This window comes from Ambystoma mexicanum, chromosome 3q, assembly GCF_040938575.1.
Source record: "Ambystoma mexicanum isolate Mex_15411 chromosome 3q, UKY_AmexF1_1, whole genome shotgun sequence".
NCBI lineage: Eukaryota > Metazoa > Chordata > Amphibia > Caudata > Ambystomatidae > Ambystoma > Ambystoma mexicanum.
Window position 1 is genome coordinate 1,101,175,048 of NC_090926.1, and position 288,358 is coordinate 1,101,463,405.

The window sequence follows — 288,358 nt, forward strand, 5'->3', positions numbered from 1 at the left end:
CGATCTCAGAGATACCTGGCAATATCAATTAATGACAGCTCATTTGATGCCCCCAGAGGGGCAACCCTAAGAAGGAAAATAAAAACGTGGCAGTGCAGGCAAAAATCATCACATTCTGATACTGCAAACTCTTGTTTGTTCCAATATCACTTTTTATCGAATGAAAGTAATCCCCATTTTGACATACAGGGCAGAAGCATCACTCTCACTGAGCTGGAAAGTGTGGTCAATTATAGAGGGTCTCTTCTGGAGATACCTTCTTTCTCTGCCAAACTCCATGCCTGTAGAAGTAGTCAGAAAAGAGTTGGGTCTAACATTTTTGTTCATAGTAACTGTCTGGAAGACCCTCTCCTTCTATCGAAAGTGCCTAATACCACCATCTGAAGGAGCATTTACCTTACTTAGTCAGGCTCTCCATGCAAGAAGGAAACACACACTTGTTGAATGGAATGATACATTTAAAGGAAATCATTGGAGGAAAATCCAGAGTATGTAAAGCGGAGACTCTATGAACAGGGATGGATTGAAACATTGGAGGCAGTTACTGGTCTTAAACTCTATGGGAAGCACTGTGCGGACCTCAGAAGGCGAGGAACAACTTTACCTTACTTGATAAGATTCCCATCGGACTATTGACGAAACCAATTATTAAGATTGCGTTTCAATTTGTTGACAACAAAGGAGGTGCTCGAGGTAAGGAAAGCTAAGGAACTAAGAGACTATCATTGCAGACTTTGTAGCCATATGGCAGAATCCCTGCACCACCTGATTATGAGTTGCCCGGGTGTTGGTGACATTAGATCTAATTTGATGGGGACATTTCTCATTGAAAACTGTGCCTTAACAGAAAGAGACATTTGGTGTCAGAGGATGCAGAGTACTAGAATTTCTTTAACATTCGCCTTGCTAGAATTATGTGTCAATGATTTCTGGGAAAATTGAAGCAGGAAAGGAAATTGTCATCTGATTTACTTTGGATCTGTATCTAATTAGTTCAGACTAAATGATGTTTTATTGTTTTATCTTTTGTAACGATTCTAATTGTTGAATTGTAAAAGCTGAAAGGTTTCATTTGGAAACTGTATGCTAATAAAAATAAATACAAAATATTCAAATTGTAGGTGCATTATAAGAGGTTATTGGAATGGGTTCACCAATTTCTTGTTTATTTTGGAAAATGTGGATGTAGTTAGTCAGATCCCCAGCACTATTCTATGGTATATATATATTTATAATCTGTATTTTTCTTGTGCGGGGTTTACAAAGAAGTTCATAGTTAACAATGGCACCTAGTGACGGCTTGTATAAAATGCAGTGTGCTCTGTTAAGAATCAGCTTGTGAGTGAAATTAAAGTGTACAGTATTTCATTTGAACAGTTTCAGTTGCCTCTGTATGCAGAATAAACTGTGTATATGTTGAACCGTCTGCATTTATTCCACGTGTGCAATATTCAACATGATATTAAGTTTTCTGCATTAAACTGTGAAAAATACTGCCTTCATATCATCTCACCCATGCTAGAGTAAGCTGATTATGCTGCCTGGTTGTGAATCATTTGCATTTACCATGTATTTTCCTTCTACCATGCTTTATATTAGCATTTACATTCAATTGTATTCTACCAATTCATTTTTTCATAAAATGAAGTTCTGAACGTCATCCCTTGTGTCCATAGTCTTTGCCTTGGGTCTGCAGTCATTTGTGTCTGTGCATTAAGCATCCCATTACATTGTTTAATTGTGCATGTTTTTCATTTACTACATTTTCGTTTTGCATGGATTCATCATTGGTCATTTTAATACCAATTATGCAGCAAGCTCTCCAGGCCATCAATCCACATCTGCCCCTTCTCCAGTTGTCCCCATTGGTAAGGTTCATACAGTAGTTATGCCATCTCTTTGTTCTCCATTTCCACCCGGAAATCATCTGGCCCCTCCTGCAACACTGTGTGGGAGGAGGTTGATGTTGAACATTGAATTTACCTTGGAGCTTTCTGCTCCCTTTGAAGATGGCCGCCATGGCTGACTCTAGGACATTGAGACAGCTTCTTTGTTGCGGCACGCAATGCTTTGCACCATCAGGCTGCACCGATTCCATTAGCCCAAACCCCCTGATTGGAGGACGAATCATCAAGAGCCTTTTGACATGGAGCCGGCAAGCTGTGCCAGTCCACCAAAGAAGGCCCACCTATAAGGCTCTTATCCTGCCTGAGCATGTCCGGGGCTGCCAGCAGCTTGGCATGAATCTATGCTCTTTCTACCCTGATGTTCACGCTTCACCTGCTTTATCACTGGCATGCCTCCTGATGTGGCACTTGCTGTTACACCATTCTTCACTGAAGGTAAGGATGGCCTGATCCCCTTCCCGTTGGTTCACTCCCTTCTTCACTGCTATTTGTGGTACTCTGGTTATCATTTCTGCTTCCTTCCTCACATGTACCATTGCTGCAGCGCCACTGCTCTTGGAACATTCTGTATCCTGGTCATTGATCCTTACAGTTTATGACTCTTACTTTAACTGGACAATTACAGTTTCTTTCTGCCCCTGCCCTCCTACCTTTTCCTTGGGTCTTCTTCATTGCATACCTGACTGTTTGCTGACACAATCCCATGTGTTCTAGCTTTCTTATGTGTTCACCCAGCATAGTTTGTGTTCTTCCCTTGTTGCTTGCATATGTGATTTAACCTCTGTTCATTTGGGTGAGACCTTCCCTTTAAACACATAACCTAAAGTACCTGGTAGCTCCTGCATCCTTACCTCGGGCAATCTCTTGACTATTTTTCAGCCTTTGGTGCATTGCTCACTATGTACTTACTTCCTATCTTGACCCCTCACCTGGCCCTCTGTTTTTTATAATCTTATTGCAACCCTCACCTTCCTGTTCTCACTGTCATTTGTATGTCTGCAGTATCCCATCTAGCCTGAAGCAAGGTTTCTGTTGTGTGTGGCCTGTTTAACTGTGGGCCCATTGCCCTTTAAGAAAATGTGTCATGACTGCGTCATGATGGTTTTCAATAAAAGTGCCTCTGCTGGCATTTGCGAGGAAGTGCAGCAGATCCACAGGAAGTGACAACTCTATCTCTTAGTCTTCTTTGGAGTTTGTCTTGCCATGTGACCATGGCCTGTGTTACAGCCCCAACCCGGGTGCCCCAAGAGCCAAGGCTGCTATCAGCTGGGTGCCCCCAGCTCACGGTCTCCAGGTCCGGTGATCCGGACACTGCTGAGTACTCCTTGCAGTCCTGCCACTGCGTGATTGCAGTCTCTGTGTCCTCACTGGGTGATCCCAGTAATTGGTGCGACCTGCCCAGAAGCCAAGGGAAGGTCACCTCAGTTTCTACAGCTTTCAGTTACCTACCTCTTAGTCCCCATTGTTTGTATGCTTGCCTGATGTAGCCCCTCATCCCATGAGACGAGGCTTTCCCAGTCTTCAGTCACTTACCTGCTTAGTCCTAATTGTCTGTCTGCATCCCTGATGGAGCCCGTTATCCCATGAGGCGAGGCTTTACGAGTCTTTTATATGCAGATGAGGCTTGTGAGCGCAGACAACACTTGGATTGCAGTTCATACGAGTCACAAGGTTTCTTTGCATAGGACAAACAGTCTGCTCTCGGTCAGACTAGATGTTGACACAACTCAAAGGTTGTTCGGCTCAGCTGCAAGTTGAAAACACAGTCCACCATTTTACGACACAAGCAAGAGTAAAAATCAAAATGGCGGATGATTCTAAAAATGGCAGCAACGTTGATCAAAAATCTGTGCAACACAATGGGCTTAGGCCAATATTATAACAAGGCAGCATTATGCTAATACAGTTTAACACCATGAGATGATGCTTTCCCAGTCTTCAGTCACTTACCTGATTAGTCCTAAAGGTCTGTCTGCTTGCCTGAAGTAGCCCCTCATCCCATGAGACGAGGCTTTCCCAGTCTGCACTTACTCATACCTGCTTGTCATAACTGCTTTCTGGGTTCCTTAATGCAATTCTACCTGCTTGTTTCTGCATTTTAATTTGTTTTTGCTTGCCTCCTTTTCCCATCTTCACTTCCCCTCTCCCCCTCTCCCCTTTTTCATGTTTCAGCACTTCCACATTACAAATCATCTGACAACGTAGTCAGAATGTTCCAGTTTGTCTTCCTCCCTTCTAATTGTCCCTAAACCCCCCCCCCCGCCCCCCGCTTTCATGCTTTAGCACTTACTTTCATGTACTGAACTTTTCAAGACCTTTTAAGAGAGTGTTTGATTTTATTGTGTACCTTTTTCTCCTCTTCGCTTCCCCCACCCTGTCTTCATGCGCCTCGAAGGACATGTTTTGCTGCATAGTGTGTATTACAAATAATCAATAAATAAAATAAATAAAAATAAATCTGCACTGATGATTCAAACATTTGTCAGGTTGCACCTTTTCATTCAGCGCTACTATTGTGCGGTCACTGGTTAGTGAAAACCCGGTTGGTTCAGGGCATCACCCAGTAGTGGTCCAGCATGTAATCTGCACCCTTTACATGCACTTCTGTTGCAGACAGCTATGCTTGCATCTTACATTTTGGGGAAAAATCAACCAATCTGTGGCCCTAGAAGTATCATGGCTACTTCTGTAGATTTACATGAAGTTATCAAGTCTTTTTAGAACTCACCATATGTTTGAGGATGCACGGCATTAATCATTGTTGAATTTCATATATTGTCGGCAGAGTATCAAAACCAGACTGTTAAACCCTATCAGGGCACATCACCTCTGTGTTAGCTCAGTGAAGTAGTCTGTGGAAAATAAGGTCATGTTTAAAACGACAAGGTTGTAAGATAACAAAACAGTTTGAAACTATTGCTTGGCATCACGGTAGACACATATGTGCTTTAATATATGCAATACAACGCAGAGCAGCATGTGAACACACGTTACTGCAGCATTTACTAATATATACAACAGTAGACATTTTAGTAGTCTCTACCATAGAATTACTGCAGTATGTATGGTAGTATGCAAATCAGTATGGACCTCACTTTCAATTGAGCCATAACATCAATGGACGACGTAAAAGCCTTGTGTAAGGCTGTTACGCCTTCCATTTACACCACGGCTCATTTTGGCCGAGAGGACGGGTGGAAAATAACTTTTATGTCTTCTCCTCCACCATACAAATGCTCCAACAAATACTGGCAATCCCTATGTGGTCCACCAGATTTATGCACCGGCACCAGGATCCATTGTAAATGCTGCCTGCCATGCTGACATGGCAGGCAGTGTTTACATTTACAAACAAACACTGTACAACATGATTGCATGTCAGAGAGTGTTCATTTTCATGTGCAAACACGACATACCATGCACGCATGGTAAGCCGTGTTTGCACATGAAAATGAAACACTCTCCGACATTCTGAATGTTTAATTGTAAGTGTGAGCCCTGCTTACCATGCTCACATGGTAAGCACCACTCACAATCAAAAGTAAATGCTGCCTGGCATGCCACATGCCAGGTAGCATTTGCTCACTTTCAATGCGGAGAGCAAATGCAGTACACACGCTTGCGCGCTGCCGTATGCCATTTGTATTTGCACCCAGCAGTGTAAATGACCAACATTTGACTGCAGGAACCCGCTTATATTAAAGTGTAAACAGAACCACACCCCACCATCAAATTACGATTTTAATGAACATGCGTCGTAATGTGTAGTATATTTACCACAAAAATACTACAAACTAGTTTTTACTATCATAAATGCAGAACATGCCAATCTATACATTTACTGTAGCATATTGTGTCCAAAAGACCACAGTAGTTTATCAATACTATACTTTTTTTTTTAACGTTTATTTACATTTTACCAAAACCAGAATACATCGATCACAAAGCAAATACAACATAGCATGAGTGAAGAGCAACAATACAAACAATATTAGAATCCATAAAGAGAGAGAAAGAGAAAAGAAAAATAAACAACCCTTTATTATATACATACCTCTTGCTAATACAGGTTTATATAAATTCCTCTTGCTAATACAGATTTAAGAATACATCCCACACCTTAGCATGCATTCGCAATTTCCTCAACCGCCTGTACATCACCTTCTCAATATTCGCCAAGAAAATCATCTCATCAGTCCAGCCTTCCGCTGTTGGCGGGATCTGGGATTTCCAAACCCTCAAAATCATTTTCTTAGACACAGAAGCACCCCTGAACAAAACATTTTTCTCAGACACAGAAAGATCCCCAAGCAGTTCACCACAGCACAGAACCATCGTCTTAAAATCCAAATCAATGTTGCAATCCAGGACCCGTAAGCATATAGTGCAAACCTCCTGCCAAAAGCCCCTAACCCTGACACAATCCCAAAGCATATGTTCAAGAGTTCCAACTTCCAAACCACAACACCAGCACACATCTGAATCAGACATGCCCCTATTTTTGAGCCTCTCCGGACACCAACATACTCTGTTTAGAATTTTAATTTGCCTAGATCGTTCACACAAATTAACTGAGCAAAGCCGCACATTCACACACATCTCATTCCACATATCAACGGTAATCTCACAACCCAATCGTCTACTCCATTCATCCATCAATCCAGTATTATACTTGTAGCTTGCAACCATCTGGCGATACATTTTGCTCGCCACAGACTGACAACCCACCGCCATATTTTCCAAAACCTCAAGGTCACTCATATCAATCTCACCAATACACCTATTCAACTTCCTGTAATCCGCAATGGACACATTCTCAATATTAAAATCAGCACATAACATATCAAAATCAAACCATTTCCCACCTCGATAAATATCCTTAAACCAATGAACGCCGCCAATAAACCATTCCAGCCAAAAGATAGGCTTACCAGCCTCTGTGATGGATTTATTAAACCAAATCAAAGCTGAAGGTGATGTCTGAGCAGATGAACCACACATTTCATGAACGCTCCTGCACACCTCCTGCAAAAATCCAGTCAAAGGAAGAGTCCTACCACATTTACTAACAGTCGTAAGTATCGCTCGTGGGGCAAAAGGACCCAAAGTACTCGCTTCCGCCACAGCCCAAGCACCCGGAGAAACATCCAGAAAAGGAAGAAAAAACTGACAAGAGAAGGCAAGATGGTATGCTCTAAAATTGGGAACCCCAAGCCCCCTCTGTCAACAGGGAGCTGTAGCTTCCACAATTTAAGCAGAGGAGGTTTCCCGTCCCAAAGGAAGGTTTGCACAGTAACATCAATCATCTTCCAGTAACAAGCACTGATCCTCAAATAGAGCATACTCAAAATATAGTTGATTTTGGGGGCTGCGACCATCTTCAAGGCGTTCACCTTACCCCATAAAGACAAGCACAAAACCGACCATCTCTTCGTGGATGACTTCAGTGCACGACAGGCCTCCCCTAGATTTGCTTCCACCATATCATTTACAACCGGAGTCAGCGAAATCCCCAAATATTTCATTTTGTGGATGCACCATTGAAAACCAAATCCAGTTACCATTGATCTAACACAACTCCTCGTGATAGGTAAAGCCTCAGACTTCGAACAGTTTATTCGATATCCTGCCACCATATGGAACCGGTCCAAAATATTCATCAAAGAAGGCAAAGAGACTTCCAAATTCCTTAAAACCAACAAAAGGTCATCCGCATAAAACCAAGTTTTCTGCTCAACTCCATTGAAAGACACACCTTCCAAGGTTAAATCATTCCGCAGAGCAATTGCAAGTGGCACGATAGCCAACACAAACAATAAGGATGAAAGCGGACACTCTTGCCTAGTGCCCCTCCAGAGATTAAAGGTTCCAGATAACAAACCATTCGTCTTAACATTAGCCGTAAGGCGCGCGTACAAAAGTGAGACCCAAGAAATATACTCATCAGCCAAATTCATCGCCCTCAACACTGTGAACATGTATTGCCAATTAACACGATCAAAAGCCTTTTCAGCGTCCAAAGAAAACACAGCCACATCATCATCCAGATCCTGGGCCTGAGACATGGTCAACAAAAGATTCCAAATGTTGCTAGAAGCTCTACGATGTTTAATAAAACCAGATTGATCTGTGTGAATAAGCCTCTGAATCACATCCTCAATGCGTAAAGCGATGATTTTAGCCAAAATGTTGTTATCGGTATTTATTAAGCTTATTGGCCGGTAACTGGAAGGTAGGACATTATCCTTTCCCTTCTTAAGGAATACAGAGATGGTTGCATGATTAGTAGATTCTGGAAGAATCCCCTCCTCCCTGGACTCAACATACATGTCTCTCAAAAGCCTTCTGGAAGAATCTTATAGAACTCGGCCGGCAGACCATCAGGACCTGGTGTTTTCCCAGAGTTCAAACTTGCAACAGCAATCCTGATTTCATTAACAGTAACCAATTGACTCGAAGCCAGTCATATCATCATCAGAAACCTTTGGAACAATCAAACTATCCAAGAAGCCAACACCACTGCCATTAATACCAGCCTCGTTCTCGTATAAATTCATGTAGAAATCCTTGAAAACAGCATTAATCTTGCAAGGATCAAAAGTGACCACCCCATCCAGGCCTTGTATAGAATTAATGGGTCCCTCCGATATCTGTTGCCTCAATCTATAGGCGTACCATCTGTCACACTTTTCGCCTTTCTCAAAATAAGCACTCTGATTCTATATAAATCCTTTTCAGCTCTAGCACCTAAGACATCATTCAGGTTTTTCTTCAATCTCTTCAATTCCATTCTTTTATCAATATCATTTGGATCACGAATCAGATCATCCATAACTTCAACAATATGGGCATCAGTTTCCATCTGCACTTTAGAAAGTCTTTTCCTCCTACCACAGGATAAACCTAAGGCAATGCCCCTCATTGTACATTTGAATGCCTCCCAAATAACCTTCTTACTAATAACATCCGAAGAATTCTCATTCACAAAGCATTCAGCCTCTGTTCTAATTTTCTCTAAAATAGTCTCATCCTGTAATATAGAAATATTCATCTTCCATTGAAAGTCCTACAGCGTGCAAAATTCGAAGACAGGCCCAAAAAAATAGGCACGTGGTCGGTAATTGCTATACATCCAATTCGACTAGTTAAAAGATTTGTAGTCGTATCACCAGCAGTAAAAAACATATCAATCCTTGAATAAGTGTTATGTGCTCCAGAATAGAACGTATATTCTTTGGAGTCTGGGTGTTGTAGCCTCCAGCAATCTTTCAGATCAAAATCCCCAAGCAGCGTCTGAAAGAGCAAAAATGTCCATCCCTCCTCTGTATATCAGAGTGTCCAGTGCTATCCATGGACGGATTAACCACCAGATTGAAGTCCCCACCCAGAACAATATTAGCTGAGTTCAAATCAAGTACCATCTGTGATACTTCCCCAAAGAAAGAGCCATTGTCCATTGAAGGAGCATAAACATTACATAGCACATGTTGGATACCCTGCACTTCCACCAAAGCAGCCACGGCCCGCCCCTCTCGATCACAGCTAGTCTTCAGAATGTTAATAGGAGAATCCTTCCGTAAAAGAATTGCCAACCCTGGGTCTTAGAGGAATAACAGGAAACAACAACATCACCCAACCACTTCTTACGCAACACCCCAGCGTCCTCCAACAAAAGATGGGTCTCCTGTAAAAAAACAACATCACACATCATATCTCTTAAGGTGTTCACAATCTTCTGCCTTTTGACAGGATTATTCAGCCCATTAACGTTCCAGGAGGAAATCATAAGCTGAGAGCACCCAGCTGCAGACATGACTCAAGAGGTCTAAAAAAACTAAAAGTCAAAAAAACAAAAAACAGAAAAGAAACAACCCCAAACCGCCTGCAACAGAATAAGGACGCCAATGCTGAAGAAGCACAGGAGACCAACCCAATACCTTGGCGCCCCTCCCAAATCCAAGGTAATCTCTACTCACTGAATTCTGTAATGATTCACAAATCAAGCCAAACCTACATTTCATGGCTAGTAACCCAACTCACCCAACAGAGCAAAAAGATCAGCGTCAGAAACACCCAAAATCCCAGCAGTAAAATGAACATCAAACGTACAAACCATAAAAGACAGCAAAGGCCACAATCTGTGTAACATTAACAATAGTAGGAGAAGTGATACCCACCAGAGAGCAACACATGAAAATTGTGAAAAGATGTAAAAAACAACATCCAAATGTAATTTGAGCAAAAGACCCAGTGAAGGCCCAAAGAATTCCATACATGAAACAACAATGTAGACATAAAGGTGATAGATATCCCTGCCCAGCAATGAAAACCATATCCCATTTGAATTAAAGAGCAAAACATTCTGCAACACCCTGAGAAAAAGGCAAAGGGATTTGGGCATGAACACATCTCTATCCATTGTGTTCTATTAATATAAAACATTACCATTGCAGCCACAACTAAAATATAAGAAAGCAAGAATAAGAATCGCCTTTCAAAATTTCAGCCGCCTATAGCTGAAAGAAATATATCCTGGGTGCAAGAATCCAGTATGACACACATAAAGTTAACCATATAGCTGCATAAATCATGGTAAGCTCCAACAGTCACATGCATCAGTCTGGTCCATGAAATAGTAAGCAACCGAAGCAAGGTGCAGGCGTCATCATATTTGACCGTGGCGATAGACTTGTACCCCAACCTTCATTTCAGTGGCATTCCTCAGTTATGGTAATTGAAAAATAGTGCACAAACAGCATCAGCAAAATTCAAGAGGAACCGAGCATCCCATAAGAAAATGTAATGGCCAGACATTGTGAATTGAAAAGCAAACTATTTAAACCACGAGATAACCCCACGTCATTGGGGCTCCGCGCTCCATTCTTGGGGTTTTCATTTCACTCGTGAATTTACAGCTGGGATTCCTAGTTTTGTTTTCACATCAATGTAATACAATGGAGTAAAGCAAAAAAAAAACGAGGACTGGACTTGCGTGTTCCCGGTGACATGGAGTCAGCTCATTGCCATAAGTACTGCCCACGTGGTGTTCTGCATCAAAGAACATGCTTAGAAATTGGAAGACATGAGTTTTGTGTTTTGGCCAAACAGCATGGGCGGATGAGCTATACCAGTAATAGTTTTCTAGACATTTGGCTTTGCATAAACATTCCATTTCTCAGTAAGTGCCATATCGGGAAAATAGTACAATTCCAGTTAGAAGAGCCTTTGGTATGTGACTCGAAGTAAGAGTCTGGATTTGTAATGTCTTTACAAAATGTGCATTCCAGTGCTTACCAAGTGAGCTTTGCACCTCTCCTGCCAAAGATGCGTGATATTGAAAGGCATTCCCGGTTGGAGGCCGAGAGAACGGCAGGGTTATCTCGGTGTTACGTGGCATTTTAATGCACTTGCATGCCATTTGTATGGCCCCAAAGCGCTGAATGAAAACCAAACGTGTCAGTGTATTTTCATGCTTTTGTCTGACAGTTACTCTGTTATAAAAGTAATCTGAAATAATAATCTCTTACAAAATGGTCATGTCACTTTGAGAATAAAATGGCATACTTTCTAAGTAAACAAAGCTCAGCAAAACTGGGGAAAAGTAACAGCCGACCGAAAGTAATGTGGGATGTTTTTACCCATGCATCCGAGCCCTACCACAAAAACTGTGCAGTACTGGCATTGAAAACATCATGATGGCCAGAGCTTCCCAGAAAATGCCCAGGGAAATGCATGAAGAATAGGCTGCCACCCATTTTTGCCGATGTTATGGGCACAGAAGGGCACTGCCTAAAACCACCATTGGACTACCCACAAGGTAGCCTGAGACCATCGGGAATGGCAATGCTGATTGCCAAAAGCAACCTAGAACTGTGGGGAATTCATTTTCTTAAATCCCCAAAATGGTTGCATTACCAGTACTCACCACTATCAGAAAGCCGGCGTTTTAAAACCACCAGACTTTTGTGTAAAACTGAATAAATGAACCCAAAGCAGGCCAAAGAAATACTTACTGAGAGGTGGATGCAATGTAAAGTTATATTCTGAAGTGACTTGAATGTTCATAACAAGACTGGCTGAGCTCTGCAGGTCTGCAGCAGCCTAACTGAAACTGGATTTAAAACTACCAAAAATCGAAAATGTTTAAATTAACTGAGTGACCTACTTTTGAGTGTCACATAGTTTGTCACTGTTGAAATGTCATAGTTTTGAACTTAGAATCAGCATTCTAGCTGCATATGTAAAAATTGTCTTGACTTAAACTGGGGAACAAAAAGTGACATTTTATCTGAAACCTGGCTTAATGAAACTGAATTCTGCCCACCAGCTACCCCCGACAGGAGTTGAGACTTGCACAACAGCTGTGTTCCCAGGCCTAGCTGCCTTTTGCTGTTCCCACCAAAAGGGATATGACACTTCTCTGATTGAATTACCTGGGCTCTGCAGGAAATTGAACAAAGCCCTGTCCTGACTCAGGCAAATGTTTTATTATGGGGGTCGTAAAAGTGGCTTCCTCCTGGAAGGAAAGGGGAGGAGCACTGCCTGTGAGAGCAAGCTGGCTTGGCAGAACCGGAAAAACCAGAAATTCAACCTTGTGCTGGGGGAAACCACACCCCTTTGGGGCCAGAACATAAATCTAAAAAGATGGATCATTCATAGAGCGGACTTGTGAAAATTTTATAAGTGATATCATTATTCTTGTGATTTTTCTGTGCACATTTGAAGACGTGTTAGGACCCGGTGGTATGTTCAGGGGGGTTTTTAGTGGAAAAGAGGATATTACTCTAAATGTATGTATGTTAAAAATCTGACACTCCACCACCTAATGCCCACATGCTTTGCGAACATTTGTGTAAATGCGGGGACAAATCCAATATTGGTAACCCGACCAAAAAGTGAAATATGTTGCCATTTTGAACTCAAGCTCCTAGAAACGACAGAATTGGAACAGGGGCTACCATCAGTAAATGCATGATGTGTGTATGCAATGCCAAACAACTGTCTATCTGGGAAGTATGTCTTTAGGTCAAATATAGATTGTGTGTAATTTGACAGGGGAGTGTCCTTTCTGCAAGCCATTAAATGGCATCGCTCTGACACTCCACTTCTTTTCCCCAATCAAGATAGAAAGGAAAGCTTGACCAATGGGCAGTTGAGAGAAGGGCTGGCTAGTGATGCTGCACACACACCCACTTTCAAAACACATAAAAGCAGACAGTCAGGACAGATAGAGACATTCAATTCCATTTGCTGCGGGATGCTCTGCCGGGAAAATCCATACTTTACCTCCATCAACCTCCAGAGAGCCAACACAGAGACTTCAATCTATCCACCCTCAGAGACCAAGACTTCACTTCAGAATTTGTAGCAGAGAGGTCAACTACAAGCTAAATCCCTCTTTAGCAGGCCTCAAATCATTGCAACTATTCACAGCCAGGCGAGCTGTTTGAATTCTTTGCAAGAACTCTTGCCATTTGCCAGAGAGCAGTGTTGTATCCAGAGAGAGACCAGCTGAACCGGAGACCACTGTATACGGACCCACAGACCTGATCAGAACCAGAGACCAGACCAGCAGAGTAGAGCTGACCCAGACGCTGTGCGCAGAAACCGTCCGTGGCGAGTGAAGAAAACCTGTTGACCAGATCCGTGGCGAGGCTCATTCCTCTTAAAATTTTATTGTGAGTACCTAGCAGAACTGTGTAGAACCAATCTCTTAGTTAAAATAATATAATTCAATCTATTTTAATCTAACCAGAACTGCCTCCTAACTGTCACCTGTCATTTGCAAAGCTGTCACCTATCATTTTCTATCTGCAAGCTGTAACCTGTCGCTTTGAACTTTTAAAATTTCAAATCCAAAAAACTACCTTTATTTAATCGTCCGTATCTCTGGAACCGTTTGGGCTAGGAACTTGGTTTAACTTTCCTTGCTTTCCTTGCTAAAAATGTGTTCGCCTCTTAAGGACCATCCCTGAATCATTGCTAGAGTGAGCCTGGACTAATATTAACTAGATACCACTCACCCTGAACCTCTAGAGGGAATTAATAGCATTTTAGCATATTTTTCACTTCATTGCCAGCACATATAAAAGCATTTTGGGCCTGTGTTTCAAACTTCTGTAGTCTAAGCTTGCTGGGGTGAACTGAATTACATTTGATTGCATTTCTGAGAACTGTGTGCTTTCCTTCCATTTCCTTACAGTGCATAAAAGGGGGGGGTGAATTGTCCAAGAAAGTGATTACATTGTCTTTTGCTGAAATCCTATCAAGTTATTTTCTGTACTGCATTTGATTCCACATTGCATCCATTTGAAACCATAAAAGTATTGTTGCTATCGTATCCATCCTATAACCACTCATCATTGATTATAAAGAAGTGTGCTAGTGCCGGACTATCCATTATTGATTACTGCTCAGATTAAGTGTGATATCCAATTATTAATTTATCATAAAGTGTGATATATATATATATATTGTTTAAATTCTCAAATAAACCTTTTAACCTGCAAAACAGAACTACTTCTTGGCTCAGTGGGGTCAGGGGGATTCCAAGAGAGGGGTGTTATATAGGGGTAGTCATCCAGAACGCATGAACTGGACATAAAGATATATCAATAAGGGTTTCCATTCAGTATCCCAGACTAGGCATTGACTTAGCTGTAGTGTTGATTTGAATCCTCTTACAAATTGGGGGCTCGAGCCGGACGTTTGGGTTAGATCTATCACTTGTGCAGATTAATACAGTGTGCCAGCTGACCACATACACATATCCGGTCGGATCACCACACTGTGTTACGCTCTAAAGCACTCCTCAAAGGAACGCTCTAAGGAAAAGGTCTGTTTTGCAAAAATAAAATACAAACTTCTGTAAGTCAGGACAGAGACCAATCTCTAGAATGACGACCTTGGTAGATATGAAAATAGCCAGAGAACACTTCTTACATAAGCTATTTGTGAGAGGTGAGTGGACTCATCAGGACCAAACAGTCTGGTTGCAGGCAATCGCGCAACAGGACACTGAAACAGGGTCAGATATATGGGGAGATCAGGGTCCCCTACATGTGGCCCTGAGTGAACTATACATGGCCCCGAAGGCCAAGGATGAGCACCACAAGATTGCCAGGGTAGCGGCATATTTATATTTACATATGGGAGCCATGCAGGACAAATGTGCTGAAGGCCAAGATCTGGCGAGTAGGCAACTGCTGGCATTACAGAAGGCCCAATCTGATCTGGACTCTTCTGAGCAGAGGCTGCTCAGGAGCCAGGAGTCAGAAAATGACAGCAGATGGTACATCACTAAAATAAAGGAGGATATGGATGTGCTGCAACAGGAAAAGGTGGACCAGGATACCAGATTTCTGGCCTTGCAGAAGGAGTACCAAGAAGGTTTGGACTCCCTACTGCAGAGCCAGAAAAAGCTGGAGCAACAGTTAGACTTCAATAGGGCATGTGCTGAGCAGGTAGTCACCCTGCAAAGCCACCTAGATAGGGAGAAGGCAGAGAGCAATAAACTGATTTTGAAAGACCTGGATACCCAGGCAGAGTTTGACCAGGAGCGCCAGAAAACTGGTGCCTTCCAAAGGCAAAGGGACGACCTGGCGGCACAGATGCAGGCTCTTAGTCAGGAAAGGGATACCTTAGGCCAGGAAGTCTGCCACTTAAAAAGGAAAATGGAAGAAAATCACCTGGCCCTCCAGGGACTGGGTGACCTCCAAAAAGAACACCATAACTTGTTAGAGCACACCAGGAAGGTGGAGGATGCTCTGGCAAGAAAGGAGCAGGCCAATAGGGACACAGCTCAGGAGGTAACCCTCCTGCAGCAAAGACTGGCCCAGTGCTCCAGGACCAATCAGGAAACGCAGAGAGAGAATGAGGCTCTCTGCCAGCACAATGATAGGCTCCAACAACAGGTAGCGATGCAGGAGAGACTGATAGAGTCTAGTAAGGCCTTAACTGAGGAACTGAAGGCGCAGGCTCTTGCATTGCAACAGGGAGCAGGGGCAGATAGAGACCAGGTTCGCTGGGAAAGGGAAACTCCTGAGCATAACCTCAGGAGCCCTAGTACCAGAGGCCTTTATCTCTCTCAGTCCCTGGACTCTGCCACCCCCATGTCCCCTGGCGCACATGAGCACCGGGCCACAGGGATGGCAGATTACTATCCAGCCAGAAGCATGGGGCTCATAGGCCAGTACCTCCCAGGAATGGATGGGCGGGCATCCGGGTATGGGCACCCAAGCACAGTGCAATTTAGTGGGGAACCCCAGGAGAATAAGCCCATTAAGGGCATCCTGAAAACTTCTGCCCAGTTAGGTCAGTGGGGGGGTACCCATCAAATCCTGGCAGCAAGGAGGAATCTGAAGACTCCTCTGAACGGCGCAGGACACAGGAGACCAGGTCCCCACATTCTTCCAGCCATTCCCAGGCTCGCAGAATCCGGGAAAACCTGGAAGATCAGACAGGAACCTCTGGGAGCAGTGCCTCTGAGTCAGAGGATGAATGGACAAGGGTTACCCGAACCAAAAAGGCCAATAAAGCAAAAAGGGCCTTGCTTAAGGACCCATTGAAACAGATTAAGGCAATCAGGAGTGTCATCACGCCTTATCATAAGAACGCCAAGTACTCTGTTTGGGAACACTTGGAGCTCTATGAGCAAATGATGGAGACTTTCCATTTGAAGGACAGCAGTAGCTGCATCCAGTACGTCAAATGGACATTCTCCCCAGAATACTCCAGTTTCTTTGCGGGGCTGGAGGACCAAAATCATTTAAGATGGTCCACCTATAAGGCGGCCATCTTGAAACATTTTTCTGTTCACAGAAATCCTCAAGAGGCTCGCAAGGCATCCTACAATTTGCAATGTGGGGAGGATCAGGCCCCACAAGAATTTGTGCAAGAACTGAAACGTGCCTTTGCGCAGACCACCAGAAGGGTGCGCACAGACAGCAGAGAATTTGTTAATACTTTTTTCCATGCCTTGCCCAAATACATAATGAACCAGCTCGTGAGAGATTTTCATGAGAAAAGATCTTAAGAATGGGTCATTGAACAAGCCACCCGCATCTACGAGGTGCAGAAACCGATGGAAAACAAAAACCAGCCCAAAAACCCCAAAACCAACAGCACCCCTGCTGCTGCCAAGGTGGCAGAAGTAAAGGTTGCCCCCGTTTTGGATTTGGAGATGGGGGGGCCTAAAAACCTACCTGCGCCTAATAATGCTAGGCCCAGAAGGTCCTCGGGCCAGTCACAGACAGGGAGCCAAGGAGGCAGCCCCACAAATGGGGTCCCTCGCTCTCCTGATTATGTAAGTCCCCGTTACAAGGGAAATCGACCCATAACAAGGGTTATGTGTGGACTCCTCCAGCCCAAGAGGGGGGATCCAGCCAAGCACCTAACCCAGGGAACTTCCCTCCTAACTTCCCACCGGAGGGCAGAAATTCTCCAAATCCTGGGCAGAACTTTTTCCCCAGGTATCCACCCAATTTCCAGCCCCAAAATCATCCATCCTTCTTTCCCCAATTCCCTGAGCTCAGACAACCTAATCCGAGAGAGGGGAGGCCAAGGGTGGAGGGGTACCAAAATCTTCCCAACCAGGGGTACTACCAGAGAAGGGATAGCTACCCTTCCCGGGATCAGCCCAGGGGAGAAAATAGAGCCCCGTATCAGCCTGAGCGGGTTTCCCAGTTAGAGCGCCAGGTCCAAAATATGGCACGGGATCTGGGTCACATACTGAGGGCTCAACAGAAACCTCAGATGAGCATGCCACCGCAGAATGCCCCAAACTCTGGATCTGGTACTCCAGAACAATGACGGGGGCAGCACCCCGATAACACACCGGTTCCCAGGGAGGAGGCACAAGGGGAAGGGGGGTGTAAAGCCTTGGAGGAAGCTACCTTCCCAACTTGTAAACAGCCCCTGGAAACCCAGGAACCGGAAACAAAATCTCCTGCCCCTGAAAGCCCGCCTCCCAAGGAGCAGAGGGGGGGTAGGAGAAACAAAGGACCCAAACAGACCCACTTTGTGGAGGAGGTACAGTTCTTCCAATTTGAGGGAGAGGGATCCTCAGAAGATCCTGGGAAAAGGATCTTCTCCTTCAGAGATGGGGGAACTCCTCCCAAGGAAAAATGGGTCCCAAGGGATGTCAATTCAGACTGGGGAGATATGGAGACTGAGCTACCGCCGCCCATCATCTCATCCCAGAACCCACAATACCGAAATCCCCTGGTTCAAACCCATCCTGGTGACTGCCTCCAAAAGGGGGGGGGGCGGCCCAGAACCGGAAACCAGGGGAACCCACAATGGCTCTGATCTCCAGTTGCCAACTTTTTCTTTCAGATTCCCAAGGCTCTCCACAGAATTCTGCTCAAATTTCTTCTCTTGCAATGTCCATAACCAGAAAGTTAGCCCACCAGTTGTCCAAAAATGTGCATTATCTGTGCCCCCTTGAGGAGAAGGAGGGAAGATATTATGCCCCGGTACAAGTACAGGGGCAGGGTACGATTTCAGCGCTGGTGGACACGGGATCTCAAGCTACCCTTCTGTCCAGAAGGGCCTTTGATGAACTGAATGCAGGAAGGGGAGGGAATTACCAAATTCCTCTCACCTCACTTCCTGGACAACTCCAGAACTTTGACGGGAAGGAAATTCCCGTCGAGGGGACAGCAGATTTGGACATTAAAATTGGGCGACACAAGTTGAAACACCCAGTCATAGTTGTGACTCCAGAGGGCACCCCTTGTTTACTAGGGAATGACCTCCTGAGAAGGTTGTCACCGCTAATAGATTGCGTAAACAAGGTCCTCTGGACCCAGACTAGCCGACCCATAAAATTAAAACAGAGTGTCAACCATGTTAGTTTAAACGGCACCTGCCACATGGTTGAACAAAAATCTGACCAAGTAGAATTTCACTTCCTGAACAACCAGATTCCAGACGTGACAGTAATAGCAGTAGGACAACAGACTGGTGATGGGGGGTCCTCTCTATTTCTGAAAATCAACCTTCCTTCCAGTTTAAAGTGGTATTCCACACTGGAAGGAAACACCCTGAAATTCTTTACCAATCCACAATCAGAAACTCCCACTCCTATAGTCCAGAAAGATGTGAAATCAGCTCAGAGCCTGGCTGATATTCAGCAAATTGGAGAGCAGTTGTTCATCCCTGTTCAGTTAAATGATGGGAAGGACTCTGTTCTCGCTTGAGTGTGTGTGAACAACGATAAGAGCTTCATCGCGAAGCCATGTTCCGCCAACTCCCAAAAGATCCAGCCATTCCCACATTCAAACTGATAGACAAATGTGAAATGGACCTGGAAGCACCCAATTCCAAACATCTCCTGCCAAGCAGGTGTATGCTCAAAATCTCCATTGGCAACAAGAGCATAGTCCACAATTGTTGGGTCGTGCGAGACGTCACTGCCGCCTTTTACTTAGGCAGTGACATTCTCAATCGCTTTGCCATTAGTTTGGACCTAATAAACTTCAAAGCTTGGTCCCGATTAGCGGATAATCCCATGGGCTTTGATGATCCAGAAAAAGCATTTAGGTCAGCTCAATTGCTACCTTATGCAGTTGAAATTCAGATCAAAGAGGAAGTCACCATCCCAGAAAGGACCCGACAATTCTCCCTGGAAGTGAAAGTTAAAAGAGGACAACATTTGAAAAACCCTGAAGCTTATTTACATCTAAATGCTTCTCTCCAACAGCAAGGGTTGGGGGTAAACCCAACTCCATTAGTCAACATAGAACATGACACCATTCTAATAGAGGTGGATAACAGCGACTTAAAGAGTATTACTCTAGCCGCAGGCACCATTATTGGAATGGCGGTTGATGACCGACATTTTTCCATCGATTTAGAAAATGAACTGTTAGGACCAATCCCCAAGGACTGTTTTGACAGTGACAGTGAGGACAATACAACACCAGACAGGATTTCTACCCGCCATGGGGGGAACTTCCTGGTGTACACTTCTTGCCCTTATGGTAAGGAAGATGTGACTTGTGACTTCAGGAGGGATGAGGTGATTTTCCAGGTCCAGGAAGGCTGCCTTTCCCACCTGAAGCCTCCAGTCCAAATCAGCACTCTGACCAGGGACTTCTCCACCCAGCTGGAGGAGGCCACTGAGATAGCCAAACCAGAAGTCTTTCCAGGCTTCAGGCAGATGGTGGAAGAGAGAGTCAACCTAGCTGATGCCTGTGTGACTCTGGAACAGAAGCAAAAGTTGAAACAAGTCTTCTTGGATTTCCAAGATCTCTTTGCGGTAGACTCATATGACTGTGGTCGCACCGACATCCACACAACAACAATCCCCACGGACCCTGGCATGACTCCAGTGTTTGTGAAGCAATATCGCTTGCCTCTCGCATCAATGGAGTCCCTTACTGAAATAATTAAGAACCTTGAGTCCAGGGGAATAATCCGTCCCGTCCACAGCACCTTCAATAATCCGGTGCTGGGAATATTAAAGCCAAACGGCCAGTGGAGACTCTGCGCTGACCTTAGGGAGCTCAACAAACGGGTCCATAATTCCCGATGGCCTCTTCCCTACATTGACCAAGGGCTGGCCCAGATTCAGGGGTCACAGGTATTCACTGCAATAGACCTGACCAATGGATACTGGACCGTGCCGGTCAGTAGGGAGAACCAATACAAGCTGGCTTTTACCTTTGGGGGCCAGCAGTATACATGGACCCGGACTCCCTTCGGATACCTCAACTCCGGCAATGAATTCAACATTTTCCTACATAAGGCCATGCCCGACCTGGGTGCGAGGGGTAACCTGGCTTATGTAGATGATGTCCTCATCAAAATTTCATCTGTGGAGGAACACATAGCGGAGATCCGTTATGTTCTGACCCAGTTGAGGGACGCCGGAGCAAAACTTTCCTTTCAGAAAGCACAGTGTAGAACCCGTGTTAATTTCTTGGGGCATGAGATTACTCCTCAGGGTCTCTGTCCCCAGGAAAAGAAAGTGGACGCACTTCAGAAACTGAAAGACCCCGCAACTCTGCGGAAACTAAGGAGCCTCCTTGGACTGACTAATTACAGCAGAAAGTTCATTGAGGGCTACGCAGAGATCACCAGACCCCTGATTCATCTCCTGAAGGGGGGGGGGTCAAGTGGGAATGGGGTCCAGAACAAGCCGAGGCGGTAAAACAACTCAAGAGAAGCCTCTCACAAGTGCCTTGCCTAGCTTACCCTGTCAGAAACAAGGATTTCTTCCTGGAGACTGGGTTCTCTAATACGTGCTTGACGGCAGTATTATACCAAAAGCATGACAAGGTCAACAAAGTAATCTCCTATACGAGCAAAACTTTATCCTCTGTGGAGGAAAAATTCAACGATTGTGAGAAGGCACTCCTGGCAATGGTGTGGGCATTGAAGAATTACCGCCCGTTTATCCATGGGAAACACATCATAGTGGAGACTCCACACCAGCCTCTGCAATATCTCCAAAGTGACAGAATCCGGGCCGTAAATGTGAGTAATTCCCGAATTACTTCCTGGATTCTGTCAATGCAAGGCTTTCCTGTGGAGGTCAGATATGGCCAAAACAAGAAGAGTCCCCTCGCGCAAGGTCTGGCTGACTTGCATGATTGTGCCAGAGAAAACTGTCTCGAGGACGAAAGTCTAAAAATCAAGGACAACACGGAGGCATACCTTAATTCCCCACACAAAGTCTTTGAAGAGGACAAGTGTGAGGGAATTCCCACTGTCTATGTGGATGGATGCTCGTACCATGTTGACGATGACGGGGAGAAAGAACTGGCGGCTGGCGTAGGGAATGCATGGGTGAAGGAGTTCCCAGAACCCTCCGCTGGATACAAAATTGGTCCCCGAAGTAGTCAGGTGGCAGAATTGATGGCTGTGCATCAGGCCATCCTCACTGCTGTCCAGCATCAACTCCACGAACTGGTCATAATCACAGATTCGGATTATGTACGGAACGGGTTCGTGGAGCACCTGGTTAATTGGAAAACCAGAGGCATGTTATGTGCTAATAACAAACCCTTGAAACATGAGAAGTTGATCCAAAACATTGATGATCTGGTCACCTCGAATGAGATGACCATCTATTGGAAAAAGATCAAGGGTCATTCCAAAGTAGAGGGACCAGACAAAACTGGAAATGACTTAGCTGATCAGCTGGCCAAAACCGGGGCCATCCAAGGGGATCTAATAGAAATAGAGTCCCTGTTGGGGGAAATCCAGGTCAATGCTATCACTAGGTCCCAGACAAATGCTCACAATGATCTGTCAACTGCCCAATGGAGCAAGGAGACCCCTGATGCTGATTTGATTACCGCTCAGAAGGGGGATCCAATAATTGGTAAATTTTACCCACACATTGAGGACCCTGAGAACTTTCCCCTGACGGATACCGAGATAACGAGATGACGGATAACGGGAAAGAGGACCTTAGAGTGTTGATGAAATGTCCAAAAATGTTCCGGATCCAAGACGGTTTGTTGGTAAGGAAATCCAAAGCTGGCCACGATCAGTGGTTGGTTCCTACCTCATTCCGAAGCCTGATGTTAAGTCACGCCCAAGATGCGGCCACCGCCGGTCATAGGGGGTTTCACACAACACTGGAAATCTTAAGAGAGGTTGCATATGGCCACACATGGGCCAGGACCTCAACCAATACTTGAAGGGTTGTCTTGTGTGTGCACAATTTCAGCCAACATCCCTCACACACCGGGCTCCTCTCCAAAAGAGGGGGATGACACTGCCATGGTCAGATTTACAAATCGACTTCGTAGGCCCTGTGATTCGCTCGTCTAGAGGAAATAAGTACATGTTGACTGTGACATGCTTGTTTACCAAGTGGGTGGAATGTCTCCCAGCCCCAAACTGCAAGGCAGAAACAGCAGCTGCCCTGATGATTAACCACATCTTTTCCCGTTTTGGTCTACCTCAAAGGATTGAGTCAGACAGAGGTAGCCACTTCACCAGTGAAGTAATGACAAAGATGTGGGAGATACTGGGGGTCAAAAGGAAGTTGCATATTGCTTACCGGCCAGCTTCTTCTGGGGCAGTAGAGAGATATAACCGAACCATTGTGAGCATATTAAAGAAGTTTGTGGCAGATTCTGTGCCAAGTTGGGATATCCGATTACCTCTGGTCCTAATGGCCATCAGATCTACCCCTTCATCTGCAACCAAAATGTCACCATTTGAGTTGATGACTGGACGCAAGATGGTGCTTCCGCAGCATTTGCTCTACAGGACCCAAGAGCAGACACTCATAAATGCCTCCACAACTCATGAGCATGTAGAGAATTTAAGGAAACACCTTCAACATGCTTTTGCCTATGCTCAGCGGAATCTAGAAAGATCAGCTGAGAGTATGAAGACCCACTATGACCTGAAAACTTCCAGGAAGGAATATCAGGTGGGGGACCGGGTCTATTTATACAATTTCCAAAGGAACCAGGCCAAACAGAGGACATTTTTGCCTACATGGAAGGGACCCTTTGAGATTATAGACAAGATCTCCCCTGTGGCCTACAAGATCCGCATCCCCAAAGGCGGTTTGGCAGAGGGGGAAGACAAGTGGGTCCACATTAACCAGTTGCCATCCTAGGCACACTCTGCAACAACTGGAGGAATCCTCTGGAATCCTAGAGGGTACTGTCTCAGATTAATTCAGTTCTAACTTAAAATATCCTATATATCGCCTATCAAATTCTGAGTTTCTCAATGTGGGTGTTTTCGTTTTTGAATGTAAAAAGAAATGTGCATGTTCATATGTTTTGACTATAAATTTATATGCCACCCCACTATATCAATGGTGGGGGAAAAATGTCTATGAATAGGTATTGCCGCTCTTCCTTTGTCATCCTAGGAGAAAGAAAACCTTGAGACTGGCCAGGGAGGACGATCCGGAGACCGGGAGCAGAGACGCAAGGGGCCCGGGGTACCGCCCAATCTTCCCATCAGGACCGGCGAGGAGAACCGATCGATCAGTACCGGATGGAGGAAAAGATGCAGAACTGTGGCATCTACCGGAAGAAGATGAGGGAAACATCCCAGATCTTGCGAGTTCCATCAGTGAAACAGAATGGCCATCGCAAGAGGGGGGCTTGTGGGATGTTTTTACCCATGCATCCGAGCCCTACCACAAAAACTGTGCAGTACTGGCATTGAAAACATCATGATGGCCAGAGCTTCCCAGAAAATGCCCAGGGAAATGCAGGAAGAATAGGCTGCCACCCATTTTTGCCGATGTCATGGGCACAGAAGGGCACTGCCTAAAACCACCATTGGACTACCCACACAGTAGCCTGAAACCATCGGGAATGGCAATGCTGATTGCCAAAAACAACCTAGAACTGTGGGGAATTCATTTTCTTAAATCCCCAAAATGGTTGCATTACCAGTACTCACCACTATCAGAAAGCCGGCGTTTTAAAACCACCAGACCTTTGTGTAAAACTGAATAAATGAACCCAAAGCAGGCCAAAGAAAGACTTACTGAGAGGTGGATACAATGTAAAGTTATATTCTGAAGTGACTTGAATGTTCATAACAAGACTGGATGAGCTCTGCAGGTCTGCAGCAGCCTAACTGAAACTGGATTTAAAACTACCAAAAATCGAAAATGTTTAAATTAACTGAGTGACCTACTTTTGAGTGTCACATAGTTTGTCACTGTTGAAATGTAATAGTTTTGAACTTAGAATCAGCATTCTAGCTGCATATGTGAAAATTGTCTTGACTTAAACTGGGGAACAAAAAGTGACATTTTATCTGAAACCTGGCTTAATGAAACTGAATTGTGCCCACCAGCTACCCCCGACAGGAGTTGAGACTTGCACAACAGCTGTGTTCCCAGGCCTAGCTGCCTTTTTCTGTTCCCACCAAAAGGGATGTGACACTTCTCTGATTGAATTACCTGGGCTCTGCTGGACATTGAACAAAGCCCTGTACTGACTCAGGCAAATGTTGTATTATGGGGGTCATAAAAGTGGCTTCCTCCTGGAAGGAAAGGGGAGGAGCACTGCCTGTGAGAGCAAGCTGGCTTGGCAGAACTGGAAAAACCAGAAATTCAACCTTGTGCTGGGGGAAACCACACCCCTTTGGGGCCAGAACATAAATCTAAAAAGATGGATCATTCATAGAGCGGACTTGTGAAAATTTTATAAGTGATATCATTATTCTTGTGATTTTTCTGTGCACATTTGAAGACGTATTAGGACCCGGTGGTATGTTCAGGGGGGTTTTTAGCGGAAAAGAGGATATTACTCTAAATGTATGTATGTTAAAAATCTGACACTCCACCACCTAATGCCCACATGCTTTGCGAACATTTGTGTAAATGCGGGGACAAATCCAATATTGGTAACCCGACCAAAAAGTGAAATATGTTGCCATTTTTGAACCCAAGCTCCTAGAAACGACAGAATTGGAACAGGGGCTACCATCAGTAAATGCATGATGTGTGTATGCAATGCCAAACAACTGTCTATCGGGGAAGTATGTCTTTAGGTCAAATATAGATTGTGTGTAATTTGACAGGGGAGTGTCCTTTCTGCAAGCCATTAAATGACATCGCTCTGACACTCCACTTCTTTTCCCCAATCAAGAGAGAAAGGAAAGCTTGACCAATGGGCAGTTGAGAGAGGGGCTGGCTAGTGATGCTGCACACACACCCACTTTCAAAACACATAAAAGCAGACAGTCAGGACAGATAGAGACATTCAATTCCATTTGCTGCGGGACGCTCTGCCGGGAAAATCCATACTTTACCTCCATCAACCTCCAGAGAGCCAACACAGAGACTTCAATCTATCCACCTTCAGAGACCAAGACTTCACTTCAGAATTTGTAGCAGAGAGGTCAACTACAAGCTAAATCCCTCTTTAGCAGGCCTCAAATCATTGCAACTATTCACAGCCAGGCGAGCTGTTTGAATTCTTTACAAGAACTCTTGCCATTTGCCAGAGAGCAGTGTTGTATCCAGAGAGAGACCAGCTGAACCGGAGACCGCTGTATCCCGACCCACAGACCTGATCAGAACCAGAGACCAGACCAGCAGAGTAGAGCTGACCCAGACGCTGTGCGCAGAAACCGTCCGTGGCGAGTGAAAAAACCTGTTGATCAGATCCGTGGCGAGGCTCATTCCTTTTAAAATTATATTGTGAGTACCTAGCAGAACTGTGTAGAACCAATCTCTTAGTTAAAATAATATAATTCAATCTATTTTAATCTAACCAGAACTGCCTCCTAACTGTCACCTGTCATTTGCAAAGCTGTCACCTGTCATTTTCTATCTGCAAGCTGTAACCTGTCGCTTTGAACTTTTAAAATTTCAAATCCAAAAAACTACCTTTATTTAATCGTCCGTATCTCTGGAACCGTTTGGGCTAGGAACTTTCCTCTGAAAGCTTAGAATCTCAACTTTTCAACAAGCCTAGAACCGACTTCCTACTCCTCATACTTTTGCCGTAATCACGATTCTCGCACTCGCGAATTTTACCGCGATTTGCGATTTGGTTAAAAGTCCAGCCACGTGTGAAAACAGCAGCTTCCTTGCTTTCCTTGCTAAAAATTTGTTCGCCTCTTAAGAACCATCCCTGAATCATTGCTAGAGTGAGCCTGGACTAATATTAACTAGATACCACTCACCCTGAACCTCTAGAGGGAATTAAAAGCATTTTAGCATATTTTTCACTTCATTGCCAGCACATATAAAAGCATTTTGGGCCTGTGTTTCAAACTTCTGTAGTCTAAGCTTGCTGGGGTGAACTGAATTACATTTGATTGCATTTCTGAGAACTGTGTGCTTTCCTTCCATTTCCTTACAGTGCATAAAAGGGGTGGTGAATTGTCCAAGAAAGTGATTACATTGTCTTTTGCTGAAATCCTATCAAGTTATTTTCTGTACTGCATTTCATTCCACATTGCATCCATTTGAAACCATAAAAGTATTGTTGCTATCGTATCCATCCTATAACCACTCATCATTGATTATAAAGAAGTGTGCTGGTGCCGGACTATCCATTATTGATTACTGCTCAGATTAAGTGTGATATCCAATTATTAATTTATCATAAAGTGTGATATATATATATATATATATATTGTTTAAATTCTCAAATAAACCTTTTAACTTGCAAAACAGAACTACTTCTTGGCTCAGTGGGGTCAGGGGGATTCCAAGAGAGGGGTGTTATATAGGGGTAGTCATCCAGAACGCATGAACTGGACATAAAGATATATCAATAAGGGTTTCCATTCAGTATCCCAGACTAGGCATTGACTTAGCTGTAGTGTTGAATTGAATCCTCTTACAGTAAGCAACAGAAAACATCCCATGCACCCTTGTGACAGAACACCATGAAGGGCAACGGATGCCATCCAGCAGGCCAAACAGCATTAAATCCAAGACTCATCCACCACATAAAGGGGGTGGTAACATAACAATCCGCGTGTGTGTCAGTAAATGCAATAAGCCCTCCACGGAAATGATCACAACGGGGTATAGTGGGCTGCCCATTATGAGCCAAAGGCGGGTGAAACCAGGTGCTCTGACGCCTCTTTTTTATCCACCAAACATTTGAATCCGCTCCGAGATAACATCTAGGAAATGCGTTATCTCTCCACAATCCACCGGAGCAGCCAACATGGAGCCAGTGGAAATGACGTAACCAGCTGATCGGCAGCGCAGGGAGAAGAACACACAGCTCGTATAATGCGAGCAAACCAGGAAGCAGTGCATCCAATCAAAGTGAACGGCATAAAACCATGTCAGCTGACCGGGCCAGCATTTAAGGTACTTTTCTCTGCACTAATGCTGTCCACATCTTGCAAAACCACGAAGATTCTGACCAAATGAAAAAATACCCACTGAAATCCTTGCCGGGCGCCATTTTAAATCATGTTAAGTATGTACATAAAAACATAAATATAATTAAAAAAATTGAAAAAATGAGAATATCTAATCAGCAATATTATTGTCAGGAGCAATAATCTTCTCCAACCAAGAGAGGGCTTCCTGGGGGTCTGAAGTGGTTCTGCTGCCATCAGGCAAAGCCAATGTCAAGTTATTAAATCTGTTCAGGAAAGCCTTGATGTGTAGAGATTTTGCCCGCTCCTTTACTCCCTTAAACATCTTCCTTGCCTCCATCACCTCATTAGGATAATCAGGAAACACATGAACAGGCTTGCCTCTAAAAATGACAGAGACCTTACCCCTAGAAGCCTCCAATACAGATTCCTTCATCCTTGTCAAAGTGAAAGACGCCCGAATGTGCCTAGGCTTCAGGCCAGGAAGTTTACCAATCCGATAGACATGATCAATATCACTTTCCAAAGGGATCGCACCATGGCAATCCTTGAAGATCTGTAAAATCAATGGCAACAACTGTTTATTGTTAGGGCCTGAATGTTCTGTAACTCCAACCAGTCTAAGGTTTCTCTCTCGCAGTCTCAGATCCATTTCCAGGCGATGATCTCTCCCTTTCTGGACATCAGCTTTCAAGTTCTTATAGGCTCTATAACTTCCAGTAATCTCAGATCCCATATCAGATGACTTCTTTTCCAAATCCGTTAACCTTGTATCCAAGTGGGAGACTTTTCCATTCAGTTCAGCCATAGTAGTCTTGACTTCAACCATGTCCATGGTCACCTGACGCAACAGCTTGTATAAATCTTGAATACTTCGATTTTCCTCATCCATTTCTGCAATCTGCTTCTGTTTTTTAGAAGTAGGATTTTCAGGTTCCAGGATCTTTTTCTTGGAATTCATATCAGCAGTAAATAGCTTCAGGGAGGAGGCCAGGAGCTGAGGGCTCAAGCTGCTTTCACCTTGACCTCCATTCCAGAATCTATCAATACTATACTTGAAGTATTCATTCTGCAGCTTAGATATTGTTATGTAAATTCGTTGTATTAAAGTGTGGCTTTTGAACAACTGTCACATGTATTAAAATCTGCCTTTAAAGCCACGCCCCCTGAACGTGTCCTATGAAATGTTTCCTTTAGGAGCTGTTTCCTAATTTGAAGTGCACAGATCCAGTGTCCTGCTCTTTTAGAGGAACTGTATGTTCCAGTAATAGTCACATGTGTCCACATGCACCCTTGTCCACCGTGTTGCGATAATATGCTGCTTTATAACACATTTCCTGTTTTATTGAAGAAAATGCATGGAGCGCGGATGGCCATCTTTGACTTTCATTTGCGCTTCCTGTGTTATTGAAGAGACACTCCCCATGTTGACCTTTGCATAGTTCCTGTTTAGTGCCCCACTCACCCCCCAAATTCTCAATGTTTCTGGATTGCTGATAGCAGATCAAACACATGAAGCCCCCCTTTCTCAATACTGTTCTCTGCAAGCCCTCCCCTACACGGAACGATGTTCATTGCCAAAAAAGGTTTGGAATGAGGACGTCCATTTAGATAATGCAAACTGCCAGTGCTCTGTAAACGCACGATAAATGTGGATGCTGGCTATGAATATTCATCACGCTGGAAGCTGCAAATACAGTACAATGAGATTCTGGGTAATTCTGCCTCTCACAGAGCTCCATAAATAAACATGGCCGTGTCATCAAAGGCTAATTGAGGCGGCGGCTGCCACGGGCCAGATAACAATATAGGATTTGGACGTTTCTGAGTGTCACGTTCTAATTATAGATTTATGTGGCGATTTCACTTCAAGTATTTTTCTTTTTTTTTTGTGGAGGTGTCTTCACACACTAAAGCCCTGATTCATGGAATTTATTGCGCACCAAACCGTGCATATAATTGACTGAGTACATCTACCGGAATCGAAAGCACTGGCACTCTATTAATGTGCAGGTAGTGTGTGATGCCAATGGAATCATCATGGAAGTGTATGCCAATTTTCCACGCAGCACACGTGATAGCTACATATTCCGCCAGTCACCACTGCACCGGGCTCTGGCATCTGGAAAACATGGTGGGGCATGGTCATCAGTGAGTATGAAAACGTCACCCACTGAACAATAGACCCTGACAATAAATGACAATGACACCCATGTACACATTTACAGGGGGAAAACAAGGGAGGGGGGGTCCTGGGAGTCTCTCTACCAGACATTAGTCCTGGTCACGAAAGCCTTACCGAGATCCAGTGGAAATGCAGGTGGGACACCGCCCGCACCCATGGCACCACCCTTACCCTTGGTTGGCCAAAGGGCATGTGGAGAGACTGCAACCACCCGGCTGGTGTAATCATACTTCACATAAAAACCTGCCCCTGTGGAGCACACACAGTCATATCACATCCCAGGTGCCATTTATTATAATGATTAATTGTGGTCGATACACCCTTAATCTAGATGACTGTGCACAAATCGCCAACACAGTCATAACAACTTGAACCAACAGTGTCCATGTAGTGCATTCAAAAGCACACAGTACAAGCAACAAAGTACATGATAGCTGTCACATGGACAACAACTACTGTTCTGCAGATAGACACCAAACTACACACATGAGACCTCAAGTAGGAATATCACAAAATGGGAGTTATCAAAAAAGAAATGCGAGGTCTGCCCTGAACCCACTCAGGCTGAGTGGCCAACCCATTCCCTGATGACAGCTATGCTCAAAATACACAGTCACATCAAGGCAGTCATGCAAATTCAGAAAAATGCAAGTTCACTGCAAAAAATATGTACATCTCACCTCACACCTAAGTAGGAGGGTGGCAGTAAGGAGACATCATCATGGTCAGTGATGCAAGTATTGGAGAACCAAGATACACAGAGTGAAGATGCACAGAGAATTCATGCCATCAATTGGTATGACCATCCAGCATGTTGGAAATACTGGCAATGGCTAAGGTGTGACAAGTGCTGCCCTATCACTTCCATAGATTGCATCAATTGTGAAAGTACATCCACCAAAACAATGCACCCGCATAGAATTGTAACTGCACATACACACACATGCATGTGGAGAGACACACTTCTACATAGACAATTACTGTGACTCAAGGATAACACACCCAGCCAACAGAAATGTGTCATGCATGCAAAGACCATGATGGCCAATAATACAAACACAGCATGCGAGACAGTGCACATGCTTACCTGCTGACACAGCTGGCATGATGTGATTCCCGCATCACCTCCACCGGGAACTGTACCTCCAAATTTGTAAAAGGAGGTCCAGTGCCTGGCAGAGGGCATGGAGACTATGGATATGAAAGGGTGCAGAGTGGACCTCCCATGGTGTGCAGCCACCAGATGAATCAGGATCACTGCAATAACATGGGCCATTGCATTTCACCAGCCATAGTTGACAATCATGCATACAGCACATATGTGTCATGATTCCTTCAACTCATTCTTACCGGCACATGCCATCCTGTTTACCTCAAGGCAGCCATGGCAGTTGACACCACTGGGTATGGCTGCGTGTCCACCACTGCAGTCATCATGCCTTTGCGAGGGCAACAGCACATCTCAAGGGAACAAAGAAACTAAAGAAAAAAAAGTCCACCTTGGAAAGGGCAAAAGAAATAACGTCAGCATCCTAACCAAGGGTAATGAAAACAAGAAAGAATTGTCATTAACGAATCGAGGGGTAAAAAAAAACAAAATCCACATGTCATTATCCAGTGGTGAGTAAAAAAAAGAAGAAACATTCTCCTCCAGGGCTCAAGGACCTCACAGCAATGGTGGACCAGGAGGCCGGTCTGTGCTGGGTTTCACATCCTGTGGTTGACATGCAGGGGGTTGTGGTGTTGGACACATAACACGCAGTGCCGAGGCCTGGTCTTCAGTGGCCATGGCTGGCCGTGACCCAGTTGAATTCACCAGCATAGTAAGGGTGGTGAGGTCTCCATGCACTTCCTCACGGATGGCCACAGAGTCTGTATGCACACTCACCCATTGCTCAGACAGTGTCTGCTTGAAGGCATCCATCTCCTCGTGGAGCACTGTCCTTGTGGCTGAGAGTTCTTCATGGATTGCAGTTCTCATGGTCTGCATCTCACACCTCACTGCCTCTCTGTGTGCCTAAGAATCTTCTTACAGGGACTCCTGCAGACATCTCAAATCAGCCTTTCATGTTGGCCTTCATGCACAGTCTTTGGGAGCGGCATGAGGAGTGCGTGATCTGCAGCTGTCCATCCCAACCCCTATGGAGATGAAATAGACTATGTGTACCATACCATTATTGTTCCACCCCAGTATCGATGGATATGGCAGGCGATGGGGGTTGTATTTACATGACATACACACCTGAGGAGTATGCGCTGTCAGGGGAAAGTCTTTGGTCCATGTGTAGGACCTCGAGACCAGAAAAGGGAACCACACCATATGAGGAGGCAGTGAGAAGGGAGAACAAGCACATGCATGGGGGGTACTTTGTTACTGCAGAAGTAATGAAAGGGGGGAAGGTTCAAAGATAGCAACCCCATCCCACCCCCCGGGTGCTTTAAGGTGAGGCAAACCCCATTGAAAGAACTGTAGAAAATTGTTATATAACAGTCCGAAGCAGGCCTCCAACCCCCACCCAGCTAACTACATGTTATAGCCTCTGCAACTGCCCTAGTCCTGAGACCCCTGAATTCCAAGACACCAGTTGACCCCATACCACCGACCATAAACCTATCAACCACAATGAGCAGAGAGTATGGTTGTCCCACCTTTATTTTATAATGACATGGTTTGTAGTGTGATGTACAGGGAGGGATAAATTATAGTTCAAAAGCGAAGTTGGAAGCCTTGGGAGCTGATGACGCGATCTGGAATGAGTGATGTATGTGTGGGTCGGTTTAACCTCGAGACTCCCCCTGTGCCAATCTTCGAGATGCACTGAATAATGATAGAGTAGTATTGTTCACAAAAGTAGCTCATTGCTTCTTCGGCATTGGTTCCCTCGAGACGATGAGCATAGCAAAACCCACGTGATGCAAGACGGATGGACTGGGCTGGGACCAATGACCTGGCATCCCCTATGGAACAGGGTGTCCATATATTGGGTCGCACCAATAAACCACATGGATTTTCACTGTATATAATGACATCAACTATGATGCTGTGTCTCCTCATAATCTTCTGCTTGTACACTTTTTGAGTAGAATGTTCTAGTGCAGCAGAGTTCTTTGCTGGTTTTTTTTTTCTGTTTTGTGGAAATAAACACCTATTAGCATTTCAAGCGCATCCTGAGCCTTTTTCCCTAGTGGGTTGTATGTTTTCTTGTGTGACCGTAATGGGGCGTACCTTAAACACATCATCCATCTGCTTCGCTCACTCACTCTCAGACTTCCTTCGCATCACCCCAACACATGCCTGTTCAGCTTGTGTTAGTTGCATGGGCTTGGAATTGGATTTTGGTATGCATTTGTTATATGAATGTCAAGTGTGTTGGGGGCCTAACTGTGGATGCTTTCCTACCTGAGTCCCTTCATCCATTGATTGTTGCTCAGTACTATGCACTCACATTACATTTGACTCTGTCCTATCATTGATGTCTGGGACTTGTGTCCAACTAGTTCATTTAACTACGGCACTTTGAGGCCATTGCAATGGAACATGGGCACAATGATGCGTCAAATTGCATTACATTGATTTACTATGTCACATGTACATGGTGATTTCACTGTGTAGCTACTGCTAGATTTTGCTGTCCTGTTGCTGTGCCACTGGTTGTGATGTATGCTTGTCTCTCTTTTTGTTCTGCTGGGTGGAGCCTGAAGGAGACATCATGGGCACTGTGGGTAGTGAAGACTGGTGCAAGGAGGGAGAGGGCCCTGTTTTCAGTGTTGTGTCAGCCCATTCAACCTTTTGTGCAAAACCTCAGTAACGTTTTGGGGGACACTGATATCGGATATCTATAATTGAAATTCTGAAGGTGGCTTCATAGATCTGTTATTTCTTGCAGGCATCGAATCAGAGAGGTTTTTGGACATTCTCAAATACCTTTTGCAAGCGCATGAATTTGGTGAATTTTAGTGTACAAATAATTGCGGTCTTCACCTGATCCTCACAGTTCTAAAGATAAATGCAGCAATGGATGATGGCCTAAAATAAAATGTATTGAAAAAGGCCTTCCTGAAAGAATAAGTGAGGCACCAGTCACTAATTATGAAATTTGTTGGAAATGTCTGCCTCTTACTCATTGTTATGACAAAAGATGACTCAGGAAACGTGCATGGTCAAATTAGTTGTATGCGCATGCATAACACTATTTCCATGGCTCTGTTAGACTTTCAATAGTATTGAAAGATTTGTTTAACAGTGCTGAAGAAATTATGAGAACTGCAGTTACCTATGAGAACTGTGGTTACCAGTAATTCAATATATCACATTAGCTAAATGTTTCTTTAATTACATAATGACATTTCTGGAATGGAGTTTATTTAAACAGGAACTTTCTGTATGCATGAAACCGAGAAATGGGGCCTCATTACGAGGTTGGCGGAATGGGTTTACTGGCACCGGTAATGGTGCCGGTGCCGGTAAACCCATTCCGTCCAATTACGAGGTTCCCTTGCGGGACCCACACAGAACGTCTGGTCCGACCAGACGTCCTTTGCGGGTCCCGCAAGGGGACCAAGGAACTAATAACGGGCCTGTTGTTAACAGGCCCGTTATTAGCTCCATCCCCATTCCCATTGAGCCCTATGGGGACTTAAATGGGAATGGGGAATGGTTTTGTGAATGAGGAATTACCGGGTCCTCCAAGGTTGAAATGACCCAGTAAATCCTCATTCACAGACCCCGGGCATGATTTTGGAGGCAGCCATGGCGCTAATAGCACCATGGCTACCCCCAAACTCGTAATGGGGCCCAAGGACGAAGCACTTGAAATACGTTATCAACATAACAACCCAACCTGTGTCTAAAAAATGTATTCTTGCAACTCTAAAGCTTAAAGAGAAATGGAAGTCAACATGTCGTTATAGTTCAAATACTATCTGTCAAGAAAATGTATTGGTTCATTTAAAATATATCACTCTCTTGTTAAAAGTGAAAAGTAATTGGAAATAAATGGACAAAGGCACTGTGACCTCTGGCACAGAAATTTTTGTTTAGCTTAAAGGAGAACTGGAAACTCTTGAATATTCCACTTATCAGGCCAAACCCAGCCAAGGGAATTCACAATAACAAAACATGATGAACATATACAAAGGCCTTGGTGGTTTGCTCAAACCTGTTCCAAAGAGTATAGAATTAAATAACCTGCCAGAATTTCACTAATTGATCTGGGCTCTCTAGTTCAAAGTCGTGTCATAATTTATTAAAGTCCAGGATTCCCATAAAAGATGCATTGGCAAAGGGTGTTAAACTTCATGCACATCAAAAGACATCTGCTCTGGACACATATTGATATCAGGCAAAAGGAGTATGTAGGTGATGCACCTCCACTGCCACTGTCATGATGCCTACCCCCGGGCATCCAGACCAAGTCCAGCAACCCCGGAAGCAGGCATCATGTTACCCAGAGAAAGCCCATCAATCCTTGTTAGGGGCTATATGGGTACAGTCCTGGCGTCTATGGCGCCAGGCTCATATGGGGGAACAGTCCTGGCGCCATTGGCGCCAGGCTCATATGTTAAAACTTACCTGATGCAGACCATGCTGCAAGAGATCCAAGCCCATGTGAGGCTTGGAAGGGACTACTTTACCTAGGGACTATTTTGCTACTCGGGTGTGGTTGTGGAGGAATACTTACCTGGGACTACTTTGGAGGCTATTTAAACCATGTGCGAAGGGCAGCACACGCTTCGCGTTATTCTGCATCCTGCAGCGTAACGCTCACCGTGCCTGCAGTCAGCATCCAGCCTTGTGCCCTGCCCGCCTCAAGTCCAGAGCGCCTAGAAAGAAGGGAAAGAAGAAGAAAGGTTAGAACAATAACATTATTGGGTTTCTTACCTGATTCCGGATTCATCGCACCTTTGAACGAGAAAAATACTTTATTTTAAACACGGCGCTTCGCCAGCAGCAGCGCCGCCCCATACTCACTGTTCCTCGCAGCATCTCTACGATCCAGCGCTGTCTCCATCATTAAGTTGCTGCATTCCAGCACCTAAGGCGGACCAGAAAACAAGGTGAGCCGAGGGGAAACAAATAAGGACAATCTCTTGCCACCATATACTTACCTGATTTTACCGCCAGAGGTATTATTCACCAGCACGCCAAATCTTCCTACGCCGCACCTGTAAGAAAAGAGACAGCAGCGAGTTAAACTTTGGCATCATTTAATGGACAGTGGGGGATAGCACAGACTCTTACCTGAACGCTTTCAGCTGCCACAGAACTATCTTCTTTTGGGTCTAAGCTGCAAGATAAACAAAGGAATTGGACAAGAGTGATTATTCAGACATTTTTGAACTCTTTAGAACTATATATTTACGGCCCTTTTCCAGGAGTTTTGGAGCCAAGATTTGTCTAGAACTCTTCCAATATCCTCAAGCCAGTGAAGTAACTGGCCAAACCGCTCGCCCCTGCGTTCCTCGCAGGATGGAGAGCTCATCATTCAAAACTATAGGGTGAGCTTTGTGAACGGGAATATCAGAGGTGATAAATGGGGACGCAGTGAGGGGCCATTACTCAAATCCACGGGTGGCTAATTCCCTTTCTACGCCTTTAGGAGACTACTTCTACTGGTCAAACAGACGAAGCTAGGTGGGCCAGTCCGGTCAGTCATCTCTGCACTACGCATCACGTTGAGCGTAACAGCCACCTGCAGGAAAAACTCAACTCCACACTAGCAACATGATTAGTTTGTAAAATGAGTGAACTATTAAATAAAATCATTTAAGTGATATCTGCATTCCAATGAAAGCTCAGATCGACACACGATTTGGATATTTTGTAGATGGGAGTAAAACTTACCAAATTATGTAAACAATATATACTTTGCCATGTTATGAATAGGTGAAAAAAGGTGAAAACACATAACCAAATCATATTGCAACATGATCATTCAAATATCTAATTGTGCACACTGATATTTAGATCAGTGATATTGCTTTTATGAAGCTAGAATATTTCCATAAAGAATTAGGGTTCAAAGATGAAGTTGGCTTCTCTTCAATAGGAGTGGTTTTGACCACCCACCCTTTGGACTGGGAAAACCACACCACTGTCCCAAGGGGAAGTGTCAGACAGACATAGAAATACATACATAGAAGACATATTTTTATGGGATTTGGGGAGATGAATAATGAGGTAAGAACTTGAGATAAGAGGACAGAGCTGATATTTTGGAGGGCTGACCCAAGGCAGGCGTATCACTGTATGTTTGGAAATGTATTTTCAGACAGCTACCTGAAGAGAGGGTTTACCTTGGAATGATTCCAGGTTGACGGAGAGCCCAGCTGACTCTTCAAAATCAAAAGCCACCTTCAAAATGGAATTTAAAACCAAATTAACCCCAGAATTTCCAAATAGATTGACCAGGGTGAACCTGGGAAGGTAAAGGGCAGGTAACTGCAGGGAATGTAATTTGAGAACGTGAACACAGATGATAATTGACATGCACTGTGTTACCCCGGTGACACAGGCAGCTGAGTTGTTTCTTTAAAAGCCAATGTACTTTGTATTGAAAAATGACATTTAAAACTGTATGAATGTTGGTGCCACTTAAATGTGGAATTGCCTTTGTAAAATGATGTACTATTTAAAATATCATTAGTGGGTGAAGCCAGTCTAGAGTCAACTTGGGTTACAGTGTCTTTGCAAAATACTATAAAGCCTAGAGTGATTTCAAGCATTAAAGCAGTCGGGGCAGGCCATAGTCATGGATTAGGTGGTCGTGCAACAAAAATGAATACAGGGAATTTATTCAATTTAATAAGATTTGTGTGACATGTTAAAACCCTGCTTTCACTTATATTTAAATGCACAAATAGGCTTATGCGTAATATAGAAATTCATTTATTTTTTCACATTGTGCATGTTGCTGGAGAAGGCTAGAAATCCAACCACAAAAACATGCAGGCATACTAAAAGGTGTGCATGCGTCCATAGATCAATAGTTCCACAGTCAAAAAGATTGAAAAAAGGTACAAACGGGCACAAGTGCATTTAAAGCGGCATAAATTGTTGTTTTCAAGTCATATACAAGTATAGAACGAAAGTAACACACTCATGTTTAGTGAAATTCGCACACCCATATTCTGAGAAAGCTGCACTCATGTATTTTGAGAACAAAGTATACTAATGAGTTCAGAATAGAATAATCAGATCCCTGGGATCCTTACTTTGAATTTAAACTTACAGGGCAAATGCAAGCTGGCCATTCTCTACAGCTAAGTGCCTTATGCATAGCCTCTAAATCAACTACCTCACATCTGTATAGGGAGGGCACATTTATTATAAATGTATTTTAAATCAATTGTTCAAGTAACTTTGTCTGATACTTGTGTTCATACTGGAGAATACCAAATACACTTGCCTTATTTTGAAATGCTATAGAAAAGTTGATGTGCTCAGTATCATTTAGAATACAATATATCCTTAGGTAGACTGTTGAAAGGAATGCTTCTACGGGCTGATAATAGTGAGCTTGGTATAGGTAGGTAATTTGTTCTTTCGGTTGATTTTTGGCTTCGTTATAGCATTGTGTTGATGGCCATGATGTATAGACGAACTTAGTTGAAGTCACATGATTCTTTTAAATACATTTCAATTTCTGGATACTGTCTATTCCTTACCAAGAATTGTGGCATTTACAATTGTTGGTGAGTTGGGGCACTTGAAAGTAGTGCGTGGCTTTAGCATGGCAGATGGATGTTTTGTATTTGTTGTGACCGTTTTCTAGGCGTGTCATGGTGGCAGCACATGTGTTCTTTAGCAAGTCTCTATCCAGGTGTCTGTCTGCCTGCTTGGTAGAGAGGAGTGAACTGTTGAACCATGGTTTAGGGTACAAGTTGCCGGTTATTTGCGTTTTGAAGTGGGAGTACAGCCATAACAACTTAATTCTTTCCCCACATGCAAATATGAATCTGACACTCAGAAAGTCAGAGTCGGCATAATTCATTAGGTTTTGTGTCTAGAAGAAACTGGCAAGAATATTTTTTTTTAAATGATTACAAATTACAATATCATTTGTTTTAGAAATCACTACTGGTATTTAGTGGAATAGAGAGCACACACATAATTACATTGTTGGGAAGAACAACAAAGTATAGATAAATTATAGTATTTTATGTTAGTGAAAGGTCATGTTTAGACTACTAATTGAACTAAACTGCTTTTAAAATAAATAATTAAAAAATATCCATTTGTGATTTATGAAATCTTCATGGTCTTATAATTAAATAGTGAGAGTTGCATAAGTATTTTATGTGTTAAGCAATATCCTACAAATGAAAATGTGCTCCTGACATACATATGACTGATTAAGAACCCCACTTGCCCATTTCATTCCAACAGTTGCCTATACAAAATACTTCACTATTGGTACAGTCAAAAGGTGACAAGGTAGGTAAATCTGAATTTAGAGTAGTCTACATTGGTGGATGCAATAGATTTTGAGAAATGTTTTGATATATTTTGTGCACAGAATAAAACATTGCCTTGAACTTTTGCTTTTAGAAAAAAACAAGTATGTTTCAGTTTTTTGTATAGAAGCAACTGGCAAGAATGTTTTTTGAGATGATTACAAATTGCAATATAATTGTTTTAGAAATCAGTACTGGTAATTAGTGGAATAGACAGCAAGGACACACATAATCATATAATGACATTATTGGGAAGAACAACAGCGTATAGATAAATGACAAAATTAGATTTTAGTGAATGGTAATTGAAATAAGGATGGCTCCACTCACATATGTGGTATACAATGGTAGATTTATTAAGATACATCTGTACAGCAAACCCACAGAACTGTGGGTCTCAGCCTTCATTGCCACCAACTGACACTTTTCCTACATCAACATCCCTGTTTGTATTGTACCGTCCTGTTCTCCTGAGAAGGCTCGATTAGAACACATCCCAACACCTATGATCAGGCACAATATAACACATCTCCTGCCCTAAATTATGTACAAATGTATTTGTATTTTATTACCAACATTGTTTCACACACACAACTATGTACAGAGCATTCTCGTTTGTGATTCTTCATGTGCTCTTGATTTCCCACGCGCTAGTTCTGCGCCACTGTCGACAAGTTCCATATGTGTCCTCTATGCACCCTCACCACGCCTCTCAACACTCCCATCACCTGCACCAGATCAGAGTACATTAAATCTCCATTTTTCTTTACAACTTCCTTCTTTATACAAACCCAGTCGCCCACTGACACCACCGTACTCCCCTACCAGATTTTTCATTCACCCTCTTCATCCATTCACTTTTCTTTTTGTCAATCCTCGACCTCAACTCTTCAACCACAGTCAGTCTCTTGTGCCCTTAACTCACACCTGTGGATGCATGAGGTGCCTGTCGCAAAGCATATAACCTATCCCTTACGGCAAACTTTTTGTCTCTTCCACATACACCCGCCACCCTCACAGACTCCATCACACACCGGTTAACTCTCTCCCCCACCTCATTCCATTCCGGATAATAAGCTGCTGTGCTCTTATGCTTCATACCACAACACTTAAGATATTCTCCAAAACGCCCACCTACAAATTGCCTCCCATTATCCATCAAAATAAAACTGGGTACGCTCTCTCTCTCAAACAATCTTTACAAAAATTCCTCCACAGCAGGACCTGTAATGTCCCACATGGTTTTGAGCACAATCCAACGAAAAAAACAAATCAACAATGATTATAATGAACCTACCTCGTTTTCCACCTAAGTCAACAGAACGCAAAATGACCAATGCCAAATCACACCACACCTTTTCTGGAGCATACACCTTCACCATTGGTTGTAGGCGAGCCACAACACCCATACCTGAAGCCTCACATTCAATACGTTTTCCCAACATTCTTTCTATGTCTCGGTCAAACCCAGGCCAACAATACCCATTACTGAACACTGCCTTGGTTTTTGTAATACCAATGTGCTCCTCTTGGGCAATCTCCACCAACCTCCTCCTCAAGTTCCTTGCAACCACAGCCCGAACCCACCTGTACAAAATGCCACCCTTGACACTCAATTCGGTTTTCACTTCCCAAAAGTTTCTCACCTGCCCATCAAGCAATCTCTTCTCTCGCCAGCATCACCCACAAATTGCACTACTCTTCTGAGCATATCCCCCTCCCTTAAGCTATCGAACAACTCTCCACTAGTCAGAATGCCTCATGTGTTACAAAAACAGTATCAGTAATGGTCTCCTCCGCTAGTCCCAAGCAGTCACATTCCACACTCCCACCTAACCCCGACACATGATCGGCCAAAATATTCTCCTTTCCCTTAATCACCTCCATGACAAATGCATATCCATGCACCCTGGCCACCCAACCGGCAACTCTCCTTGACACCTTCTCCAGACCATTCTCCTCAAACATCACCTTCAAGGGCCTGTGGTCAGTCCTTATGGTAAACTCTGTTCCCCATACACAATTCAGAAATGTCTCCACGTCTCAATGACACAGGAGAGCATCCTTCTCCAAAACTGAATAATTCTTCTCTGTACCTCTCAACATCCTAGAGGCACGTGTGACTATCTGCTCACAACCATCTTGTCCAACCTGTGTCAACACAGCACCAATCCCAGTATCACTTGCATCCACAGAAATGATACTCTTCCTTCTGGTGTTGAACATGGCCAGGGACCTTGCCATGTCAATTTCTCAGGAGGATAGCTCAGCAGCAATGTGTTCGCCTTGGAAGCAGGGCAACACAGAGTAACAGAGTTTCGATCCCCGGGTCCACGCTTAGAAACCTCTGGATATTAAGTGTGTTATAAATAACCTATCATATCATATCATATATCGATTTCACCCTTAATCTTGAGAAATTCCTTCTCACATTCCACAGCCCACCTAAATTATACACCATTCTTTAATAATCCCCTCATCTTCACAATCCTATCAGAAAAACTGTGCACAAACCTATGATAGAATTCAATCATCTCCTAAAAAGGACCTCAACTCTCCTCTACCTATTGGGGACAGAACTTTCTTTATCTCATCCACCATGTCATATTTGGGTCTCAGCCCATCACCCAAGATCTCATGAACCAAATACTCAACAGACTCCTTCCCAAATACACATGTCTCTGCCTCAAAGTTATACCTCTCTTTCCAATATCTCCAAAGCCTTTCAGATGTTCTCCTCATGTGTCTCCCACATCTCTCCACACATGAGGATATCGTCCTGGAAACAATGTACGTCCGGCACATCCTTCAACAGTTTATCCATCATCTTCTAAAAGACTGACGATGCAGAAACCAATCCAAGCAACATCCCACGAAACTGAATTACACCCTCATGCGTGATAAAGGCAGTAATTTCCCTAGATTGTTCATCCAAGTCTATCTGGTGGTACGCAGATGCCATATCTAACTTAGAGAAAAACGTATCCCTTCCATTCATCGCAAACATCTCTGTCATGTGTGGGAGTGGAATGCCTCTTGGCAACAAGACACTTATTAAGTTCCTGCAAGTCCACACACAACCTCAATTCACCACTTGTCTTCTTCACTATCATCAAAGGAGACACCCATTCCACACTCCTAACAAGTTTAATCTCACCGGACTCTCTAAATGTGTTTAATTCCATGTTTACTACCTCTCTCAACAACATAGTTACAGGGCATAGCTTTGCTGTCACCGGAACACTCCCTTCCTTCAGTATAATGTTATGCTCCATACCCTTCAACACACTATACCCTTGGAAAATACTTTGGTAATCTCTCTACTGTGCCAACACCTTCCTCTACATGCATCACTTGCTCATCCGCATTGGGATCTAGCCTGATCTTTAAACCCCTTTGCTCCTTCAAGCCCAACAATGTTTCACCACATATATTTTTCCACGGGTGTCTCCCTTGCATTTCAAATGCACCACGAAATATCCCATGACATTTATCTTGCCCAGGTTGTGTCCTCCTGGCTTTTTATTGGACGGCGGTAGGTCATGTATCTTCCCACCCAACCGCCTCTCATATACATCTCGAGACATTAAGGACAATTTTGCTCGAGAATCTGCCATAATTCGTACACGCACCCTTCCACAGCAAATTTTGCAAACGGGCTATTGCATTCATCATCCTTATAACACTTAACCATATTGACCGTAATGACTTCTACTTCTACCATCCTACTACTCCTACCCTATTACTGGACTTCCTCATTGACAAACAATATATTTTGCGATTTCCCCCAACGGAATCGTTTTTACAACAGTTGGCATAATGTTCCTACCTTTTGCATTGGAACAAGTTATTTTCCTCCCTGGACATACTGGTGAACTTGCAAAAAATGACTGGCACTGGCACATCTGAAACATATAGTCTCTCATCTGTTTTCTGCCCTTTCAACCTATTGCCTTTCATGTCAGATACATCTCGACATCATTGCCCACCAGCTTTTGACTTCTTTTTCTATCTTGCATCTTTCCCCTGATGCCCCACCCTCAATATTTCTGTGGTAGGGTTTTTACTTTCTCTTTTTACTTAACTTGGCTCATCTTTGAGCCACAACTCTTCCCTTGCTGTATCCTTGCAGCAGTGAATCATGAATTGATCCCTTATGTGCTCTTACAGTTCTTCACCGAATGTACATGTGAGGGATAAATGTCGTAAAGCAGTTATGTACTCTTCAATTGGCTCCCCTTCTTCTTGTACCCTCACCCCAAAATTGTACATTTCCAGTATGGTGCGAGTTTTAAGATTGAAGTGTATGTCCAGTTCATGCAATGCTGAATCAAATTAATTAGACACACCCTCTTCATCTGAATGATTTAATTCAGGCAATGCTTTGTATATTCACTGGCCCTCATACCCAAGAAAGTGCATTAACACCTTCCAGTCCGTTGAGATGGTGTTGCCACAAACTGCTCTTACATAGTGAAGAAAGGCCTTTTTCCAGGGAGCTCATTTAATTTCGGGAAGGCCGGAGTCGCCATAAATGCTGGAGGACCTGGGACACCTGGCATTGCCATTTAGCACAGTGTAATCTAGCAATAATCGTTCTAATGGATGGCAAAGAAGGCTGCTTTTCTCCTGTTCCTCCTCACAAATAACATTGTTACCACAAAATCAAAAGCAGAGGCAATTTCCAAACGAGAAGCATCTATTCCTTTCAATTGTTTCCTTATGCTTGTTTTGGATGTGGCTCCGAAGCAGGGAGCTTATTAGTCTCCCTAATTGCGATATTGGTTGCTCCAGCAACCATGAGCTTCATCCACGATTCTCATGCACGATCGGGTCCACTTCTCTAATGTGCGCCGGTTCTGTGTGCACCGTTGAAGTAATTGATAGAGCTTCTGATACGCGCGCATGCTCAATGGCAACACAAGCGGGTGCATGCGCCACGTCAAGATGCCCGTCTTGTCTCCTGAGGAGGTTCGAGCAAGGGATAACTGCCAAAATCTCTCGAAAGCAGCAATCCAGCCACTAACCACTACGCCTCGCAGACAAGGCAACCAGTTTCCCTTCTGCCACGACTCCTTGTATGCACTTTCACCCTGCCGCAGTTCCCTTCAGAGCTCTGCGGCTGCTCCTCACGATCAGTCACACACTGCTTTGGCAGGTCAGAGCACACAGAGCAGCTGGTAAGTTTGGGTATCTGTCGGGGGTTGTTGGTACAGGGTTGTTCACCTCGTCACCAGTGAAATAAGGATGGCTCCACTCACATATGTGTTTTTTTATTAACATAAATCCATACAGCAAACCCCCAGCACTGTGAGCCTCGTCCCTCTCTGTCATCAACTGACACTTTTCCTACACCAACATTCCTGCCTGGATTGTATCGTCCTGTTCTCCTGGGAAGGTTCCATTAGAACACAGCACAACACCTATGAGCAGGCACAATATAACAGTAATGCTTAGACTGCTAAATTGAACTAAACTGCTTTTTAAATAAATAATAAAGAAAATCAATTTGTGATTATTGAAATCTTCATGGTACAATGACTAAACAACAAATGTTAAATAAATAGTTCTTTGTAATCTACAAAGTGATTCTGTCCAATCCCTTTCTTTCAAAGCAAAAGATCAATGATCAAAAAGGTTCAAATACATGCCTTTCGAGGTGAGTGGGTTGAGGATACCTTTTTAGTATGGGCTTACTGTTCGATGGGAACTAGAAAGATAGGAATCACCAAAGTTGATATTTGTGCTGGGAAACTGTGGTTGTTAGTTGTGAAGTCAGTCCAGTCAGTGTGGAAGTTGGGATTGTGTGTTGGGGTGGTAAATGAGGTAGATGAAGGTGGGGTGTGGGTGTGAAGGAGAGGAGCAGGTGGAGAGAGAGTACTATAGAGAAAGTGTAGGGGGTGTACATGGTGCTAATTGAGAGCATATCTGTGCATATGATGGCATGCCACTACCTTGTTTGTGACGGCTGTTTCTGTGGTGGTCTGTAAGACACAGTATACCTGGGGAGTGTATGCTACTTAGCTCATTGATTTCATGGGTGCAGGTGCAGAGTGGCAGTCGAGCAGTATGCATGTGTGTGTGTGTGATTAGTTCTTTCAGTGGAGTGCTGTGTTGGCGTTTGAGCTGAATATTGCTTGTTAGGTTTGTGTGTGGTCATGAGTGTGGCACCCAGTAGCAGACAGGGGCTAACAGGGAACCTAAAATGAAACATAACACATATATTGTCAGGAACCCTTTGCTCAGTCTGCCCAATGGAATGTGCTTAAATTCCCAAGTAAACAGGAAGTAGCTCAGCAGGAAACAGATATAAACAGGAAGAGGAAAATAGTTCTCCTTTGGAAATGAAATTGGCATCAGAAAGATCACAGAATTCAGGTAAGGAGTTGGAGGGAGGACTACAAAGTGAGGTTCATGCTGCAAAGTGGCACCCCTGTTGGGGTAGGGCGGGGGTTAAAATACTACCTGCACCTGGGGTTGGAAGAAAGAGAGAAGGCAGGCAGGTACAGACCATGTGTGCTCTTAAAAAGAGCTGCTAACTTTCACTCTGATGTGTTCTCTGTTGTTGATTCTGAAATGAAAAAATGGGTTACTCATTTGAAACGGACACAATATAAATCCCTGCAGGAATTTCTATGTTTTAGTGTATATTGTAGAGGTGACCACATCGTGCAAGTTTACTGAGTATAGTCACGTCCAACACAGTTGTTTTTAAACTATAACAATACTGCACTTTTACTGCACTTTTGTATGTGGTGCTTCATGCTAAATTCCTCTTGTAGACTCTTGTAGACACTTTTACAAATAGGCGTTATTACAGGTCTCTGTTTTTAAGATCATGGACAAACCATGGTTTTCCCATGCTCAACCATGAAAAAAGTCCATAGATGACCATGATTCGGCCATAATTCTGACTATGATTAACCTCTGAAAACCAAGGATAATAAATTGCTCAAACAAACACTATGGATGAATGTGGTCTAATCGTTTCCATGATGCCATGCACAAGCATGGTTTTGTCTGATCCTGAAGAGTTGGATACAATGAATAACCATGAATGGACAGGAACATTTAGATGGTGTGGCATGTTTCTTTATCCCTTGACTCATCTTTTGACCTGATTAGTTTTCTTTAATTAGCATCATCCTCTGGTGGGTTATTTCAGCCTAGAGTAGGTAGGCGGTCTTGTCCTTGCTTTTGTTTTCTTTGGTTTTGTGCTTGTTTGTATGTTACTGAGCACCCTGATGCCGGTACCATTGTTACCGGACCAGCAAACTACGAGTTCTGTTCGCGTGTGCCTTCCCGCCTGCCAGGTCTGACCTGGCGGCCGTACCGGGACCCGCGAGCAGAGCATGTCGGATGGACCGGCATCATTCTGAATGGTGCCGGTGCATCCAACCTCCCCATTTCCATTGAGCCCTATAGGTTCTGGTGCCCGCGAACAGGCAATTACCGGGTCCAGCAGGGCCGTAATGACCCGGTAATTGCACATTCGCGGGTGCCGGAATAATTTGCAAGTTTGGCGGCAGCCTGCCAGTTTTACCAGCAAGGCTACTGCAAAACTTGTAATAAGGCCCAATCGATTGTTTTAAATTAAACCTATACATGACCATGGATGACCATGGTTAGCAATGCCTGCTCCAGAATAGCATTAACCCGTGAACTATCACTGTGTCTAAAACAGCAATTCCTACGGAAACCTTTGCATTGCAGCACATCTTTCATGCAATCAGTGGGACCTGAACCCCACATCAAAATATGAAAAGCATGCCTTTTAAATCAGATCATGGTTTCTGGTGAGAAGCTGATGTCTGCTTCGCGCAGGTCCACCTCTTTAGTTCACTCTAACAATACTAGAATGATTTCAAAGAAATTCACAGTGAAAAGAGTTCACTATTACAAATGTGCACTCTGAACTATTATAGAAATGTATTAATTCATGTGGAAATTAAAAATAACTCAGTCATTGTGTGAATGATAGTGGGCATTCAAGTTGTACTTTTGAACATTAACATCCCTCTACTAAATGATGTTCCATGGAAACATGTGGCAATACTGGCCCTGATTCACATTTGGCAGGTCCCTTCTCAAATGGTGCTGCATGCTTAATAACTGTGGTTTGGGAGGTTCCCCACAGCACTGGCAATGCTTAACATGAATTACAATGCTTGTAGCCATCACTGTTTTAACTTTAGTTCTTCTCCCTATTGACCGCTCCCACGGCTGGCACTAGGGGGGCGGTTTTGCATCTGGCTGGTCCCCGTCTGCAATGGAGCAGATGGGCTGAAAAACAGTGGTGTGGAAAGATGCCCAGTGCGCTGCCAATGTATAAGTTCATTCAAAACCTTCCACCCATCATGTGTTTTGTCTGTATTCTGCCTCATCTTTCATGGTAGGTTGGCGTTGGGAGGTGGCATGCTGCGGAGCGTGTTCCCACAAGACCTGCTGCAAGTGTTGGATGTCATGATGCTGGAGGTGCACAAGTACATCACACTTCCAACTGAGATATATGAACAGAAAACAATAAAGGCAGCCTTTTACTCTATCTCTCTTTTCCCCAATGTCCTTGGAGCAATCAATTGCTCAATTGAATGCATGGTACAGCCCCGAGATTGAGAAGAAATGTATTATAATCAATAGTTGACTATATGTATCACTGTTTAAATGATACGATGATACCTAAGAGTAATGAGTGCTATGAAAATAATCCTGGATCGACACACAATTCTAACCTCCATCGCAGTGTTCCCAGAATGGTGAGGGTTCTAAAGCAAGATCAGAATTGGCTTCCTTCAGCATTAAATATGCCTGTTCATGATCTAGGATTGGATCACTGTCTCCATTTGGTGAAGGCTCAACAAAATAGACACTTACACCAGGGCAACATCTATTTCATGCCATGAGTGGTTAAACAGGACACATCAGTGTTATCATTAGCAGAATGTAGAGATGCAGGCAATTTAGGCACAAGTCTCCATTGGAGGCATTTATGGATCAGCATCACTTTCAGTAGCATCATCTGCAATAGCTGCATCTGTAAGTGGTTTCAACCCAGCACTCCACCTAAGTCAATGCCTAGTGTGTGTTGACCAGCTGGAACCCTTAATTATATATTTTTATGTCTAAAGTTCTTTTATTTCTGAACGATATACCCTTATATCACGCCCCTCTCTTTGAATCCCCCTGGTCTCACTGAACCAAGAAGAAGGTTGTTTTGCAAAGTTAAATGGTTTATTTGATGGATTTGAACAAGATATATATCACACTTTTATGAATTTGAACAATATCTAGATATCACACTATTAATATGTATACAATGATCAGCAATGGGTGATATTACAATCAACAATCTCTTTTATCAGTAGGAGCATGGATGAGAAGAATAAGGTAGCATAAAATAAAACTTTGTGTGGGTTCAATGAAATGCAATGATAGGAAATTAATGCAGCACAGAAATAATACTTTTGTGTTATCAATCAAATGCACTGTAATCACTCTTTCCCCCTGATACTACTCAATTCCCCCTAATATGCAATATATAGATGGAAGGAGAGAAAACAGGTTTCAGGAATAAACACTCTTCAAATGCAGTTGAATCCCAATTCCCCCCAGCAAGCTTAGAGAGAAAAGGAATGATTTCAAAACAGGTCAATTGCTTTTAAATGTGATTTGGAATGAAGGGGAAAAATGCTAAAAATGGATTTAATTCTCTGAATTGGATTCAAAACTAGTGGGAGCCACTTTGGATAGCTTCAGGTACACACTAGCAATGATGATTGAATGCCTAGCAGATTGGAAACTGAATTCTGAGGTCGGATGCAAGAAATAGCTATTTTACATGTGGTGAAATTGAGCCAAATGCGGGTTTGCAGCAAACTTTTCAGCGTGCGAGAAACACGATTACGGAAAAACTAAAAGGAATGAGGTTTTATGTTTGTGTGAAAGCTGAGGATGTGAGCTTCAATCTGACATTTAAATTTCGTTTCTAGCATGTTGGGTTCAAAGGTTACAGAGGTTTTAGTAAAGGTCTATTTTTCACAAAACGAGTCAAGAATTTCAAATGAAAAATGCGCTTTTGAATTACAAACAAGAATTTTCTTTACATTAAGGGAGGCTATGAAGATGCAAGATACCCAACGGACAGCCACCAGAACAGCGGTGCCTCCGCTCTGACTTTTGCCCGCCAAGACACTTGTCTTTCTTCAGCAAAAATGTTCAGCAAAAATATTAGCGCAAAGATGACTTTATCACTACAATTAACAAAGGACTATATGGATGAGGGAAAAATTCAGAAAAGACAAAAGAGATTCTACAATGCAGTCTGTATATGCTAACATGGTTTTGGATTGGATTCCTTAAGGATAGGAACAATTCTATGCTAGGTACTCACAAGTATGGTTTTGGAATAGTCCCGTCAGGATCTGGTCAAAGGTTTTAGACTGCAATTCTGCTAGCCCACCAGACAGGACTCAGGCACCCGGTTCTGCACGCAGCACACCACTGGGTCTCTGCACGGCCTCCAAACTGGATCTGACGGGTTGGTTCTGGAGTTTACAGCTATCTGGTTTCAGCTCTGCTCTACTGGTTTGGATCTCTGGGTTCCAGCAAGAGTTATTGGCAAGAAGCAGAAAACAGCACAGCCAGGCTGTTCAATTTTTGATGTGCCCCTTGGAAGTCTCGGGGTACAATCAGGTTGCAAGATTTTAAAGGCCAGCTGAGAAGGGTTCAGCTTTGGAATGGGCCTTCTGCTTTCAGAGTTCTGGATCTGGATTCTCCTGCAGAGCGCTTCGCCAGTAAATCAGTTGATGGGTGAATGTCTGTGTGTCTAGGTCCTAAACAGTCCCTATTTATCTATTTCCCAAAGGGGTGGATAGGCTGATTATACTAAGCCCATCCTCTATGGATCCGATTGGTCAAAGTATTTTCCCTCTCCTGATTTGAGAAGGAAATCAGTGTGTCATGATGTGTCATGATGACGCTGTGTTTATGGTCCAGGGAAAAACCTCTCCTTTGTTTCTACACAGAAAATCTATTTTTCATAGAAAGCATATCTACAATATCACCAACTTGCTAATAATACATATTCACATCACAGATTAAATAGAGCACGTCTCCATCCGAGTCTCATCTTCTTGAGAGTTTCGGTTCAAAATTGACAAGTTTCGTGCTTTTGGTTGGTTACCCAGTGTCAGATCTGTACACATTTTTCCACATACATGCGCATGACATCTGGGCATAATTCTGTAAACTTTCATATTCCTAGCATGATCACAATTGCTACAATATTAACATTTTAGTGGTTTGGTCTCTGAATATCGCACAAATTCCAGAGTAGTTTCAAACTGTGACCATAATTTTCATTTTAACAACACTATATTTACAGATTTTTATCAATTTTGTTCACTTTTCTATGAGTCTTTTTCAAAATATACTTTTCTGTGCTTTCAGAATAAACAAAACTGTCTGTCCCTGACCCAAGGTTTGGCTGGCCCAGAGCAGTCCCAAGCTTCTTCCTGCCAGCTGTTGGCTTCTGTCGACACCCAAATTTGCATTTCCTTTCAGTTCAAGAAACCTATTGTCTCTTTCCCAGAGCAGCGGAGCAAAACTCCTCCCCCTTCTCTTAACAACTCAATGTCAGTTTGGGGAGAAGCTGTGGAATGTCTTTGAAGTCCAGTGTAGCTGCCATTAATTTACTTTAAAACACTGTTTAAAACTGGGCTTTTCTAAAATACAATTTACATTTCTACAAACATCCACACAAATCTCTTAATTCCAGTCTTTTTAAAACATAGAAATTGAATTGTAGCAACCCATATGGCTTGTGTTGGCAAGTCTCTTCTTTTCTACTATTTGATTTAAGACACGAGTTTTAAACTGACAGTATAAGTAATGAGAGCTTCTGACACAGGCGAGCGGCGGTACTGCACCCATTTCTGACATATTTTTCCCAAGCAAGCACCTTTTGAATGTGGATTTTTTTATGATGAAAGGTGTTTCTCCTGACATTGTGCTTATAGGGATTCCTTAAATAAGGTGATGGTGAACACCCCACAAGGATGCTGGATCCTCTCTGCTGTTTGGGAACCATGATTTTGCACTTTCAACAGCGAAGGAAAAACGGATTGTAAGCACTTCTGGACTTTCCTGGCAATGCAGCACTGCCTTTTCAAGCAGATTTATTTTACTCTGTGGGCAGCCCAATGATAGGTTTTGGCAGTGTGGTCTCCTGTTTTATCACTGACATAGGCAAAATGGATTGGCGGCCTATTTTTCAGGTTTCCCTGCGCACTTCTCAGCGATTTTTAGCATTCATAAGGCTTTCCGGCGGGGCATAGACTAGTGGGTCAGAACATCCTACACATCTGTGACATGAGGGAAAAATAGGACTTACTACATTGCAATGAAGCTTTAATGTCGAGATTGGTGACCACACTGGGTGGTATGAAACTGTCCCCCAAGTTAATGTGCGAGCACATTGAGGGCCATAAGCAAGAGAGTTGAGCCTACCCTTCTCCACCCGTAACAAGCCTGTCATTCTCAGCTTTATTGTTTTTGACACCCCACTTAATGGCTGTGATACTAGGGCAATGTATTGCATAATAATAGGTCACAGCGAGCATGCAAACCATGTACAATGAATTTATCCACCATGGAATTGGCCAACAGGCGTAAAGCCAAAACCTCTCGTCTATTTCCATGGTGGCAGCTAACTGGATACAGTACCAGAGAGCGTAACCGAGAAGAGAATGTGGTTCCAAATGTGGTGAAGCGAGATAAGATTTAGGGAGTGCACAGATCGGGCATGGGGAAACTCAGGATTTGGGCATGAGGCAGAGGGGGGCATGAGCACCTGTCTACTTGCTTGTACCACAGGCTTATAGCAAAGGGCAAAGCCTTCTTTCTATGCAATATGATTGGCTTAGGTGCTCACCCTGGCCTCTGATATGACATATATTACATATATCATATCAGTGTGAAATTGATCTTGCAGGCTAGATAAGACAATAAAAAGAGATATATACATACTCCAACCTCATCAGTAATACAAATAAGGGGGGTTACTGGTCTTAAAACCCTTTAAAACTTCCAGTATTCCTTCTCCCATTAAATCAAGGAATCACTCTTGAAAGGCAGGGGATTGCAGTTACAACTGTGAGTTTCAATGAGTTCAATGAGTTATGTGACTGGGTTCACAGGCCTTGATGGTGTTTTCACTCTCTTTCTTGTAAATCAGGCAATCTTTTTATCGTAAACCGGGTGTAGCATTGCACACACAGCTATTACTTTTTCAAGTTTTCATCTTGTATTCATCTCACTCCACCAGTTATCAGAATGTTCACTTTCATATTTTAATATTTAAGAACATCCTTTTGGAAGAGTGATTACTGGTCCACCTAGGGAAGAGAGTGGACTTTGTATTAAGAAAGAATAATCAAGATATTTGGTACAGTGAGAGAGAGAGAACGAACAGCAGGGAAAAGCAAAGTGTAAAAGGCACCATGGAAAATCTCATTTCTGAACTGTGTTTTATCAGAACAATTGGTTAGGACTATTTAAGAATTACCTGTTAAAGTGACATTACTGAACACAGGAGGAGTTAGTCATGCTCTTGTCCCTTATTTCTTTTGTATAGTGGCCGGGATAGAACAGTTTAGTGTTGGACAGAGGACATTTTAATTTGGAGACTTAACGACATCAGACAAGAGCCATAGTTTGTTTTGTATTAGGTATGGACAACCCTTATATTAGGGATAGATAGGAATGACCTTCTTTATGTTGCTTCTTAAAACTGCATCTGTCCTTCTGACTCACTACAACACTACAAAGAGTATAATTTTATTCAACATCCCATGTATTATCGTGCTCTAATTCCACAAGGAAAAAAACGGTTTCTCAGAACTCCTCTTGGAGACCCTGTCACCGCAAACAAAGAAACCCATTTCAAATCCGAGCCAAATTTAAACAGCCTACGTTTTTTTTTATTTTTGCTTCCAAACCTGCACGGCTGGTGTGTGATAAATTAGCTATTCTTTTTACAGAGCAAGTTCAGACAAGTTATCAGAAGATTAGCGTGCAAAATAAATCAACAGGCTGTGGGCCTGCATTAGCCAGTCTCTCTGATGCCTCTCTACCTTAGGGATGGTTGTGGTGGGCCTGCATTAGCCAGTCTCTCTGATGCCTCTCTACCTTAGGGATGGTTGTGGTGGGCCTGCATTAGCCAGTCTCTCTACCTTAGGGATGGCTGTGCTGGGCCTGCATTAGCCAGTCTCTCACCTGCCTCTCTACCTTAGGGATGGCTGTGGTGGGCCTGCATTAGCCAGTCTCTCCCCTGCCTCTCTACCTTAGGGATGGCTGTGGTGGGCCTGCATTAGCCAGTCTCTCCCCTGCCTCTCTACCTTAGGGATGGCTGTGGTGGGCCTGCATTAGCCAGTCTCTCCCCTGCCTCTCTACCTTAGGGATGGCTGTGGTGGGCCTGCATTAGCCAGTCTCTCACCTGTCTCTCTACCTCAGGGATGGCTTTGGTGGGCCTGCATTAGCCAGTCTCTCCCCTGCCTCTCTACCTTAGGGATGGCTGTGGTGGTCCTGCATTAGCCAGTCTCTCACCTGTCTCTCTACCTCAGGGATGGCTTTGGTGGGCCTGCATTAGCCAGTCTCTCCCCTGCCTCTCTACCTTAGGGATGGCTGTGGTGGGCCTGCATTAGCCAGTCTCTCACCTGCCTCTCTACCTTAGGGATGGCTGTGGATTCAATTATAGATATTGCTAGAGTGCATCCCCTAATGCAATGCTCCCCTAATGTACAAAATCCCACACCACAATTCTAGTACAAGAAACATGTTGTACTACAAGTTAAAACAGTAATTTATTAAAACAAAAGAATATCAAAAGGTGCTCCCCAAACATTATGCTGCACTATCAACACAGTGAAACGATAAGTACATGGAGGAGTGGTTTACAGAAATAAGAATTGGCCTGCCTGTGCAAGTCTCACTAAGGTATCGTGCACACATGCAGTTACTCCATCAATCAGATTATATCATATATCTAAATATCTCTAATAAAATGGTCCAATTTCTAAAGAGCACAATCGAAGTCCAGGGGACAGATCATCGCAGGTTAGGCTCAGCAATGAGTTTCAGTTGAAATGAGCGTGTGCAGATAAATGCTTATTTTCTTCCAATTATCCTACATTTCTCCCCGTTTCGCCTTTGTGTGGGCGCTAACCGATTCAATTATCAAAGAGGCGCTAAGTCTTGGGGTCCTTTTCATGAATGTGTTATATCAAAGAGGCGCTAAATCTTGGGGTCCTTTTCATGAGTGTGATAAAGTGGGGACGCCAGATGCGGGAGAAGGAAGAGAGTGCCTGGCCTTTCATTATAGAAAACATGTTTTTGATTATGGGGGAGAGCAGCAAACTTTAAAATTAGAAACGCTTTCCATATAGCAAAACTGATCCACCAACACAACTTTTAAAGGGTTACGGAGAGAGAATGTAAACTTCCTAATGTCAGACCACATCTCAAATGTTTGCAAAGTGGGACATACCAAGCTGGGCACAGTCACACCACTTTATGGACACATTAGCCGCAAGCAATCACCAAACCGCTCCCACCTGTAAATGTTGCCTTCACTGCTGCCGTTTTGTGGACCCCTTTAATTGGTGTACCTGAGCGGACAGACTTCGCAGATGCACTGTGGTCTCAGATGACTGACTTGGCTGTGATTGATATCTGTCCCTGACACCTGCAAGGACGTCAAGTGCTTGTTTTCAGTTGTTAGGGAAACTAAACCACCTGTTTGTAATTAGCAATCAGCGAGCTGGATTTAGTTATGTCTACAAGTTTCACGTTTTGGGGTGAAAACGTCATGCTGCAGTGAAGCAGAGAGCATTTCATAACGAGGAGCCATTCGTGGAATTTACTTTAGCAAAATCGCCTTTCATTTCCTTTTACACAACTCTACCAAGCAACGTGAGTGGCAGAAAATAACATTTTTGCATATGGAGCGATAGTCATGTAGCGGCCTTCTTAAATAAACAGAATAACACAACAGGCACTATCACCACCTTTGCGCTGGAAAGGAAACATTCAACGCAAACGTGGGCTGTGCAACACAATACAATTCTACACACAAAACTCAAGAGTTGGCCTCTTTGCGCTAACCTTTGATAATTGTAAATCATCGCTAGGGCTGGCACTTGCATAGAAATAAAGCACGCAATTCTATGATAATCTGTGCCCTTATTTACATAGCTGTTTATTTGCCAGCACAACGTATGCATGAAGCTGAATTTCTTTTAAGATCAACGCATTTTAATCATATTTTATTTGCTCCACTACCACTCACGAGACATTTGATAAAGAAAGATACTTTGACTATATGTATACTTCCCAGTAGCAATATGTTCCCACGTGGTACACTAGCTTCTAACAGATGCATGTAAATGAAAAACTAGCTCTAGTGACCTCTGCTACCAAATAAGAATGCACAGAATGTTGATGTATCTGCTCTCAGGATCACCCAGGATTATTTCTTAAAGGACAACAGCTATGCCGCTAATCACCTTGGATGATTTGGGTGTATTTAATGTTGGCTCCTCCCACTACAACACAAGGCCATTGGTGGAAGGTCACTGTTAATTTTGTGCACCTTTTCTATGGAAATAAAATTGCTAAACTTCGTTTCATCACAATCTGTCTTTTCAAATATTTTTGGCTTTCACATATGTTAATTTAGAAAAGTTCTCTCATGATATAAAGCATGTGCACATCACTTCATAGGCCCAGTTGTTGACTATAACTGAAGGATTCATTTTATTGGCTATGATTTACAAATGCTGCATTCTCGACACAGCGAAAGGATATCTGTTTTACACTGCACACACAGCAGAGAGAAATGAAGGGCAGTGCTATTTGTAATATTCAAATGTTATCTCTATAGGCTTTGAATTTACTAAAATAATGATATATTTTACACTAACAAGCTACAACATCCTATTCCCATTCTGTCAGTGATACATTTTCAGCCACTGTGCAGTGTCCACAACAAAATGTCATGTGTTTTACAGTAATTCCGATTTCTATTGGTTTTAAAATAGGGAAAAACACTGCTGGATTTTTACACTAAAATGTTAAAACTTTCTATTTGGAATTAGTTCCCCCTACTGGCAAACCCTCCAAGTACACCCACTCCTGGGACTTAGCATAGAAATAGTTCAAGAGGGCTAATATATAATTACATCGGGACATCATACTCACTTTTGAATAATTTTTTAAGTCGCAACGCCTGCAAGGACCCTCAAATGTTGCCAGGCAATTTCCAGTCCACTAAGCTTCTTCTGGGGGGCCTGGCTAGCTGCCATGGAATGAGGCAGCAGGGAAGTGAGCTCCCATTGGATCCTTGTAATTGATACTGGAGGAAAGTCTGATTTTGCCAGCAAATCATGTGAGAGATTGAGCAACCATTACAGATCACTCTTGGAAAGTCTCTGTTGCAGCGGCAGGGAATACGCAGAGTTGTGAACATCCGAACGCACGAGAACATTGTGCCGAAGCTGGCGACCGGCACGGCTGTGTACAAAAAACGGAACCCTGAGCTGCCATCTGACTGGAGCGGCAACACAGACTGTGGTGGACAGGAAGGAAAGACCAGCCCGTCACAGGTGGAGGAGGGAAAGGCAAGTGGCAGCCATAGGCATTCTGCAGCAGGATCGAGTTCTCCTGTGGGCCGGATTTGCCACCAGCAGAGACACAAAAGGAATCTGTGATACTGACCAGTGAGTCAAAAGGCAGAGTACGGTGTAGGAAACACTGGGGCAGCGCTCGTGTTGATCCAACAGTGCTTGGGAAGCCCAATGACCGTGGAGGAGCTGATTACCCTGTAGGGGTTTTGGGCAACCCAGCGGTAATCCGCGTGGCCCACCCGCACACTGAGGGAGACCCTCCTGGGAAGCTTCACAAGAACAAAGCCATAATAACGAGGAACACTGACAGATTACGCACCAGTTCGTATGGCGTGCAAACCAAATAGGTCACAACACATGATATGTGCATCCAGCTAGACTGGAACAGCAACAGAAGGTACACACATCATATAGCTCACCTGACTGTCCTGGATTACGGAAGAACACACACAGCTCTACATACACAAACAAGTACAGGACCTTTCAGCAAGGAACACTGGAAGCACGTCCAGACTGGTCTGTGTAATGCACCGTGGATTGTGTGCAGACCACAAAGTACACCATGGGTAGGAGGGACACATAGGACGCCTACACCTTTAACATTAGCCCACCTGAACAGTGACCCATATGCCAGATAAGGCACATAAGATCTAGGTAAACAAATGGTGATGGGGGCGTATGCCCAGAAAGAAGACGTTGAGGCGACCCTGCCAGCAGCTACTAGTACTGGCATGAAGAACCCACAGGCCAGCCCGCAGGAGGAAGGACCAATCCTGGAAGCAATAGCGCAGCTGAAAACAGCACTTGAACACAAAATTGATGCTGTGATTGTAGACGTGGGGCGGATGCATCATGTGGAGGACGGTGAGGGGAGAGCCCGAAGGAACAACATCAGGATACTAGGCCTCCCTGAAGGAGAGGAAGGCAAAGACTCAACAAGCTGAATAGAGATTCTATTGTTGCAAGAAATAGGGCCGTGCATGCTGACCCAAGGATTCACAGTCGAAGGCCTGTGATAGAGAAAATAATTAACTTGGCCTTTTTGAGAGATGCGGGCACGATCATGCAGAAATCCTCAAAATTGTCATTCTACTCAGACTGTACAGACCAGGTGCAGAAACAGAGAGCAATGTTTGGAAGAACTAAGGAGAGATTGACGAGAGCCAGCCTAAGATAATAGTAGATCGCATTTCTTTGAAAATACATCGGAGGTGCAGTTCTTGATGGATGAACAGGGCTTTACACAATTGCCAAGCAGGAAAAATGACAGACCCTGAAGCATAGCTGAAGAGGCATGGCGGACAAGAGCCAGGTTCTATTTGTGAGACAACTAGAACAGACAGAAATTACAGAATTTGATATATATTCATTGGGAGACCCATAACAGTGTCTTCCGAGTGTGACAATTGTGCCAAGAAGGCACGTCAACAGGCAGCTACCGAAGTTCCAAACCAAGGAACCAGATGCCTGTTGGAAGGCATTGAGCTGCTGCACGTCACCCAAGGAACCGGAGAGGGAGCAGGGTGCGGGAGAAGCGACTGAGACAGAGCATGCACTACGCAGCTTGGCAGTTATTCAAGGTTTACAAAAGGTTGTTAGTCGTTTTTGTTCTCCAGAGTTGGGGGGGGGGGGTAACCATGTTAAGTTGTCGGCCAGCGAGGATGGTATGGTTTATTAGTGAACTGAACTGTGACACGTGTGAAGGAAAAGGATGCGATAGACATTTAAGAGGGCAGGGTGATTGGAATGATGCAACCCTGGGAGCTTACTCTAGATGGGAACCAATGGCCTGGAAGTAGTCACCTGGAATGCCAGGGGACTCAAAAACTGTATTAAGAGAGTACGAGTGCATACATATTTTAAAAGGATGGGGATACAAGTAGCATTACCGCAGGAAGAAATGCACCTCACAGTGGACAGGCAAGCAACAATAGCCAGAAAATGGTGAGGGAAGTTGCACGGCTAAATATTTTTGGCATACGCGAGAGGGGTACTGGTATGGATACTCCCTATGGCCCCCTTCCAGCTGCTGGCATTCAAAAAGGATGAAGACTATAGGATGGTTTGGAGCACTGCTTGCTAGAAAACAGAGAAATATGTTTAATAAACACATATGCTCCGAACCAAGACAAGACTATATTTTTCAGGTCATTATACTCCAAATTAGCCACATACAGAGGGGCAACATGGGTGTGGGGGGGACTTTAATTGTACCCTTAATCCCAGGCTAGACAGGACTGACGAGAAAAAAGGAAACCTGAACTAATGGCTAAAATATTGGGTGCCCTCTTGAGTGACTTAAAGCTAGTGAATATTTGGAGAGAGAAGCATGGAGAGATGCGAGGATAGTTACACTTTTCGGCTCCCCACAGAGCACACAACTGAATAGATTATATTTTCACTGGACGCCCTGGGAGAGTTCAGAGGGATAGACTACAAGGCTAGAGTATTATTGGACCCCCCATTGATTTCATACTGGCAGGCAAACACCCCGAGAGCACTGATACCAACCTGGAGATTGAGGGCTGAGGCCTTGCTTGATGACACCTTCAAGAACCACCTGGGAGATACAATAGCAGAGTACTTTGACACCAACACGGGTAGTGTATCAAAAACAGGAACATTATGGGAAGCATTCAATGCGGTCCTAAGAGGTGAGTCAATAGGGAAAATGGGTTGCCTAAGGACAGATATACAGAGGACCCTAGAAGGCATGGAGAATGACATAGCACGGGATGGGAGAATACTCACAGGAGGTAATGTGGGTGAGGCAAGACTGCGCCAAAAGAGTATAGCGTAATGGGAATGACTGGATAGATTAGATTACACGAGATATACCCAGAAACTACATGTGGAGGGAGATACACCAGGGATGTCACTAGCATGGTTATGCAGGCGCGAGGAACCCAGGGACATGATAAACAGCATCACAGATGAGGATGGGATTGTGGTCATGACATAAGGGGATATTAATAGTATATTAGCTAGATTTTACCAATCCCTGTATCAAGGGATGCTAAAGCAAGTGACACCGACATTGACAAAGCAATAGGCCAAATAGACTTGCCATGGTTGGAGAGTGAGCAGGCGGCCACATTGGACGCACCACTGACGCTGGATGAAATAAGTGCAGTGATAGCTGATCTACTGTCTGCTAAAACACTGGGACAGGACGGGCTCTCTGGGGAATTTTACAAGGCCTACACAGATGTGCTGGCACCTAAACTATTAGAAGTTTACACAGACGCATACTGCGATGCTTGAAATGCATTGGAGGGACAGGGCATCCCTGTCCTTATCCTCTACTCCCTTATAATCAGTGTTCTGTGTTATTTTCTGCAGAGGGAGCCAGTTGGCACCACTGGCAGTGCAGCTCTTCCTCTTTATGTTTGTGCTGAACAGAGACCCTTCGGATACCCTTATGACACCCATGGGTGGGGGTACAACCCTGTACCCCTAGTGTATGTTTTTGGGCACCTGTGTGTTGCCCACAGAGCAGGGTATGGGCTGGTGGCAGCTTCATGCTGATGTGACAGGAGTTCCGAGTATCCTCTATGTTGGGATACCCAGGCCATGCCATAGGAATCAATGGATAAGTGATCAGAGACAAAATGGCCCCTGGGGCCTCTTGGTTTCTATTGCCTGTTACCTTGTTTTACCAAAGTCCTGGGAAGCCCTGACTCTGCCCCTTCCCCTAACTGGCTATTGGGTGGAAGAACCATGTAGGGTATTGTGAGACTGGCTGGAGCATTCCCCTGACTGTATGTTGTGGGTACACCCTCTGTGACTAGAGTGTGTGACCAATATGCATTCTATGTTACGGGTGTCTGGTTTCTGAGTGTGTGACACAAGGATTGAGACAGCACTGCCTGAGACTGACATAATTGCAGTGTAGTGTGCTGAAAGTCTGGGTGCGTGTCCCAAACCGCATTCCGTGTTATGGGTGTCTGGGTGAAAGTGAATGGCCTGAATGCCTGTGAGCCTGATTGGCTGCCTGCCTTCATGAATGCCCTCTGTGTGATTGGCTGACTGAGCCTGGCTCAGCCAGAGTGAATGACGGATAGATGTGTATATCTGGGGACCTCTCACGTCCCATTGAGTTCAGAAGCTGAAGTTGAAACTTGAAGCTGCTTTTTGACGCCAAGCTGGAGGAGAAGATTGCTGATGAATTTCCTTTGATGTAATCCAAGAGCTGGCAAGTCTGTCGAGGACTGATCCAAGATAGGACCTGGCTAGGAGACCACTCCCAGAGCTACAAGGAAAGATTGTGCAGAAACTGCTGTCTTCACATCCTGGAAACCAGTTTTGTGAGTCTGACATCCGGAGAAAGGATCTGCAGAGAATCCTGAAGAGAGTGCCTGCACATCAAGGTTCATCGAAGTCCATTGATGTCGACTGGGGTCTGAAGATTTCCATGACTGCTGGAAGCCAAGTCGAACCATGTCGCCCAGAATCCGGGACACCTTGATGCCGTGCTGCTTGACGCCTGGAGCCGAGAACGCTCCATTTGCCAAAGAACATTTGACAGAGGGCTCCCTTGCCATCTCCGCTGACCACTTTAGCGGCCATTGAGGAAAGTCCACTGGTGGGTTTCCCACCACCAGAAGTGGATGAAGACATCCTGAGGACACTGACGGAGTGAAGATCCAAGATCCAGCCCATGGTTGAATCCTGATCGTCAAAGCTACCCCGAGGACTGTGTTGCGGCTACGGCACCAACAGGCCAGAGGACCGCATAATGTGACACCCGATGCCTGCTGCTGGGCCTGCATCCTTCACCGCCAAAGGTTTTTCAAGTCCACAGAGTGCCATTTGCAGCACTGGCATTCTGCATCGAGACCGACTGCACGCCTCACCTTCCCAAGACTTCGACCATCGATGAAACGGCCGTTCATCGGAGCGGACCGCAAAGATCGTAGCTGCTGTTATCACTGCTAGTGTTGCACTTTCCTTCGAGGACATCGTATTGCATTGTTTATTTATTTATACAGCGCACCAGGCCATTAGGCAACTAACAGCCTGGTGCGCATCTATCAATGCCCATTGGCTCCTTCTTAAAAAGAGGGGTCCATCCTCGAAGGATACCATCGAAGAAATGTCGAAGAAACTCTTCCACTTCAGGTACATTGGGGTGGTTAAACTTTTTAACCAAGAAGCAAGGCTTTTGAGCATTTATGGAATGGGCTTGTTAATTCTTTTATTACAGGTTGTCCAGGTGGGGGGATCCTCACTCAGAATTGTGACTCTATATCCAAAGAAAGCATTCTGCCATTGCTTAACCTTAACCTGCCTTCCTTCCGTATTGTCTATGCTGATACACCTTACTGAATGATTTGTATTCTCCATTATAACTTCCAGCAGTTGATGCATTTTAAAGAAATCTAAAGTCTAAGGGCTTCATTACGACCTTCGCGGAACAGGTTAACGGGCTCCGCTAATGGAGGCAGACCTGTTAAACCCGTTCTGCGACATTACGAGGTCGCCTTGCGGGACCTGGTAAGGATGCCTGGTAAAACCAAGCATTGTTACCGGGTCCCGCAAGAGGACCAGGGAGCTAACAACGGGCCGCTCGTAATCGGCCCGTTGTTAGCTCCCTCTCCCATTCCCATTGAGCACTATGGGGGCTCAAATGGGAATGGGGAAGGTCCGGGCCTGGGTTCCCTGAGGGAGGAATTACCGGGCCCTCCGAACTCGGAATGGCCCGGTAATTCCCCATTCAGGGAACCCGGTAAAGGAGCCCGGTTTGGCTGCAGCCATGGAGCTAGTAGCTCCATGGCTGCCGCCAAACTCGTAATGAGGCCCTAAGTGTGGTACCACATAGAAGTGTATAGATTTGTCATTACCAAAGTACAAAGTGTGTTATTGAAATGTGTATATATATATATATATATATATATATATATATATATATATATATATCTTAAGAACCACCAGCCTGCATCACCCCCTGAGAGCTTAAACCTTGGTTGCTCGTCCATAGCTACCATATAGAGCACCTTGGCTGGGATGCTCGGTGCTTCTACCCTGCCATATAGAGGCCAGAAGTACCCCCCCTCCAGTCTTTACACAAATGAAGCCCACCAGTCTCAGAGACTACACCATTGTGCCTATACTTAGACCAGGGAATCCCCCGCAGAATTATGGATCATACAGGTCACTTTCTATGACGATTCAAAATAGCAAAATCTTGGCAGAAGTACTGGTAAATTGGCTCAAGAAAGTGATAGGAAGATTAACCCACACCGACCATACGAGGTACTTCCCGTGGCGTTGCACCTCATGAAATCTACGAAGACTACATTAAGTAATAGACAGCATAAATTATCTGGAGGAAGACTGTGCAGTGGCCTCCCTAGATGCAGTTAAGGCCTTCGACTTGGTCCGGTGGGACTGGCTGTTGGGGGCTCTGGAGTGATTTGAGATCGGTACCACCATCACGAGGTGGGTGAGATTGATGTATACGGCACCTAGGGCAAGGGTGAGAACAGGGAAACAAATCTCTGAGGCATGGGTGGTACAGAAGGGTACCAAACAGGGTTGCCCACTGTCACCAATGCTATATCTCCTGGTGCTGTAGTCATTGGCAGCCTTCATAAGAGCAGAGTATGCGGAAGCGGGCATAGAGATATATGGGGTGGTACACTTGATTTCCTTATATGCGGATGATGTGTTACTGTACGTCAACCACCCTGAGGATAATTGATGGCACCTGTTGAATACCATGGATCATTTTACAAAGCTCTCAGGTATCAGAGTAAATAGGGAAAAATCTAGCCTGTTCCCATTGAGGAGACTGAGGGGCCTAGTTAAGGAACAATTGCCAAACTTGGGGCTGAGGTGGACAGAGAAAACCTTTTGATACCTCAAAATAAACGTGTGGTACAACCCTGCCTCTACTCATATAGATAACTCACAGAAGGCCTTAGAGGGAGTGGATGACTCTATGAGATTCTGGAAGAGGCTGGGCAGGACAGCATTTTTAAAGATGGATGGCACTCCCGCACCTCCTATACCATTTCACCAATATACCCTTAAATATACCTAAGGGATTCTTTATCTTTAAGCAGTTGGATGGGCTTATGAGAATAGAATTGCCCTCAGTACACTACAAAGGGATCATGGCAGTGGCGGGATGAGAGTACCCAATTTAGAATAGGTACTACCTGGTGGACAGCTGCAGTTTGTGGAAAACTGGCTTGGAGATTATATCACACAAGACACCCCGCTTCTGCAGCCAATGTTGATAAACTACTTTTTGAAAGAATTACTCTGGATGGATAAAATGAGGCAACCAAGACCCTCTGGGCTACTGAAACTCAGCAAGCACCTGTGGAAAAGGGCATGGAGACTCTTAGGGACCACGGACCCATACTCAAAGTTTATTTCCATAGTCGGAATCATAGGGATAGAACAAGGTACAGTGAAACAGTTCAGGAAATGATGGGAGGGCAACGGTATTGCTATTGTAGGTGACGTTTTTAGAGAAAATAAGCTGTTGGAATTCGATGACCTGGTTAGTGAATACGGACTACATAAGGGACAATTTCTGATGTATCTGGGTGTAGTTGGTAGGATGGACAGAAGATGGCTGGGCATAAGAGGTGACAGAGTCTAATATCCTACTTGACACGATGTACGATGAATCTGAAGGGGTACATGCAGTATCCAGAATATACAATCTATTACTAGAAGGGCTGGACACAGAGGAATTGGCAGTGCGCTGTAAGTGGGATTGAGACTTGGAGAGGGTTTTCACAGATACCGAATGGCGGAGAGTACTGCTGTATACCAAAAGAGTCTCCAGAAATGCTTGATTTAAACATACCCAAACATATGTGACACACAGGGCCTACCTAACCCCACACAGGATGTCACACTTTTGTAAGAACAATGAGCAGTCTTGCCCTAGATGCACCGAGGAGAGTGCGGACATGATGCACATGTTCTGTACATGGCCAGTGATAGCAAGGTTTGGGAAATATTTTGCAGAAAGAGTAAAAAGGGGGGATCCAGATGCAAGCATGACCCCCAGAGTTGTGCCCGTTGGGACTGTTCCCGAGAGGAGGGAAACAGGCTGCTCGCCCCTCAAAGATGAAGGACCTGATTTATTTCCTCACAAAACGAAGGAAAGTGATAGACTGGAAATCAACTGAGGGTCCCAGGATAGAGGCTTGGTGGGAAGACCTAAGACGCTGATCATTGGCTCAGACTGGAGTGTGGCACAGGGCATTGCAGAAAGGAATGCATGAGGGGTGGGATAAAATAGAAGCATGGAATGTAATTATGCAAATAATGTTCGACACTGTGGCTAGCGGAAACCCCTAAATGAGACTTAGTAGTGGCACATAGCCGCAGCCCTTTGGAACCAATGGGGAACATGACATGATAAAAGGCAGTAGCAGGTGCACTTGCACAAATTGTGTCAGAGGGTTGTCAAGATATTGAGCCAGTAGTAATGATGACATGTAATGTCCACTTGAAAGTATATGTAGATTAACACAGTGTCACAGTGAAGACTGTTGGTGTTTACCTGTTTGTTTGTAAAATAAACATGTTTTAAAAAATGAAGCCTCTTCTAGTCTCCCATTAACCTCTAGAAAATGAGGTCTTCCTCAGGTACAGTCTGCATCAAGCACCCTCAATGATAGTGCACTTGCACCTCCAGATATTATCCAAGCTCAGCACTGCACTCATCCATTAGGAACAAGGATTCCCCTTTCTAGATCTCCTCCCGATTCCCTGTGTGTTTCTGCTTATATAATGTGTGATATTCCCACAGAATGTCATTGTGACATTACACTTTTTAATAGATCAAGTCTTTGTATTGGTTTCCTCAACAGGCATACACTCTCAGAGAATACACCACTTAATTTGCATAGGTTGGTCAAATTTCAGATTATGTGACAGGGAAGGGGCTGTACACTTTGTACAAGTTTGAGCTAAAAATCATGTGTGTTCTAGATCTCCTCATAGCAACATGACACATCAATGAAATATGGCTTTCCCACAATCCGCACAAAGCAAAGGGCATGCAACATGAATTTATGAGTTGAAATATGACTTAGTAATTCATATTTATGATTTGATCAATTATTTGATTTGATCAATTATTAATAAATGTGGAAATGTTGTGTTTAGATTCATTTCTTACAGGTAATCTCATCGTTTCAGAACACCTTTCCTTTTGGCTCTAAGTCATATGGTTGTATAGTTAGTGCTAGAATTGTTCATAACACATGAACATTGCTAATTCAAATCGCCCATTCCATTTCTGTTTGTGTCAGAACAATACTATGCGAGCAGCTCTCAGAGGCCTGTCTGTAAAAACTTCAGTCATTCAGTGATTAATAGGGTTGTCTGACAGGCCTCATTTGTTCTTCGATTAGTAGCGCAGCTTATTGATATTTAATATTTCCGGTCACAAGTTCAGAGTTCAGAAAAACAATAATTTCCCTGTTGTAGAAGACTGCATTTTAGGCCTAACTGGAATTAATTTAAATGTATTTTTAAGGATTTTTTCTTTTGAAATTAGGCCATAATTGTCTTGGATTGGATCATATGTGACTTGAAATTGATTCATGACATGCAGCTGTAATGCTCTTGTTTAATCTGTTGGCAGTTTCTATGACAGTTACTGATAGGATTAAGACTGACTGTCACCTTCCCTCTCTCTCTATTCCCTACTCTTATTGGTTTGGGTGGCACAGCATTGCAATGGTGCAATTCATCCTCTCAGATGAAAACTGAGACAGCTACATGTCATCATTTCAATCAGGCTTCGCCCCACATCATTTGGAATAAAACATGACTCAGCACTGTCCCTTTATTCTTCAACATCTGTATATGAACTTGATTTTTATAAATGAAGATTTTGGTTTCAAGTAACACAGCTTTGCTGATGATACCCAGTCATTGGTGTCTTTATCTCCTCTCTTCAGGAGAAAGGTTGAATACCTTCAATTGTGCTTTGCAAAATGTAATGTCTGCACAACCAATATTAAGATGAAACTGACATATTAATTTTGGAATTAAACTCTCTTACATGTTAGTTGTGGACATCGTTGGAAATTGACTAAAACAATCTGTGCTTCTATATCAACAATAACCTAGTGTTGCATCCTAAATTGCTCCATGATCAAAATCTACATTTGTCCATTGTATCCTACTAAGTGATATGTTCCTTTACCTGGACTAACCCCAATAGACTTGTATTGGTGGCATCTAGGTGGGATTATGCCACTCTCTTCCTAAATATCTTCCTTCTCGAGCTCTTCGCTCATCCGCCTCCAACTCCCTCAGGGCTAGCCGCTTCTCCAAGCAGCGAGTTGGTGGTAATCTCTTTCTTATGCTGGGTCCTCCCTCTGGAACAGCCTCACTGCCTCTCTGAAACTTGAGGAGAACCATCTCCGTTTCCGGAAGCACCTCAAGACCTTCCTATTAGCTTCTGTTTTCTCTCCTCCTCTCCCCTGCTGATCTCCTGGCTTAACCTGAAACTTCACTGGCTACCGTCTGATGTCGAGCCCAGGACCCCGTCCCAGTTGCACACTTTCACTGCCCCCCTGGCAACCCTTGCACTCTGGGATTGTTTCTGCATCCCTGCAGCTCCCACTAGCACTTGACACCTGATGTCTGAACTTACCATTGCACTTGCCATCAGCTGGCTGCACTTCTATTTATTGTCCTTATTTATTTACTGTTATTCTATGTACTGCCTGCCCCTCCCCTTTCCCCCCTGCACTTTTCCCCTTCTCCCCATCCCCTGCACTCGCATGATCTTAATGTCACCTGGCCTAGTAGAATTGTTGTCTCTGTCTTCCCTGTTTCCCCTCCCTTGGCTCGTCGCGCCTTGAAACACTCGTGTATAAGCATATTATAAATGCCATATCATATCATATCACATATCTGGTCATCCAATAATATTTAGTGGGATGACCAAAGATGCCACAGAATGTGGCTAGTGTTGTAAGTTAATGAAACTACCTGTGCGGCTGGTGATCCAATAGGGACTGTGTTTTTCTGGCTCCTACTCAATGTGCCTCCCATTGTTTGGAAGGAGCAGGATCATGCAGGCTCGCCACCCCCTCCAAGGCATGGTATTAAACACACTCAAAATTCCCTAGTTAGGGAAATCTAGAACCCTACCATCAGGGTTACCCAATCACTCTATTTCCCACTATTAGAGACCATTGGTCCTCAAATGTTTGTAAACACTCACCATCAGAAGTTCTCTGACTACCAAACATTTTGAGTGGGCAGTACTAATCCTTCAAAATGAGTCATTTTGGGAAAGACTTTGCCATGTTTTGAATAAATTAATATTAATTGGAAACACATTGCATCTAATAATACAACATCCAAGTTTAGAAATGCTGCTGAAAGACATTCCTGAATGTATCTGCTGTACTGTATAAGGTAGTGGACCAACTGTAACCTAAGCAATCAGAAGGAGATACTGTGAAGAGCCTCAGAATTTCACTAACAGGTGGACACTAAGAGGAGAGCTACCACGATTCTTGCAACATCATGTAAGGCATATAAAGTTGAGTAGATACTCAATTTGAGAAATTCAAAGATCCAATAGTTGGCACGCAATACTGAGCCATTAGACACAACTATTACAAACCCTACTCATCAATAGCTTGACATAGAATAGGAGAACCTTTAATCACTATAAAAAATGCCTTCTAAGCCCAGTTACAGCAGCAGTCAGCGTAGAGTCCATGGCAGATTGGGTACTGGGGTGTGCTCAGCTGTTTCCTGCAGGGGCATGGAGAAGGCTACTTTGTCCAGGGTGGTGACTATTCTGGAGGAATTTCTGACTACCCAGAGGCCGATGCAAGGGTGTGATGCCAGCAAAGGTCCAGAAGGAGACCTACCCAGGTGAATGCTGATAATTGAGGTCATTGTGAGACCTGTCTGAGTGAATGTTGATATTCCAGGTTGTGGCGAGACCTATCCAAGAGGATTTTGATTATCAAGATCTGAGAGAGACCTGTCTACTAATTTAGGTCATGGTCAGACTTGTCCAAGTGAATTCTGATAATCCAGTTTGTGGTGTGTTCCTGTTGAAAATCACAGTTCATGGGGGGCCCGGACCTATGAAACCCTGAAGAAAGACATAGTTTAAATGCTGGGGTCTGGAAGAGACTGATCTGGTGGAGTACCAGAGGTGGGACCAAATCCAATGAATCAGCTAGAGACGCTGATAATCCAAACTAGAACATAAGGGTGCAAAGCAGAGCCTGCAGTGAAGTTTGGAAAGCCAAGGATGTAAGAGAGGTCTGAAGGTCGACACTGAAAGCAGACCATCAAAGATGGGGAAATCCTGGAAGAGCATTCCCAGCAGAAACCTCTTTCTTTTCTGTTTAGGACTAGAACTGAACTTTTTAGAGCAGGATTTGTGAACTGTTCTGTTGGCCAAGACTTGGAACCTTCGTGTTTTAGCTTAGGGCTAGCCTGGAGGCGTATTACATGTTAGGTATGGTTTTGGAACTTACTATTGGTTAAATACTTTGGATATTGTATTTTAGACCACAACGTCCTTGGAGAGATTTGGTGAAACTTTATGATTCTAAGCAACATCAATGGAAGTAGAACATACTTGATGAATATGTCACTTCATGTCATTCCCTTCCTCACCCTGTTTAGCTTTAGATGCCCGTTTTCATTTTGTAGAGACTCCCTGAGTTCTTATAGTTATTTAATCCAACCCAAACCACTAAGTGTATCCTAATAAAACCATTTGTTTTAACCACAATTTGTTGGCATCAGATGTGTCACTGCTCAACCTCCAAACTCTACACCCATTATGTGGGCCTATTGCTGCTTTCATCACAGTTCACCAGCACTTTGCAGTAGTTTATACAGAAACAAGTTCAAATCAAGGTTCTCTCCTTTCACTGCAAAACAAGGTATGGGTTGTACCATCCTTGATTCAGTGTCGACTATGTCACTACACTACCTCTCAACCTTTACGCTAATCATAGACAGCCTTTTTAGTTCTCGCCGCATAGGGAAATGCTTGCTTGGGGTTAAGCCATTTTATTCTTGGACTGTCAAATAAGCTTGGTCTGCAATTACTCTTGACTCTGACATAACGCCATGCTGGAGGAACTTCAAAGGCACCCTTTCACAAACTAATTTAGGACAGTTCTGCTATATCTGTTTCACCAAGAAACCAATCATTTGGCCTAACTGCCAAAACCCCAAAACTATTTATAATAGAGTTGTATTTGAGCATCTTGGCAGGACCCAGATACCAGTGCTAGTGAAGAGAAAGATCACCCTATAAGACAACACTGACATGGTTTGATTTGATTTTGATTTTGAGAAATGTATAACACGTTCAAAACCGATAAAACTGTATAATGGTGCAGATGACATCCGAGAAAATCAGTTGCCATCATTGTATAATTATCCTAAATCCCACCCTTGGAGCAAAAAAGGTTCCTAACAGGCACAAAAAATGGCTGATTCATATTTAAACAAGAATGTTTTAAGGCCTTACAAAATTTATAGAGTGAACCAAGTGTCCTAATTTCCCTAGCTATACTATTCCAGAGTCTAGGGCAAAACACTGCAAATCTTCTATCCCCTCTTGATACAAATGTAAACAGAGGAATAACCAAAAGAGCTTGGTCCCTAGAATGTAGACACCAGCAAAGCTGTTATTGACTGATCTTGTCCTACAAGAAGTCTGATGCTAGATTGTTCAAACACTTAAATACCAGACATGCCACCTTAAACTTAATGCGGTCCTCACTGCTAACCAATGAAGTAATCGGGGTGAGGGAGAAATATGGGTGGTTTTGCTGAGTCCACAGACCAGTCTAACAGCTGCATTCTGGGCCTTTTGGAGCCGATGTAGTTGTTTTTTGAAATACCCAGCAATAGGCTATTGCACTAGTCCAAATCGGCATTTGTAAGTGCTCCTACCACGAGAGCATGATCCTCTTCCAGGATATACGGAAGATTCTGCCGAGGAACAGAACATTCTCACATCCTCTAAGAAGAGGATGAGGACAAGGGCAGATGGTGAGAAAGTGTCAGTATAAGAGGATCCTCAAAGAAGAAGGGATGTTGGTTGGATGAATCATTGGTGTCCTTTAATTGTGAGCACAGAGTCAAGGCAGGGACAGCTCTAGGGCATACAGCCATGGAAGAGATGTACAGTTTGGTTACCCTCAAGTGATGTGTGATCCCATAACTACACTGTTCCTCATTACTCTGTCAGACCCAACGGCATGTATGAACACCTTTCTGCCTTCTTGCGAGCAACATCTTGATCATGGCTGTCTCCTAGATTTTCTGTGTTATTTCTTTTGAGCCTCATGTGGCTCCAATGTGCAACAATACCCCTTGTACCGCTCATCCCTGGATAGAAAGACACCCGGGCTTCTCCAACAGCAATGGTGAATTCTGGCCTTACCTTCATTTATATGGTGAGAGACAGATTATGCATTCACCTACATGCCCAGTGCTACTCTGTTGCATCCTAGCTAGGTGTCCACTATCTGTGTTTGTTTATTGGTTAAAAAACAAGCTTATACAAAATACATTATACAAATCTAATCAAAAAGTACCAAATCAATATCATAAGCACTATAGCAAAGAAAATACAAAACATACTGCATTAAAAAGTCATATAATTATGTCATAATCATTTTTAGAATAGTTAACATTGTTAAAATGATCACAAATTATTAAAATTATTAAGAGGGTGACAAGGGGATTACAGGGTCACCTCATTATTCATTAGACGGAGGGCTACTCTCCATATGTAAAACGAAGCAGCCGCTATGACCACCGATTCTGCACCCAGCAAGTTACTCCAAAACTGGTCACACTCTATCCGAGACATGCCAGGTATACAATTGGAGTAACCCTTAGCATGATATACACACATTGCCGGACATTGTGTCAAGAAGTGACGTGCTGATTCAACCCTTGAATTGCACAGGTGACACATTCTCTTATCTCTAGGAATTGTATTCCATCTGCCAGTATGCTCAAATGTTGCGAGAATATTCATTTGCATATAAATAATGCATCTGTGAACCACACAGGAGTATAATTTCATTAAATATGACCTAGGAACATGACTGCAAAATCCATGTATAGACTATTCTGCATATGTCATCTTGGAGGACAGCTAGTCTATGTTATTACATGTGGCAGCCATCTTTGCTTTCTTTTTTAGAATGCACAACCAATTCGGTGGGCTAATTAGGTCATGCAGGGAGAGATTCAAATTGGCAAGGTGTGCTAATGTAGTTTTACAAAGTTGTAATATAAACTCATTTTTGCAAACTTGCACGCTAGAGGTGTCTAGGTAGCTAAATAGAATATTCGATTCATCAGATTCAAGAATAATCGTGATATATAATGTACAAAGTTGTGTTAACCATCGTGACTTTATTGATTGGACACCTAATTCACATCGGAGTGCCTCAACCAGCACCGATTGTGTAACTCTGGGGATAGATCTCAAGATCTTTCCTTCTAATTTGTCCAACCAAGGCGTTGAGTGTTCATGGAGGACGGCCAGATCATATAGCATTCCTAGCACAATGCTCTTCAGATCTTGTTTCCTCCCTTAAGATGTATACATTTTTTGAAAGAATACCATTTCTTCAATATTTTAAAAGAAATGGCGTCTTTATGCAATTCAGGTCTCAGCGAATCCCAAATCGGGAAACCCACATACATATATCGGTCCATAATTTGCAAAGTTGCGCCATTCATAACCCAGGTAAATATGGTTTTCCTGGACTGTGATCCAATTACCAGTATTTTAGTCTTCTGGGTATTTATATTTAGATAACTCTTACCAGCATACTCAGCTAATGTGGTTACTGAGTGCTGCAACCCAATTGGAGTCCGACCCAGCAGCACTGTGTCATCAGCGTAGCTGAGCTAGGGTGTCAGCTCAGTTCCTGTCCGCGGAGCAAAATAACGCACTGCTTGAATCGCCTTACCCATATCACTTACATACACGTTTCGATATATAACACCAAAAAAAACGAATTCAGAATACATATGGAAATTGGGGCTAATGAGACATGTGGCTAACAGGCAAACATTTTGGACCACCAAATCTTGGTGCAAACAATGAATTAGGTGGCTTATGCCATGTGGGCCAGAGACACTTTGATGATTGGTTAAGACCGCAATGTCCCAAGTCAACATCTACCACCTGCCACTGCCAATTGCAAAACTCTGAACATTGCTTACATTGAATGATGCTGCTCTACTTTTAGAATATGTGTGTGCAATATGACATGATATTTGGAGGGTCGAAAAAGGGTCACATGGGGGATAAGGGAAAGCTTGAGCAGAGAACATTGGTGAACTATACATGTGTATTGCAGCGCATGACCAATGTAGTGTGTGCATTACAGTCTCCCTCTTCAGATACATGGTTGTGAACCTTGAAATGTATGACTAGGTGCTCTGGCATAAGGCTACCGGTGCAATTTGAACTAACCATTGTAATTGAATAGAGAGATGGAATAATTTGCAAAAGGGAATTGTTCATTTTGCAAGTGTACAAGAGTACATAGCGCTGTTCTGGGCCTCTAAGTACATCAATTCATGGCGGCTGAACTTTTGGAAGAGAAGTGGCAGGAACACTTAACACTCCACAATCTGAGTGACTGAAGTACCCCCAATGATTGCAAGCGGGGAGCTGGGACTGTTGGACCCAATGCACTGTACATTTGGTCTTCTTGTTTCAAACCCAATGGGAAGCTGTACTTCTATTTCAGGTGTAAGCCATTAACGTACATACAATAAAACCTGTTGAAGCGTCATGTTCTTGCCTCTGTTTCTCATTGATCCCCACTCAGCTTTATGATAGCAGCAGTGATGCTATGGTCAGCAATGTAGATGTACTCATGCTTTCATCTAACACAGCATGTCCTGGTGCTTCAGAAAACATCCTAAGTTGTGCCCAAACCCACTGTTGTCATCATGCTATGAGCTGCCTATAGCATACATCGTGTAGGGATTGTAAACGCGGTGAGGAAGTTGCTTTACTTTACTTTTACTTTATTACATTTATATTTTTGTGCACAATAAGCCCATAGGCGTGATGGCGCAGAAAAAGACGAACACAGATAAAATACATAAATGGACCATATCATGAGGAATAAAATTCAGTATGGAGAGTAAACAGAGTCAGCTGTGGAAGTAACCTCCATCTCACTAACAAGGCAACTAATAGACATCAATCAACAACACGTGAGCTAAAGTAGCGGAGGGCAACAGGAGAGATTCCATTGAAGGACTGTAGCAATTAGAGAATTAAATTACAGTTCCAAGAACCTTTGGGAAGGTATTTGCAGCGTCTAAGAAGGGTAGGTAGTGTGCCGGCTCCTCAGCCCACTATAATGCAGTCACTATTGGGCTGCGAGCACCAATCGCTCTGATCTATCCTACGAGTGATAATTAAGTCTGTGCGTCTAACCACCCCTGGGCCTGTTCTCTGACGCAGCCGGGCTATCACCTTGTTGTGCAGGGCTTCTTTAGACTCTTTTGCTTCAATTTTCTGAATGTTGGTTATGATGAAATTTCTCTGATCCATTACTAAGTAATAAGCGTTCATGTCCTTTATTTTTGGCATTTGTGCTATTTTAGTTGTAAGTTCTGTTTAGTGTTCAAAATTGTCGGCTAATTGATCTCTTTATGTGCAGTGTTCGACTCACATGGCAGTGCCAATGGAGAAGTTTCCTGAGGACCAACTATGTTGGGGATAAAACCCTTTTCCTTACAGTCCAGGACTGCCCCAATGGGCACCAGTAATCCTTACTACAGCAGTCAGTTTGGGTCCCATGATCTGTTTTGTCCCTTTGTATAAGAGTTTGGCAGGCCAAATTCACTCTGGAGTCCTGTGGCAAAATGCCTGGCTCGATAAGTTCATATGTCTGGGAAGAAGTATTCACATTAGATGGCCGTAAACTCGATGCCCAGTTATTCAGGGCCTCCGCCAACAAGCCAAGGTCAAATGGATCTTTGCATGCAAGTAATTCTTTAGCAATATTGGACATAAGCTCAGACCACTGGGGTGGACCACTGGGCTCAACTTCAGTTAAGCTAGGCACAACCCCCCCCTTGGCAGACAGGGGTAACAGAGTTATGGGTATCTCAGGCCTTACCGGGAGTGGGACATCAATAGTCGGTGGTGGCATCATATAGTTTATAGGGCCAGTTTTTGGTAAACTGGCTGGGGGTACTTGTGCTATGGAACCAGGCTTCACTAGATCCTTGAAGAGCTTGATGCTTTATGTGGGGAAGCAGGATCTTCAAATGGGGAGTTTTATATAGCAGGGAGTTTGCTCTGTTTGCTATACACTCTCAATCTGAGGTTGTACCCCTCTGCGCTCGCTAAGGGGTACAACCTCAGATACACGGTCCCTGTTAGTAACTGGAGATGAGGCTATTGAGTCTGCTAAGACCCCCAAAGACAATTTAGGAATAGGGTTGACACCAATCTTCTTATATGCAGCCATCCTGCTACTCGAGTTAGGCTAAGACCATAACCATCGTAGCCAATGGAACCAGAACAGAAGCAAAGGTTCTCCTCCCAAAGAAGGACTGCCACCCAGTTGATACAAAAAGCGGGACTCTTACCATACCAGAGCGAGCCATGCCATGCTGCCCCAGCGGTCCCAGCCAACACCACCACAAGCGTGTTCCGCGCTCCTCCCAGATAATCTTCAAGACTGCCAAAATGCACAGCTGCCTGGAATGCCTGGGGTGTGAGGTGTGAGGCGGGGGAGCCACTCTAAACAGACGCAGCGCCCACAGGCTTCCGCATGGAGAGACGAACAGCGGCCGCCAGCCATACACCGCACACAGAAGGCGTGACGGATTAGAGGAAGGAACCTAGCAGAAGATTAGAGTCAAGCCGCATGGAAAGCCTAGAGCTGCCGCCGCTTCTGAGTCAACCTGAAACATCATGATCCAACTGCTGCACCACAAGCTCTACTACTCTGCTGAGATCCAGCAGCAGGCATCAGAGTGCTGTAATGTCACAGGCTGATGGGCTTGTTTATTTAAAGTATGGGTCCCCTTTAGCCATTATGTCTTCCCTTCTCTAAAGCCCACAAATAATCACAAGTCAAAGGTTCTTGCTCACCAGAATGAACAGTTGTGTTTTCCAGAAGCTAACATTGCCTCCTTTGGAGATCTGCCAGGCAGCAACGCATACACAACAATGTGTATTCAAGCATTGGCAACACATGACCAGGATATAGTAGAATCATTAACCAGTCCCTCCGATACATTTGGGTCAGTAGTAGGGACAGACACAGGAGTGTATCACAGTGTTGGTTCTGACTTGCACAATGGACATAAACACAAGTTATGGAGAGCATGCCAACATCGCTGAACCCACCACCTACATAGTCCGGCCAGCATCATGAACCAGGGAGGCCAGGAAGCTGTGCTGAATTGGAGAATTAGATGACACCACTGCTGGCGTGAAAGGTAATAATGGTGATGGTGATGCTAAGAAGGGTTGAGACATTATCAGATGGATACTGGTTTTGATGGATAGATTGAGAGACATGTTACACAGGCTGAGGAGGCAGCAGAGCAAAATACAACAGGTCATTTAAGGGGCCTTCTGGACAGACCAAGACAAGACAAGACAGACAATGACATTAAACTATCAATGTACTGCTTCCTGTGAGTACAGAAGGAAAGTCGGTCCACGGTGCATGATGTGAGAAACAGCTGGTGTTCATGTGTATTGGGGAACAAAGGGTGCTAAGGCATCATTCACCTTCCTGAGTGATGAGGAGGAGAGCCGGCATTGGGGAAGTCTAACACCTAAATGGTTCTAGCTCCACTTTACCATCCCATTGATCTCCATACCTGGCACAGGCAACGCCTGCACCTCAGTCGACTGTGGCCCCATTAGGCAAGGCTCTTCAGGCTTCAGATCTTTGTTTATTAGTGGGCCAGGTGAAGAAGTTGCATTTGGCACATCAATGCCAGTAGAAAGAATACTGGCAGATTAAAGTCAGGCACATCCTCTCTTCCTATTGTACCTAGAGACGTGAGGGCAGACAGTGTTATTGAGAAGGTGGTTTCTGCACAGGGGAGGACACAATGGTGTAATGAAATTACTTCTGCTCTGCAGGAGCACGAGGATGATTGGCTAAGCCACTTAATCAGCCCCCAAACCAACATTGATCCCAATCATAAAGACAAAACACGCACAGTCAAGAGATATACCTCCTTCGCCTATTGTGGTAATGTGTGCCTAAGGCTATACTCCTTGAAGAGTTGTGGATGTAAGACAGCAGCAACACTCAAGCAATAGTAACAACGATTTCACAATAAAAGAATGTTCAATCAAGTTTCTCTAAAATATTTACGTTCATACCTTAATTAAATAAATCAATTATACTGCTAACATAACAAAAACACTATAATAACCCATCCCTGTATTCGAAGATAGAAAATGCAGAACAAATGTAGGACAAATGTGTGTAGGCACTCTGGATTCTTTAGCTGGGAGGAAACAGGCAACAAGGGCCTTAACCAATCACTTGGACCCCACCAAGGCATTAGGGGGTCTTAATGGTACCTGATTGCAGTTCATAGTTGGTTTGACAATGCAGAACCAGGCTTCAAGGTGTGATGCATGTGGGTCAAACCGGGTTGGAGTTCAACCAGTTGCATTCGACCCAGATGGCGAGCCATCGCCTAGTCAGTTAGAATGATGCCCCGTGTGGTGCAAAGACAACTTCCAGCGATGCAGGCCAATGGATCACCAGGAGATGTCGACTAAAGAGTGTGGTGGGAAATTATGAAAATTGCTGGTTTGGTTCGAGTTGAGCTGCTGTGCGAGGTCCTGGTGGTTCGATGTTTGGGTTAATTGTCTGGATGGTGCACTGGAGCTCATGCCAGTAGGTGATGAACCTCCAACGATGTGAGGATGCCTTAGGCCAGTTCAATGATGAAACAACAATGTTTTGAAATGTAAAGGTGAGCACCACATACAGCAGCATGGCTATTGGAGGAACGAAATCTCAGAACATGGTTTGAATGCAGTTCAGAGTTATTTGAGCAGGAGAACTTGAAAACAGGAGACCCGTCTGCCTTGGCAATATGGATACTATCCCTCTACAGTGGGTTCAGCGCAAGGTGAGTGCTTTTTAGTCTCTGCTTTCCCAGCATAAGGAGGTTTTCTGTCAGAGTTATAGATCTTGGTCCATGGCATAGTCTACCCCCAATATGCCCGGGTAGTGGGTAGGGATCAGTGCTTTCCTCTGACACCTTTCTTCACTTCTGATAGAGGGCTTTGGAAAGGACTGCTCTCCAAACAGGGTCCTACTCTTACATAGGTAAAAAGCCACAGAGACTTGGATGAAAGCAGGTCTGCTTTAAGGGGTCCAAGCCCTGCCCTAGAGACAAGTGACCATTGCCTCCTGATGTCACACCCCTTGTTCTACAGGAAGTGGAAGGGACAGGAAGGAGAGAAAAGCCCATAGAAAATCAAGATCGATGAACCCTTCCTCAAGCTCACCTGTGCTTTATGACTGTATTAACTGCACCCATTCCTCAACTTGCAGCTTCAAGGGTTCTTTGGTGTGCAGCACCCTAGTATGAGGCATTCTTTTTCATATGGAAGTGCATCTTTCAAGCTAGGATCCTAATGGAGATCTCATGTTGTGGGCTAATGGACCTGGTCAACAGAGGCAGGCATCCTGCCTTTTGTCCTAGTCACTGGAATGTAGACAGTACGGTGCTTGGAATCCACATCACCTCATTGATGTGACTTTAATAATTCTGTGAACTATCAGCCACCACACCAAAACCTAGGTATGGCTTGTATTTCCAGATTATCCTGCCAACATGGGACATTTTAGCATAATTAATATGGTTTTGGAACAGAGGTACATACTTAAATGCAACCTTTGCACTGCAGTGACTTTGCTGCCACATCAGCTGTCACACATGGCATATATGACCTCTGCACCTGCAGAGGGTCTGGTTAGCATACCACTTTTTCTGAGATGGAATTACCTTCCTTATTTTTCATTAAATTAATATTAAAACAAGCAAAGGGTTTAACACCGTTCCCAGGTGGCAATTCCTCACAAAAGGCATGGCACTCCCTCTAAAGAAAAGTGGCCAGGGGCTAGCCAAGGGATCAGTCAGGGCTCCTACCGCTATAGTAAAGTCAGGTGAAATAGAATCGCTTCAAGTGGATGATTCCATTGATCAGTGAGCCTTGCCTTTACCGTTTGCGCTGCCATCCCATTCCCTGGACGCTGGCTGTGATCTTTAGTTACGAGGCACACCTGGATGAGGTAATTATGTTATTTGTCTGTGCAATTGGTCCAGCGGCACCTCCTGCATTTGTCATTGATGCAGATGTAGATTGTTGCCATCCTGTGTGGCATTATGCATACTAGAAGGTCTCCAATCAACAATTAAGTGACTTGATATCAGCCTATGCCATGGAGCACACACAAGAAGCATTGTTTAAGAATGGCCCTAGCACTTTTTACACAGCATCTAGTGTGTGTGTCTGTGTGTGTGGGTCGTATTGTTGTGGCTCGTCTCCATAGTAGTGGGATGGATGAATGCATTCATGAGCCGTGTCTACGGTGGGCTTCCTCTATCGCCTGTTACGGCAAGAGAAATGATATATTACTTAACAGAATGGCTTTTATCTTTGTACACGTACGCACCTGTGCTTGGAGGAGGCAGTAGGTGTATGAGATAGGTGCAGTGCCATACACATGGGTCTTTGAACGTTGACTTACAGAGCAGGGCACAGTCCTAATATCAATCACTCCAAGGGTCTTCCAAAGATGACTGCATTTTGTCATGATCTTGGTCAGGGCCATCTTAAGTACTTTTGGGGCCCTGGGCACGGACATCTTTGGGGCCCCCCTCCAACAAACCAAAGGATTTAAGTGATCAAGAATATATACCCAGCTCCCCCCTGCCACAATCACAACCCATAGGTTGATATTCTGCCTCACAGCATTAAAAATAAGGATGTTTACTCCCTTTAAGTCCCATTAACCTCTTCATTCTTGCACTAATCAGAATGATAAACAAGTACCATTTGAATGCCAACATTATTAGTCTATGAAGAGATTACTTCTGTTATAGCATGCATACAGGAGACTTTTAATCAATAACAGCCAGGAAGGCATGCAGCCTGTAGTATTAATCCAGGACTGTATGTAAAAGGTACATGTAACCCAGAATAGACAGAGAACTCACATTTGCTGCCTCACAGAACGCAAACAGGCTCAAGCATGGATAGAGGAGACCAATTGGTAGGAAGGGGAAAGCTACACATATGATAGCATAGATAGTGGATGCAGATTAGAAGCTACCATGAAGGTGTCTGTATCCAGAAAGAATGAGATTATAAGTGGGACATGGTTTTCAAATAGTGTTGCCATTAGAGATCAAAAGAATAAAGTGCCTGTGGTGTGCAGTATATCAATGCTCACTATTATAGTGGAAGAAACACTTTACCCATTGAAACCATGAAAGAGGCTGCTTTGAAGATCATACCCTTAGAAAGAAATCTCTCTGAAGGGCTGACAATTTTGAAAGGTTTAGGGACTGGCAATATTCGGGAGGCTAGGCAATACAAGAATAAATTAGATGCCCAGGATTGCACACACTGGTTAAGGGGTGGATCTGGGATTGGTGCCAACTCTGCAATTCCTGCATTTGAACACTTTCATTACCAGTTCTTACCATGAACTAAAATAATCTCATTTTGTAAAACTGACTTGAAAGCACACCAATCACATTACCAAAAATGGCAATTTTTAAAAACAAAATATTATAGAATGGTTTAACAAAGTATGATTCTAGCTTCATTGTCTCCATCATCAAAACATGTATATAAGTACCAGCATACCGATAAGTATGATTTAACAGATTTCATCAGTGTTGGTCTTTTTCTTAAAGCTTTACATACTTCCAAAACACTGGCTTGTGAAATTGTCATTTATAAACGTGCAGAAAAACCTTTGACTTTGAAAAAAATGCAAAGCGTTTTTAGTGTCAAAGGAGATGACTTTAAAATATGCTTGCCCGAGTGCTGCACTATCTGGTCCCCTCCCTTCTGTCTACCACCCCTTCCACTCAAATGGCCTACATAAGGAGAACAATCAAGTAATTGTCTAAATGGTGCCACCAGCATGCAAAGAGGCAAACCTCACAGAAGACAGCACAGTAATGTATGAGATATTAGATGATTTGACAAGGATCACTGTATTGTCTGCTGGCCAAGCTAGGATACAAGCATGAATGTTTTGGTTGCAAATTTGGATACTCATTCATCTATTGAACAGTTTATGCTCACCATTGGAGGTGATTACCTAGGTTTTACAACACCCGTCTGAACAAACCAAATTTAGACCTTCCCCATAAGGATGACATGTTTGTTTTTATAGCAACCCCTAGCTGGTGGTGGTACATTGCTGATAATAGTACCTGTTGTGCAGCAAAACCAAGTACACATGCAGGCAGGTTTATAGACTTCAGACATAGGGAAGGCTCAGCCAGCCTTACAGGAATGTGCTATTCTAATCGTCATAGGAACACACGTCTTCTGAACCAATGTGGCACTCAATTTACCTACATGCATTTCAGAATTGGCTATTTCCCATGGTCAACATAATTCCCAATATACCACAGTAAAAACAGAAAGAATTACATGATGAATTGATCAAGGCAGAATGTACTTGCCAAAACAGACAGGCAATAGGTTTAGAGCATCAGCACCATGCCATAAAATATCCTGATGTGTGCTATTTAAGTCTGGTGAACAAAGGAATCTTACTTCATTAGATCAGGCAGACTTGTGAGGCCCCTTCCAAGATGGAGGCCATGGACAAGTACTCCTTTTTCCCTCCCATAAAAATGTCTCTGATCCTGGTCATCTTCAGTAGCTGTTGAGTAGTAGGCATGGGTCACAGGACGAATATATGTTGAGACTGTTGCTGCTTCTCAGGTTGTGGGAGTTGATTGCCCAGTGATTAGTTGTTTGAAAACCAGGGGAAGATGGAAATGTCATAGAAGGCCACCTTGGTGAATCAGATGTCCTGTGTGGAGCGTGGAACGTTAACATGTCGTGCTACATGTGGCTTGAGTACCTCTTTGACTTCCCATACCGCTCTGCTGACACAGTGCTGGGAAATGCCCTGGGTCTCCATTTGGCATTGAGGCACAATATCAGACACGGCAGCGATCAGTTGGCATGGCACACTTGGGCTTGATGTCGTCCTCTGTCACGTGCAGGAGTTTTTTTTTCACAATGACCTTTCTGGGTGATATCTCTATAAGCATTGGGGTACTGGTGCTACATGCCCTCCTTCTGCTGGGAACATTGGCCATGTGTTACTTGGTAAATTAGAGCTTCAGGTCCATGTGTTCAACCTTGTAGTGCTGGCTGTGTTCCTATAGGATGAATGGTGCCCGTGCATCTGTTTGGTGTTGGTCATATTTCTATAGATTTGGTTTGCCAGGACTGCTTCATTGGTGTGTCGGCTCATTGATGTAAATGTTTATTTTTGATGAACGTCAAGAGGACATTCCAGATATCATGCGGGTACCAACGTGCGTAGCCTTTTGCAATTGGGTGAAGGACAGAACAGCTGAAGCCCCTATTGTCCCTCTCATATCTCAGTTACTAGCAATGCTATTGCTTTTCTGTGCGTTCTGCAGGGTTTTTTGGTGACTACTGCTTAATCGCATTTGAAATTCTGATTTCCTCGATTCTTAAAGGAAATCGTTGCCGCCTTAAGGCCATATTCTCAGATATGAGCACAAATGAAAGCGGCGCAGAGAATGCACTTGTTTCATTTGTGCCCATAGCCGAAATGCTCAGGTCGCCTTATCAACAAAGGGGACCTGAGCTTTTCAGGAGGGGCTGGACAATCGCACAAAGAAGCGCTGGCCAGGCCCTTTGCATACGTTAGTGTCGGGAGTGCTTGCCCAACACTAATGTATGACAGGCTCCCAGTAACCACGTGGTTGCTGGGAGAGCCTTTTCCTCCCAGTTTGTGGGATCAAAATGTAAGTGGGACAGCCGCGGTTTAAAACATGTCTGTCACATTTCAAAAATAGATCATGACTGGGTTAGAAATGACCATTTAAAAAAAATATATATATATTTATTTGTAGCGCGCCTCAGCCCGCAGGCATCAGGGCGCGAACATATAACAGTGGGTACAGACAGGACAGGGCAGGCAGTGGGTACAGACAGGACAGGGCAGGGCCGGCATTTGGTAATGTTCTAAGTAACTACTTGAAACAAAGCGTTTTGAGTTTCTTTTTAAATGCAGTGAAGTTTGGTTCAAGTCTGAGCATGGCAGGAATATTGTTCCAGCTGGTAGAAGCTCTAACTGTACAGGATCTTCCTAGGCCATTAGTTTTGTTGATAGAAAGGGTTTTCACTAGGCCTTGCTTCATTGAACGTAAGGATCGTCCTGGTTGGTGCAATGATATTTGTTCTTTTAGGAATGCTGGGGCAGTGCCGTAGATGCAATGGTGAACTATTGAAACTGACTTAAAGGTAACCCTGCCATGATTTGGGCCTCCCCCTATTCCTGCTCCGAACAGGCGCAGAGGGAAGACCCTAATTTATGCATACATCACACCAGCATTCGGAATGCACTTTTAGATTACTCTGCCCACCCACTTATTTGCGCAACTGCACCAGGGAGGAGGGGCGTAACACAAAATGTGGGGGCCCCCCTGCGAGCCATGCTGAGGGGGCCCCCCAACTCGGCAACAAATCACGGGTTGCGCCACACTCTGGGCCGGCCTAGACTGTCACGCTTGCACAATACGCATGAACGTGCTGCTGAAGGGGTATGCCGCACACTGCACTAGGAAAAAGATATAAATATGTGTTTTAATGCAATATACAGCACACTTTCTGAGATAAATTGGCTATAAAGCCAGAGTGTTTGCAATTGTTTTGTAGGGTAACACAATCCAATACATGCAAGTCACCAACAGTGCACAGGAACATTAATGCTTCCAACTGGCTGCACAATGTAGACCAGTGTAAACACGTAATAACATTATAGTACAGAATGCCAGGCCACATTTAGACAAACCTAGACTGTTTTCAGCAAAATGCCAGTCAAAGCAATAACACTCATCAAGAAGAGAGCACACAATAAAGCATGTGTCTCCATGGCCTCGAACAACATGGCCAAACTCTTTAAAATCTGCAAGGAACTGGTCAATCCTGTTGTGGTCTATACCTCTTCTGTTCCCTCCCATGCCCTCTGTACAGCTCTGGCCTCTCATTTCTCTGCTAAATCTCAGGACATCCTGTCCTCTATGTCCTCTTCCTCTCTCGGCCCATTTTGGCCATCTCTTCTCTCCTCCTCCTTTTTCCTCTTTCTCTCTGACAACACCTGACAAGGTTTCTAGACAAGTCCGATCTATGAAAGTGTCGTCCAAACAGGTGCTCCGCTGCTCGTCCAGAACCATCAAAGCCCATATTGACACCCTCGCTCCAGCCTTGGCCGATTTCTTTAATCACTCTTTCGCCACTGCAATGTTCCCCTCTCCCTTTGAGCACTCCCTTGTGCACCCACTCCTCAAGAAGCAGTCTGCTGATCCTACCTGCTGGAAAACTATCGCTCAATCTCCACCTTTCCTGAGCAAACTCTTGGAAAAGCTTGCCATCTCCCAGCTTACTCTCCACACTGAATCTGTTGGTTGTCTCCATGACCATCAGTCTGGCTTCAGAGCTGCCAGAGGCATGGAAACTGCTCTCCTTAACACCTGTGCTGCTCTCTAACCTTGATTCCAGCATTCCTTCTATTCTCATCCTTCATCTTTCCTCTGCTTTCGACAGGGTCAACATCGCCATCCTGATCAATCGACTCTGTGAGAACCTGGGCATCACAGATCAGACCCTAGAGTGACTGACCTACTTCCACTTGGACCGCCACTCCGCTCCCAGGTCGATCGTGGTCCCATTCTCTCCGCCACCTCTCTCTACCTGTGGCATTCCCCAGGGCTATATCCTCTCACGCTGGTTTTTCAACCTCTACTTGGCCACTTTGGCCTCCCTGATCTCTACCTTATCCTCTAACCTTCAGTGTTGTGCAGATGACTCAGCTTTCCTTCAGGCTCCCCTCATCCTCCTCTCCTCTCTTGCTCATTCCTGACTGTCTATCCACGATTCAGGATTGGTGCGCCTCCAACAATCTCTGCCTTAATGCCAGTAAGACAGAGATCCTTCTCATTGGGACCCTTGCCACTGTGTTTCCTCTCTCACTATAGCAGACCACCTTGGGCCCTCTTCCTTTGCCTTCCTGCGAGGCAGAAAACCTTGGTGTCATCTTCAACGCCACACTCTCTTTCTCTCCTAACATCTCGGACATCACCAAGAAGTCCCACTACCAGCTGCTCCTCCTCAAAGGGACTCTTCCCTTTCTCACTTTCCACCAGAAGCTCACTGTCTCTAAGCTGGACTACTGCAACAGCCACTTTCTCAATCTGTCTTCCTCTAGTCTCCTTCATCTGCAAATAATCCAGAACAGGACTGTAAGACTTAGCCTTGGCCTCAAGCCCTGGGATTGTATTTCTCCAGCCCTGAAATCTCTCCACTGGCTGCAAGGATCAAGTTCAAGAACCTTTGCATTGCCCACAAGGCTTTCTGGGGCCAGTGTCAACACTAAATCCAATGCTCTCTTCCAAAATACCTTCTTTCTCTAACCCTTCACTCAGCTACCTCCAACTCTCTAAGGATTAGAGATTTCTCCAGGCAGAGAGTGGGGGTAGACCTCTCTCCTCTGCTGGTGCCTCCAACTGGAATGGCCTCCCTGCCCCTCTCAAACTTGAGGCGGACAACCTGAAGTTTCGGAAGCAGCTAAAAGCTTTCCTCTTCTCTGCTGCTTTCTCTCTCTCTCCCCCCCTGCTGACCTACCTGACCTACATGTCTGCTGTACTGACTGGCTGCTTGGCTACCCTCAGAGTCTCTCTGAGTCCAGGCTCCTTCTTGATTGGTCACCCTTGCACTGCCTCCGGGCCTACCATGCACTTAGGGGCTGTAACTGTAACCCTGCAGTCCATTGTTCTCCTTGCACAACCAATAGCTGCTCTGCCCTGGCTGCACTTACTGAGAGCATTGCTGACCTGTTTTCCCCTCCCCTCTCACTTGCACTTCCCTGCTCCCTTTTCCCTTGCACTTCTCGTTCTCACAATGACACAAGGCCTAGTGAGATCGTTTGTCTTGTCCTCCCTCTATCATCCCTCCCTTGTGTACACTTGTGTACAGGCGCATTATAAATGACTTGAATCACATCATATCATTTTATCACAGATGCCCAGAAAAATATACAATGCCGCAGTAAGAAATGGCTAGACTGGCAGCACCCAAATGCCAATCTAGCCAGGTAATTAAAGTTAGCAGGACTACTTTATCAGAAATGTCCAGTTAAAAGAAAGTCATACCAAACTGAGGAATGACTAGACTGGCTAAATCAAAATGCCTCTCTAGCCACTAATACCACATATCATGCCTGCTTAGCCTGGACATGGACAACCATTATGATTTATCACACAATCCTGCCCCCCGACACATCCACTCTCCCTCCCACCCACCACCCCAACCTCCACAATCAGCTCCTTGGCCCAGAATTACCTCTGCGTCCCTCTTCCTTGTCCCAGAGCTTTCGTATGAGGCTCCTTGCCTCATAGGTAAGTACTGGGATGAGGAACTGCGGGACTAGGAGTGATGAAGATTACAGGTAGCTAAATCAGGCATTACCTCCATGTACCTCTACCTCTTCCCAGTACTTTTGTATGAGGCAGAGTGCCTCAAACACACGTACTTCCTCGTATATAAGTACTGGGACGAGAAAGAATAGGGCTAGGAGTAAGCAAGGCATTAAACACAAGTAGTAGCGCAACACCATTGAGTTGACTGGGCTTCAGCACTACCCCCCCTGACATTTTGGGCTATATTGACTCAACTTGGCTAACCTTTAGAGCAGTTGCCAGACCGAACAGAACACAGATTTTAAACGGCACCTGGTTTTTGCTGTTAACAAGAACACAGCAATTACCAACGTAAAGCATTTCACTGTTAGTACCTGCATTCAAATTCCACATTGTTTAGGCAATTGAAATCGTGATGTGGGTTTAGTACTTGCATGCCAGGGGAGTGATTGGAAGGGTAGAGAGGGAACAGGAGACTTATAGGAGAGAGTTAACTGCTTGTAACATTGAATCTGCACTAGAATAGTCTCATTAAAATGCGTAAATAATTTGGATGCGCCCACACAATTAAGTTTCCCCCTCCCCACTGCATGTGAAGTTAGCGCCTCTCCCAACATTTGAAGGGTTAGCCCCCCCGAAATGAAGGTTTTCTTGTGCCCCTGTACACAAGCACACACACCATTCACCTTATACACACCCAGTCATCCACACATTTATGTGTGCACCCTTTCACCATGCAGACACACCCCCACAGCCACCCATACATTTAAGTGTGCACCCTTTCACCATACACACACAGGCAGCCGGCTATACATTTGAGTGTGCACCCTTTCACCATAGACTCATACACGCACACCTCATTGAGTTGAGGGGGGGCCCTATTACTTAAAAAAGAAATTGGGGCTCATTACGGGTCCAGCGGTAACCGTGCCGATGCGGGTTGCCGCCAGACCCATAAAAAATTACTATGGCCTGACTTCCCGGTGCCACCGTGCTATTTCAAGTCCGGCGGCTGGGAAATCAGGTGCCGGTAATTTCGTTAAACCCCAGGCTCCACGGGAATGGGGACACAGAAGCACCTGCACCATTGTTAACGGTGTCGGTGCTTCCGTGACAGGTCTGCCTACCGTGGCTGCTGTGCCTGGCAGGGTCAGACCTGTCGGGCACGGCAGCCCCACCAGGCAGACCTGTAATATGCCGGTCCGGAAACAACAGTGCCTGTAAGCTTACCAGCACCGTTGTTTCCGGACCGGCATGGTCAGAATGAGCCCCATTGTTTCTTTTTTAAGTCACTATAACTTCATTAAGAAATTATTTCAGTTAAGGACCGAACCATAATCAAAATAATTTCTTTATGATGGCTGAGTGGCTTCAAAAACAAACAATTTCTTTTTGAAGGCATAGGGTTCCCCCCCCCCCACCCCATGACATGGAGGCCTCCAGCCTAGGGTCTCTGCCTTCATAAAGAAATTATTTCTGTTACAGAAATGTTCTTTATGAATGCAGAGTGAATTTCAAAAGAAACTTTTTTTTTTTTTTAGAATTTTTTTTTTTTTACTGGGGCCCCCTCCCAGCCATGTGCTGGTGGGGCCCCCCACACCGCGGGCCCCCCCGCACCGCGGGGGCTGTGGGGGCCCCTGTTACGCCAGTGCCAGGGAGGTGAAAGGGCATCTGAAAGAGCGCATCTAAGATGCACTCCTTCAGAGGCCTTTCAGAATTGGGCTGCACCTTTTCATGGCCCGAGCGAGGGGATACGCTAGCACCTCTCCTCACTTGCCACAAAGAAGATTTGAGAATCTGGCCCTCAGACTCTGACATATTCTTAGCATCTTGGTATTGGAATATTTTGGTGACTACTGGATTTCTCAATCTGGATCTTAGTAATGTATTGCCCCCTAGAATAAACATGAATTTTTCAGCCCTGCCAACATTTAACCGTTTCTAGTTAAAATCCTCTCTAATTCCTTTGTGCTGTTTTTAATGATGTATTTGAAGGGGCTGCTACTAGCAGTGTAGTTCTGTGTGCGTGCTGGGCGCAGAGTACACAAATTACGTGCTCCCACCTGACATAAGGCAAGCAAGCTCGGATCCTGGCAAGCAGACTCATCCCTTCAGCCTTCTTAGGTCAAACATTTAAGCACCATTACATGGGACAATTTAGCAACAGGATCAAGTAGACACGGAACTCTGTATAAAACCGGATGTAGTTCTAATTGCCTTGCGTGTTGCGCCCCTTCCTGCAGGGCTACCCCTTGAGCTCAGTCAGGTCTTGAACCCAACTTAATGAGTTGTGAGCCAGGGATCCCTCGGAGTGCCTCTGGCTGACTTCTGTCTTGGCACTGATGTATTTCGGCGCTGTGTCAAAGTCACTTGAACTTGTCTTCCTCTTCTGCCAGGGCAGTCAATTCTACAGAGCTACACGTGCATGTGTTACGCCCCTGATTAACTCCGGTGCAATCTCATTACATTAAAAGCCTTCTCAAGTTAATACTTCCAAGCTTGCCTCACCCAAGGTGGTACTTCATATTTTCAGATTACAGTGATTACCATTAGCGGTATCAGAACTGAGTACCTAAATCAGTGAGCCATTTGATTATGTGTCCAGTGAGACACGGCTTCAGGCTTCAGCTGTGCATCTCATTAGAACTCAAGGATAAACACTGGCCACAAAGAAAGACAATTAAACTGGAGGGCAGAGAACGAGGGATGACAAACTAGCTGCTCCTGACGCCTCCTTTCTAAGGCGTGAATGCCCTGAACTGAGCCCCTATCGTGATTTTGTAGAGCTAGCATTGGATGCCATGTTAATACACAGAAAGGGGGGGGCTTATTTTAGTGATGGCTAGCTTAGTGAATGCACATTGATATGTGCCTCATGATGCCAATGTCCCCATGTTTCGAAATGCTGTAATTCTAAGGGGCTCACTTTATAAAAATGAGTAATTTGACAGCGGGGAGCCGTTATGTGTACACTGAAACGCACTCAGCACGCTGCGGCCACATTTTCATCATTTGCACTGCAGGGTGCAAATGTAAAGGGGAAAAGGCAGCGTACAAGTGTGTAAACTGCCTCTTGCCCTTCAAATGTGCACTCCGTAGTGCAAAGTGAGTACACGCGGCCTGGCATGCTGGCAAGCCAGGCAGCTTTTATTTGTCTCTTAATCTCACACCCCCTGCGCGGTAACTGGTTCATGTACTGTATGTATATTGTAACTGTACATTGATAAATGTATATATGTGTATGTATTATAAATATTCACGAAGTATGCAACACAAAGATACTTCTCAACGCTGTAACCGTATTCTTAAGCGCCCTTCTACCCCTGGGTTTGGAGCGCTATAAAAATAAAATAAACAAACAAACAAATTGGACCCTCCTCGACATGCTCAGACGTTGGGCAGGATTTCAGTTCAACTGGGGAGGTTTTGTCATTGTACACGCTGCCTGCCTGCCATGCTCACATGGCAGGGACAGCTACGATGGATCCGCAGCTGCTGCATAAAGCAGGCGGACGCCATTGGCAACTCCAGCATTTGTGCCAGCATGAAAATCCGGTATTAAGTGAAAAGATTGTTTTAATTTTGTCAAAAATTAAAAAGATCGATTCCGAAAGACCGCTATGAATCAAAATGTTGTTCCACTGCCGCATATGGTACAGGCAGGGGAAGACAGAAGTCGGCTATGAGGAGAGTGTTTGTCTGTGAGCCTGTGTGTCTGTTGTTGGATAAAGTTTGTAGAGTTGAGGGGACGGGGCCGGGGAGAAGGTGTGTTCATGTGTTGAGGAGTGATTGTTGCATGGAAAGGAGGGAACAGCTGGGCGAGTAAGTGTGTGTGTGTTTCTGTGTGTTTGCAAGTGCGTGCGTATCTCTCTGTGAGGGGGTGGGCAGGCCTGGTTATGGCCGGGTAGGGTGTGTGGGATTAAAGGGGGGTTTGGGGGAGAAACCCCCTGATTTTAAGCTTGAGGGCAGGAGGGAGATTGGTTTTCAAAGAGGTGGGAGGCGTAATAGTCATACATTTCAAATATTAAAGGCTGCACCAAATCGGGCAAAACAAAATGCTAATTTTCTGCGTGAACCCTTTAATATTCTACAACATCACATAGAAAATCCATGACACACGACTTTGCACAGTGGAGGACGATGGCAAGAAAGATAGGGGTGGCAGGAAAGCATAGGGATTGCCTTTGTGACGACATACATGTGCAACAACCGGGAATTGTTTCAGGTAAATGAGTCCCCACCACAACGGATCCCAGCGTTGACCTTGTTGAAAGCGTACCACTAACTAGTTGTGGTGACGATGTGGGTGGGCAGCAGTTGACTAACACATGGTTGGATGCAGCACACAACTGGCAGTGTCTGCATTTCTTAAGAATCTGTGGGACTTGGAGAAGAGGCATGGAGGAACCTACAGCGTGCATTGCCTGGAGCCTCTTCGTGAGGGGAAGCTGCAATCCACAGCTTTTGTGGCTGCTGTTGAGAGGCAATTGCTGCCACACCATCCTTCCCTTCTGTAGGTGGCTGTGTAGGAGGAGAGGAACGAAGCAGTCATGGTTACTCCACACATGTGAGAATGGTAGGATATGAACATTCTGGGGTTGCAGTGTGCAGTGCTTTGTGGGAAAATGGGGTGGAACTGCTCTGAGAGAAAGCCTGAATGTTTTAGGGGTTGTCTGTGGTCTTTGGAGATCCCGAGAGCATTAGGAGTGGCAGCATTCTGATGGAGAGCCCCTGACCTTATGAGAGTTGGCTGCACTCTTCTGGGGAGCCAGAGAACCTATTGGAAAGTGGTGTTTGTGATCATGACAAGAGTAGGACTCAAATACAGTACTAGCACAAAAGCCAAATGACATGTCCTCACCAAGTTAGCAACCGGTCAGGGCATCTTAGCGACTACTACATTTATCTGTTTCCCAGCCACAGACTCCTCTTTCTGATGTCAGACATGTACCAGGTAACACATCATTGCCATCATCTGAGCTCGTGTTGCATAGTCTTCCATGATGAAGTAACTCTTTAAAAAAAATGTCATGTGTTCAATGTGTGGCTCTGAGATGCCTCCCCAGGAAGGCAGTTAGAGAAAATATGATATGATATGATAAGTCATTTATAACGCACCTGTTTCTAGGTGTGACAAGACAAGAAAGGGGAAGACAAAGGGCAATAAAACAAACGATCATACTAGGTCTTGTGTCAGTCAGATCATGCAAGTGCAAGGGAGAGTAGAAGTGCCAGGGGCAGGCAAAGGGAGAGTGCAATAAGCAAAGCTCAAGTAAGTGCTGCCGGGGTGGCCGGTTCAAGTAACTGTAGGGTTGTAGATACAGTCCCGAGTGCACAGTAGGCAGTGCATGGTGCTACTGGTCGTGTAGGAACCTGATACCCATATGGTTCATAGGGAGGCCAGGTAACTGGTTAGTGTAGCAGACAAGAACATCAGCAGGGGAGAAATAGAGAAAGCAGAAGCACAAAGGAAGGTTTTGGGTTTCTTCTGGAACCAGAGGTGGTCTTGCTCAAGTTTCAGAGAGGCAGAGAGGCTGTTTCAGAAGGGGACACCAGCCAAGGAGAGAGATATAACCTCCACTCTCTGCCTGGAGAAGCATCAGACCCTCAGAGAGTTAGAGGTGGATGAGCACAGGGCTCAAGAAGGAAAGTGCTTAGGAAGAGAGAGTTGGATGTAGAGTGGTTCCCGCTCCCAGAAAACATTGTGGGCTATGCAAGGGGCCTTGAACCTGATTCTTGCAGCCACTAGGAGCCAATGGAGAGATTTCAGGGCTGGAGAGATACGATCCCTGGGCTTGAGGCCAAGGACAGGTCTTGCAGTCCCGTTCTAGATTAGTTGCAGAGGGCAAGAGTAGAGGCAGGCAGATTTAGAAATAGGCTGTTGCAGTAGTCCAGCCTAGAGAAAACCAGGGCTCTGGAGACCGTGATCTTCTGGTGGAAAGTGAGAAAAGGAAGAATACCTCTGAGTAGGGGCAGCTGGTAGTGGGACTTCTTAGAGACATCTGTGATGTGAGGCGAGAAGAAAAGGGTGGGGTCGAGGAAGCCCGCAAGGTTTTTTGACACACAGGAGGGTGCAGGTAGAGGGCCCAAGGAGGGTCGCCAGAGTGAAAGAGGGAAAGCAAGAGCAGGGGTCCCAATGAGAAGGATATCAGTCTTACTCACATTCAGGCAGAGATCATTAGGGGCACACCATTCCTGAATCACGAATAGACAATTAGGAATGAGCGAGAGAGGAGGGGAGGCTGAGGGTAGCCTGAAGGAGAGATGAGTGTCATTCACATAACACAATTTAGGAGAGAAGGTAGAGATGAGATGGGCCTGAGGTGACAAGTAAAGGTTGAACACTGGTGAACACCACATGTGGCGAGCAAGGTGGTATTGAGAAAGGACCCAAGTTGGACCTGTGAGGGTCGATCAGAGAGGAAGAAGGTCAACCAGGCTAGGACCTGCTCTGTGATGCCCAGGTTGTCACTGGGATGGTGGATCAGGATGGCGTGGTTGACTGTATCGAAAGTAGGGGAAAGATCAAGGAGGATGAAGACAGAAGGAAGGCTAGAGTCGCGATTTGAGAGCAGGTCTTCATGGATGTTTAGGAGAGCAGTTTCTGTGCTTCTGGCTGCTCTGAAGCCAGACTGATGGTCATTGAGACAACCAACAGATTCAGTATGGAGAGTAGGTTGGGAGATGGGCAGCTTTGCCAGGCATTTGCACAGGAGAGGAGTGCTAGAGATCTGGCGGTAGTTTGCCAGAGAGGAAGAATCAGCAGAAGGCTTTTTCAGGTGCAGGTGCACAAGCTAGTGCTTTATGGGGTAGGGGAATGTTCTGGTGGCGAAAGAGTGATTGCAGCAATCATCTGGAGCAAGGGTGTCAAAATAGCCCTGGCCTTAATAAAACTCTCTTGGAATGCACATTTGTGGGAGGTGGGGGTTGATTAAATAGAAACTCTCACAAGTGCTGATAGGCAGAATTACTTCTTTCTGTACCAACACTGTACTGATCATCATCCCTTCTCATCAGTGAAGAGTTTATTTGATAGGCATGAAGCATCTTTGCATCTTATGGTCCACTACCTATTGATTTTAATGAGCCATCTGTATGCAAGATGCCTGAATCACTACAGAAGGAGTCCCACAGCATCTGTTCTCTGCAAGCTACAGCCACACCGTTCACACAGCTTTCTCCAGACCTAAGTGAAGAACTGTCCCTTGAGGCCTTCAAGCTGGATTTTGATATTCCTGGTGTAGTTGGCCAAATGTGGACTTGGCAATTTTCTTCCTTTTGCCTGCTCTCTTTTGCCAAATGAGGTTGCAATTGTTGCAGCAAAGGATCCTTGTGTTTGTGCACGATGTCACCTTTTGAGTTTTACTGTGAATCCTCCTTCCCCGACACAAACAAGTGTGTTTCTATAACGGAAGCCAACAGGTGTGCAATGTTACCTTAACATCCAACTACCTATCTATCACCAAGCAAGGTTGGAAAAATGCACTTGACCAGCTCTATTGCATCCTCATCAACTGCCAAGGCATAGGCTTGTGCCATGTTGTACAAGTTCCAATAAAGCTGGGACACCAGAGGAATAACATTACTCAAGGATGCATTTTGATTGCTATCATGCTTGGTGCCCTCCACTAAAGGTTGTAGAGCAGTGTAGATATTAGGCAGCAGCTGCCACTGGTTTGTTGTATGCAATGCCCCATCAAGAGATCTGTTGTGTGTGTTGCAGTAATCTGTGATGTCAATGCACTTCTCACATAGCCACTCCAACTTTTGCAAGAAAGAGTTCCAACAGGGGGCCACTAATAACCTCAGGTATTGCAGTAGCTCCTTGTTGCATGTCTGAAATTGGTGCAGTACAGTTCATGGTATGGCTAGCCTGGTAGGAATCTGAGCTGATATTTCAGGCCACAGTGACCATTTTTTTCATAGGCTGACAATTACTAATTAAGTGTGTGATGACCAGGGGGGAAAAATGCACAAAGGAGGGGATGTGCATTACACTGCCATTTCGTAAGGCAGCAAGGATATCCGATTCATTCTCTGCCACAACAAACCCCAAAATCAAATTTCAAGGCAAATAATTGCATGCACCTGCTGCCTCCTTGCATTACTCTGGACACCTCCTGGCCTGTAGGGAAAGGCCACACAGTGGTGGAGACATACTGTTGAGTGGGTCAATAAATCCCACAGGGGCAGTTCAAATTCAACAGTACCTGGATTTTGTTCTTGGTGAGCTGAGACAATCAGATTGGGGGTTGGACATAGATGCAAGCTGATCAGGTTCAGTTCATGCACATTGGATCGTGGAGGCCCAGGCAGAAATCGGGCATCAAGTAGGGGTGAATGCGGGTGCTCTGTATGGTAGAAGGGTAGCTCTCACAGATGCATGTCAGGACGGTCCCAGGAGCACTTCATAGTTGGCCAGGCCAAGTGAGGCTTTAGCTGTTGGGAGCGATCAATGAGTCCTGCTCCAGCGATTCGAGTCGGCAGGTAACAGTTGTCGAAGTGGTGATCTTGGGTGCATCTATGTGCAATTAATGAGGCATTTAAAGGGCTAGCTGGACCGAGCCATGTTTGTAACCCATGGTTACAGTTGGCGGGTGACTGTCCAGTGATTCAGGTTGGGACCTGGAATTGAGCAGCCGCTTCGGGCCTATCAGGTGATGAGGTAGGGCTGGGACATGATGCAGCATTGAGCTGGTTGAAGGTGCAAGTCATGTTCGATGGGATGGAGGAGCGCAGCAATCAACACTTGTGAATTCCCTCTTGTTCCAAGTGCAGTGAACATGGAGCGACCGGTTCTGTGCGGTGAACAGGAAACTTCGGATTGTCTAGTTCTGTGGTTCCTGTGAGGCCCACTCAGGAGGACTCGAGAATATGATGATTCCTTTCAGGCTCTGCTCTCCCAGCTCAAGAGTTGTTTCTGGTGCACAATGGTAGGTCCTGATCTGCAGCAGAGTTTGCTCCAGATGTAGCCTGGGAGTGGTAGGGGACAGATCTCCCTTCTGTCTTGGATGACTCCTTCCCATCTTAGTCTGAGCACTTTTTAGAGTAGAACACTCCAACAGGAAGTCCAGTGAAATCTTCAGAATGAATCTGCAGCCATAAAGGATACAATGAGAACTGAGCAAATCTGCTGAAGGGGCAGAAGACCACGTCTTCTAAGGGCAAAAGTCCTCAGGTGAATGAACTAAAGCTTGCCTGCCTTAGTGACCCAATCCCTGCTCTTGAAGTGGACTTTACCCTTCTGATTTTACTCCCCAAAGGGCCTTGCTCTAGAGAAAGAGTAGGCGACAGGAGACAGAGAGAGAGAGAGAGAGAGAGAGAATAAAGACCAGAGCCTTCCTGCCTATCATAATCCCGCGCCCTTCCCTTCTCATGGAGAACAAATACTGTTAGAGATGCAGCACCCTGGTGTGAGGCTACTGCTTTTGAATGCTGCCAACTGTGTTGCTTTCTCAGGCAGAGGGTTTTATCTGTCCTCACAAGGAGATTAAGAAGGAAGCCCGGCCCCCCATGTTCTCATCCTACCATCTGACAGGCTACAGCCGGCTGAGCAGAATACTCATCCAGAATACTCATCATCTTCCTCAGCAGAGCTGACTCACAGGAGCTGACACTTGTGCGAATTAAACTGGAGTGTGGCCGTATTGATGATAAAGTACCATGCACTATGCATAAACATAGGCATAGTTTTTATTTAGAATTTACCCTGCCACCAGCATGGCGACTTATGATCATCATAGTTTTGTGTACAGAGCGCAATATCTTAAATGCTGCCTCTGCATCACTTGGCTGTCTCTGTGACTGTCAAGTGGGCATCTTGTGATCTTTGAACCTTCTCTGTGCCACGAATAGAGTAGGAGCCGCAGATGAGGCTACTGAAGCGGCAGTGCACACATGCACCATGCTTTTCAGCATGGAATTGATGAAAAAGGGGACTCTGGTGACAGATTCCCCCTCTTTGAGATGTAATTACTCTCATCATTCTGTTTGTTAATTGAAATAACAAAAGTCAGGTCTTTGCACCCTTGACAGATGATAATTCCTCACATGCACCTCCGATCTTTTCACTTCTTCTCATGTCTGTGCATGGAGCCACAGCATTTGACAATACACAGATGTACATTTTTGTATTTTCTATTTTATTGTTTAAAGTGGAGGCCTCACTCGAGAGCAGTGGAGTGACGGTGGGCGTAGCCAGCTTTCAACTTATAACAGTAATGTACCACTGTGAGTTGCAGTCTTTGCGTCAGTCTATGTCCATTGGTATTGGTCTGTTTTTAGGTGTTGTTGAAAAAGCTGTGATTTGAGAGATTTATGAAACTGGTGAATTAAGGGGGCATTCCAAGTGATACTCGGATCGAATTCCAGAGGGTGAGTGCATGACAAGATAAGGATTGTTTGTGTTTACTCTCTTTGAGAATGAGTTGGGATTCAAGATGCTTGCTAGAATTGATGCACAAGGTGCATGTGCCACTAGATATGTGGGGATTAGTTGGCAGGTATGCTGGTGTGCGACTCATGGTTGCTTTGTAGATGTTGCATGAAGTCATGAGCAGTATCCTGGCCTGGAGAGGAAGCTAATGTAGTTTGTATAGGACGGGAGTGATTTGGTCACATTTGTGTGTGCTCAAAATAAGACGTGCTATCCACATTGGCTCATGCCTTCGATCGGCGCATCTTTTTTCCCACAGAGTGTATAAGTGGCCAGATCTGTTTCACTTTTTTTCTGTGTGAAGTAGCTCCAAATCATTGATTGTTCATGTGTTTCTGATCTGTGACAGGAATTCTGTTTCTCAAACAGACTTTACACAAGTGGGGGCAACCTTCTATTACCAATCCATCTTCTGCATCAGTGGATTCATTTCCCTTCTCCTAAGTACAACTGATTTCCTGCATTAACACATATTCCTGCCTGGACACATCATCCATGCCACCATTGTCCTCATTGCTGTCTGGCTTATCAGCGGTTATGTGTAGCGGATATAGTAACCTAGAATGTTAAACTCCTCCCACCATTCCAAACACTTCCATACTGTTCAGGTACACAGTGCATTGTCTATCCCTAAACATCAGTAGATAACATCTGCACTGATCCCGCTTCTGCACCTTAGACAGTGAATGGAAATGAAAGTAAAATCACTTCTTGGTCTCCATACACAGTCATCGTGATAGTGCAATACCTATGAATGCACTCACGCATGTACTCCAGGGTGACTTGTGATGGGGGTGTGTACGCGAGTTGTATGATACCTTCAATTGACCACACGCAAATCGCACATCTCAGTGTACACAGCAAGTGCTGGTGCAGATGAGAAAAGCCCACTGGCACCATGTCTCCCCTGCCTCTGGATTGCATGCTCCACACAGTCTATATATGCATCTGCATATATGCTGCTGCGTTGCATTTTGCTCATGGTTTCTGTAATTCACAGGAATGTAGGATTTGTGTTGATCATTTCAGAGTTTCATACTATTACTGCTGTTAGATTTTTGAAGAGAAACTTGAACTTTAGATATTTTTGATTTATGAAATCTGGACTTTAGAGCCATGACGAGATAAAATGAACAAACTGAACGTGTATTTGTCTTTTGAAAGACACCGATTTGAAACAGGATTTCCCTGACGGCTCGGTTCTTATAAGCCATGAAAGTATTTATCTGCATTGCATAACACAAGACACTGCAAAACAATGTGCTTCTCTGTGAAACAGGATATTTTGCAAGTGTAAATCCATTTTGAATATTGTTTTTTTTTTAAATTAATTTACACTTTTAAAATGCCCAATTTTCAAAGCAACATTTTGTTGTAGAGTGCATTCTATTCTGTGCAATGCATGGAGCCACTTTCAGGGAATACACTGCTCCCAGGGATGGGGTTTGCTAACACACTTCCCTGGAATGTCGGGTACAAAGTATGTTAAAAATGTTCACATGACCACAGTAGATTTGCAGCTTTTTCTGGTTGCAGTATGGGTTGCTAGTACGCACTTCTGTAATTCGAAGAACATGTATTCACGGCATGTCCACTACTGTGGCAGTGGATCAGTGGACTAATGCCTTCACTTTACAAATGTGTGTTTGGCCGCTTGGTCACAGGGTCACTCAGCCCTTTGCCCTTCTGTGGTTAATTGATATGATGAGTGCCACTGAGTTGGGTACCAGTTAACATCTAGTATCAGCATCAGCTCAGGGTAATGAGCACTCAATACATTTCCCTTGTATAGCTCCCGGAGCGGTTGGAGCTGTGGCGGAAGCTGTCACTAAGTTGTGCTAGAGGCTGTCAGTCAAGCTGAAGAGGTAGTTGTGGTTCAGGATATGCGTCAGGCTTTCACTAACCTGCAGATCATGTACATATTAAGGATGTAATTAAGGTGTGATCATATAGGCTTTAAAATCCCATGTTCTGTGTGTTTGATTGCTTTGCTACAGCTCCTTGAACAGCACATGGAACTATACTATGGCTAGATCATAACATTGAAAACGAATTGCTGTACAGCTAAAAGGCAGCAATTGTGCATCCTTCCCCACAGCTAAATTGAAGCCATCAGCACCTCGACATGGGATTCAAGTATTCTATGATTTCACTGAATCTGCATTCTTTCCAACCTTGGCCATCACATATGTAAAATAAGATCATATTGGATGTATTAACACTTCTCATAGTTTCTCCCTATTTCCTGCATTATTACATGAACATTGTTTCTCTAACCAATTGCTGTCTGTAGTTCATCTTCAACTGGTCACCAGTGATAGCCGTCATTTGGAACCTTTCCTTTTCACCTGTTTCCAGCTCTACTGTCGTGCAGATAATGCATCAGCCATGAACAAAATGTGCATTTTGAACCTCAATAAGTGACATTTTCAGTCACATAGCCGAGCAGTTAGGCTTAGACTAAGGATGGCGTACGCTTGCTTGTGAAGTACAGTTAACACGAGCAAAGTCTGTTAAGGAGATGTCAATTACAATATACACCATTTATTGAAAACAGGCAATCAATACAATAAACATACTACTAGTAATTAATGTCACTACTAAACAGATAAAACAAATGTTTCTTTCAACTCAATTTCAGAGACAATGGCCTCATTACAAGTGTGGCGGTAAGGCAACAACGGTGCCGGTATCGCTACCGGCATTGTTGCTACCGTACAGCAATACTAGGAGTTCTGCTCGCGGGTGCACTTGAAGATACCAGGTCTGACCTGGTAGCCGTACCGGCACCTGGGAGCAGAACATGATGGTAGCACCGGTACCATTATTAATGGTACCGATGCTACCACCCTCAACATTCCCATTGAGCCCTATGGTGTTCAAATGGGAATGGGGATGTACCAGACCCAGCACCCACGAAAGTGAAATTACCAGGTCTGGCTGGGCCAGAATAGCCCGGTAAATGCCCATTTCCGGGTGCCAGACCCGGATGCGAGTTTTGAGGTAGCCTTGCCGGTAAAACCGGCAAGACTACCGCCAACCTCGTAATGAGGCCCAATGTCTAACAATTGTTTATTATATAGTGGCCACATACATACACAGCATTTCACAATAAACAAACTTGGTTGGGTTTGAGCTTACACCATTTTACGTGCCAGTTTTCATCAATGACAATTGTATATAGTTAGTGATTCATCTTGAGAAAAAGAGTCCAGTATTCCTGTATTTGTGAAAAGAGTTTTTAATTTTTTGAATTTATAGCCCTTAATGGATGACATTTGTTTCGGCAGAGAGAGCCTTGCCTTTCTCAAATCCGGGCCTTAATTCAAATGCGTCTCAGGTACATGGTTCATAGCATAATGCCGTCACTAATTTCAGAGGTTCAATCCCACCTCAAAATTGTCCTTCTCCTGCTCCAAGCGTCGTGTGGAGCAGGAGAAGGACAATTTTGAGGTGGGATTGAACCCCTGAAATTACTAATGGCATTGTGCTAACTATATACAATTGTCATTGCTGAAAACTGGTGCATAAGACGGTGTAAGCTCAAACCCAACCTTTTCTAAACCCAACAATGGAGTACAGGGTCTCTTGGTCTCCGCAGATGCTTACACACATGCTACACAAGCTTAATTTCAACTCAAATTAAGGATAACAGTACCTTACACTAGGGTCATGAGGTACAACCATGTATCAATCAAAAAGTCCCTCTTCACCTATTGTCATTTAAACATGTCCAATCAATGTATCAAATTCATGAAAACATAAATATAATCAAATACATGTATACAAAAAAGAAAGACCACGGACATATGCCATACACCTGTATATCTCACCATGTATGTCCAAATTACATAACGTTAATGGTTCATGAAAATAATAAATAGTTTGTTCCATACTTTAACCCAAATGGCTAATACATATTTACAATTGTAAATTAAGTGCATAAAAACAGCATAAGGTGCATTTCATATCCAACAAAGGTTTGGGGTATTAATCAATAGTTTGGAGATTCTACTAGGAGTAAGCTATGCACGGTGAAAAATGAAGAAGGTGGTTTGGGTTTGATTGGCTGAAACTGAGGCACTGTGGCATTGTCTCCAGATTATTCCCAGATATTAGTAGTACTATTAAAGAGGTTCCAAACATCTGTTTCGTACGCAATACAAACTGGCAGCTTTGGTGAAAAAATGGTTTATTATTAATATACATTTGGGAGGACGTTTCGGCTAGGCATTAGGTAAAGCTTTTGAAATAGAGTTAATAAGAGTATGATAATAGATGAGATCTGAGGCAATTCAATTAAATATAACAGAACATTGCGGAAAAGGTATAGCAAGCAAATTATTAAATACATTACTTATTTGATAAATGTCGTTGTAATACCATCTATGTATGCTGGATGGAGTTAACTGATTGAAAGGATTTTATTATACCAAATACCTATGTAATTTTTACATCCATTAGGTCATGAGGGTTCTAAAAATGTATTACCAGTTATTTAAAAAGGTGTACTAAAGGATATTTGTTAATATTTGGCCATGACATAGTTTGGAGTGTGGGGTACATTTACCCACTCAGCAGAATTCCCCTCCATCACCAAGCTGCACTTCAGCAGTTACCAGCAGAATGGCTGTGCTGGCTTCTTTGAGCACCATTGCCTCACATCAAAACTGCATTTTGAAGGTACAAAATGATGGCTGCACTGCCTTGCCAAGCGCCTATTGGGCAAGATGGAACAGGGAGAACACCGAGAAAGGCTGCCAGTGTCTTTTCTTCTGTGCACCAAAGAAGAAAATTAAAAAGCAGCGCTGCTTTGCTGCTAGCTCAAAATTTCCCTTTGAAAAAGGAAATATTTTACATTTAAAATGATGTGCCCTGATACTCTTTTTCATCTGTCAACATTATACCGCTTTTATCAGTGAGACCCAGCTATGCCCATCCATATACAGATTGTGCTCCAGCAAAAGAAAGCATTTCTCACTAAATAACCAGCTGTGTCAGGCAAGATCTGGGAAATCACCAGAAACGTTACTCTCAGCCGTACAGAAAAACGCTTCACTTTTATGCTACAAAATGTCAAAATAAACTTTTCAAAAGAAACCATAGCTCTCTGTGCATATGTCAATTTCAGTGGACCTGTGTCTTGGACAGATTGCTGTGTAAGTGAAACTGGCTAGGGCTGCAAACAATGTTTGGAATCCAGATGGGAGAGAAAACCGAATTTGAAAGGGACATCCCAGCAGAATTCACCACGTGACAAAATGTGCCTTTGCAAACAAGAAAAAATATCTGTTTTAAAAGGGTAATGTTTGAATAAGGCCATGTCCTTGCCTAGAAATGTAAGGGGGGTTTGGGTAAAATCTAATATAATGTTTTATTTCAACAAACTTGCTTCTGATTCAAAATAAAATAAAATAAAATAAAATAAAATAAAATAAAATAAAATAAATAAATGCATTGGCCGTACTGGGGAACCAGCCAAACAGGTTTATCTCCTGGGCTTCAAAGGACATTTGTTTGCTGGCAACAGGAGTGGCCTTCCCCCAAAATGAGCCACAATGGATTTCTGGAACCACCTACGTGTTACTTTTTGCTCCTGGAAACATGGAATGACCAAGAGGAAGAATATAACACACCCATCAGACTTTTTAGCTGGGCTCCAGCTTGACAAAATAGATTCTGGGACACCAACGTGTTAGTTTTGGAATGACACCTCCCATCCACTGAAACTGAGAAGCTTCAAAGCCAATTCCAGAGCAGCCTTGGAAGTATGCCCTTATTTGGTAGACAATGCTGGCCACCTGGCTCAAAAGACTATGTTAATGAATAAACTTTAAAGACTGTTATTTCTACAAACGGACAAGGCAGTAATGTTAAAGTTTTAACAGTTTAAATGTAATTTTTGTGGGTGGCTTTAAAACAAGATATTGTGAGCATGTTGGGGACGGAAACGCCAGGAAAAGGTGAATCATGGGAAAAGAACATATGGTGGAACGTAAAAAAATAATGGAACTATGCTCTATGATAATATGTACACAAGTCTAAAATTGTGGAATTTTGGGTGAAGCAGTTCCCGCTAAAAGTTATTATAAGGGCGAAACAATGTAATACAGACCTGGGAGTTGGACTGCCATGTGCTGTGTGAAATATGTTATCTACCTATGTAATTTGCAAAGGTGCCACAATTGTAAAAATGAGCGATTTATGTCATAATTAAAAATATAAATGAATAAGCATAAACAAATATAAACATAATTGATTTTGTGCAGAAATGACTGTGGGAATGCTTTGTACTTCATAAAACACACCCCCATAAACTGGGTCCCCTCCTGGAGGAGGCGACTAACATAGGCTGACATATATGGTTCTTAGGGGTAGGTCTAGCTTAGTTATGCCCAACAATAAATCCTGTGATGTAACCACCTTAAATAAAGGGGGGAAGTTCTCAGAGACAGGACTCTCTTCTGAATTTTCCAGCGCCTGCGTATCGAGATATTCCACTTCACTTTGCAAGATTGCAGACTCTACTGCCCGGCCAGAGCATAGCTGACCTTATCCAGGCAGAACCAGTGATCCAGAAACCCCACTAAAAAATCCCAATAACTAGGGATAAAAGCTGTGGTACCCTCTTGGGAGTATCCTGTGACCAGACCTGCTTTTTGGCCCCACTACCTGCATGCCAGCTGTACCCTTGCTGTCCAGTGACCAGACAGGCCCAGCTTTTTGCTGTTAGGAGAGCCCGCCACGCTGTGACTAGAGCCTTTGAGTCCAGAAACCCGCGTTGGCTGCCCCAAATTTCAAATTCAAGTGTGGATTGTGAGTATTTCCCCACCCCATAGCCACACATAGCATACCCCATCTTGATACTGTGTTTTTGTTCCACTCTCTAAGTAATCCTATCCATACACTGGTAACTTCTTTAAAACTGCCAGAATTCTCTCTGCATCTTGTCCTTGATCTCTATGCATTAGCGCCATTTTTCTACTCATTCTGTCTTGCATAGATCCTTAATCATATTTTGAATAATTTAAGTAATTCCCACATAGAGCTGAACGCAGGTTGAAAAGATTAGCGTTGCAAATTAACCTTGGAGCATGCCGTACCTTGGAGCGTTCCATATCTTTCTTTAACAATCTAGTCTTGATAATCTAGTTTAGCGATTTTCTCTGTTAACTGCGTTTATTTTCCCAAAACCGAATCTCCTTCCACCTTGAAAATCTCATCCAGGTATTCAGCTAGAGCCACTCTTTCACATCTATATTATCCCTGAGATGTGCATCTATCACCCAGCCTAAAAAACACATTCCGATTCTGTCTATTTCAGCTGTTTTAAAAAGAAAAACGTTTTGACATTTAAAACTGCAAAAAGTGGAAAATGCAACTTTTCAACGTGTGATTTTGGCTGCACTGTGTTCTTACTCTCAAGTTGCTTTCTGAACTGTATGCCCTTTGTTGATACCTTGATTTGTAGTTGCTAGTGATATTACATTCCTGATACCGTGATAAATCATATTTACCTCATTTATGCAACCGCACGATTAAATTAATTATTACCTATTCCGAGTGTCATTTTATGCAATTGCAAAAGGTTTAAAATTATTTTGTGAGGGAAGGTCGATTTTAATTCTGTTTGCTGCCTAGTACCCCTGACTCCTTGCTGCTCCTTTCTATCCAATCAAAATTCGATTAATTGGGGTTGGAGGGAGCATTGCAGGGGGAAATCTTAACTCAGGTGCTATCTACCCAAACAGTAACATTGCGGCTATTCATCTGTGCCTTGGATATGTTATAACAGAAGGTCAAAATACGTTTATTTCATAATTTGTTCTGTAATTATCACCCCATTGGTGATTTCTGACCAATATTAAAATTGTGTGATCTCATATGAATTTTAAAATAAATAAATATTGTATTCCCACCTACCAGCCTGGTTCATGTGCCATTGTGACCCGGGGCATTTGTAGAAGGCGGTGTGAGACGGGTTGGGTACCAGCTCAATCTGAATTCATACAAAATAAAGAAAAAGTGTTCTAATTGAGCGCTACATCCTAGGCTAAGGGCAACAGTCCTGGTCCGGTGTGTGTCGCCTGATTGGAATCTTTTACAGGTGGAAGTGGGATAAAGAGAGAGGAGCTATTAATTGACCTTCCATTTTCACCCAAATAGGGGCATTAATTAATTGATATACATTATGAACGAAAATAACAATTTGTTGAAGAATAAATGCTCTATCTTAGGTTCAAAAATACAGAAATGCAATACCTCCATTATCCTTAGATGGTTTAAGCTAATTTAAAGCAATTCTAGGAGTTTTGTTGTTCCAGAGAAACTTTGATAGTAGAGTATCAAGATTGTTAAAAATGAAGATGGAAAAGAAACTGGTATCATTGATAAGAAATATAAAACAATGGGACTGAGAGTCATTGTAATACAGACAGCCCCACCAGGTTAAAGATAGAGAAATATTAGATGAGACAATTGTAGCAAAATCTTTAGACACATGAATGCCAAGGTATTTGATAGATGAAGGACACTAAGGCATACCATGTAAAGGTGTATTAGTGAGTGAGCATCTATTGGTTAGTGGTAGAATTTCTGAATTGTCATAATTTAATTTGTAACCAGAGACTAAAGAAAAATCATGTATCTGCGTATGCAGATATTTTACTTTATAAAACATTGCCCATTCTATTCTTAATTTGATAACAGTAATATCTGCCATTACTTATCACGATATCTACATGTTTTTACTTGTTTTACAACATTTTGTTGACCGCAGCAAGTATTCATGAGCATGGATATCATTTATTTAAAAATATGTAATATGTATATGAATGATATAGAGTTCCTTCATAGCTCTTTTCTTATATTTTGTCATATTTCTTTTCTTAAATGTTTCTAAACTTCAAAGAGTTTCTCTCCAATCACATGTTTCTTGAGCTATTTTCAAGATTTTAAACATTAGAGCATTCTTTCTCCTCTTGTCTCTTTATTGTGAACATCAAAAAGTCTGTTTTTCCAAGCATGTATTTTTAAACATGACCCAAACCTTCAGCCACAAAACAAGAAATGATACCTGAAAATGATGACAATGTGTGGGAAGTGTGCAATTATCAATTGAGATAAAGGACATTCTATTTCATTAAATGATTGAGGCCAGGAGACACAGGTTGAAAAGCATGCTAAGAGGAGCAATCACGGGAAGGGAAGCCACAAGTATTTCTTTCACTTGTTTAGGTCAATAGATCTCAATTTATTTTTAACTACTTCCCTGACAAAAGGAGATAATCCATGCCAATGCCATCCCAGATTATGCCAATGTGGTGATGGAGGTTGTAGAATGTGGTACTGGATGGTGTTTTATGATACTAAAATATCAAGTAAGAGTAAGGCGACATTTTGGTCTTCATGAACTCAGCAGCTTCTTTTGGATGCACACAGAGGCCATTTCTGTTCGTCTGACTCGTCAGACATCCTTTTACTGGTTGTTGCGCAAGCACTCTAGTTATCCTCCTTTCGAGAGCGTTAGCCTTGGTTGTGAGATTTGTATTGAGATTGTTATTGGATATGTCACTGAATCTTCATTTGTGAACGAGGGATAGCACAGGGGCAATGCACTGGTCTTGGAAGCAAGACCACCCAAAGCAACAGAGGTTTGAATCCTAGATCTGCCTTAGAAACTGAACTCTGGTAAGGTATTAGTTATGTTATTAAAAGATAAATACATTTGATTTTTTTAGCAATAGTGTTATTGTCATTCTTGTTTTCTGTGAACAGGTGCATTGCATGGTGATGGGAGTAGTGAAAACAAAGGCATATAAAAAGTATACCATCAACAAACTGTGAGGTTCAGTGGGTTAAAATCCAGGTAAGAAAAAAATCACATTTGAAGGGTGATGACAATTGCATTAAAAAACAGGTACATAGAAAGTAAACCAGAAGTGTTTCCTATAATGCTGCATGCAAAGTATAAAAGGTGCACAACTTTTAAAGCTAAAAAGCTGCACTTAAATATTTCCTGATATCCTGAAGAGTACAATCTTTACCAGCTCCTGAGCAGCTGCTGAAGTAGTCTTGTGGTTAAGAGTCTCGGCCCTGATCCTAATGCGCTTGAGTACCATTAAAGCAGTCCAGACAGTATAAAATAAATGAAGAGTACGGTTCCGAGTTAAAGAAATACATTTTTTGCCAGATCCGGGCAAACCCAGCCAAATAGCCAGCACTGTTCAGCTGGTATTGCAACAGTTTTACCGATGTATTTTTTTTTCCTATTGGTATCCGGTTTTGTCTGCAAGCTTTGTGATGATTATACATTTCGTACAGTAGGATTTCATTGTTTACTATTATTTAAGGCATTTCATATAAGTGTGGCAGTATATATCTGTTTGATATGGTCTAGCTGTGATGAAATGACTACTGCTCAGCAGGAGTATAAGGAAGAGTATTGGCTAAACCCCCTACTCATCCCCCGCACTTTTACAAACCAACCGTGATCCCAATCATAAGGGTAAAGCAGGCAGCTAAGTGATAAACCTCCTACACCTCCTATACCTCCTACACCTCCTTCACCTTTGGTAGTAAGGTTTGCCCAAAGAAGGCTCTACTCTTAGCAGGGGAGAGCATCTGAGCCAGCAACAACACAGACAGCGATAGTGCAACAGTTCCGAAATAAAAGAATACCCAGTTCTTTAAAACATACATACTTCAACAAAACAATCATAAAATGTAGTATTAAAACAGTTTAAAAACCCACCCTGTGAAAGAAGAGAGAAAATGCAGCACAAATATGTGTAGTCACTCTGGATACCAGACGCCCCTCATTTTTTAAAGGTACTATTTCACTTGGGATTGGATGAAGGCAAGCCTGCTTTAAGGAGTCCAATCCCTCACCTTGAGACAAGTCACCCTTGCCTCACAATGTCATACCCAGAGTCCCTTCTTCCGCAGGGAGAGGAAGGGACAGGAATGAAAGAAAGGTTTTCAGAAAAGCAAGATAGAGGGACCCTTTCGCAAGCAAGCATGTGGTCTCTGTCTGCCTTGACTCCACCCTTCTCTCAGTTTTCATCTTTGAATGGTCACTGATGTGCCACCCCTTAGTATGGTGATTTCTTGGTGGAAGCTACTGGGCCTACCAGAGAAACAACAGAGGCAGCAGGCATCCTGAATTGTGTCTCATTCACTGGAATGCAGACGGGCTGTCTGTAATCCACACAGCCTCTCATAACTCCTCAGAGCTCACACAGTTGACACTGGTACAATTCCACATTGATGTGGGTTTATTAATTATGTGAACTTAGGTATGGCTTTTATTTCAAGGTTACTGTGTCACATGGTGATAGTTGATCATAATTATTATGGTATGTTGAATCAGAGGTGCTGACGTTGAGAAAGCCCCTGTCTGCATGACCCTTGTGTACATGTGGACACTATGCATTTGGCATCAGTTTTTATGAAAGAAGGGGTCTGGGTAGCAGACCACTCTTTCTGAGATGGGTTATCCGCATCATTGTATTATGAATACAAACCCAACAATCTAGGACTTTTACAGTCTTGTAAGATGACAAATCCTTCACACTAGGCAAGCCCACATTCCCAGGAGTTTACTCATGTATTTGATCACCCGGGGTCAATGTGCCAAGGTCCTTTTCTTATCATGGGTGATGGACAGAGAGCGCTGAACTATGCTGCCCTGGCAGAGCACAATTCTGTTGATTTTCCTTTACCCTCTGATCAATCATTTCTGCAGAGCACATTGTTGCATCCTGTGAATGAGAGCACCTGGAATGCATGAAAGGCCTGCATAGATCTGAGTGGATTGTTGAGACTGTTGCCTGGATGAATGTTCAGAGACAGGGTCAGTTGGTACCTGGGAGCTGGATGAGATGTTGTTCAGAGACAGGGTTAACTGGCACCTGGGAGCTGGATGAGATGTTGTGCCTGGAGTGGTCGCCTTCCGCATGTACTGATCCTGGTGTCTACACCTTGAGACTGTAACCCACCCTCTTCTTGGTAAAGGCAGTGCATTTATACCAATGGCCTCTCGCACTAGTAGAATTACAAACATAAAATAAGAATAATCCTACATGGATTAAGTATCTGAGAGTCCATACTCATTTGTACCACCCGCTTACTACAGACACGATAGCCCTCAGACTGGACCTCTGCCCTAGGGCAGCTTCTGTCAGTGCTGGTTGCCAGCTAGTAAAGGGGTGGGGGAAGACCAAGGTAAATATTTCTGCGCATGTGCAGAATGGGGTAGGTAGTCTGCTGCATAGTTCTCTAAGTGCTCAGCTTATGTGTGCTGGTTGCACCCTTGCAATCTCTTGCATTTGCTGACTTGCTAGGCATGTGCCTGGTTCTGTGAGAGGGCACCTTAGCCTTGTGAAGTTGTTACCGGGCGCACAAGGCAGTTCATGGGCTGCAAGCAGTGTAAACGCACATGTGATGCTGCGTCTGCTTTAAGTAAAGCCCATCTGCTCATCCCCACCTGCTTTTGCCCCTCTCCCCGACATTGGATCAGAAACCAATGTAAACATCTTTCCTCTTGACTGTAATCTCACAGGATAAAGACACACACTCCTCATTCTTGAATGTAACTATATTTTCCTGTACAAATATTCACAATACTTTATGTACTCCCATTTGTATCAAATCTGCATATGTACATCAACACTGTGACCCGGCATATTTGTTGTCTCCTTTCCCTTGCGCATTAAATCGGTCTGACTGCAACCTAATACTTTATTAACTATCAAATACATTAATAAGTAAGTAAATAAGTCTGCTCCTTGTTGAATTCTATTTCCCCTTGGCAAATTAGCCTGTTCCTGGGAAATGTAATCTTTTCCTGGGCAATCAATATGAGGCCCTAACTCTGCATATGACCTCGCTTCAACGCAAACATGGGGGAATATTTTACCTTTGCTTCATTGTCTAACAATTTAAAAGCAGAGTCCAAAATCCAAGCCCGAACTAGTGCTACTGAGAACAAAAAAGACCAAAAGCTAAGCAGATAAAATAGGAAAAATGCACCCTGATACATAATAATTTATATAAAGATCTTTTCGAAGAAGATTATTCAATGACTGCCTGGATATATCAGGCCCTTTTGTGAGTCCTTCAAAAAGTCCAGGAAAAAGTGTGATCCGAGATAGAAAAGAATATGTTTTTGTACAAACCCAGATTAAACACATGGATTTAATCATGTGATCCTGCAGAAAAAATATTTGCATCATAAAGCAATTAGCAACGCTAGTGAAACATGTAGGTCTTTGGAATAAAATTAATTATTACGATCATTTGTTGGGACCTTACAAAACACTGTTGAAATTAACATATTTAAATGACGAAGGGAAATTGACAGGCTCCTACCAGGGATAATCTAATAGCCTGGGCATAAAATAACGTAAAGCAAACTATTGATATTGTCCTTCTAATTACATTGTTAGAATTAATGATCGTTGAAAAAGATACAGTTTTGAGTTCACTTTTTGGGTCATTGTGTCGATTAAATCATTCATTTTTAATTGTTCACAGTAAAAAATAGAATATGTGAATTGTTTTTTACCTTCAAAATGTAATATTTCATTATATTGTGTTTCCGTGCTTAAAATATCTTAAGTAGTAAAATGGTCTTTTATAAAAGAAACATAGTAAGTAGCAACGACACATTTACACAAATGAACAACCCTGGCTCCTAACCAAAGGGGTTATACCTCACATACCAACAGGGCTGGACTGGGACCCAACAGAGGCCCTGGAAATAATGTTCAAAGTGGCCCCATATTACACACTTTTAGCAAGCCCAACCATGTTCCTATGAAAACATTTGGAAAGAGGCCCAGGGTGCAGAGGCCTACCAGAAAATCTCCTGAGTTCGCTAGAGGCCATCCCAACCCTGGTTCAAGTGCCTGAATCAAGAGACTGCTTATTTACAAAGCATTTTCCAATGGGATTGCACACAAAAGTGTGATTTTGTAAATCAGGCCCTGGAGTTTATCAAAATTAAAAGAGCCTAGAACTGATTCTGCTCGCACTTTTCACTACGCCAAAGAAGCCTTATTCATGATATTGCCACATATGTAAAAATAACAGCGGCCAATCATATACTGGACATCACAAAGTGTCTTGGTCTGTCGCCTTACTTCTAACAACTTCTTTTAACATAACTTTGCATGATCACCTTGAGTATTAAACTCTCATTCTGTGATGTCATCTTCTGTGATGTCACTGATTTGACTTTGTATGCAAATAAAGGGAGCCTGTACATCTTTTGCCTCCCAGAATCCTGTAAATCCTAGTACCGGCCCTCAGTGCCAGGCCGAGGCATGGGCAGTCTGTGTAGTCGCCCTGGGCCCGCGCTTGTGGGGACACACAGCTACCTGCACCGTGAGTATAAGGAGTAATAAAGGCTGGGCTGCTTCCAGCCACAAGGCTTTTCATTGTGCCGGTTTTAGCAAGGCCGTGCTGTCAGATCCCAACCCCATGTGATGTGCTTCTAGAGACAAATACCTCCCACCCACCTCCTGACCAGCCCATCAGACCCATGGGGCCTCACAGTTGGGGCTTATCACCTCTTTGTTTAAAGTAATGGCCCATTTAAAAACTTTTGTTTTGTACAAGGCGTTGAAAAGGGGAATTTTATTCTGAAAGCACATACAGAAAAACTGGATGCCACCCAAATCGGTCTTCTTTGAAGACAATTAAAATATTTTGACAAAAAGAGTTGTGCACTATCTCAATAGTATTCATATGCCCACATTTCGTGAGTTCAATAAAAAAAAGAATTGGGGGGGAGAATGTCACATTTCACTCACATCATATGAAGCATGCCTTTGTTAAAAGATGCAAAAGGTTAGCATTTCACATTATCTTTTGCTATGATTAAATCTTGAAACACAGCCTTAAAGCCATTTTTAAAAAATCATTTTGTGGAATTGCATTCTGGTATTTGTAGTCTTCAGGATGGGGTGATAAGGTACAATAAGGTAGTGAGTTTAAATTGGGGTATATACGAAGGCAGTGAGTGTTAATAGATGTACAGCAAGGCAGTCGGTGCATCGCACATTAACGTATAATACAGGATGAGTAGAGATGGTGGTGGTAAAATAAGGAAGATAATTCAATTCAGTCAAATGTACAACAAGCGAGGGATTGCAGACTGAGGTGCAAAATGTCAGTGAGAGCCGATTGCAGGCAAGCAATTCCTTCTTTAGCAGTTAAAATGTCTCTCTCAATATATGCTGGAAATGTGGCTGTAGTTTGTAACCACGCGGAATTGCGCATGACATGAGTTCCACTGGCAGGCTCGTGTTAGTTAAAGGAAACAAGGCAGGGAGCAAAAGCGAATAGTGAAGAAGTCTAGGGTATTAGTCCTATGCTGCCCATACTCACTGGAGGGTGCAGGCAACGGGGGAGAAATGGATGAAACTCCTGTCAATATTGTGTCTCTTTAACAGGCACAATAATGCTAATAAACAAGGACCTTGCCACCGAGATCTGACTGGGATCATACGATACTTTCCCTGTTACCGCTCTCCCCCAGGCAACCATCCTGGAAATAATAGGAATTGGGGTCTCCTGCGCACGTCCTCATTAACCTCTTTGCCTAAATAACCTGTCACTAGTGCCTGTGCAGCCCCGCTCTCAGCTCCAGATTGCTACAAATCTGCTCTTTGTGAACCTGCAGTCAGGAATACGATTTGCAGTTTCAAGACTTCAAATGAAATCCCTTCACCACCACCCATGATAAAGGTTTGCTGATTTGCAAATATTACGCCCAAGCGCTCTATTCCGACAGCCATGCTACTCGTGCCTCTGGCGTTAGTGGGTTCCATGCTAAATTAATAGATGGCACGCAGGAAAATTATCCAAATGGTGAATAATGCCTGCTTCAGGACAGGGGAAAAGAAAAAGCTTGGTGTGTGAATTGTCAGCGAGGCCTTGTTTGCACAGTGTGCTCCGCCAGCCAGCCCGCCCATCTGCCCGGGCATTGACACCACCTAATGCACCGCTCTGCAGGCGCACGTTGCTAATGTGATGATGCCAGGACCGCAGAATTGCCCCTCTCGTGACAGCTCGAGAGTGGACAATAGAAGCGCCATTCACAATTAAAATGTCTGTTACTCTGCAATCATCTTAATATGTCAGAATTACACTTACCATATGCCTGCCTCCAGTTTCGTCAGGCTGCAGTCCTCAACGGAGCACCGAAGTCGGCCCGGGCTGCACTTGCGCATGCGAGCACAGTCCCATGGATGCTAGGGCACGTGCGGTTTGTGCAGTGCCGCCCCGTGCAGGCGCAGGCGTAAGCCATGGCCAGCAAGGACAGAAAAGCAGCATCCAGCAAAGAGCGATGACGAGCAAACCACCGAGGCTGGCTCAGGCTGGACTGGATCAGAGATGATCATAATGTTCGTTGTTCGTCCCCATTTAAATGTATGTATCCTTCCCCCAACCAAGAAAAGAGGCCCTATGCGCCCGTGGCCTACCGGGGAAAGTCCCGGTCTCCCGGTGGGCCAGTCCAGCACTGCATACCAAAGAGACAGTTTCTAGGATATGTGCATTTGAGACTGTCCAGTAGCTGGCATATGGTGGCAGTGCTGCAGACTTTGATGCCTGCCCCAGAACCTCCCATGGCATGGCCGTGGCCCGGCCTGCTTAGGACCACTTCCAAATAATGGCAACACATTAAATGTAGCCTACCAAATGGGAATGTGGATAGGGACACTTGGTCTGGCCACATCGATGCGTGGCTTTCACTTGTATGGAACTGCAAGCCCTTTCCGGTGAGGTTAAGCTGAGGTTTCTAGCTGGAAATCCTGTTTGCTACAAATTGGATGATCAAGCCAGAGTGTCAAAATCAGTGTCTTCAAAAGCGGACCGTACTCGAAAAGATCGGTGTCAAAATCCAATCAACCGAGGTGAAAGTGGATTACAGTGATATTGGTGCACGCTGCAGCGTTTGCAAAGAGGCCTTGAGGCTGGTATGATAAATGGAAACACATAGTTATCGTCTATGTGCAAACGCAATTGGGAAGATAGAAGCTGTGTAACATTTTCTTGTGACATGTCCTTTTTTAACAGATTTGATTAAGTTCCAGAAGCCAGTGTTACTTACAGGTAGGGCAAAGGCAGGCACGATAGAGAAAGAAATATGACCGTGTGACGCAAAGGCTGAGCTTGTCAAATCGGATCTGATAAAAGAGATGTTTGGCTATCAGTTATATTCAATTTGACGTTTGAAGTTTGATTTATTTGTAAAGCGCAGCAGGCCCATAGGCAACCGGGCGCATAATCTTAAGTACAGGTTACAACAATATATACAAAGGGCGAGATTTCCAGGTAATACATAAATACAGAATACAAGTTACAGTGAGGCATATATACACAAATGAAATATATTACAGGTAAGGAACCTGCTAGCGTGGTGACCTTATGCTTTCTGGGTGAACAGCCAAGCTTTGGCGTTGTTCTTGAACATTAGGAACGAAGGTTCAGTTCTTATGTGGGTTGGCAGAGTGTTCCACAGTTTGGAAGCTAGGACAGGGAAGCTCACGCCACCTGCTTTTTGGAGTTTGAATCTAGGCAGAGTTAGGCTGTGAATTTGGGCTGATCTGATGGGACGGGAGGAGGAATGAAGTGCAAGACGCGATGAGGTAAGGTGGGGCATAGTTGTTCAGGCATTTGTGGGTCAGGGCTAGCATTTTCAAGGCAATTCTATGTTTTACCGGGAGCCAGCAAAGGTCAGATCTGAATGTGGGGATATGGGACCGTCTGGGGATATTGAGAGCTGCCCTTATGGCATTATTTTGAATCGTTTGTAGTTTATTGAGGTTAGACTGGCTAGTCCCTAGGTAGAGGGCACTACAATAGTCTATTTTGGACATGATAAGTGTTCTGGCCAATATATGCAGTTCTGAGTGTTCAGAAATGGTCTGCAGGCGGTGATAAGTTTACATGTGTAGGCAGAGGCCGAACTAACAGCATTTGTTTGTCTGTTCAGGGAGAGGGTGGAGTCCAGATAAACGCCTAATGTTTTGGTGTCTTTGGAGACCTTGATGACGTTGCCGTCAATAGTGAAGGACTTATAGGCTTGGTTTAGTTTGTTAAGACGATGAGTGGATCCTAGTAGTAGGAGCTCCGTCTTATCGTCATTGAGGCAGAGTTCATGTTGAGCCATCCAGGCCTGGATGACCAGATAGACATCATTCAAGGCTTTGGTGTCGGCTGTGTAGTCACCAGTAATGGGAATGAGTATCTGGGTGTCATCCGCGTAGTTAGTGTAAAATACACCCAGATAGTCAAGCACATCGAAGAGGGGCTTGGTGAATACATTGTACAATGTAGGCGACACACAAGAGCCTTGAGGGACGCCGCAGAGAATGGGAGAGGGGTCTGCCAATGCTGAAGGTGAGAATACCTACATAGATCTGTTGCTTAGGAACGAGTGGATCCAGGCATTAGCAGAGTCAGAAAAGTAGGCAGCGGATTTAAGATGTTGGCAAAGTATTTGGTGGTTGACCAGATCAAATGCTGCAGAAAGGTCGAGGAGGAGTAGAGCAAGCTTCCCATTGTCCTTTACAGTCTCCATCTGGGTTTTCAGATCAATCAGGGCTGATTTGGTGCCGTGTTTGGGGTGTAAGCCTGATTGTCTTAGCCCCAGGAGTTTGTTAGATTCGAGGTAGTCTTGGATCTGCAGGTAAGCTGCGCGATCAAGAATCTTAAGCAGGAACGGGACCGTGGTGATGGGTCTGAAGTTAGTTGGGATGTTGGGGTCAAGGGAAGGTTTTTTGAGTAGTGGGATTACCCACCCATCCTTAAGGTTGTCAGGGACTATACCCGTTTTGAAGGAGGTGTTTATGAAAGATGTGATGAACGGGGCAAGGTGGTGCGAAGCTTCCTTAATGATAGGAGCTGGGCAGGGGTCTCCATGGCAATTGGACGGTTTGAGGTTGTTTATGATTCCTTCTACTTCAGGGATGGTGAGAGGGAGTAGGCAATTGTACGTATTTATTTTAATCTAAACTCTTATCCCATAGGTATCAATGATTTATATATTGCAACCCGGTATATTTAAGATATACTACTGTTCATGAATAACTCCAAGCACCATGTCTAGCGCTCCTATCATTCTGTATTAGCACTGGGGCAAACCATGGTCCATGGCGCAAAGCTGCCAACTCCGCCATGGGGGTTGGCGGACTTACCGCCCCATTCCGACCTTGGCGGGGCGGTAAGTCCCCAATCCCCATTTACCCTTCCCCATTCCCATTTTTGCCCCATAGGGTATAATGGGAGTGGGGAAGGCGTTAATTACGCCACCGTAAATTACGGTGGCGTAATTAACGACAAGTCCCGTAGCGCCATGGATTTTTCCGCCTGCAAAAAGCAGGCGTAAAAATCACCATGGCGCTACGGGAACTCGTAGTCGGGCGGAAAGGTACGCCATGGTTTACGCCGGCGTAAACCCCTTTCCGCCAGGGTCGTAATGAGGGCCATTGAACGTGTATGTTTTTTGCACTGGGGCAATCTCTTTCCTGTTGCTTGGACCATGACAAATTGCACTTGTCATGAACAAGCATTTGCTAATATGGCTCTAATGATTTTTGAAATAGAACCAAGTTTGCCCTTGTGCTAATACCATGCAACATGCACTGGTGCAAACATTCTGCAATCTCTCCCCAGGATAATCACCAGCAAAGAGCACCAACACAAGGGGTAGGCCTCGGAAAGAGCCACTGCTGAGGAATTCTGGTGCTTGATTGCAGATTTATTTGAGACTATGTTGCACTGCTTGACATCAAAATTCATCATGTGTTAATCAATTTACTATAGGAAGAACGCACTCACTGTGGACAGATGCCGAGTGTTACCGTGGTCTGCCGTTTTAGGGCAGACTGGACAATAACTGAACGTCACATGGGAAGTGACGTGGGAACCCAGGGATGTGAGGGAGGAAGGGAGGAGGAGTCAGTTACGTTGGAGATAGTGAATAAAGAAGACGTTGATCAGACCCGCTGGTCTCCGTGTGTTATTTGTAGCAGACTCCCTGCTAACAACTGGCGAGAAGGACAGTACAACCCAGCGGTCCTCCTTATGGCGCGTCTGTGATCCCACCACGCGGCCGCCCCCGCAGAGAAGCAGTGATCCCACTGTCTCACGGTCCTCCTTGTGCATCGGTGATCCCACCACGTGGCTGCTGTCAAGGAAGCAGCAATCCCGCTGCTTTGCGGTCCTCCTCCACAGCCTCCAGCAGAGCAGTTGAAGGCCGCCGTCCAGCCACAGCTCCAGCCTCCATCATACTGCTCACCAGATACAGCTGTGGCCCCAACCCACGGCCGCCCGACAACGGCAGTGTGATCCTGCTGCACCCACCACCGGCAGAGGGCAGCGACTTCAAAAACAAAAACAGCGCAAACATCAAACGGGATGCACAATCCCACTGCGGGTGAAGAAACCTCCACAGAAATAAAGACGCTAATCAAAACCATTTCCCCATCTGAACTCACTGACTTTGCAAGCTTAATAACAGCCCTAAACAAACGGCTTGTCATCGCCCCCAACAGAGATTACGAAAGGTAGATATTTAACCAGTGCACCCAACGCACCGATGAAACTGTTGATGAATTCATCACGAATAAAAGGTGCGCACTGCTAATTTGATGCGTTTTCACTGGATGAGGCCATCTGCTTGCGAGTAATTGAGGGCTGCGTCTCATTGAAAAAGCAACTTCTCAAGAAGCCCATTGAGGAAGTGAGTGAGATGGCCCGGATACTAGAGCGAGTCGACAAGCAGGCTACGCAGATGTCAATCACCGCGGCCACCAAGCAAGACAGAAGTGATGTCATAGTGGCAGTCCAGGCAGGAAATGTCAGGAGCAGCGAAAGAAACAGTAGTTCCAGCAGCATGTCCACCCCACGAATGCAAAGACATTGCTACAGATGTGGGATGACGTTCCCCCATGCAGGCTCAAGCCCGGCCCTCACTCAAAAGTGTCGGAACTGTGGCAGGGAAGGACAATTTCAAGCCGTATGCAGAGAAGGGAGACCGTTCCCCACACCTCGCTTGACCACAACTCCCCAATAGAGGTCATTCCAAAGACATGGACTGAATCAACCATACCAGACACGGCCATACCAACAAGGCCCGAGGAGATATGTGAGAGTGGTGGAGGAAGTATACCCAGAGAATGACTATCAGCAATACGAGACTCCAGAACCAAATGCTCAGTTGCACGATGAATACGATGGTCCACCGCCACCTAGACAAGTTTTTTAGGCAGAGTCACAAGGGTATCCGGACTACAAAGGAGACCAATATGACCCGTACGCATTTGAGATGAGTTTGTGAATCTCATAATGGACGAGGAAGTGGCACGGGAAGCACCCAGAGTACAGGTAGACATCTGCAATCAACAATTCTGTTTCCTAATTGACTCCAGGGCGACTGTAAACATCATGGTGAAAAGGAATTCCAACTTCTCCAAAGCAAACCCCCACTGACTCCGTCCACGTCCAAGATATATCAATGGGGTGCAAATGCCCCTCTGCATAGTGTGGGATCATTCAAAAGACGCCTCACGTTCGGTGACAAATCCACTACCACCATCATTCACGTCATCAGAAGCCCCACCAAAGGGCGTTGCTTACTGAGCTACAAAACTGCCTCGTACCTCGGCCTAATTAACATATTGGTGCGAGACGGCAACCTCATCAGCTCGACCGAACCCCAGCCTCTGAGGCACGCTCAAGTATATAACATGGATCAAAGATCCCCGGGCGACTCCGTTATCATGAAAGATGTAATACTGAAGGAATTCCCGAAGATTTGTCACAGCCTAGGCAGGATGAAAGGCCCACCAATCAAGCTGCACATTGATCCAGAGGTCCCCCCATTCCCACAGCACCAGCGCAAAGTTGGATTCCACTTACAAGAAGCAGTTTCAAAGGAACTCAACCAACTCCTACGCGATGACATCATCGAACCGGCAACTGGCCCAACACCATGGGTCTCCCCGCTCGTAATTGTCCCGAAGGAAGGTGGTCGCGTGAGGCTGTGTGTAGATATGCAAGTAGCCAACACCGCCATACAACGAGAATGGCACCCAGGACCAAAAATCGAGAATATGATCGTCCAACTAAATAAACTCTTCTCGAAATTAGATCTCAATCAAGGGTACCACCAGCTCGTACTACACCCCGACTCCAGGCCAATTACGACGTTTGCCTCACACGACGGGCTGTTCCGTTACAAAAGATTGAATTTCGGGATCTCTTCGGCGGCAGAAATTTTTCATGAAACAATCCGGCAAGTGATACGACCCATAAAAGGCAAATTACAGTGATGATATTTTGGTGTTCGGAAAGTCCCGCCGTGAACATAATGACGCTCTTCGAGCCGCCTGCTCTGCTGTTCAAGAGGCTGGACAAACACTCAACAGTAAAGCTAAACTTAAGTTCTTTGGACACATTTTTTCAGCCGAAGGGATGACCCCAGATCCCGACAAGGTCTCTACGATTCTTCATCTTGAGAAACCCAGTCAAGCGGTAGATATCAGATCTTTCCTGGGCGTGGCAGGATACTGTGCCTGCTACACACCACAGTTTGTAACCATCACCGATCCCTTAAGACGTCTCCTACAAAAAGATGTCCCATTCAGTTGGAGTGCCAATATGCTTTTAACAACATCAAACAGTCCCTTACTGAGAAAACTGGTCAGAAAACTTGCATATTTCGACCCCGAGTGGCACACTGAAATAGTCATCAATGCCAGCCCAGTGGGCCTAGGAGCCATCCTCGCGCAAACCAGTGGACAAGACACACATCCGAGACACGTGGTGGCCTATGCCAGCAGGGCCCTGGCTCCCCCGGAATCTGCCTACTCTCAGGCAGAGAAAGAAAGCCTAGCCGCCGTCTGGGCCTGCGAACACTTTCATCATTTTAACATTGGGAAGAAATTCACTTTAATCACTGACCATCAAGCTCTGCTATCCCTGTTCGGTAACCCACGAATCAAGATACCCCCCAGAATTGAACGGTGGGGAAATCCGTTTGCAAGAAAACAATTTTTAGATCATCCACAGACCAGGAGGTGAGAACAATCCGGCGGACTACCTATCGCGCCACCCATCCGGCATCCCTACCCCAAGGCCCAGTGGCTCTGAGTACATCAGTTACGTCACCGCAAATGCACTATCCCCTGCTGTCTCTATTGAGACCATTGCTGCTGACTCAGCGGCGGATCCATCAATGGCTCTGGCGATCAGTCTGACAGAGAACAACAAATGGAAAGACTTTCGCAGGGTGGTCCAAGGACACACAGGAGCAAGCTGAGATGAATTCGAGAGACTTGCCAAGGTACACAGGGAGTTAGCCGTTCAGGAAAAATCAGTATTACTAAGGTGATGCAAACTGGTCATTCCCACCACACTAAGAGCAGACGTCATCAAAACCACTCACGAAGGACACAGAGGTGCGGAAAACACTAAAAGACAGTTAAGGTGCCATGTCTGGTTCCCCTTCATGGACGATATGGTCGACCGGTGGGTCAAGAACTGCACAGCCTGTCAATGCATGGCGAAACCAGAACCCCTAGTGCGGCTCAGAGTGACCACAATTCCAGATCGCCCATGGGAACGGGTTGCAACAGACTTTTCTGGACCACTCAAATCGGGAGATTACATACTACTGTTTATTGATGAACACTCCAGGTTCCCTATAGTGAAACGGGTGAAGTCCACCGCGTTTGCTCATGTAGCAGCCACGTTGACCAGGTAATCAGTGAATGGGGGATCCCGGACACGATAAAGTCAGACAACGGCCCGCCCTTCAGCGGACATGAGTTTGGAGTGTTCGCAAAACACATGGGATTCCGACACCAGAAAGTCACTCCAAGATGGCCTCAAGCCAACGGAATGGCAGAAAGGTTTATGGCGTCCATTAAAAAGACCATGCAAAGAGCACGGATAGAAGGAACTGATCCACATCAAGCTCTATGCAGAATGTTGAGACACCCCACATGAGGCAACCAATAAAACCCCGGCTGAACTCATGGTGAGATATCAAGTCAGAACCAGACTCGTCAACAACCCCACATCAAGACCCAAGCCAGATCAGGAGGTCCTCCGAAGAGAGGAAGAAAGGAAAGAGAAAGCGTGAGAACAGACTGATGAAAAGTACAAACCAAAGATTTCCAAGTAGGAGATGAGGTGTGGGTGCAACAAGCCACAAACAAAAGGACAGACCCCCAATTCTCACCCGAGCCAATGCAAGTCGTCGCTGTGAAAGGAACAATGATAACGGCAGCAAACAAAGCAAAAGAAGTGACACGGAACAGTTCACTGTTCAAGCACGTCATGAAAGGAGCGGAGGAAAGACCACCACTCATTGATCTGGACCCAGACTATGTTGATATACATGATGATGAATGGGTTCCCCTCGAACCGCAAGTTCTACGTCAGCCAAACCTCCTCAGGGTGACAGCGACCCCAGCCAAGGGTCGCGAAGACAGCCCCAAAGGATCATCAAGCAGCCTCCACGATTAGTGGAAGAGTGTTAATAGAGTATTTAACAGTTAGGTTAGAAATGTTACAAGGACATTTGTCCGGGTGTGTTGTTACCGTAGTCTGCCCCTTTAAGACAGACTGGAGAATAACTGAACGTCACATGGGAAGTGATGTGGGGACCCAGGGATGTGAGGGAGGAAGGGAGGAGGAGTCAGTTATGTTGGAGATAGTGAATAAAGAAGACGTTGATCATACCCGCTGGTCTCCATGTGTTATTTGTAGCGGACTCTCCGCTAACACCAAGCATGTTCCAATTGACACCTAAGGCATCAGTGGAATAAGAAAATTGAGTTGTGTTTAAAGAAGTAGTAAAACAATGTGGTCCAGAGGCCTATGTGAACAACCAGCGCAAATGCTCAATTTTAAGAATATGGAAAAGGCAGCGTTCAGCATGAAATTGTGAGGGTGCCAGGACCAAGAACCCTCAGTGAGAGATAAGTTAAATGTAATCAGTGAACTGCGCCAAATAACAATAATACAATAACAGTTGAGTTATATTTTTAATTCCATTCCACAGCCTGACACGTGTTTCGAGCAAAGCTCTTTTTCAAAGGCTGTCCATAGTTGCAAATATACAAACAATAGCATGTTCATTATTGTATTGACATCATATGGATTGGGCAAACACCAAGGGGTTACAAGGGGAATTGGCCAAAAAAGAGGAAGGAATGTGTATTACATAACAAGGTTGACATTATGACATTAAATGATAGTGAAACATTTTTTATGCAGTCAATTACCGTTTGATAAAAGGATCCATCCGGTTCCAAAATCAATAAAAGGGATGACAAAACAACATGGTAAGAAAATAAGTGTGTACGGTGATCAAACAACCATAGATAAATTGATATACCAAATCAACTAAAATGGTCAAAACTGGCTAAATATATTTACCGATGAACCTTGTCCAAGAAGAATCTGTACAACCAAAAATTCACAAAGATTATCTATTGCCATATCTGTTACGTCCAAAGCCAACCAAATTTCACGACATTTAATATAAAAAGTAATTACCTTAATATTACTTGCTATTGCAATGACCATTAGAGGAATTCGGCAATAATCCACGTACGAAAGGGAATTGTTGCCCGTAAAAATGCAATAATCAACCAATTCAGGATGAACCACGTATCCATTGTCAGTAGATGATTGGACAGTTAACAAGAGAGAAAAAGGGGAAACAAGCTCAGAATTAGGTGAAAGCGCCTGATTAAAACACAGGGACCGTATCAAAAGAACAAGCAGACCGCTTACCAGGCTTCCGGCAACAACAGTATCCAAGGGAGAGCGCGCGCGCGTGGTGCTACTCGTGTAGTTAAGGAAGAAAACTAGATCGCGTAGACATCAACATGACAGAGCATCCAGCGGCGGCCATATTGGATGAGGGAGAGGACCGGCTGCAGTCATCAAAAGTTGATTATTGCATTTTTACGGGCAACAATTCCCTTTCGTACGTGGATTATTGCAGAATTCCTCTAATGGTCATTGCAATAGCAAGTAATATTATTGTATTATTGTTAATTGGCGCAGTTCACTGATTACATTTAACGTGTTTAAAGAAGTAGGTAATCATGTGAAGTCTCACTGCAAGACACAACCGCCATGTTATATCATTTCTCAAAAATGATTTTCCTAAAAGCACACTTAGTTCAAATATGTTTATTAGGTGTTAACTATCAGAAGACTACTGAGAAGATACACTAGGAGGACTTACAGTACAGTACACAGTTTTATTTCTGACAGTACATAGAGATCCCAGAAGAGTTTGTTTCGGGTGGTCAGTGGCAGGTGGTGGGTGGGGCATCGAATTGCATGGCCTGGGGTGATCAATGGGTGGATAGAAAGCAAAACAAAGCCCACAAACTATGTGCCTCTCTTCACACATCCTCACCTTCTTTCTGTAGTCCAATGCAATCGTTTCAGCTGAAAGGTGGCGCTGAAGTGCCATCTAATAGCCAAACCCAAATTACATTTGGCATCTAGTTATTCAGAATTTAGTTACAGTATTTGAACATCTTTTGAATAGGTTTATTATAGGTCTGTTGTGCAGTCTTACTCTCATTTTCAATCCTCACTTTTAAACTACATGGACCAAATAACCAATGGCATTTATGCAATCACATCACTGTTCGAAACATTCACAAACTGATTTTATTTATATAAATCAATAACAGAAAACCTAACAGAAATGTGAATTTGTTTATGGAGTGGACACTTTCAGGGACGTTGTGCTGGACGTCTGCTTACGTTCACATTAATTTGGTAATATGGGCCAATACACACTGATATTAACACTACATATGGTGATCCATTCTTATATGAAATATATATCATATTGCAATGATATTGTAACCATTACCATATTGTCTTAGTCCAAGTGGACTGAGGAACAATGCTATGTGATGCCACTTCCTGTTCAGGGTGAAAGGTCATCTGACATCACTTCCCGTGATGTCACTGGGAGGATGTCATCAGAGGTCAACGGTCATGCACTGTCACATCCGCTACCCCTGATATTTTGGTGAAATGACATCCCTGGACTTTCGATTTTAGAAAGCGCACCCTATACACGTTGTCCACCAAGGTATGTAAGGGCCTCATTACACGGATGGCGGTAGGGATTTACCGGTACCGGTAAAATACCGGTACCGGTAAATCCCTACCGCCTTACTACGAGGTCCCTTTGCGGGTTGGGGGATTTAACGCCTGCTTTTTGCAGGCGTTAAAATCCAACCCGCTAAGGGACCTCGGAGCTAATTAGCGCCTTCCCCATTCCCATAGAGCCCTATGGGGCAGAAATGGGAATGGGGAAGGGCAATGGTGGAAGGGGGATTTACCACCCCTCCAACCTTGGAATGGGGCGGTAAATCCCCTTTCCGCCAAGGCGGTGCCGGTATTTTACCGGCATGAGCCATGGCGCTAATAGCATGATAATTAGCACCTTGGTCCATGCCGGTAAAATACCGGCACCGCCTTGGAGGAAAGGGGAATTACCGCCCTATTCCAAGGTTGGTGGGGCGGTAATTCCCCCTTCCCCCATTGTCCTTCCCCATTCCCATTTTTGCCCCATAGGGCATAATGGGAATGGGGATGGTGCTAATTACGGTACCGCAAATTGCGGTACCGTAATTAGCACCCTGGTCCCTTTGCGGGTTGGTTTTTAACGCCTGCTAAAAAGCAGGCATTAAAGTACCAACCCGCAAAGGGACCTCGTAGTAAGGCGTTAGGGGTTTACCGGTACCGGTGCCCTTACCGGTACCGGTAAACCCCTACCGCCTACCGTGTAATGAGGCCAATTGTTTCACCGGAAAAATAGGATAAATCAAAGCACGCTCATACGTTACAGGCAAGGGTTGCTGCATCCCATATTACTTGTCGCATGTGACCTCACAGCCTAGCCATGACGTAAAGCCAGGGCTGCAAATAATTGTAAGAAGGGCTGTCTCAAAATGATATCTGGAGCCCCATTACGTAAAGCTGGTAAAGACCCATCTGCATATGTCAATCGTATGCATTGATGTGGTGTGCAATTTGCAGATTGAAAAGTGGCAGTTGAAAAGTGTAAATTTGTTTTATAGAACACGAGGAGTTTCAGTTGGCGCAGTTCTGGGCGCCTGCAGTGCTTAGCTGATCACAGAATCCACATATTATAATCAATGGAAGAATTCTTGGGAAATGATTCGTTTGGTTCCACCCTTTTTTAACTGGCTGAAAAAGTCATGTTTTAAGGGACCTCCTTACAAGTTAGCAAGTGCAGTAAAAAGTAGTGGTAATTCCACTACTGCCACGTTTTTGAGGCAGTAACAGAATTACTGTTACATTTACAGCACCGCCAGACTACGAGTTTGGCCTTGAAGTTGCTATTGACAAGGCAAGGGGTGGAGTTAGTGTAGATAGAAGGTGTCAGCATAGCTGGAGGGAGATTCCATCATCCGCTTTCTCTCTATATCTCTCTTCCTTCCTGTCCCTACCACTTCCTTTAACTCAAAGCATTTTTGTGTATGTTTTTCAGAAGGCAAAGACCACTTGTCATAAAGGCAGGAATCACACCCCTTAAGCAGACTTGCTTTAGTCCAATTACTTGTGGACAATTGCCTACAAAAGTCGGCTTCTCCCACTCCCACTCCTTCTCTGATTCACTCTTGAACAAACACCAGAGAAGAGTTGACATTTCTGAAGCCTTCAAGAAGGAGCAGTGCAAGGAAGAAGCAAGCTCTTCTCCCTACACACTCCTATGGCACATTGTGGGTGACGCTTGCTGAGGACCAACAAATAACGTCATTTCAACAAAATGCCAGGTTTAGTGGAAGTGACATCACTCGACACTTGACCTCTGATGACATCACAGGAAGAGATGTCACTTGAACCCACCCGGAAGTGATGGAACATGACCTTTCACCCCTTAACAAAACAGAAAAGGCATTAAATAGCATTTTTTCTAAGTACAATACGAAACATATGGTTACAATATCACTTTAATGTGATATACATGTCATACAAGAATGAATCACCAAATGTATAGTTAATATCTGTGTGAATAAGCCCATATTGCCTAATTACTGTGAATGCAAGTAGATGGCTAAGGCCAAATGATAAGCTGCTATATAGCATTTACGCGTAAGCGATTTATATAGAACAAATTTACATACAATATCACCCAACCTGTGTTGGTACTCATTAATCACCCTCAGAAGGATGGATAAAAGGCTAAAAGGATAAAAGGCTGAGTTGGCCTTGCCAGGATTCAATCCTGCAGCCTGCCTATCACACGCACATAGCAGCAGCTAGCCCTCAACCCCCTGAGCTATCATACCGGCTAGAGTACAATGAGCAATTACATGTCTGAATGTTCTCAAAGTCAGAAAGCAAATTGCCCTCTGTAGTGGATACCATTAATTTGGTAACTGAGATTGAACAGCAGGCCAGTTCATCTTCAGCTCTGATGCAAAGTTGTCCACATGTTAAGCCTGCATGGATCTACTTTTCAGGCTTCAGTGGTTGGCATAATACATACTATTGGGAGGGTTCATAACTGTGAATTAAATAATTTACAGTAACACAGGGAAATCATACTTGGAAACAAATATCCTGAACAGCATGCCAGGGGGATAGGAAAGATAGACACATTACAACAAAGCATTAATTGTCACACAGTGAAATCAAGGGCCACTTTATGTGCTATGGTCAAACATTTTGACACTGTACACAAACTTGTAGGCACAAGGATTTTGTCATGTGACCGAGGACACCGAGATGGAATGTCTTGTGATGATCGTAACAGAAACAACATCAGAAAAAAACATGCTACAACTTGCGAAAAGCAAAATACATAGGGCCTCATCATGAGTTGGGCGGTGACGCCGGCGCTAACTGCCAAAACCCCCCGTGCTATTAGCGCCGGATCACGGGTTTGGCGGAATGATTATTGCCCATTCCCCATTGGGCCCATTCGGAAATTCCACATTCCCCATTGGGTCCAATGGGGAAAATGTGTGCTATTACCGCCGGCGGATTTCCCGCTGGCGATAAACACACCAAAAATCGGCAAATTAGCCGCAGATTACCCCCCAGCTCAGAGCTAGGGAGAAATCCGTCAAGGTCATGATCTGGCGGACCCTTAAATGCGGCAGTAATAGAGCTACCACCGCATTTAAGGGTTACCGGCAAACTCTTGATGAGGCCCATAGTCTGAAATGGATGCTTATTCTACTCTAAATTAATTCTGTCTTTGCATTGTGAATTTGAGGTGTTTAAGAACAGGCTATATCAGTCATTTACCCCCTGATGTGTCCCGGAAATACACCTTTAATGAGTCTATCAATTATTGTATAGAATTCCAGAAAGACAAATTATTTCTTATTCCTGTGCTTTCTTATTTAGGGTTGTTGCTCAAAGTGTCACACTTGTGGAACCCTCTACTTTGTAAGAGGCCTGAACAAGAAAACCTGCCACGCCAGCCACTCCAGAGACAAAGAGCCAGGGGTAGCAAGGGAGAACTCATCCTGTCCTAGTGTCGCTGCAGTGGGATTCATGGCATCTGCTAAGGCTCCCTGTTCTGCTGCATTGGACCGGTCGAACTGCATTCACCTGTGTTCACTACACTCAAATCAGAAGGACCCAGTGGTGCTGCTTTCGTCTCTCACCTGAACCCTTCAAAGCAGCGTGCTCGGACTTCGATCCAGCTTGTCCCCACATTGTTTCCTCACAAAGGCCAACACCTGCTTGGATCAAATCAACTTCTCCTCATCGTAGCTCATCTTGAACCACTGCATTGTCAGTCATCCACCCCAACCAGGAGTTACTGAAGGATTGTACGCTGCTCAACCTTCTAATGTTGTTCTTTTGAACCGCACACCAGAACATCAGGATCACTACTTTGAACAATCACTAGATCTCGTCTCAAACCACTGGAGCTTCAGGCACCAACCCTAAGCAACGCTTACCACATCCTTCAAAACAGCCCGGCTCCCTACTAATGCTGGTGAGCACTCCAACCTGCATTGCACAAATGCAGCCTTCGGACTGCTCTGAACCACTGCATTTAAACTGACTTGACCCGAGCTCGCTGCTTGGGCCAACAGAACTCTCAACACCTGAATTTCATTCAAACTATTTGCACAATGGCTTGAAGCCTAGGTCTGATGCTGTTGAACCACAAAAGACCAGCAAATGGTAATATTGGTCCTTATCTGCCCCCCCAAACCCCCCCCCGGCCAACTTTGCGCCTAGAAACTGGTTAAGTCGTGTTGTATTCACCTTTTTCACTGAAAGATATATCATTTTTTAAGAATATTGTATTTGTTGAAATGCCTTTCACCCCTGTCTTCTAACCCAGAGTTGTGTATCTTTCGAACTATTGCATATTCTGTGTTCTGTCCACAGGGGTGGATTTGTTATAGTTTTGTGCTATTAAGTTATTATTGCATATGGTGTGTTTAATTAAAGCATATATATATTTGTTTAACCCTGGTTGGACATTCCCTTTTTTGGACTGATACAGTTTGCTGTTTGGGTTGTTAATAGATCACGGTCACACCCCTCTTGAAATGACTTGAGAGTATATCCTTCCCTCTGTCCAGGTTGCCACAAAAGGCAATGGAGATATATCTCTTAACCATGTTGTTTTAACTTAATGATTGGGATCACTGTCGGTTTGTAGAAGTGTGGGGTCTGAGCAGGTAGTTTATTCACTACTCCTGCAGAGCAGAACATATTGTCACACTGTTTCACCCTTTTTCCAATTCCGTTAAAGCTAGAACATGTTTAGAGCACATCCTGCTTCAGGTAGATCTTCAGACCAAACCCAAAATACATTGTACATTAATAGCATTCTCTGAGGTTTCAAAGAATGATACTGAGAGATACAGCAATTGGAAGGTTGAACAAAGAGTTGGGAACTCATATCCACATGATTTTGGGCTTTCGATTTAGGAGCCTCAGAGGTAGGGTGAAACGCAGATGAAAACCAAGTAGTGACTGTGGGCCAGAGTAAGCTTGAAACATCCTCTGGGCTACAGTCGGCCCATCTTACTGAGGGGCACAGAAATGGTAGATGCCACAAGAGAGGGGAGGGGTAACCAAAAGTGTCTAGGAGATTTCCCTCAGGAATGGAAGCTTCTGACAAAGAGAGTCCAAAAAGGCCAATGAAGAAGCTGATTATAACCAGAGACATAAGTGAAAGACATAGTACATGTTCTGAGGTGACTGAAGAGAACATTGAAGATCACATGACTACAGTACTTGTCATCAACATTTGTAATATTGTCTAACGCACGATGGACACTTTGCCATGACACAAGGCCGAGCATCTGGGGGAAGAGCCTTCAACACACTTATTCATTTTCTTCCAAAATCAACAATAGGCCTAGAGACAAACTAACTGCACTGTGCCAAACACAAAGACTTGCCACAACATGTTGACACCGTAGGCTAACCTGCAGGCGGGACACACTCTGTCATCCCCAAAATAGCACAGAAAACAAGGTGACATACCATGCTGTACCTTATATTAGCTATATTTCCTTTTTGTTATATATGCTTGTATGTACCTCATGTGCACGGCATCGGCATTGGCAATCAAGAGGTTTGAACAATCAACATAAAAAAGAGAGCAGTCATGGGAGCTAGTAGTGAATTTTTATTCTTTTACTTTTGTGAACTGTTGTGGACTCAAAAAGCCTATTGTGAAAACACACACAATAATAATGACCTGATCTGTGGTACGAGGTATCATTTCACATCTTAACCAAGATACACAGATCTATTTACTTGTCATAACTGCATTGCCACACAGCAATGACCTACACTTTAAATATGCTGCTTAATTTAAATGTGCACATGTCTTTGTAAAAAGATTTACCAAATACAAAACAAAAAATATATAAAATAGAATTAGAGGCAGTCTATAAAAGGTAGGAGAACATGAGAGGGGGAGGGAGGGCATGTTATGGTCCCACTTCTTCAATCTGAAAATGCCATACATTACACATTTTACACCTTCCTTCTCACGCTCCATGATTGGATGGTGAGTGGTAATAAATGTAAACGTCCAACTAGGTCTTCTATTGGCTGTCCCAGGCAGAGTACATGTGCAGTGAATAAGCACAGAACTCTTGACTAATCATTATTTTGAGATGTGATAGTTCCGTCCTAAGTGACCTAAGCGGTTTGGCACCAGAATAATGTTTTCACCATTAAGAACACTGTATTATCAGTTCCTTTTGTAAATTCGCTCGGTGGTAGGGTTACTCACATGTCCTTCCTGCATGATTTCATCTTGTTCGCATTCTGACCTCATGTGCTGGGAACAAACTTTGCTCATTTATAATGGCACAAATGCAAATGTGTTCGTGCAGTGCATCTTGCCATAAAAGTGTCTCTATTTTGCTAACACATTCAGGCAGTGTAGCATGGGTGTGGGCAGCTATACCAATTAATTATTTTCTATGTAATTCTATTACATAGGCAAAGGTTACATGAGCCATGTGTAAATATCTGTGTTGTTTACTACTTCTTAATTAGGGCTGAGCTGTGAAGAATTGTTTATCTGTATAGCTGTGCACACAGGACGGAAAAGTAATTTTGTATTTATTTAAAGGTAATCTCCCTCAGCTTCAAGTAAAATGAAACAAAGTAAGATCTAATTCACACTTGCAAATACAATATCCTTTCCTCATTATTTCAATAATGTTTTATCAGCCACTGCGCTCTGTGCATCGTAAATGCTATGTTTTTCTACATGAAGTCAAATGACCTTTATCCAGTGAAAATCGCAGTGCATTTTTCCAAAAAAGTATTCTATTTGGAAAAAGCATCCCTTAGCGGCAAATACCATCTCAATGTATTTATTTATTTATTTATTTATTTATTTAAATTTATATAGCGCGCAAGCAGCCCAGGGGCATTGAGGCGCTGTTACTTGCAATAACTTAGTTACATGGTACATATGATAGCGATTGTTGACACATTATGAGTAATACAGGAAATCATACTGTTGTTACAAATATTGCATTTGGGCGTAAATTACAAACCTAAATGATAAGTATTTGTGCTGATGTGTCGGTCCTTATGTGAAGAGGGTAGTTTTCAGTGTTTTGCGGAAGGTGGTGAGGGAGTCCTCGCCACGGATGGTGGGAGGTAGGGCATTCCAGAGGGTGGGCGCGAGGTAGGGGAAGCTGGACCCACCCGCTTTTACTCTTTTTACTAGTGGCACAGAGAGCATGTTGGTGTACGGGGATCTGGTTGGCCTGGTGGTGGAGACAGGGTGGATCCTTTGAGAAAGGTAGGCAGGAGCAGTGAAGTGAATGCACTTGTGGGTCAGTGTCAGGGCTTTGAATACGATCCTTTCCTTTATTGGGAGCCAGTGGGCTAGTTTTCTGGCTTCAGAGATGTGTTCTCTTTTAGCAATGCCTTGGGCTGCCCGGAGAGCATTGTTCTGTATTACTTGTAGTCTCACTAAGTTTTTGTTGGAGGTTCCTAGAAAGAGTACATTGCAGTAGTCTAGCCTGGAGCCGGTGATGGCTCTGGCTATGTTGGTGCAGTTCTCTTTGGATAGAAAGGGCCTGATTGCGTTGATAAGTTTAGCATGATATGCAGCTGCGGATGCTATTGCGTTGACTTGTCTATCCATGGATAGGCTGGAGTCTAGGTAGACTCCCAGAGTTTTGACAGAATCGGAGACCGGGATTTTAATGGAGTCAATGGTGAAGTGGCTAAATTGGACATCTAGGTTTTTTAGCGTGTCGGGGGAACCTACCAGGAGGAGTTCCGTCTTGTCAGAGTTGAGGCATAGTCCGTTGTCAGCCATCCAGGCTTGGATGGTGTTGTAGAGGTTGTTGAGGGTCAGGGAGTCGGTGTCATAGTTACCTGTGAGAGTGAGGAGGATCTGAGTGTCGTCGGCGTAGTTGGTGTATGAGATGCCCATAGCGTCGAGGATGAGGAAGAGGGGTTGTGTGAAGATGTTGTATAGGGTGGGGGAGAGACAGGAGCCTTGGGGTACACCACAAAGTATAGTAGTTGGGGATGCGGCGGCTAGGTCAGAGAATACTTGCATGGTTCTGTCTTGTAAGAAGGAGGTGATCCAAGCTGTGGCCTCTGGGGAGAATTTGGCGGTGGAGGAAAGGTGGTGGCATAGTCCCCTCACATCGCAGGGAAGGATCAGGGCAATAATTCTAGGGGATTTATCTAATTCAATTTGGTAGATGTGTATACTAACTTTGAATCACTCTTTAAGATGCTGAGCTGGCAGAAACCCTCAAGTGTTCCATGGGAAGTCCTATTCAGCAGGCCCCTCCTGGTTACTCTGTCCTTTTTTCAGGAATCCGGGTCTTCCTTATGTTTATTTACTTTATTTATAAATAACTATATCACTATACAGCAAAAATGTGTTTCCAGGCATCTCAAGACAGAAGGGGGGGGGGGACAAAGGAGAAACAACAGTAACAGTCCTATTAGGCATGTGACATTTGCATGGTTCAATGTATCATTCAAATTATCTAATGGACAAGGCTGTGTCATCTCCAGACAATATCCATACTCATCACTCATCCAATAAGAACAGGTTGGGTGCTTCCTTGCAACTTTTCATTCCAGATCGAGCACCTGCCTGTGTGCTCCTGCTTTTCAAAGTATCCAATATTCCCATGCTTACGTAACATTATCTGACTGGTGGATTCTTAGCATTGGGTTGCATCATAGTAAGTCACTCCTATAGAATAGACACCTTCAATCTTCATTGGATGCTTAGAGTGAGGTATTATTGCATTACTGGTACCTGTGTTCTTAAACTGTGACATTGTTTTAACAGGTTATTATTTATTTATGTATTTATTTGTATGTAGTTCTAAAATAACTTTTACAAAATATAATTCAGCACAATAACATATAATACATAAACAATATCAAAATTAAAATAATTCAACAATTACGGTTTGCAATTACATCATTAGCTTTGAATTTCATTTTAGCTTTAACCTTTTGCACACAGACATCATGCTCTTCTGAGTCATACCATAGACGGCCATGGTTTAAGGTTTCCACACTTATATTAAACAGGTAATAAGACTGGCTCTTGACTGGCTTTATCGAACAAATCGAATATTAAACGCTGAATGCTGTAGCTCCTTTGAGGAGAAATTAAAAGCTAGGTTTAGATACTGTCACAAGTGGCCTAGTACAACTTGCCATAAAACGACTTTCATTAAAATTAATAAATATAGTACATATTAAAATTACATGTAAAATCTAAAGATTCACTTGATGAAATAGCTGCTGCTAAAATCAGATAATCTTCCATTATTTTCCACGCATTATTTATCAGGTGACATCTGCTCTCTTATAATGCACCACAAGCGGTAAAGTGCTATGTGCGTGCTTTTAGTTTCTATATTAAGACAGTAAGTCCAGAAGGCATCATCCTTTATGGAATCGTAGTGAAAGACCATGGGTCTTAAGATGTTCATATATTCGGTACACGTAGTCAAACATTCCATGAATAGGTGTTTTGCCGTCTCAAGATTTCCCGGTACTTTGCATAAGCAGGAACATCTGTCTTCGAGGGCAATCCCCAAACGTGCACACACAGCAACATATGTTGGAAGCTGATTTGTTCGTAGGTGTAATCGGAAGCTCTGCACCAATAGATTTGGGCATTGCCTCAAGTACCTCTGGGGTTTTAAATATTTGTGCACCACCACAGATACATAGCAATGGCTTCTATTAGTGAACAAGTGGGTGTCGTTGTTAACCCAATCCCACTGATTAATCGTATGCTTGAAAATACACTTTAGGCATAAAAAACGTGTCCCTCTGGAGAAGTCGGGGCACCGCCCAATATCCTTGTATATGCTGGTGACCAGTGTGTCAAACTGGCCTACTCTGCCCCTGTGTAAAGGGTTTACACCTGTCCCCAACAATGAGAGCACCTGGCATTTGGGCTCTGTATTAATTTTCATATGGAGTATACCTCTTCTGATGACCAGCTCGCTCTTGAGTGACACCAACCCCCAGCTCTAGCCGAATATATTCCATTGGGGTAGATTTACTCATCTTCAATATGTGTTTCCAGAACACTCCTTCTCTTTGGCCCAGCCATCGTAGGTCTCTCATAATCAATGCCTCTAGTCTCTAAAGGACCATGGGGCAAACACATTGTTTATAGAGGCTAATAATTCCCTCCAACCAAAATCCAGCAGTGCTTCCTGCAAAATACCAGATTAGCTGGGTCATACGCATAGCCTTAGCCTTCTTAGTGGCCACTCAGAGGATTGATTTAAAAGACCTCTGTCTGGTGCACAGAGCGGTCTATGGGCAGGGCGCTGACTACCTCAGTGAGAAATTCTTACCATATGTCTCGGGCCGCATCCTTCGCTCCAGTAATGCTCTTCTGGTGAAGGTGCCGAAGTTACACTTTTCTAGGATAGGTGGCCGGGATTTCTCTGTCACAGCAGCTAAATTATGGAATGAATTGCCTGTCGTCCTTAGGTGCATTGAGAATCACCTTCAATTTCGTCGTCTTCTCAAAACTCGTCTCTTTTAGACTGCTCTTACTCATTATTCCCTCCCCGTGCTATCCTCGCACCATGATGCCCCTGGGCGACCATGCGCGTTAGAAATACTGATAACATATCTTAACATATATATGTATAAGCCCTGCTACCACTCATATCTTGGCCCCAATAGGGATAGGATAGGACATATCGAACCTTACCAAGAGAGGTCTGAAAATCAAGAAGTTTCACTTTTTTAGATGAGACAGCCAGTATCTTTGTTCTCCCCATGTTTATACGCATCTCATTTTCAGGCGCATAACTAATCAAAGACTCAAACATGGCTTTTGCTGGGGGGCCCGAGAGAGCCCGAGCAAGATGGCTGTGGGACCATGAGTCTCCGTGTGGGCCCGCCATCGCATCAAGCTTCATCCGCCTTTGACCCTCGGGAGATGCCAGAAAATGCATCTAGGTTAATCGTGAACAGCCGGACAATAAATATGTGAATTTTTGGCTGAATCCACTGCCGCAGTGACATCTCCTGACAATGCCGATGAGTGAGGCCTCCAGCATCTGTGACCCTGGCCCAAGACCGGTGCAGGATCACCCCTGCCCCCGTGCCCAAGACCGCCAAGCCCGGCATAACTCGGCCCGACAGCAGAGGGTTCTACCAGCTCCCGGACGTCGCAGAACCTCCCTGTGGCCGTGGGTGCTGCGGTGCCAGTTGGCAGCCCTGTTGGAGAGGAGAAAGGAATCAGAACACTGCCCCACTTGCCGGGTCCCCTGGGCACCGTGGGACACACCGCCGAGCCCGAGGCCAGAGGTTGGAGGCAGCATCCCCACATCCAAGAACCGCTGAGGGAGTGCCAACACAGACCTGGGATCGCTCTACAGGCGGGGGAGACACAGGAAGCACGCCAGCATGGACCCGAGGGAGGAAAGAGAGGCAGGGCGATCTCTGCTACAGGTAAGAATGGTAGCCTGACACCGGGAAGCAAGAGGACCCCGTGTGAGGCCAGCCCGCTTTCTGGCGGAGACACATTCCCCTTCCCCCTGTGCAGAATAGAGTGGGGACCGCAAACCTATACCCGCACCCACCCGGGAGGGGACACGCCGAGACCCGTCCTGCAACCTGCTGCAAAATCAAAACGGCGGCATCTCCCCATGAAGGGGGCCCTCCCAGGACACACGAGAAGCCTCCGGGAGCCAAGAGAACGGCTGACAACAAGCCGCGTTCACCCATGGAGCCCACAAGACAGCACACTGCCTCTCCAGCCATCTCCGACCCCTGCTGTTGGCACCCTCTCCCCGTGGCCACGAGACAATGCTGCGGGTCGGCCTGACCCCCGATTCAGAACCACAGAAGACACTGGTGGCCGCAAAATATAAACAGAGGACCATAGAGGACGCTCCCACTCACCACTGCACGGCCAAAGCAGCTGGGTCACCAGTAGGAGGACAACGCAACAGAGCTGCCCAGCAGTAGAAAGAGTCCAAATTATGGACACCAGAGAGTCCCCCTGGCCTGGGTCTAAGGTGAATTGATGCATGCATCCCCCGTCAGGGCCACCCCGGGGCACAATGGCCCAAAATAGCAACACAAGACGCTGTAACAGGTATCTGGGACTCTATGGAACCCGGCACCCAGGAGGGGCGTGGATGGTGGAGCTGGGACGGGCCCCCCACCCAGCGAAACCAACGAAAACACAATCTAACGGTTGTGCCCCGCTCCACGACACAAAAACCCTAGCCTCTCAATGGACCGCCAGTAGAAAGAGGACAGCACCTGGGGGGCACACAGAGGTGATCCACTGGGATGGGAACCCTGAAGTAGCGCTCACCAGCCACAAGTGGACCAGAGACTGGACTTCGCCCATGGGAGTGTGGCCAAACAATCCCGATGGATCACCCACCACTACACGGCAAAAGGAGCTGGGTCACCAGCATGAGGACAATGCAACAGAGCTGCCAAGCAGCAGAAACAGACCACATTACGGACACCAGAGAGTCCCTCGGGCCCAGGTCTAAGGCGAACTGACGCCTTCATCACCCGTCAGCACCACCCCGGGGCACCCCTGTCCAAATAGCAACACAAAAATACTGTACCAGGTATCTGGGACTCCGTGGTACCCAGCAACCAGGAGGGGTATGGATGGCGATCTGGGACGGGCCCCCACCCCACCACCGGTGATATCATCCTGAGAGATCCCACAGGGGGGGCAATCACAGCAGAACCAACTAAGACATCGTCCTACGTGTGTGCCCGCTCCGCGACGTACCCCTCTAAGTAGCAGACCGTACGGCTACCACCCGCCAAAAACGTTGCCTCTCAATGGACCGCTGCCAAAAGAGAACAACACCTTGGGCACACACAGAGGTGATCCACTGGGCTGGGAACCCTGAAATAGCGCTCGCCAGCCCCAAGTGGACCGCAGACTGTACTACGTCTTTGGGAGGGCAGCCAAACAATCCCGTCGGACCTGTAGCCGCCATGGCTTACCAGCTAAATCACGAAGGGTCGAGAGTGCTATGCTAAAAGGGAATACACAAACTCAGCCTCGCTCCCATGCAAAGTCAACCGCTGTAGCACCTGCCCCCAGGTACTTTACCAGACACAAGTCCAACATGGATGTCCCAGTGCAAATTCAAGCGATCCTTGCTGAAATGAAGCTAATTGGTCAGCGCACCCAAGAGACCAACACCACGGTCCAGGAAATAAAGCGAGATCTCCAAGATGTCCAGGCACAGATCACAATTCAAGATGAAAGAACGACTGTCAATGAGCAGCGTATTTGCTCCCTAGAGGACAATCAAAATCAGCTGCTACAGAACTTGACGGCATTATCAGGGAGGTTCAACGCCTCGGAGTGAAGATGGAGGACCAAGAAAATAGGTCCAGACGGAATAACCTGAGCATGATTGGCCTTCCTTAGAATGCGGAGGAACCGGATTTAGAGTCCTTTATGTACAACTTTAGGCACAATATCCTCCACATCGATAATCCTAGGGAGCTGACAATCGAGAGAATTCACATCACTCCAATCCCAAAACCAACGGAAGGCGAACACCTGAGACCCATAACACTCATGCTATTAAACTTTAGACACAAGATGGCATAACGGACTGTGGGTCAAATTACCATCGAAGGGGCCTCATCAGACTTTCATTGACTACCCAGTGGAGAGGTCCTACTGGAGGAAGGGTTTCGGCCCCCTATTTGAGGCACTGAGGGGCCGGAGTTAAGACATTACCTGAAATTCCCAGCAGTATGATGCGTTCAAATAGACCGCTAGTGGCACTCATTTGATGACCCTGAGGACGCCTGGTGATTTCTGCAGCGCCAAAACTTAGTCTCCACAGACTTTCCACAAGAAGCGGAACCAAGGGCTCAAGCATCTCAAGGGGCACAACCATCCGAATCCTGGCCACAGCGGAACAGAGACAGATGGAATTAAATGGACTGGGGCATGAAGGGGCCAAATCAGAGACGCAGGGAACCCGATTCGTGATCCGGCAGCAAAGGGCTATCCGGAATTCAAAGGAAACGATCACGTACTAGAAGGCCCAGAGAGCTTGTACGGTGGAACACTATCACGCACTTGAGCCTACGTGCCACAAACATGCCAGCGGCTTCACGCATCACTGAAGCGCTTTCAATCGCTCCACAGTAACCCGAAGGGTTCCGCATCGAACCACAGGAACTGGAATGGTGGTGGACCTGCCCAGCCGGAGCGGCCCCCTGGCTATCATCCCCTTATATATAAGACTTTAACGGATAACTCTGCTCCAACGCTGCCGAATAGCAAGGACGGCGAGGCCGGCCAATCATACCACCACTGCTGTCACAGAGGTGTGGATCTCGGCGGCGAATCTCAGCATACCGACTGCCTCGCTAGCGTATTGACCCCAAGCAGAGGGATATTCGTTATGCATGGTAATGGGCATGGACACGCCTGCTCGCCCCCACGGACACCATGCATGGGCTTTTTGGCCTCGTATTGGACGGGGAAAACACCTGTCCAATGTTCCATGGGGGAATTCTCTCCCCATTTTAGTTAATGGTTTTCAATATTTACTTCACACCTCCGATCCGGTGCACAGATGGGGGTACACTACATCCATGCCAAGCTATCTAAACACGCTATGTAGTGGAGGGAGGTTAACAAGCCCATCCCCCACATCTGAGACGACTGATCAGCGCCCACTATGTCGGTGATATGGCCAGGCTTACATTGATTACGTTAAATGTGCAGGAGCTGGGGCACCCCGTTAAGCGCTGGCGCGTCCTGAACCACCTTACAGACCTAAACAGGGACATAATATTCCTCCAGGAAACACACTTGAATAAGGCGGAATCGAGGAAACTCGAACAGGGATGGGTGGGGGCGGTAGCACATGCCCCCTACCGGGGAAAAAGAGGAGTGTCCATCCTGATCCATAGGCAAGTGCCCCTCATAATTCAAACCGAGATTGCGGACAGAGAAGGCAGATATGTCCTAGTGCAGGGACTACTACACCATCACCCTATTACACTCATCAACCTATATGCACCGACAACTGACACTCCAGCCTTTTTCCTACACACCTTCGCCGCATGCGCACCACATATGAAGCGACTCACACTGATAGGCAGTGACTTAAACGTGACAATAGACGCGGACCTCGATAGACTTACCGGGACCCAAAAAGGGTAGTTGTTCTCAAGTCCCTCCTCACTGATCTCGGCCTGGTTGATGTGTGGAGAACTGAACACGATAGGGACAGAGACTATACTTTCTATTCATGTAGACACCAGAGCTATTCCAGAATAGATTACTGGCTAGCCCGTGCACTACAATGCATTCGCTAGATGAATGCTCCATTCTACCTACCACCCTCTCTGATCACGCACCAGTCAAAGTAAGGCTTTCACTACCGGACGTCCCAAACAGACCCCCGAATTGGCGACTCAACCTGAGGACCCTGGTGTACCCTGATTTTGTCGAACACATTAAGGATGACATGGGCTTGTTCTGGGACACTAATCTTACTCCCCCTTATACCGCACACACCTGCTGGGACGCATTTAAAGCTTTCACAAGAGGCTAGTGCATTTACAGGTGCGCTCACAAACTTAAACAGTGGCACGAACAAGGAGACATGCTGACCCACACCCTGCTAGCCCTAGAAAAACAACATAAAAAGGCACCAGATCAGTGGACTCTCTTCAGGCTCTGCAAAGTACTGGCAGAAATAAAAGAGATTGAGACCACTAAAGCGCAAAAATCATACTCCAGCTGGTCTTAAAAATATTATCTGGAAAGTGATAAACCCCTGCGCCTTATGGCACTCGTTCTAAAACAGAGGCAGGCAGACACGGCCATTACCTCCATAAAAGGTCATCAATCATAGATTTGCAGAGTTCTACATGCAATTATACGCGACGCCGTAAGTACTCCCACCGCAAGCTAGGTAAGGCTTCTTGAGGGCCATTAAACTGTCCAAAATCACCTAGGATCAATATGACGCCCTAGACACCCCCCTGGTAGAAGTGGATGTCAGACGGGCAATGCAGGCTTTGAATCTGGGTAAAGCTCATGGCCCAGATGGGATCCCCATAGACCTCTACAAGTCTATGGTGGAGGAAGTCGCCCCAAGACTTCAAGAGGTGCTTGCAGAGGCGAAGGGAATCGGCTGCCTGCTTAGGTCAATGATGACCGCCAACATCATAGTATTCCATAAAAAAGGGAGGCCCAAAGATGATTGCGAGTCATACAGGCCCATTTCCCTAATAAACTCCGACACCAAGGTCCTCGCGAAATGCCTGGCCCAAAAGCTGGAGACCGTATAACCAAATTTAATAGGGGAGTATCAGACAAGTTTCATAAGAAAACGACATTCAGGGGATAACATCTGTCACCTTCTGCACGTCATAGCCGAGGAACCGGGGCAAGAGGACTCGATCCTGGCAACAGACACGGAGAAGGCCTTTGATAAGGTCCAATTGGACTTTATGTTCCTGGCCCTCAAAGAATATGGCCTTCCTCCCTCTCTGATCGCCCTGATTCGCCTACTCTATAAAGAACATGAGGCGAAAATAACTACTAACGGCCATACCTCAGCCACTTCCCCCTACATTCCAAAACATGCCAAGGGTGCCCTCTATCGCCCCTCCTATATGCTGCGAATCGATCCCCAATGGAGTGGACTGTGAAGGGGTGTGACAGAACATCGGGTCTCTATATATGCTGACGACCTCCTCATATACATAGGCGATACCCACACATCCCTCCCTAGAGTGAAACACTTGGTGCAACAATATGGATATATGGCAGGGTACCGCATCAACAGGGCCAAAACCTGAGATTTTACTGCTCCGGACAGACATTCCCTGGGACCCTGGGGGAGTAGCGCCCTTTCGGCTGCAAACAGGCCATTTAAAGTAACTAGGGGGCAATGTTAGTGCTCATATTGAGAACATCAGAGACCTTAACTATCCATGCCTGGTGGAGCAGATCCGGGCCGACCTCACTAAATGGGATGCTCTGCCGCTATTCATGACCAGCAGAATCAATGCGGTCAAAATGAACACAATGCCCAAACTCATATACCTGGCGATGCTACTACCAAGCACCCCCAGTCAGAAGATGTACAAATCGGTCGAGACAGCAACCTTGAATTTTATATGGCGGAGCAAGAAAGCACACATCCACTTGAATATCCTCACATCGTCCAAACAAGATGGTGGCCTCGCCAGGGACGTCATTTGAGGGTCGCCAGAGGTCGCAAGAGCGACCTCTGCTGATTGGACAGCGACCTCTGTCACTCTCTTGTGACCTCTGGGAGGGGGCGTGGCTTCAGCCACCAAGCGTTGCGTGCTGCGTTCCTCCATTTTGTGAGCAGCACCTGTGGTGTGGCACGGCGCTCCTGCTTCACGCTGCGTTCCTCCATTTTGTGAGCAGCACCTGTGGTGTGGCACGGCGCTCCTGCTTCACGCTGTCCAACAAACAACAAACACGGTAAGTCAGTTAAAGTTATTAGATTTATGTATGTTTGTCTCTCAGGTCGTCACGTCACGTGTAGTGTGCTGCTGGGTTGGGATCTGGTGAATGGGGTCGGAAATGCGAGTCCTTGCCGCGGCGGGTTCTAGTGCTGAACTCCCCTGCGGCCGCGGCGCCGCTAGCCAAAGGCCCAGGCTGAGGTGTGTCACAACTCGGCCTGGGTCTTGCCTGCGCAGGTGACTCTGAGTTGCCGGCCTCCCCGTCCCATTAGAGAGAAACCTGGGGGAAACTCAGACACGTGCTGTTATTAACGAGATGCCGGCACTGGAGGTTCCCGGGGGCTCTTCTGTCGCCCCCTCTCTTCCCTTTCTACTCCACCGTGTGTTCTATATTACACGGGGGCCAGAGCCCGACTCTGGTGCCTTATTCTGTGTCCGCGTTCAGCGGCCTCTCTGTCTTGCACCGGGTCTGTCTTTATCCCGGCCCTGTTCCTCGCGGCTCTCTCCCTTCCCCGCCGACTTGCTGCTTGCTTCCGCCCCCCCCCTCCGCCAGCTTCTCCCCTCGGTTATTTCGTGTCCCCTCTCCCCGTCGCCTGGTCTTCCCTTCTCCCCTGGTTCTCACGTCCTTTGTTTCGGCCCCTCAGTTCTCTGCCCCTCTTAAACCCCTGCCCTCCCCCGCTTCTCTTGTTGGTTTTTATCTCGTCTCTCCGCCCCTCTTATCGTTTTATCTCGTTACTTTTCTCTTCCTCACCGTCTTCTTATTTTTCTTCAATTTGTTTTCTATTCCCGTCCTATAATGTTTCTTTTTGTTTGTTTCTCGGCCTGGTACTTCCTGCCCTGCCCCCGTCCCCACTTTCTCACCTTCGTGTCCTTCTCATCTTCCTTCACTGTGTTTATTTTTTCTTTTCAGCCTTTTTCTTTCTTCCTATACTCTGCCTTTACGCGTCCTCCTAATTGTTTTCTCGCTCCCCACCCCGCCCTTTTGATGGCTTCTGTTTGAATTTTCCTTCTGAAAGCAAGTAAATTACCGCTCCACCCCCAGCCCTCAACGTAAAATGTGTATTCCATCTGCCAGTCAGGTGCTGGAAACCTAAAAAACGACTCAGCCTTTTATCCTCCCTGCGCCTGTAGATTATCATAAAAAACAGCTCCTCTTAGTTACAGCGCTTCGAAACGGCACGACCTGTGGCAACAAGCTCTATGAAAGGTGTCATTCTTGCATCTGTGTCGAAAACCTTCCGCTTTCCTTGCTCTTATTCTTTATCTCCTCCCCCCCTCCTAGGCACCATTCTCCCATCTTCGTCTCTCCGTTTTATTCTTCTCCACAAACCTCCTTGCGCATTCTTCCTTCCCATCTCTTCCTCTCTCCCCCTTTATTTTTCTACATGTAGTTCTTTGTCCTGGTTCGTGGCATCCCACTTTTCTGTTACGACTGTAATCTTCCCTTCCTTTTTTTCGTATCCCTTTCCTCTGTTACTGTACTCTGCCTCTTCCCTCTCTATCCCCCATTCGTCTGTTACCGCAATCCTTCCCTTCCGTCCTTCCCTGCTCCCTTTCCTCTGTTTCTGTAATCTCCCGTTTCCTCCCTTCTCTGCCCTTTTCTTCTGATGCTATAATCCCCCGTCCTACTCTCCCTGCCTCTTTTCCTGTTACTGAGCCAGTGCTGACGGCCAGTATGTTATAAAAAAAACTTGACAAGAAAAGGCAAACAGCTTGTTTTATAGGAGAGCACGCGTGAACAGACGGCTGAACATATTCCTCTCCCCCTATTGCAAAGTTGAAGTACTTTCAAAAGACACTTCACATGGGCACATTGCAACGGATGTGAATATTATGAAACATATAATATTGCAGTGATCATGTAAACATGGTCAGGTGTAAACTGTAAGCACCGCAGCGCCATCCTGTGAAGACATTTGAAACACTTGTTGACCACCCCCAAATGCCCACACAGTGGTGTGGTGCTGTGGGTGCAGATGTGTGCCCTTTCTGTGCACGTCTTGTGTTATACCCTGCCTCCAGAGACACTTGCAAGGGAAACGCACGGAATCCCGTCCCCCTGCCGTTTCGTGTTTCCATGGACTACTTCCTCCAGTGGAAACAAGAACAGCTGGATTTTTGAGTGCACAGCCCAGGACATTAGCACCAGCAAGTGACAAGATTCACAAATGAAAGGCTAACCAGTCTAAATAGTGTTACCGTGTGTCTACAGACGTCGCATATGCTGACTTTGCATGCTACATTAACGTTCACTATTACAGATGTTCAAACTCTAGGCTATTTCTTTTTTTTAAGTTTTCTGAACACACATAGTGTGCAGGGAGGTACTTGCCTCCCACAAGAAGCCCATTTCCCATGGAAGACCTCCCGATCAGTGCACTCGCATACCCTGGAGAAATACAACACAACATTGTATATTTCCTCAATGGACGTCGCAAACTGTCTTGAGTTCATCGGACCGCAACCCCCACTGCTTGATAGGTGTCCTGTCCTGTGTATTTCATGTGCCAATCCATTAAACCCATCAGAAACTCGTCTCGGCGTCTCGGTGTGACAGCTTTCAGGGACTCCCCACCAAACCACCCCATGCATCCCCAGCAATAAAAATGCACAGCGCGCCTCATAAACCCAGGCTAATAGGAAGGAGCTACACATCCAGGACTACAATGGTACATTTTACAGCACACATTTTGTGAAAGATTTGGCAAAAAGCCATGGAATTGGCAATCGGTTTTGTAGGGTAACGTGAAAAAATCGTCATGTCACCAACAGTGCACGGTAGCATTTTCTAACGCATTTTCATGATTCCTTTGCCCACAATAAAGGCCAGTATTCTGCCATTGCAATAAGACATTTTCCTTCTGGCTGTAATCACAACACCTGCTAGGATCACTCAGAACCCTATGAGCCCACCCAGAAATCAGAGGTTGGCTCTGCCAAAAAAAAGTTGCCTTTACCTACTCCTTTAGAAATATGGACCTGTAAGAACCACCAAGATTAAGTAACCCTTTCTGGTCTCCCCATCAAAGTGTGTCATTTATCCACTCTGCTGAGCTCAAATGCCCATCCTCGCAGAAGCCTGGTCATGCCATCCCTGCTAGCTAGAGCCCCTAGGACCAGATGCGCGATTAGGCATGTCCCGCACTCACACTTAAAATGTATATGTAAGGAGGAACATTTTAGGCAGAAAGGTCAGGAGAAAGAAACTCAAGTACAGAATAAGTGACTACGTGAAAGGCAGATGCGGTGTGATTGTGTTACGCTCTGCCACTTGCCTTTGTTAGTGGTTCACCTAAGGCCTGTCCCGGCCAGAGTGCAGGGCAGAGGCAGGGCAGAGTCACATAGCTGTCAGGTCACTGGATTGCTCTGAGTCCAATCAAAGTAATCACCTACCAGCCACTGTACAGACAGACTAATGTGTTGCATGCTATGTCCTGCAGCCTGCCTTAGAGTCACATACATTACCTGCCACTGTAAAAAGCAGTAGGATCTGTCACTGAAATCTGTAGGCGGTAGGACTGCTTAAAAAGCAGTAGCCTACTGCCTAAATCTGTAGGGTTGGCAAGTATGTTAGTATAATGAATTCAGTGCTGGCACGGCAGCGGCTTTACATTAGGGAAAGTAAGCAAGCCGCTGATGCCGGCAGCACCAAATTCGTTTTACTAACGTTACATTTTGTCTTTTATAGATCATGTTGGGGCGGGATTCGAGGCATTTTTACTTCCTGCTGTAAGATAAGTCATCGCCGGTTCCATGTGCCCCCGACCCCAGCCAGTGTCCATGTGCCGCTCGTCACTGTGTCCATGTGCCCCTTGCCACTGTGCTCATGTGCCCTCCTGAGCCCAGCTTACAGCAACAGTTTATGCAAATTAAACTGCTTAAATTAACCACAGGCAGATGATATCCAAGTCATTTGTGGCCTGCAGCCTATACATTTTGCAATGCATTTAACTAGGATTTTACATTGTGACACGACATTATGTAAACTGCTCCTTGCCCGAGCCACACACTCGGCATGGGCCTGCTGCGGCCTACAGAGCTAGTTCCTAGAGATCCTAGGGCACTGGTGCATAACATGCATCCCTCTGAGTTACAGAAGGTTAATGATGAATCTTTGCCTGGCCTGAAGTCATTCCTAAATCTGTCATGTGCAAAGCCTCTGTGGTCCAGTTTGTCTTTGCATGATGCGTGCGCCCCAGAACTCTAAAACTCTATTAAAAATTAATATGGTCTGGTGTTGCACAAATTAATCTTTCTGATATTTTGTTATTATTTTCAGACCTGCATCTTCGTGCGGGAGTTCCTTCCTTTCTGTGTTCTCAACGCCAGCAAACAGTACCACCATTGAGCAGCTGACATCCAGCCTTATCTGTGACCGCTGTGGGAGGTAAATGAACGTGAAGCAACATATTGAAAATGTACAGCATATGTTAATGATCTGATCTGTTAGTCCATATCTATTTATGCATTTCAGCCTTGTCCTAGTTGTTTCAACACTAAATATGGCTTTTTCTCTTCCATTTAATCAGGGAACACCACAAAATTAACTTCAAACTGTATGACACTGAACGCATGCTTAACTTCAGTTTTTTGGGACCCACAGGTTTCCTTTTTTCTTAGGGGCAGAGTTTGAACAGGTTGCAAGTGTTAATCTCTCACATGTAAAGTATTACCCTGACAGATAGGATTGACCTTAATGCACTGAGGGATAATGCTTTATTAGGCCACTTCCTGTGATGTCACTCTTGGGGGTGTGGCACTGTGATGTCACTTCCGCTACCCCTGGCATTTTGGTGAAATTACGTCCCTGGGCCTTGCCCTGCCGTCCTGGCGGAGCTATTGCATGGCGGTCCAGATATGCTGGGCCAAATGCTGGCTGAATCCAGAAGACAGCTCCAGCTGGAGGGAAATAGAGTTGGGTCTGCTAGCCCCCCTGTCTCCAATAGACGCTTTGGCCATGCCCCCAACGAAGCTGCCGCGAAAACTTAGATTGGATCCCATAATGGGACCAATGTTAGCTCAGTGGCATAAGCTTAGAGCCCAGCAAGGAGTCGACACCAACGCAGCACCCACATGGATGTCGGTTAAAGGCCTACTGGCACTCGATCACATACCCCCTATCCACCCGGCACAAGATACCCAATGGGCACGGGTCAGAATCCTACACCTGTGCGAGGGCCCCACAATACACACTCTTAGTGAGGCCGCTGGGGTACTCGCCCTACACGTAGGCCACTGGCTACAGTTTGGTATGATACAGGCTGAACTAAAGAGACATACCACAGTAGCATCAAGACAGGCACCCCGGCTCCATGTTAATTAGAACTAGAGCGCCAACCAACCAAACACCCACGACTCCAAGACTTCTACTCCATGGCCATTCCGAACAATGTGGGAAGAAATTCCGCCCTAACGGCCGCCGGGATGCAGGACCTAGACACTCCAATAGAGACAGGGGATATATACCAATTTTATTCAGCCATCCCTGCAATGTCCCAAAACTCAAACATAGGGAAATCCAATTCAAATTAATACAACGCATATATTATACACCATCTAAAATGTACAAAATGGGTCTAATCCCCTCCCCCCAGTGTTGGCGAGACTGTGCAATACCGGGCACCATGGGTCATCTGTTGTGGTCATGCCCCAAGATAACGTGCTTCTGGGACATGGTGCTAAGCCTGGTGAACATGCACATCTCGAAGGCAACCATAATGCGGACCCAAGACGACCTGCTCTTTGGGGCCAACTATAAAGAATGGCACTTAGACATTTACGCGTGCAGAACCCTAAGCACGGTCCTCTTCAACAGCATGTAAGCTTCTGATAGTCACCTGGAAAGCTACAAGCCCGCCCACAAGAACGCACCTTACCGCCTTCATATCCAGGATCTGCTCCCTGGAGCATAGCGCTCAAAGTAGAAGAAATCCGTCCAAAGCCGATATGGCTCTCAAGTTCAGGGCCCTATTCGACTCCACCTCAGAAGAATCGAGCTCCCCTGGGACAACAGGGACCCCAGTGCTTGCTCCATCCCCACAGGTGGACGTACACTCACATACCCTCACTGCTCATGTTTAGCCACCCCGCACAAGGACCGACGGCCCACGGCAACACACCATACACGCCAGGACCATCACCCTACTTACACCAGACCACATACAAATAAAATCTTAGCAATGTATTTCACCAGATCTAGAGGTTATGGTTTTCTGCTAGTTTAGTTAAAGGGGAGTTAAAGTTGAAGGGGGGAGGGGAATGGACCGAGGAAAGAGGAGTCCAGGTAGAAGGAAGGGGATGTTACACCAGTCAAGGCCCGTATAGGGCAAATGAACTAAAGAAGACCCACCGTGAAGACCTTCCCCCATGGACATAGGGGGAAGGGGACTGGTACGCCAGAGACCTTTCTTGTGAACGTGGATGAATGTGTCCTCTTTATGGTGCAAACTGTTCTTTTGTGATTGTTGTTAAAACTGTTGATTTTGCAAAAAAATAAAAAACAGGGCTTTTGCTCCCACATACGTGTAGTTCAGTATGACTTAAACTGCGACTTAAATAATGTCACTTAAACTGTGACATTATTGCATTCCTATATATGCATATGTGTCACGGTCTAAGGCACACGTGATCCTCGGGTCTGAAATCATTAAGAAAGTATGTAATTGTTTAGCTATAAGTGTCACTTGTGGGGCACACATTTTCAAAAATAGGTTTTCACAACAATGATACATTTTATTATATAGATTAATATTTTGGTGGCCACTGGATCTCTGAAACATGCTAATATACAGAATAATAGCATTGATTCAGTTTCAAGTGCATGTTTAAATGGCACATTGCAAATATATCTGGACGACAATAGATTAAGCAATCATGTTTGTAAAATGCTGTGCTGGTTTAGGTGTGCGGAATGTGTTCAGAAATGTTAAAAGTACCCATATCTGTCTAATTGAAAGCATCAAAAACTCCTAAACAGATGTATCATGTATGTCTCTAGTGTATGTACAAATGTAGATGGAAATCAAAACGACAATTTGTTTTGATTTAGCTACCAGAACTTGCATGAATCTGCGCATGTTGGAAAAATAAGAGGAAAGAAGCTTCCCTATTTTAAATATTGCTGGTGATAGTTTTAGTCATCAGATGAGGCATATCCCTGGTGAGGGTGACTACAGATACTACTTAGAGAGTTTGAGACTCATTGCATGCTTGTAAGTAGCGTTGGTTTCCTTAAAAAGTTTCGTACCCTGTATTAATGCACATACTTACTCTCAACATACTGAAGGCAGGTGTTAGGTTTCCTGCTAGAGCAGCCCCATTTTTACCAGGGTGGCCAGGGCTTTAAGTGGGCCCAGCCCCGGCAGGCTCCGAAATTTCGTTTTGAGACGGGGCCCTGCCGGGCCCACTAATCTCCCCTGGCAGCCCCGGCCACTACACGAAAAGGCATTTTTTTCTACAGCCTGAAGCTCACGCTCGTGTGCGAGAGCTTCAGGCTTCAGAAAAAAATGCCTTTCAGCCACAATGGTGGCGCCGCATCTGCGAGGCACCCCTTTAATCAAGAGATGCACATGGGCCGACGCCACCATTATGGAGAAAACGTGAGGCCGCTGGAAGCAGAGGCCTTGCTTTCTAAATACTGAAGCTCCCGTGGATTCGCGGGAGTTTCAGTCTTTAGGAAAAAGGCCTCTGCTTCCAGTGGTCTCACCCTTTCAGCCTTGATGGTGACGCTGCCCCTCACCAGCTGGCGAGGGACAGCACCACCATTAAGGCTGAATAGGCGAGGCGCTATCCCCTGCCAGGCAAGCCTATAGAATAGAAATGCAGAGATCAGCACTGTCTCCCCCATAGGGGAGAGGGTGCTAATCTCTACAAAAGGCTGCCTGGTAGGGGTGCCAGTAGCCCATTGAGCCAGGGCTCGTCGAGGGGGCGTGGTCTAACGGGCCATCAAGACCCCCGTTGTTAGGCCACGCCCCCTCAATGAGCCCCGGCTATATTTGTAGTGCCACTTAAGGCATTGAGGGTGGCGATGGCATCTGTCTTGGATTCGCCGGTACCAAGGTACTGCCAGGGTCATGAGTCCAAGGGGCAAGGTCCATAGACTTACCTATGTGCGAATCGGCCACTTCGTGGGGCGGATCTGGTTTCCCGACTTTCATACTGCCGAGGTAAAGCTTTGGATCTAAAACCCATTCCGGCATGGCCGGCATTAAATGGGCATGCATGAGTGATTTCCCATACCAAGATGGCCACGGGAACATATGGTCATTCCGAGGCTGACAGGCAATGTCAGGGTATTTAGAGGGGACAGAAACCCACGACAGCACCTTGCAACTGCAGGAGATAATTTCACCCTGTATACTGGTCCGGTTATCCGAGGTATTTAGCAAGGTAAGACGGGACTGGGAAGGGTCGCTCCATTTTTAGCCTTACATCTGAGTATTTTCGGACCCCAACCCTCTCTTGATTCTTAGGCTCTTTGATATTGGATTACAGGACCCTTTTACATGTATACATAGAAAAGAAGGGTTGCAATGCAGTGAGACAAGTGTTGTTACTAAGTTGGCTCTCAAAATAGCAAAAATAAGGAGTGATGGCTGGACGGTTTTGAATGACATTCTGGCATTGCTCTGGGTACCCCTCCAGACCATCTTTCTTCACCTGCCAAGACATTACAGAAGGGGAAAGACCGTATGCAAATCAGGCTTGGTCCCACCACAAAAGGGGCAGTCCAGCCCGAACTGCTAGGTCACATCCCTTCTGCACGAGCATCCCCAGATATGTTTCGGTCTTGTTGGGACTCATCAGTGAGGAGCAGCTTGGGTCTCTGTCCCCAGCAGGCACGGGACCCACATCTCGGCATTCCCGTCCCACTCAGGATGACAAAGCAAAAACAAGGAGTGACACCTGGAAGGTTTAGAATTAATCTTAACCTCTGGGATTGCTCTGGGCAACCCTCCAGACCATCGTTCTTTGCCTGCCAAGCCATTACCGAAGGTGAAAGACCATATGCAAATCAATCTTAGTCCCACCCCAAATGATTCTGTCAAAACCTCCCACCTATCACTTTTTTGGTTTCAGTTTGTCTACCTATGTGACAGAGGGTATCCCCAGACGTGGGTCCCTTGCTCGCTGCACCAAAGGGAACCAGCTGCACCTCATTGAGAAGACCCAACAAGGCCGAAACATGTCTGGGGTTGCTTGTGTTTCCATGCAGAGGGGACCTGGCCTAGCAGTGTGGGCTGTTCTGTTCCCATTGGTGGCAGTACCAGACTGATTTGCATATGGCTGGACCCCTTTTGCAATGGGGCAGACAAGCTAAAATCCTTCCACCCATCACTTTTTTGGTTTCCATTAACTAGCAGGCATGGGAACAGGGAGGAGGACTGGAGAACCAATCAGACGGTAAATTTTGACGTCCCTGGGAAATAACGAGCCCTCACAGAGTTTGTTACAATATTTTTGACAGTTGCTATCTTGCAGGTGCGGTTTGAACGTCTACCTTCCACTAGTTCAGGATGTCTCCTGTTCTGTCCACCATGGTGCTGACTAATGGCAGGCCAATAAAGAACCGGAGGTAAGCACAAATGTTTTTTTTCTAATTGCAAAACAGTTTTTTGCGAGAGGGGTGGGAAAGCAATGTGGCTCTACATGGGAAGGAAATGAACTAAGTGAGGGCAGGTCTGTTTACTTCAATCATGCTTCACTAACATATGTGCCATTATAGGAGAATGACGTAGCTTAACCAGTAGTGGTCGTGGGAAATGCAAAAACACAAAGCTTGAAGTGCGACCCTTTCTAACAATATGAACATAGTAAAATGGGTATACATATTATGCTTGCTGTATGCCAGTTTGTCAACTCTGATCAATCAGTTGTTATCCACTGTTCTGTTTGATTAGTGCTCGCCGAGCTGTAATAAATAGCATAACTTCTTGCCCGGTGTGAGCTCCTTTTCGGACTACCAGTGATAATTATTTTTTACAAGTTACAGAGGACACCTGGTACATTTTTGGAGGACCCCGCGAGATCCTCAGTTCTCTCAGTTAATTGAGGGTATCTCGGCCGTCCTCCCTTGGGGGTGCGGGTCTGGTGACCGCAGACCTGATTATTGCACATCATTGCGGAGGTCCTGCAGAGGCAGAGTTCTCTAAGGTCTACCTGGGCTCAGGGGGAGAGCAAACACATACAGGAGGCTTGGTGCAAAGGGCATTAGAGTATCTCAAAGACATTAGTGTAACCATGCAAGAAAGCGCTGTATTGTGTTGCATACCTACAGCAGGGAGGGATTACATTGCATGGTGTCTAGGGAGCGTCCTCAAAGTGGGAGGATGATCACATTAGTGTAGTAGTTTTTTTAGCAGCTAACACCCTTTAGGGAGTTGAAGAGGGAAAATGGGAGAGTCCCTTCCCCCCATTCTCATCCAAACCATGGCCTAGAACGTCACGGCCCAAGCACCCCCCTTGAGAGAAATTCGACCCACTCACTTCTGCACCAGACATCAAGATCCACTGCGGCCACGCCCCACATGGCCAGGGTTCCTGCCCACTGATCAAACCACGTGCGGGAACCGCAGGTGCAACTGACGTCGACTTTATGGACCAACTCGATTAGAACAGTAACCACAAAACACCATCATCGTTAGAGATGCCATGACGACAAAGCCAACAGAAAAAGAACACATGTGCCACCATGCACATCGGTCACTCACACACCAACCTACACGAAGAACATACTCAGTACTATGACACAGAGGACCGTATACACCCACAGACATGCATCGTTGTTATTTTTCACATAGGCCACCTCCAGCACCGCAGAAACGCAAGATGCCTGAAGAGCTCGAGTATATGCTTGCAGACGCTTTTTCGCCACTAACGCCACGAAGACGCCACCCTACATATCTACTAATGCATATGACACTCTGTCGCCCCCGCAACCCCCATATTATGGATCATGTACCACCACCCAGAAACTAGGCCCAGGTGGGCCGCAAAGCAAGAGTCCCCAGGCAGAAGCCTTTCAGTCAAAAACGGCAAAGCGCTGATCACGCAGAGCTAGCCCCAACGAGAGCCCACAGCCAAGGCCGCAATGTTGCAATTTACATGCCAAGCTCCCCGCGCCAAGGTTACACCTGCCACTGCTAAACGCTCGCAAGAGCCGAAATACAAATCAAATGCTCATAATTCTGCTCCAGCCACGGTCCGGCCATACGCGACCAAGCCGACCTGATACGATGCGAAGCTCGGGACAGAAGAACGCTAGGCTCACACGTCTGGGACACAGTCTGCAACAATAAAGTGACAAATTGGGCACCGACTGCGATGAGAAAGACATGCACACCAGCCACTAGTCAGACCTGTCCATTGTCCGCCACTGACACATAGTCACACATTGTTGCCAGCGCCAGGAACACCGCGAGCTGGGAACAACGATGGTCCCAGGCTTGGGGGCTCGTGGATGAACCAATCAGAAAACGAGGGGCGCATCATGGCGCCGATTTGGTCTAGCCAATCACCAAGTGTCCCCTTGTAAGAAATTTGTTGTAGCAATTGTTAGGGATGGCCCAAGCGTACCACCTGACCCTTCCTCACCCAATAATACCCTTTGCTATAGGTAACTATACTAACCCTACCACTCGGGGAGCCAACTCAAAGTGGCATTAGGTTTTGGTGCTAGTTTCCCCAGGTGACGCACGTCGCGCATCATACCATGTTAAAAAGTACCTGCGAGCCCCACTGATGATGAGAGCCTCCCGGATGCATCTGGTTATAAGTGTTCGTCCCTGCCGTAAAAAACAGCAGTATCTACCTTGCTCTTGTGTGTGTCTCATACTTCTTTTGGGATGCGGGAGGAGTTGGGGCCTCCCCAGCCCCAGAGGTCCATGGACGGCCCTGCTGGCCCCCGGGAAATCACCCCGACAAGTTGGAGGCACTGCTGAGATCTGTTTGAGGTCTACCTAACCTAAGGGCAACCACTACAAGACCTCTTGGGTCGAGGTAGCAATGCACCATGGCCCCCTCTGCCGTTGCCCCTTTTTAGGACTACAGGACCATTGCGGAACTGAGAGACGACCGGACAGCGCAATCCGGAGAGTGGCCGCCAGGAGCTGACTTGAGCAGTATCCCGCCCGCGGTTGGCAAGTGTCCAGAAGTGGTCCAGACGAGGGGAGGTGGCGAGCCAATTGGGAGGGGTGCCCGTGGTCGAGTGGCCCCAGCACACGAGGACTTGATGTGAGTATGGCGCACACAACCAGCAATATAATGTTGTGCGGGAGGGGAGAGGAATTGTAACGAGGGTGGCGGGCGGTTGTTACGGTGTGTTAAAAAAGATTTTGGTTAATAAGCAGCGATAGATTTGTGAAGTGTAGTGGAACAGGCACGAGGGCAGTCCCCTATAGCATCACAGAGCAGATTGGGTGGGGCTTCGAGCACCCACGTATGACTGGCGGATCGCAATGATTGGTCTAGGTCACGGACACCTGTAGAAGGGAGGTGTGTGGCTTTCCTATGAATTGATGTTGTAGATCAATGAATAGATGAGGATTCCTACTAGATGAGCGTTTTAGCTCGGTAGATGACATATTCCCGCAGGAGGTAGCTAGATTGTTTCCCAAGTGGGGAAGACAATTGGCTGGTTAAGCTCCCCTAGAGAGGGGGCGTATCACACGCGAGGCGACACAGCGTGCGCAGTCCGATTGTAAATTTATAGTTAATTGATTGTTGATTACTCCACCCCAGACGCGGTGGTAAGACAGCTGTGGGATTTATGGGGAATAAGAGTGTCAAGATATTGTACGTTCATTGGTTGTGTAATTGTACGTATCAGTAATATCTTGTAGATGTTGGTGACGTCACCCATGAGGCTTGTATAGGACACAATGATAATCTTGTTCTCATCCTGGGGTGATCGAGACAAGGAACCGCAGTAAGGGAGAGGCGAAGGGGGAAACGCGGCCGCTCACAGAGTACGCCGGCCCGTGCTCGACAAGAGGGGCGGGAGGGGATAAGGAAGCTCAAAACTGCGCAGGCAGTGAGATGGGGGAGGAGGAGGAGCTAAGCTGAAGGTGGGCCAAGTATCGACAACACAGGAAGGTGGGGCGGCTCAAAAGCACGCCACACAGGACACGCAGCCACAGGGGGCTCAGTGCACCATGGCATGAAGGGGGCCATAACTGAACATCGGGAGAAAAGAACAGTAAAAGCATTGTAATAAAAATTGCCTTCCTTTGCAGCGGACAGTCGGAAGTCCCCAGTTTACAGGGCCAGGTAAAAGGGTGATATTGAGAAAAGCAAAATTGTAACATGTCCACGTCTTACGGGTCGGGGGCGGGAGCGGGATTAGGGCTCAGATCAAGTGCTTTAACCCCCCCCTTCAGCATATCTGCACGACATTAACACCACACAGAGAGAAAATAGTAAAATATAGCATTGAATGGACACAAGGAACAGACAACAAGCTAAGGGTACCATGGCCGCCCCCCCATCAGCTTCGACACGTTTACCCAACACTCCCTGCTGACATATCTACACAACACATACAAAGGAAAGAAGTGAGCAAGTCATTTAGAGATCTTCGATTTATGGAAGATGTTCCAGGGGTGTGCACCAGGAGTACCAGGGATGTTCCCAATGCAGGGGGTAAAGGAGGAAAAGGAGGTAAAGGAGGAGAAAGTGAAAGGAGGGGTTGGGGGTACGGTGCCAAAAAACCCACCCAGTGTTGAAGAAAGTGAGGAAGAGGCAGAAGGATCGCTCGCGGTATCAGAGGTAAAGGTGAAGAAGGAAGGGGCAGAGGAAAGACCAATAGCTAAAGTAGTAAAGAAGGAGGAAGGAGGGTTGTATCCACTAACAGAGCTGAGAGAAGCAGCCCGCTCACAACTAACAGCAGCTTAGGGATATTCAACCCTGCATACAGCCCACCGCCATACGCGGCAACAGATAGTTACGAAAAGGGGGCAGGGGTGAAGAGCACAGCAGAAATAAAAAACTAAAAGAGGCAAGCACAGGGGGCAGACAACAGACACTGAGAGACTTTGAAAACGTAGGGCCAGATGAATGGATAGCAGCACAGGTGCTTCTGAAGCTATGGGGGGCGCAAACAGGGGAGGAGGAGGGAGCATTGAGGTAGGTGAGTAAGGAAGAGATGGACAACCTACAGACAGGGCACGGGGTAAGTAAAAAGGTAACAGGTCAATTGTCACAGGACAAGGAATAGATGTTGCAGGAAAGACTGTCAGAATTAAGGGAAGTACGGAGCGCACTGATCAGACAGTTCGAGCAGGAAGCGCGGGACAGAAAGGAAGAAAAGAAAGCAAATAAGGATGCAAAAGCGAGGGTGAAGGTACAAGAGGAAGAAAGGAAAAAGGAAGAAGCGCGGATAAGAGCGGAAAGAGTGACACGCATGGAGCAACGGGAGATGAGAAGGAAGGAGGAGGAGTGAGAAGAGAATGACAGGGAAATGGGACTATGGAAAAAGAAAATAATATCAGAGAGGGTGTGAAAATATGAAGAAGGGAAGGTTATTGAAAGCATACTGAAAAGGGAGGGGGGATATGGGGAAGCAAGGAAGAGGAGGAAAAGATATTAGGAAAGGTGAGCGACGCAGTAATGGATGAACTATGCAGAGCATGAACGGAAATAGGTGGTGAGGTAGTAAAGAAAAAGAATGAAGAAAGAGTAGAGAGGAGGATGGAGTATGGGGAAAAACAGTATACGCGTCAGGATAAGGAAGTTGCGACAACATCAACACAAAGGGCATTGGAGAGGGGAGGTGATTACACGGACATAGACCTAATAGATTTAAAGACAGTAATGGTGGGGGGAAAAAGCACAGAGTAGGGATTGACATTTTCAGATGAATTCTGCAGTGACGAGGAGGAAGGGTCGAACGGAGGACTAAGTGATGAAAATAGGGAAAGTTTAGGTAATCTATTGTAAGAGGATTCAATTCAACACTACAGCTAAGTCAACGCCTAGTCTATAATACTGAATGAAAACCCTTATTGATATATCTTTATATCCAGTTCATGCGTTCTGGATGACTACCCCTATATAACACCCCTCTCTTGGAATCCCCCTGACCCCACTGAGCCAAGAAGTAGTTCTGTTTTGCAAATTAAAAGGTTTATTTGAGTCAGGACAGAGACCAATCTCTAGAATGACGACCTTGGTAGATATGAAAATAGCCAGAGAGCACTTCTTACATAAACTATTTGTGAGAGGTGAATGGGCTGAGCAGGGCCAGGATGCCTGGTTGCAGGCCATCACGCGACAGGTCACTGAAACAGGGTCAGACTTATGGAGAGATCAGGGTCCATTACATGTGGCCCTGAGTGAACTATATATGGCTCCTAAAGCCAAAGAGGAACACAATAAGATTGCCAGGATAGCAGCATACCTGTACCTATATATGGGAGACATGCAGGATAGATGTGCTGAAAGCCAAAATCTGGCAAATAGGCAACAGGTGGTGTTAGAGAAGGTCCAATCTGACCTGGTCTCTTCTGAGCAGAGGCTGCAGGGGAGCCAGGAGTCAGAAAATGACAGCAGGCAGTACATCATTAAAATAAAAGAGGATATGGGCATCCTACAACAGGAAAAGACAGACCAGGATACCAGATTTCTGGCCCTGCAGAAGGAGCACCAAGACAGTTTGGACTCCTTACTGCAGAACCAGAAAAAGTTGGAGCAACAGATCAATTTCAACAGGGCATGCGCGGAGCAGGTAGTCACCCTGCAAAGCCAGCTAGATAGAGAGAAAGAGGAGAGCAATAAACTGATTCTGAAAGACCTGGATACCCAGGCAGAGTTTGATCAGGAGCGCCAGAAAGCTGGTGCCTTCCAAAGGCAGAGGGACGACCTGGCGGCACGAATGCAGGCTCTTAGTCAGGAAAGAGACGCCATAGGCCAGGAAGTCTGCCATTTAAAAAGGAAAATGGAAGAAAATCACCTGGCCCTCCAGGGGCTGGGTGACCTCCAAAAAGAAAACCAGAACTTGTTAGAGCACACCAGGAGGGTGGAAGATGCTCTGGCAAGAAAGGAGCAGGCCAGTAGGGATGGGACTCAGGAGGTAAACCTCCTGTAGCAAAGACTGGCCCAGTTCTCCAGGACCAACCAGGAAGCACAGAGGGAAAATGAGGCCCTCTGTCAACACAATGATAGGCTCCAACAACAGGTAGCGATGCAGGAGAGACTGATAGAGTCTAGTAAGGCCTTGACTGAGGAACTGAAAGCACAAATGCAGGCTCTTGCATTGCAACAGGGAGCAGGGGCGGATAGAGATGAGGTCCGCTGGGAAAGAGAGATTCCTGACCATAACCGCAGGAGCCCTAACACCAGGGGCCTTCATCTCCCCCAGTCCCTGGACTCTACCACCCCCATGTCCCCTGGCGCACATGAGCACAGGGCCACAGGGATGGCAGATTACTATCCAGCTAAGAGTATGGGGCTCATAGGCCAGTACCACTCAGGAATGGAGGGGTGGGCATCCGGGTATGGGCACCCAAGTACAGTACAGTTCAATGGGGAACCCCAGGAGAGTAGGCCCATTAAGGGCATCCTGAAAACCTCTGCCCAGTTAGGTCAGTGGAGGGGGTACCCATTAAATCCTGGCAGCAAGGAGGAATCTGAAGACTCCTCTGAACTGCGCAGGACACAGGAGACCAGGTCCCCACATTCTGCCAGCCATTCCCAGGCTCGCAGAATCCGGGAAAACCTGGAAGAACAGACGGGAACCTCTGGGAGCAGTGCCTCTGAGTCCGAGGACGAATGGACAAGGGTTACCCGAACCAAAAAGGCCAATAAGGCAAAAAGGGCCTTGCTTAAGGACCCCTTAAAGCAGATTAAGGCGATCAGGAGCGTCATCACGCCTTACCATAAGAACGCTAAGTATTCTGTTTGGGAGCACTTAGAGTTGTTTGAGCAAATGATGGAGACTTTCCATTTGAAGGACAGCCAAAGCTGTATTCAATATGTAAAGTGGACCTTCTCCCCGGAATACTCCAGTTTCTTTGCGGGGCTGGAGGACCAAAATCATTTAAGATGGTCCACCTATAAGGCGGCCATCTTGAAACATTTTTCCATTCATAGAAATCCTCAAGAGGCTCGCAAGGCAGCCTACAATTTGCAATGTGGGGAGGATCAGGCCCCACAAGAATTTGTGCAGGAGTTAAAGCGTGCTTTTGCACAGAACACAATGACGGGGGCAGCACCCCGATAACTCACCGGTTCCCAGGGAGGAGGCACAAAGGGAAGGGGGGTGTAAAGCCTTGGAGGAAGCTTCCTTCCTCACTTGTAAACAGCCCCTGGAAACCCAGGAACCGGAAACAAAATCTCTTGCCCCTGAAAGTCTGCCTACTAAGGAGCAGAGGGGGGGTAGGAGAAACAAAAGACCCAAACAGACTCAGTTTGAGGAGGAGGTACAGATCTTCCAATTTGAGGGAGAGGGATCCTCAGAGGATCCTGGGAAAAGGATCTTCTCCTTCAGAGAGGGGGGAACTCCTCCCAAAGAAAAATGGGTCCCTAGGAATGCAAATCCAGACTGGGGAGATGTGGAGACTGAGCTACCGCCGCCCACCATCTCATCCCAGAACCAACAGCAAGAAAATCCCCGGGTTCAAACCCATACTGGGGACTGCCTCCAAAAAGGGGGGGGCGGCCCAGAACTGGAACCAGGGGAACCCACAATGGCTCTGATCTCCAGTTGCCAACTTTTTTTTTCAGATTCCCAAGGCTCTCCACAGAATTCTGCCCAAAATTCTTCTCTCGCGATGTCCAAAACCAGAAAATTAGCCCACCAGTTGTCCAAAAATGTACATTATCTGTGCCCCCTTGAGGAGAAGGAGGGAAGATATTATGCCCCGGTACAAGTACAGGGGCAGGGTACAATCTCGGCACTGGTGGACACTGGATCTCAAGCTACCCTTCTGTCCAGAAGGGCCTTTGACGAACTGAATGCAGGAAGGGGAGAGAATTACCAAATTCCTCTCACCTCTCTTCCTGGACAACTGCAGAACTTTGAAGGGAAGGAAATTCCCGTCGAGGGGACGGCAGACTTGGACATTAAAATTGGGCGACACAAGTTGAAACACCCGGTCATAGTTGTGACCCCAGAGGGCACCCCTTGTTTACTAGGGAATGACCTCCTGAGAAGGTTGTCACCCCTAATAGATTGCGTAAACAAGGTCCTCTGGACCCAGACTAGCCGACCAATAAAATTAAAACAGAGTGTCAACCATGTTAGTTTAAACGGCACATGCCACATGGTTGAACAAAAATCTGACCAAGTAGAATTTCACTTCCAGAACAACCAGATTCCAGACGTGACAGTAATAGCAGTAGGACAACAGACTAGTGATGGGGGGTCCTCTCTATTTCTGAAAATCAACCTTCCTTCCAGTTTAAGGTGGTATTCCACGCTGGAAGGAAACACTCTGAAATTCTATACCAATCCACAATCTGAAACTCCCACTCCTATAGTCCAGAAAGATGTGAAATCAGCTCAGAGCCTGGCTGATATTCAGAAAATTGGAGAGCAGTTGTTCATCCCTGTTCAGTTAAATGATGGGAAGGACTCTGTTCTCGCTCGAGTGTGTGTGAACAACGGTAAGAGCTTCATCAGCGAAGCCATGTTTCGCCAACTCCCAAAAGATCCAGCCATTCCCACCTTCAAACTGATAGACAAATGGGAAATGGACCTGGAAGCACCTAATTCCAAACATCTCCTGCCAAGCAGGTGTATGCTCAAAATCTCCATTGGCAACAAGGGCATAGTCCACAATTGTTGGGTCGTGTGAGACGTCCCTGCCGCCTTTTACTTAGGCAGTGACATTCTCAATCGCTTTGCCATTAGTTTGGACCTAATAAACTTCAAAGCTTGGTCCCGATTAGCGGATAATCCCATGGGCTTTGATGATCCAGAAAAAGAATTTAGGTCAGCTCAATTGCTACCTTACGCAGTTGAAATTCAGGTTAAAGAGGAAGTCACCATCCCAGAAAGGACCCGACAATTCTCCCTGGAAGTGAAAGTTAAAAGGGGACAAGAGTTGAAAAACCCTGATGCTTACATACATCTAAATGCTTCTCTCCAACAGCAAGGGTTGGGGGTAAACCCAACACCATTAGTCAACATAGAACATGACACCATTCCAATAGAGGTGGATAACAGCGACTTAAAGAGTATTACTCTAGCCGCAGGCACCATTATTGGAATGGCGGTTGATGACCAACATTTCTCCATTGATCTTAGAAATGAACTGTTAGGACCAATCCCCAAGGACTGTTTTGACAGTGACAGTGAGGACAATACAACACCAGACAGGATTTTTACCCGGCATGGGGGGAACTTCCTGGTGTACACTTCCTGCCCTTATGGTAAGGAAGATGTGACTTGTGAATTCAGGAGGGATGAGGTGATTTTCCAGGTTCATGAAGGCTGCCTTGCCCACCTGAAGCCTCCGGTCCAAATCAGCACTCTGACCAGGGACTTCTCCACCCAGCTGGAGGAGGCCGCTGAGATAGCCAAACCAGAAGTCTTTCCAGGCTTCAGGCAGATGGTGGAAGAGAGAGTCAACCTAGCTGATGCCTGTGTGACTCTGGAACAAAAGCAAAAGTTGAAACAAGTTTTCTTGGATTTCCAAGATCTCTTTGCGGTAGACTCATATGACTGTGGTCGCACTGACATCCACACAACAGCAATCCCCACGGACCCTGGCATGACTCCTGTGTTTGTGAAGCAATATCGCTTGCCTCTCGCATCAATGGAGTCCCTTACCGAAATAATTAAGAACCTTGAGTCCCGGGGAATAATCCGTCCCGTCCACAGCACCTTCAATAATCCGGTGCTGGGAATATTGAAGCCAAACGGCCAGTGGAGACTCTGCGCCGACCTTAGGGAGCTCAACAAACGGGTCCATACTTCCCGATGGCCTCTGCCCTACATTGACCAAGGGCTGGCCCAGATCCAGGGGTCACAGGTATTCACTGCAATAGACCTGACCAATGGATACTGGACCGTGCCGGTCAGTAGGGAGGACCAATACAAGCTGGCTTTTACCTTTGGGGGCCAGCAGTATACATGGACCCGGACTCCCTTCGGATACCTCAACTCCGGCAATGAATTCAACATTTTCCTACATAAGGCCATGCCCGACCTGGGTGTGAGGGGTAACCTGGCTTATGTAGATGATGTCCTCATCAAAAGTTCATCTGTGGAGGAACACATAGCGGAGATCCGTTATGTTCTGACACAGTTGAGGGCCGCCGGAGCAAAACTTTCCTTTCAGAAAGCACAGTGGTGTAGAACCCGTGTTAATTTCTTGGGGCATGAGATTACTCCTCAGGGTCTCTGTCCCCAGGAAAAGAAAGTGGAAGCACTTCAGAAACTGAAAGACCCCACAACTCTGCGAGAACTAAGGAGCCTCCTTGGACTGACTAATTACAGCAGGAAGTTCATTGAGGGCTACGCAGAGATCACCAGACCCCTGATTCATCTCCTGAAGGGGGGGTCAAGTGGGAATGGGGTCCAGAACAATCCGAGGCAGTAAGACAACTCAAGAGAAGCCTCTCACAAGCGCCTTGCCTAGCTTACCCTGTCAGAAACAAGGAGTTCTTCCTGGAGACAGGGTTCTCTAATACGTGCTTGACGGCCGTATTATACCAAAAGCATGACAAGGTCAATAAAGTAATCTCCTATGCGAGCAAAACTTTATCCTCTGTGGAGGAAAAATTCAACGATTGTGAGAAGGCACTCCTGGCAACGGTGTGGGCATTGAAGAATTACCGCCCGTTTATCCAGGGGGAACACATCATAGTGGAGACTCCACACCAGCCTCTGCAATATCTCCAAAGTGACAGAATCCGGGCCGGAAATGTGAGCAATTCCCAAATTACTTCCTGGATTCTGTCAATGCAAGGCTTTCCTGTGGAGGTCCGATATGGCCAAAACAAGAAGAGTCCCCTCGCGCAAGGTCTGGCTGACTTGCATGATTGTGCCAGAGAAAACTGTCTCGAGGACGAAAGTCTAAAAATAAAGGACAACATGGAGGCATACCTTAATTCCCCCCACAAAGTCTTTGAAGAGGACAAGTGTGAGGGAATGCCCACTGTCTATGTGGATGGATGCTCTTACCATGTTGACAACGACGGGGAGAAAGAACTGGTGGCCGGCGTAGGGAATGCATGGGTGAATGAGTCCCCAGAACCCTCCTCTGGATACAAAATTGGTCCCCGAAGTAGTCAGGTGGCAGAATTGATGGCTGTGCATCAGGCCATCCTCACTGCTGTCCAGCATCAACTCCACGAACTGGTCATAATCACAGATTCGGATTATGTACGGAACGGGTTCGTGGAGCACCTGGTCAATTGGAAAACCAGAGGCATGTTATGTGCTAACAACAAACCCTTGAAACATGGGAAGTTGATCCAAAACATTGATGATCTGGTCACCTCGAATGAGATGACCATCTATTGGAAGAAGATCAAGGGTCATTCCAAAATAGAGGGACCAGACAAAACTGGAAATGACTTAGCTGATCAGCTGGCCAAAACCGGGGCCATCCAAGGGGATCTAATTGAGATTGAGTCCCTGTTGGGGGAAATCCAGGTCACTGCTATCACTAGGTCCCAGAAAAATGCTCACAACGACCTTTCAATTGCACAATGGAGTAAGGAGACCCCTGATGCTGATTTGATTACTGCTCAGAAGGGGGATCCAATAATTGGTAAATTTTACCAGCACCTTGAGGACCCTGAGAACTTTCCCCTGACGAATACCGATTACATTGGGAAAGAGGACCTAAGAGTGTTGATGAAATGTCCAAAAATGTTCCGAATCCAAGACGGTTTGTTGGTAAGGAAATCCAAAGCTGGCCACGATCAGTGGGTGGTTCCTACCTCATTCCGAAGCCTGATGTTAAGTCACGCCCATGATGCGGCCACCGCCGGTCATAGGGGGTTTCACACAACACTGGAAATCTTAAGAGAGGTTGCATACTGGCCACACATGGGGCAGGACCTCGACCAATACTTGAAGGGGTGTCTCGTGTGTGCACAATTTCAGCCGACATCCCTCACACACCGGGCGCCTTTACAAAAGAGGGGGATGACCCTGCCATGGTCAGATTTACAAATCGACTTTGTAGGCCCTGTGATTCGCTCGGCTAGGGGGAATAAGTACATGTTGACTGTGACATGCTTGTTTACCAAGTGGGTGGAATGTCTGCCAGCCCCAAATTGCAAGGCAGAAACTGCAGCTGCCTTGATGATTAACCACATCTTTTCCCGTTTTGGTCTACCTCAAAGGATTGAGTCAGACAGAGGTAGCCACTTCACCAGTGAAGTAATGACAAAGATGTGGGAGATATTGGGGGTCAAGAGAAAGCTGCATATTGCTTATAGACCAGCTTCTTCTGGGGCAGTAGAGAGATATAACCGGACGATTGTGAGCATATTAAAGAAGTTTGTGGCAGATTCTGGGCCAAGTTGGGATATCCGATTACCTCTGGTCCTAATGGCTATCAGATCTACCCCTTCATCTGCAACCAAAATGTCACCATTTGAGTTGATGACTGGGCGCACGATGGTGCTTCCTCAGCATTTGCTCTATAGGACCCAAGAGCAGACACTGATAAATGCCTCCACTACTCATGAGTATGTGGAGAATTTAAGGAAACACCTCCAACATGCTTTTGCTTATGCTCAGCGGGATCTAGAAAGATCAGCTGATAGCATGAAGACCCATTATGACCTGAAAACTTCCAGGAAGGAATATCAGGTGGGGGACCGGGTCTATCTATACAACTTCCAAAGGAACCAGGCCAAGCAGCGCAAATTTTTGCCTACATGGAAGGGACCCTTTGAGATCATCGACAAGATCTCCCCTTTGGCCTACAAAATCCACATCCCCAAAGGTCCTTTGGCAGCGGGGGAAGACAAGTGGGTCCACATAAACCAGTTGAAATGTTGCCATCCCAGACACACTCTGCAACAACTGGAGGAATCCTCTGGAATCCTAGCGGGTACTGTCTCAGACTAATTCAGTTCCAATCATAAAACATACCACATCTAGTCTCTAAAATATGGTGATTTGCATGAAACTGTCTCTTAGTTATACTGTTTTTTATCAAAATAAGAATGTAATGTTTCGTTATGATGAAATGCATATGCTGCCCCACTATCTCAACAGTGGTGGAAAAACGTCTATGAGTAGGTATTGCCGCTCTTCCTTTGTCGTCCTAGGAGAAAGAAGACCTTGAGACGGGCCAAGGAGGACGATCCGGAGACCGGGAACGAAGATCCAATGGGCCCAGTGGACCGCCCAATACTCCCATCAGGACTGGCGAGGAGAACCGATCGATCAGTACCGGATGGAGAAGAAGATGCTGAACTGTGCCATCTACAGAGTAGGAAGAAGATTATGCGGACAGACCGGTGCGTGGGTCAAAACCCTTGGGCACGCGACTCCCCATCGACTCAAATTCAAAGTGCAGTTGCGTGGGGGGGCTTGTTGGGTGTCCTGACCCACGTTTAAGCTATCATGCTACAACATTTGGTGCTGTGGGCTTAGAAAATTCAAGATGGCGGAAAACCCACATGTGCGCCGAAATCCAGGAAAGCTGCGCAGTTTGTGCGCACACCAAAATGGTTGCCTCACTTGCCACCCACCAGTGCGAGAATGAAAGGCCGGGTTGCCATGAGGGAAATGGGTTGCCAAAGGAAAAACAGTAGCGCCGGTTAGCTTCAAAGCGCTTTAGAATCACCATTGGACTACCCGCACAGTAGTCTGAAACCATTGGGAATGGCAATGCTGATTGCCAAATGCAACCTAGAATTGTGGGGAATTCATTTATTAAATCCCAAAAATGGGTGCAGTACCAGTACTCACCACTATCCAAAAGCCGGCGTTTTAAAACCACCCTGTGTTTCTCTGAAGGCAGGCTCAAAATGCCTATTTTCAAACATTGCAATATGTGCAAAATATTCACTGAACACCAGCAGACATTTGGCGGAATGAGGTTTTGTGTGCTTACAAAATCTGGGAAATGAAGAGCCCAAAACAATGCTTATAACAAAACTGCTATGGAGTCAGCAGTTTAAGTTGCACTGGATTTAAAGACACTAAAATCGAAAATGTTTAGATTAAATGAGTGACCTATGTTTGGTGTCACATGCCTTTGTAACTGTTGAAATGTCATAGTTTTGCACTTAGAATCAGCATTCTAGCTGCATGTGTAAAATTGCAAGTTAATTTAAAAAGCAACAAAAAACATGACAGTTAGCTGAAAGTCTGGCTTAAGGAACTTGATTCTGCCTGGCAACTACCCCCATCAGGAGTGAAACTTGAGTCACAACTGTGTTCCCAGGCCCATCTGCCTTTTGCTGGCCACACTAAGGATATGCCATCTATCTGATAATTGAATTACCTGTGCTCTACAGGAGCTCTGAACAAAGCCTGTCTTGACTCAGGCAAAGGTTTTATTACAGCGGTCGTAAAATGTAGCTTCCTCTTGGCAGAAGCTGGGAGGGGCACTGCCTGTGAGAGCAAGCTGGCTTGGCAGAACTGGATAAACCAGTATTTCCACCATGTGACCTGGGAAACCACACCCCTTTGTAGCCAGAATATTGTTTAGAAAAAGATGAATAACTCATGGTGCGGACATGTGAAAATTTTATAAATGATACCATAATTCTTGTGATTTTTCTGCCCACAGTTTAAGAGGTTTTTAGAACCGGTGGTATGTTCAGGGGGGTGTTAGCGGAAAAGTGGATATTACTCTAAATGTATGCATGTTAAAAATCTGAAACTTCATCAATTAATGTCCATACTCCCTGCGCACATGTGTGTAAAATGGGGTCAATGTCAGAAATTGAAAAATCAGTTAAAAAGTCAATTATCTGCCATTTCTGAATGCAAGCTCTTAGAAACAGCAGATTTGGACAGAGACATGGCTAAATTCAGCCACACCATGTATATGTAATTTCAAGCAACTGTGTAACTGTGAAATATGTCTTTTGTTATCAAATATAGAATGTGTGCAATCTGACAGAGGAGTGTCCTATCTGCAAGCCATAAAATGACATCACTCTGACACAACTTAGCTTCGCCAATCAAGTGAGGAATGGAAATTTGACCAATGACAAGTGAGAGGGGCAAGTTTAGTTATGACCAACATATCCACCCACTCTCAAAACACATAAAAGCAGACAGACAGGACAGATAGGGACCTTCAATTCCATCTGCCGCTGGAAGCTCTGCCGGAAAAATCCATACTTACCTCCATCAAACTTCAAAGAGCCAACACTTAGACTCCAAGATAAACAGAGACTTCAGAACCTTAACCAGAAAGGCCACTGCCAGCAAGAGTATTTGTCAGCAGGCCTCAAAATATTTTTGCAACTGAACTCTTCAGACAGCCGGGCGAGCCGTCTGAATTTTGCCAAGAACTTTTGCAAGAACCCGGTGACAGAAATATCCAAAGAGAAGGCAGGACCCGACCCAGAGAACCGGTGCCTAGCAGAGACCAGGCCATTGTATCCAGAGTGCTGACCCCGATGCTGTGAGCAGTTCCAGAGACCAGACGCTGTGCCCAGAGACCGTCCGAAGTCCAGACCTGTTGACCAGATCGTGACAAAGCCGCCTTCCTGTTTAAAATCTCTTGTGAGTACCGCCAAACTGTACCAAACCAAAGCTCTCAGTTTAAATTCATCTAATTCAATCTATTTAACCTAAGTAGAACTGCCTGATAGCTCCAAATCTGTCACCTGTCATTCTAGCTGCAAAATCTGCACTTGTCATTTTGAGCTTTTAAAATTTCAAATCTGAAAAACGACCTTTATTCAATCGCTCATATCTCCGCAACCGTTTGTGCTAGAGACTTGCAGTAACTTTCATCTGAAAGTTGAGAATCTAAGCTTTTAATCGCACTAAGAACCGCATTCCTACCCCCTATAGTTTTGCCGCAATCGCGGAACACGCATCCGCGAATTTTACCGCGATTTGCAAATTTCTCAACGTGTGAAACAGCAGTTTGCTTGCCTTCCATTTGCCAGAAATTCGTTTAACCTGCTAATCATTCCTGAATCATTGCAAGAGTGAGCCTGAGCTAATATTAACTAGATACCATTCACCCTGAACCTCTGAAAGGGAATTAAAAGCATTTTAGCATATTTTTCACTCCATTGCCAGCACATATCAAAGCATTTTGCCTGTGTTTTCAAACTTCTGTAGTCTAAGCTTGCTGGGGTGAACTGAATTACAGTTGATTGCATTTCTGAGAACTGTGTGCTTCCTTCCATTTCCTTGCATTGTATCAAGGTGGGGAGGGGATTGCCAGAGAAAAGTGATTACATTGTTTTGTTGAAATCATATTGAGTATTTTCTATACTGCATTTCATTCATTCAACCTTGCATTTCCTTGAACCCTATAAAGCATTCTCTACCACATTATACTTCTGTACCTATTTACCACTGTGCTACCTTATCCATTTCATGTCAACTCCTTATTGATTATAGAGAAGCGTGTTAGTGCCAGATTCTCCGTTGTTAATCTTTATCATATCAGATTAAGTGTGATATTCAATTATTAATTTATTATAAAGCGTGATATAATATATATTGTTTAAATTATCAAATAAACCTTTTAATTTGCAAAACAGAACTACTTCTTGGCTCAGTGGGGTCAGGGGGATTCCAAGAGAGGGGTGTTATATAGGGGTAGTCATCCAGAACGCATGAACTGGACATAAAGATATATCAATAAGGGTTTTCATTCAGTATTATAGACTAGGCGTTGACTTAGCTGTAGTGTTGAATTGAATCCTCTTACACTATACATAACACGCACTGACTGAGTGTCCCCCTGGGAATGTGGGACACAAGGAGAACAAAGCACAGAAGAAATAAAGAGTAGACAAGTAAACAGAAAAACACCACGGCCACTAACACCAACACCAGCAAACACGCCATATTTCAATCGACTTAGGGACCTCCCAGGGCGCAAGCAAGAAGAGCGAGTTGACACACACAGAATGGGGCAGGAGGGTAAAAGAAGGGGGAACAAGAACATAAGAAGTGATAGAGTAACACACTGTAATATTGACAGTATCGAAGAGTTGCCTAATATGGAAGAAGATGACGAATACAATAATATATCCCCACACAGACGAACGCCAGGGAAGGTGAGGGAGTACAATTTAATGCCACTCCTGGAGAGAGGGGGATCTAGACCACAATATGTCCCATGGAAACATGCAGATAAAGAAAATATTAAATGCAGACTTCCGTCTCTGAGTGGAGGAGCTGGGAAATGGATTTATGAAATAGAAAAGCACACTGCGGGTCAGACGTTAGCGGTGGGTGATGTAAAGGGGTTGCTAATTTCAATACTGTGGGATGCTGCAGACGACATTTGGAGGAGGGCGGGCTTCCCAGGGGTAACAATAAATGACACGTCACATGATGGAGCGCCATTTGCTAACTGTAGGCACGTTCTATGGCAGGCATTGAGGGTCCAATACACAGACACCTCAGACATATTAGCAATAACGTCACGCAATGTGCGTGAAAATGAAGATGCTGTTGATTACATCCAGGAGATCCAAGAGAAGTGGTGCCTGGAAATGCGGGAACCATGGGACAAAACACTAGCAATATTTTATCACATACTGGTTCAAGTGCTCCCAGAGCAAGTGCAGAGACAGCTGAAGAAATTCGTGGGAATGGAGGCTAAAGCATGGCCCGAGATACAGCTGACAATAGTGCACCACTGCAGGATGTGGCAAGAAAAGATGAAACAAAAGGAGCAAGATAGAAAGACAGAGGAAGCGAAATTGGTTCAAAAGAAATTATCCAAATATGCCATTGAGGGTGCACTAATAACAGCACCAACCACCACCGAGGTCGCAGTAACAGAAGACACTACACAACAACAGGTAGCACCACTACAACAAGCACAAATAATGACACAGCAGATTCCACCACCACTACCTTATACAGCACAAATGGGAGGGGGTTATATGCAAATGGGGGATGGGTACTCAAACAACTACAGGGGGGCAGACAAATGAGAGGGAGAGGATTTGGCCCAGCTGCACCACAACAAGGGGGGGGGGGTTACGGGTTACAATCAATATGGGCAGCAGGGGTACGCAGATAACACGGGGGGGTACCCATGGCAAGCACGAGAGCCACCAATATGCTGGATATGTGGGATAGTAGGACACATGTCACGCACATGTAGAATGAGACCGGCACAAGCAGCTTGGGGAGCACAAGGACAGCAGGGGCATAAAGGGGAACAACAATTCTACCAACAACAGCAGCCACAGCAGGGGGTGGGAGCACTACCACAACAGCAAGCCACACAGCAACCCCTACTCCAGCAAGCGCTACTGCAACAACAGCCACAACTTCAAACATACACACAACAACAACAGCAAGTACAAAACGTGCAGCAGCAACAAGCACAGCAAACACCACTGCAACCACAGCTACAAATTCAAATGTATACACCGTAACAACAGGTGGTTACAGCACAGCAGCAACAGGTCCAACCAGTACAGCAGCTTACACAAATACAAGACAACGCAATATCATACACTGACACACATACACAACAGACACAGCTGGGGAGGGTGACAATATTGGGTCACAACCCTTAACAGGGAGCCGACAGTTATTATGCCCACAATAGGACAGCCCACAGACGTCTTTGATGTGTCCCATGCTATCAGTAACACCTAAACCTGCGGAGGAACCACGCATACAGGTGGCTATAGGTGACAGAAAATTCTCCTTCCTAGTTGACACAGGGGCCACTAGGTCCTGTATAAGGGAGGGAAAGTTCAACTTGTCAGGGGAAGCTATGCACACTCAAGGATTTTCTATGGCTCGAGGGTTGGTTCCCTTCACTGATAACATCTCCTTATCTATAGGAGATCGCGATATGTCTCTCCCACTGCTATATTCAAAACAATCACCAGAAAACATACTAGGGAGAGACATTATGAGCAGGCTGGGTATTGGAACGAGTCCAAGGTACTGATCGCCTTAACACAGCATCTAAATTAGCACAAAGGGAACAGTGGTGGATGTACCACACTGACAGTTATTATACTGGACTCAACCACCAAGAAGAATGGCTACAATGCGCCATCTGAGAACCGATCCTGGGACTGTGTTTTTCGTTTCCAATTCTGCCTCGATTGGACCTAGTGAATGGACTTTTTCTATCAATGCCATCGGAGTCTTTTCCTTTTATTTCATTACTTTTCTCATAATTATTCTATTTATCATTATTATTTCACTTATCTTTTTCATAATGACAGGACCATGACATCCATGTCATATGACAACCGTCAACTTCGGGTCTTTACCTCTGTCTCCCTCTCCTCGGGGCTTTCTTTCTCTCTTTTCTCTCCCGTCTATTCATCTTGCATGCACTGTCCCTTTAAGGACGTGACTTTCTAGTCCGCGTCATGTGATCTTTGACGGCAGTCACATGGGACGTGGAGACGGTATTTTAGGCAGTTTGAGTAGCTCCCTCATTTGACTTCCGGGAACTAAGCTGAAGCCATTGGAGGAACTTACGCATTCAGCAGCAGTCAGTTGACTCTGACCTGCAGAGCGGCTACAGCCTCATAGGAGGACTACATCGTAGATAGGTAAGAGTGGGAGGCTCTATTTAGTCTCTTTCGGTTTCTTCTGTTGTTCGTATGCTAGTCCTCTCCTTATTTTCTTTAACCCCGGGATGGGGGTTTTTTCTTTTTTTCTCTTTTTTTCTTTTTTGGTTTTTCTCTTTTGCAGGATACGGACCGCATTGGGTCTCTAGATGGCCCCACCTTCTTGTGTTCTAGCGAATCACGCATTGCACCTTTACAAGAATTCAGAGCTGTATTGTCTAGACCCACCCACACTCTGGAGGAGCTCTCTTTTCAATTTGAAGGTACGGGTTGTACTTTTTTCTATAATTTTACATTGAACCATTTGGTTGGCTTGCACTCTGCTTTTGAGCTTTTTGACCGACGGGATGACAGTGTGAGCTTGAAATTCCTTTAGGCTCCCTTTCCCGTACTGCCTGGCTGGATTGACTTAACTGCATATTCACGGCATAATAGGCAGGGACGATCAGGCCCCTGGTTTTCTCCCTAAATTGATCGGGAGTTGCTCACTTCTAGTTCTTCCCTAGAACAGATTGTGGGGTTATCCCTGGAGTTAACACAGATGGGAATATGACTTTTTACTGCACAGATAGGGTCACGCATGGGGTTGCTAGATCAGGTCAAGGGAATATTTTAATGAGTGATTTTAATGTTTAAATAAAAAATTGTCTATTGTTCTAATTAGCTCGTTCTTTTTTCTTTTTTCCTTGATGTATATCTTTTTACAAATGCTAGTTTTGAGTATCACTAAGATGGAGAAGTATCTCATCGTTGTGAATTACGGAAGATCTACATGAAGAAAAATGTCTGCATGGAAGAATTTTAAAACTATTTCCATATTGCCTGTAACTAAGTGCTTTGTGCCTTGAGATATGTGAAGAAATGAAATGTTTAAATTGTACAACTAAATTATCTAATCTGTCCTGTCCTGAGGAAGACGACTGTCAGGCCTTCTCTCTCCTGCTAGGGCTGCCTAGACTGTGTTAATTAGTCGTCGAAACCACCCGTGTATGATACCAGTACAGCCCATGAAATGGTCGGTCGCTGTACGAGGTACTGGTTGTTGACTATCATGGTCAGATTGGAGACAAGTATTGCTTCTGTTCTATTAAGCTACGACGTGACTATACTTGTCTGTTTTCCATAACAATTTATTGGATTGAATAGGGGACACCTTTTTTTACCTCGCAGGAGATACTGAGTGTTCAGTCTTGCCTGGATGAGTGCCCTTGTTTTTCTGTTTTTTCTTTTTCTTTTTGGTTTTTTCTTTTTGAATTTTTTCTTTTTGTTTTTTCTAGTTATTTCTAACTACCATTATAATTTTCCCAGTGTATTTATTCCAATATGTTAGGAATACTATCAAGCTAATATGCACTTTAATAGGAAATGTGGAGTATTGATGGTATGTTTTTATGCTGCTTTTATTGTAATTTCAGCACTATGTATGATATAATTGAATATGTGTCTATTAAAGATTGATGAAATCCTACTCTCCTTGACCTGATCTATCCCCCGACTTGACTCCTGTGCTTGTTGCAGTTTATCCCGGCGATTTGTTCTCCGGTTGTATACATGAGAACCCCTCTCCCCTCTTGGTACATATTATTATGAGCAGGCTGAACATGACCATCTCCTTCACTGAAAAGGGAATAGTTTGCTCCACACAGGGTTTAACATGCTCACAGCATGCCAAATACTGCAGGCTTATTGTAGCAAGAAAGTGGCCAGGGCAGAACCAGTAGATGAGGACATCTTCCAATATGGAACAGACATGGCAATAGCATGGCTACCAGGAATTGAAGGAAAAATTTGGAGGAGACCAGCAGCTTACCTTTTCAGACCCGAAACACCTGCTAGTGAAAAGGAAGGAGCAATGATATCAGTGAGCATTGAGAGCATTGTGGCAACCACAGACTACATTGCAGTGCATGCCCAGGATAGGGAGGGGAGGGCATGGAGAGAAGTAATAGCACTAGCTTAGGGATGCCGACTAACACAGGTATCAGATGAGGAGCTCTTCTTGGATGATAATGGAGATGGGTAGATAGTGTTTGAGATGAGCGTCAATATTTGGTTAAGAGTGACGTACAAAGAAGTAGCACAGAAAATGGCGATGGCACTAGAGGCACCAGTCACTACAGAAGTTCCATTTTGCGAAGATGACCTAGCCCCAGTACCAGCATCTCTATGGACCACTAGTCCATATGATGAAGGTTGCATAAAAAGCATTGGAGGAGTGAAGATAAAGTTGAAAAAAGGGGCAATGCTGCCCAGAGTAAAACAGTACCCACTATCAAAGGAGGCAGATGAGGGGATGTATGAAATGATAACCACCCTAGTGAACCAAGGAATACTGGTACCATCAGAGTCCCCGTGCAACACTGCAGTGTATCCTGTGCGCAAGGCAAAGGGAGGGTCCTGGAGTTTCATCCAAGGTCTAAGACCCCTCAACAACATTGTAGAAGCAGAATACCCCATAGCAGCTAACCCAGCCACTATTCTGTGTGGAATACCAGCAGAGGCATCACGGTTCACAGCGATTGACCTAAAAAATGCCTTCTTCTCAATACCTCTACACCCTGACTCACAAGATCTAACAAGTTTTACATACCGCAATACTAAATGGAACCACACAAGGCTACCACAGGGGTACTGCGAGTCACCATCCATCTTTAACAGAGTGATACAGATGGATTTGGGTAACATTGACATGGAAAGCATGGTGCTGCAGGGCGTAGACAACATCATCATCTGCAGCACCACAGAGGAAAAGTGCAGGAAGGACTCTGTAAAAATGCTCACAGTGTTAGCTGAGAAAGGGTACAAGGTAGATAAGGAGAAATTGTAGTACTGCCAGGAACAAGTGCTCTACATAGGCCAACTCATTTCACAAAAAGGAAGAAACATTGCACCACAAAGAGCACAAGCCATAACCAACACACCACAGCCACAGACAGTGAGAGAATTACAGCAATTCCTGGGCCTATGCAACTACTGCAGGGCATGTGTTTTTGACTACAGCTCATACATAGGACCACTGCTTGAGGCCCTCAGGGAAGCGCAGAGGGGGTAGAAAATGTTGGGATGGACAAGAGAAATGAAAGAGGCCTTCAATGAACTGAAACATGCCATCTCAACTGCACCAGTACTAGCCACACCAAACTATGAAGAACAATTCTACATATTTTCACATTGTGACACAGCAGTAATGCAAGCAGTACTGACACAAAAAACAAGCATGGGGCACAAGCCAGTAGCATTTTACAGCAGACATTTGGACCCTGTAATGTTGGATCACTTCCCATGCGAACAAAGCCTGGCCGCAGCAACATTTGTGGTAGAAATTTCATCCTCAATAACAATGGGTTGCCCCACCACACTGTACGTGGAACACGCCCTTTTTGCAATATTGAATAAACCAAAATCCACGTTGACCACTCAAAGGGCAACAGGTTATGAAATAAGACTGTCCAGACCTGAATTGCTTTTAGAGACCAAGTGCTTTTAAGAAATTTCAACAGGCAGTGGAACAGCACCCATTTTACCGTCTCACACCAAGTGGAAACACTGCCCCTAGAGCTATTAAACTGAAAGAGAAAAACGTGTGGTCCCACCTCCATGACATCAAGCCCTACAAAGCACAGACCCCCCGCACAACAATGAAAGGGCCAACACATCAGCAACAACAACTAACAACAACAATGACACAGCCGAGACACCAAACCCCCCTAAAGACATAAATGACCAATCACCCATAACCCACCCCATGGTCACAAGATCCCAGAGTAAAGTAAACCCCACCCAGCCACCACCCAATGAAGAACATTGACTAATGATCATCAACGTACACAACACTGTGTAGACACGTGCATGCTCTCTTCTTTTTTTTGTCTCGCAGATGCAGGTACCGAACAGTAAATGTTGTATTTGTAATGAAAAAAGAAGGACATATAAGTCACTAATGCATGCGCCATTGCCCAGAGGTAAATGCTGCCCGCGGATGATAACACCCCAGAAGCATTGTCACACCAATTTGTTTATGTTATAAAAAAAAAACACTTAAAGAAAAGAATACTAGTGTATTATAACATGGTCCTTTTGATAATAGAGCAATCTTTCCCACATCTCCATGAAGCATTACCCGCCCTAAGAAGTAGGACGGTAAGGAAAGCGTGGGAACAAATTTTCGCATGGGCATTGAACGACTACTTGATAGGGAGGGCTTGAATAAAAGATACTAACAAAATAACGCATATTTATTTTAGAAATTTTCAGGCGGGCATCTATACCATCTAAAAGAAAAGTGGCTGCAGGACCGCAGCAAAGGTAAGAGAGGTATGCCAGTGATATTAGCAATTGTATTAAAAATGATAGGGATATTTTTTATCACTGTTCTACTTGCTGCCGCTGTCTGGCAGGCACACTATGCTTCCTATTTTATGGCATCACCCCCTACTAACACCCCCCCCACCATGGCTGCAACAGTTACGGCGTCAGGTGGTACAAGTAGCACAAGAATAACATAAAGAGAGATAAACGTAGTGTTTCTATTGATACCCACGGGGTAGACACATACCTTACAGAATCCGCACACGTCTCAAACAACATGTGGTACCAGCACATGTCCAAAATTGGTAAAGGTATAACTAAGGACAACTACTATGTGTGCTCGTTCATCCCATACGCCATGAGCGCATCAAGAACATTTGTGGCAACGGAGGTACCTGCAAAATTAGTGGAGTGCTTGATATATTTGGCCCTGTTCCAAACACGAGGACGATTTCAAGGAAGAAAAGCAACACTAAGATGGAAATCATGAACAATGTACCCCTATGAAGATAACTTTATCAAAACACTACCCATGTACGATAACTACTGCCAGCATACGCAAGGGCACGAATACATGACGGATGGACCCGACAAAGGAGTAACAAAGGAGGTTACCTTGAACTATCTACCATGCGAATGGCACGCACCAGAAGTTGCTGGTGAACCAGGATGCTGGAAAAGCCCACTAATATTAATATATTGCAAGGTATACACAAAATAAGGGTGGGTGGAAGCAGTTGTAGGAAGTACAATAGGGACTTTGGCAAAGTCATCGGTGATGACTGTTCAAGAAGAGAACGACAAATGTTACACTGAATGGATGAGGAGTGCAGCACTGGTCACATGGTTGGATAAGGACGAGGAACCGATAGCAATACTTCCACTCACAGTGCCAACACTATGTTACCAACATGACAGAGAAGTTGGTGTTAGAAGAAATGATGGTTGCAAAAGAACAATAAAAATTCCAGCGGGGGGGGGGCTGGAACAGCAGTTCTGATGTATCACTATTGGCCCCCGTCGTGGAATGGGGTATGCACTATGGTACACATGAACATACCATCAGTCTAGAAAAATGGATACCTCTACTTTGTGACCGCAAACGTATTTTGGTGGCCGTGGGCCAACCGTCTCATGCACGACATGACAGAATATAGGTTTTCGAGCTTGCCAATGAACGGCCATTTCATTTTGATGTAACAAGAATCGCCATTTTGTTTTCTAACCATTGCTCATTGCTTTCTGTTCCTATTGCTTCGCAGTATATTTTCTGCTTACACTGCTCGACTGTAAAACATTGTTGTCTACAAGTAAAAAGGACAAGGCCGCAGGGCCGTGAGGATAACAAGAGTTTGTTGAAACGCAACGTAGGCAGCGCCAGGAAGAATGCCCGTCTCCCTCCCGAATGTAGCCTTGAAGCAGAGCTGCAGGGCATTTAATCATTTCGCAGCTGCCAGCCAGTCTCGTTATATGGTAGAATATGTTAGAATAATACAGCTAAAAGCTTGAATTATGCTTTTCTTACGGCCCCCCTTTGCTGAGCCCCGCTAGAGCGTGTCGGCTCCCAGGACACAAATAGCACCTAATAGATAGCAAGGTCCAGAATGCAACTCTTCCCCCCGTATGTAGCTCGCTTCCAAGAACAGAAGCGCTGTGTTCTATTCAACAACTGAAAGATGCCTCCATACTCACAAATTGCAAATTGTTACTAGAATAGATGTTTGAAGGTGTCATATTTGTCGGAGATGTCCATCATCACACCAAGTTCAAAGAAACCCAATAAAAGGGGGGTGTTAAACATGTCATAGCTGATTGTTTGATATGCATTTTGTATATATGTAACTGATGTACGTAATTCACTCTCTTGCGTCCCTCGAGGTCTAGAGATACACGTCGCGGGGCGTGAGACCGAGTTGGCCAACTGAGACTTTTGCTATGCAATAAACCCTAGCTTTGGGAATACAACCTTGTGTCTGGCGTATCTATCGTGTGTGGTGACTCACCTTGTTTCCATAGACGTTAGGGACCCCTAGGGGCCCCTTTCAGTAGTACCACAGAAAAACATCAACATGGGGAACTTCCCTAAGATGGACGAAGGGAACAGAAGGAAGAAGAGGTCAGTGAAGACAGGAGAAGACAAACAACAGGACGACATGACCAGCCTGTCCAGAGTGAAAAGACAAGGAGAACCACCGATGGGGACCTACCTATGGGGAAGGTCAGAAACAGCTCTGAGTGACATCCCACCAGAACACAGACTGTTTAGCAGAGCGGCAATGTTCTTTTCCTCCATAATACATCTAGGGATGCAGGCATATGCAAATGCAAAGTGGCTTCAGATCACACGGTAGGAGCTGATGATGACGATCAACTCCACCGTTAATGGATTCAACACGATAAAAGAAGAACTGAGGGTAATCCAAATGGTAAATATTCAGAACAGATATGTGCTGGATCTCCTAACAGCAATGGAAGGAGGTGTTTGTGCAAAGATTGGGAGCTTGTGTTGCACGTTTGTTCCTGCCAACAACGAGGACAATGGCACGCTTTCTGATGCAGTTTCACAGCTAGCAAAGATGCACACCGAAATGGAAGAATAAGCGGAGGGAGTGAAGAAGGACGGTAGCTGGTTTTCTTAAATGTGGTCATGAATGCCATCCTGTCTCTCGGATGGTCTTAAAATTGTGGCGGGATGCACAATATTGGGAATGGCCGCCCTGATGGGAATGAAGATATGGAAAGCAAGATCAGTGCGCACTACTGAAGAAATGATAGAAATGTTCGGCATGCATGCCCTGATGCTAGCTGCAGACGACAAACACACAGACATCATTATAAAGGAACGTGAACGGCTACGCCAACAGATAATAGAAGCAGATATATATCCACCATCAGTAAAAGTAGAGAACCCAAGGAACCCAAAAAGTTACGTTGGAAAGTGGGTTTATTGCAAACCCGGTGGAGGATGTGTATATATGTACTGGTCATTTGAAGATCACGTAAACCAGTACGGACCCATGGCAGGAATAACAAAGGTATGGCGAGTACGCGGAGACAAAACAGTGTATAATTTTGTGGTCGACAAGTCGACCAGAGGAGGGACTGACGAGGGAAAATGGGGGAGTCCCTTCCCCCCATTCTCATCCAAACCATGGCCTAGGACATCATGGCCCAAGCACCCCCCTGTGAGAGGAATTCGACCCACTCATTTCCGCACCAGACATCAAGATCCACTCTGGCCACGCCCCACTTGACCAGGGAGCCTGCCCACTGATCAAACTACATGCAGGAACCTCAGGTGGAACTGACGTCGACTTTATGGACCAACTCAATTAGAACAGTAACCACAAAACGCCATCATCGTTAGAGATGCCATGACGACATAGCCAACAGAAAAAGAACATACGTGCCACCATGCACATCGGTCACTCACACACCAACCTACACGAAGAACATACTGAGTAATATGACACAGAAGAACGTATTCACCCACAGACATGCATCATTGTTATTTTTCACATAGGCCACCTCCAGCACCGCAGAAACGCAAGATGCCTGAAGAGCTCGTGTATATGCTTGCAGGAGCTTTTTCGCCACTAACACCATGAAGACGCCACCCTACATATCTACTAATGCATATAACACTATGTCGCCCCCGTGACCTCCATATTATGGATCATCTACCGCCACCCAGAAACTAGGCCCAGGTAGGCCGCAAAGCAAGAGTCCCCAGGCAGAAGCCTCTCAGACGAAAACTGCAAAGCGCTATTCACGAAGAACGAGCCCTAACGAGAGCCCACAGCCACGGCCACGATGTTGCAATTTACATGCCAAGCTCCCCGCGCCAAGTGTACACATGCCACTGCTAAACGCTCGAAGGAGCCGAAATACAAATCAAATGCTCATAATTCGGCTCCAGCCACGGTGCCGCCACACGTGACCAAGCCGACCTGATACGATGCCAAGCCTGCGGGACAGAAGACGACCTGATACGATGCCAAGCCTATGGGACAGAAGAACGCTAGGGTCTCACGTCTGGGACACAGTCTGCAACAATAAAGTGACAAATTGGACACCAACAGCGATGGGAAAGACATGCACACCAGCCACTAGTCAGACCTGTCCATTGTCCGCCACTGACACATAGTCACACATTGTTGCCAGCACCAGGTATACCGGGAGCTGGGAACAACAATGGTCCCAAGCTTGGGGTCTCGCGGATGAACCAATCATAATATGAGGGGCGCATCATGACGCCAATATGGTCTAGCCAATCACCAAGTGTCCCCTTGTAACCAATTTGTTGTAGCAATTGTTAGGGATGGCCCAAGCGTACCACCTGACCCTTCCTCACCCAATAATACCCTTTCCTATAGGTAACTATACTAACCCCACCACTCGGGGAGCCAACCCGAAGTGGCGTTAGGTTTTGGTGCTAGTTTTCCCAGGTTACGCACATAGCACGTCATACCACTGTAAAAAGGGCCTGCGAGCCCCACTTATGATGAGAGCCTCCCGGATGCATCTGGTTATGAGTGTTCGTCCCTGCCGTAATAAACAGCAGTATCTACCTTGCTCTTGTGTGTGTCTCATACTCCTTTTGGGACGCAGGAGGAGTTGGGGCCTGACCCAGCCCTGGAGGTCGGCGGACGGCCCTGCCGGCCCCCTGGAAATCACCCCGACAGAGTGGACGTGGGAGAGGACATCCCTGTATTAGAACAGGATTGTTGCGTAGTAAGTGGCAAACTTAATTAGACAGGAGTCGCACGTAGCTCCTGCGATTGTATATTTCCGTTATTAGGGGTAAAGAGGTGTTATTTTCTTTTACATTGTTTTCTTAGGGGAAAGGAGAGGGGTGCATGTGTGGTAGTTAGTCTTATCCATGCGTTGTTGATTCCTGGTGGAGAGATCAACATCGAGAGGTACCTCTTGTGTAATAGTACGCCTGGCATTTATTTTTCTGTCTATCCACTGACATCAGAAAAGGTGAGCCTGTGGAGAGGGCTGTTGATTACTAACTTGGAGTGAGTGGTCAGTTTGGGGTAGAAGTAAATATGTGTTGAATGAGCGTGAGGGGGTGGGCCTGAAGAGAAGGCCAGAGTGAGAGAAAGGGGAAAGGAGTGATAGGGGGTGAATTTGAATATTGCATCAAAATGAAGGTAAAGGGGAAGAAGGCCTACGTTAAGCAGTTATAAGGGACAGGGGATAATGGCTCATTTTAACAGTCCCCTCGATCACACATGTCAAAAATTGCCCCTGTATCACAATAAAATATTAAAATATAATTTTCAGTGGTCCCAGGAGACTGCGGGTCAGTGCTTCCATGAGTATCCCGGGGAGGGAACGGTCTGTGAAAAGAAAATCAAAATATATCGAGGCTGAGTACCCCAAAAGGAAATACACCGAACACGGGTTACAAAGGAACATACAAAGTACTTTATTTTATACTGAATTCAGTTACGAAGAACAGAGCAAAATCAGATAGCTATCGGCCCTCAGTGCAACACAGCGAACTCCAGCGTGGTTCAGTGTGTTCAGTGAGAGACGCTGTACATTAGATTTCATGGCTCTTTTATACTATTCGCGAACACGATGTCCAACCCTCCTTCGGGTAAATATTCCTCTAATACATTACTGATCTAGGGTTCATGCCAAGTCCGCACATCCACATGTAACTGGTTTGCCTTTAATACATATATCAACAAGCCTACACGGCAACTGTGTGTACTGGGATTTCCCATGCAGGTCTTCTCAAACATTAATACAATGTAGTAAAACAAGTGTTCTGCGTTCAGTATTTGAATACATTGTTCTCAACATATGCTCATGGATTAGTTTCATTGCACGAGTAATCCTTTACACACAGGTCAATGAAGGACAAGGTCTCAGTTCACGACCTCAACAAGTGGCCTGCAGGCAAGTTACATATTAGCTACATGCAGAGGTCAAGACGGCCATGTTGTATTTCGGAATGACATCGTCCACCATTTTAACTCACAGGGTGACTTTACAAAGCGAGCCTAGAATGGTGGATGATCCTAAAATGGTGGCTTACGTTGATTTTAAGGTCAGGACCTTGCAACACAGACTTTTCCGCAAGCGACTTATAAGCAGCTTGGCGTAGGCCAACATACATATATTCATTGCAATAGGAGGCACAATATAATTTCTCATTTGACAAACCCTCCTTTTGGCCTATGCCAAGTGCTAAACTACTTCGGATCTCCTTGGAAATAACTCCATGCATCATCGTCCATGCACCCTGAATCACTGTCGGAAATATCTATTGCCATTAGGTCATTCGCTAGAATTTCTTTCAACACATATTCTTTGGAAGTTTTATCTTGGGCATACACTTTATGTCCTATCGTACCTATCACTTGTGCGCAACATCCCCCTAGAATCGAACATATACTAGGTAGACACTGAAACAAAGAAACAACAGAATTCCCAAAATAATCAGCAAGACCGAAAGTACCTTCCAACCCCAAGATCGCAAGAAGTCCCAGAACCAAGCTCTAAGATCCCAGTTTCCCTCAGGAACATGCACTTCTGAACTAAGGACGTGCAGATTCTGTATTGCTTTGAAGATGGTTGGGGAGGAATCTGGTACGAACACACAGCAAGCGGACCCCACTAATTTACACACTCCACCACGTTCAGCCAGAATGACATCTAATGCCATCCGGTTCTGAAGTGCTACTAGTCTTATCGCCTTCTGTTCTAATGTCATATTATAGAGTATGTCTGTGGTCCAGTTGATGGTTCTCTCCAGTACTCTCGCTTGTCTTCTGATATCTTCGGAATTTGCTATCTGCCCCCAAAATGGCACAACTGATTTTGCTATATCTCCCAAGATTTGTGCTGGAGTGTCACCATTCTCGTCCCGCCGTGGACCAGCCTTTGAAACTTCTATTGTACTAGCTATAAAAACCCCAGGTAACAGGATCCCTAAATAACAGGTTCCTTGCCAATCCCTTGGCACCCATGGAAATGCTACATTACCGCAGACAAAGTAGGCAGGTTCGCCTACATACAAAGGTCTGTTTTCCCAAGTCAACGGGCCTACGCCAAGATGCTTATAAGTTGCTTGCGGAAAAGTCTGTGTTGCAAGGTCCTGACCTTAAAATCAACTTAAGCCACAATTTTAGGATCATCCGCCATTTTAGGCTCGTTTTGTAAGGTCACCCAGTGAGTTAAAATGGTGGACGATGTCATTCTGAAATACAACATGGCTGTATTGACCTCTGCATGTAGCTAATATGTAACTTGCCTGCAGGCCACTTGTTGAGATCGTGAACTGAGACCTTGTCCTTCGTTGACCTGTGTGTAAAGGATTACTTATGCAATGAAACTAATCCACGAGCATATGTTGAGAACGATGTATTCAAATACTGAACGTAGAACACTTGTTTAACTACATTGTATTAATGTTTGAGAAGACCTGCATGGGAAATCCCAGAACACACAGTTGCCGTGTAGGCTTGTTGATATATGTATTAAAGGCAAACCAGTTACATGTGGATGTGCGCACTTAGCATGAACCCTAGATCAGTAATGTAGTAGAGGAATATTAACCGGAAGGAGGGTTGGACATTGTGTTCGTGAATAGTATAAAAGAGCCATGAATTCTAATGTACAGCGTCTCTCACTGAACACACTGAACCACGCTGGAGTCAGCTGTGTTGCACTGAGGGCCGATAGCTATCTGCTTTTGCTCTGTTCTTCGTAACTGAATTCAGTATAAAATAAAGTGTTTTGTATGTTCCTTTGTAACCCATGTTCAGTGTATTTCCTTTTGGGGTACTCAGCCTCGATATATTTTGATTTTGTTTTCACAGGTCGACAGTAAAATAATAGAAAACATGTTTTCGTATTTGTTAACAAAATACAAGGGCTCTAAATTAAAAAGCAGACAGAACATATTGGGGCTCTGGAAATTATATGAAGAAACAAAAGGGGAACAAGTAAAAAAAGAGGAGGAAGGACCACACGAATAGGACAGACCCAGTGTTCCACCCCACCCTAAGATCTCTATCCAACATTGTGACCCGCGACAGGTTATACAAACCCATAGCGGGAAAAGTCAGAGGGAGGTAAAAAACACCAGAGAAATAGAGGGACATGGCTGCATGATGGGAGGAAGTGCATAGGACGGGGGAGAAAAAGTACCTAGCGGACATTGAAAAGAACACACGACAACAGGTAGAAGCCTGAAGTGGGAGAATGGAAAACCAGGCTCCCGTCCTTCACCTCTCGCGCTTGGCCTAGAGGGTCACGACCCAAACACCCGCCACGAGAAGAGTTTGCCCATTTACCAAACGACCAGATACCCTGGTACAGGAACATACGGATGTGTCCATCTGCTTGCCCAGCAGCCCGCACTGGCCATGCCGACACCTGCGGCACGGATCAACTAGACTAAAATCTACACGTCGTTAGAGATGCCATGACGACCTAGACAACGGGAAGCACATCTGTTCAAATATACACACTGGACATTCCCACACCAACCTACACGAAGAATATACTCAGTGCTATGACATAGGCGACAGGCATATTCACGGACGTGCATCTTTATTATTTTTATATAGGCTTTCAGAATGCAGAAACGCAAGACGCATCATGAATTTTTACTAGCTTGCTCACGCTTCTCTTTGAAATCAGGTACAACGATGAGAAATATGATAAAGACAATACCGATTATGGAATTATATGCTCCTATAACCTAAAGCACTTATGCACCAAACTGACAACTTATGCACCGGGCCAAAGTAGGCCTCAAACAAGAGCTCCCGTGGACATCAACAAGACAAGAGTCAGTTGCTGATCCTGCAGAATGAGCTTGGCGAAGCAACCAGCCAAGGTCGCAATGTTGCAAACCCATGTTCCAAGAGCAAATCATCAAAGGCACGATGTTGCAACCTCGCACTCCGCGCACCAACGTTAAAGTCACACCGACAAATTAAACCAGACGCACAGTAGAAAAACAATATTAATTGTGCAGAATTATGCCTCTTTCACGGTCCCTCCCCACGTGATCAAGCCAAACCTGACGAGATGCCAAACCCGGGAGAACAGAGGCGTCTAGATCCCTCGCTACGAGACACTGGCAGATACACTTGAAAGGCTCAATGGACATCTGCAACAGTGGGAACGGTACCCCGTCTAGCTATGAATAAGTCCTCACATTGTCTGCATGTACCCATAGTGAAACATTGTTGCAACTTACAGGTGCACCGAGAGCTGGGAACGACGGTGATCCCAGGCTGGGAAGCTCACGGGCGCACCAATTAGAACATGGGGTTCTTATCACTGACGCCAGCACATTTAGCCAATCCTCAGGAGCCTTCATGTAACAATTTTCATGTATCTAATTGTAGGGACAACCCAGATATACCACCTGACTACACCTTGTCCACTAATATCTTCCTCTATATGTGTGCTATACTAACCCTACCACTCGAACACCCAATTAAGAGTGGCGATAGGTTTTTTGTTAACTTTCTGAAGTGACGCACGTAGCGCGTCATAATACAGTAAAAAGGGCCTGCGAGCCCCACTATTGAGTGTGTGTCAGGACGAACGCGTGCGCTCCTTGACCCATCCCTGCCGTTTTGTTTAATAAACAGCAGAGTCACCTTGCTCCTTGTGTGCGTCTCATACTCTATCTCATCTTATCTGGGATACACACGGGAGGAGTTGGGGCCTCCCTGCCTGGAGGTCTGCGGACGGTCCGGCCGACCCCGGCAGAATTTCCCCCCGACAAGTTGGAGGCACTGCTGAGATCTGTTTAAGATCGACTTTTATTTTTACTTTTTCCAGGCACTCCCGTTGCGAGGAGGCCCGGTGGCGCGGCCCCCTCTGCCGTTGCCCCCTTCTGAGGACTACAGGACCATCGCGGAGCTGCGAGAAGACCGGACAGCGCAATCCGGATATTGGCCCTCGGGAGCCGGTTGAGAAGTATCCCGCCCGCGGTTGGCGAGTGTCCAGACGTGGTCCAGACGAGGGGAGGTGGCGAGCCGCTTGGAGGGGTGCACGCAGTCGAGCGGCCCTGCATCGAGAGAACTTGGTGAGCATGACACACACAACGAGCAATGGGAAATTGTGAGGGAGGGGGGAGGAATTAAATAAGGGAGGAGGGAGGTGTTGCACAGGTGCGCGGCGAAGGTTTGACAATATAGTGTTGGCAATGGAATGAAATGGAGTGAAAAGAGTGCGAGAGCAGTGACGTGAAAGAGGGGGGCGGAGCACGAAACATCACGTGTGGCCGCTCGTAGACACTGATTGGCCTAAATCGCAACTAACGTGTAGGGGTGGGCGTGTGTGGTTTCCTACGATTTGGCATTTATTGATCAATGAGTAGATGAGGTTCCCTATTGTTCGAGCAAGAAACTCGATAGGTAGATGAGGTTTCCTATTGGTCGAGCAAGAAACTCGATAGGTAGATGAGGTTTCCTATTGTTCGAGCAAGAAACTCGATAGGTAGATGACGTTTCCCTGTAGGGGGTAGCTAGTTGCATAGTTGCCAAATACGGAAGATAATTGGCTGGTTAAGCCCTCCTGTTGAGGGGCGTATCACACGCGAGGCGACGCAGCGTGTGCAGTCCAATTATATTATTGATGAGATTACCTTGTTCCAGGAGAGACAGGAAGACAGCTGTAGGGTTAGCGGAGGTAAATTGCAAGTGTATTTTGAAACTAATAATGAGACTGTACTAGTAGCGTAGAGACATCGGTGACGTCACCAGTAGGGATTTTATAGGATATCACGAGCACAAGGAACATTGAGTTTTGAAAGTGGTGGGGAAGAGAAAAATGATGAGGGAGCGGATACGAAGATAAACAATAAACGAGTGGATTGGAAGAGGAGAAGGGGAGAGGGGCGTGGCTGAGCACGGAGAACGCCAGCCACGGCAAATGTAAAAGGGGAGGAGAACGAGGAATAAGGACGACTGTATAAGATCGTCGTAAGGGGTACGCAGTAACAGGGGGCTGCGTGCGCTTCGGCCGCAGGGGGCAGTAGGGGAAGGAATATAGAATACAAAATTATACATATATAAATATTTGTGTTTTATTATTATTATTTTTTTTTGTTTTGTCTTTCTTTCTTTCCTTTTTTATTATTATTATTATTATTATTGCATAAGTTGTAAAGGATTGTCGTAAGTCCCCACACTTAAGGGGCCAGGTAAACAATATAAGGTTGTAAATTGCAGACTGATAGCGAGGGGAGGAGTAACAAGTGGGGCACAACTATGTCATATGGGACAGGGTCGGGAGGGTGGGGGAACACCCTCACTACCCCACTACAACACATATGCACAACACTGCCACCCCATAGGGAGAAATTAATTAAGTACAGCATAGAGTGGACCCAGGGGACGGACAACAAAATGTTAACACCATGGCCGCCTAATGGTAGTTTCGATCCATATGCCCAACATTCATTGCTAAACCATCTGCACAATACATACAAGGGGAAGAAGTTGGCGAGCCATATGGAGGTGTTTAACTTATGGAGGATGTTCCAGGGATCCCGACCAGGACCAAATGGAATGTTTTCTATGGGAGAAACACCGGAAGTAAGGGAGATTATGAAAGAGGGAACGGATGGGGAAAAGGGGTGTGAAAGGGAAAAGAATGAGGAGAATGAAGGAGAGGGAAGAGAAAAGATTGATAAATTAGAAGACATAAAAAAGGAACCGAGCAATGAGATAGCCATAACACCGGGAGTGAAAACAGAGGGAGAAGGGTTGTACCCTTTAAGAGAATTAGGAGAAATAGAAGGACAGTTAAGGGCGGCTGAAGGATACTCGAACCCGGCATACAGCCCTCCACCATATGTGGCTCACAGGAAGATAGTGGGGGAGGGGAGAATTGGAGAAGAGCAGATTGTAGAGATAGGACATGATGAGTGGGTAGCTGCACAGATATTATTAAAATTACGGGGTTCACTAACGGGAGAAGAAAGGGAGGCTGTAAAGAGAAAAGGCGAGGATAGTAGAAGGGAGAGTGAGATGAAGGGGGAGGAGCAACTACTACAAAGAGAAGAGATTTTGGAGGAAAAATTGGCAAAACTAAGGGATGAGCAGAATGAATTACTAAAACAGCTTGAGAAGGGGGAAAAAGAGAGAGTGAGGAAAAGGAAAGAGGGTAAAAACGAATTGGACAAATTAAGGGAAAGAAATGAGGAGCAAAGGATAGAAGATGGAAGGGTAAGAGCAGCAGCAGAAAGGGTGTCAAGAGCAGTATTGAGAGAAAAAAAGAAGGAAGAAGAAGACAAGGAAAGGGAATTGGAAATATGGAGGAGGAGGGTAGTATCAGAGGCAGCTAAGAAATATGAAGAAGAGAAAGCAATAGAAAGAGAAAGGGTGAAATGGGAAAGAAAGAAAGAAGATGAAAGAATATTGGAACAGATGAGCAACGAAGTGATGGAGGAATTAAAAAGGAAAAGGGAGGAAAATAGTAGGGAAGTGGAGGATAGGAGTGAAGGGGAAGGAGGAGGGAGAAATAAGGAGAATGAAAAATGGGGGGATGTATATAGAAGTAGAGAAGTAGCAACAACATCAACACCAGGGGGAACAGTTGGTAACAAAGGAAGAGGAGAAATGGAGCTAATAGACTTAGAAACAGTAACAGTAAAAGGGAAAAGAACAGAGTGGGGGATACCATCTATGACTGATTTTTGCAGTGAGGAGGAAGAAGGAGTAGAGAGGATAGGAAGAAAGAGTGAAAGGGAAAGCTTAGATAAGCTGTACCTCACTAGAACCAACATAGACTCGCCATGGATCCGTAAGAGAAGGGAGGAGCTGGAACAAAGTGAGGAGAGGGTGAAACAACTAGTGGAAAAACAAACCCATGAAGCCACACCATCGCCATCTCCATCACGCCCTCCCCCATCGCACCCTACATGCTCAACCACCACACGCACGCTGCGCACAATAAAGCTCGCGCCCTTCATGGACGAAGTGACTCCCTATGCATGCCGGCTTAGAGACCTCCCTAGCCGCAGGCAAGACAGGCAGATAAACATACCCATATTAAACACAGGGGATGATGAAACAAGGGGAAGGGACGGAGAGGTAGGTAGGAGGAGGGGTAGTAAGGAAGAATTTGAAATGGTAAAGGAAACAGGGGAGGAGGAGGGGTGTGAGGACTCAATATTATGGAACATAAAGGGTGACACAAGACACAACTTAATGCCGCTGTTGGAGAGAGGAGGGGTTAGACCGCAGTATGTACCATGGAAGCATACGGATAAAGAAAATATAAAATGTAGGCTCCCATCACTTAGTGGAGGTGCGGGTAAGTGGATATATGAAATGGAAAAACACACTGCAGGGCAGAAATTAGCAGTAGGAGATGTGAAAGGCCTGTTAATATCAATATTAGGGGATAGAGCGGACGACATCTGGAAGAGAGCGGGATTCCATGGGATAACAATAACGAACACATCGCATGATGGGGCGCCATTTGCAAACTGCAGACATGCGCTATGGCAGGCACTGAGAGTACAGTACCCAGACACATCAGACATAGGAGCAATTACTTCCCGTAAGATGCGTGAGAATGAGGATCCTGTTGATTATATACAGGATATTCAAGAGAAGTGGCGCATGGAAACTAGAGAACAATGGGATAAGACACCAGCCATATTTTATCATATACTAGTACAAGGGCTCCCAGAAGGAGTGCAGAAACAACTAAAGAAAGTAGTGGGAATGGAAGTAAAACCATGGCCTGAAATACAGCTGACAATAGTACATCACTGCAGGATATGGCAAGGAAAAATGAAACAAAAGGAAGAGGACAGGAAAACAGAAGAGGCCAAACTAGTACAGAAAAAATTAACTAAATACACAATGGAGGGGGCACTAATAACTGCGCCCACAACAATGGCCCAAAGCCCCACACAAATAGTGGCTGCACAAGACCCAGCTCTAATAGCACCTCCACAAAGTATAATACAGCAAATGCCGCCATTACAATTACACGCACCAAACGTGGGAGGAGGGTACCAGATACAAGGAGCTGGGTATTACGGTTATAACAGAGGGAGAGGAGGATTTATGAGAGGGAGAGGATACGGATATAATACCCAACAGCAGGTGGGGGGAGTTGGAAGTTCATACCCCACAGGCCAACCGGTATACCAGGACAACACAGGGAGCTTTCCATGGCAAAACAGAGAACCACCCGTGTGTTGGAGTTGTGGACTACTAGGACACATGTCACGCACGTGTAGGGTCAGGCCAGGAACACCAGCATGGAATGAGCAGGCACAACCTAGGCCACCACAAGAACAGCAGGGCATGCAGCAACAGCAATTAACACAACAACAGCCACTGCAGCAACAGCAATTAACACAACAACAGCCACTGCAGCAACAGCAATTAACACAACAACAGCCACTGCCACAACAACAAGTAGTGATAACACAACAACCCCAAACTGAACAAACGCAATTGGGTAGGGTGACGGTATTGGGACACAACCCTTACACAGGAAATGGCCAATCGTTGTACCCCCAATAGGACAGCCCACAGGCGGCCTTGGTGTGTCCCATCCTGTCAGTAACACCTAATAGTGCGGAGGAGCCACGCATAGAGGTAACGATAGGTGACAAAAAGTTATCATTCCTTGTTGACACCGGGGCAACCCGGTCTTGCATAAGGGAAGGTAAATTTAAGATGTCAGGCGAAGCCATGAACACCCAAGGATTTTCTGGGGCTAAAGGATTGGTTCCTTTTACTGATAACGTTCCCTTATCTATCGGAGATTATGATCTGTCAGTTCCACTTTTGTATTATAGTGCCTCACCAGTAAATATACTGGGGAGGGACATAATGAATAGGTTAAATATGACAATCTCCTTTACAGAGGATGGTATAATTTGCTCTACTCCAGGGATTAACATGCTAGCAGCACGACAGATTATGCAAGCATACTGTGGGCAGACAGCGATTAGGGCGGAACCAGTAGATGGCGAGATATTCCAGTATGGAACAGACATGGCAATTGCATGGATGCCAGGGATAGAAGGGAAAATATGGAGGAGGCCAGCAGCTTACCTGTTCCGACCAGAAACACCTGTTAATGAACAAGAAGGGAAGGTGTTTGCAATAGACATTGAAAGCATTATTACAACAGCTGTGTATATTGCTGTGCACGCCCAAGACAAAGAAGGAAGAGCATGGAGGGCAGTGATAGCACTAGCTGAAGGATGTAGGTTGACCCAGGTGTCAGATGAGGAACTGTTTTCAGAAGAAAAAGAGGAGGGGGAAATGGTGTTCATGATGAGTGTAGAAATATGGTTACGAGTGGCTCACAAACAAATAGCGCAGAAAATTGCTATGGCACTTGAGGCACCTGCATGCACCCCAGTCCCTTTCTTTAAGGAGGATATGTCAAAGGTGCCCAAATCATTATGGACCATTAGCCCTTATGACGTAGGATGCATTAAAAGCATAGGGGGTGTACGGATAAAATTGAAAAAAGGTGCAATACTACCAAGAGTAAAACAGTACCCATTGTCAAAAGAGGCAGATGAGGGCATATATGAAACTATAACGGCCCTTATAAACAATGGCATATTGGTCCCCTCAGAATCACCATGTAACACGGCTGTGTACCCAGTGCGCAAGGCTAAAGGGGGGTCTTGGCGCTTCATACAGGACCTAAGGCCCTTGAACAACATAGTGGAGGCAGAATATCCAGTAACAGCAAACCCGGCCACAATATTGTGTGGCATTCCAGCAGAGGCATCACGATTTACAGTAATAGATCTTAAAAATGCATTTTTCTCAATACCATTACACCTCGACTCACAAGATCTAACAAGTTTCACTTACCGAAATACTAAATGGAAACATACCAGGTTACCACAAGGGTATTGTGAATCACCCTCAATTTTCAATAGAGTAATAAAGATGGATTTGGGTAACGTTGAGGTGGAAAGCACAGTATTACAATATGTGGATGACATAATAATTTGCAGTATAAACGAAAGTAAATGCAGAGAGGACTCGTTAAAAATGTTGACTATATTGGCTGAAAAGGGGTATAAGGTAGACATGGAAAAAATTCAATACTGTCAGGAACAGGTACTCTACATTGGCCAACTGATATCACAATATGGAAGAAAGATTGCACCACAAAGAGCACAGGCCATCTCAAGCACTCCCATGCCACAGACTGTGAGAGAACTGCAGCAATTTCTGGGGCTATGCAACTACTGTAGAGCATGGGTATTTGATTACAGCTCATACATAGGACCCCTGCTTGAAGGGTTGAAGGAAGCAAATAAAGGGGAGAAAAGGTTGGGGTGGACTATGGAAATGAGGGAGGCATTTGACGAATTGAAGGACGCGATATCAACAGCTCCAGTACTGGCATCCCCAGACTATGAGCGACGATTTTTTATATTTTCACATTGCGACTCAGCAGTAATGAAAGCAGTATTGGCCCAAAAAACAAGCATGGGCTATAAACCAGTAGCATTTTATAGCGGTCACTTAGACCCCGTGATGTTAGGCCATTTCCCTTGCGAACAAGGCCTCGCTGCAGCTGCTTTTGCAGTAGAAAAGGCATCAGCAATAACCATGGGGTGTCCAACTACACTGTTTGTGGAACATGCATTATTTGCAATATTGAATAAACCCAAGTCCACACTAACGACACAAAGGGCATCAGGTTATGAGATCATTTTGTCTAGGGCTGAACTAGCGATTGTTAGATGTAGCACTGTTAACCCTGCAAGATTTCTAGCAGAAATAATTGAGGAGGGAGATTACGCCCACGACTGCACCCAACTAAATGAAATATATTCATGTACTAGAAAAGTTGAAGAGAATGCACTAGAGGGAGGTGAGCTTTTGTTTATTGATGGGTCATCAACTATTGATCAAGGAGATGGGATACGGAGAACTGGGGCAGCAGTGGTAAAAATGATGGAGGCTCCGGTGTGTGTGGCTATGAAATGTGTACAGTTACCACAGCATTACTCTGCTCAAGCCGCTGAACTAGTTGCACTAATATTGGCACTGAAAGAAAGTTTTAACAAACGTGTAACAATATATTCCGACAGTGCATATGTTACATCCACTGTCCACTCAGGGCTAACAAAATGGAGGAGAAGAGGGTTTAGGAGAGCTGACGGCACTCCAGTGCAACATGCCCTCTTGTTGGCTGAATTAATTGAAGTAATAAACGACCCCCAAGAGCTAGCCCTAGTAAAATGCACCGCACACACCAATGGTGAAGACCATGTCTCAAAAGGGAATGCAGCAGCAGACGCACATGCGAAATATGCTGCATACTTTGGTGAGATATGGGACCCGACAGACTCACAGAGAGGGAGAGGGAGGGGAATGGCTAGGGAGATGTTAATAAGAGAAGGGTATACCCATCTCCCAGCCACACAGATTATGGAATTACAAGCAGCAGCACCAATGGCCGAAAAGGAAATATGGGTAAAAAGAGGATGTACAATGTCACCAACCGACGCACTATGGCGCCAGAGTGGTACTGGGAAAGTTGTAATACCATTGGCACTTTTAAATACCGCCCTGAGCCAATTACATCACCCAGCCCATACAGGCAAGGAAATAATTGCAGCACGAATTAGAGACGATTGGTTCTGTCCCGAGTTAAATTCTCATGTTTCAAATTTTATCAGCAATTGTCTCACATGCCAACAGTTTACGGCCGGTCATACCCTAAAAGTGATAAGAGGTACCATACCCCGGCCAGAAGGACCTTTTCGGCACCTCCACATTGACTATGTTGATATGATCAACATATGTCAAGGTAATAGATACATGATTGTAGTAGTATGCCCATTTTCTAGGTGGATTGAAGCAGGGCCCTGTTCACACCCAGATGCATTTAGAGCAGCCAAATTCATAGTAAGGGAGGTCTTCCCCAGGTGGGGAGTGTGCGAAGTATTAAGATCAGATAATGGCCCACATTTCGCAAACGAAATGTTCCAACATATCACAGCCCTGCTGAGCATAAAGCACAAATTTGCATGTGCATATCACCCACAGGCCAACGGCGTATGTGAACGCCTAAATGGCTTATTGAAGGAGGCAATTGCTAAAATACAACAAACAACAAAGAAAAGTTGGTTGTATTGCCTTCCGTTAGCTTTGTTCGAACTGAGGAACAGGCCAGGGTCCGACCACCACCTCACCCCACACGAGGTGGTTACTGGACGTCAAATGCGCCTTCCTCTAACGCCAACGTCAAGGGCATTCACTTGTGCAAACTTGCCAAAGGTGACCACGTGCTACTTCGCAATTTTAATAGAAAGTGGAACGAGAAGAGGTTCACTGGCCCCCATCAGGTAGAGGACGTAACAACAAGAGCAGTAAAACTAAAGGACAAGCGTGCCTGGAACCACCTTCATGACGTAAAGATCTACAAACTGCAGACCCGCCCCAGCGCCAACGACAGGTCCATTGGAAGAACAGCAACAACATCCCCGACAGCGGAAGAAAGTTCCACCACAGACAACGACCCAATTGTTCCCTCGGAGACGATAACTGACGAAGAAAGGGGTGATCTCCATACTGCCCACCCCATGGTCACACGCTCAAAGAGTAAAAATACTTCCGCCATCTGAGCGCAGATCCCCCCCATTGACTGCTAAGTACAGTTGTAATTAAAACTAGAGGACATTGCTTGCACCAATACACATGTAAACACGTGAATGTTCTCTTTTTTCTCTCGCACATACAGGAACTGCGTAATATTGTATTGTTAAGAAAAAGCTAATTAACAAGTTCAGTGTACAGGCGTAGATGGTGCTGCCAGACGATAACTACCCAGAAGAATTGTCACATCAATTTGTATACGAAATAAAAAGGCCAACATACCTAAAAAGGAGAAGGGTACGTGTCTACTACACAGCCTTCCTCCTGGCCATAGAATATTACATGCCCCACCTCCGCCCATACTTGCCGGTCTTAAGAGACCAATCACTTAGAGTAGCGTGGGAGCAGCTCTTCGCCTGGGCACTGAATGACTATTTGATAGGGAGAGCTTAAACAAAACAAAACTAACATTTAAAAACGAGCATTTCTGAGAATTTTTAGGCGGGCAACTTTAACGTCGCAAGAATAAGCTGCCAGGACTGCAGCAAGGTAAGAGCAAAATGCCGGTGAGATTAGCAATTGTAATAAAAATAATAGGGATTTTGCTAATAACCGGATTTTTGGCTGCTTCTTTATGGCAGTATAGCTGTGCTATCAATTTTGTTGCTGCACCCAAACCTAATATACCCCCGTTCCTTGCTGCAACAGGTGTTACGTCAGGTGGTAGTAGTAACATTGAACCAAAGAAAAATAGAATTAAACGCAGCACATACTCAGACAATAAAGGTATTGATAGTTATGTACAAGATTCAGCACATGTCACAAACAATATATGGTACCAACACATGACCCGCATTGGTAAGCAGACAACTGAGGATAGCTGCTACGTCTGCTCATTAATACCATACGCCATGAGTGCTTCACGAACATTTGTTGCCACAGAAATAAATGAGAAGATAGCACAGTGCATAATATACTTGGCACTGTTCCAGACGAAAGGAAGATTTCAAGGAACTGTAGTACACATGACATGGAAAACACGAGACTCATACCCATATGAAAACAACTTCCTCAAGACCTACTTGAGTTATCACAAGACCAGTTTACATGCTGAAGCATTCAAATATATAACAAGTGGCCCTGCAAAAGGAGAAACACAGAAAGTAACACTGCAGTATCTACCATGTGATTGGTACGCCACTGAAATTCCGGGTAAACAAGGATGCTGGGAGAGGCCGCTACTGACGATAACAGGAAAGGTGTATCTGGATAACAGCTGGGAGATAGGAGTGATTGGCAGCAACATGGTAACAAAAGAAACTATCTCAACCATCGAGACACACAATCACCGATGTTGGACGACGTGGATCAAGTATGTACCAATGCTCACATGGGTAGAAGAAGATGAAGACCCAATAACGATACTACCGTTGACTGCGCCCAAGGTATGTTACCAGCATAAAGGAGTGGTGGACATAGGATATAACACCAATTGTGCAAGTGTGACGGAGTTACCTGAGGGGGGAGCAGGAACAGCAGTAATAATGGATCATTATTGGGCCTGTGGAGAAAAGGCGTACCATACACTGCCTCCCCTGTGGAATGGTGTGTGCACAATGGTACACGTCAATGTACCATCACTAGTGGTACCTAAGAAGCACGTCGATGTGGCGAAATTTCCTAGAATGAATGAAGGGGATAAGAGAAGAAAGAGATCTGCACCACTCCAGGAGGAGCAAGGGAACAGGACCAACAGCAATGACACTGTCCTAAATAGAAGAAAAAGACAAGGAGAGCCGCTGACAGGAAATTACCTGTGGGGAAGGTCGGAAACGGCACTAACATCAATACCGCCAGAACACAGACTATTCAGCAGAGCAGCAATGTTCTTCTCCTCAATAATACACCCGGGATTACAGGCTTACGCAAACGCAAAATGGCTCCAAATAACTAGATGGGAACTAATGATGACCATCAATTCTACAGTAAATGGGTTCAACGCAATAAAAGAGGAGCTGCGAGCTGTAAGGATGGTAGCACTACAGAACAGATATGTATTGGACCTTCTCACAGCAATGGAAGGAGGAGTTTGTGCAAAGATAGGACAATCATGCTGCACGTTCATACCTGCCAATGATGCTGACAATGGTACACTGACAGAAGCAGTTTCACAATTAGCCCAGATGCACTCCAAAATGACGGATGAAAGCAATGGTGTGAACAAGGATGAGAGCTGGTTTTCACTAGTATGGTCATGGATGCCATCATGGCTGTCAGATGGACTGAAAATAATAGTGGGCTGTACTATATTGGCTGGAGCTACCCTGATCATAATTAGATTTTGGAAGGCACGAAAGGCACGCACTACTGACGAGTTGCTGGAAATGGTGGGAATGCACCCCTTGATGCCAGCAGATGACGGCCAGCATACAGGTATAATTATACAGGAAAGGGAGAAGCTGCGCACCCAAATAATTACCAACCATCTAGACCCACCGTCAGTAAAGACCGAGAACCCAAGAAACCCCAGGAGCTACATAGGGAGATGGGTATACTGTACTCCTGGGGGTACCCGTGAATATATGTATTGGTCATTTGAAGATCATGTAAACCACTATGGACATCTCGGAGGAATAACCAAGATATGGCGAGTAAGAGGAGATAACGAGAAGGATATGTTTGTGGTCGACAAGTCGACCAGAGGGGGGACTGAAGTGGGAGAATGGAAAACCAGGCTCCCGTCCTTCACCTCTCGCGCTTGGCCTAGAGGGTCACGACCCAAACACCCGCCACGAGAAGAGTTTGCCCATTTACCAAACGACCAGATACCCTGGTACAGGAACATACGGATGTGTCCATCTGCTTGCCCAGCAGCCCGCACTGGCCATGCCGACACCTGCGGCACGGATCAACTAGACTAAAATCTACACGTCGTTAGAGATGCCATGACGACCTAGACAACGGGAAGCACATCTGTTCAAATATACACACTGGACATTCCCACACCAACCTACACGAAGAATATACTCAGTGCTATGACATAGGCGACAGGCATATTCACGGACGTGCATCTTTATTATTTTTATATAGGCTTTCAGAATGCAGAAACGCAAGACGCATCATGAATTTTTACTAGCTTGCTCACGCTTCTCTTTGAAATCAGGTACAACGATGAGAAATATGATAAAGACAATACCGATTATGGAATTATATGCTCCTATAACCTAAAGCACTTATGCACCAAACTGACAACTTATGCACCGGGCCAAAGTAGGCCTCAAACAAGAGCTCCCGTGGACATCAACAAGACAAGAGTCAGTTGCTGATCCTGCAGAATGAGCTTGGCGAAGCAACCAGCCAAGGTCGCAATGTTGCAAACCCATGTTCCAAGAGCAAATCATCAAAGGCACGATGTTGCAACCTCGCACTCCGCGCACCAACGTTAAAGTCACACCGACAAATTAAACCAGACGCACAGTAGAAAAACAATATTAATTGTGCAGAATTATGCCTCTTTCACGGTCCCTCCCCACGTGATCAAGCCAAACCTGACGAGATGCCAAACCCGGGAGAACAGAGGCGTCTAGATCCCTCGCTACGAGACACTGGCAGATACACTTGAAAGGCTCAATGGACATCTGCAACAGTGGGAACGGTACCCCGTCTAGCTATGAATAAGTCCTCACATTGTCTGCATGTACCCATAGTGAAACATTGTTGCAACTTACAGGTGCACCGAGAGCTGGGAACGACGGTGATCCCAGGCTGGGAAGCTCACGGGCGCACCAATTAGAACATGGGGTTCTTATCACTGACGCCAGCACATTTAGCCAATCCTCAGGAGCCTTCATGTAACAATTTTCATGTATCTAATTGTAGGGACAACCCAGATATACCACCTGACTACACCTTGTCCACTAATATCTTCCTCTATATGTGTGCTATACTAACCCTACCACTCGAACACCCAATTAAGAGTGGCGATAGGTTTTTTTGTTAACTTTCTGAAGTGACGCACGTAGCGCGTCATAATACAGTAAAAAGGGCCTGCGAGCCCCACTATTGAGTGTGTGTCAGGACGAACGCGTGCGCTCCTTGACCCATCCCTGCCGTTTTGTTTAATAAACAGCAGAGTCACCTTGCTCCTTGTGTGCGTCTCATACTCTATCTCATCTTATCTGGGATACACACGGGAGGAGTTGGGGCCTCCCTGCCTGGAGGTCTGCGGACGGTCCGGCCGACCCCGGCAGAATTTCCCCCCGACAAGCCCTATTTAACAAAGCAGAGATGGTAATAGAGGAGGAGGTGCGGAGAAAGGCAAATTGATCCAAAGCTGAATGGGTATCAGGGAGAATAAAATTTAAATGAAATGACGAGGAGAAAGAAGAGAATGGGGAGAAAATAGAAGAGGACACAGAGGATAATGCAGCCTCAGAAGAGAGAGGAGTAGGGGGAGGAAGGAGCGACTGAGATGGTGATGAGTGGACCCTTTAAAAAGAAAGGAGGAGGGGACGAAAGCAAAGACAGAGACTGGATAGCGGGGATAGTGGAAGGGACTGGTCTATGTGCCTCCACAGTAGAAAAGGGAAAATACAAATAGGTGTGGCTCAGGCAACCAAAGGAGCAAGGTGAACAGGGGAAAGAAAGAGGCAAATGCCACTGTTACAAAGGGGAAAAGGGGATGCACATTACGTTCTTTGACAGACCATCAACCGGGACAATCTAATATGCAGCCTGCCATCCCTTATGACACGGGCCAGCAAATGGATACAGGCGCTCGAGAAAAAGATAGCCGGTGTGACACTGGTGAAAGGGAACATGATGAGCTTGATTGTGACAATCATAGGGGAGCAAGGAGACAAAATATGGGAGCAGGCAGGATAGAAGGGGGTAAAAATGAGAACAAATGCCCATGATGAGGCTCCATTTAACAACTGTCGAGCATGCATGTGGGAGGTGCTTTGGGGCATGTATCCCGATAGGTACGATCTAGGGATAGTAATGGCACATTAAACGAAGCCTGATGATGACCCTGCAAATGATATAAAACAGGTTCAGGATATTTGGACATAGGAGACACGAAGGTCCATGGATAAGTGCATACCACTATTCTACCACACATTGGTAAAAGGGCTGCCAGCGGATGTTCAGGCATCACTGGATAATATTGTGGGAATAGAAGCAAAAGGATGGCCAGAAATACAAGCAACAATAGCACATTATTGAAAGCAAAAACAGAAGAGCGAGAGACTGAAAACTCTGCCAAAGTTGACAACAAACTGGTCCAGAAGAAACAAGCAAAGCATACAATGGAAGAGGCAATGCTCGTACCCGAAACTGCTGCAGTAGCACCCGCACAACAGGGAGAGTTTCCCGTAGGGAACATACCACAGCAGGGGGTCACATGCAGCCGCAATATGCGCCACAACGGGATTTCTTTACCTAGGGAGAGGGTACATACAACGGAAAGAGGAGGATATAGAGGGTCAGGGGACAGGGTCTTTGGACCATGTTATATATGTCAGAATATGGGGTATCAGGTGATTCACATGGCATAAAAACAGGGGTTCGGCACATTACTGCAGCAGTGGCAGCAGATGCAACTCCTCCCAGCCCAGTCACAGCAGGACAGATATCTGCGCTGCCAGCAAGGAGCAAGGAGCAAGGACACAAATAAAAGGGGGGACAATGAATAGTGGTACAGCATCTCCAACCATGGCCCAGCCTTCAGCAGCGGCGGCAGAAAGTGCAATGGTGTTAGGGCAGAACGTGACACCCCACTACACCGGGGACAAGGTGGTGGACCAAATCCTTTCCCTTTCCCACAGGGTAATGTGCAACAATAGGGGGGCCCACAGAAAGCCTGAGTGTGTCCAGTCCTAGCAGTACCTGAAGGCCCTGAAGAGGAACCCGAGGTAGCAGTGAAAATAGGACCACAGGAGCCACCAGATCCTGCATTAAGGAGAGGGAATTCCCATTATCAAACAAGGTGATGGATACTCAGGGCTTCTCTGGGTGGTGTCATGGTTCCAGTAACAAAAGATGTACCACTAACCATAGGGACACAACACATTGTAGCACCACTACTGTATTCCAAATACACACCTATCAATATACTAGGGAGAGATCTGTTCAGCAAGATAAATTCAACAATTTCATTCAAAGAGAAAAGGATGGTGTGCACAACATCAGACCTTTACGATAGACGAGTCACCACACTCTTTTCGGCGGCGCACGCGCATCCCACCCTGCACACCTAGCCCTTGTATCTGAGGATCCTCCTATACGGGGTCAAGATCCTGTTGTGATGGGTCCCGGGAATACATGTGAAGGTGTTCCGACTGACACCAGAATTTCTGTTCAGACCCCACTGCCAGAAGAATGATGAAAGGAACGACACTCGTGCTACAGCTAGAGGAGGTGGTGATACGTAAAGACATAGTTATCCTATGTTGCACCGACAATGACCGCATGGAATGGCGCACAGTGCTATGCATTGACCCAATGCTAATGATTATAGGAGTAGCTAATTAACAGTTAATGAGGAGGAGGGATACATGGTATTCCAGTTACAGATACACTGTTGAGTTCAAGTAATTAAAAAAACGGATGCCAATCCTAACGCAATTAGAGAAGAAAGGGAACAAACACACAGAGACAGATCTAAAAAATGTGTCAGAGAAAATATGGGCCAAAGGACCCCATGATGTAGGGGTATTTAAAGGAGTGGGGGCAGTGAACATAAAACTAAAGGAAGGGGCAGTATTGCCCCGTGAAAAACATTACCCTTTGTCTAGAGAAGCAGATGAGGGGATATACTCGACTCTAAATGCATTATGGCAGCTGGGCATCATACAGACATTCACATCACCATGCAACACAGCGATATACCACATAAAGAAATCAAAGGGTGGGTAATGGAGATTGATACAGGATTTACGCCCTTTAAACGATGTGGTCAAGGGAGAATTTCCCCTGGTTCCGAACACCGCTATGATATTGTGCAACATCCCAACAAAAGCAAAGTTCTTCACAGTCATCAACTTGAAGAATGCCTTTTTCTTCATTCCATTGCACACAGATTCAAGATACCTGACAGCATTTTTGTATCGCAGGACCAGATTCAAGCACACTAGGCTGCCTCAAGGGTACTGTGAGTCACCTAGCATATTCAACAGGGTGATCCAAATGGACCTGAGCAATGTAGAAATGCCAAGCACTTTGTCAAGTATGTTGCTGACTTACTGATATGTAGCAAGATGGCGGAAGTATGTAGGGAAAATTTGCTATACATTCTAACACTGCTTGCAGTTAATTAGTACAAGGTGGACAAAACAAGATTGCAATACTACCAGGAAGAGTTTGTGTATGTGGGACAGATAATATCCATTGAAGGGCGCAGGATAACACCTGAAATGGTACAGGCAGTTCACTCCACAAAACTCCCTTGCACAGTGAAGGAAATGCAAAGGTTCCTGGGGTTATCTAACTACTGCAGGGCATGGGTGTTTGATAATTCCTCATTCACAAAACCCTTAGTTCAGGCCCTCAAGGATGCACAAAGGAAGAAAAGAGAATTAAAATGGACGTCTGAAATTAATGATAGTTTCACAGGGCTAAAAGAAGCCCTGGCCCATACGTCAGCACTGCCCACCCCTAACAACGAGAAAAGGTCTACCGTTCCTCACATAAAAAAAGCCACAGGGACACAAGCCACTGGCATATTACATTGGTATTCTAGACAGAATGATGCAGGGACGCTTTCCCTGTGAACAAGCACTCACGCCTGCAGCGTTTGCAATAGAGGAGGCAGTGAGAATTAAAATTGGGTGTCCAGTAGTACTGAACATGGAGCACTCGCTATTTGTCATTCTAAAAAAATAAAAAAGCACACTGGCAAAACAAAGGGCATCAGATTACGAGGTCATACTGACGAGCCATTGTGGTGGTGATGTGATGGGTAGTAAACCCGGTGACCTACATAGCAGAACCTGCAGAGGAAGGGGATTACATGCACAATTGAGCAGCACACATGGACAGAATGAAAGGGAACATTCAGGTAAAAGAAGAAGAAATAGAAGGGGCAGACATGGTTTATATTGATGGGTCATCAAGTATTGATCCTGATACTGGGAGGAGAGACACTGGAGCAGCGATAGTATGCTACAGGAAAGGGGAGTACGTACTAGCATCTCAACAGTGATTAAATTCACATTACTCTCCACAAGCGGCAGAATTGTTAGCAATGATGAATGCACTGAATATGATGGAAGGACATGCAGCTGACATATTTTCCACCTCAGCCTATGTGACATCAATCTGTGACCAATTTTTGCCTGCTCATTCTCTAAAAACTATCAAGGGAATGATACTGCGACTACAAGGGCCCTTCCGACACTTGCGTATCAACTATATTGATATTCAAGACAGATGTGCCTCTTATAGGTACATGATCATTGTTGTCTGTCCATTTTCACAGTGGCTTCAGGCAGGGCTCTGATCAAAGAATGACGCAAAATTGGCTGCCAAGTTCCTGGGAGGGAGGGGTTTCCAAGATGTGGTGTTTATGATCAATTTAGGTTGGATAATGGCAAATATTTTGCCAGTTAACCATTTGCAGAGGTAACACACCTCCTGGGGATACAACATGAACTTTGCACAGTGTACTGGCAGCAAGCAAATGTGATTTTCGAGAAACTAAGCAGCTTGCTTAAAGCATGCTTAGCAGAACTAACATTGTCATTGTGCCAAATTTGACTTTATTACCTCCCATTGGTGTGTTTTGCCCTTCGCACTTACCTGGTGCAGATCATCACTTCAATCCGCACAAAATCTCTGTAGAGATTCTAGGAGAGGAAATGAAACATTACCTAACTGAAATGACCACGGTGACCAAGTACATCCCACCCCAGGTCCAACGATCAACATGTTGGCCGACCAACGTTGATGACAAATGCTAATGGGGAAGAGGAATTTCCACAGCACAGCTTTTATATCCCAATGTACTGATCCATAACGCTGTGCGGAAGTGGAAAGGCCCTCAGTTTTCTGACCAATTTGAGATCATCTATTCAACGCATAAAGTGGTGAAAGTAAAGGGGAAAAGGGCATGGACACTCATCACAGACATTTGCAAGGTCAACAAAAGCATGACGGGAGAAGGGAGAAACGCTGCTTGATGGGAAGTATATTACAACTGTCACTGACATTCTTTTCAGTAATCCGAATTTATAAAAGGCCCGCGAGTGAAGAAGATAGCGGGCAAGAGACTAGTGGGGGAAATGTGAAGAATAATAAGATGAATGGGAAAGTAGTGGTGGTAGGATTTTTTTGTCTTTTTCTTTTTTGTTTTATCTCTCTCCTTTGGATTTTGCGGCATGAAGAAAACAATTATACTTTGGCTAATGGTACTGGGGAGACACAAACTAAAGGAAGTCTACTAACATTTGAAATGCTACATGAGCCCATTGGGGAGAGAGTGGACATGTAATCTGAAAATATTTGGTATAGCGAGATGAAGAGAGTGGGGCGAGAGAGCACCAACAGCAGTTGCTATGTGTACTCCCTTATCACACATATTGCAGGGATGCCAAAACTATTTCTGGTCCAAGAAGTAACAGCAGAGGAGTGGGGATGGCTGATACACTTAGCAATGTGTGGAACTAGAGGGCTGTTTCAGAGGCACACAGTGCAGGTGCAATGGATAGATGAGGCGGAAGAAGTATACTCGGACAAAAACATTCAGCTTGAAAGCATGACCCGGGGAGAAGCACCTAAGCATACGATACTGGAATACCATACCGAGGAACACACAACCGTGGCCGCTTGGTTGAAATTACGCAACCACTGGGGTAATGCTTTAACACATCAACATATGCACCTATACCGTATTGTCATCACGTTCTGTAGATTTGTTATCATCAATATGAATGCATTTAATTTAATCCTAATATTTCACCCATATACTTTGAATACGTATACATTATGTGTTTAGAAATCTCGTCTGCAACTGGATATAACAAGCAGAATAATGTTTTCTAATTGTACGGAACAGGTAACCATAGTTACTTTAATGTAACCGATTCCCATCCTCCCATTTCCATGGGTGCATGGAAAGTGAGGCGCCGACACGCACATTGACGCATTGTGACGCGTCGCAAGGTCGCCATGACAACGTTATAAGCATTAGGACACGAAGCATGCAGTACATACTAAACCCGAGAAGATACATACTCAACCCGAGAAGATGGAGTAATGAAGCTCACGCCTTGGTATCCAAAAATTACTTCTGATGGATCCAAATCTATCAGCAAGAAGAAGAACAAGCGCTGGATGCGCTCGCGGGCGTCTTTGCTTCGAACAACACTGAAGGAGGCAGGTAAGCTAAATAAGAGTGCATTTATTGATAATCAGAACGCATACATACACGCATTCATTACCAACGGATAGTTATTGACTATGCCCAACACATTTACCTTTACAGCCATCCGCTGTGACTTGAAAGCACGAATCAGTGGTTCCTATGGTAAAATACCTTCATTATTTTCTACATGTTAAGTTTCCACAGTACACAGTGAAGGGTTTTGTGGACCACGTGCTGACCATAAATATGCTTTTTTCTTTGTTGTGTACTTACAATGAAAAGGCTCAAACAACAAGGTACAAACCATTCGAATTTTGTTTGAGTAAAATATATGCATGAATAATTATGTATTCATAAGGTACATGATTACATTTCTTTCTGTGTTTCGTATGTTGGAACTGATAATGGCTGATCATGGTATGTACTTTTGACTTTGCACTTTATGTTTTATGTTTTTTTGCTTATTGGAATTTTGCCGATTGGAATGTTGTATATGTCATTATAAAATATGGCTGACTGAAGCCCTGAGGATGGAGAGATTCTCTGAAATGCATCGGCTTTTGAGCCATATTCAGACCTAGGAATTGTTTTCCCATTCAACTCAGACCAATTTGAATTCAAGTTTATGCTGAATTAAATTGTTTTTTTACCAAAATTATGAGACCGTATTAACACCTCACCTTTCTTGGAGTGAAAGGGATTAATTGTGAATGAGTATATCGATTTAAAAATCGCACATCAAAAATATTTTAAAAAAGCATTAACAAATAGCTCGTTTTGAAAGCATTTTGGAAAGCATCAGACATAGCTGGGCTGGAACGCCCAACTTTTTTTCCTTCTGTATTTTTTGGATCCTGGTGTCACAGGATCGACCAAAAAGTCTGGTAGCTCCTGGATAACTCTACTAGCAGCAAAGCTATGCTTTCAAAATACTCAGAAACCTGTTGTGGTGCCCACCTCTATCTCCTATTCTAGAACAGAAGAATGTCATGGTGCAGCAAGTTTGATGTTATTGTTTAGAGATAATCTTAAGATGTCCCAGGAGGATCTGTTTTGGTTGGGGACGGGCAGGTAGTGGGTGGGACTTGTAGAGGAGCAGATTGACACGTTTACCTAGCTCCTGCCCCCTCACTGCTGTCATATTGGAACAGCAGGAGAAGACCTGTAAATGGGACCGCATGCATTGTCCCTATACCACATCGAACGTACGAGAGGAGATATGCCCTCGGACAAGCATACAGAATGTACTCTTGCACTGAAAGACTGGAAGGATGTCTTATAGAAGGATGTCAGCACGCATCATTGGACATTAGAGGGTTAAGTGAATTCTGAAGATTGCAGAGTGATGTCATAAAGAAGATATATTGAAGATATACCGAAACTATATGCAAATCCTTAAGAGTGACGATGTAATCAAAGCAACAAGAGAAACATGCACTTAAGGATAAACTAGTCGTACACACAAAGAAGATACAGTCACTTGCTCACCAATACATTTAGATATGCAGTAAGGCAAGGTAGAAGAGACATGTAGAAGCTTGCTATAAGAGGAAAATATAGAGTGGCAAGGGCTGCCATGAAAGGAAAATGGATGTTGGCTTGTGTCAAATTCAGCCCGCCTATCAAGTTTGCAGAATCAAGAAAAGTAGGAGAATAGGTTTGTGTGCAAAACGAAGAGGAGTCTATGTTGGTCTGGGATCAATGAGGCTTTTTTGAGGAATGATTGCAAATCCAAAGGGGGGGCAGATGGATAAGCTATGAACGGGAGACATATTTCCCTTAGATTAAAAGAAGCAGAAAACATCTGTAAGAGCCAAGTATTGGACAATTAAAAGTGTATGGAGTCTATAAGGGATGGAGTGAGCAAGTCTATAGCGGCCAAGAGGAGCAAGAACACCCAGTATAATTAAATCAAACAGCAATAAATAGAAGGTCGAAATGGCCAAATTTCTTGTCTCCTCACAAGTGATTCAGAAGTCGAAAATAAGGGCTATTCATTAAACTTTGGATAAAGATAGTGATGTGCTATACTCCTTTAAATGTTCCAGAACAGTGAGCAGGCTAGAAGGTCAACTACAGACGAGAAGACTTTGGCTCATGTCTGGACGGATGAGAGATGATGGATTAATTGTGTAAACGGGAGTAACCTGACATGACTCAAGCACATGGGTTTTGTTTCACTTACATACTGCTAATGAGCCGAAAAGTCAGTCTATGGGGCAACCTTTTATACAATGTTGGATAGACCAATACTCTGCCATTTGACATATTTAGAGGTAGTTTGAGGCGTGCCTTACAGATGATATAGATACATATGTTCCCTTAACCAAACCCTCCTCTGAATAGGTTTTCCTAGTTTGCCACATAGAATGGCATCATAGATGATGTATATTCGGATACAAAACTCTTGTATAATCAAGTTTTTGTGTGAGTGTGCAAGCACCAGTCCGATGTCTGCCAGTTTGCCATGCTGTATTAAACTAAGAATAAAGTAGTATTTTGCCACATTCTTTGAGTCTGTCCTGTAATTTGGTCCGCAATCTTCATTGGTAATTCCATCTAGGACAAGAGACGCTTCAAGGTGCTAGAGCACAGAATGACCATCGGGATTTGCATGCACATGGGCAATCAATGGGTGGGCAAACAATCAAACGTCCAAACACGCTATGTGTCCCTTCCTCACATAGCATCTTCCTCCTATCTGTAGTCCAATGAAATAGTTTTGACTTATTACTGACATAATCACCACCTATTATCCAAAACTAATAACAAGGAAGGGTAATCACAAAAAGTCAGTTCTTATGACTGCTTCTCAATCGGGCATGAGCCTCAGGAAGCTCTTGCAAGCATAGAATAAGCTTGAGCACTGGGTGTTACGCCACCCGGCCTTACACTTGGGCATGAGCAGTGAGGTTTTCATGTATAGCCATATCATGCAGAAAGCGAAGAGGTGCCATTGCTTTCTCTTTTGATCTCTCAGTAAAAGAAATATATCAACTAGAGATCGGTCACTAACGAAACATGTGTTGAATTGGGGCTAATGGCGCATTAAGTGTTGGCTGATAGTGCCAATGTCGATGACCAGGACTGCATGTTGAAATGTCACTCTCCCATACAGTACTCGTGCAAATGATTTGAAACTGACCCAAGCAACGGGGCCAGAATATTATTGTAGTAGTTTGTGAGTTTTGCTGGACAACCATGCATATTATACAATCTTTTCAATATCTGTACATGCATTTTCTTTTTAACAGTAAGAATAACAGAATTACAAAAAAATCAAGAGTAAACATCCATTCATACTTGGATATTAGAAATCATATGACATATCTGTGCAGTACTCGAAAGAGTCAACATACGTAGATAAGTAACTCAGTTGAGCCTTGAGGCAAACATGGCGGTGGCACATGGAAAGCATTATGGAACAGGCCAGAAATGAACCATTACAACACTTCAGCTAAAACAGGAGTTGCATTATGAATTCCTGAAAACAGCAATGCTGCTTGTAACAATAACATCCAAAAGTTACCTGTGAAAGGTGGTATTCCTCACCAGTGATTTTTATTCCTGTAATAATAACAGACATTAACAAACATTCAGTTAGTTAGTGGAGAGCCCACCTAGTTAAGACGTTGTATATGTTTAAGAATGAACACACCTGCAATTATCCTTCACATCTCAAATATTGTTTGCACAATATCCCATGTTTCTGTGCTGTTAGTGACAAGACATTGCATTAAGAATCCACCTTTTCCACTGACCATTGATGTACTAATACATTTTCCCATGTAGCAATAACCCCCACTGCTTATATCTTTGCAATACAGTAGAATGACCGTTCTAGACGAAAAAATAATGTTTTAAAGCATTATTCTCTCCATGTTGTTTAGTTCAACCACACAATATGCCCTTCCCAAAACATTCAAATGTGGTGTAGCAGAGATGAGATATTTTACCACAGATAACAAAGTGAATTCAATGGCTTTCAATATCCATTGGGCGGTCTTCTGGGGGGCAGAACCAAAACATGTGAATGTAAACTTTGATGACTAGGCCAAGATAATAATTCAGATGTCATGATTTACGTCATAGCCCGTATGCCAGAGCCTAACCTCCTAAGGTGCTCCAAATGCCGACTGCAGGCTGTGGCTGGTTAGGCAGCACAGAATACTGCTGAACCCAAATCAAGGATCAGGAGAAAGTTTGGTCTCCATTCTTTAGGGCAAGAGAAACTACTACCCCATAACGCTTGACAGACATACTTTTGGAAAGCAATATTCTTCTGTCTGAATCTGTATATTAATGTTTATTACCCATGTATGCATGATACAAATGAAAAGCTATCAATGTCTAGGGCGCAGGTGAGATTATACAGACCAACCTCTAGGAAACTAATTTGGTGGAAAGGGTTAAAAACTCTGTCATAACGTTCATGGCTCCTATGCATAGTTAGCTAGAACACCCTAAAAGTGATCTAGAAGCATGGATCTAAAATATCACAGGTAAAGCATTTTAAATCCCACTCCAACTGATCCTTCTCACATGTTCTCTGTGCTATAATAGTCTCCCTTATGCTGGTCAGAGAAGAATAAGGACCAAAACAAGTCACATATGGACACTGTGCCAAAACTCTGTACCACAATAAAACTCTTAAGGGCACTCCAGTGTAAAAGAAAACAATATGTTGACACACAGTAGCTTTTTCTCAGCCCCAAAAAAATTGAAACATAAAAAAAATAGAAAAGTGCCAATTGTCAGCCCCATAAACTGCTTAGTTAAAGACATTTGACAAGTGCCTGCTACTTTGTAATTTAGCTCTGCCTCCAAATTATTGAAGCAAACATTACAAATCAGAATTTTGCAAAAACTGGCAAAGTGACCATTTTTGGCTTGCTTACTTTCTCAGGCAGGTCAGATATGGTAGCTCAGCATACCTCCAGGCTCTTTTCCCCTAAGGATTCAGAGTGTCGTAACCCTCAATCGAATTTCAAAAGAATATCCCAACTGTCTGAAACGACTGGTTTATAGATGATATGTCCCACCCTTAATCCAATACTACTAAATAATTATGGAATCATAGAAACAGTAGAACTGCCGTCTTGTTGGTTTATATTTGAAATTAATCCAATCTTGTAATTACCGATTCCTTATGTATGAACTGGTATGATTGAACAAGATGTGCCTATACCATGTGGTGCAAGGAGGCTTTGCTTGGAAACGAGGAACAATGGCATTTTCTGTGACAAAAGAAGAAACCTGAGTAAACAAGATGTTCAAACAATTTAGATAAAAAAGGGAGAAGAGAAATCGGATGCAAATGTGCAGGGAGCAAAGGATCTAAAGGTGTATTTATTTTATTTGTATTTATTGAATATGCATAAAATGCCCATACAGCAAACGGTGTTTCCAGGTGCCACAAGACAAAAAAGGGGACGGGATAATAACAATAATAGTCCTACTAGGCCTTGTGACATTTGGATTGTGCAAGTGCATTATTTAAGGTACAAGAGGGGCCGGGGGGAGGGAGGAAACTGCATACAATGGGGGGATAAGTGCCAGGGGATGCCGAGTGAACTACTGTCTAAGTGCAGGGACAGGTAGACTCCGGAGGGATGCCCAACCCACCAGGCTGGTCAGGCAAGGTGGCCCGGAAGGGCAGTGCTATATTGCGGGAGTGCTGTTAAGGAGCGCCTGATAACTTGTATGACTCATAGGGACCAGGCCGCTAGTCGCATTGGCAGATGGGGAAATTAGCAAGGTAGGTCGAAAGGGAAGGAGGTAAAGAAAAGCAGGGTCTTAAGAAGTTTCCGGAACTTAAGGCGGTTCGGCTGTAATCTGAGAGAGGGCTAGCCACCCCTCCCATCCCCAGACTCTCTGCTTGGAAAAACATTTAGTCTACAGAGAGTTGAAACTAGAGGAGGGCTCTAGCAGGGGGGTATTTAGGGACAGAGAGTTGGATGTAGCCGGGTCCCAGACCCCAGAATGCCTTGTGGATAATGCAGAGGGTCTTAAATTAAATCCTCGTAGCCACCGGGAGCCAGTGGAGAGATTTTAGGACTGGAGAGATGCAGTCCCTGGGATTGAGGCCAATGATAACACTCACAGTCTTATTCTGGATTAGTTGAAGTGGTGAAGGGAAGAAAGAGGAAAATTGAAGAAGATTGAGGAAGAGGATGTTGCAGTAGTCCAGCCTAGGGAGGACCAGAAATCTAGAGATGTTGATTTTCTGGGGGCAGGTGAGGAATGGGAGAATGCCTTTGAGGAGGTGAAGCTGAAAGTGGGCCTTCTTGGCAAGATCCATGATGTGAGGGGAGAAGGAGAGAGAGGAGCCAAACATGATGCCAAGGTTTTTGTCCTCACAGGATGGTGAGGGGGGAGGACACAAGGAGGGTGGCCAGAGAGTGGGAGGGAAACAGTGAGCAGGGGTCCCAATGAGAAGGATCTCAATCTTACTAGCATTAAGACAGAGATGATTGGCTGTGCACCATGTCTGAATAGCACTCAGGTAGGCAGGAATGAGAGAGGAAGAGGAGGAGGTAGTGGTCGGAAGCTTGAAGGAGAGCTGTGCGTCATCAGCATAACAATGGAAGTGAGAAGAGAAGGAGGTGATCAGGTGGGCCAGGGGGGCAAGGTAGATATTCAAGATCCACAGCAATAGGATAGAGCCCGAGGAATGCTGCAGGTATAGAGTGGGGGTGGAGGAGATGAAAGGGCCCAGTTGCACCTGGGAAGGTTGATTAGATAGGACGGAAGTCAGCCAATCCAGTGCCATGTCCATGATGCCAAGTGTATCAAGGAGCCTTTTTATGAGGACAGAATGATTGCCCATGTGAAAGGCAGAGGAAAGATCAAAAAGATTGAGAATGGAAGAAGAGTTGCAGAAACACTCATCATGCTGCTCTAACCCTTTATGTTTAGTGATACATGCCATGGCACATTAAATAAACATATTCAGACTGGGCCACCAGCGTGGGCCAGTGCTAGGTAGGAACACTCACAATGATGACTTCACCGTTGATGCCCAGTCAAAAATGCCATCCCATACTAAGAAAACCTGTGTTTGCTGCAAAGACATGTTGTATTATGGTGGGATGCTTTATGCACCGATGCAACCCTCTTGCCCACCCGAATATGCACAAACAAACACTCATAATGTTGGTTTTGCCCTTAAGGCCTTTGTAAAATTCCATGGCATAATAAGAAAACATGTTTTCTGAAGGGCACATGCTGCTGAACGTCTGTGTCCGCCGGAGCCCATTTGTTTTACGGGGAGATGCGAGTCGAGCAACATTTTTCCTTTCTTTTGTTGAAGGGACGCAACACACCCCTGTGGTCCAGCGTGATACGTCTGCAGGCGCCAGTACACTCACCCGTGAGTTGTGTCATCAACAGGACACATTTGGGTGAAGCCCTACTGTGAGCTCAGAAATTTCCCGTGCAGGAACCAGTTTCTGGACGCTGTCAATTGGAACAAACAGCTGATCCAGTCCATTATAAAAAGGAAGAATGGATTGTCTCCTTTCCCCTATTTCTATGCCAAGAATGTATCTCCTGAGGAAGAAGTCACTATAATAAAGTATTACGTTGAAACTGGTAGAGAGAAACTTGTGATGAGGTCGTGGTTGAAGACTCTTGGGACCCATCTCATTTTTGGGCCACCTTGATTATTATATTCTGGCTTAGTATATTGACTTCACATACTTTCTATAAATAATCCAATTGATGAATTATATGTCATGATTGTTTTATAGATTTTACACTCCACACCTATTGGTGTTTTGTATGAGTGGATCGATGGTTGACGGTTGCTTGTGGATGAATGTTTGAACGATTGAATAGTATGAATTATTTTATATAGATGTGTTCTTGAACGTTTTTTCCTGCTATGTAAATTGTCTCCATAAGTGCAGATTAAATCATGATTTAACATATATATTTAAATTGTATCAGGTCTAATAAAATCCCTTGATACCCACTTTCAAATTGTATCCTCTGAATGTTTTTTCCGTGATCAATAATAAGAAAACATGTCATGACATTTTACAAAGGCGTTTGGCTGCAAGCACCAATGCCCAGCACCAGGCCCAAGCCTTGCCCTCAGAGACACATAGGGCCTCATTCCGAGTCTGGCGCTAACCAATGGTGCTATTAGCGCCTTGGTCGGCGCCGGACCCGTACCGGCACCGCCCTGGTGGAATGGGAAATTACCGCCCTATTCCGAGTTGACCAGGGCGGTAATTTGCCGTTCCCCAGGGCTCTTCCCCATTCCCAAATGAGCCCCCATATCGCTCAATGGGAATGGGGAAATTGCAAATAACGGTAACCGTACTTTACGGTCACCGTTATTGGCTTAAAATCCCCTTTGCGCCCTCGTTCCTAACGCCTGCTTCAAGCAGGCGATAAGGACGAGGGCGCAAAGGGAACTCGGAATGTGGCGGTAAGGGATTAGCGGCACCGGTCTCGTTAACGGTGACCGGTATCCCTTACCGCCATACTCGGAATGAGGCCCATACACTTACTCACACACATGCCCTCTGTCACTCACATGCAGCTACCCTTTTTCAAATGAACTCTCTCTTTCTCACACATTCAATCACTTGAACACATACACAACTAAATCATGCATACACATTTCACAGCAATCCTTTTTTGAAATGCGTGTTAACGTACCCGGACCATAGCAGTGATCATCTCTTGGGCTTCTCTCTCCCTACAGACATCGTCACATTGGAGGAAGAGGTTCAGGGGTCAGGCCATGCCCCACTCCCCTCCTGCTTAGTCATGGATCAGGCAGAGGTCAGGGGAGGCAGACAGACAGAGGGAGCGGTCCACAGGTCTTCCGCATGCTTCATGCACCGAATTTCCCAGCGCCTATGAGACATTCCGAATGGTGTGATGTCACCCATGGTCTCCCAAATGCCTTCACAGAGCACTACTTCATTGAGGGCATGGGTGCTTTATTTGCAGGCCTTCACTCATGTACAGTGCAGCGTAGGGAATAAAGGACACCACCAGTCTTTACTTGCAAAGAATGTCAAGGCGTTTAGCTTCTTTGCAAATACAAACAATACTTTTGCATTATGACGTGAGTAAATCACTCTCTCGTGATGTTACATTTACTTGATGGACCTCCAGGGTCCTGCAAATGAATGGGGGTCTTTTCTGCCCTAGCACCCCCTATGGGCTAGCCACTACTAGTTGGGCATGGACAGTAGTTGGTTTTTGTTTCTTTCCACCCATCAGCTTCTAATATTCAGACAAGTACTGACCTTTTATTTCTGCATTTTAAAATAATGTTGAACATTTTGCAATTTTGGCTGAGATTTCACAAAGTGATCAATTTTTTGCATATCTATTTCTACAATGAATACAGTATGTATGAGTGAGATTTAAATGCAATAACATCAGATTTAATTGGCAATTATGTGCATATTTCTTAATCATTCAGACTCATCAACTGAAGACCATTTAATGAGATGGAAACCTGTACCCCAGTTGGACTAATGACCCTGGTTTGTGCCACAATATGAAGATGTCTTCTTTCCTCATTGTATGTTATGTGTTCCCACCTCATATTCTCATCTTAGGATATTGCATAGGAATTGCCTACCCAAAGGAAGAAATAGCGCCACAAATAACAGCTGATTTCAATGGCCAATTTGCTTAGACAGCAAAAATAAACAGCGTTGCCCAAATCTCAAAAAGTCAGGCCCTTGCTTTCAATTGCCCGATTCAATGAAGGGCCTTGCAAGGAGCAGGGGAGGCTGATTGTGGGCTCAAAGTGCATGCTGACCGCCCATCTGTTTAGGTGCTCCCAATCATCCACTCCAAACCAAAATAAGGAAGCAAACCAACATGCACGAAGCAACCAGCTTCATTAATCCAAGCGGACGGAACAATATCCACAGACATTCTCAAAAAACTTTCTGATAACTCAGGGGTTATAAGATAAACACATTACATCTTCACAGTTATAAAAAACAATGTTCACAAGCTACCATTGACTGTTAAAAGAATCATGTATGTTATCCTATACATTACTACTCTTGATTGAAAGGTCCTTATCTTTAACCATGCCCAAGGTCTGTCCCATTATGCAAGACCTCATATTCTTGGCATCATCAGACCGGGCTCTAATTGGTTGGCACCACAACCTGCTAACACTATTACAATACTGGTGCCAGTTAGTGCTATGGCATGAATGTTACATTTTTCCACAATGGACAAATTAACTTCGGGTGGGAAAGGAGGTATCAAAATGTTGCTCTGGCCAAAAAACTTTCAAACTCATTCCCATCTCATGTTTTCACACTGGGCCCCAACTTCCCAGACAGTTTTCTCCACCTTGGACAACTCATCCCGTACTCCCTGCTGATACATCCTGCTATCTGCAGGTGTTTGAACTAATTGGGTCATGTTGTGCATAGCTTATTCATTATAGTGTGAGGCCCGTGCATGAGGCATTTTGCCTTCAGTTTATGCAACCTGTTAATGCGTTCTTCGTGTGTGCATTAAACTGCTTTCACCATTGGTGGCACTATGAGTGCATTGTGCTAGTGTGTCATTGGCAATGTTACTGCGTTCACCTGGAAATTAAACCAATGCGTGTTTCTGTCTGCTAGCAAGAAAACAAACTTAATTGTTGCTAATCTAAACTGAAATCATGAGAAAGGCCTATTGTTGCAATTTCAGTTATCCTCCCTCTTCTTCTCAGCCTTGACACGTTCAATTGTCTGGACACCACCGTGGACTAACAAAAAACCCTGTAAGCTATTTAAACCGAAATAATCTGCTTCCTTAACCGTGTACTGTGCAGGGCCTTGCAACTGAATAAATGGCATTTCTCTTGTTCATTTATAATGCTGTTTTACCTATGTGGCCTATCTAACCGTGCATGAAACTATTTGCTACATTCCCTCTCTGTGTATGAAGTAACCTAACCCTTCCTTAAATATAACAAACTAGGTCCCTGCAGTGTTGCAAAGCTAACTCTATCCTAATTGTGTTACATTCTACATGGCAGTGGCACTTTATTCCAATGTTCTTACTCTGTATGTTTGTTCTCAATTAGGACCAGGTGGTGTTATCACCACCATCACAAATCCATGCAAATCTGAGTGTTTACCTGTTGTTATAAACTTTGCAACAGGTGTTGTCTCTGGTGACAGTTCCCACATTTGTAGGTAAAATATTAGCTGTGATTGCAAATAAATGGCATGTCAGTACTGTGACTCTTGCAAAGCATGAGCATTTCTTTTTGGGGTGGAGGAATGCAATCAGCAGTATTAAAAGACCTCTAACTCAGGGAAAAGAGCCACATGGACCCTGCACAACAAATCACGCCCCTTGGCAAATCCGGATCCGCTTTCGAAATGTGGTAGCAAACTCCACAGCAATCCTTTTAGCCCAACAGACCACGCAGAGCCTTGTGTGTGGGGAGATTCACTCTTGTGAATACAACATGCAGAAAGTAGGTGTTTCCTCCACTTGTGCCAGTGGAAAATATGTGTTTGTGAATTAACGCCAGAGTATTGAGCCAGAACGCGGATTGTACAGCCTACAGCCTTTTGAACAACTGTATCCAAAACTGCTTAACTCCAAACCAAGAAACACCTCACCTACAAACCAAGCATCACAAAAAGAAAAACATCCTGCATTAAGAATTGAAAACAAGGTGGCTTCCTGTTTCTCTCCCCCTCCTTTTATTTTTAATTGGAGTGGCGAAGAGTGGAAGTCTTGCAGCTTACCTTGTTGACTCCAGTTTCCTGCATTCCTGCGTTCACGCCTGGAGGCGTGTCCCTACAGCTTCCGCCCTCTCTACAAAACGCCATTTCCACGTGGAGCAGACACGGAGTGGCTTGCCTGTCAAGACTGCCAAGACTGCCGACTCCAATAAGCTCCTGGAACAAGAGGTTCAAGCTCAGGACTTGGAACAAGGGTGCCTACTCCGTAGTGCCCGTGTTCGTACTACAACAAACATCCACAAACTTGGAATGCGCCCTTCGGAGAAAGAGCGTTTTCCCCAGCTTCTCAAAAAACAAAAAGACACTTGCAGCTCGAAAGTGGAAGGAAAAACGAATGTACCGTCCTCACCTTCGTTTGAAGCCGGTGTCCTGGGGGAGCAGCTAGCCGGGGACCGCAGAGCTTTGGAAGAGGACTCGCGGTCGCTGCAGCCCGCAGGAACACCATCGAGCAGTTCGCCGGCTCCTGCTGACTCCCCCTCCCCGGTCCAGCGCCCTACCCCCTCCGGAGGGAAGGGCGGGTGCAGTGAGCTAGAGGAGAGGGGCGCGGGCACGCCGACGACGGGAGGAAACTGCTGGCCCACCACCGGAGCTTCAGCGAGCGACGAACCTCGATGCGGGGAGGGTGGCGTTGAGGACCGATCATTTTTGATCCTGTCGACTCCTCGAGACCCTATGGGAGCGCCACCCACACGAAAACCCCCCCTAGACTCGGCAACCACAGACAGGGTGCCACCTACCCCAATGTCAAACAAAGTGCTTCAAACAACAACGGAAGCAGGAAATAAAGTTCAAATTGCTGCCATAGTTCACACACAGGTGTCCAGTCATTTGGTCGACTGAAAACTGGTCGAATGACATTTGGTCGACGCAATTTGGTCGAAAACCAAATGGTTGAATTTTTTTTATTTATATATTTATTTTTCGGGTTCTTGTTTTTAAAAAAAAAGGGGTTTTTAGAAAAAAAAGGGGGTTAGGGGTGGACCCCCCAAAAAAATAAAAAAAAATTCGACCATTTGGTTTTCGACCAAATTGGTTCGACCATTTGTTTGGTAACCGTTCACACATATTCAGAGAAACACATGTGTGAAAAGATGCCAGTCAAGTCTAAAGCGCCAAAAAAAAAGCTATCGCAGCTTCATGAGGCTGACCCCTTTTTTTCACACCGGGAAAAGGTCCAGGAAAAAGACATTCCACATATTTCAGTGCTGGAAACAACGAGCAATAAAAAGAAACGACGTTGGAGCCAGACGGCATCACCAAAGAAGGGAAAAAAATATAGACAGAAGGCAAAAGTGAATATAAAGTCCAACACTCAGAAAAAGAAAACGTCGATCCAACAGTCCCGGAACAGTGTAAATTCAGGGGCAAGAACAATAAAGAAACTATGGGTGCTGGAACCAGGTAAAACACCAGTAGTTAACCTGGTAATGGATTTCTTTAACGCTTTTGCCCCGCAGGTTAGGGGTGCCCAAGACGATCTCACGGATGCTGAAATATTAGAAGCAATTAACTCTTGGCAACCACCTCAGAAAACCAGGAAAACTGACTTTCCCACTAGCACCCCACTGAAACCTTCGACCCCCCACAAGCAACAAGCCTTACCAACATCTGAGCACTTGCCACCAGCGTTGGGTGCTCCAACGCTGGACGTATCCTCCCAGCCACAAGTTCATGCTCTGGATGGGGACGTGGTCAAACAACAAATTCCCCCGAAAATCCCAGCAAACCAACATGAAAAGAGCGCAGGAGTTACACCCAGGGCTCCCACCTCACCCGTGGGAAATTTTTCACCAACTGGGGAAAACCTTCTGGCCCAGGAAAAGAACCTGCCCGTTTACCCAGAAATACCCTCAGAGGCTTTACTGAAACCAACCCTTCAAAGTCCCCTACCCCCTTCCGAAAAGGCCAATGAAGATAAAACCCCCGTGGCCTTTCTACCACCAAACAGTCCCGAGCCAAACCAAAATCATGGCAACAGAAAGCGGATGGGAGGCAAATCCCAAGGAGGGGATCCGAGAGAAATACAAAGAGACAAATCAAGTCGGGACCGGCTGGATTCTACAGACTATTTCAATAACTCCTCAGCAAGAAAGTCGACAGCAAACGAACAAAATCCAAACAAAAATATATCAGGTGCCCCAAATGACTCTCTGGCAAAAAAGAAACTGGACTTCATATCAATCATGTCTGCAGTGTCGATAGCTTTGGTGCTGTTCACAAAGTTATATGAATCAATCAGCGAAAATCTGAAAGATCATACCACCATGCAGGCAATGATGTACACAAAATTGATCTTTCTGGAAGGATACATTACTGCTCTTGTCGAGCATCTAAAAACAAACACCTTATCTTCAAAAGAACAATCAAAGACGGAAATTCCGTACGACCAAGAGAGGATCTCTACTTCAACACAAACACAAAGTTTACCAATCCCATCATCGACAGCCATTCCAGTGGCCAGTGAGCCCCCGACTTCAACTAAAAATGGCACTGTGATCTACGATCAAAGTGAAGTCATACACATCAGTGAAGAAACACCACCAAGACCGAATGGAAACCAAACCCAATCTAATGCAAAAAGAATCATCACTGAGATCGAATGGAAAACAAACCGAACTCATCGAAAAAGACCAAGCTTATCCAATATTTTGTTCACAAAATGGAACATCGACAGAAAAAAAAATGGGTAAGTCAGATTCAGGACCCATACAGCAGAAGCAAAAAAAGAACCAAATCAAAAAGGGCCGTCCCTCTACACTCCAGGGCTCTACCCTTGTCTTCCAGATTCCAAATGACACAGGAACTAAACAATCCCCAAAAACAGTAGAAGACTTCCTGGCCGTTGATCAGCTAATGAATATTAGTGAACATCTAGAGAAGGATCCAACAAGCAGCATGCTCACCAGAAAAGAACAAGTCGAAGAAAAGGTGCTGCTTAGCCCCCCGTCTCGCCAACTAAAGAGCCCACCTTTTCGTACCATGGAAGAAAGAATAACCATTCTTCACCAGCTCCCAAAAACCAACCAAACCAATGCTGGATACAGGAAAGTATCATTTTCCTCAAGGGCAGAGTCGCCTTCGCCAAAGCGGGGCACCCCAAAATCGGAGCCCCGGCACAAATCCAGAAAATGAGACAGCCTTTCAAGCAGGGAGGACTCGCAGCGAGCCTTAAGCAAAGAGAGCTCAAAAGAACATCGAAATCGGGCAAAGGAGCCCCTACGGAGGGTCCACTATAAATCAAAAACTGAATTTTACCACGACCGTGGCAATTCCACCAAAAAGACTGTCTGGTCTTTTAAAATAGAACAACGGTCAGAAAATCGTGACGAAGTAATTTTTAACAGAAGAGGAGTTCTAACCCTCTTTGGCTTCATCCCAGTGCTTCGACAGATCAAACCCGAGGACCTGAAATTAGTGGACCCCTACCATTCAAATCATAGAGCAAAAACTTACCTGTACATTGCCTCAAAGAAAATACAGTCCCAAATAAAAAGAATCAGAGAAATTATCTAAATTCGGCTACAGGGTGACTGGAAACTCGACGTCAACCGGGGAGCGCAGAGAAATACAGGTCAACACCACAGCGAAGATTGCAAGTACAGGCTCACCAAGAAACAAGAGTGATGACTACTCTCAAATAAAGAAATCGTATGAGGAGGCGGCCAATTCTCAAAGAAGAAGTGAGAGGAACTCAACAAGTGGAAAAAACAGGGATACAAGCTCAAACAAAAACCGACAGAAATCAGCGAACAAAAGAACCTCCAAAAAAACTAACGTCTAGGGAGCCGCAAACATACAATTATGACCTAATGAAAGCGCTGGAAACTTCACAACCAAAAGCAAATTTACAGGGAATTTGGTCTTGGCTCCCAAAAGCCCTCTCAAAAAACTTGAATAAATAGCAATGCGAAGGTCCGCAGAGCCACTACAACGACATCCTGCCAGCCACCCCGCCTCGTACTGTCCTAAAACTTTGTTCTTGGAATGCTCGTGGATATACACATTTGACGACCCAGAATGATGCCGATTTAGCTTCATTTGATGTGATCTGCCTACAAGAAACATGGCTCATAGATAAACCCATCCTGGATGGCTATGACCTAGTCCTGGCTCCTGCAAAAAAAGGCCTATTAGGCCGTCCATCATCCGGACTACTTGTGGCTTGCAGAAATGGTGCAGGAATGAAAATAAAAGAAACTCTGCTCACAAACCTATCTATACTGGCAGTCCTCATGGAACTTGAAGATCCTGAAAAGACACAAAGCACAGAAATAGCTACTGGAACCCAGCAACCACAGATCCAAAACACTTCACCCATATGATGGAAAAAACAAAAGATGAAATCCAGTCAACACGCCAGGTTTAATATCTTATAATCTGTGGAGACCTTAACATAACATCCAAAAAATCTGGTGCGACTGAGGGGAAAAACACAGCAGCAGTTCAAAGAGCAAATCTTTGGCGCAAGTTGATGTCCTCATGACATATGCTAAATTACAACACGGTCTTTAAAGAGAAAGACTGCTTGCCGACATGGGAATAGGGAACGTCGAGAGCTAGAATTGACTAAATCTATGCCTCCCGCCCCTTTCTAGAAATTGTAACAACCTTCAAGGTCCGCAAAACAACAGCCTGTGACCATAACCAGTTAATAACAACCTGGTTGACCAAATTCCGGAGAGCAAACGACAAGCCTTATAGCATCGAAGTAAACAACCAGGGAAACCGCCTAAAAATGTAAACTTCGGCAGTAAGGATGCTCACACAGAGATACTCTGAAGAGGGTCTGTCAGAAGAAAACCCCGAACCAGACTACGTGCTTCTACTCGTGGCTTTTTCTAAAAAAAAGAAGACATCTCAAACCCCCGGTACCATGCATAAACACAGCTATGATGCCCAGTTGGCCTCTAAAAGACGGGAATTCCGAAGAATCAAGAGACAACTGAAGCAAACATCACCCAGCCAACAGGAAAAAAAACTGTCAGAAGCATCCAGAAACAACAGAAACTGGGTAAAAAAACATTGCTCTCTCCTGTACCAGCAAGATTCGGAAAAAGTCCTGAAAGCGATCTGCGGCAACAAAGTCAGGGAATTCTGGTCCCTCATAAAATCCACAACCCCATCAAAGAAAAATTCCATCATTAACTCAATGGGTGAGCAAAAATGGATCGACCATTTTACAACTCTTTTTGAATCTCCAACAAAGGAGGACGACGGCTGCAGAGAAAAAGACCCCTCAAGTTGGTAACACCTCGATGATCAAGAAGAAATCCTCGAGACTTAAAAAGAACTAAAGAACTCTCGATCGGTCGGTCCAGACGGGATCTCCAACATGGACCTCAAAAAAAATCCCACAGAGTGGTCAAACCTCCTAAAAAAGATCTTTGCTAGATGTGCAAAATCGAAATCGATTCCACCTTCGCGGACTAAAGCGACCATCGTCCCAATCTACAAAAAGGGGGAAGTGTGCGATCCTTCAAACTTCCGTCCAAAAAGCTTTTTGGGGCCTTACTGTTGAAAAGACTGCAAACTTGGGCTAAGCTAGCCCCATGCCACGACAGATTCCAAACAGGCTTCAAAAAATACGTTGGCCCATCGGCAAACATCTTAGTCGTCCGCATTTTAAAGAGCAAGGTTCTGGAAGGAAAACCAAGATGTTTTATGGCTTTCGTTGACCTTTCCCAGGCCTTTGACCTGGTAGACATGTCCCGACTCTGGTCAAAACTTGAAGGATGGAAATGTCCTAAGGAGATCCTCCTGCCGCTTAAAAGCCCTGCATACAAACACCTCTCTCAGAGTGCGACGGATCCTGCAAGGACAAGTCTCTGCAGAAATTCCCATGGGCAGGGGGGTTAAACAGGGGTGCCCTCTTGCCCCCGAGTTATTTCTAGCGTACATGGATGACTTTGGCCAAACAGAAGACCTTACAAAAACCTTTCCACCAAAACTGGCCAAGGTACAAATCAGCCGACTCATGTACGCCGACGATCTCGTCTTGTTTGACCAGACCCAAATAGGACTGCAGAGACAGTTAACAAACCTTCTACGTTACACGATGGAAAACAATCTACAAATCAATAAAGACAAAACAAAAATTCTAATCCTGGAATCAGCTCCTAAAAGGTCAGACAAATACAAATGGTACCTGGAAAGTATAGAGATTGAAAGAACAAAAGAATTCAAATACCTGGGTGTGACCTTAGACAGTTCTCGTCACGAAAGTGCAATGTAAGAAAGCCTGAAATCAAAAACCAAAAAGTTAGCAGCCCAAGGCAAAGCTATCGACCTAAAATTCAGAAAATTCTCGACAATCCCGGTACTTGAATTCTACAAGAAAAAAGTAGTGCCTTGTATTACATACGGAGAAGAAGCAATGCCACAAATCCCAAAAAAACTCTGGACAAAGCTAGAAGGCATCTTCTGGAAAAAGGTCTTGTGCTTACCAAATTCAACTTCAATGCCGGCCATCCGACGTGAACTTAGTCTTCTTTCTAAACATCAACTCGGTCCTGCTCTATCGAAAGTGCATCTCTCAAGTCGACCAGAACATCTACACAATGATAGGCGAAGAAATGAAATCGGATTCAGTTCAAATGTTGACTAACTGGAAAGAGGAGAATTTATCCTTATTGGCCTCAGTTGCATGCTCAGAAGATGACCTGATCTCAAATCCGGACAGAGTGTGCGAAAAACTCAAAAATCTCGACTGGTCATACACCCAAGCGGAAGTAACAGCCAACAAACTTCTAGCTCATCATCCACATACACTGTGCAAAGTAAATGAACTTCAGAGATACATTAAAACATTTCCAAACAGATCATCCAGGAATTACTTGCTCAGGCTAAGACTAAATCTAATTTAAACAAATGAGATTCGCCACATCCGAGGTATTTCAGCCGCTAGTGAGTGCCGTCTTTGTGGCGCAGAAAAGGAAACCATACGCCACTTACTAATGGCCTGCCCAAGGAACCAAACGATAAGATCAGCATACCTCGACTTTTCCTGGGCAAACGGTAACTTCGACGCCGACCAATGGTGGCTCACACTGATTGGAGGTGATAGAACAATGTGGCAGATCGCCTTGGTGAAGATCATCCAAGAAACATTGAAAATGCTTGGCTGAGGCATCCTAGGACTTGAAGAATACAGGAACAAGAATTTTGTAAAGTTCCATTTTGGAACATACACAAATAAAAAATAAAAAAACAAAAAAATTGGCTGATGACTGGGATATTTTCAAAGGAAAGGTTCTGTTAGGATGGGCATGGGAGACCATAGGGTACAGGGAATTCTGGATAGGAGTGATACCCAGTTCTGATCCACAGTCTTTTAAGGTTGTGTTTCTAAACGCATTAGCACCTAAGGAAATCCAATGGGCCTCATTATGAGGTTCGAGGTAGCCATGGAGCTACCGACTCGGCCTTGGAGAATGGAGCAATTACCGGTCCATTCCAAGGTTGGCGGGACCGGTAATTCTCCATTCACCAGGGCCCTTCCCCATTCCCATTTGAGCCCCCATAGGGCTCAATGGGAATGGGAAAGGCGCTAATAATGGTACCGCAAATTGCGGTACCGTCATTAGCTCCAGAGTCCTTTTGCGGGTCCCGTCCTTAACGCCTGGAAAAACCAGGCATTAAGGGAAGTCCCGCAAAAGGAACTCGTAGTAGGGCGGTAAGGGATTACCGGCACCGGTGCCCTTACCGGTGCCGGTAATCCCTTCCCGCCCACCTCGTAATGAGGCCCAATGTCTTATTTTCAATGAAACGATCCAGCAGCTGTACAAAGAGTGAGATATAATGGCGAGCAAACACTGTAGCGGGTGGGTAATAGGACAAATACAATTGTTTGGATTTATCAAAGTACGTGTTCATTAAGCAATTTGTCCAAATAGCGTAGAAAGTATTCTGGACAGCGTTTAATATTACCTTGTTTGGCCAACAATCATTCGTGAACACATCCTCAGCATATTAGAGCTGCTGTGAAGAAGACGACTTTAATGTTTGTTTTTCTCCGCCCTGTGGTGAGCAAATTTGTACAGGCACATCAGCAAGTGGCGCGCAAAGTACATTAAAAAATCAATGCATGCGACTGATACTTAGCCAGACAGTGGCACTGCCAGGCTCTTTGTACCGCGTGCAGCTCCCCTGCCACTTGAAATGTGGGTGGAAATTAAATGAGCTTCCTGAACCAGCCATAACAAATCTACATAAAGATTGAAATGAAGGTCGAAGTCTCGCGAGAGGGTTTCGTATTCATGAATAAACTTGGTCCAGAGGCATGATACCTCCCCCTTTGGCTGTGTGCCTCCTGGGCACTTCACCGCCAGAATTCCTCATAATAGAGACTCTGGCAGGAGTCTGCAGACTGGACACTCTAGACACTGCTGTTCTGAAACGTTGCTCCTCGGTTTTTAGCCAGTGGGGCAGACTTTGTGTGTATTAGACTATGCCTCCCTAGTAAAGTAATCGATGATTTTCAACAAATTGCAACTTAATCCTTTGAAAACGCGGCCCAAAAAATGTTGGCCCAAAATATCTGTTAAACAACCCTTTAAAGTTCCCATGCCCCCCTCCCCCTCTTTGACTATCCCACATTCTTGTCACATAAAGATGTCTCTCGCAATCCAATTTACAGTGTGAATCGCAGCTTGGTGAGATAATTAAATCTGTTCACTTTCGTCTTCGGCCTCTCTGTGACGTCCTTTCTCCCAATCCTGCAGCTGGACGACCAGCAGTGGTTGCTGTGATGAATTTCATTCTGCTTCGTAGAAGTGCAAGGATGAGTAAGATAGCTCAGCGGGTTGAGCGCTTGCTGCTGCGATCTGAGCTTGACCTGCAAGTCGCAGGTTTGAATCCCGGCAACTTAGCCTTTCATCTTTCCGAGGTCGATAAATGAGTACCAATTTCGGTTGGGTGATATTGTATGTAAATATGTGCTCTGTAAAGCGCTTTGGATAAAGGCGCTATATAAATAGCACATTGTTGACATTATGAGTAGGGGTAAAAATGCCCAGTCAGCATCACACTTCAAAAAACCAAGAGCCAAGGCAATCATAAAGGTAAAACAGGCACAGTTTAGAGATATACCTCTATCACCGTTTGTGGTAGCGCGAGCCGAGGAAAGGCGATGCTCTTAAGAGGGGTGTGACCCAAACAACACAGTAATAATTAGAAAAATAAAGAGAATGTCCAACCAAGGTATTATAAAAAATAGATATACTTCAATTAAATACACCATCCGCAATAGAACCAAATAGAAAACACTGTACCAAAACCTACCCCTTTCGAAGATCAGAGCATATGTAACGGACTGAAGAAAGTAGCACTCTGAGTGAAAATACCTGGGTGATAGGCAGATTGCAAGCCACAAAAAGGATATGTCTTTGGGCGAAAGAATGTGCAATCATGACCTAACTCGTCTCTAGAGCCCAAGTTGACTGAGGGGCCAGTTTGGGGTCAACAGTACCTTGTTTTGGTTATTTGGTGGGTGAACAGTATAAAACCCATTGTGGAACGTTGATGAGAGCGTATCGAGCTCCATTCAGGTACAGTGGATCGCGTGGGTCCATGCAGCTTGCATCAAGCAGGGACGAATGTGGTCTCTATGTGGAAGCTTCAGCTGGTCTGGTCCTTCAGATGCTGGAGGCTCACTGTGGGGACTCGAGGACAGAATAGTTCCTTTCAGGATTTTCTCTCCCAGCTTTAAGAGATTTCTGGCACACAGTGGCAGGTCCTGATCAAAGAAGAGACATGGCTATTCCGGTGAGAATACATACCACCTTCCACAGCAGAGCTGACTCGCAGCAATTGACATATGTGTGGTATCAATTTGGATGTGGCGGTCATGATAATACGTAGCGCTGTGGACTGTGCCTAAAGTCAGGCATGGCTTTATTTTAGAGTTTGTCCTGCCATCCTCATGAGTTACTCATGGTCTTTGTAGTTTTGGTACAGGTGGGCATATCTTAAACGCCGCCCCTGTGCTGCAGAGACTCAGCTGTCACTGTGGTTGTCGATTGGCTGCCTTTGACCCCAGAACCTTCTCCATGCCACAAGTAGAGCTGTCACTGCAGATCAGGATACTGATGCAGCAAGACACAGGTACACAATGCTTTTGGTATGGAGATTTCGAAAGGGAAATCTGAACAGAAGACCCTTTCAGAGATGGAACTACTTGCATCAGTTTATTTATTTATAAAACACGTTTTTAAAAGGGCTTTGCACCCTTGCCATATGGCAATACCTCACAAGTTGGCAGACTGGTCAATTCTAAATTAGATTATTCCAAGCTTTCACATCTACTATCCGCATAAAAGGCGATACTAAGATTGATCTGTCGAATACCCACATTTTCCTCTATTTTACAATTCTGGTGGTCTCTCCATTGGTGACCAGCCAGCCAGAAATTCACGTTTAAGGTTCTTTGCCTCATTTTTAAATGTACTCACAGTCTGGTTCCAGTTTATCAGCTAAAATACAAATCTGTCATTCAACTTGCCCCTCCGATCATCAGATCAACGCTTGGCATGTGCACCTGGATCCTGATGTCTTCCTAGAGGAGACAGGCAATTTGCGGTTCACTATCCTCACCTCATTAATAATCAATTCCTTACGTCTCTCCTCTCAGCATATCACCCATTCATGGTTGCATCTGCACCCAGATGCAGTTAATTCTGCTTGGTTTCCCCTCTCAAGTTGTGCATCAGAATTATCAAATCAAATCATATCAAATGATGGTGGCTCAGAGACAAGTTCCTTGCGACTTGTGTGTGGGTGACGCTATTGCAGGATTTCTGGCACTTAATCGTTGTTCTGATTCTGGAGGACCGAGTAGACTGGAACATCACTACCACTTGTAAACCCCAAGAGTTCTGGATATTGTTGACATGTGTTGGCGTCCCATGATTAAGTGAACCCAAAAATAGCACATTCATTGGCAAATATTGAAATGCATAGTTCTTGTTTTCTCCAATAACATAAAAATAAATAAATAACAGGATATGTGAATGCCTGAGGTTTAGTTCATAGGTTGATCCAGAGATTACCTACATTTTATTGCAGTTTAGCAACTTTAAAAAGAGTTGATCATGAGGTACGAAATAGTTGAAATTAGAGTACTCATGCATTTCCATCTGCTAGAAGACCCGTCCACATTTTTTCAAATGTCGAACTCAAGTGGAGCGATTCTGCTTGAAAGTTAGGTCTACTAAGCAGCCTAGCTTTCCTAAAACATTTTCACTACCCAGTTTGGCCTGCTTGCCAATATGGAGTGAAACTGACTCACTGTCATTTCAATATGTGCACGTCTACTTGCTGCTTTGCACATGAAATACTTACAGCTGTTAGGAAATATGCCACCTTTCAGGAAAAGTTACAACCAGCTGGGAAATGTGTACATGTCATCTTGAAAGCAGCAGCTTTAAATGCCTTTTGGCCTTGGGAATTTACTTTAATATCATACCATGTCAGATAGCACCCATGTTGTTAGTAACACAAACGTTAAAAAGTAATTATTAATGTAAATGAATGTGAAACACAAAAGCACCAGTAACGTTTAACCTTTACATGGAGCCTCTGGGCATACTCCTCAAAGAGGTTGATATAGTCATCCATCAATGCATGGATGATGCTCAGTTGTACATGAGACTAAAATGTCCACAGGACTGCAGTCGTTTACGCCATTATCCAGTCATAGATGTCGACTGCCTACTTCAAACGTTAACCCTCGAAGGCCTAGTTCGTCCTCGTGCTCACCTGGCTCCCTTAAAAGCAGCCCACCGTGCCACAGCAGGTCTTATTATGGGTTTGGAGAAATTAGACCAAACCACCCCCTCCTAGGAGGACTACATTGACTTCCTCTCCAGTTTTCCCTGTCACATCTGTTGCAGTCTCGAACCATAATCGGGACCTGTACAGACTCCCTTTTTTGTAAATAATGTGCAATTGTGCAATATCTGGTGGAGACCTCGCCCAGAAAGCTATACATTCGATCAGAGATCATTTTCTCAAGCAATTCCAATGCAAATCGAGGACCTCCGACGCTGTGCTGTTCCCACAACATCATATTGAACCCGGGAAAGCAATGGGTCTTTAGGCATGGGGATAGATGTTCAATCCCTGTGGTATTCATGCAGAAGGACATGAGAGGAGCTAAGGAGGCTTTGGAGATCAGAGCAATCACTTCTACCACTTTGCAATCTTCCAGCATACTAAGCTTCTACCCTGAAGCAGATCCTCTAATAGCAACATAGTCTGCCCAATTCTGTAAAAAAGTGAGGGACCTTGATTTAAAGATATTCCTATGGGATCCTAGCAGGAGGCTTAAATTCCACCAATACTCTGGTCTCATTTGACCATAAATTGAGTGGAAACCCCCAGTCGAGTGATTACTTGTTCGAGATGGTGACATATTCCCTCCCCTTACAGTTGAAGATGGCTGATCCAAGAGGTCCTTAAGGAACAGGAGAGATTTTGAGGGAAGAATATTAGTGCTTGCCTGACCTCTTGATCAGGACTCATAGATAACAATAGTAGAGACAGTGTATTGGTAGGTTGTTCAGAATACCAAGCACAGAACAGATGATCCCCAGCTCTGAAAGTCCCTTTTTGATTGAACCCAGCATTATTTCAGAAACATATACATTACGTCTTGCATTGTTGTTGTTTGCACCAACGGAAGCATGTGAACATTTCCAGACATTCACTCATTTTTGCACCTCCAATCGAGCCACCCAGCACATAAGCACCACTGCTTTCTGCCACAGAGCCATGCTATGCATGACAAGCCTGCTTGATATGTAATAGTCCCCTTGCTGTCCCTTGATCTGGATGGGGGCAGCCAGGGAGGCTGGGTATCACCAATCTTTGTGTGATGTTGGGCCTGGGGGCAGCAAAGGGAGGATCCCCTCTATATTCCCATTATGCCAGGTATTGGAGGCAGGAGAACACCCATGAGACTACGAGAGAAGCTTTCCTCTTTAAGGGACAGTGGTATTGCAGCCAAGAAAGGACTTTGCGATATCAAATGTGAAGTCTCTTAAAGAGGGTACCAATCTAAAAGAACAGCAGCTAACCAGCTGCACCTCCTAGGAGATATTCTTCCTTTTCTCACTTTCCCCCAGAAGCTCACACCTCTGGAGCCCTGGTTCTACTAGGCTGGACTACTGCAACAGCCTCTAAATCTGCCTGACTGTACTCTTTGCCCCTTTGCAACTAATCCAGAACAGGACAGCAAGACTTGTCCATGGCCTCAAGCCCAGGGATCGTATCACTCCAGCCCAAAAATCTCTTCACTGGCTTCAAGGATCAAGTTCAAGAGCCTCTGCATCGTCCACAGGCTTTCTGGGGCCGGGACCACACTACATCCAACTCTCTTTTCCTAAGCATCTTCCTTATCGAGCCCTCCGCTCATCCACCTCCAACTCTCTCTGTATGGGTCAGACCCTTCTCTAGGTAGAGAGTGGGGTAGATCGCTGTCCTCGGCTGGGGCCTCCCTCTGGAGCAGCCTCCCTGCTTCTCTTAAACTTGAGCAGGACCACCTAAGGTTCCGGAAGCAACTCAAGACCTTCCTTTTTGCTTCCTCTTTCTCTCTCTCTCTCTCTCTCTCTCTCTCTCTTCCTGCTGATTCTGCTGTCTGCTTTGCTAACTGGTTACCTGGTCACCCACTGAACTGAACCTCACAGGCACCAGGCTCCTGCACTACCAGTAGACTCAGGCAATGTCTCCAGACCTCCCAGAGATGTAAGGACTGTATTTGCAACCCTACAGACCCCTACCACTCTGCACTTAATGAGCCACCATCCAGGCAGCACGTACCCCGTTCTTGCCACTTCACTCTCCCCTCCCCTCTTGGTACTTCTCCTTTTCCCTCACCCTAGCACTTGCACAATCTGAATGAAACAAGGTCTAGTAACATCTTTTGGTTTGTCCTCCATCCGTCTACCCTTCCTCGTCTTGTCGTGCCTAGAAACAATTGTGTACAGGCACGTTATAAATGACGTATCATATCATATATCAATGCAGTTTCAAAACATTAGTACATACTCAGCAACATTGGAAATGTAAATATCTGGCAACAGTTTTGCTACAGAGAACTAACTCAAAACATGCATCAGTCTGGAGATCTCACCTATGCTAAAAAGCATTAGCACTGGTCTGCTTACTAAAAATGCTAAATCCATCTTAAATACTAGACTAATCCATGAGCTATATGGGCAAAACACATCTGCTCCTGATGTCATGAAACAATGAACTCAGCACAGTAGAAAATCCATGTCTTTATTGCCAACCCTTGCAAGTTGAATTCATTTCTACAATACAATGTTGAAAAAAGAACCGCAACCCATACTGCATATCAGCTACACAGCACAAATACATAGCTTAGAAAAATGTATCTCCAACACAGCTGGATTTTGAAAAAATATTTACTCTGTATATAAACTGCAGAGTAATTCTAAAATATAACTTTGACATAGAACAAGGTTTAGTCAATGGAGTAATTGGTACAGTTATTGGCTTCCAAACATATCTGTATGACAACAACATTCCGTTTGTCAACATCCACTTTGACAAACTTGCAGAAGTTAAGTAAATAAGATGCACAGTAGCATGTTTCCTTCATTTCAAAGATATGCACCTATGCAGAGAAGAATTCTCTCTAACTCTTGCACATGATACCACGAATCACAAGGTCTTACCCTAGATCATGCATAGATTGAGATTGGCAGCACAGTCTTTAAAGAAGGTATGAGTTACGTAGCACTTTCGCGTCTACGTACACTCAATGGTCTATTCCTAGTTAACTTTGATGCAAACAAAGTTAATGCCGACATTCCTTGCATCCTAGAATACAACAGGCTACGTGCACTATCCACCCCCATCTAGCTATGTAGCCTGTCACTCAAAAAAGAAAACCTTTAAAAAGAAAACTAATACAAACAGAACCTATAACAGATCTCCCAAAAATACAGCTAAAGAAACAAAGACCAACTGCTGCTCCATCAAATAATACAACCACAAAACTGTCTAGTACAAAATTAACTGCTAGTCCATCAGAAGACAAACAGACACATTTCTCTTCTCAAAAAACAACTGCAGGCCCATCAGAGGATGCAGAAGTGCAACTCTCTGGTCCATTTAAATGCAGCAACACAACTGGAGTAAATTGCTATGCAAATGTAGCAATCAATCTTCTCTTCCAATTGCCACCAATTGTTCACAACATTTACTTAAACGGCTCGGATCAGTTGTCTTTGCAAATGCTGTCCTTCATAGAAATTCCACAAAGAAACCTGACAGCACTTACAATGTCTCAGGTATAAGACAAGAATTGGACTACTGTACAGGAATGGTAACATTCACCATAAACACACAGGAAGATCCACATTAATTCCTAATGTACTTACTACAAGTACTCGAAGCCCAAAACGTCCCTATAAATGAAATCTTCCAGATGTCCTACACATGGAAACATACATGCACTCGCTGAAAATATGTTTCAAAAGAGCACATCCCTAATGATTGATTTGTGAATGTATCCATACAAAATTCTGAAAATTGGATTTCACCAGCTTCTGCAGATTGCAAATCATAGCATATTATGCCCTTTTTGTAATTCAATTGTTCTAACATACAAATAAACTCACATGGCCAATATGTGATACTAATGCTTCTAAGGTACAAAGGAGATGGTACCAAAAACAACTGTAAGCTTACTAGCTTCAAAAACAGCCAAGTATCTCTTGGCAAGAAAACCTTCCCAACAGTAGGCATAATGTATCACACAGGTGCCACAACCACTGGAGGCCACTATACTGCATATATAAAAAAAGAAGTGGTTGGTTTGAATGTTACAACACTTCTGTTACTTCAAAAGATAGGTTACCAGCAAATCTAACAAATAACTAATATTCTTGCAACCAAAATTTACTCACTACAGTCTACAAAAATTCAAAGTTAGAATACGCCAATGGGTATCTAACTGCTTCAAACCCTCCATTATAATACACTTCAAATATGGTATCACTGTTATACTTACATAATACATCCATAGTACTACAATAGTACTTGTAAAATCCAATAGAGTTAGAATATGCCAGCGGGTAGCTAACTACTTTAAACATACCCTTAATTACAACACACTTCAAACATGCCATCACACTTACACTTACAAAATACTTCCATAATACTACAATAGTATGTGTAAAATACAATCGAGTTGGAATACTCCAACGGGTCTCTAACTACTTTAACCATACCCTTCATCACAATACACTTCAAGCATGCAATCACACTCATACTTGCATAATATATCCATAGTACTGCACACATGTATTCGGTAACAAGTGTATACTTCAAAACCATGTAAATGCCACAAACTGTATGCAAATACAATATATATTTTTAATCCACCATTGATTTTTTTCCCAATGACCCAATGATTACTTCATGTTAATACAACAAAAGTGTATCACGCACAGATGTTGTACCAAACAAAGTAGATACAATGTACTCTTTATGATCTACATGATCTACAACTGTAAGTAATTCAAGGTTTTTAAGTATATTTTAAAACAAATTATACTTTTATTTTCTTCACAGAGAAACAACCACAAATTCCAGCCTTTTTACCATATTCAACTAACTTTCCATACCCAATATCAATTACTCTCGTCATATTACTGTAGCCATAATTACTAAGGACAAAGTATTATGCATTTCACCAGCGTCTACAATTCTACATTACAGCCTACTTACAATATTCAAGAAAGCATCCATCCCCACTATCAAGATGATACTGTAGTCGAAATTACTAAGTACACAATATTGTAACCAGACACACTGGGCCTCATTATTACCCTGCCGCTAATGGGTTAACGGCGCCGTAAAAGGCTGCGGCGCCGTTAACCCATTAGCGCCTGATTACGAGGTCTCTTTGCTGGACCCGACCTTAACAGCTGGTCTACACCAGCCATTAAAGTAGGGACCTGCAAAGGGACCTTGGTGCTAAGTACGGTACCGCAATTTGCGGTACCGTACTTAGCACCTTCCCCATTCCCATAGAGCCCTATGGGTCAAAAATGGGAATGGGGAAGGGCCATGGTTCAATGGGGAATTACTGCCCCGCCAACCTTGGAATGGGGTGGTAATTCCCCAGTGAACCATGGCGGACCCGTTACAACACCGGCACCAACCATGGTGCTAATAGCGCCATGGTTTAGCGCTGGTGTTTTAATGAGGGTCAGAGTCCACCATTATGGTAGGATTATAAATACCATATACAGGTCAATGAGATTGTTCCACCATATTACAAATACTGTACACTCCCCCTAGCTATAATTACTATACACATTTACTATGGCTGTGGCCAGTGTCCAGATTCTTGGGGGAATGGCCTGCAGTGATGCCCACAAGAATCTGGCCACTGGCCACGGCTACAACAATAGAATTGAACCATATCATAAATACACACAATAGACCTTCTAATAACATGACTCACCCAGTACCCCTCCTAATCCCAGTTGTCCCTGTTCGCAGCACAGGATATGGCTGCAGACAGTAAAAGTGGCTGCGGAATCAGTGGCACCTTTACAGCTTTTTCACCTATAAAAACAGCTCCATATTATCTTTTTTCCATGTGTGCCCTACTCAGACACTTTTTCAGTGACAAAATAACCCTGAATGTACTTTACAGAGAATGTTGTCACTGCGCTGTCCATTCAATGACGAATCAGTGTGAACGTTTGATATCTGCGAACACCACACGGTTAACTGATTGGTCCAGGTGTGTCCGTAGACATCAAATAAGGGAATTCATCCGCTGATTGGATGCAGATATCACCATTTGTTGTTCCGACTTTTTGGTCATTATTTTTTATTAACCACCAGATGGATTTACACCCGATTTTAAAAATGATTCTTTTGGGACCAAGCCGCCCCTCCTCAAGCAAGTATGGTGCAAATCCGACTAGCAGTTTGGCTGTAGTCGTGAGCACATTTATTTTTTCCATTATGTCTGTGAGGATTTCAAAAGTTTGCACCCCTGGATTAAATTGCACCAAACTTTGCAAGATCATTCCGAGGTGGCCATATACTTTTTTGCAACGTTTGGTTAGGATTCATCGTACGGTGCCAAAGTTATAAGCTGCCCAAATGCTGCTCTTCCTATAAATTGCTAAACTTAACCATATCTACAAGCCCACTACCGCAGGCCTTGTAATAAATAGCAATTGCCACACTTCAGTTAAAATGAGTGGGGAGTACCATAGGACATTTAAAAAAAAATAATTGCTAATAACTTTTGACTTGTGCAATGAATTTGCCTGATATGTTGCAGACAATTTTGTACGCACGGGCCCTCTACACCGACCCACCTACCCCCTAGACCCACCTACCCACCAGACTGGTGCTTTTACAACAAAAAAAAAAAGTTATTAAGAAAATAAAAAAGCACTTTCGACCTAGTTCCCATTCAATTTCATTTTCGTATAGGCAAAAAAGGTCAATTTTTGCCAGACCTCAGAGAGAAAACCGTTGGATGGCATTTGACCAGGTCCCAAAACAACTTGGGCATGAATCATTGACTCTCGATCACTACAACAAGTATTTTTTTAAATATTTGACGGAAAAGGGGTTGCGCAGACATACTTTTCAGAAATGAAAAATCTGCCATCTTTTTTTTCCGATATGGGAGATAAATGCTGTTATGCCCGTGGCTACCCGAAATGAAAAATGGAGAAAAATGCCATATCGAGGAGAGAAAAACCATAAAAAGGTATCAGGCTAGAGGTGTGTGGGGGTAGGGGGTAGAGGCCACCAAGTGAAATTTGGGATTTGGAGGTGGGCTATGGACCAAGTTAAGAATACAAATTATTTTCTGTAGCTGCGGTTATACGAAAGGATAACCACGGCTATATAAGAAAACATGAGCGGGAATGAAAGTGCACATTTTTTTTCACATAACCACGGGTATAACCACAATGTACTAGAGATACATGTGGTTATTTGTATTATTTAGATAGCCATGGTTATCAAGAAAAACAGTGAAAACAATGCTTCCCTGCCCTCTCAGGCACTCACCAAGTGCCCCCGTACCATCTGTGCATTTTCCCCTTCACTCCCCTCAAGGCATCCCCAGCTCTCTCCCATTCCCCTGTACAATAGTGCCTGAGAGGGCAGGGAAGCATTTTTTTCACTGTTTTTCCAGATAACCATGGGTATCTAAATAATACAAATAACCGCAAAAAGTTATTAAAAAAGAAAACAAATATTTGTACAGTTACAGCGAGTTAGGGGGTAAAAAATCACTGGCATGGCCAAAGACCATGGCTTGTGGCTTGGTAGAATTTTAAACTATAGAGTGGGCTCAAGCGAAGGCTGGTAGTGTTGTAAAATATACAGCGGGCACGGCTGAAGGCCGTGAGCACTGAAGGCCATGGCTAGTGTCTTAGGGCCTCATTACACGGAAGGCGGTAAGGGTTAACGGTCACCGGCAATGGTACCGGTGACCGTTAACCCTTACCGCCTTATTACGAGGTCCCTTTGCGGGAAGGTACTTTAACGCCTGCTTTTTGCAGGCGTTAAAAACCAACCCGCAAAGGGACCTCGGTGCTAATTACGGCACCGCAAATTTGCGGTACCGTAATAAGTACCTTCCCCATTCCCATTATGCCCTATGGGGCAAAAATCGGAACGGGGAAGGGCAATGGTGGAAGGGGGAATTACCGCCCCGCCAACCTTGGAATAGGGCAGTAATTCCCCTTACCACCAAGGCAGTGCCGGTATTTTAACGGCATGAACCATGGCGCTATTAGCGCCATGGTTCACCGCCTACCGTGTAATGAGGCCCTTAGTAATGTTGTAAAATATACAAAGAACAAGGCCGAAGGCCATAGCTAGTGCTAGTAATGTGTCAAATATACAGTGGACATGGCCAATGGTCGTGGTCACTGGCCTTGGCCGAAAGCCATGGCTACTGGCTTCATAGTGTTGTACAATTTACAGTGGGCACGGCTAAAGGCCATGACTTGTGGCCTGGTGATGTTGTAAACTATACAGTGGAAACGGTCAAAGGCCGTGGACACTGGCCATGGCCAAAGGCCATGGCTAATGGCTTCGTAGTGTTGTAAAAATAAACATTTGGCATATCCAAAGGCATGGCAGTGGCACAAAGTAAACAGGGTATAACAAAAACCTTGAAATACACTGAAAAAACGTTAGTTAAATTTTAGTTAGGTGCCCAAATTTATCACAACAAACCCCCCTGAAATTCAGTGCAAGTCATGACCTGCTTAATGCACTTTGTCATTTTAGTAATGTTTCGACTCTTTTATCTATTTTTTATGATGATGAATACAATTTGATATATTTTGTATAAACTTGGAGTATTTTGGGGACATCTGTTGGTGTTTGATCTACCTTGTTGCTCTATATGTTTTGTTCTAGATAATCCCTCATTTCACATTGTAGAAAAACACCACGACCATACAGGAGTGGTGTCTAGGGGGCTTCCCTCCCTCTATATGTGTCTGCTTAACTCGGGGCATTCGCTTTGCAATGCCCATGAACACATATATATTATACGAGAAGGGATTCACAATGACATACACAGTGGCATTATGGCAGGGGTGGACTGGGAACCAAAAGAAGCCCTGGAAATAATGTTCAAAGTGGCCCCATTTTACACATTTTTAGCAATCCCAACCCTTTTTCTATGGGATAATTTGGAAATGCCACACAAAAGAGGCCCCCGGGGCATAGGCCTACCAGGAAATCTCCACCCCTGAATCTGGGGGACATGGCATTATGTGGGACATCAATGTGAGCATGCTGAGTAAAGCTGATCATGACTTCCCAAATGCACTGGATTTCAGGGGTTTTGTTGCAATAAATTTGGACACCTTAAATAATAAACTTTAACTAAAGATTTTCAATGAAAATATATATGTATTTACTATGCACTTTATAATCTTGAACCTACGAAATACGTAGTGATTGGGAAAATGCAGCTCTTCACACTAATACAGTTAGCAAATAGTAAATCCATTTCGGGCAGTGTGCCATTAATTAATTAATTGATTAATTGTACGATGCCAGCCTTTGATTGTAACTCCAGGCTGTAATTGGGAATAACATGCAATTGCACAGCGAGCAGGTTTTATTTTTAAATCATTACAGCAATAATATATTTTAACCATTGTGAAAATGAAAATGAAAACCTGTTACTACACAATGAACAGCCCTATAAAATAATTGTGATATCTCTAAAAAAGTATTAGCTTTAATGCACTATACTTGGGAATTCACACATCTTAAAATGGCCGCCATTATTCAACATAGAATGTTTATGGGGTATTTCAAGAGCTGAAATAGAAGAAGGACAAAATGTGTTGGGCGGAATCATGGAGATCGAGCCCTTCTGTACTTAAAAGCAGTTTGCAACCTCATTATGTTGTATATGTGAGCAAGCAACGGGAGCATTGCGAAACGCGTCGTAAGTTTAAATGCCTTGAATAAAACTGGATATGGCATAAGAACCTTTGGCGAATGGTGAATTGATTTATTCTTTGGAGATCTATACTGGTGTCCTAACCGCAAAGAGTGCTGTCCTCGTGTGGAGAAGTGCAATTACTTTTCCCTTTTTTTACAATATATATATATATTTATATATATATATATATATATATATATATATATATATATATATATATATATATATATATAACGTATATATACACAAACACACTGTACCTCATTTTGCCTTGTAAACCTAATTCAATTTTGTGTAATGTGTGAATCTAATTAAACTATGGAAATAACTAGGGAGTCCATCTGAGCAGAACTGAATAACAAAGAGCATGGTCATGATAAGAGATGATAAGGCAGGGACCAAAACATGATATAAAAAGGGGTTCAATTTTCACCACTCTTAAAATTAACTGATAGATATGAAGAATTTGGTTAGCTGGAGGAGAATGATTGACTATATACAGGCAAGATACTAGATGAACATTTTCACTGGTTCAACTCACTAAACACAAGAATAGAGTCACCAAAACACAATCTTAAAGCAATACATATTGTATCTGAAAAAGATGCTTGAGCAATTGTGGGAAATAATCCTGTTTTAACATAAGACTAAATAATAATACATGTATGCAATTGGGTATGAGAACAGCTGGAATTCATAAAACAATATAATGTTTACCGTAGTCATATTTGCTTGCAGTCATATGCAAAGCCCTCGCAGGACAAGGCCACATTGTTGTGTGACACAGGTGCACAGGAGACGCTGCCTGTTGGTACGTAATACGTTGGAGCCAATGACCATGCATCTAAATCTTTAAAAACTGAGGATCAGAACCTCTGCGGCAAATCCCTTGCAGGACAAAGCCACATGTCGTGTGAAGCATGTGCGCAGGAGATACTGCATGTCGGTATGTAATACGTTGTGCCTACGTCAACGCACCTCAACCTTTAAAAACTGAGGCTCATACCCTCTGCAGCAAAGCCCTCACAGGACAAGGCTGCAGTGTTGTGTGAAACCGGCGCACAGGAGACGCTGCCAAATACGTTGCACCTACATTCACACATCTAAACCTTTAAAATCCGAGGATCAGACCCTTTGCAGCAAAGCCCTCGCAGGACAAGGCTGTGGTGTTGTGAGACACAGGTGTTTGGTGATAAAGGGATCGGAACACAGAATGTGAGCATGCAGCACAGCCATCGACCAGCGGTGATCACAAGACATGTGCGAGTGGAGGACGAAGCCATTACTTCATCCTACTAAACTGCCCTACCTCGTGCTTAGCTTCATTTCAATGCGTGTCTCACCCTGCATTGTTTCTATGCATTCATTAGGTTATCCTGCTACCGGGTAGCTTTATTTTTGTTTTCTGCTGTCTTTGTAAGATGTTTCTCTGTTTTTCTTTTGCATCTGCCACATTTCCTCCCCGTCTAGGTGTTGATTAGGCCTCAATCACTGTTTCTCTGCCTTCCAATGATGTCATTCTTTTTCACTCTAGGTGAATGTATTGGCCTCTGTCACTTTGCTTTGCATCTCTTATGCTGTGATCGCTACTGTTGCCCTTTGGGCTTTTTCCTCTCTTGATTGAGCTGAGCCTGATTGGCTCCCATTGCATTCTCCACACACTGCCTGTTGCTACCTGTGCTGCTTGTGTCTATCTGTGCTCTGCTGTTGCCTGTTGCTCCCTCTGTTACCTCCCCTTGTTCCCCACTCCCCTCCTTGTGCACCCTGTGGCGAATAGCTCTGTGCCTGTTGCTGCCTGTGCTGATTGTCACTGCCTGTGCTCTGATGTCACCTGTTGCGCCCTCTGTTACCCCCTGCCACCCTTGTTCTCAATGCCTCTTCTTATGCACCCTGTGGGGCATATCTCTGTGTAGTGTTTTCCTTTTCTTCCTCTCCTCTCACTTCTCCTTCGCCTCCCTCTATCACACTCACTATGGTGCTCTCAATTTCCCCCATCTTCTCTAGCTGTATTTCTATCTCCTATACTTCTCTTTTCACTAAGTCTGGAAGGAAGAAGCTCAAGAAGGACACTATTGTCTACAATTCAGGCCTTCCCATCGCTGACACCTGTGCCAGTGCCTCTTCTAGACAAATTCTCACTGACATCCTCTTTGTTGTTACTTCACCTGACCTATGGACCCTTCATATGTTGCATCATTAATGTATATCTAACTGGCACCGTCATGGTCGAGGGACCTCAGCCAATCTCCTACTATTTGATAGGTGCCTCCTGCCTCATCAAATTACTTTCTTCTCCTGCTTTTCCTACTACCACTTCTTGGACTACTCTGCCTCCACCTCCTTCTTACGCTCTGGCTCCCTTGCCATCCACTACATCTCTGGCTCCTCTGCCACCTCTGTCCTGCTCAAATCAGGCTCCCTTGCAATCCACTTCCTCTGGCTTTTTTGCCGCCTCCTCCTCCCACCTCTCTTTGCTCCTCTGCCACTTTGTTGGGGTCACCTTTTCCCTGCACCCATCCCGGAAGTCTTTCAAAAGTGGCACCATGCTCCACGTGGCCGCTCTCAACTCTCGCTCTGCTGTCAAACACTCCTCTGACATATGTCCCTCCTTGAACTTCTCAACCTGGATTTTCTCGCTCTTATCGAGACATTGATCAAGGCCTGCTCTTTCACAAGTTTTGACATACTCCTCCCTGAGGGCTACAAGATACTCTTTGAGCCCAGGCCCTACAGGCCTGGAGGCAGAGTGGCCCTGATCTTTTCTGAGTGGATCCCTGCTTCCATCATACCCACTCAGGCCTACTCCTCCTTTGAATGCATGGTCTGCAGGCTCTCTATCGCTCCTGGCCTCTCTCTTACCTTAGGCACCATATAAAGGACACCTTGGCTGGTTACCCTCTTCTTCTCTGAATGGAATGATTTCTCCTCCTCTCCCCTATCCTCCACCTCCCATCTTCTCCCCCTGGGTGATCTCAACATCCACCCGGACTCCCCAGACTCCTCGGGGCTCTTTCGCAACCTATGCAACTCTCTTTCCATTTCCATTCTACCCTCTGACTCACTCTCCCCGCCACACCTTGGATGCTATTATCTCTCCAGGCCTTCCCTTCTCTAATCCTTTCACTACTCCTCTCTCCTGGACTGACCACAATCTTTTCTCTTCTCACTTGAACCTTCCTGTCCCAGTGTCAAAGGCCCTTCCAGCACTGCCATCTTCCTTCGCGGTCATTCAACCTATGAACCGAGTGTCAGCGGTCACCTTTGCCTCCACCTTCTCCCCTCCACCTACTCCTATGGCTGACTCCCATGCAACCTTCACCTCTTCATCTCCAACACTCTGGATATCCTTGCCCTTGTTATGAGGATCCATCTGAAGCCTGCCACAAAGTGTAACTGTTGGTACGACTCCAAATTGGCTGCTCTAAAACGCTAATGCAGAGTAGCAAGTGGGAAACTCTCTCCTCCCACCGCTTTCAGGCCTGCCTTAGCTGCCCCCCCCTCCCTCGTTCTTCTCTCCTGTAACATCTGAAGATGTTTCCAGACAAGTCCGGTTGATGAAACTCTCTTCTAAACAGGTAACCCCCTGCTCCTCCAGAACCATCAAGGACAACATTAGTTCTCTCGATCCAGCATTAGCTGATATCTGTAATCACTCAATCACCACTGGCACTTTGCCCTCTCTTCTCAAGCACTCCCTTGTGCATCCCCTGCAAATAAAAGCCTTCTGCCGACCCTTCCATTCTGGCAGGCTATCACCTGATCTCTATCACTCCTTTCCTGGGCAAAATCCTGGAGAAGTTGGCTATCTGCCAGCTAACAGCCCACAATGAATATGTTGGTTATCTCCATGACCATCAGTCTGGCTTCAGAGCAACCAGAGGCACATAAACGGCACTCCTAAGCATCCGTGTAGATCTGCTTGCAAATCTCAACTCTACCTCGGCCCCTGTCCTCATTCTCCTCGACCTTTCCTCTGCTTTTTGCAATGTAATTGTAATTGTATTCGGTTATTTATAACGCACTTAATACCCAGTGGTTTCTAAGCGCAGACTAGTGGATCGAACCTGTGTTGCACCGCGTCGTCATGTTTCCAAGACGAGCGCTTTGCCCCTGAGCTGTCCTCCCGAGACTCCTGATTTTGGCATGGTCAACCATAACATCCTGATTACCCATGTCCGCGAGACCCTTGTCATCACAGATCAGACTCTGGCTTGGCTAGCCTCATTCAGTTGCATGTGTTTATAACAACAACAAAATTAACAACTTTTTCAGTGACTCCTAAATAATGAAAACAAGTTGAATTATTTTTTAATTTGGGGGGGTCCCCTAAGCCCCCATTTCTACAGCTTTCTTACCCCCCAAACTACCACCACCCTTCAAAATCCTTTAACCCACCACCACATATATATTTTACGTTATTTAGATGTCACTTAAAAGGTTTGTTGTTATGATTTTTCAGTTATATGCACTATATACCAACTCCTTTCTCCTGGACAGACCATCCCAGGTCCAGTTTGGTTCCTTTCTCTCCACCACCTCTCTCTCTACATGTGGTATTCCCCAGGGCTCTATCGTCTCCCCCTGGATCTTCAACATCTATCTGGCCCCTTTGGCCCTCCTGATCTCTACTTTCACCTCTAACTTTCAGTGTTATGTAAATGACACGCCGCTCCCTTTAGGGCTACCCTTGGCCTCGTCCTCCTCCTCGCTCATCCCTGAGTGTCTATCTGCTATACAGTCATGGTGCGCCTCCAACGATCTCTGCCTCAATGCCAGCAAGACTGAGATCCTTCTCATTGGGAACCCTGCTCCTGCTTTCCCCCTCTAACTCTGGCCGCCCTTTACCTTCACCCTCTGGTGAGGCAAAACACCTTGGAGTGATCTTCTGCTTCACACTCTCCTTCTCTCCACACATTACAGATCTTGCCAAGAAGGCCCACTTCCAGCTGCACCTCCTCAAAGGTATTCTCCCTTTTCTCACCTTCGCCCAGAAACTCACTGTCTCAAGAGCTGTGGTTCTTTCTAGGCTGGACTATTGCAACAGCCTCTTTCTCAATCTGCCTACCTCTACTCTTTGCCCCCTCTTTAACTCATCCAGAAGAGGACCGCAACACTTTTCCTTGGCCAAAAGCCCAGGGACCACATCTCTCTGGCCCTGAAATCCCTCCACTGGCTGCAAGTATAAAGTTTAAGACTCTCTGCAATGTCCACAAGGCTTATTGGGGCAGTAGCCTTCTATATCTTCAACCCTCTCTTCCTAAGTACCTTCCCCCTAGACCCCTTCACTCGTCTACCTCTAACTCTCTGCGGGTGAGTTGCTTCTCCAAGCAGAGATTGGGAGGTAGAACTCTCTTCTCTGCAGGTGCCTCACTCTGGAAGAGCCTCCCTGCCTCTCTCTGCCTAGAGCCGGACCTACTTAAGTTCTGGAAACTCCTCAAGACCTACCTTTTCTCCTCTTCTTTCTCTCTCCCTCTACCCTGTTAACCTTCCCTTGGTCCTGCCCTGTCTGTTGACTGGCTGCCTTGTTGTCCTCTGAGTCTTACAGGACACCAGGCCACCCACTGACCAGTCCCCCTGCACTTGTCACCAGGCCCTAGTTGCACTGCCTCCTGGCTAACCTTTCATTACCAGGCCGGGATTGCCCCTTGGAGTCCCAGCCTCCCAGCACTTAACTCAGGGACCTGCTGCTGTGGGTGCACTTCTCCCTTTACTCTCTTCCATGCACTTCTTGTTTGCGCACTTTCGCGATCTCACTGATACAAGGCCTAGTACGATTGTTGTCTTGTCATCCCTCTGTTTCCCCCTCCCTTACCTTGTTGCCCCTTGAAACACTTGTGTATAGGAGCATAATAAATAAAAAAATCTATCAATTGATCAATCAATCAATCAATTTAATGGATAAAGACTGGTGGGAGTTTACCCAGGAGTAGGACATCCTTTTTTCAACAGGAGATATGGGATTTGGAAGCATCTAGCTTGGATGGGTTCGTGTTTCATGAAGCAAAATCACGGGCAAATAAACAGGGTAAAAATGCAGGTGAATTAGCTACATATATAATTACAAGATCTCTTAGTACAAACATGGGAAAAGGATTTGTCCAGAATGAAATAACTTATAGATGATGAAGTCCATTTATCTAAATCAGTGGCCCTCATTACAACACCGGCGCTAAACCATGGCGCTATTAGCACCATGGTTGGTGCCGGTGTTGTAACGAGTCCGCCATGGTTCAATGGGGAATTACCACCCCATTCCAAGGTTGGCGGGGCGGTAATTCCCCATTGAACCATGGCCCTTCCCCATTCCCATTTTCGCCCCATAGGGTTCTATGGGAATGGGGAAGGCGCTAAGTACGGTATCGCAAATTGCGGTACTGTACTTAGCACCAAGGTCCCTTTGCCGGTACCTACTTTAACGGCTGGTGTATACCAGCCGTTAAGGTCGGGTCCCCCAAAGGGACCTCGTAGTAAGGCGCTAAGTGTTTAACGGCGCAGAACCCTTTTACGGCTCCGTTAAACACTTAGCGCCAGGGTCGTAATGAGGCCCAGTGACCTTGTTATTATTTAATGCATTTTTACGATACTGTTTCTAAAATGGAAACTAAGACTCCTCTTATGGATCTCAAGGAATTTCTCATCAAGACCATGCATGCCATGCCATGACTAAGCTCTCTTCTTTGGCCCTGCCACACTCTCCCATATCAGCAGCTAAACAGGCGCAAAGTGGTGTAGTCTATCAGATCTTGGGTTCTTCCCTATAAATTACATACTTCCAGGGTTCTTCCACCAAACCCATAGGTTTCACATCTTCCTTTCCCACTGTATCCAACCTATTTAAATTACAGGAGGAGACTTCAATATGAAACTTGGAGAGGGCTTGCTAGACCGGTCAATGGGGGATTAAGAGGCTAAAAAAGTGGGGATTCTGTGACCAGTTACTGACACTTGAGTATTCCAAGCAGGGTTGCATTTTAATATCCTACTGCTAGGGGATTTGTTTAAGAGTGGTAAATGGGCCTACGTCTTTGGAGAATCTGAGGAAGAACAAATTTAGAAGATCAGCAGTTGATTATTTTATGAATTCACTGACCATCGACCCCTTTTAGAAATGAATGATAACAAGGAATACATAGTCAGAGAACTGGACACAAACAGGAGGAACATAACATGTTAAAATATTGACATTACATATTTGGAAACAAATATTGTAAAGGAAGTGACTGGGATTGAATATTGTTTTACCCCCCAATGATGTCATACTCAAATGTTGAAATGCCACTGCTTTCAAATACATAGATTCAGCAAAATGTGGGGCAACTCTGCCATAGCATCCCATTAAGCCCCAACCCGATCCCCACCCTTTCCCAAGTGTACCTTTGCCAAGTGTACTACATGCAATTTGTTTTATTTGTGTTATACCTTATATGTCTATTTTTTTGACAATGGATATTCTGCACTAAAATGTGTGTGGTGAATGTGGGGGAATCACTGGGTACCATGACTGGTAATATTTTAGAATGTCTACAAAATGCATATCAGCATAAAGACATACTTAATAGTGTTTAAAAACTGGCATAACGACTTGTAGAAAAAGTCACCAAAAAAGTGTAATGGGGAAGGAAATGAAGATTGTGGGGCTTGGTGGAGCCCTTGTTGAGCAGCCGACAGCTGAGGCTAAACTAAGATCAGCCACATTACGTGTTGAGTCCTATGCCCGTACCAAGTTCAATTCTAGTCCCTTCAGGACTGCACGCCTTAATAAGTCACAGATGCCAATGTAGTGCAGCTAAATCCTTAAGAGAGCTGGCACTGGATCCAAGGAATCTCATTATTGCCAATGTTGCTCCAGCCTTGAGGCCTGAACCTAGAGAAGCCCTTAGGAACAAGGTATCGGCTTGGTTGCAACAAAGAACAGGACCAGGAATTGTAAGAAGCCTAGATGTCAAGGTCCTGCATAGGATTAAACAGGATGAATGGTTCACACGTGCCAACCGAGATTGTATCATTATTGGTTGTGGCCTTAGTAAAGTACCATCTTCCCTAGCAAACTGTAACAATTTTTCTAATATGCCATCTGATCCTAAACTGATAGTCGACCGTGGATAAACTCTATTTTTTCTGATCTGTTCTGTTGTATTTGTTCTTGTGCTGTTGTTTTGTTTTACTTGCTTGTTTTTGTCTTTGTGAGCACTGAGGCCTATGCACATGTTGCGGGATACAAGAAATACATAAATAAAAAAGCAAGGTCGACCTCTTGGTGAAAGGAGCAGGGTTTCGAATGTCTGACCCGTGTTGATGCACTAAAGTGCCAGCAGGCCACTGAGCATAGCATCTGAGCATGTTAGTGTAAGGTTTGAGTCCTCATAGCATGCTACAACACATACTAAGGAAGGTGAAATAGGTGAATGCGGTCCGCAAATGTCAAGATGCACTGCAACGGAAGGTTCTTGCCTCCCATAGGCCTTCTGCGCTTCCACACCGTCCCTTTCCCTCATCTGCCAACTCGCAGAGGCTTGTATTTTTCCTCTCCTCACGGGATGTTCAGTATCTATTTGAGACAGAGACTGAGGGAGAGAGAGAGAGAGGAAAAAAGGAGTGCCTTTGAGAGCTGGAGACATAGGACCTGTCTGCAAATGGCCTGGGGTAGGAGTGTAGGGTTGCAGGTGTTTTGCCTTGAAGACATATCCCCACCTTCCCTCAAATAATTGACGTCCCCTAAGATCTCCTACCACCTTACACTATCAACACTATCAGCATATCAACACTAACCGAGCCATGACTAAGCTCTCTTCTTTAGCCCTGCCACACTCTCCTATATCATCGCTAACCAGACGCAAAAGCGCTGTAGTCTGTCAGATCTTGGGTTCTTCCCTATGGATTACATACTTCCAGGGTTCTTCCACCAAACCCATAGGTTTCACATCTTCCTTTCCCACTGTCCCACTAAAGAATCCTATTCCTGTTTCTCTTAAAGAACCAAGCACAGTGAAGCCACCAATAGTGGCAGACAGGAGCTATGCAAGACCACTTACATCACAAATACTTTAAACCACAAATGTATTTAAAGAAATGTCCAGCTGTGCAAGTACGTACATTTTCTTTTTTATTAAGATTAGATCATGTATCCACACTGACTACACTTGGACCCAGGAAGGGTATTCCTCGTGCGCAGCGACTGTGTTGCATGTGTAAAGATACCGGCGCAAAAGAAAGTGGCAGGCAGCTATTGACAGCGTGCAGCAAAATGTGGGGAAAACAGGTGAGATTTTTGGGACCATTCAACAAATAGTACAAAAGCCTTTTGGAGGTAATGCATTCAATCTGGCAACACCAGCCTTTTAATTGCGTTATATAATGTGTGGCAAGCTGTAAGTGACATTTTAAATGACTGTTAGGGATAAATGTCTATAAACGTGTATTTGTTTTAGCAGCTGTTTTCTAAATTTGGCTAACATTTTTTACGAGGGTACTGTACATAAATGATATGTGAAATAAGGGCAAAACTGAAATCAATTAAAAATAAATCATTACAATAATGCCAGGGAAAAATGTAAGTGCGAACTAACAGCTAAAATATTGGAATATCTTTTAAAAACTGCTTCTGAGATTAAATTAGCAAATTCTGGAGGTTAGTTGCAAAACAAATAAATCCAAATCTGATTTAAAATGTTGAAATTCATGCTTCAGGCCATCTATGTGTTGTGTTTAACGGAGGCCTTTTTGCAGTAAGGTTAGAGAAAAAAAAATATTGATCATGAATCAACTTAAGTAATAGACTACATGGAACTAATAATTAAGAAGGGAAACATATTGTCTCTGGCACCCCCCCCCCAGTCCTTTCTCGCACTTGCCTCAGGGCCCTACACCCCACCCACACTCAATGCACTTGAGAAACTAATCCCAGAAAGTGGCTCTCTCTGCACTTACCCCAGTTTCAACCTACCTGGTGCACTTGACCCTCCCCCTCCCTGTGACCCTGTGTGCACTTGCACGATCCGTACGCACTGTTCCTGTAGATCATCTGTCTGTTCTGCCTTGTCTTCACCCCTAAATTACACTGTTAAACTGCAGAATCATTAAATGTATTTTTTACGCACTTACTCTGCCTGTGCAGACTATTATCATCTCAGAAATTCAAGGGCTCTGAGTGACTGTCCCACACCCAATGGTCCCACCCTACTTGAGGGTTTTCAAACACTTGCCTGTGTGTAGGCGCTATATAAATAAACAATAGCATACCATTCCATCTCCAATAAGTCAGATAAAGGTCAATGGATGGATTTAATCCCTTTCGATTTATATAAATCTTCTTCTGCACTTTTGAGCTCATTGTTCATGGCAGAATGGCGCACAAATCCGTTTTTCGGCGCAAATAATTCCATGAGCTACCCCCCTTATCATTACACTGCCACAGTGTCACTATTGACAGAAACTCTACCATCATCTCTAAATTGGAGCACATGCTACATACCCTCCCACAGCCTGACCTTTGTCAAACGACCGCCACCCACCCCCCTGATACACATTTTTGACTCTTTCTCTCCCATTTCACACAAGGAGTTCCACTTGCTCATAGCAGATAGCTGCCCTTCAGGCTCCTCTGAGGACCCCTGCCCACCCACACTCCTCAAAAACATCCTAGCCTCAACCTGTGCAGGTAGTATTGCATGCTCAATCCTCACCACTCACTTACTTCAGGATCCTTCTCGGAAGCCCTAAAAACCTCCCACATCAAACCCATCCTCAAAAAAATGACACTTGACCCACTCCTCCCCCAGAACTACCAGCCAATCTCCAACACACGCTTCATGGCCAAACTCATTGACTGCGCAGCATACAAGCAGCTCAGCCTATTTACCAAAGACAACAACCTCCCAGACCCTGCGCAATCAGGCTTCAAGCCACTCAGGGGAACAGGATCCTCCCTAGTCTCCATCTGGAACAACCTAAAAAGAACAGCTGATGCAGAAGGCTGCGCTGTACTCATCCTACTTACCTCTCTGCAACCTTCAATACCATAGATCATACTATCCTACTAGACAACCTACAAACACATGTAATCAGAATCACAGCCCTCTCATGGATCTCCTCTTTGACATCAAATTGCTCCCAAATCATATACCTTCACCCGTTCACATCCACCTCACGTCCATTAAGAAAAGATGTCCTACAAGGAGCATCCCTATGTCCCCTAATCTTCAACTTCTACCTAAAACCCCTGCCTGCAATCATCCGCTCACACAATCTTACTTGCTACAACTACACAGATGACACGCAGATCATCCTTAAAATCCCCAAATCTCCATGCTGTGGCAGTCTGGACCTGTCATCATACCTCTTGGATATTGACCACTGGATGATGATGAAAATCCTCATCCTCAACCCTTGGAAAACTGAAATCCTAGTTTGTGAGAAACAGACCTCCTTCCACAACCGAGTCTCTGGTCTAAATCCCTAGGACAAGCACAAGCAACTACAAAAATTGAAAGAAATTGTAAAAAACGTTGGATGCACATTGGACACAGACTTATCCCTCACCCTACACAAGCTTATTTTCCCTTACCTCACCTATCCTCACTGCTTCTCGGTCATCAACTCCATCATCCAGTCCTGCCTAGACTATGCAAACTGCTTCTCCCTAGGCCCTCCAGCATTTCAACAGAGGAAACTCCAAATAATCCAAAACGTTGCTGCACGCATGTTCATTAACTACCTCCCAGCACACATCAGCCCCACATATCAGCCCTAGACTAAAAGTCCTCCAATGGCTTCTGATTGGTCGACACACTACCTTTAAAGCCATTGGCATCACCTACCGCGCCAATTATCTGGAACTCCCTAAACCCAACAGGTTCGCCATACTGAAAATCACTTGAAATTCAGAAAGGCCCTAAAAAATGGGTTTTTCCCAACATCCTCTTGAACTCCTCCCCACTCTAAACTACATTGCTGAACCCAACTTTCCTATACACCAATTACAGAACAGATGCCAGCAGCGTTCACAGCAGCTCACCTGGACAAACTATCGCGCTGATGCACAACAAGACTCCTACCCGATAAATACTTCAGGGAAACCAGCAGCATTCGCTTAGGCACACCACAATATACCTTACTTCTTCTCCTATTACAGCACGGATAACGGCAGCGTTTGCATCAACTCACCTTGACAAACTATGGCCCCCATGCACAACAACACTGCTACCCGATAAATACACCAGGGAAGCTGGCAACATTCGCTGAAGCACGCCGCAATAAACTTCACTTGTCCTAGCTTCTCAGACCTTTGCTCCAGAGAGACCACGAACAATGATACCATGCTGTCCACATTGGACAAAGAAATAGAAAGCTGCAGCTGAACTACATTAAAGCATACGGTACGTATAACTTCCACCACCTCTGTGAACACAGGCTGCAGGCGCAGCGAAACAACCATGCACCATAGAATGCAGCTATGGCTATCCCATTCCGGTCTAGCAGCGCACATAGCGCCTTGAAACACTTCTGTATAGGCGCGCTATAAATGCCATATCATCAATTTCGTATCATATCATAGATGTCCAAACTGAAACCCCTGACATACCTCAACACCTCTGCCACTAGCATAGAGTGACTACCAACGAAAAGAAAATTCGTTATAGCTGGGCACAAATTGAATCTTCAAAAATAGCACTCTATCACCCACCCACGTGCCTGACAAATGGGCTGCTTAGTGGAGCCCAACCAGCCACCTAAGTCCTAAGTGGGTGGAAATGCACACAAGCATCTCTTAATCTAAACTCTTAGAACCTCCACCACATTCACTGCGGTCACTGAGGGCGTTCCAATAACAAAGTGCATTGAGGCCATACAAATGGGGAAAGAGCGCTATATAAATAACCGAATACAATACAATGCAATACAATACAAAAATGACTCCAGTAGTAACCCCCGGCAGCTGATACAATCACTTTTCCTCTGTCCAACAGAATCCTGTGTTGGGTTAGGGGAGGACAAACTAAACTGAGTCAACCGTTGATTATGAATTCAGTGGGCCTCATTACAAGTTTGGAGGTAGCCTGGCTACCTCAAAACTCGGGTCCGGCACCGGGTCCCGTAATTTCCCTTTTGCGGGACCCAGATTCGGTCGGTCCCCATTCCCATTTGAGCCACCATAGGGCTCAATGGGAATGAGGAGGATGGTAGCAGCAGTACCGTTCATACCGGTACCGTTGCTACCATCCTGTTCTGCTCGCAGGTGCTGCTCTGCACGCCTTGTCGTAGTGTGGCGGCATGGTAACAACGGCGCCGGTAGCACTACTGGTGCCGTTTTTGCCTTACCGCCACAGTTGTAATGAGGCCCAATTGTGTTTGTGCCCTGGTCCTTCTCCAAAGGCCCCTAGAGACAGTTATGACCCTTTGCCCCCTTGGTGCTGGAACCGAATAACCTTGAACAGTAAGACAGATTACTTTACCAATTACCCTCCTGTCAGTATCCAGAGTGCACCCCTTTTTTCATGAAACTGTCTGTCCTCTGTGTTCCTTTACACAGTAGGCCGTATTTGTAGTGTGCTAGAATTGTCAGTTGTAGTAATAATCAAGTAGATATTTTATACAGCCTTGACTGGACAGTCGCGTTTATCATTGGGTAACAATTGTAGTTTCGCTGTGTTGCAATTAACCAACGATCCTCGACCTTGCAGAGATAAGCCTGCCATTCTGTCAGCGTTACCAAAATCGGAAAAAGAGGTTTTATAATTCACTTGTATTCCAATCTGTTTGGATCCTTTCTCGTGTACTAGCGGTTTGGGGTTGATTGATGGTTTAGAAACCAATATTCATCCCTGGACCACTGGTGCCCCGGAAGTTGATTCGTCACAGTGTCACATGATTTAAAGGGCATCAACCACGAGTCAGTAATGCTGGCCTGCAGGCTCCTGCGGTGAAGAGTGCATAGCTGGTGGGCCTCCAACATTTCTCTTTTTTCGTGGTGCTGTGGGAATCAAATGAGCACCTTCCGCGCTGGAGATGTTTTAAGGGTACACAGTCATAATGTCAGCCTGTAAAAATATTGTTCAGAGAATATTCTTTTTCTCCCACCACCCAGCACTTTTCCCATATTCTAGGGCTTTGTGTGTGTTTACATAATCATACCAGTGCCAGGGTACGTCACCCATTACATTTTTTGCCAATCTGCCAATCAGACTCTATGCTACAGAACCCCTTGTTAGGCAGAATCATATGCAGTACCCTTTCGGAACACCACACACAATTAAGACTACAAGTGTAAGTACAAATGTACCTTTGGTACAAGCGTGTACTACATAGTAAAGTGGTAGCAATGGCTGAGTACCCAGACTCATCTCAAGAGTAAAGAGAGCAGTATCAACAGTTACACAAAAGACAGCAATTACTATGGTTCAAATAAACACTGACTCGAGGTTTCTGAGTAAAGGAATTTACATGTATTTACACATCAGTTGTAAAACAATTCACTAAATAAAGCAGCAGAAAAATCACACTCTTAATATACTACACAACACCTAATCAATTCTGGACAAGTTAAGCTCAAAAGGAAGTGTGAGCAAAATGGCACTCCAGCAATTTAAAAAGGGAGGGAAAGACAAGGTTATACAAAATTAAGCAGCACCAACAAGTAAGTAGGCAGGGCAATCTAGAAAAGGCTTACGTCTAGGATTCAAATCAATAGACCTGGGCCAATGTTAATGATTCAGAGTCTTTGCAGAGGATCACGCAGTTCAGAGTAGTTCGCAGTTAAGTCTTTGCCCAGGGTTCGAAACGAAGCTGGTCGAAAGAAAGGTTATTTAAAAGAGTAGAGAAGGACAAGCCCTCGGATTGGCGAAAGATTTCAAACACTTTCACCGTGGTCGGACGGAACGCACAACCGGGTTGGAACAGTACCTTAAATGAAGAAGAAGGCTGTAGCTGAGGTAGAAGTTCCTGGCAGGTCATGCAGGCTCACGGTTCCTGAAGTGACTGTCGGACTGACACGAAGTGGGAAGACTGGAGGGTCCTGCACTGCCCAGGGAAGAAACCAGCAGCAGAGCAAAGCAAAGAATAAAAGGTGTGCTCCTTATAATCCAAACAGGGTCTGGTCCTCCTGGCTATCTGGTTCACTGTAGCTGTGCACAGCAAATTCGATCAGGGGAGGGAGGACTTGCTTGGTGTTCCGCAAACTGGTTGGTCCCACTAAGAAGATTCCTTGCAGATATTCTCTGTCATCGAAGTTTGGAGATTCAGACCCGCAGCAGGGCTTCACTGGGTGGTTCACTCAAGATAGTGGACCTTTTCTTTCAGCTTCTCTTTGGTTATCTCGATCCAGTGGCAACTCTGCCTTCCTAGTCCCAGAGATCTGCTTTTGATGCAGTTTTCCCCCATTCACACAGCCTCGCTGTCAATCACACAGCAGGGTGGCTGTCTTGGCAGTACAGTCACCTAGCCAATCAAACAAGAGTGCGACTTGGGTCTCCAAGGAGACCCTGTGCAGGGGGCCTCAAACCCCTCCCTCACATCCTGTCCACCCAGACATTCAGGCACCTAAGGAGGTCTTCTGTGCAGAACCCGTGAAAGGATGGCGAACAAAGGAACCAAACCTGGTTTGGCACACAGAGTAAAACACGAGAAAGACCTTTACAAAAAGAAATGGCAAATAAACCCAGTCGGAACCAAATAAAAGTAAATCGGGTCCAGCGGATTTAAGTTCAAGGCTACCAAGATAGTCTAAAGATGTACCTGATGTAGCAAATGCTCTATGACACTCTATGCGGGTCATGAAGGTTTGCCGGTAACCCGCCTGTACTACCGGTGTGATACAGGCAAACGCGTCTTACCGTTACTGGCGCCCGATATATCGGGGTTACTAGGATATTACAGATGCCAGCAACGGCGGTAAGTTGCCATTCCATTAAGTCCCATGGGTCTCCATGGAATGGGAATGCCGCAGTCACCGGCACCAGTAATACCGGAGCAGGTGATTGCAGCAATTATTTTCCAGTAGGAGCCTGAACTCCCAGCAGGTCATAACTGCTGGTAGTTCACTGCCCGTACTGCCAAACTCAGAGTGTAAAATGTCAGAGCCGGTCCTACCAGCAAGTTTTCTGACATTTTTACTAGACCAGCACACCAGTAATGACCCCCTATGTCCTTATCTGTCTGTGGGTTACAGTCACACTATCATATCCTTGTTTTCGGGAACCACCCAAGTTGTTGTTGAGAGCAGCATGACCCGAGGAACAAGCACAGCTATCTTGAAGGCTGGTGGTGTTATGTTTTCATATGGTTAAAAGTAGAATGAGAGCAGCATAGGCCAAGGCATTCTCTGTGGGGTCAGGCCTGAAACTTGGAGACATACACTGTCATACCTGTGACTTGTAGAAATGCCACCATCGCAATAAAGGCTCACTATCTATAAGGAGGGGAGGTGAGTTGGACAGGAATAGGCTCTGTGGGTGGTGCTGGATTTTATAAGGGAACAGAATACTAGGCAGACATGTCTACAATTGTGTTTGTATTGCTTATGTTTTTTGTTAACCATTAGTACTTGTCCATTCTGTAATAAATAGATGTGGCCATTAATCAGGCAGCATTTACAATTAATCAGGGCCTTGGTGCTCACGGAAAGAAAAGAGCATTAGTTTGAATATAAGTGTGACTCTTTCCCAGGAGGAAGGGGATTGTGAGACAAAATCATGTGTCATCTCGGCTAAAATACCTATTAAGACAAGCATTGGCAAAACCAACAGTTGTGACTTTTGTGTAGGCCTGGGATCCCCCTTTTCCAGGCACGGTCATAATGGTACTACCTGGCCACGTGGCATAATATAGCAGTGCCCGGCAAATGCCTAGGCAAGTCAGTGCTTGTTTTATTCCGTTCAAGAAACAGATGGACGGGCATGCATACAGCTTATAAATCAAGTGGCTGATGGCACAATGAAGACATTTCTACTACACCAGGAGCTGGTTCATAGCTGCAATGAAGCCTTGATCTTGAAGGCTGCATAGAAAGCACAGTGCAAAGAGATCCCAATGGAGATGTGGTTTGGGGTGTAGGGGTCAGGTAGTGGGTGGGAATGGTAATAGGGACTAGCATAGACATGGGTGTTCAATGGGTGGATAAATAAGCCAACGTACATTCCATCGCTCTCCTATCTTCACCTCCCATGACAGCAGTTTTGGCCAGTAGACAGACCTTTCAGCGCCACCTTGTACCCAAATGATACTTAATTTGTTTTTACTTTTACGATGTTGATTTGAAAAGAAAAAAAATCACTTCCAGGATATATTGTTGTCATAATAAGAACATGCCACGTGTTGCTTCCCAGGTAGCGTTCAGTTTTATACATCTCATACATACATGCATACATTCATATTTGTCGTCTTGAGCAAAACACATCATTAGGACCTAAAAGAGACATATACACTATCAATAGAACGTTATTATTCCAAGATAGACATTCTGGAACACTCCTATTGCACCCTTTCAAAATATCCTTACATTGAACTTGAAAAGGAACAAATAGCAACAATGAGTGCACCTGGCTATATTGCATACACAGATTATCTTGCAAACACAAACATGCTCAAGCATCTTTTTATTTGACAAACACGTCTGTGAGCGGGGGTTGCATGCCTGCGTTACTGACAACATAACACACGGTGGGCTTGGTGCTCATTTCACTTTCCACAACACTCCCCCTAACATTACCGTGTTTGAAACCAGATTAATTCTTGCAGCGTCAGGATTTGTACATAGCTGGGAAAAGCTGCCACATCGTGTATCCCAGGTCCATCCTGTTTCTCAATTCTGGACACTTGTGAGCCTTGAGGATTTCAGAAGAGTAGGTCTCAAGGTCAGGATGGCTGTGTGCATGTAGTGGTATTCTTAGAGAGTTGCGTGTGAGAGACTGGGCATAGTACTGATCTGATCATATCGATGCTGATTTAACACTGGTAGGTAGAAGATAAGGGGATTATATGCGCTATTCAGGACATATTTTCTGTCCAAGTTCCCAAGTCCATTTAATATGATAATGATCTACAGTTGAGCGATTTCCCGGACATAAGACTCGACAGCATTTAGATGAGATTTCTTAAGGCCATATTCTATTTCAAGGTGCACTTCCAGTCCAATATTTGATCCCCTTTGATTTCTGGGTTTGATGTTATTTTTTTCAGTATTTTGAAGGATGAACACAAACCGGCGTTTGTGTGACCTTCCAAATGCCGAGATATCACATTCTGAGCTCCCCTCAGACCCCTGGGAAACCGACTCTGCCCCACCTCCACCCTCCCCCGCGCTGGCAGGATTTCCAGGAAATTGGGGGGTTTCAGCCACCGAAGCCCGCCCTTTAATTCCCCACTACCCTCCTTCCCAATCTTCCTTCTCCACCCTCACAGACATGAAATAACACTTTTACCCTCTCCGCGCCTCCTCCGTTACCCACCACACATATTCCCCATCTCTCCCTCACCGAAAGGCTGACAGCCATTCACCAGCACACTCCAAAAAACCACTTCCCTCACTCCTGCGACATCCCTCACCTGAGTGCGCCTGTCAGCCCTGGCATGCACTCGTGTGCCAGAGGCAGAAGAAATAATGTAGACTGGCGGCAGCGACAAAGGGAAATCCAGGGACAAAATAATTATGTTTGTTTTAACCTTCCCTCCCCATTAAAATACAATGCATGTCACAGGAATAAATCATAACCAGACTGGCTGCAGCAATGTAAGCCAGTCTAGCCTTCTATCAACATATATCATATTTTTTTATTTTATTTTATTTTGTTGAAACTTCAGTTTAACAATATAGAAAAAGGTTAAACTTTTGCTACATACGATTTGCAAAAGAAAAGAAAAGAAAAGAAAGAAAACAAGACAAGAGTCATTGGGCCTCATTCTGAGTTGGGCGGTAAGGGTTAACGGTCACCGGTAAAGAGACCAGTGCCGTTAAACCCTTACCGCCCAATTCCGAGGTTCCATTAGCGGGAACCGTAAAGGACGTGTGGTCTAACCACACGTCCTTTACGGGTCCCGCTAAGGGACCAGGCCGCTAATTACGGGCCCGTAATTAGCACCTTCCCCATTCCCATTGAGCCCTATGGGGGCTCAAAAGGGAATGGGGAATGGTTGGTTGAATGGGGATTTACCGGGTCCTCCAGGGTCGGAAGGACCCGGTAAGTCCCCATTCAGCCACACCGGACCCGGACCCGGTATTGGAGGCAGCCATGGCGCTAATAGCGCCATGGTACCTCAAAACTTAGAATGAAGCCCATTGTCTCAGAACAATTACTTTCGACCAAGACTACGTATATAGTGGTTGATTACATTTCTCCAATCTAAACAAAGGCTTTCATCAGAATCATGTCCATGCAATCAACTACTGCGTATGACAATTTTATGTTATGGCCCGAAATAACATACAACCACCAAGCTTCCACATCATATTTTTGAAGAGTACACCGGCTATTGATGTCTGGACCAGCAATTATCAGATGAGCCCACAATAGCGACATAAATTGTCCTTGACTTCTTTGTTCCGTCTTTGCCACAACATTTCTTTGGTATTTAAGGCATTCAGTCTTGGTCTCAAGAATTGGGGACGATAATATTGTGAAGGACAATTTTGCAGATATCTGCGTTGGACATTTAACTTGTGTTCTCCGACATTCAACTTCAGCGCGGAGTGCAGTTTTGCACGTTGTTCTGAGTTGATTATCCAACACCAGGTCTCAAATGTTTTCTTGCATGCAAAAAAAGGTACCTCGAAACAACAGGGTACAACCAGGGGCACACACAGTAACTTACAAGTTATAAACTTCAGATTAGACAATTACGTCTTCAATAATATTCAAAAGAAAACTTTTCAACTGCAATACGTCATGTTTGTGCAGACTTTGCATCACAAAAATTGATGCCCGTCTGTCTTTACACTCCTTTAATTTTCCAAAATAACAACCAAAAAAGTATTCCACAACTTTGGGGTCGCTTACATAAATTTTCATACATTTTTTTTCTGAAAATGCAAACATCAAAAAAATGCAAACATCAAAAGAATTCAAACATCAGAAAAAAATGCCTTTTCTTTTAGACAAATACATTAATGATTTCAGGTCAAAAAACACCCTTCTCCACTCTTTTTTTTATATATATATATATATATATATCCAAATAATCCGATGTTTTCTTGCCAATTTGTGGACATTTGAGCAATTCGGATTTCTTTATGTCGGCGCTTGCAGGATCTTTTCCAGAAGACTTATCCAGGCTCCTAATAAACTAGTTTCTTCACTGTCAGTTCCAGTTGTGACTATCTGGTATGCCGGGATTGAAGGACTCAAACACATTATTCGCAATACAGCCAATGATTTCCATGTTGCAGGGAGTTTAAAGACAGTTCGTATCTCAGAGCTGTCATTGAAATATGTGATGGAAGGTTCAACACACGGCGCCAGAATCGGCCTTCTAGTCTATGCCAATGATTGGCTTGGATGTTCAAGCCTGCTTCGGCACCAAAAGCAATAGCCTTGACGACCTTTTGCAAATAGAAGGTCAGTACCGGAGCTATTGTAAATTTCCCATAATCCTTGTATATTTCTACTCCCGATTTGTTAGATCTTGAATCCAGTGATGTTCATTTAGTAAATGTTATACGTGATTCCAAGATATCTAATTGAAGTGACTAAGTTCAGGTAGCAATCGACCACCTGAATCCTTTGCCCTTCTTAGTGCCATGCGGCCCGATAGTCATTATTTTAGTTTTTGCTGTATTTATTTCCAGATCATTCTTTCTCAGGTACTCATATAGTTTGTTTAGTAGGAGTTGTAGGCCAATCTGGGTACAGTCAAGCAACACAAGATCATCAGCGCACGTTATGAATTTTATCGTTATGTTGTTAATTTTAGGTGAAAAGTATCTCACATGGTCTAGGTGCATTGTCAGATCCGATATAAACAACTTAAACCTTTCGGCTGCGACAGCCCTGTTTTACTCCTTTCTCAGTTTGTATTTTGTCCGATAAGTCACCCATGTTGTTTAATCTTACTCATTTCGATGTATGCGTATGGAGTGCTTTTACTGGATCAAGTATGTTTAAGGGGTAGTTCCAGTCGAGTAATTTCTGACACAGCATTCCACGATTTACACTATCGAACGTCTGTCGCATATCGATAAAGGCCAAATGCATTATTTGTTTTGGCCTTTAGGGCTTCCAGCTTTAGTATGTTCAGGATCAGGAGGTCTAATTCTAGTCCCACATCCTCTGTGAAGACGGTTTGGCGAATATCAAAGATCTTGGCATGAAGGGCCCAGGAGGCCATTTTTTGCCTCAGAAAAGAACCAAAGATCTTCCAAATGGTATCAAGAAGGGCAATCGGGTGATAGTTTGCTGGTTCAGCCCGATTGCCCTTCTTGTAAATGGGAATAACTACAGCCTCCCGCCAAGATTCAGGGATCTGCTTTGTTGATGAAAGTAGACTAAACAAAGCTTCGATGAATTCGGCCCATTGGGTTATGTGCTTTTTCAGCTTCACATCTGTAATTAAATCAGGGCCAGCGGCACGTGAGTTCTTCAATCCCTGAATGGCTCTTTCGATGTCTTGTGAGTACATTTTCACATCCCAGGTAATACCACCATTGTCTCCTATGCAGCACCAGCAATTTCGTTTAAGATGGTTGGAGGAGATCTTGTGTGGCCTGCATTCAAAAAGGCCCGATTCTCACGAGTGTTTTTGGACACCAAGAATTTCATCATTAGTTCTGCTTGATCTTGTTCGATGATGATGGCTTGGGATTTGACCCAGTTCGGTAGCATTGTCGTCTGTGTTTGACAGCATTTCTCACTTCTACTGAGGTCATCAGGGTTTTTTTTGTTTTTCATCAACGGTCTCACATCTCGCCACGGAGCTCTCTTCGCGGACTGAAGAACATTACTATGCGTGAAGCTCATAGGTCTGGATGAAACAAAAGACACCGTATAGTTTGTCAGCAAAGGAGCATATTCCACAACCGGAGGTTCTTCAAGATTGAATGATCTTTGGCTCAGGTGTTGAATTTGGGGCCCAGTAATGCAGAGTCGATTGCCACCAGCATTTTCAGAGAGGGTGGTTGCCGGTTTTTGACAAGGAGGCGCCCACTCGATTATGCAACTGAGTCGCAAAAGGTCGTGGTCACGGTTTTTCATCAGACAAACTTGCAGATCAACAACATTTTCGGCCACATTGCGAGACACCCAGATATAGTCCAGTATTTTACTGGATCCGGCACTGTGCCAAGCCGATTTAGGTAGCTGGTCTCCTCTCACATTGCAATTTAGCATTATACAGTTTCGATTTGCCAATGCAGATATCCAAATCTGGCCTCTGGCAGCAACTGCATTGTCAGACAAGCGTATATTTATTTGTCCTTCAATGTCATATCCAAACCATGTACAGTTCAGATCGCCACAGGAAATTATTGACAATTTCTTTTATGCCACTATTGCGTTGTTAACAAGCTGAGTGGTCGAATTTACAAAACACTTGGTACTGATCTTGGCAGTATTCCAATAACCGTTTATATCAAAAGATTTTTGCGTTTTGTAATTTCCGTATGTTTCGTCTGAAGAATGATGCCTTGAACAAAAGGATTTGGGTTGATCAAGTCCAGAGTTGACCACCAGGTGTTTATTTTTACCAAGGTTAAGAGGCCTGAGTATGGGCGACCTTTTTGATTTTTTACTGCCGGATTTAGATAGATGCTGAAGTCGTCTCTCATCGGAGCAACGAGCAACCAAGTTTCCTGAAGACAAATAACAAAGACCCTTTCCAAGTCAACATCAAACTCGTTAAATAAGTGCACAAAGCCTTGTGTATTCCAGGATAAGATCATACACGGACACTCGTGCACCTCGGATCATTGCTATTGGTGATCATGGTGTTTTCCAAGTTTTGTGGATTGTCTGATTGGCGTTTGATCATAAAGACCATCTCGTTGTTTCGTGGGATGTGAGTAGGTCAGAGATTTTCCCAACTGTGCACATCTTTGTACGATGTTCAAATCATCGGCAGCCTTTGATTTCAACTCCACATCCTTATGGCTCTCAGCGATGGGTTCGAGCATCATGTCGCATTGATGCCAAGTGAAAAATACTATTCCAGAATAAGAAAAGTAACCAGACTGACTGCAGCAATGTAGGCCCATCTAGCCACATAACAACACCCGTGATGTTTGCTTTAAACTGGATGCCCAGTATAAAATTCCATGTCAGTTCCATAGTAAGCACATGTAACCATACTGGCTGCAGCAAGGTAGGCCAATCCAGCCAAGTAATACCACTTTTCATGTTTGATTTAACCTTGATGGCCAGTAAAAATGCCAAGCATAGTCAGAACACATATTCATATTGGTGCAGCAATTTTTGTTTTAATACTTGGTACCCAGTATTACACATCATTGCTAGTTCCACAGTAAGAATACATAACCATAATAGCTGCAGCAATGTAGGGCAGTCTAGCCACATTACAACACATACAATGTATGCTTTAAACTACAATCAATGCCAGAGGTTAAGATTAATTCTAAACCTTCCACCCATCATTTCTTGCATTTCGCTTTAAACTTGTGGCACAGTTAGAAATCCCATATTAGTTCCACAGTAAGAAAGCATAACAAGGCTGGCTGCACCAATTTAGGACCATCTAGCCATGCAATAACCCTTATTATGTTTGCTTTAAAACTTATGGCCAGCACAAATGTCATGCCAGAGCCATTAAACATAACCATACTCGCTGGAGCAATGCAGTCAGTCTAGCCACGTAACAACCCATATCATGCTTGTTTTAACCTTGATGCCCAGTAAATACAATTCATGCTAGATCCACAGTAAGAAACCTAATCAGACTGACTGTAGAAAAGTAGTCCAGTCTAGCCATGTGTCATCCGCCACCACCGCTGCAATTGGCGGCTTCTTCCACGTTGGAGACTGCAACCCGGACGAAAGGGTTTTTAGTCCTTCCTTTGTTTCTGGTCCGGTCCCATTGGCCGGACGCAAGGGCTGCTGGGTGTTATCTTCTCTCTCTACCCGGAAGTCGCTGTGTTTCAACCGCTCGCTGACTTCACTCCAGCGCTCCTGGTTCCTTCGCTCCCCTTGACCCCGCTTGATCCCTCTGCTTGCCTCGGCTTACGAAGCGGATCTTGGTGCCTTCTAGTTTCTCTCTCCTAGAGATACTATTTCCCTGTCTTTTTTCCTTCCTCTGCCGCTTCCTTCGCGGTACCCTTTCTCCCTCCGCTTCCCTCGCTTTTGCTGCCTCAGCGGCGTGCGTTTTTCTTTTCTCCCTTCTCCTCCCTGGCCGCTCTCTCTCTCTCTCCGCAGCGGTAAGGTTCCCCTGCTTCTCTTCCCGCTGCCTTCTTCCTTTTATGGGAACTGTTCTCTTCCCTTCTCTGGGCCGTGTTCCTCGGTCCACTCAGCACCTACTAGCCGCCTTTTCTCAGTGGTCTGCTCCTACTTCTTCGGACTGTCTCGCCTTCCTACGGAGTACTTCTCGACCCTTCTGCTACCGGTCTCATCTTCATTGGACTCCACCGTACCTGCATTTTGGACTGTGTCTTCTCCAGCCTTGTCTGTGTGGATCTTCCAGACTGCAACGATCACTCTACATCCTCAAGGGTTTTTTCCCTGTGTGGGTTTTTCCCTTTTCCCGGCTTGTTTCCGGAAAAGGAGTCCCGGAACTGCTGTCCATTCAGCGGTACTGTGGCTTCCTTCCGTGACAGGCAAGTGCCCCTAAAAAAGGAAAGATACTACCTGAGTCGGCGGAACCTACAAGACACAGACAACTCAGGAAGTTCAGGTGAGGAGAGTGTGGAGGTACAGGGGAGAGACGTGGTTCGACAGCACGAACAGTCACACCATGTAACAACATGTATCGCATTTCTTTTAACATTGATGGCCAGTACAAAAGACTATGCCACAGGCAGTAACCTAAAGCAGAATGACTGCAGCAATGTATACCAGTCTAGTAACATAATAATACTTAGCATAATTGCTTTATCCTTGATGCCCAGTAAAAAAATGCTATCGTGGGGGCAGAAAATGTACCCAACTGGATGCAGCAATGTATAATTGTCTAGCCACATAGTGACACTTATCATGTGTGCATTTTATGCCATATTTGTTTGTGAGTTATTAATTGTAACAATACTATCAACAACAATGTAGGCCAGTCTAGCCAGGTAAGAACACTTTTCATGCTTGCTTTAACATGGACGTCCATGCCATTGTCAGTTAATCTAATCAGACTGGCTGCAGCTATGCATGTCGGGCTAGCTACATAATGACACTTCTAATGTGTGACCATGTAACAGCACTTATCATGTCTGCTTTTAACTTGATGCCCAGTAAAAATGTCCCCTCTGTCCCCGAATGACAAGCCTGCTCCCAAGTTCACAAGCAACAAACCACATTCATTGAAGTAATCATTCAAACACATTGATGCGCGCACTCATACACATTCACTCACATACCCATACACATTCACAGCATATATACCTCTTTCATGTGCGCACCCAGACATGCACTCTCTCATTCACATGTGACCCCACACTCTTTCATTCATGCACGCGCCCACACAATATACACTCATTGTTTCAAATGCAGCCATGCACACATGAACATTGTTTTTCATTAGGAGCCCCAGTCCAGATTACACTCGTCCACCACCAGGACAGGGTGACGGATAGGGCGCTGGCTCAAGAGTTCCTATGCAACCTGAACAGGAACCAGGATTCACGGAGAGCCCATGCACGGAGGAGTTAGAACACACCCTACCATACGCCTGGTCGCTCTGAATGTGTGGGGAGGCACAGGAGCACCCCCTATGCACATTCAGTGGTCCAGTACCCCAGTCTGCATCACCAATGGGTCATGGATGGCAGAGGAAGCAAAAAGTCCCTGAACTTGCTTGGTCCATCAGACATGTTCACTGTGGTACAGAAACTGCCAAGGGAACCCACGTGCCCTTTGACAGTTCAAGCCAGCCCAGGAGTCCTCTCTCAGCAGTTTTCTGGTTTTACTGAGCTATATTGGCGGCTCGTCCAAAATGGGTGGGTCGATGGGCGAGCAGCCAGTGAGGTGGGAAAGCCGCCAATAGTCTGTCATCACCAGGGGTCACTTCCCTTTTTTTTTCATCAGAGACAGTGTCATCCATGCTGGAGATGTTTCATGATTAGTCATTTGAAAGTAGATGCACACAGAGGGGAGAGAAGCGCAGATTAAGCCAACAATTTTGATGTTATTAACGGGTGTTATGTAGCCGGGAGAGTGTGACTAATGATATCCACAGAGAGGGGACAATGCATGTTCAGAAGCCTTACGGATTCCTTGTATTCACTGAAGGAAAAGAACATAGTACTCATTCTTTGTTTCTTCTTTTATTGGATAATCTACATGGCAAATATTGATTGGTCAAAAGCTAAAATAAAATATATCTTACTGTAGAAGGAACCATGTTTTGTATGGCCAGTCTGCCCTTTTTCTGCTTAAAGTAGGTTTGCTTTCTATGTGCTGGAGGGTGGAGGGGGGGGGGGATAGTGTGTATGCGCGTGTGTGTATTGTTCTGGAGGGTGGAAGATGGCGAGAGAGTGTGTGTGTTTGCGTATGTGCGTGTGTGTGTGTGCTGTTCTCGAGGGTGGAAGATGGAGAGAGAGTGTGTGTGTTTGTGTGTGTGCGTGTGTGTGTGTGTTGAGACTGCTTTGGCCAGTGTGGGCTCTCCGTCTCTTAGCCAGCCAATAGGTTATGGATGAGTTCCTAATGTAGCACACTGGCTCCATTTCCTGGACCTGGGAGACCTGCAAATTCACACATTGAGCATGACAGGTAAGGCTCATTGCTGGGAGTGTTGACCCTTATGGCTGTTCGGTTGTCAATGGAGCACTCACTTTGTAATTGGTGGAAAATTATAGAGGAACTGCAAATGTGCATTTCATTGGGTAGGGTGGATAGTCAAACGATTGAATGGAGAGCAAATATAAATCCAGTTTCTGTGACAGCTGAATGGCTGCTACTGGTAATCTCCATCTTACAGTGAATGGTGAAACCAAGGCGTGTTCCCAAGGGTGCTCTACAACTTGGGTACCTTAATGGCAACACCAGTGTTTATCAGACTGGCAGTCTTCGCACCTAGGGAAGCAGTCCTAGAGCTGGATATGAGACCTTCCTGACCACGTCATGATCCACACGAATCCTCCTTCGTGATCTCAATGTTTATTTATTGTTCGCTTATTAGGCGCTTGTACAGCAAGTACATACTGTTTTGAAAGCACCCACTGGGCAAAGAGAGGGAACAAGGGAGTGAAACACATTGAAATACACAAATATTACAAACAATGGAGGGAAAGAAGAAAAAGGATGAACATACTATGCCTTGTGTGTGTTCAGAACGTGCAAATGCATCACGGAAGAGGGCGGAGGGGGTAGATGCTGGAGTGTCCGTGCTCGTGGGTGAGCAACAGATGAAGTGCATGGTATGGTGAGTGCTGCACAGCCAGGAGCCGTATTGGGTGTGAGTGCGAGCCTCCAGGGTGGAGGGTGTATCAAGGCAAGTGCTGAGGGTTGACAGAAGCTGGGGAGATTGGGTGTGCGAGATCAAGGACCCTGTGGATGCATAAGGGCCCAGGACACCAATCACAGCAACTGTGACATTAGCAGAGGAGAGAACACGGGAAAGAGGCGGTAAAGAAGAACGTCTTGAGGAGCTTCTGGAATTTAAGAAAGTCCTGCTCAAGGCGCAGATTGAGGGGGATGCTGTTCCATACGGGGGAGCCAGCTGAGGAAAGCAATCAACCTCCTGCCCTCTGTTTTGCAAAACGCTTTACAAACAAAGAGTTGCTGCCAGAGCAAAATAGAGCTCTAGAGGGAGAGTATTTAGTAAGATAAAGTGATAAAGTTGAAGATAGTGTGGTCCCTGGGCCCAGACAGCCTTGTGGATGATGCAGATGGATTTGAATTGAATCTGTGCAACAACCGGGAGCCAGTGAAGACTTTTTAGAGCAGGAGAGATGCAGTGCATGGGTTTAAGGCCAAGGATAAGCCCTATTCTGGATTTGCTGGATGGGTTGCAGTGTGGAAGAAGGTAGATTCAGGAAGAGGCTATTGCAATAGTCAAGCCTAGAGAGAACGAGGGTTCGGGTAACATTGAGCCTCTGGGGGGAAAGTGAGGAAAGGGAGAATTCCTTTGAGAAGGAAGAGCTGAACATGGGACTTCTTGGCAATGTCATGAGTCTGAGGGAGGAGGAAGGAGAGAGAGTAGTCGAAGATGACTCCACGTTTTCTGGCTTCAGAGGAAGGAGCAGGGTAGAGCCAATGGAGGAAGACCAAAGTGAAGGGTTGAAAGAGGTTGCAGGGGTTCCGATGGGATGGATCTCAGTTTTACAGGCGTTGAGGCAGAGATCATTGGAGATGCACCAGGACTGGATGGCAGATAGACAGTCAGGGGGTCAGCAGGGAGTTTGAAAAAGAGTTGTGTCTTGTCTGCATAACACTGAAAGTTGGAGGAAAAGGAGGAGATGGAGCAGAGCAAGGCAGATGTTAAAGACCCATGGGAGAGGATAGAACCGTGGGGGACACCACAGGTGGTAACAGAACTAGGAGAGAAGAAGGTGCCCAGGATGACTTGAGACGAGTGGTCAGTTAGGAAGGATGTCAGCCAGTCCAGTACCTGTTCGAGATACCAAAGGTATTGTGGAGCCTTTGTATGAGGATGGAATGGTTAACTTTGTCAAAGGCAGAGGAGAGATTGAGTAGGATGAGGATAGCTGGGGAGTTGGAGTCCAGAGTTGCGAGTAGTTCTTCATGGGTGTTAAGTCTGTGCTTCTGGATGCTTGGAATCCAGATTGATGGTCGTGGGGACCACCAACAAATTCAGTGTCGAGTTGAGTTTCGGAAAAACCATCTTCTCCAGCAGTTTCCCCAGGAAGAGGGTGATGGAACTAGGGCGGTAGTTTGCAGGACAGATAGGGTCTGCTTAAGATATTTTCAGGAGGGGGGTGCCCAAGGCAGTATTTGAGGGAGGAGGGGAAAGATCCAGTGGCAAAAGAGTAATTTCAGAAATCAGTGAGTGCAGGAGCAAGAGAGCCAATGTTGGCCTTTATGGTTCTGGATGAGCAAGGGCAACATGTTTAGAAGAGACCTTTATGGAGCGGACAACTCTGGTAACTTCTTCATGTGTGACAGGGCAGAAGGAGGAGAGGGAGATAGGAGGAGCGTGAGGCGCTAAGGGAGGCAAGGGGGTGTGGGATGGGTTGGGAGGGTGAGTCACAAAGGTGTTTAGGATGTCCTGAGTTTTGGTGGAGAAGTGAGTGGCCAGTGCATTGCAGAAAGCTTGGGAAAGGGACGGGGAGGAGGAGACTGAGGACGGGTTGGCCAGTTCCCTGCAGATCCTGAAAAGTTCCGCCGTTTTGTTGGATGCACTGGAAACCTGTGACTGTATGTGGGCTCTTTTGTGGGCACGGATGGAGAGTCTGCTCATCCAGGAGATGCAAATCTCAAACAGCTGGAGAAAAACCTCTCAAACAATGGATAGTGATAGTGAGTAAGAACCTGATGTTGCACTTCTGGGAGATGACTACTAATTATTTAATTAATCTTCTATAACATGCTTAATACCAGATACTAGTGTCCAAGCATGGGGCCAGGATCCGGACTTGTCTTGATTCCAAGATAACACGTTGCCTCTGAGCAATCCTCTAATTCACATGCCATTAGGTCTCAGAGGACTAATCATTAATTTATGTAAAGAACACCAGCTAGTAAAAGTGACCACTGAGGTTGCCTGTCTCAGGCTACTCTGGCTTTGGGATCCTGGGGTGAAAATTCCACTGAACCACTAGTTGGACACTTTGACCTGCCATTGAAGGTTTGCAAGGTACATTCAGCATCCCAGCAAAACTGGCTGTACAACCCAGTTGTCACTATCTCCATGGTGTTTTAGAAAGCTGCTAGAGGGGAATGTGTGAGAAGTGTGTACCAGGTTTATTCAAGTTGACTGTGGCAGTACATTGGCATTGTCAGAGGTGGAATGAATTTGCACAAATTCTCCAAAGTTCAGATTGTCTCAAATGTAGAGTGTCTATGTTTAGTCAAACCACTGTGTCCATTCACTCAACTCTCTCCACTTAACACTTTTTAAATCACTGTTTGTGAAAATATATCATGATTTACAGAGAAAAAGCAGTAGTGTATGTTCCAAACAACTGGTATTTATTGATATGCAAATTAGGCCTGCCTTGATTTCTGCACCATGTATGATAGCGCTGAGCTGAAATATATAAAAAGAGAGACTTTCAATATCTGGCAGACATAATGTACAACATGTTGGCAGAATCTACAGTAATAAACAAGGTCAAAGACAGTAGATCATCTGGATATGTAAATGTAAATGTAGAGGGTAAGCCTTTTTTGTCCTGTGTGTTTTACAAAGCATTCTTACCATTTACAAAGCCAGACATATTACAGCTTTGGCAATGCCTGTTATGTATATGCGGCCATCTGGACAGGTGGCAAATTTTCTTTTGTTCAAAGATTATTTTGAATCTGCAGAAGCAGGTACATGTCTTCCTTTTAATGTTTTTCCCAGTCACCCTTTCCAGCATCTTTGAATGTTTAACTGTGTGGGGCATTTAGAATGAAGGAACTTCAAAAGGTTGTTATTTCCAAAGGTAGTTGTGAAGGCCCTATGTTGGGTGCTGCCACCTTGTGCTAAACTTATCCATTGATGCATCGCCCTAAGTTCAAGTGCCTGTGCAGCAAGAATACAGATTGCCTGCCCCTCGAAATGACATCACTAGTCCAAACGATATGCTCCACCTATTTTCATGATGTCCGTGACCAGCGTAGCCAAACGTGCCCTGTCATCACCCATGCCTTAACGTTACTTAATGCAGACCAGGAAGATAAACTTTTCCTTCTTGTCCGAAATAGGAGAGCAAACCATTTACATTGACGAAAACATCAATAGTATGCAATGTAAAAAGTGCTTTTATTTTGCAAACAACGCTCACAAGAGAAGATTAAGTCCACAAAACAAACAATATCTTTTTGCAATACAAGTTATAGCTAGCGAACATTGCTTGCTTCAAATGTTTTATATAAATTCCTCATGATACTCTAATTGTGTTCAGCAGTCGGTCAATCTCTGTATTTCAATACTTGTGTGTCCTTATGTTACACCAGCAAAACTTTCTAAGGACGCACATGGTGTTGCATTGGTGAGAAGATATGGATTCTTTACACTTTCAAGCACACGGCTTTCCCATCAGCACGTTTTCTCTTCTTAAATTCTGACAGGCTGCTCCTTATTGCCGGTAGCGCTAAAGGGCAGATTGATCCTCTTCGGTTGTCCCACATAACGGTTACCAAATAGGCACTGTTGATGATTAGCCGCCAATATTGATTGAAGAATCCTTCTGATGGTATCTACAAACTATGGCATGTGCAGATTGGTAGAATATACCTATGTAGATAACAAAATAAAATAATATATATTTAGTAGCCATTCTGTAATCGAATATAACAAGTTACCTTATAATTCAGAACCGGATTAAACCTAATCATAAACACAAACCACGCAGAATGAACACAGACATGTACACGCAGGGGAGTAGGTCAGACCAGGACGTGCATGAAAGGTTAATGCTGTGAAGTAGTTATACCTCCCAATGGAAGAGAGAACTAGGTGCGCCCACTTCACATAGCGGGCCCTACCAGAAATGAAGGACACAGACAGTAATGCTTTCGGTTGAACTACAAACATATGCCATTATAATGGAAGTAGTAAGTGGAGTAGTGATCGAAAAAAGAATGAATGTCCATGGAAAAGGTTCTGCAAATGTTTTCCCCAACTCCTCACTTTATGGTGCACAAGGGTGGAACAATGACAGCACACCGGGATATTCCACGGGACAAAATCGTATAGATATCATTAGCCTGCATACAGGTTGTTGGTGCAGTTCTTCAAGGAATCATCATCACAATATGATTCAGCCAACAACCCATAACTCTGCACATAATATAGTAGTGGGCAAGGCCAGTAAGCAATATGTCCAGAAAAGTAATAGCTCAACTGACACCTCTTTAAACTATACACAAATATCAATCATTACTTGACATATAAACAAACTGCGAGTTCTGCACTCATGATTTTATAGTGTACGGTATAAATATCATTCAACATAACATAACGTACTGTGTCCATTGTTTTGGTCAAATCGCACATTCACACGTCACAGAATTAGTCATCATGCACACATGCCATTTTGAATCACGCAAATATTAGCTATAGTTTAGCTTACATAATTGATGTCACAGTAAGTAACCGCTCTGCATAACAGATTGCAGAAATTGAAACTAAAGTTTTGTGTGTCCACTTTCAATATAGTAAATGTTATCAATTCTTTGTGGGTATTCGACACACTGTGTCCTTCAAGCTGTTGCTGACTTTTTCTCAAGGCCAAACAACAATATCAGCCTGTTTTCAGTGATCGAAGCCAGAGACGGGTAGGGTTCGATTTTGGGAAAGCACAAAAAAGACACACTGGACAAGACACTGCTTCGGGCAAGTGGTTCAGAAAACTAAGGAGAGATACAAACATCGATGTAAAACATGTGCCGCGACAGGAACGTCACAACCCACCAGAAAATAATGTGTTGCTCTTACCTCCAGGGATATATCATCTTTCTAAGAAAAATAAATCGAAACCCCCCTCTACCTCATGCAGCACGGTTTCATGGCACAAATCACACCCCTACGCCTAGTCTTCTATATACCTACCGGCCTTCATTACCATGTCCCTGTTCCACTCTTGAATCATTTATTTGCTACTTACACGTTTGGCATATATTGTACAGCTCTTACTATAGTTCATGTTTATGTTTCTGTTCATTCATGCTTGCGCACCTGAAGCAGCCCTCTCTACCATCATGCGAGACAGGGTGACATTGCATGCTCATACTAAATATGTCTCACATGTGTTCACTCTCATGTCAAGTTGCCATACGAAGCATGAGGCAAACATTTGTACCGCGCATTCTACAACAAAATTCTATTTCAAAGTACAACAAGGTGAAATTGGAACGCAGGTTTGTGAAACATAATTGAATAATGATAAATTACATTCCTGCTCCTACTAGGACTTGTGCCAATCGGCCATGCTAGTGCATAGGGGAGAAGTGCTGGTGAAGGGGATGGAGGAAGCAGCCTATGAGTGTACAAGTGCTGGAGGAGGGCTGGTGAGGTTAAGTGCTAAGGTGAGCCAAGGAGGAGAACATCATGATAAGGGCTAGTATGGTTAGCTCTTGAGGGTGGTATGTATAGCAATCAACCGGGCGCACTGGTGTGGTGCAGTGTTGACCTGGGGTGGATAGAGCTAGTAATGATTCGGAGGATGGGCCACAGAACCTGTGGGATTCATGAGGATCAGACCAGCGGTCACAGAGGCAGTGGGATGATTACCTGTGAATGGAAAGTGGTATAGAAGGGTAGATTTTTTTACCAGTTTCCAGAACTGAAGTGGGTGCTCCAGAAGACTGAGATGGGCATGGATCTGGTTGGGAAGACAGGCACCGGTGGAGGAGAGAGACCTGCCACCCACTCTCATATCGGAGAAGTATTGGACTGTTAGCATCATTACGAGGTGGCTGGAATGGGTTTAACGGCGCCGTAAAGGTGCCAGCGCTGTTAAACCCATTCCGCCCTATTACGAGGTTCCCTTGCGGGACCCGCTCTGGACGTCTGGTCTGTTGTTAACAGGCCCGTTGTTAGCTCCCTCCCCATTCCCATTGAGCACTATGGGGGCTCGAATGGGAATGGGGAAGGTCTGGGTTCCCTGAATGGGGAAATAGCGGGCCCTCCAAAGTCAGAATGGCCCGGTATTTCCCCATTCAGGGACCACAGACTCGGACCCGAGTTTGGAGGCAGCCATGGCCTTATTAAGGGCATGGCTGCCTCCAAACTCCTTATGAGGCCCATGGAGTTGGAATTAGAGGAGCTGTATCAGAGTAGTATTTAGGGAAGCAAACTAGGAGATTGCATGGTCTCAGGTCCCAGAACGGTTTGTGATTGATGCTGAGGGTCTTGAATGTGATTCTGTAGCCACCTGGAGCTACAGAATCACATTCGTTGACGGAGCGCACCTCCACTTCATCCATATGAAAAACATATCCCTTATTGTAACAACTTATTGTGTCTGCATCATCCATATCCACGGATGACATTCCGCCTGGTTACCCATGCTTCGAACATTAGAACTACACATCAACATTTGAAACAATGTGCCATTTGCCTGTACAATATTTGTCAGCCTCATTGGGTGTCTTTAGCTCAATTGTTTGTTGGTAGAGCCCCTAGACACAATTACCATGCACAACCACAAATCCATCTCCTTTCTAGGATACCATGAATGGTAAACATGAATACAAAATGGATGTGATCTATCATGTACATGTGAAGGTGAATGGTGTGTGGTGAGGTGTAAGCAAATGTGCAATGAGCAACGTGGCCTAATGCAGTACTGCTAATACATATAAACATAAGCGCCCCTACAACATTCACCTACTAAGATTGCTCGAGTAATAACACCCATGCAACTAGTAGTTATAGTTCAGGCGATCCTTTTTTGTATTTCATTTACTTAATTGTTCGTGATTTTAGTAATGTACCTATAGATACAAATAATGGTGTTTCAAAAATGCAACAAGACTGAAACGGGGGTGGGAGGGGGTGTTGTGAAAGGGAGAGAGAAAATATTGCTCCTACTATGCCATGTGTTGTAATTACTGTGCAAGTGCATTAACACAAAGTGAGAGGAAGAGCGTGGGGTGGTAGTGCTGGTTAGTGAAATGCGGGGTGCAATTGAGTGAAAAATGCAGAGGGTGCAAGAGAAAGGGGTGGGAAGGATTTCAGCGGGGTGTGGTGGAAGTCATCAAAAGGGTCTAGACTACTGCTGAGGGGAGGCCATGAGTGCAAGTGCCATGGATTGCATCCATTGCAGGGGTTTGGGTCTATTAGAGGTTTTGACAGACACCAAGCCTGCAGACGAGGCATTCAAAGTAAGAATGAGTCAGATTGTGAAGGAAGGTATCAGGTACTCATTCAGGGAACAAAAGAGCCACCCCACACAGACTTTATAAAAACCACTACAGAATCTGAAAGCATATGAATTAATAAATTAAACAACAAAATAGTTTTTGTTGATTTAGAAATGAAAGGAAATACTTCAAATAATCAGAGTGATATTTAAGGTTTTAATTAATCACATTTACATTTTAGGTTTTAATATGTAAACATATATAATAAAGACAGAGCATAAGCAATACACATGTAGCATAGGTAAATAAATACATTAATGCATATGAAACACAATTACATTGGAGTACATAAATACATTTTAATACATTATCGAGCATTGGAATTGCAAGTGTAATGCCATTAGATTTTTTCTGTACAAAGTCCAAACGTTGGGTAACATATTGAAAATTTGATTGTGAACAGATTTTGAAGACAGCTACAAATCATTTAAATCCGCAAGTCAACCTTTCAACATGTTCCAGTTCTGGAGGCCAAGGCACGTTTGCAATGTTCTGTGGCATTGTCTGTGTCCTGGGAACAAAATCATGAGCCATTCCATGCATATGCATGGCCAACACAGTCAATGTCAGATCTTTCACAAATTCAAAATCCATTTTCTGGTATATTGGCTTTGCAACCCATTGTTTGCTTCGTTTTGTAAAGGCCATGAGGTAACAAAGCATCCTGAAAGTTGCTGCAGTTTTTGCTGTTTCATTCCCAACGCTCTCATTGTGCGCAAGTACAGCCAATCTTGTTCTGGCCTTCATACCATCCAAGCATAAATGCAACATTTTTGGCCTGTACCTTAGGCACATATTACCTCCAAATCTCCAGTATGGCAGATTTTGGTGAGTTCCTTCAGGTCTCTTGAAAGTGTTTCATTATACACAATCTTCTCAAGTGTTGTGTGTGGAAGGGAACATGGCACCAAGCACTTCTTCTTACGCTCCTGCTTCATCAATCAAGATCCATGTTCACATTTGTGGAAGTGTTCGTTTTCTCTCCATGAGTGTGTGTTGGAACAATGGTGCGTCAATGAACACCATTTTTCAAGTAGAATTTCTACAGATCTATCACAAATTTTGGAGCTCCACCAAAGATGGTTGGTGATAGACTGTGACCACTTTAAAATGTTTTCGGAACACTTTTTAATTCCAGCAGCTGTATTTTTTTAGTGATTGATTTGGCAATTTACCATACATCGAATTGATGCTGTGTGGAAACTGCAAATGTATGGCCTTTGTAATTCCAACGTAGTTGTCAGTGGCTATGATGTCTATTTGCATTCCCTTGGATTCCAGAATTTCGATGGATTTAATGAAGCTATGTTTCTCCATAGCCACAGACGATGTGCATTCAGACACCTGCATGATGACCAAACTCACAATGTTTTCACTTCCATGTCTGGAAAGTTGTAAGTACAGTGCTTAGCGGAAAATTCTGGACTGTCACACCATCGTCGGCAACTAGCCAGACTGTTTTGTACTGTCCATTGACATCTGTTCTAGTATCCAGGATTGACTATTAGCAGGGAACTCAAGTCCCACAAATTGACGGAACTGGACATTTTACTGAAAGACGATCTGCTGAACCGTAAAGCTGCTGAACAAAGTAGATTTCCAGCAGGCACATCCCCGAGCATCGGTTGAACAGACCATGAAAATGTGTTATGGAGGCGCACACAGCTGCCCTGGATTTTGGTGGTGCCTTGAAATATACAAGAGAAATTCACAAATGGCTCCCCCACATATGCACCCACTTAATTTATGATCTCATTTAATCATTTGAACAATCTCTAGCAGGCAGCAGTTGAATACAATGTATTTTTGCTCCTTTAATAGCCAATCGTCCTACAGTACTGTGTTTTGTGACTCGACAGTGGTGGACAAGTCCCCCAAACTAGGCATAATGAAGTTGAGATCTTGAGCAGATTTGTCAGTCAATATCCTTGACGCTTCAGCCTCTGTTAGTTCTGGCTGTGATATTTCCACATGAATTGGAGAAACAGGTAACATTGAATGCTTGGCGAGGCGAAAATGTATAAAAGGTGTAGATTGCAAGCAATTGCAATGCATCTTCAGTGTCTTCAGGTTCATCTGGGTGACTTTTCACAAAGAAGCAATGGTCCATGTTAACTTTATATGGTTTGCAGGAGAGATTCCATTCCTTTTCCGACCACTGGACAAATGCATCACTACTGTGAATATTGACTGGACCACGCTGTGCCTACAAAAGTAGTTGCTCCGTTGTGACATCCGTTTGGCAAGCAAAATCTTTCGTTTCACTTGTTGTCTAAGCCGTTATACTCCTCTTCCTCCTGGGCCTCTGGCAGATTTATAGAAATACATGCTCAGTGTACAGCATACATGCGGAAGATATGATTTTCAAACTAAAAACATAATATGACTAAAACATCTGCTTAAAAACTTCTCTAAAATAAGCAAATTTGCACTTTACCCTTGTTTTCTTAATTCCCTTTGAAACCATGGACTTTGCTTTGCCGACCACAAAACCAAGCTGAAAAAAGAGCATTTTTATTTTTATATGGTTTAAATCAAGCAAATGTCTTTTTGAATCAAAGAAACATATTTACATATCTACAAACCAAACAAACCAACTTGACGGACGTCAAAACATTACAACATTTTAAAAATGGCCTCCCAATCCGATGTGATGCTCAATTGTATTTCATATTATTTTATGTATACCTCTGGTCCATGAGTCTCTCCGATTTCGACATCTTCAGTGGTACAACGTTGAATAAAAGAATCATACAAAAAAGTTAAATGTCAATCGAACTTAAATGTTCAATATTTCATCTCACAGAGCACTTCTCCAAAGGGTACTGTAAAATGATTTCAAACCTTATATTATAAGTTTTGCTGTTACAACACAAATAGAACATTCTTATGAACATAACCTCGAAAACTTTGTACATGATTTAGTCATAATATACATTTCACATTTCACCTGACAACCTTCCTAGATGACACATGGACTTGATCTGAGATGACCCTGCAGAACATAGTGATTATAATGTTGCCTTCAAAAGCTTTGTAATCTTTCTTTTTTAATCTATTATGCATTAGGGAGGAAATGTAATATTAGTACCAAAAACAGAAGAGTTTCAAACACTGGGCCTCATTCTGAGTATGGCAGTAGGGGGTTAACGGCACTGGTAAGGATGCCAGTTCCGTTAACCCCCTACCGCCACATTCCGAGGTCCCTTAGCGGGTCCCTCCAGGAACGGCTGGTCTGACCAGCCGTTCTTAGCGGGACCTGTCAAGGGACCTTGGAGCTAATAACGGGCCTGCAATTTGCGGGCCCGTTATTAGCTCCGTCCCCATTCCCATTGAGCCCTCTGAGGGCTCAAATGGGAATGGGGAATGGTTTTCTGAATGGGGACTTACTGGGTCCTCCTAGGTTGGAATGACCCGGTAAGTCCCCATTCAGAGACACCGGACCCGGGTTTGGAAGCAGCCATGGTGCTAATAGCACCATGGTTACCTCCAAATGTGGAATGATCCCCACTGTCTCAAAGTATATCTTTTGTAGGATTTACTTTCAATGTGACACGGACCTGTTCCGAATGAGGAGGTGATTATAGTGGAAGTTCCAGCATCCCTCTATAACATAGTACTTGTTTTAATATGTATGTAAAAGCAACATTAAACTGAAAACAAGAGATGCAGACAATGGTCCATGCTGAGAGACACCCATACATGCCATTTTGTGCAATTAACTAATACTATAAATAATAATTTTCAATATGTTTAAATTCCAAGCATGACACATGCATGCATTGTTCATTTGCATATAAAGGACTAGTACAATATAATTACTCGATAGGCTAGTGAGGATGATGTTGTCTCCAGAAAAGTTATTGATGAAGAATCTTGTTCCTTCATTTTCACTACATTGTCAGAAAAGGGTAAAATGGAGAAGGTATATTAGTATTCCAAATGTGGCCACATCCAACACTCTAAAATATCACTTTGTGCATGTCAGTTTGGCTCACCATTCAGATTCTAGACGTGTTGGTGGTTTCGTCACCGGTGAGGGTCTGTGCTTAAATCAGTGAGCTCTACGTAAAGAAGGACATGGCAACCAACACATTAGTATACTTTTGAAGGGCATTATGGCGATTTTTACTAAGGCTTACATTTCACTGATTTATTAGAGTGTCCCGAAAGGAGGGATAGACAAAGTAGTCTAAAGTTATTCTGGTAACAAGGGCAACGCGGGTACTGCAATATTGATGGTAATAAACACTGAAAACTCTAAACCGTTCATGAAGTTACCTTTTCAATACACTATTTTAATTGATCAAGAGATCATTGAGAAAACACATTTATTGGACCACTGTCCAACATACCAACAAACATGACAAATTCATCTTCCACTACTCACCCGAGCAAGCGTGTGCCGAAATTGAGTCAGAATTTCATTTGGAAGCAATGAACGAAGAATTCTGGGTTGACTCTTTTTTGTGTACTTTGTTTGTATATATTGTCGGTAAAGTGTAGGCTGCAGACACAGTATCGATTGGCCCTCACGTCTGCCAAGACAGCGTGGGCTCCACTTTATGTCCCATCCACTGGAAATCCTCAATTTGTAATCCATCTTCTTATTAAACCGATATCCTTTGGGAATATATGCAGGACTGTGCCCAGAGTTTTGACATGGCTCAAAGAAGTGTCACCAAAAATGACACATAAAGGCATTATTCAAAAGTATGCAATATCATTTGAAAAAATATAATTAATCATTACAAACAATAATTTATTAATGTGAATCAAGCAACTATAACACAGCTTTGTCTGTAAACTTTATTTTAAAGAAAGCAAGAATACCTGTGTAACCTAGTATACTTAACACGGTGATCACTTTTGCTAGAACTGATTGTTATAACGTATTACTCGTCTGTTGAATAAACTTTCAGCCACCAAAGAAAACATGCTTTCAAACACGCACGAGGAAACATTCCATTCTGTTACAATGTACAGTGATGCAATGTGCTATTTACTGAGATCAAAATACATCAATCGATAATGGTGAAGTCTTTGAGATAAATTAAAATTAGAATACTGTGTTCATTAGGTGGAAATTGATTGAAACTTTCAAAGCAACTATCAATGAACATACAGAACCAACTAAGTGTCCTACTCTTACTTGGATGAGCAAATGGGCCAATTCAGCAATACAGGGATCAAGTAGCCAGGGAACAGGTAGCCGGGGAACTTGTAGCCGGGGAACAGGTAGCTCGATGACAACCTACCATGTGGATTGCAGAGATGTTCTCCTGGTAAATTTCAAGGTGTTTAAAAAGGCTTAGAAAAGTGGGTGTGTATGTGAATGTGTGACATGTTCATCTGTAAGGATATTTGGCATGGTACAGCACAGGGTACAGCACTACTGCACAGGTAGCAAACAGCACAGAGTACAGCACTACTGCACAGGTAGCAAACAGCACAGAGTACAGCACTACTGCACAAGTAGCACATTTTTTTTTGCAGCACCACCACAAGGGTGCGGTGCATTGCTATATGGGTTACCAGATTAACAAGGAAAGACAGGCTATTCAGTCAAAAAACGATTTTAACATATAAGATGCAAATCTATTTTTACAGTTAAAAGCACACGTGCTCATTTAAAAAATGCACACTATTTTTCACCTGCAATGCCTATGGTGCGAGAGACACATTTGAAAATTAACAGCTAACCTATTAACCATTAACCTGACTAATAAAACCTTATTTAACATAACCCACTAATGAAATGTGTTATCCACTGCAGAATTAGGCATACTCTGAAAACCATTTAAATGTGTGTGCAGATTTTTTTTTTCTTCTCTTCTTTGTCTGCTGCTCCGTGTTTTTGTGCACAGTAACTGCAGGAAGAAGGAAGTCAGATTTGCAACAATTGCAAATGTATAAGCGAAGCTATTGTTGAGAGTAGGAGGATGAGAGATGATGGATTTCATTGGGACACGTCATACAGAGGGCTGAGATGAAAGTTTTAGTGGGCAGTATCGGGGAAAAAGACAGGCAGACATTTTTCTGCACTACTGGGGAAAGGACCTGGCTGTGGGACTCCTGACGGAATGCAGATCCCTGAGTCCTGTTACAGTCAAGATTGTGCAGTCGAGATTGGGGAGAGCTGAAAGAAGGACCTTTCCACTGGCTGAGGCATTCCTATCTGCAAAAGCTGAGAATTCCAGGCAATGACCCGGTTTGAGAAGGCAAGCGTTCCTTTTTGCTGGAGTCAATCCAAGGGAGCCACATTCACAAAGAGAACAGCCAAAGAGAACAACTAAAAAGATAAGGTAATGAGAAGTGTGGGAGCTGAGTGTGTACGGTAATATGCAGTCAGTGTAGGATTCCTGTGCATGCCTTAATCAAATGCTAATGTTGCAATTTGAGTTCTGTTCTCCGCCACGCTCTTCGCAGTGTGTCATAGACAATGCTTTTACTGTACCATTTTATTTATTTCTGTAAAGAATGAGATCGTGTTTAAATGCAACTTTTATAATACAGAAAAATATTTGAAAACAGACGGGTGGTGTATTTAATATTTACCATTACAATGCCGATGATGTGGGGAGATTTTTAAACAGTGCAATGGTCATTTTAAGACAGATGTGTGCATGTCAGAATCAGTATGAACAGTTGTGAGTGACCGTAGCATAGCTTGTTGGAGGTACATGAGCCAACGGGAAGAGAGACTCTCTGAACATAGCTCCCTACCGTATGTAAGGTAGTGGAAATTACCACAAGACTACCATATATAGCTCTCTGTCGTAAATAAGTCAGTGAGTTCGCCCATGGTGGCACACCATCACTATTACTGAAAAATGTGGTCTTCCTAAAATGTAGGTCTGAGGTCTCTCTAGTGATCACACGAAAAATCTAAGCAAAGATAAGGGATTTTGGACATTGGGGCCACAAATAAAACAAGGGAATTATGCTCACCAAAATGCCACCAACCGCGCCTACCAACCACGTATACCAAATATGCAGGTCTGGGTGCTGAAATAATGCATGTCCATTGTATTATTGTTGCACATGGCCAAATCTGAATACAAAGAGTGATTATTGCTAAGTTATTTTTCGGCGGTAATAAAATACCGTCAGGCCCCAAATCTCCACAAAATACCCTACATATTTATGGTGCGTTGCAGGCCGGGAAAGTGATCATAGAGTACCTACTGGGCATGGCAAGTGTGTCTCACACTGCCATTTGCACATTAAAGGGAACCCATTTTATAATAGCAGTGTGCCACTAAAAACGAATTTCAGAATGTCACAAAGGGAAACCACATTCTCAGATCTAGTGCAATATTTAGAGGCAAAGTTATTTGCACATGGGAATTGGTCTTCGAATAGCACGTTAGAATGGAGTAACCGCATTCAGGGTGAGGTGCAGAAAGAAAAACTAGACAATATTTTTGCAGAAGGCAGCATAATTCAGGTCTGCCTTACAAGATTATTGAATGCAGCCGATAAAAGTGCAGAGAAAGACTGTTTAATACGGCTATGCGGCAAAATATGGTTTATTTTAAACAAGTCCCTGCGAATGCAAGAGAATGATACTCAGCTAATTAACAGGTTAAAGACTGAATTAGAGGGGGCAAGTAAAAATCAGGAAATGTTGAGAGCAGAATTGGACGTATCCCAAAAAGACATGCAATTAAAATGCAGAGACTTTGATACTCAGTTATCCAAAAGCAAGAAACAATTTGAAGATAGTGAGCAAGAATTGGCACACTTAAAAGCCTTAGTGGATCACATTAGGCAGGATAAAGATGAGGTTGTTTCAGAAATGCAGATTTTACAAAAAGAACATTGTGAAAAAGAAGGTGATCTCCAGAGTGCAGAACAAGAAATGATTAAAATGATCCAAGAAAGAGACAAGAGAAATAAAGAGTTCAATGAATGCCAAATGCAAATGTGCGAAATGCAGGAGGTGATTAATAAAATGAGTGATGAAAATAATTATTTGCATGATGAAGCCAACAGACTCCTTAAAAAGTGTAAGGACTTAGAACAGCAAATGTGCATTCCCAGGTCCCAGGAGAGGCGGCAGGGTACCACATTCAATGGAGTGGAGGTGAATTCTAGCTCTGCCCAAAGAGCTAGTGCCCCAGTGACTGGGCCGGTGACTGAACTTGGTTGCAGCGCCCTTGGGGGATTTGATACTCCCATTGGGGGCAGCCACCAATCTCATACACCTGAAAACAGGATTGAATCACAAAATAGTACAATTCCATGCATTGCAACAAGTAGCCCCATAAAAATAATGAAATCCATTAAAGCCCTGATCAAACCATTTAAAAAGGGAGGTGAATGCTGCATTGAGGATCACTTAGAAGCGGTGCATGACATTTTTAAAGCACTCCAGATACCTAGGGAACAGTACAGACAATATTTTCATTTAACTTTAGATGCCCCGACGGCCAGCATCATAAGGGGATTAAATGAACAGCAGAATATGACATGGCTGGAGTTTGAAAAAGAAATTAGGCGTCATTTTTCTCCTTTTCAGTCATTGCAGGAGGCAAAGAAAGTCGCGTACACAATTACTGCTGGACCTAATACATCCCCTCGCCAATTTTTACAAGACTTAAAAAGAGCATTCTCTCGCTTTGATGTATCTTTTGACTCAAATTCCAATGAGTTTAAAACCGCATACTTCTATGGGCTACAGAAAGACATCATATCCCAATTGGTCCGTGAATTTGACCGTGACAAGTCCCTTGAATGGATTGTACATCAAAGCACAAAGCTATATGAGGTACTCTATTGTCAGGGTAGAGAAAGTGATAAAATGAAAGATACCAGGCCTAAATCTAAAGAACCCTCAACCACAGTAACGGAAATCAGGTCAGCCAAAATGTCCCTTGAGTCTGCTCAAAGCCAAGGTAAAAATAATGTGACACCTGAACAAAGGGGTAATCAACAAAGATCGCCATTTCCTGTACCAATGTTCCAAGCACATGATCCTAGTAATAGAGAGAGCTACATCAGCCCTAGATATTTAGGGGATAGGCCCCGGGTAAGATATCGGCCTGATATGGCAGGTATGAACAATAACCAGAGACAAAATCAAGATCAAAGAAATGATGGTCCCTACCAGTCATTGGGGACACAGAGTAGGTTTGATCCCAGCACCATGATATATGGTAATCAGGATAGGCCCCGATATGTGGATCGATTTACTGATAATGGAAATCAACATAGGGGCCAGTACCCACAATCTGAGAGACAGGACATGAGGCAAAACGTGAACTACAATCCACGCCAGTACAATGATTCCCCACCAGGGGACTATAATCAAAGGATGGGTGCAACCCGCTCCCCTCCACAAATGAATCAAGAGTTCAGAAACCATCCCAACCGACATCCATCACCTGAGAGGTATCAGAATAGATCCAATCAGGGGGAAAACAACCAATATCGACCTAGGCCACAGAAAGAGGATCCTAGAGAGATGGAAAGGTTCCAGTGCCTTGAGGCCCAAGTGAAAATATTAGCTGAGCAAATAGGAAAGCTCTATACAGCGCAAAAACAACCTTCCAAAGAGGGGGCTGATGGCCATAGCAATGACCGGGGGGCTTCTGAAAAGTGACTAAGTACTCATGATAACTGCAGTGCCAAAATGACTGATTGCTCTGATATAATTTTGCATAACGACTCTGAGATGCCTAATGGATTAAAAATGAAAGTACCAGTAAATGAAATTGTGACAGAAAGTGCAAATACTTCTAAAAAAGAGGTACGGTTTAACTTAGAGCTAAATAAAACAGTAAAGATTTGCACAAATGAAAAAGAAACATTAGGAATTCCAAAAGAACAAAGGGACAGATTTAAGAAAAATGACTCATGCATGGGGAATACCAGTGAACAGGGAGTAAGTGGGGATGCCATAGCTCCTTCCCTGGGCAAGCAAAACAATGACCAAACACAGACAGAAAAAGGAAATACTCACAAGGAGGGTACAAGTCAATCACCTGGAGAATTCTTTGAGCCACATATTTTTGAAGAGGCTGAAAGGGTTGGTATTACACTAAATGATCACAAATGCACAGAATTAAAAAATGACAAATTGCTGAATGATGTTGTTACACATGTTCAGTTGGAAGGTTGTAATGTGGTCTCTGATGTTACCCAGATGGATGGGCGAACAGTGGCCACACTCCAAAAAACCTCTGAACATGGAGAAATGAATAAAATATCTCGCACAGAAATGGGTAAAAAGGAGGGAAAAATGTCTTTTCATTTACCAATGTGCTTAGCTAAAAGTGAAAAAGACCTGAGAAAGGTGAGCCCTGAAATCAGTAAGAATTCACATTTCTTATGTGTATTAGAGGAAGTTGAGGACAGATATTATGCACCCATCACTGTAGAAGAAAAATGCCACACCTTCGCTATGATTGACACTGGCGCACAGGCCACAATTATGTCCAAGGAGCTGGTAAAGAGTATCAATGAAGGGAGGCCTCCACAGAGTCAGATCACAGTGAAGGCAAATCAAGGCCCAGTGCATAACTTTAATGGGGAGGAGGTGCCCATCATAGGTGTAACTGAGGTTGACATAAAAATAGGAAAGCACAGAATGAAACAAGAGGTATTGATCACATCTATTTGTGAAATTCCATTTCTGATGGGGACAGATTGCCTGAAAAGATTGTCTCCTCTCATAGATGGGGTGAATGGAGTGCTGTGGTCCTTAACCAAAAAACCATTGAGGCCTAAGAAACTAAAATCACAAAACAGCAATATAAATGAATGTCACACCGTTGCCAAAACAAATGATGCTGTGGAGGTATATCTCCAGAATAGCTGCATACCTAGTGTCACTGTTATATTAATGTGTCAAGACAAAATGCAGAGCGACAATGAAAAACTACCTGTACAAGTATACTTGGACCCAAGGAAAGATTGGCAGACTGCCATAGATGAGCACACATTACGTTTCTATTTAAAAGAGAAAACATGCAAACAGAATATTGCTCCTAAAACAGATTCAGAAAAACACATTACCACTCTGGCAGAAATACACATGGAAGATGAGCAACCATGGGTTCATGTTGGTATAAATGATTATCTTAAAACAGTAAAAGCCACTTTAGCACTTGAACATGAAAGGAGTTTCATTAATGAGAAATTGTTGCAAAAAATTATGGAGAGGGAAGAAATCCCGAAATTTAGGATTAAAAACCAATATGTTTCTGGGTTGGACAGTCCAGACTTTGAAAACCGAATTGCAGGCAGATGCATGCTTAAAATTAGCATTGGGCAGAAAACAATTTACCATAATGTATGGATAGTGAGTGGAGCACAAAATGAATTTTACATGGGCAATGACATCATGCACAGAATGTGTATGGTGTTAGATTTCCTTAATCAAAAAATATGGTCACGCCTAGGTGGTCCGGCACCTGAATTTGAAGACAAAAGAAGGGCTTATCATTGTGCACAACTGGTTCCTTATGCAGTCGAATTACAAATGAGGAAAAATACTATTATTCCTGCATTTACAAAACAGTTTGCAATAACACTGAAATGCAAAAATGGACAGCAGATGAAAGGCTCTGATGCATTTGTATGCCTGAATGAATCCATAAAACAGCAAGGCCTGGATTATGAATACATTCCATTGGTAGACATTGGTGAGGGATCTGTAAAAATCATGGTAAATAATAAAGGTTGTCAGGATATTCATTTGGAGGAAAACTCCCCATTAGGAATGGCCATACAAAAATCACATTATACGGCAGATTTAAATAACATGGTGATTGGGAATATTCCTGAAAAATATGTAGATGCCAAGGGCGAGTTGCCAGAAACCCTGGACTCTCAGCCCAAAGGAATATTTAAAATTCATTCTGTGTATCCTTATGATTCAAATGAGACAGTGTGCTGCCATCAAGAGGATTGCATAATATTTAATTTAAATGAAAATGAAACAGGAAATCAGCCCATTGAAGTGGAAGCTGATATGCCAAAATATTTAAAAGTGGCAGCTCTACAAAAAGATACAGCCACACAGTTAGAGGAAAGCGCTGAGATTCCTTTACCAGAAGAGTTTCCAGAATTTTCCAGAATGGTAGAAGAGCAGATCTCCTTAGCGGATGCATGTGACAGCGATGAGGATCGAAACAATCAGAGGGAAATATTTATGGAGTTTAAGGATGTATTTGCAAAAGATGCTTATGATTGTGGTTTAACTGATTTACATGTGGCCACACTACCAGAAGGTTGTAGCAGAAATCCAGTGTTTGTACGCCAGTATAGACTACCGCTGGCATGTTTAGAATCATTGGCAGAGATTATTAAAAATTTGGAATCACGGGGAATAATCAGGCCCATTCATAGCACATCCAATACGCCTATTTTAGGTGTGTTAAAGCCAAATGGTCAATGGCGGCTGTGTGCAGACTTAAGAGAGTTAAATAAAAGAGTACCAGTATCTAGATGGCCACTACCATTCATTGATCAGGGCCTAGCTCAGATACATGGTTCAAATGTATTTACCACGTTAGATCTCACATCTGGATATTGGTGTGTGCCATTGGCAGAGGAGATACAACACTTATTTTCCTTTACATTTGACAGGACTCAATATGCCTGGCTTAGAGCTCCGTTCGGGTACATCAATAGTGGGAGTGAATTTGGCATATTTTTGAGAAAGGCCATGCCGGATGCAGCGGAAAGAGGAACAATAGTTTATGTGGATGATGTCCTGATAAAAAATGAAAGCCTGAAAAGCCATTTTGATGAAATAAGACATGTACTTGGCCAATTGCAGAAAGCAGGCGCCAAAGTATCTTTGCAAAAAAGCACAATGGTTCAAGAAAAAAGTGAACTTTCTAGGGCATGAAGTGACTGAACGTGGGCTAAATCCACAAAGGAAGAAAATAGAGGCCATACAAAGATTAAAAGATCCTAAAGATGTGAAAGGAGTAAAAAGTTTATTAGGGATGACAGGCTATAACAGAAAGTTCATTGAGAATTATGCAGAAATCACTCAACCATTGACTAAACTGTTTAAACTAAATACTCCCTGGAGATGGGAAAGAGAGCAGTCTGATGCAGTGGCTAGATTGAAGGAATGTCTTGTAAAGGCACCATGTTTAGCATACCCCATAAAGGACAGGGATTTCTTTATAGAAATAGGTTTTTCTGAACTATGTATGTCAGCAGTGTTATCACAAAAACACGATTTGAATCACAAAACCATTGCATATGCAAGTAAGGCATTTTCCCAAGTTGAAATGAAATTTAATGAATGTGAAAAGGCCCTATTAACCACTGTGTGGGCGCTACAACATTTCCGCCCCATTGTTCAGGGAGAAAAGGTGATTATTGAAACAAATCATCAACCTTTGCAATTTTTAGAGAGTAAAAGGATTAGATCAGGCAATCTAGCGCAATCCAGAATCACTTCATGGACGCTGGCATTACAAGGTTTTCCCGTAGAAGTGAGATATGGACAAAATAAAAAGAGCCCAATTGCTCAAGGGTTAGCTGACTTACATGACTGTGCAGCTGAACAAATACCAAATGAAATGGAAGTGGAAACTAGTTTGCAGGAATTTGAACAATCATCACACAAAGCTTTTGATAAAAAAACATGCAAGGATTTACCAACTGTATATGTGGATGGTTGTGCTTTTCACATTGAAAATGACAGTAATAAACAGTTAGTGGCAGGAATAGGAAATGTCTGGTTGAAATGTGAAGGCGTTCCCAGTATAGGGATGAGGATTGGAGATAGGAGCAGTCAGGTGGCGGAATTGGCAGCCATCTATAAATCAATTGCTACTGCAGTTGATAAAAAGTTCAGTGAAATTGTCCTGGTGACAGATTCTGACTATGCACGGAATAGCTTTGTGGAGTATTTGCCTGGTTGGAAAGCAAGAGGCATGGTTACATACAACAAAAAGCCACTTAAACATGGAAAAATGATACAAGCCATAGACAAATTGGTGTCAGAAAATAATTTAACAATATACTGGAGAAAAATTCGTGGGCATTTAAAAACACCAGGAGAGGATAAGGAGGGAAATGATAAGGCAGACCATCTGGCTAAGATTGGGGCTGTGATGGGAGAATTGCTACATATTGATTATTTAATGGGTGAAATACAAATTGATGCAGTGACACGTTCTAAAGCACCAAAGGAGATAGATCAACCGGTGGTGCAGTGGAGTCATGACACGCCAGACCAAGATTTGATTGAGGCACAAAAGAATGATCAAATTTTGGGAATCTATTATAATCATTTGATAGATCCTGAACAAAATCCTTTAACAGAAAAAGATTGTATGGGAAAAGAAGAGTTGAGGGTGTTATTAAAGAACAAAACACAAATTAGATTACAGGATGGGCTCATGATTAGAGAGTCCATAACAGGGCAAATACAGTGGGTAGTACCCCTTTCATTCAGAGGACTGATGCTACACCATGCACATGATGCCATAACTGCAGGCCATAGAGGTTCACAAAAAACATTAGAAATACTAAAAGATTATGCTTACTGGCCTCATATGTCCCAAGATGTGGAATTATATACTAGAGGATGTCTAGTATGCGCCCAATTTAAACCTGCTTCACCAATGCATAGAGCACCATTGATGAAAAAAGGCCTAACTCTCCCATGGTCAGATTTGCAAATAAACTATGTAGGTCCTTTAAAAAGGTCGAGCAGGGGACACCGTTATATTTTGAGTGTGGTATGTTTGATGTCGAAGTGGATTGAGTGCATCCCTGCACCAGATTGTAGTGCGCAAACAGCAGCCACATTACTGGTGAACCATGTGTTCTCAAGGTTTGGGTTGCCACAAAGAATTGAGTCAGACAGAGGAAGTCATTTCACAAGTACTCTAATGAGTAAGGTATGGCAAATACTAGGTGTGAAAAGGAAACTACATATCGCATATCGGGCGGCGTCTTCAGGTACAGTTGAAAGAAGCAATAGGTCTGTTGTGGATATTTTAAAGAAATTTGTGGCAGAAGCAGGTTCCAGCTGGGATTTGCGTTTACCATTGGTTTTGATGGCAATCAGGTCGACTCCTGCCAAAGCAACAGGTGTTAGCCCCCATGAGGTCTTAACAGGTAGGAAAATGGTGTTACCACAACACCTACTATACAGAACACATGAGCAAACCCTTGTGAGTGCATCCACAGTTCATGAATATATTGATGAACTGAGGAGTCATTTGCAACATGCATTTGCTTTTGTGCAGAGAAATCTGGAAAGAGCTGCTGACAGTGCAAAGTCATATTATGATAAAAAAGACATCAGTAAAGGAATACAGTGTAGGGGATCAGGTGTACAAGTTTCATTTTGGAAAAAGTAA

The 288,358-nt window shown here is 44.5% G+C and overlaps 1 long non-coding RNA gene across 1 annotated transcript; it reads right to left on the reverse strand.

Moving 5' to 3' along the window:
- Window positions 1–4,639: 4,639 nt before the first annotated feature.
- LOC138581963 (uncharacterized) lies at window positions 4,640–224,575 on the reverse strand. Its single transcript, XR_011304906.1, has 3 exons — window positions 224,346–224,575; window positions 208,205–208,242; window positions 4,640–4,759 (listed from the first exon to the last, which is right to left on the reverse strand). It is a non-coding gene; the product is annotated as an uncharacterized lncRNA (long non-coding RNA).
- Window positions 224,576–288,358: the final 63,783 nt, after the last annotated feature.